At 56.0% G+C, this 272864-nt stretch overlaps 15 protein-coding genes across 28 annotated transcripts; 4 read left to right on the top strand and 11 right to left on the bottom strand.

Annotated features, from left to right (window-relative positions):
- Window positions 1-3194: 3194 nt before the first annotated feature.
- On the bottom strand, window positions 3195-5912 carry FZD2 (frizzled class receptor 2). Its single transcript, XM_075171206.1, has one exon. The coding sequence runs from the start codon at window positions 5910-5912 to the stop codon at window positions 4239-4241; it is 1674 nt and encodes a 557-aa protein (XP_075027307.1). The 3' UTR covers window positions 3195-4238.
- A 10501-nt stretch (window positions 5913-16413) lies between these two features.
- On the top strand, window positions 16414-73670 carry GPATCH8 (G-patch domain containing 8). 5 transcript variants are annotated; one of them, XR_012676889.1, is made up of 9 exons: window positions 16414-16537; window positions 33450-33524; window positions 41654-41726; window positions 54468-54535; window positions 55023-55109; window positions 58996-59139; window positions 68340-68470; window positions 68879-72807; window positions 73345-73670. XR_012676889.1 is itself a non-coding variant. In XM_075171208.1 (9 exons), the coding sequence occupies exons 5-9, from the start codon at window positions 54509-54511 to the stop codon at window positions 72726-72728; spliced, it is 4239 nt and encodes a 1412-aa protein (XP_075027309.1). In that variant the 5' UTR covers window positions 16472-16537; window positions 33450-33524; window positions 41654-41726; window positions 52313-52357; window positions 54468-54508; the 3' UTR covers window positions 72729-73670. The 5 variants fall into 5 exon arrangements, 4 of the variants coding, with proteins under 4 accessions (XP_075027308.1, XP_075027309.1, XP_075027310.1 ...); XM_075171208.1 differs by adding an exon at window positions 52313-52357 and having other exon boundaries at window positions 16472-16537; window positions 68879-73670; XM_075171207.1 differs by having other exon boundaries at window positions 68879-73670.
- Window positions 73671-78644: 4974 nt separating this feature from the next.
- ITGA2B (integrin subunit alpha 2b) lies at window positions 78645-89814 on the top strand. The gene is made up of 30 exons (XM_075171211.1): window positions 78645-78865; window positions 78943-79073; window positions 79153-79250; window positions 79344-79509; window positions 79585-79634; window positions 80000-80045; window positions 80224-80352; window positions 80439-80486; window positions 81282-81325; window positions 81452-81511; window positions 81891-81943; window positions 82076-82284; window positions 82457-82639; window positions 82731-82776; window positions 82870-82974; window positions 83100-83155; window positions 83258-83409; window positions 83827-83940; window positions 85717-85787; window positions 85871-86018; window positions 86913-87005; window positions 87111-87190; window positions 87302-87382; window positions 87453-87555; window positions 87627-87779; window positions 87863-87973; window positions 88088-88201; window positions 88433-88540; window positions 88617-88739; window positions 88992-89814. The coding sequence occupies exons 1-30, from the start codon at window positions 78702-78704 to the stop codon at window positions 89085-89087; spliced, it is 3135 nt and encodes a 1044-aa protein (XP_075027312.1). The 5' UTR covers window positions 78645-78701; the 3' UTR covers window positions 89088-89814.
- Window positions 89815-94308: 4494 nt separating this feature from the next.
- On the top strand, window positions 94309-102146 carry FAM171A2 (family with sequence similarity 171 member A2). Its single transcript, XM_075171217.1, has 8 exons — window positions 94309-94808; window positions 97652-97744; window positions 97822-97980; window positions 98072-98248; window positions 98376-98492; window positions 98768-98894; window positions 99614-100891; window positions 101813-102146. The coding sequence occupies exons 1-8, from the start codon at window positions 94364-94366 to the stop codon at window positions 101865-101867; spliced, it is 2451 nt and encodes an 816-aa protein (XP_075027318.1). The 5' UTR covers window positions 94309-94363; the 3' UTR covers window positions 101868-102146.
- A 57-nt stretch (window positions 102147-102203) lies between these two features.
- GRN (granulin precursor) lies at window positions 102204-109881 on the bottom strand. 3 transcript variants are annotated; one of them, XM_075171220.1, is made up of 14 exons: window positions 109807-109881; window positions 108675-108778; window positions 108518-108595; window positions 108328-108412; window positions 108143-108246; window positions 107904-108045; window positions 107683-107789; window positions 105881-105998; window positions 105692-105789; window positions 104974-105201; window positions 104052-104279; window positions 103086-103313; window positions 102462-102734; window positions 102204-102380 (listed from the first exon to the last, which is right to left on the bottom strand). In XM_075171220.1, exons 2-14 carry the CDS (start codon window positions 108762-108764, stop codon window positions 102261-102263), a joined length of 1899 nt encoding a protein of 632 aa, XP_075027321.1. In that variant the 5' UTR covers window positions 108765-108778; window positions 109807-109881; the 3' UTR covers window positions 102204-102260. The 3 variants fall into 3 exon arrangements, with proteins under 3 accessions (XP_075027321.1, XP_075027320.1, XP_075027322.1); XM_075171219.1 differs by having other exon boundaries at window positions 108675-108777; window positions 109818-109850; XM_075171221.1 differs by lacking the exon at window positions 103086-103313 and having other exon boundaries at window positions 108675-108777; window positions 109818-109850.
- Window positions 109882-112775: 2894 nt separating this feature from the next.
- Window positions 112776-119177, bottom strand: TMEM98 (transmembrane protein 98). 2 transcript variants are annotated; one of them, XM_075171847.1, is made up of 7 exons: window positions 119082-119177; window positions 115366-115555; window positions 114979-115110; window positions 114681-114714; window positions 113551-113666; window positions 113382-113441; window positions 112776-113083 (listed from the first exon to the last, which is right to left on the bottom strand). In XM_075171847.1, the coding sequence occupies exons 2-7, from the start codon at window positions 115494-115496 to the stop codon at window positions 112879-112881; spliced, it is 678 nt and encodes a 225-aa protein (XP_075027948.1). In that variant the 5' UTR covers window positions 115497-115555; window positions 119082-119177; the 3' UTR covers window positions 112776-112878. The 2 variants fall into 2 exon arrangements, with proteins under 2 accessions (XP_075027948.1, XP_075027949.1); XM_075171848.1 differs by lacking the exon at window positions 119082-119177 and adding an exon at window positions 117563-117600.
- A 1154-nt stretch (window positions 119178-120331) lies between these two features.
- Window positions 120332-134041, bottom strand: ARHGAP27 (Rho GTPase activating protein 27). Of its 3 annotated transcripts, XM_075171223.1 has the most exons (16): window positions 133847-134041; window positions 132824-133560; window positions 128938-129366; window positions 127306-127521; window positions 126893-127003; window positions 126713-126780; window positions 126520-126607; window positions 124445-124549; window positions 123907-124005; window positions 123732-123822; window positions 123441-123566; window positions 122411-122509; window positions 122056-122133; window positions 121763-121897; window positions 121113-121218; window positions 120332-121007 (listed from the first exon to the last, which is right to left on the bottom strand). In XM_075171223.1, exons 2-16 carry the CDS (start codon window positions 133538-133540, stop codon window positions 120830-120832), a joined length of 2646 nt encoding a protein of 881 aa, XP_075027324.1. In that variant the 5' UTR covers window positions 133541-133560; window positions 133847-134041; the 3' UTR covers window positions 120332-120829. The 3 variants fall into 3 exon arrangements, with proteins under 3 accessions (XP_075027324.1, XP_075027323.1, XP_075027325.1); XM_075171222.1 differs by lacking the exon at window positions 123907-124005 and having other exon boundaries at window positions 133847-133930; XM_075171224.1 differs by lacking the exons at window positions 132824-133560; window positions 133847-134041 and adding an exon at window positions 131101-131178.
- A 528-nt stretch (window positions 134042-134569) lies between these two features.
- On the bottom strand, window positions 134570-158141 carry PLEKHM1 (pleckstrin homology and RUN domain containing M1). 4 transcript variants are annotated; one of them, XR_012676890.1, is made up of 15 exons: window positions 158071-158141; window positions 156355-156800; window positions 155628-155942; window positions 151962-152050; window positions 150027-150274; window positions 147705-148340; window positions 145300-145693; window positions 143146-143386; window positions 141752-142660; window positions 139891-140036; window positions 139514-139707; window positions 138995-139058; window positions 138267-138424; window positions 136118-137973; window positions 135334-135415 (listed from the first exon to the last, which is right to left on the bottom strand). XR_012676890.1 is itself a non-coding variant. In XM_075171225.1 (14 exons), the coding sequence occupies exons 4-14, from the start codon at window positions 152001-152003 to the stop codon at window positions 135286-135288; spliced, it is 3162 nt and encodes a 1053-aa protein (XP_075027326.1). In that variant the 5' UTR covers window positions 152004-152050; window positions 155628-155942; window positions 156355-156800; window positions 158071-158141; the 3' UTR covers window positions 134570-135285. The 4 variants fall into 4 exon arrangements, 3 of the variants coding, with proteins under 3 accessions (XP_075027326.1, XP_075027327.1, XP_075027328.1); XM_075171225.1 differs by lacking the exon at window positions 136118-137973 and having other exon boundaries at window positions 134570-135415; XM_075171226.1 differs by lacking the exons at window positions 136118-137973; window positions 155628-155942 and having other exon boundaries at window positions 134570-135415.
- Window positions 158142-158750: 609 nt separating this feature from the next.
- On the bottom strand, window positions 158751-172720 carry LOC142091788 (leucine-rich repeat-containing protein 37A-like; the record flags this gene model as incomplete). The annotated part of the gene is made up of 13 exons (XM_075171143.1): window positions 158751-159242; window positions 159949-160097; window positions 160202-160262; window positions 161110-161174; window positions 162109-162204; window positions 162307-163739; window positions 165687-165805; window positions 166312-166386; window positions 167291-167362; window positions 168845-168925; window positions 169361-169432; window positions 172150-172221; window positions 172635-172720. Coding segments are annotated over 13 exons (2604 nt in total), but the record flags the coding sequence as incomplete, so codon positions are not given.
- Window positions 172721-173785: 1065 nt separating this feature from the next.
- On the bottom strand, window positions 173786-180364 carry RDM1 (RAD52 motif containing 1). 2 transcript variants are annotated; one of them, XM_075171228.1, is made up of 8 exons: window positions 180252-180338; window positions 178892-179071; window positions 178385-178507; window positions 177745-177907; window positions 177084-177182; window positions 175934-176022; window positions 174603-174921; window positions 174491-174509 (listed from the first exon to the last, which is right to left on the bottom strand). In XM_075171228.1, the coding sequence occupies exons 1-8, from the start codon at window positions 180336-180338 to the stop codon at window positions 174502-174504; spliced, it is 1068 nt and encodes a 355-aa protein (XP_075027329.1). In that variant the 3' UTR covers window positions 174491-174501. The 2 variants fall into 2 exon arrangements, with proteins under 2 accessions (XP_075027330.1, XP_075027329.1); XM_075171229.1 differs by lacking the exon at window positions 174603-174921 and having other exon boundaries at window positions 173786-174509; window positions 180252-180364.
- A 354-nt stretch (window positions 180365-180718) lies between these two features.
- On the bottom strand, window positions 180719-183808 carry LOC142091838 (somatotropin). The gene is made up of 4 exons (XM_075171230.1): window positions 183725-183808; window positions 182899-183015; window positions 182340-182501; window positions 180719-180919 (listed from the first exon to the last, which is right to left on the bottom strand). Exons 1-4 carry the CDS (start codon window positions 183806-183808, stop codon window positions 180719-180721), a joined length of 564 nt encoding a protein of 187 aa, XP_075027331.1.
- Window positions 183809-187002: 3194 nt separating this feature from the next.
- CD79B (CD79b molecule) lies at window positions 187003-194252 on the bottom strand. The gene is made up of 6 exons (XM_075171232.1): window positions 194087-194252; window positions 192065-192106; window positions 190914-191222; window positions 190273-190391; window positions 189942-189983; window positions 187003-189578 (listed from the first exon to the last, which is right to left on the bottom strand). The coding sequence occupies exons 1-6, from the start codon at window positions 194151-194153 to the stop codon at window positions 189480-189482; spliced, it is 678 nt and encodes a 225-aa protein (XP_075027333.1). The 5' UTR covers window positions 194154-194252; the 3' UTR covers window positions 187003-189479.
- A 4094-nt stretch (window positions 194253-198346) lies between these two features.
- On the bottom strand, window positions 198347-231097 carry SCN4A (sodium voltage-gated channel alpha subunit 4). Its single transcript, XM_075171233.1, has 25 exons — window positions 230819-231097; window positions 230384-230502; window positions 229331-229420; window positions 228518-228646; window positions 228292-228383; window positions 226257-226565; window positions 224387-224450; window positions 223918-224059; window positions 222867-223079; window positions 219720-219875; window positions 219344-219467; window positions 218355-218593; window positions 216360-216533; window positions 215690-216046; window positions 212135-212563; window positions 208046-208175; window positions 207577-207731; window positions 206169-206342; window positions 205501-205623; window positions 204965-205243; window positions 203695-203748; window positions 202059-202194; window positions 201080-201186; window positions 200082-200352; window positions 198347-199629 (listed from the first exon to the last, which is right to left on the bottom strand). Exons 1-25 carry the CDS (start codon window positions 231080-231082, stop codon window positions 198437-198439), a joined length of 5523 nt encoding a protein of 1840 aa, XP_075027334.1. The 5' UTR covers window positions 231083-231097; the 3' UTR covers window positions 198347-198436.
- A 15994-nt stretch (window positions 231098-247091) lies between these two features.
- LOC142092116 (vasoactive intestinal polypeptide receptor 1-like) lies at window positions 247092-258392 on the bottom strand. The gene is made up of 13 exons (XM_075171849.1): window positions 258312-258392; window positions 255337-255460; window positions 252312-252419; window positions 251258-251367; window positions 250885-250982; window positions 250252-250384; window positions 249476-249629; window positions 248724-248784; window positions 248376-248442; window positions 248176-248267; window positions 247807-247936; window positions 247447-247488; window positions 247092-247184 (listed from the first exon to the last, which is right to left on the bottom strand). The coding sequence occupies exons 1-13, from the start codon at window positions 258381-258383 to the stop codon at window positions 247092-247094; spliced, it is 1284 nt and encodes a 427-aa protein (XP_075027950.1). The 5' UTR covers window positions 258384-258392.
- Window positions 258393-267149: 8757 nt separating this feature from the next.
- PRR29 (proline rich 29) lies at window positions 267150-271796 on the top strand. The gene is made up of 6 exons (XM_075171851.1): window positions 267150-267274; window positions 267750-267873; window positions 269683-269798; window positions 270684-270859; window positions 271009-271079; window positions 271246-271796. The coding sequence occupies exons 1-6, from the start codon at window positions 267197-267199 to the stop codon at window positions 271275-271277; spliced, it is 597 nt and encodes a 198-aa protein (XP_075027952.1). The 5' UTR covers window positions 267150-267196; the 3' UTR covers window positions 271278-271796.
- Window positions 271797-272864: the final 1068 nt, after the last annotated feature.

The raw sequence follows: 272864 nt of genomic DNA on the forward strand, positions 1-272864 counted from the left end.
CACCGAGGTCCTGGGACCTGTCACGCCGTTAAGGGCTAACGGAAATGAGCACGGTGGGGACGCGTGACGTGTCACCACGAGCTGACCCTCATCACCTCCCTGCTCCCTGTCACCTCCCCAGCCCTCTGCCACCCCCAGCATCACGGCTGGGGACCCCGCTGCCCCCAGGGAATTGTCACCCGGGGCTGAGCTGGTGGGATGGGTCCCCCCGGGGCAAAAGGGGGGACCCCCGGGGGACAGGGAATGGGACAGCCCGGGGGACAGGGGAGCCTGAGGGCCATGGGGACAGGACTGCCCATGGGACAGGGTCCCCAGGGGACAGGGGGACAGCAGAGCCCAGGGGTATGGTGACAGGAGAGCTCATGGCCAGGGGATGGGGAGCCCCTGGTCCAGGGGACAGGACAGCTAGGGGACAGCAGTGACCATGGCCTGGAGGACAGGAGCACTGGGACAGCCAGTGCTGGGGACATCCCATGACCTGTCCTTCTCCCAGGGAGACCAGTTCCTTCCTCCAGCACCCCCTTCCCTGCACTGGTTTCACCCCTGGGTCTGCCTCCTTGCTGGGACAGAGCCCAGTGCCATCACCCTATGGCTGACCTGACCATGGCTGCTCCTCCTGGGGACCACCACGTCCCCGTCCCCACCGGTGCAAGCCCTGTGAGCCTCCCTGGACACTGGTGTGATGAGTTGTGGGTGCTCTGGGGCCGGGCAGGGCGGGCGTTTGCCGGGGCGGGAGGGGCCGGGGTGCACTTTAATTGACTTCTGCTGCGTTGGGCAGCTGTGAAAACAGAGCGGGGCTCATTAGGGGACATCAAAGGACCCCCGCCACGGCTGGGCGGGGGGACACGGTGGGACCCGCCACCAGCGTTTGCTCCCTCTTCGCTTGGCTTAGGAGAGGAAGAGGAGGATGGGAGTCACCAGCCTGGGACTCAGCTGTGTGCAAGGAGGAGGTCCCTGTCCCCTGTCCCTGGGCTGGACCTGGGGTGACCCATCCCTGGGGTTAGTTGGATTTGGGGTGACCTGTCCTCAGGGTGACCCATCCCCAGGGTGACCTGTCCCCAGAGTTAGTTGGACCTGGGGTGACCCATCCCAAGGGGGACCTGTCCTCAGGGTGACCCATCCCCAGGGTGACCCAGACCTGGGGTGACCCACCCCAAGGGGGACCTGTCCTCAGGGTGACGCATCCCCAGGGTGACCCAGACCTGGGGTGACACATCCCTAGGGTGACCTGTCCTCAGGGTGACGCATCCCCAGGGTAGCCTGTCCCCAGTGTTAGTTGGACCTGGGGTGACCCATCCTGAGGGTGACCCGTCCCTGGGGTGACCCATCCCCAGGGTGACCCAGACCTGGGGTGACATGTCCCCAGGGTGACCTGGACCTGTCCCCAAGGTTTGCTGGACCCGGGGTGACCCATCCCCAGGAAGATCCACCCTTGGGGTGACCTATCCCCAGGGTTAGCCTGACCCTGGGGTGACAGACCAGGGGACAGAGAGGGGACACGCTGACCGTTGCTTGCAGACACCCTCCAGCTCCTTCCCCACTCAGGCTGCAAACGGCCCCGAGAGCCAAAAACCTCCAAAACCCTCCAAAAACCTCCAACCCCCCCCAAAACAGACCCCCGACAGGCCCTGGGCTGAGCCACACGGGATCCAGCGGGATCCAGCCCAACTCCTCCAATTCCAGCTCCAAACCTCCCGGGACATCGCAGGAACCCACGGGGCCGAGGTGGGGGACGGACACAGACCCCCAGGTGGGTTCCAGCAGCACCCATGGGGTGCTCAGCACCCACAGAGCTCAGCCGCCGGGTGCAGCCTCTGTAATCCCAGCTCTGGTTTCCAAAGCCGGGAGACCGAAGCCTTTAAAAAAAATCATCTCCCAGCTCCCGCATTCCTGGGTGGAGAGTTTACATTCCCCCCGTCCCCTGGCGATCCGCGTTTCGCCTCCGGAAAACAAAGCGGCTTTGGGTGGGATCAGCCTTTTGGGGAGCGGGACCCTCTGACCGGATAACGAGAACCAGCCGATGGGCAGCACCCTCAGGCCAAAGCACCTAGTGCCAGGGCTGGATACGGCCCTGGGATTCCCGATGGAAAGGGTGAACCCACCCATAGGATGGTACCTGTGGGTGCTTGGAGTTGAGGGGTGCAGGGGGGTCCCCCCGTCCCCTTGGCCGAGGCTCATCCTGCCAATGTCACCACCAGCGCGGTTTTCCCCCGGGAGGGAGGCAAAGACAGCGGCAGAGATAAAATCAACCCCATTTTAATTCCCATTTTAAGAGGCACCGAAGGCGGGTGGGGGGGTGCCGGGGGGGTCCCGGCCAGGCCATCCCATCCCTCAAACTGCTTCTCCAAACCACGGAAGGGGGGAAAAAAAAAAAACCCTGGATACGTTTTCCCCCTCTTCTCTCCCCCCTTCCAAGTCATCGCTGGAAAATTAAACCGGATCCAAAGAGTTTTTCCTTTCCAAAATGTGCTGGAGAGGCGCTGCCTTAACCCTTTCGGCTCCCGCTTTTCCCTTCGCCGGAGAATTGGGATTTTTAAGGGGGTTTTGGGATTGTCCCGGGGCTTTGCTGGAGAAAGGGGAACGGCTCAATCCCCCCGCAAACCCCCTTTGCGCTCGGAAGCTCCAAAATTTCCCCAAAATGATGGAGATGAGAAGCGATGAGGCTTCCCGGGGCCGGTTTTGGGGCGCCTGTGGGGTCAGCACTTCCCCGGCCGGGTCTCCCGCTCCATTTTGGGAAGAGTATTTTTTTTTAATTTCAATTAAATCCAGTTGATTAAATCCATCCTTCCCCTTCCCGAGCTCCGTGCCAGCCCCCCTCCAGCTGAAACTCCCCATATCCCATCTCCAGCATCGCCCAAATCCCAACAAGCCGAACCGGAGCCGGGACCCACTTCTCTCCGGAGCTATTTTCTCCGGGGGGGGGGGGGGGGCACAGGAGAGGCACCCCCCTCCCACCACAAATTGAAAAATCCTTATTTTTTGGGTTAAATAGATTTTTTTTTCCCCTGCAAAGCTCTTTGTTCCAGCTGGAGGGAGATGCTGGCTCATCCCCACAGTGCGGTGGAACCGGGGGGGGTCCTGCTTCGGCCCCCCCCAGCACCCAGGGGGATTCCCCCCCCATTTAATTCTTGGTTTGTTTGGGGAAAAAAAAGCCCTCAGGAATAAGTTAGCGGTTTGCTTGACTCGTTTGTATTTACAAAGGACTGTTTAAAAAGTAATTTGGGAGGAAAAGTCTGTAGCCAAGCCGGGGGGGGAGGTACAGGCAGGGCGGTGCGGGCAGGGGGCAGGCAGAGACCCCAGCCCCGGGTGGGCGGGGGGGGGGGGGGCAGCGCCATCCCAGCATCTTTTGGGAGCGAGCAAAGGCGGGGGGGGGGGAATAAAAAAATCGACTTTCTTGGGGAGTTTCCAAAAGGAGAGGGAGAAAAATGGGATTTTTATGGTTTTTTTTTCTTTTTTTTTCCTCCTTTTTCCAGGGGCCGGCAGGGAGCGGGCCGGGAGCGGGCAGGGGAGCGGGCAGGGAGCGGGCAGGGAGCGGCCCCGGAGCGGGCAGGGAGCGGGCCCGGTGCGGGCAGGGGAGCGGGCCCGGAGCGGGCCCGGTGCGGGCAGGGGAGCGGGCCCGGTGCGGGCCGTTCCCGGAGCCCGGCCGGGGCCCCTCGGCCAACGCCAAGAGCCCCGGCGGCTCCGCGGGGAGGGGAAACCCAACCCGGGTAGCGGAGGGAGAGGGAGGGCGAGAACCCTCTCCCAGTCTCGGCAGGGTTTTTTCCCTTTTTCTCCTTTCCCCCCCCTCTTTTCCTCCTTTTTTTCCCCCTCTTTTTCTCCCTTTTTCCCTCCTTCTCCCTCCTTTTTCTGCCTTTTCTCCTTTTTCTCTCCTTTTTGTCCTTTTTCTCTCCTTTTTCTCCCCCTCTCCTTTTTCTCTTTTTTCCCCTCTCCTTTTTCTCCTCTTTTTTTCCCCTCTCCTTTTTCTCCTCTTTTTTTTCCCCTCTCCTTTTTCTCCTCTTTTTTTCCCCCTCTCCTTTTTCTCCTCTTTTTTTTCCTCTTTTTTTGCATTTTAAATAGAAATATATAATTAAATTTACAAATGCTATTTACAGGTTTAATTACAAAAAAAAAAAAAAAATCAAAGAGAAAGAGAGACACCCCTTAGACGTTAATAAATCTAAAAATAAAAATATATATAATAAACCCCCCCCAAAAAATTCAAGCCGAAGGGCGGCAGCGGCCGGGCCGGGGGGGGGGGGTCACACCGTCGTCTCGCCCTGCTTGCTGTTGGTGAGTCGCGTGTAGAACTTTCTCCACGAGTGCAGGGTTTTACCCGACCATATCCAAAAGCCGGAGGTGATGCCCACGATGAGAGTCATGAGATACTTGATCATGTAGACGGTGAAATCGGGGGTCATGCGGGGGGTGAAGTGGAGCGGGCAGGGGATGGCCAAACTCTTGCAGTTCTGGCTGATCCAGCTGCGCTCCCAGTGCTCGCGGAAAGCCTGCTCGTAGAAATAGCAAGCGATGACGATGGTGGCCGGGACGGTGTAGAGGACGCTGAAGACCCCGATGCGAACCATCAACCGCTCCAGCTTCTCCGTTTTGGTCCCTCCGTGTTTCATGATGGTGCGGATGCGGAAGAGGGAGACGAAGCCGGCCAGAAGGAAGGAGGTACCGATGAAGAGGTAGACGAAGAGCGGGGCCAACACGAAGCCCCGGAGAGGGTCGATGTTGTTGAGGCCCACGAAGCAGACGCCGCTCAGCAGGTCCCCGTCGATCTGCCCCATGGCCAGGATGGTGATGGTCTTGACGGCCGGCACGGCCCAGGCAGCCAAGTGGAAGTACTGGGAGTTGGCCTCGATGGCCTCGTGGCCCCACTTCATGCCAGCAGCCAGGAACCAGGTGAGGGAGAGGATGACCCACCAGATCGAACTGGCCATGCTGAAGAAGTAGAGCATCATGAAGAGGATGGTGCAACCTTCCTTCTTGGTGCCCTGGACCACCGTGCGGTAGCCGTCCTCCTGGAAACGCTCGTTGCAGACCACCCTCTCCTCCAGCACGAAGCCGGCGATGTAGGCCACCGACACCATGGTGTAGCACCCCGAGAGGAAGATGATGGGTCGCTCGGGGTAGCGGAAACGCTGCATGTCCACCAGGTAGGTGGTGACGGTGAAGAAGGTGGAGGCGCAACACAAGACGGACCAGATGAGGATCCAGATACGGGCGAAACGGATCTCGTCCTCGTTGAAGAACATGTGGCCGTCGGGACGGGTGGGCTCGCAGGGCGCCGCGCAGTCCTTCTCACCCAAGAACTTGTAGTTGAGGTAGCTGGGCACCTTCAGCGCCCGCGGGCAGTGGAAGGGGTGGTCGAGGGTGGCGTAACGAGGGATGCCCGGGGTGCCCTGGCCAGCCAACGGCGTGGCGCTGGTGAGCAACGCCGGCGAACCGCCGTCTTCCGAATGGTTCTGCCCCACGCAGATCTGCTCAGCGCCGTGCCGGGGGAAATTCTCACAACGTAATCGCTCCGGCCATTGGAAACCGAATTTATTCATGAGGGCTTCGCAACCCTGGCGCGCCCGTTCGCAGATGGAGCGGCACGGCGGGATGGCCTGTTCCAGCACCGTGCAGACCGGCGCGTACATGGAGCAGAGGAAGAACTTGAGCTCCAACGAGCATTGGACCTTCACCAAGGGGTAGAACTGGTGGACCTCCAACCCCGCGTCCTCCTGGTTGGTGTGACCCAGCAGGTTGGGCATGATGGTCTGGTTGTAGGCGATGTCGGTGCAGAGCGGGATGGAGATGGGTTGGCAGAAGCCGTGATCTGGGATGGAGATGCCCTTCTCGCCGTGCAGCTGGCTCCGGCACGGCGCCGGCACGCTCAGCCCCACCAGCAGCCAGGCCAGGGCGGGCAGCACGCTGGGGGGGCCCATGGTGCCCCGAGCTGCTGTGCCCGGATTTACCGTGCCCGGTGCCCAGCCGGTCGGCTGGTCCTTCTGTCCGGATCTGCCGTGCCCGGTGCTGCCTGGATGGCTCCCGGTGACCGGATTTGCCGTGCCCGGTGCTGCCTGGATGGCTCCCGGTGACCGGATTTGCCGTGCCCGGTGCTGCCTGGAAGGCTCCCGGTGACCGGATTTGCCGTGCCCGGTGCTGCCTGGACGACTCCCGGTGACTGGATACACTCAGGTCCCGCCTGGACGGCTCCCGGTGCCCGGAGCGTGCGTGCTCGGTTCCCCGCTGGACGGCTCCCGGTGTCCCGGTTTACCGTTCGCAGCGGGACGGCTCCCGGTGCCCGGACCGGACGCTCCCGGTGCTCCGCAGCGCTGCTCCCGCTGCCCGGACTTGGCGGTCCCGGTGCTCCCGCTGCCCCGACCCGGTGCTCCGCGGCGCAGCTCCCGGTCCCGGAGCCCCGGGCGGGCGGTGGCGCTGGCGGGGTGCCGGGGGGGGGTAACCGGGGGAGGTACCGGGGGGGATACCGGGGGGTGCCGGGGGAGCGGAGCGGCCGCACCGGACGCTCCCGCCGCCTTTGTGCGGGGCAGCGCCGCGTCCCCGCCGGGCGGAGCGGCCCCCCCGCGCCCCGCCCCCGCCGGGCCCCGCCCCCCCTGCCCCGCCAATCACATTCAAACGGCGCGGCCGCCCCGCCCCCCGCCGCCCCGGGCCCAGCCCCCCCCCCGGCCCCTCCCGCCCCCCCCCGCCCCCGGGGGTCACCGGGCCGGGCAGCGGGGGGAGCGGGGGGAGAGGGCCCCCCTGCCGCAAACTTTTTCCTCGCCGTGAAAACTCCCCCCGCGGCGTGGGGTCGGGACGGGGCCACGGTGAAAAGTTCCCCCGTGTCCCCTGTCCCCCCTCCCGTGTCCTCTGTCCCTCCCCCGTGTCCCCTGCCCCCGCCGTGTCCTCTGCACCCCCCGTGTCCCCTGTCCCCCCCGTGTCCCCTGCCCCCCCCGTGTGCTCCGCACCCCCAGGTTTCCTCTGTACCCCCGTACCCCTGCCCTCCCCCCTGTGTCGTCCCCCCCCCGGTTTCCCCTGCACACCGCTGGTGTCCCCGGTGCCACCTCGTGTCCCCTGGGCACCCCCCCGTGTCCCTCCATCCGTGGGGCTGCTCCCCCCACCCAACCTAGGACCCACATCCTGCAGTGGGTCCCCCGCTGTCCCCAGATCTGTTTTCGGGTGCACCGGGGCAGGATTAGTCCCCGTGGGCCCCTGGCACCCACGTGGGTCCCGGCCACCCCCCCGGGAACAAGGATGCCTCGGCCCTGACACCCCTCGGTCCCCGGGTGTCACCCAGGCGGTGCCACCACCCCGTGGCTGGAGCCAGCACCCCACGACCCCAAGGCCACTGCACAGCCAGGGGTGTCCCCGATGTCACCAAATCAGCCAGGGGTGGCAGGGGACATCCCGCATCCTGCCCCCCCCCATGGGCCCACACCTCGCACCCCAGTCGTAACGAAGGGCACATCTGTCCCCAAAACCAGGGCAGCGGGAGGGAGCCGGGGGGCTGGGACACACCGGGGGGGGACTGGGACACACTGGGGGGATCTGGGACACGGCAGGGGGACCAGGATAGATTGGAGGGGACACCAGGACACACCGGGGGGATCTGGGACATGCCGGGGGGATCCAGGACACATCGGGGGGGACCGGGACACACCAGGAGGGGACCGGGACACATCAGGGGGGAATGGGACACACTGGGGGGAACTGGGACACACCGGGGGGAACTAGAACACATCAGGGGGAACTGGGACACACCGGGGGGGACTGGGACACACCAGGAAAGAAACTACGGGCAATCACCCCAAATTTTGGCAGTGGGATGGAGTGGGGGGGGGAGGCTGCCCTTCCCAAAGAAGGGGCAGATGGGGGGGACCCGGCAGGCAGCCCACCGCCCCCGTCCCGCTCCTTTCTGGGGGGGCGAGGGGCTTTCTGCTGGCTGCCTCCTTCCCCTCCGCCGTCCTCCCTCCCTTTCTCTCCCTTTCCTGTAACTTAAGCTTTTGTTGTGAGCAGGAGAAACCCGGGCTGCCGTGAAAAGAGGGCCCCACCGCCTTTCAGAGCGTAATTGAAACCATTGCGCGGCTCCTGGCCGAGGGGGAAGGGCAGGGGGGGCTCCAGAAATCAAAGCTGAGGGTGGGGGGGGGGGGACACACGATGCGCACTCGCTCCCGGCCCCACCGTCAGCTTTCCCGGGCCCGGACGTGCCGGTTGTCACCGCGGCGGTTGGCGGGATGCTGGGGGCTCCCCCCTCTTGCAAAGGGGTCGAGGATGGAAGGGAGGGGTACCCGTGGCCCCGGATGAGGCCGGGATGGTGGATCCAGGGAATGAACCGGGGTGGGAAGGGTGCCAGCGACTGGGCACCCACCCGTCCCCCAGCTGGGGCACCTAGGGGTGCTGTCTTTGGGGACCACGCCGAGCCCACGGCCGCCATGCGTCGGGGAGGGTGGCTCGGCACGGCCGGCGCTTGGCGGCCGCCCAGCGAGTCCCCGGCCGGGGAGGCTGCTGGCGAAGGGCCTGGCAGGGCGCCGGGCTGCGGGGGCCGGAGTCGAGGCCGGATCCTGGCGAGCGGCTGCCTCCCGGCCCGTTCCCGGATCCCCGTTTGCGGGCGGGACGTGGGGTGGCTCCTCCGGCCGCAGCTCCCCTTGGCTCCGTGGGTGCAGGCTCTGGCTTGTGTGATCCCCCCCTGGTGTCCCCAGCCTCGGTGGCCTTCGCCCCAGCCCAGCCAGCTGGGGACGGGGATGGAGGGGCTGCGGGGGTGTCTGCGCAGCCACGTGGATCTTGGCTTCCTAAAAGCTTTGGATTTTGGCTTCTTTCCGGGCATGGGGGGGAATTCCAGAGGGGGTGGCTCTCCCCATGCTCCCCGTCCTCCTGGGTGCTCCTGGTGGTTCGGGACAGGGGTTCCCCAGGACCTCTGGGCACCAGGGACACGGGGACGTGGTCCCACCCGGAGTGGGTGCTGAGCACTTCTGGGGAGGGGGAAACCTGGAGCAGACCTGCCAGCCAGTCCCGGGAGGAACCCCTGGGTGGGCTGGGGGTGTCAGGGGACACCCCAGGGAGGCAGCCGGTGGGGTCCCACCTGCTCAGGGGTGTCCCCTCGCAGGGACATGCAGGGTGGCCGGGGAATCCCTTTGGTCCCATTCATCCCTGTCACCAGGCTCCCAGCCTGGTCCCCAGGTGCTGCCAGGGGCGTGCTGGGTGGGAGAGGGTCCTGCCCCCTCCCCAAAAACTTCCCTGTGGGGGTGTGGGGTTGGCATCCTGGGCAGAGGGGACACTGCGAGGACAGGGACCCATCCTGGCACCCAGCAGGAGAGGGTGGTGCTGCCAGCAGGCCAGGCTGGGCATTACTGGGAGTATGGGGCCAAGCCCAGCTCCCCCCAGGGATCCCCCTTGCAGCCCCCCAGGAGCTGCTCAGGGTGGGGGGCACCCAGGAGACCCAATCCCCCCACTGCTCCGCTCTCACTTCATCCCAGTCCAGCACTGGGGGATGCTGGTAAGCACCCGGTCTGCCAGTCCCCTGCCCCCAGCACCCCGGGGTCCCCAGGTCACCACCTGCCAGAGGATGGCCCGTGGGTGCCACCACCTCCGGAGGGTGTCCCTGTTGGAGCAGGGCATGGTGCCTGTGCAGCCCCTCTCCCCTAGGACTCCTCCAGTGCCACGGGGTGCCAGGGTGCTTGTGAGGTCCTCCCTGCACGCAGGAGGGCCAGGGATGGGGGACACAGCTGGAAACCCCCCAGGTCTCGGCCTTGGACACCCAGCAGCACCCCGAGCGGTGCCCAGCACCCGCAGCCCAGCCATGGGCAGCTCTGGCCCTTCTCTGAGCCTCCTCCCCGGGGACAGGAGCCCCAGTGCCCACCCATGGGTGCCGCTAGGGTGGGCACAGCAGCTGGCACCGGCCCCGCACACTGCCCCGCTCTTGGGCTGGTGGCCAACACTGCTCGGGAGGGCAATATTTTGGAGGGGGGAGGCTCTGGCAACACCAGCTCCCACCACCCCATCCCTTGGGGATGGGCATGGAGAAGGGCGAAACAGAAATTGGGGGACGGAGCAGCTGCACCAGGCGATGCCAGGCAGGATGGGGACCCCAGGGGGTCCCCCAGGAGCTCAGAGGAAGGGCCCCCCCGGCCCCTGCCCTCGGCTTTGTTTCACACTTAAGAGCCTCTAATTAAAACCAGCTACAAAAGCCCTGGCTGGCGGCAGGCTCAAGGTGCCAGCGGAGGATGGGGGTCCGTCACCAAGGGAACAGAGAGGGATGCGGGGCCCCCGGCACGGGCACCGTGGGGGCCCCCCACACCCCCCGTGCGTGAGCGGGCACACGCGTGCACATACGCGCGTGCACACGCGTGCATGTGCACACACAGCACCCGCAGGAGAGGCGAGCGTGGGGACATGGGAGCGGGGCTGGGGGCTGACAGCGTTGGGGGGTGCTTGTGTGAAAGGTCTGCTGGCACGTGTGTGTGCGCGCGTGTGTTTGCACGCCCGTGCCCAGCTTTGTTGCACGCATGCTATCCTGTGGGTTAGGGAGGGCAGGAACCAGTGCCTGCTGTTCTCAGGCCTGGTTTGTACTGGTCTAAACTGGTTTAATGGTCTGCAATGGGGTGGGAGGTGTCCACAAGCAGCACTGGCCAGGTGGGCTGGGAGCGAGCCGAGCCCTGGGGTACCCATGGGGTGGGCTGGGGGCGAGATGAGCCCTGGGGTACCCATGGGGTGAGCCGTGGGGCAAGTCGAGCCCTGGGATACCTGTGGGGTGGGCTGTGGGGCGAGATGAGCCCTGGGGTACCTGTGGGGTGGGCCACGGGGTGAGCCGAGCCCTGGGGTACCCGTGGGGTGGGCCACGAGGCGAGCCGAGCCCTGGGGTAGCTGTGGGGTGGGCTGTGGGGCGAGCCGAGCCCTGGGGTACCCGTGGGGTGGGCCACGGGGTGAGCCGAGCCCTGGGGTACCTGTGGGGTGGGCTGTGGGGCGAGCCGAGCCCTGGGGTACCCGTGGGGCGAGCTGAGCCCTGGGGTACCCGTGGGGTGGGCTGTGGGGCGAGCCGAGCCCTGGGGTACCCGTGGGGTGAGCTGAGCCCTGGGGTACCCGTGGGGTGGGCTGTGGGGCGAGCCGAGCCCTGGGGTACCCGTGGGGTGAGCTGTGGGGTGGCCCATGGGGTGCCCCAGCCCCAGGGGCAGCCCTCACTGCCGGCGTGGCTGCAGCGGGCACCCAGGAGGCGCTGGCAGGCACTGGGCACAGCGCGTTAGCCAAACCCCGGCACCTGGAGGGTCCCCGTGACAGGGCCAGAGGGCTGATGGGTGACCCCGAGAGCAGGCTGTGAGCAGCAAGGGGGGACAAGCACCCACCAAGATGAGGGTCCAACTGCCCGGACACCCCCGGGGATGGCAGAACCCCAATGCCACGGGGCCTCCCCAACCTCCACCCGGTGCCAGTGGGGGACAAAGCCCACCCCAGCCGGGCTGGCAGGACGCCGGCCCGTGCCGGCGCGCGGGGGGAAGCTGGCTTAAGCACACCTTGACCTTCCTGGCAGGGGAGGGATCCCTTCAGCTTGTCCGACACATCTCCTGCCAGCGCCCGGTATTGAAAGCGCGGCGAGCTCGCGCGCGGAGGAGCCGGCATGAAAAGGCAGCTTAGGCATCTCCTGCTGCGAGAGATGGATTAGGGGCTTCGGGGAGGGCTGGGGGGACAGCAAGAGGCGCAGCCGCCACAGCGTGCCGGGGCCAGGCTCTGTGCCGGCGGCCGCTGGGCAAGAGCGGGCACGGCTGGGCACAGTGCCGCCGGCCACCGTCTCGCTGCATCCTGGTGGGAGAAGGGGGCAGTGGGCCAGGCCCGGCAGGGCGGGATGCTGGGGGCTCCCCAAAATGGAGCATGGGAAGTGAGAGGGACTGTCCCGGCTGGGAGGGGGTCGGGCGGGCAGAGGGTTGGGGCACCCAGGGCTGGCAGCCCCGCTCCTCCGCACGGCCCGGCCCCCCCGCGGGTCCCCAAGGCATCCGCCGCCCGGTCCCTCAGCTGTCGCTGTCAGGAGGACGCGGTATTTTTAGTGTCGCTCGGGGACCGGCAGGTCGAGCGGTGACAATTTTTGCCCATGGGAGCGGGTGGTGCGAGGTGGGGGTGGCGGGAGGCTTTGCGGGTCGGAAATGTCCTGCTTGTCCCCAGGGAGGGAAGCCCCCGGCGCTGGCAGTGGGTCCCCATGGGGTGGGGGGGTGTCCGGCCATCTTGGCTCTGTCCCAGGGCCCCGTGCTGGGTCAGGGTCTGCGTTCCCGAGGCGGTGACAGCGATGACCCACGCGGGCGGCCCAGACCCCTGGATCCTCCCCAGGACTGTCCCTGATGTATGGGGTGGGGGTCGATGGCCCCGGTGGCCCCCGTGGTGGGGGTGCCCTGCTGCATGGCTGGCGGGAGGGGACGGGGTGCCCCCGTGGTCTTCCCTCCCCATGCTGGGAACAGCTGTGCCCCTGGCCGATGGCGGGGGGACCCCTGCCAGCACCGGGCATGTGACAGGAGGTGACAGAGCTGGCTGCTATTTATACCTGGCCCTTGCCAGCGCTGGGTGTGGGGACACAGACGAGCCCATGTCATGGGCCCAGGGTGGCCCTCAGGGTCCCCTGGGTGCCCGCCTGTCCCCAGCACCACCCAAATCCCCCTCTATGGTGGGGGGGCTGCAGCAGCACCACGAGGCCCTTTCCTGCCTCCACCGTGTCTCACGGCCACTCCAACTGTCCCCAGCCCACCAGGGACACTGAGTCGTCCCCGTGGAACACCGAGTCACTCCTGTGCCAAAAGTGGGCACAGCCCATGCCCAATAGGGACACCAAGCTGTCCCTGTGCCCAGTGGGGACACAGAGCTGTCCCTGACAGGGATACTGAGCTGTCCCTGTGCCCAAGGGTGGCACTGAACCATCCCCGTGCATGAAGTTGTGCCCAGCAAGGACACTGAGCTGTCCCCGTGCCCCACGGGGGCACAGAGTCACCCTGTGCCCAAAGGGGGCACAGAGCTGTGCCTGAAGGGGACACTGAGCTGTCCCTATGCCCAGTGGGGACACAGAGCTGTCCCTGATGGGGACAGTGAACTGTCCCCATGCCTGATGGGGATACTGAGCTGTCCCTGTCCCCAAGGGTGGCACTGAACCGTCCCCATGCCTGACGGTGGTATGAAGTTGTGCCCAACAAAGACACTGAGCTGTGCCCGTGCCCCATGGGGACACTGAGCTGTCCCTGCACCCAAAGGGGACACTGAGCTGTCCCCATGACCAGCCCCTCCAGGCTAGGGGCTTCCAGGGGGCAGAGTGGGGCAGGTTTGTCCCCCAGCAGGCACACGTCCCCAGCAGGCATGGGCCCTCGCTGTGGGGAGAAGCTGAGGGGGACCCGTTTCTTCTGGGCCCCCACTGGCTCCCTCCTCCGCGGCAAGCGGCGGGGGCCGGGGGGCCGCAGCCCCCGCACAAAGCTGCTTTACATGAGAAGAGGGGCCCAGGCGGCCGCAGCGCTGGCCTCCGCCTCCCGGCCCCTGGCCCACAGAAAGGGGCCTCCTTCACTCCCGGTTCCCGGCCTCCCCCTGCTCGCACACGCACTCACACTCACACCCGTAGGTGCACGCCGCACACGTACACACTCGGGGTCGGGGGTCCCCTGGCCTGGGCACCAGAGGAGCCCGAGCTCTGCCAGGGCTGACCCCCCCAAAGCAGGCTGAGTCCCTGCCGCAGCTCCCTGCTGCCACAGCCGGGCTCCGCTCAGCCCTGCAGCACCGAGGGAAACTGAGGCAGGGGGTGAGGGGCCTCATCCAGTCCCAGGGTGTGTGTGGGGGGCACCCCTCCTCCCCACCTCAGCACGCCTAGGGTGCCAGAAGCCCCTCGCCCCGAAGTCCAAGCAGGCAGGGCTGGGTGCCCCCCACCCATCGGTGACGATGAGCACCGGCTTCGTGTACCCAGCGGGGTGAGGGTGGCCATGTTGAGAAGGGGCATAAGCCACCAGCACTCCTGGGTCCTGCTGGGGGAGCTGCCACCCTCCCCGGGGGTGCCGGGCACCCATGCTCCCTGCCCGGGGCTTGTCCCACCCAGCTCGAAACGGCTCCATCTCCTTGCGGGGACACGTCCAGCTCAGACCTCCCATGGTGGGTGGGGGGTCCCAGGGTGTGGGTAGGGGGTCCCTCTGCCTGCCTGGGTGGAGCAGGAGCTCCCTCTCGTGGGCACGGCCCTGGTGCTGAGCAGGGCCCAGGGTGCCCGCCCGGGACCCACGGGTGGGGTGACTGGAGGACACGCGTGTCCCTTCAACCGAGCCGCCCACGGGGCAGGGATCCCCGGGCAGGGATTCCGGCTCCACCCCGCCCACCTGGACCCGTCTGGGTGCTTTGGGAGGACAAGGGGGGACAGTCCCCTCCAAAAATGCAGCGGTGACTCCTGGAAGGAGAAAGGCTGCTCCCCTCTGTGCCTCAGCTTCTCTACCCTCCAAAGGGCTAAGCTGCAGGGCAGGGCTCGGGGCACAAGGAGCCATGGGGATGTCAGGAGAGAGACCACGACCCGTGGAGGAGAGGCAGAGCAGGGCAAGGCCTGTAGCCCTGGACCGGTAGCCCAGGCAGTGGCCCTGCAGTCCCACGACGGGTGGGACCACACAGCCCTGATGCAGGACGAGACGGGTGAACCCCAGCGCTGAGGTTTTTGTGGGGAGCAGAGTAAAGCACAGTCAAGCAGCATGACAGGAGGGCTCTGCAGGCTGCTTCGGTTCTCAGCACAAACACAGCGCTGACTGGTCCCCGGAGAAAGCCAAGATTAGGGGAATTTCCTGGGGGGATTTCTGCAAGGCTGCTGAGGTGGGCAGTGGGATGAGAGCAGCATCCCGCCTGGCAAGTTAGAGGCAGATGCGTGAGGGAGCTCCACGGAGGAGTTCTGGCAGCGCAGCCCAGCCTGGCACACTGCAGTAACAGATCAAGTCAGCTCTGCTACGAGCCACACCGCCTAGCACAAAGCATAACCACCGCTTCGGCCTCCCCTGCATCCGGACCCACAGCCTCACTGCGCAGGGCTTGCCGTCACAGGCATTCACCTCATCGGCAGGTTTGGTGGCGCACACGGAGGCACGGTCTGGTGAACACACTTCAGACAGACCCGTTTCCAAACTCCTCTCTCCTCACCCTGCCTTGACAAGGCGGCAGAGGGCAGCATGCAAGCAGGATCCGGGCAGCGAGGCTTCTGGTGAGAGAAAGAAAAGGAATGAATGGAGAGACAGATGGAATCCGGTTTTCCTGCTGTCAGGGACAGCGTAGAGACGGTGACACACGCCGCCATGCTCAGAGACAGCTGGTAACAGCTGTGGCGATGGATGGAAAGGCAGGGCCCCATCTGCCGTGGCCCCTGCCCTCCAAGGCCTGTGGGCTGCTGTGAGACAGAGACCTCAGGCATCGCATGGCACATGCAGGCCCAGGGCGCTGCTCCTCCATCACCACATATGAGGACCTAGCTACGCTTGTGCAAGCCAGGCACACGCCTCCCTGCTCAGAGGTGAAACAATGCCCCTACGGCCTGGCTGAAGGCCTGGGATGGGAGCAGGGCTACAGGCATGGCTCCGCCTGGCCCTGGCCACAGTGCTTCACCTCAGGGTTGGCTCCGAGCACCGTGATCCAGCTCAGGCTTTGTGCTGGGCACCATGGCCTACCTCACTGCTGGCCCCGGGCACCATTATCCGCCTCGGGGCCGGCCCCGGGCACCATCACCCGCCTCGGGGCTGGCCCCAGGCCCCCAGGCTAGCTGGGCCAGGGGCCCTTCCCCACCGCCCGAGGGGTGCTGGGCTGTCCCGACGCCCCTTCCCAGCGCCCCCCAGCCCCGCCTCCCGCCAGGGCCCCTCGGAGGAGAGTCTGCGCACGCGCCCCCTCAGCAGCCAACGTGACCCGCGGCGCACGCCTGGGGGCGGTGGCGAGCCCGTGCTCCTATTGGCTCGTACCGCCATCACTCAAGAGGCTGGGGCAGCCCCATTGGTTCGGGCCGGGAGGGCGGGAAGGCTGCAGCGGGGCTCGCGCCCTCCCGTCTCCCGGGTCGAATCTTCGCGGCCCGACGACTCTGCGCATGCGCGCAGAACGGGACGCGGGGGCGCTGCGCGGTTCTACAGCAGCTCGCGCCCTCGTTGGTTGCCAGGGTGCGCGCGCAGGCGGGGAGTGGCGCATGCGTGGTGCCCGCTCCGTGCCAAACCGCAGCGGGGCCCGGGGGGGGCGGGGCCGACCCGCCGCGGCGGAGGCTTAACGGTGCGGCCGGCGGTGCCTGCCGCCCTCCGCTCCCCCGGCAGCCGCCCGTCAGCGGGGCGGCCCTCGCGCTGCCGTCTCGCCCGAGCCCTAGCAGCGAGCCGCCCCCTGCCCGCCCCGCCGCTCCGCCCGGTGGCGCCGCCGTGAGGGCGTCCCCGTGACCTGCCCCGCCGCGCATGCGCGGAGCGGCCCGGTGCGGCGGGGGCGGGGCGGGCGCGCTGCCGCGGCGCGGGCGGCGCTGAGGGGAGGCGGCCGGAGACGCGGGGCCGAGCCGGGCCGGGCCGGGCCGGGCTGAGCGAGGCGGTGGCGCAAAATGGCGGACAGGTTCTCCCGCTTCAACGAGGACAGGGACTTCCAGGTAACGGCCGCGCCGCGGGGGCGGGCGGGCCCCCACTCTACCCCAGGCGGCCGCGGTCCCCTCAGGCCGGGGCGGGCCGCCCCCCGCCGGGGCTTTGTGCGCGGGCCCGGCGCTCCGCGGCGGCGGGTAACGACACAAAAGCGCGAGCGCGGGGGACCGGGGCGGGCTGTCAAGGTGACCCGCGGGAGGGGGCCGGCCCGGGGAGGGGCGCAGCGGGCGGCCGTGTCGTAACGGCGGCGGGGGGGAGCGGACCGGCGGGGGCCGCCCCGCTGAGGTAACCCTCACCCGCGGGAGCGTGGGTTTTGGTGGTTTTTTTCCGGTCGTTTTTCTGGTCTGTTAGGCCGGAGGCTGGGCGGGAGCGGCGGGATGCGGGTCGGGCCGCCGCCTGGCCGCGGGGCTCACCTGCCCGCCGCCGCTCCCCGGCGGGGGCTGCCCCCGCCCCAGCCCCGCACCCCGGCGAAGGCATCCCCGGCGGTCCGGCTGCCCCCAGCATGTGCCAGCGACCCCCATTGTGGAAAACGCGTCTTCCTTCTTCTATCCCCCCCTCAAGAAGGCATTAGTATTTCGACGTAATTAACGCCACTGTTGATGTTTTAGAGGGGATTTAACTAAACAATGGGAAAATTAACGTTGACTCATTAAGCCTAAACAATGACATTTTGTTTTCTGACTTCAGCCCAAGAGAGTCTCGAGGTTAGAAAGAAAAACAAAAGGAGTGAGAATAAACGCAGCTCGAGAACAGCTATTGATGAGCTTTTATGTGTCATTTTGTTTTGGAAACCCGAAGTTGGAATAGTGCTTTTCACCTAAACCCGTGATTTTCATCTAAAGGTCTTGGAGGCTTTTTTATAGTTGCGGAGCTTGCGTAATTCTACTTAATGTAGCATTAAGGTGCAATCTTGAAAATGGTCGGGACATCCAGTAGTAATTCATTTATGTTGTTCCTTCTGGGTGTTTTAGGGGATGCGCGCTTCATAAGTCGTTATTAAACTGTGTTAGAAACGCATGAGAAAATACGTATCAGCGTGGCTGACGGCACCGTTTGCATTACCTTATCAGTGGACTGTAGGTATGGCTTCCTAACGCAGCCGAAACATGGGGGCTGGTTTGCATCGTTTATTTCCTTAAATGAAGAAATGAGTCGTAATTAATACTGAAATGGTCTGATTAGGTTTTGAAGTTCCTGTTTCAGGAAGTGGAGCGAGCCAGATCTTGGGTTTGAAGATGCATTTCTCATAATAGTTTGCTTCGGGAGGGGAGGGGAGAGATGGGGAACCTAAAACAAGTCGGGTACTGCAGGATATACCCGAGAAATGGGTTAGCTCTGTATTGTGTATTGCACAACTTGTTCACATGTGCTTTTTGCTGGGCGTCCTTGTTCTTGTCCTTTTGTGGGGCAACCCCTTCGCAAAAAAAAAATTGTAGCAGCAAAACCTGTTACTGTGTCATTGCTCTGGTCATGCAGGGAGAATGTGTAGTGATGTCAGAGAGGAAACAGGGCTCCATTACCCGCTGCCGAAATCTTAAAAGCTGCAGAGCATGCTTGAAAACAATAATCTAGTCACAACCCTGTTTTCCCTTGACTTTAAGAAAGGGCGCTATTTTTAATTGGGACTTTATCCATGCCAAATATCAGGCTTTCATTGTCTTTCTCATAGACTTGAGTGAAAAATAAAAAGGTAGGGTTTGTTTTTATAGTAGGGTAACTTCTCTGTTCTTTTCTCCCTGAAAATTTACCAGTGAGAAGACATTTTATTTTGTGTGTTAAAGCTTCCTTCGAGGGAAAAGGGGAATCGGTCCTCTGGGAAGATGAGTTTGGAGTTGGTTAAGGCTTGCAGAGGGCTGAACGTGAAAACGATGAGCTATGAAAGAGGTAATTAGAGGGAGACTGGGCCCAGGTATCTTGGCCAAGGTCACACTGAATTGGTGGGAGCTCAAGTGCCTGTGGACGTACCCCTGACAGTTGGTCAGTCTAATCATTTGTCTGAAGTATATTGGTGGAAGAAGGCTTTTTAAACCTTGTTTTTCCTTCTTCTTCATCAAAATCACTTTCAGAGAAGATTTTTGATTTTTTTCTCTATATTCAGACCGAGGTCACTTGTGATATAACACCGGTGTGCAATAGAGGAAACGGCTTGCTATGCTGAGTGAAAGCTGCGCTGGGACCGTTGCTAAGCATAGGTAAAAATACGCCTGCCTTCAGCGTGCAGCTTTGATCATCTCTATAAAATATGGGTCTCAAAACTACAGCAAAAATAAGACACTCTGTTAGTGTGAAGTCACAAATTTGTATGCAGGCTCCCTTTGTAGGAGTGTTTCTGTTGGTGTTAAGAATGCCTTTTTCATGCAATTTCTAGCAGTTTTAATTCTAAGCTTCAGCAGGTGAAATTTCTGTTCTTTGACCGAGTGTGACTAAAAATGTGACCCTGTGTTACTGCTAGTCTGTTGAGACCCAAGAGGGCACGACAAAAGGGAGGTGGTGCTCTAAAATTACGCGGCTTGAAGAAGGGATGGATGTGGTGTGGCGAGGGGGAGGGAGGCTATAGAGATCCCTAGAGTTTCGTTCCTGGGTGATCTACTTGTGATCTTGATGAAGTAAAAGGATATGTAACCATCTTGAGAGAGGAAGAGAAACAAAAGGTCAGGAGTAAAGCGTATGGGTCAAAGGAGCCTTTTAGCTGTTCGGAAGGAATGCCTTGGGATTAGTGATGTGGCTAATGGAAGAGGCTCACTGGATGAAAAAAAAAAACATTTTAGAGTTCTCATTATTGTTACCAGCCTTCTTTCTGGAAAGAAACTGGAAAGATTCTGGGTTTGGGAGGATTAGTTTGGCAAGAGTGCGAGTTGAGCATTGATGTGGGCAGGGGAGAGATGAGGTTAGCAATGCAGGGTTAGCAGAGGTGATATTCAGGTTCCTGAGCTTCTGACATGCTGGAGAGAAGTGGATTAAAGGTGAGAGAGCTGCTGAGAGCTATTCTTCCCTCCCCTGTGCCTGACTAAAGGAAGCTCAGTGCCATTGGGGAAAGCAGGAATGGAAACGTATAGCACTGGAGGGAAATGGGTTTGGGAAGGAAAGGACCTAAACCAGCTGAGAAGAAGAAGATATGAATGATCTGAAGTGCATAAAAAGGTGACGAAGGGAGAAGAATTGTTGAGCAGAGGGATCAACTGAGGATTGGAGAAAAAAGAGGGAGTGGGGGACCTCCCCATAACTGCAACCAAAGCAATCTGATGGGTATAAAGAAAGCTGTAGAGGGCGTGGAGACATTATCATGGGGTTATAAGTAACCCTGTGGAAAAGAGTAGCTAGTATAAGGATAAGAAAGTCAGATATCCTTAAGGATAAAGACTGTGGTATTGAGGGGGAGGAGAAAGATTATGTACTTGGAAATTACTGCGAGTCCTCTCTATGGTAGGGTGGAAGGAACCTCAAAGCTAAGGGTGGTTTGAAAGTTGAAATTGCCAAAGGAGCAGGAAATGGCATCGGAGGATATCGCCGCAATGAGGTGATTAAGCAGCTTTGGGGTTTTTTTTTGTAGGATTGTCTTGCTTTTGCTGTGCTGTGTAGCTTTAGAAGCCGCACAAAGGGCGTAAACCCTCTTCTCTTTTTGCTGTATGCTCCCAAACCTTAGAAAAACCTAACGGAAAGCCCCTGCTTTTGACTGTTTTTTGCAGGTGCTGAACTTGAGGGCAGCTCCAGTGAAAGGCATTTAGCTTTGCTCTGTCCAGTAATACTTCATCTTTCCCTGACCAGGGCAGCACAGCAGCTTGTTTGGGAGGCTTTAGGCAGTGAAATGAAGTACTGAAGGAGGAAGGATGTTACTGACCTTCCTTCTCTTTCCTCTCTCTAGGCTCTGAAATTGTAAGTTAAGTCTGCTGGGTGGCTTACCCAAATAAATCCCAACCTTTTTCCCTTTTCTGTTGCTGGAGGGGTTATTTTTGAGTGGGCTGCTGGCAAGATTGGTCCTTTGGTTAAAAGATTGTACTACTTATCTGTCGCAGGAATGTCTGTCACTTGTCTGCCTCTGCCGTCTTCTTGATTGACTGTCTTCCCCATGGCTGAGACAAACTTGTGAACCATTGTAACTTCAAGTAATCATGAACAATAGCTGTCAGTTATGCTAACAGAATATTGTAAAAGCATTAGCGAAAGCTGTGTGAATGCATGAGACTGCTGCAATAAGTAAATATATTTTTTAGTGTTATTTTTGTAATTGCAATAACTTTATTCTTTAGGTTAACTATACTGAACTCAAAGAATGAATACTGTGGATGTCTCCATATTGCTGAAATCCGGTGGAGCTCCCAGTTACTCACAGATGTTAAGAAAATCTTTTCTTGCTATCTTTCTCCTTTTCATTGTTGAAATATTATGAGCCATATGTGTATATGTGTACAATAATTTCCTCTTCCTACGTACATTGACTTACTTGCATCATTAGCCAGACGGAACACAAACTGTTCGTCTCTCTTTTTGTAGTTTGTTGTATAGCCTGTATAATCGAATAACTTTCTCCAAGCAGAAATGCCTGGTTTTCTAAACTGGGTCGAAATGTGGCCAGTCTGAACCTCAGTTCTGGTATTCTTGCTTATGCCAAGAAGATAGGTAGGTTTTTACCCCCTCAAAGGATTCGAAGAGCTAACCGAGCACATCGCTGTTACTGGCTGGTCTGTGCTTCTAGTCCTGCCGCTTCCAGCAAGTTGAGCTGAGCACTGATGGCACGGGGATTTTATGCTTTTTAATTGGCAGAATGTCAGGGATAAGTTTTGTTCCCAAGCAGCTTAGGCAGTCTGGCTTACTGTACATCTGGGCCGACAGCATGGAGTTTTAAAATCTGCCCTTCTAACGAGTGCGTGTTGTCAGTGGCTTCAACCTCAATTCATAGAATCATAGAATCATTAAGGTTGGAAAAGACCTCTAAGATCATCGAGTCCAACCGTCAACCCAACACCCCCATGCCCACTACACCATGTCCCTAAGCGCCTCATCTACACGGCTTTTAAATACCTCCAGGGATGGTGACTCCACCACTTCCCTGGGCAGCCTGGTCCAAGGCCTGACCACTCTTTCAGTAAAGAAATTTCTCCTCATGTCCAATCTAAACCTCCCCTGGCGCAACTTGAGGCCATTTCCTCTCGTCCTATCACTGTTACTTGGGAGAAGAGACCGACCCCCACCTCGCTACAACCTCCTTTCAGGTAGTTGTAGAGCGATGAGGTCTCCCCTCAGCCTCCTCTTCTCCAGGCTGAACACCCCCAGTTCCCTCAGCCGCTCCCCATCAGACTTGTGCTCCAGGCCCTTCACCAGCTTCGTTGCCCTCCTCTGGACTAGCTTCTTAGGTGCTGCCTAAGGCAAATGTATTTGATTTTTATATCCTTCAGTGGGCCATGACTGCTCATGGGTCACGTGGCAAAGTAAGTTGGTGGCTTTTCTCCATGCTGCAAGAGAATAAATAGGGTCATTTTCTTTTGCCTAGTTTTACTAATTGGAAGAAGAAAAAGTTAATGTGGGGGAATGAGGGAAAGAATAGGATTCTCTGCAAAATATGTTATCCTAAGCTTCCAACTGGTACAAGATCCTGGTGCATGAATTTGCCTTTGACAAACATAGTTGAGAACAGTCCGGGAGGTAGCCCTTTCTATGGTATGTTTTCTTATTTAAGCATTAGTCTGAGATTTTCTAAAACCTGTTAGTATTGTTTGGAGACCCTCATTTATCATTCGATTAGGGTTAAGTTTCTGGTGTAGGCACAGCCCAGGAAGGACACTGCTCTTACCTCCTTGGCAAGACATGCTGACCTCTTGGTTGAGCAAAGCAGAACATCAGAACCGTGACTGGTTTTTGCCCATCTACATGAGCAAGGAAGGGAGGAGAAGACTAGGGGGAAATGCATTAAAAAGTAGATTGCATAGTATTGGTTCCATTTTTAGAGATCACAGGAGAATCTGATCTTCAGTGTGAGTTTTTGGAACTCAAGTGGTAAGTTAATTTTATATGGACCTTCTTTCCTGTCTGGGTTGTGCCTTTCCCTGCTCTGTGTTGTGTCACTTCTGTTCTCTTCTGTCGTGCAGTGATGTTCTCTATTGCCATGGTTAACTGGTTAGGAAAGGAAACATTTTATTTTACAGTCCCACAAACCATGTCTAAGCTATCTCAGCTTCTTCTGAGTCACCCACCCCCTCTGAAACAAAACCAAACCCTCCTAACTAGTCTCCTAACACTCACTATGTGGGGATGTAGAGCTTTAGGAGTTCATCTGATCAAAAAGTGATCAAAAAGTGTTGGCAGTACTGGGCCAACATTTCTTCAGTTGACATATGCTTTTTTCCCTACCGTACGGTTTTAAACCCATAGTAATTCTTGGCACTTTCCACTTTCAAGCAGCTCTATGAGCAATTAATTAATTTGCGATTTTAGCTGTTCACAGTTTTACAGCCAGAAGTTGATATTAGGATGTCTGCTTTAAATATCCAGGTGTCACTTACCCTTCAATTTCCATCATTTGACCCAGTTTTGAGTCCAGGAATTAGTGCTTGGCTACAGTATCTCTTTCTCTTGAAGACAGCTGGTGATGGTGAACATTTTCCTTTATAGATTGTTCTGGTAGTTTGGTCAATGAGAGGTGTATTTTCCTTTATTTTTCTTCTAGATTTTTCTGTTTTCAGCTTTTAGCTCTTGCTTCTTGTTATGTCCTTCTCTACTATGCCCAAGCACACATTAGTACACTGCCTCTTCTTATGTGAGGGCATATATAACATTTCTGTCTTAGTCCTAACCTCTTGAGAGCCTTAACAGTCTGATCTCTGAATTTGCTTATTGTAGGACATTTTGCCATTCCCTTTGCGTTGTTACGGCTTGCTGCATCTTAAAATTTTCCACATTTGTGACTAGAAGACTCGCATAGAGGAGTCTAGAATAGACTCCATCTGTATAATGTACAGAGATAAACATCTTTTTTGCTACTTTATTGTTATTTGTTGTTCCTTTGTTACACAGCCCTGGACTGTATTTTTATCCTTTTTGCTACTGCATGGCATGAAGAGGTTTTAACTTGGATTTTTCCTGCCTGCTGGGGTGCAGCCTTGTGCTGCAGGTGTGTTTGTACAGGGCTCTGTGAAAACAGACTTTGTGTTAGTGAGTTCAGGCCGCTGTTACACGGGTCACATTGCTCTGTACAAACACGCTGTCCGCATTGTTGCTTACCATTTGCTGGGCTTCATGATCTGCAAACTGAGTCGGCAGTTGCTCTATTTCCCCTCTGGTCATTGATAAAAATGTTGAATGGCACCGAGTCTTGTGGAATGAGTTATGAGTTTGAAGCCAGTTAACGTGCTCCTGAGTGAGATTTTCTGTGGCATTTTGGTTTAGAAACAGTCCTTTATCAAGTCAAACACCGTATGAATTAAAAAAAAAAAGAAAAAAGACTGTACTACAAAAGCTTGGAAGTTTGAGGTAGTAAATAAATTATACCCTAGATATTAAATGATTGGCACCCTACCCCATCTGGGTATTTTCTGTCTGTTGTTTGAAAGTCCTTGTTAGTCAGGAGGATGCGGGTGCTGGAAGCTGCAACATCTTCTGCATTGAGGTATGTTAGGAAATGGCTGAGAGAAAATTGGGTGAGTGAGACCAATCCTAATACTCTTCGGTACAGTTGCTGGAAGCGTTGAAGAACTGAACAGCATCCCTCGTGTGCTGGAACAGATTTATAGCTGGCGTTGGTAGCGGCAGAAGGAATCTGAAAGACATTAAATTGGTCTTGTTTGGTGCCAAAGTATGCAAAGCATAGCGAAGCAGGGACCTGCCTCTGGCTTCCACTCCTTTTTGTACAAGCTGTTTATCTCTGAACTGTAGAACATGTTTTTAATTGGACAGCTCTAACGAGGTATTTATAGGCACATTTTGACGGTTTAAAGCTCTTGACCTATGAGTAGTCTTGAATGTATTCTGGCGGGTGTTTTTTCAGTGTTTTTGGACTTAACAGGTAGAATTTTGCCATCAAAATTAAGTTTTAGTTTGGTAAACAAAAGGTGCCATCAACTTCTCAACGTGTAATTACAAGGTGCTTCTTTCAAAAGTTGCCAACTTAAATTCGTATCCAAATCTTAAGTGATTGCTTTTGTTGTATTGACTTGAGAGTACTTAAAATGAAAATCCTCGCAAAATAATTGATGTGTGTGTGCCTAAAATGAGGTTTTGCTGCAGCTTTCACAAGATGTTGACTGTAAATATTAAGCTATTTTGGAAGGTGTGAAGATGTGCAGCGTCCATACTTACCACTTGTACTGCTTATTTACAGGGAAGGGACTGGGAAAGCAATTTATAACATGCGGAAGGCTATGAAAACGCTAGCTGTTGTTTGTGAATGCTTTACCTCTGTTGCTGGGAAAGGATAACTGAATTTTTTTCCGTCTTTACAGTCAGTACAGGGAACAACAGGAAAAAGGATGGTTTTGTTCTGGGAAGCATTAGCAAAGGCTTTCCAGGTACTAGTACAAAATTGCTTTTGTATCGCTTTTTATAGTTTTGAGAAACCACACGGCCTTTAAAATTATCCAAGAAAGCTTCCAGTGCGAGCAGGGTTGGATGGAGTCGTCTTCTAGGTGTGTGTTGGTCTTAAAAATGTGTCTTCTTGTGGGTGCATAATGAATATTAAAGAAACACTCCTAAGCTACGCTTTTGTGGAGTTGTTTTTGAATTCTCTGGATGGATTTCTAAACATCAACACGGTTGTCTGCATCAATTACGTTTTGGAGATCTTCCATCGTATAGAGTCATCAAGTTCTGCTTAGCTTAAAAGGGCAGCATAAATTACTGTCTCAGATTCGTAGTCAGCGTACATAGGATCTTGTATGGATCTTGCGGAGAAATTATAAACCCGTTACGTTTTGATTTGTGTGTAATAAACAGTTGATTAGTTATGGTGAGCTGGATCTGGTTTTAACACCTTCCCTCTTCCATCTGTATTGGCTGAAATTTACTGGTGAGCTTAGCAGGTGATGCAGTTGATAGAGCCCCACAAATAAACAAAATAAGAGGTAGTACTAGCAGACCTTGTCGCTTATACCTTTCATATTTGATCCTTGTCCAGAGTCGGTTTTTCTTCTGCTGTCTCTGCCCTGCGTGTAACCCTATAGCCGCGCTCGGTGGTATGTGTCACCTTCAGGCAGTGTGAGGAGAGGTGGGTCCGTTGAGCTGGGGCTGTGCAAACTGGCAGGTCTGGTAACAGCTGACCAAGCCGGAAAGACTTATAAAAAGAGAACTAGATGCAAAATGCAACATAAAATGAGATGAATGTTGATTGTGATTTGCTGAAGTTCCTAGTCTTTGGGTTAGGCAAGAGTCTGGTGCTCTGTCAGGTCCTTGCAGAGTGATTCCTATGTCTGTCTCTCCTGGCCACTGCACTGGTGCTGGACTAGCAATGTTCACACAGGTGTCCTGGATGCGGAGTGCTTGCAAGAGTTGTTCTAGGAGCCACCTTTGGGAAAAGCCGATGGATGTTAAGGTGCCTTATCCTCCTAAAGGTCTCCTAACTGCTCGGTGTCCTCCTCTAAAAAAGAAAATTTTAAATTTCATAGGATATTTGCTTCTGGAATCAGAGAGTCTTTTTTTTTTTTTCTTGATCCGTGAAGATGCCATATATGTGCGGGCAGCAAGGATTTTGGAGAGGTGGCATTTGCTCGCTTGCGTTCAGAAGCTGCTTCAGTTTCCTGCACTCAACTGTTGAGACCTTGCATCTGTGCTGACCTGTCCCGAGATGGCTGCAGGAAATGTCAGCTGTGCTTTCCAGCAGTGGGAGCAGAGACCGGAGGGCACTGCAAAATATTCTGTGATTTGTAGCTAACGTGGTCCGCCGTGGCTTTATCTACACTAGAAAATGGCCTTTTTTGTGGGTACTCTTTTCTCTTTTTAGATTTTCCTAGTGGTTTACAGCCTCATGCCTTCAGAGCTTTCGGGAATGGCGACTGGGCTTGGTTAAATGTTTTAAAGTGGCACTTGTGGGTAACAACCCTGAATTTTATGGCTTGACTTAATATTTTTCGGAGTTTAAGGTTTATTGATTGAATTGATGGATAAATAGAATGTGCACAAATGGTGCTGATTTGCTTTAGTGTTTTAAAATTCCATTTCCTAAAGTAAATGCAATATAAATGTTATTTTTCATGAGTCTTTTCCTGATGTTCTGTCCATGTAAAACTAATTTTTTGAGTGTCTAAGGAGCACAGCGTGCTCTTTTCAAGTGCAGTTAAGAAATAATGATGGTGAGCATAGTGAGGCTTTTCTGCAAAATTACTTTCTTTAGATTCTCTGCATGGTCACGGGAACACGTGTTTCTGCGCACCTTCCTAAGCTGGTCCTGAAATTCCGTATGGACATAAATAGATTGTTTCTGCTTTGACATCTCAGCAACTGCATTCTGCATGTTCCCTCCCCAGTCGTTGCTGGTTTTAGTGCTCTTAGGCATAGGTGCAGGGTTTTATGCTGGAGTCTTTTCTTATTTTACTCTGTTCACACCGTTAAAGGTGTCATCCCTGTGACTTGTGGAGCAGGCAGCGTTTTCCCCAGGTATTCTTATTCTAGGCTCTTCGTATCCGACTTCTCTTGGTTTTTGTAACTTACATCATCTGCTTTCATATTAATACAATGCTTGTGTAACTGAGCTCATGTGTTGAGCAGTAAGTGAAAGGACAGCTGAATGAAGGCGTTCTGAAAGAAAACCATTGCTTTCATGTCTCCATTATACTCCTTTGTTGCAGTTTTCTCCCATCTCTGTATGAGAGCCGTGTTTCAAGGTTTGGCCTAGCTACTGAAATGTAGACTGCCACATTTACTTTTCGTTTGAAATAATACATGGATAACTTAGGGCTGTTCATAAAAGAAACCACTAATTCCTGTCAGGAATGTGCATTATACGGAATGTATTCTGAACGCTGACATCTTAATATCCCCTGTGCTTGGACAGATTGGAAAGAGCAGTCCAGTAATTAATATCCGGGGAGGTCTAATAGCCTTGAAGCAGCTGAAGTGATTCATTGTTCTTTCCTCCTTGTGTTGATGATGCTGTAGGTGACTTAGTAAATGCAATGCTCAGAAGTCAGGTCTGGTTTTGGATACACCCTTTTCAGGAAGTGAGAGGGAAGGAGAGAGCATATTTTTCTTCTGCCTTGTAGTTACGAAGATGCTTTTAAAAGTTCCCCACCCCGGTAATATCTGTGTGTCTTTAGATGCTTTGTCTTTGTCCATCTTAATGGAAAGGTGCCTCATGTAGGGGAGAGGATGAATTCTGTGATACTAAACTTACTCTGTGTCCTGGTTTCAGCTGGGATGGAGTTAATTTTCTTCCTTAGTAGCTGGTATAATGCTGTGTTTTGGATATAGGATGAGAATAATGTTGATAACACACTGATGTTTTAGTTGTGACTGAGCAGTGCTTACACTAAGTCAAGGACTTTTCAGCTTCTTCTTTCACCCTGCCAGCGAGGAGGCTGGGGGTGCACAAGAAGTGGGTGGGGGACACGGCTGGGACAGCTGACCCCAACTGACCAAAGGGATATTCCACACCATATGACATCATGCTGAACAAAAAAACTGGGGGCAGTTGGCTGGGGGGGGCACGGCCGCTACTCAGGAACTGGCTGGGCATCAGTCAGCAGTGGTGAGCAATGGCATTGTGCATCACTTGTTTTGTATATTCTTTTATCATTATTATTATTTTCCCTTCCTTTTCTGTCCTATTAAATTGTCTTTATCTCAACTCATGAGTTTTACTTTTTTTCTGATTCTCTCCCCCATCCTATGGGGGAGGGGTGAGCGAGTGGCTGTGTGGTGTTTAGCTGCCTGCCGGCTTAAACCACGACACTGATAAATGGGCTTAAATCAACAATTCATTTCACTTGCATTGAGTCATTTATTGGCAACAATTCTTGCTGCTAAAGATTTTGGGATGAAAGTGTGATTAAGTTCTTAATTTTTTTTTTTTAATTATACTGACTGGGTCTCACTGCAACAATATTTGAGACCTTGTGAGTAAGAAAAAAACCAGCAATACTCTTTTCCCTTAGCTATTTAACTTGAATTGTTTCAGAAAATGCAGTGACTCAGCTACGTTTAATCTTGGACAAAATAGCATTTGTTGGGCCAACAATCCAAATAAGGGAGAATAGGGGTCTAAAATCCTGCACGGAGGCAGCTTTTGTTAGTTGATTTTTCAAGTGCTGTATTCATAACTGGGCGGTTAAGTGTGTGAGGCCTCCAAGATGTAAGGTTTGGCGAAGAGCTTCATGTGCAAAGATCAAACAGTGGGAAAGTGGAGGAGAGAGGAGAGGACATGTGACTGTGAGTAACCAAAATGGGTAGTTAGCCAAAGTTCAGATGATATTACACAAAGAATTACAGGACACAAACATACTGGCTCCTGGAGATGAATGCAACAAGGAAACTAAATGGAGTGCGCGGTGTATAATAAGGAACGTTTAGATGTTGAAGGGTTGTCCTTGCTTCTCATCTAAGTAGTAAAATATATTGAATTTCAGTACGCTTGTAGTGAAGCACCTAGCATTGGAGCACTTGCTGTAGCACAAAGCAATAGCAATAAATGATGCTTAAGTGGAAGCCTCTCATCTTCTTTGCTCTGCTATTTTAGGATGGAGGTAGCATCTGTAAGAAAGTGATATATGCAGGGCAACACATCTTGTTTTACAAAGCAGAAGTGAGAAGGCCTGATACAGGCAGCTTTAAAATGGAGGGGCAGAGGATGAGAGGGAGAAGGGCACTGCATTCATCCTTGTCCACGGGAGTGGGCGGAAACTTTGTCGTTAGCTAGCAGGGCCAGAATTTTACTGTGTCCCTATAATAGTCGTACAGGGAAGAAGGTTTGGGAATAGGTTTTGAATAGTACTGGTTTTAATGCAGCTGTTATTCTATGGCTTGGTATCCATTTTGTAGGGATTGAATTCTTCTTTTCACTTAAAGGTTTCCTGTGAAGAGGGAAGCATCCCTCAAGCCTGCAGAAGACACAGATCAAAATCATATTAAAATGTGGTCTGTGCTTACGGTTCATGTTTGCCAGAAATGTAGTTTATTCTCAACAGATTCAACATTTAGGGTTTAATTAATTGTTAGATTTAAATGTTATTTTGCCTTCCCCTGATTTGTTGTCTTAAGATACAGCAAAACAGAAATATTATATGGATCCATTCGATGTGCCAGGCTGAAGCATTGGAAAAGAAGGAAAACAGATGGAATTCCCCCCAACTGGTTCCTTAGCCAGCTCCAGGGATGAGGAGGCAAAGGACAGACTGTGCTGCCGCCAGTCCCACAGAGTCCCGGCTCCAAAAGGCCTGTGATTGCCACGATAGCAGACAGCGTCGTCTTAACAAGCCGTTTGTCGTGGCCCTGGAAGCGAGAACCATTTTTCTCCTTGCTTGTTAGGCACCATCAGGCTGAACACGCGCATAAATTTGACCTCAGTATGACTGTTGGATTATCCTCCTGCTTTTTTCCAGGGCGAGCTACTTTATGGTGGAAGGGAAATTTTTCCTTTATCATTTGTTTGAAGTATTGATAAATAAAGTACAGTCTCTGTGATGGGTATTGATTTCAGTTCAGTTTGGACACTTCGTTATTCCGATGCCTTAAATTACCAAGCCTGTAACAGTCAGCTTCCTAATAGAGCCAGCAGTTTGTCAGCGTCCCACCAGGGCTTGTTCCCGTGTGCTCGGGTGACGTTTGCATGCCCAGGAGTTCAAGGTGATGGGAAGCACCCAGCCTCTTTTGAAAGCTCTAGTATTAGTATTGCTGCTGTTTGTAAAAACAAGCAACCCCTCCCCGCTCCCATGACAAGCAACAATAAACCCTGGTTTATAAAGTAGATAAAAATAAAGTAGATAATAACACACCCGCAAAATATATATGTTAAGTTACACACCCCCAAAAAATATATATCTATATTTTAAGTAAAAACCAAAATATATAAAGTGGATAATAGTGGGATCACTAGAACTTAGAGAGAATGGCTTTATTTGCTTTCTGACTTCTTTGCATTTGGCTGTGACATAATGAGTGTTCAGTCTTTCGCGTAGTTTCTGGGAGGAGACATTGTTTTTAAGCACCGAAGAATCGAGTTGTAAAGCCTCAAATCAGCAAGGCGTGCTTTCAGACTGGAATTGACCCTTGCCTTTGTAAAAACAATTTTAAATGTCTTGGCAGGCAGTGCGCTGAAGGAGACGGTGAGTAGGCAGAAATATTTTGCCAGCTCCAGGTAATTTAGTTGGCATATTCTGAGCTATCTGCAGGCAGCAAATCACATTGTGAAATTAGGCGGGGGGGAAGCATGTCTTTGTTTTTGCTGAGAGCGTTTCAAGTGTTTGTTAACTAAATGTTATGTGGATTTAATTTTTTTATATATGGAGTCTTAATAATGTGTTTTCACTAGCGTTCAGCAGTCAACAGTGCAAATTCATTAGCAGCCTGTGCACTCTTGACTGCTTTTGTTCTCTTGGGCACTACTTTTTGGGAGGCTGGGCTTCTGCCGTTGAGGCAGGTTTTATGTTGTCTTCTCCCTGCTGGGCTCCCTGACTTCACAGCGCACACGTATGCAGTCTGTACATCTACACTGTGCCTGTCTTCAAGAATTACTAGCCTTTTTAGGCAGCTCAACGACACTGCATGTGCATGGTAAGTTTGCCTTCAGCTTGTTCATTGAAGGCTGTCCAAAAAAAATGGATGGGAGTGGATTGCTGCCTGCCCGTTAAGCCCCAGATTTGCTCTGGAGAGGCCGTGGGAAAGAAGACTACTGGGAGCAGAGCGTGGCCTGGGCGAATTATCGCTGTGGACGGCAGATGATGTATAAGGCTGGCAGTTGGGGCACCAGCATCAAAGCACGTTCTCTTGGCAACAGGTTTTTGTCAAGATGGTCTCTTGCAGATTTGCATCACTGGATACGAACGCTCGTTCCAGAGGATTTTTGGAGGCTGGTGCCTGGCTTGTAAAATTCCAACAGGCAGTCCGTTACAACTATAATTTGCTCTTTCGCATGCTGGCTTTCATTAAAATTCTTGCAGAAGAAAAAATTGGTGTTGGTAGGAAGGAGGAGAGTGACAACATGTTTCTTTTGGCAGTGGTGCTAGGTGTTCCTGCTCAAAGTAATTGCGGAGCTGGGATGGAAATAAAAACTGCTGGGTGTTTGGTGTTCGCTGAGCAGCCAGAAGGATTTCAGTGGCACTGCGGGGCCTGGGAGAGGAATAGTGGGTGACAGCTGAGGCCTCAGCACCTCCTGGGGTTTCACAGGGCTGTGACACTGAGCAGTGCCCCGGGAACGTAGGAAAGCCCGCTGAAAAGCCACCCATTTGGTGGCTTTTGTGCTGATCTCAGCTGTAGGCATCTCTCCTGTTTGATTCTGAGTTTGCAGCTAGAAAGTCAGATTTTTTTCCTTTCCAGGCTTGTGCTAGCAATTGTGGATATTAGTGCTACACCATGGACCTATTGAATGGCCAAAAATGGTTCACCATGTTTGCAATTTCAGGAATTTGAGGTTTCAGAAACCTCAGAAATGACAACAGAGCTACAACAGAGAATTGTTTTTTCCTGAAATGGCCATTCACACTGGTGGTGTTCCAGCACCAACGGTTATTCTGGAGGACAGAAACTGCCATTTGCCTTCCTAGCTCATGAGCCCTGTATGCTTAACGTCTTGGCAAAAGCATGGGAAGATTGGATTTTGCATTGCAGATGCTTTAGTAGGGTTGCTCGGCTCTAGTCTCCAGTGGCTGTCATTGGTGTGTTGCACTGCGCTTACAAGGCACCGCTGGACAGGGGAGAGGTTGCCGTGTTCAGAAATCAGCAATCTAGAGGTGTGCATGATGTTCGTTGGTGGAGGCTGGGCACACTACACCATAATAACAATCCTATTTAATTTTGCTATCTACTTTAATTATAATACGTGGCCAGTCTATAGGACTAAAGATGTTTCATGGGGTTGCTCTGGGAGTGTGAGGAAGCAAGATGCTTGGATTTATCATTCTTGGTAGCGTTTTCTTTGCCGTGTGAGTATCTGCAGGCTTTATTAGTGCACTTCCCCGTGTATCTCTTGGTCCGTCTCTCTTTCCTCAGACGTGTTCCTCAGTCCCGTCATTTTTTGTGTAGCAGTTTTAGGAACTGTGCTCACAAATGCTTTAAGCTGGTGCGTTTGGAATAAGCAGTTCTGTGTTTGCATCCTGGCATTCTTGGTGCCACCACATGTGCTTGTGTGGCTGCGTGGTCAGCTGGCTCGGGGGGACTGCTCGGGATTGAAACGAACGGCTTTTTTGCATGTTGGAGGATCACTTCCGCTAACAGTTCACTGTGCAGCTGCCTAGATTCAAGGAAGGGGCTGCTTCAGACCATGAACAAGTGCTGTGGGCACGGGGAGGGGTTTCATTTGGTACCACTGTGGGGTTTTGTTGACTTAAGGTGTGTGAAATCACATGTATGCCTCAAGCAATTTGGATTTCCTGCTGCAAGAAAAGCCTTACTCTTCTTTAAAAGAGAAAAGACAACAAAAAAACCCTTTATAGTGGTGGTGGGGTCAATTCCTTCTGCTTCTTGTCCTGTGTGGTTTTAAGGCCAGCACTGGTGCTTGTGTTCAGCATTTTCACAGACTTTCTAAAGAAAAAAACCCAAAGTATTGTCATCGTAAGTTTGATATTTTGCCAACTTCTGTAGTTTATGATTATCATCAAATTGGCTTAGTTTTTAGAATAATTTTTTTTTGTTCTTATAGCCTATATACTGAATTGAGCCTGTATTTAATAAGTTCATTTGTTTTGCTAGCAAAATTATATAAAATACAATGCCGTGTACAAACCTGAATCTTGAAACTAGACTATTGGAAATGTGTTCTGCCGTAGAGCTAACAGTGATCTTCTCTTACAGGGCAATCACTTTGATCAATACGAAGAAGGGCACCTGGAGATAGAGCAAGCATCTCTAGACAAGCCTATAGAATCGGTAAGATATATACTTATCAGCATCATCAACCCACCAAAAATTAGGCCGTGATCGGATGGTACTTGATGTGAATGCAGTCAAATTTGATAGGAGTGGGGCATCTTTTTGTCAGTACAGGGTTAATTTCGTGTGGTAAATTGCATGCTGAGATTAAGTGGGCTTGGGATTTAATCTTCAAGTAGTTCTCCTAAAACTATAGGTGACTCTAAATTTTAGTTCAACGTGGTATTTCAGAAATTATTTAAAATAATACATTCATTCATAGATATTTATTTTGTTAAGTGTTTATACTTTTGGTTGAAGAATCAGTTTAATTCATATGTGAACCTGATGGAATAGCGTAGTAGAATATATTTTGATCCTTTTTTAGTTTATATTTTTGGAAAACTACTGGTGTATTAAAGAAAGTGTTAGAATGACATCTGGCAGTACGGAAACACGGATGCATTACAGTATTAGTACAGCAGTCCTTCCCCATGAATCTGAAACTGCGCTGTGAGTTTCTTTAAAGTATTGCTTTACGTTGAATTAGGTGTGGAGAGTCCAGCCATAAGATGGGGAAGAATTAAGTTTTGTTTAGTTTTACCTTTTTAAGCTTTTTGGAGCCTTTAATTTTTTCTCTTTGCAAAGCATCTTCTGCTAGTCTCAGGCACAATACCATGTTCAGCCTAAACTGGACCTAAGTTTGGCACTTAGCTCTAGCTAAGTTTCATTTGCAGTTTCAGTATGAGAGCGAGAAAACTTGTAGTGAATAATGGAGGGTCACTTAGTGGTGTTCTGATTAAGACTAGACTTTTGTTAAGAAAGTACTTCTCAAGCATTTCTTTTCCCTATTAATAATTTAAGTTCTCTGTTAAAGTTTCTTCATGTTAGTCTGCACTTAGAAGAAACTTAGCAAAAGATCAATATATATTTTTTCATTCATGTGTAGGTTGGTGTTGTGTGTGTTTGTGTGCGTGTTAGATGTTTACAAAAAATTTACACAACTTGGGGTGTTCGACATTTTTCTTCCGCAGCAGTTGGCCCATATTAGCTAAGCAGCCATGATCTGGTTTGTATTGCACGGTCTGCCTTTTTTAATTTCTTCTCTAGGGTTTCCTTTCCCCCTTCTTATTTCTGTTCTTCTGGTCCAGTGAACACTGCATATAGTACCTACTGTCTTAATGTGCTGGCATGATGCTAGATTTAGGCATGGCAGTAATTGATGACGCATGAGATAATGCTGCAGAGATGGGAGTTCGTATTCAATGTTCTCCTGAATACTTCGATCTTACGTTGTGATATGGTGATTTTAGTTACAATACCAAGCTTGTGTCCTTATGTAAATATAATGAGAAATACTTGCTGGTAGCCTACTCTGTGCCACGCTGGAAATTAGCATTTTAAATAATTCAGGACACTACTTACAGACTAGGCTAGTTATCTGATTTCTGAAAGTGTTTTCCCAAACAGAGGAATAGAAGTGGTCACAGATAACATCTCTTTGGTGTTCTGAAGGGAGCGATGCCTGCAGAAATACATAAAATGTGAACGAGTACACTGGACCCAACAACACGGGCACACGGACTCACAGTGCAGCTTGGATAGTCTGCAGATGTAATACTTCGTGGCAGTTTGATTAATGTTGAACTGCGGCAGAAAAATTAGATTCAATTACGGCTTTAATATTTTATTCATATATATATCACCATCCAAATATCGGGACATTATTAATCTTTACAACTTTTTGTAGGTTTTAATACGTACAGTTCAGCTTTATGGTTAAATTTGAAAACAGCTTGATGGAGAGGACAAGAGAATGGCTTACCTCTTTGAGAGGAGAAAGAATTAAAACCTCCAATTGTTCTTACTTCAAAATCCAGTTTGCTTCACCCTTCTGTTGTCTGTAATAAGAGAAACAAGCATTTGAGGTGTAAGACCCCTAGCCTGGGACATTAAACTCTTGGAAGGAGTCACAGAGCTGAGTATGTTCTGCATTGTCACATCAGCTGTGATCTGTGTCGGAGCACGCCTGAGCTGGCTTCGCGTGCTAGTCCCAGAATTTAAAATCTACAGCTGCTGCACAGGGTGGTTTTTTGTCTCATGAACAAGCCTGGTGTCAGAAACTGCAGTCAGAAACAAACCGATCACTTTTAAAGTTAATCTTCACATCATCTTCATTAAGTACATTGTTGATTCTTAAAAGAAAATCTGTAACTGGGAAGCATAAATAACTTTGTCAGTTCCTGGCAATGATTTTGCTTCCACTATTAATGACCTGTGTGCTTTTTAAATTGGCAAATTACACACATTAAAAGAAGGAATGGTTTTCTTGTCAGAGTTTAGTGGTGTATCTCTCCTGCAAGATTTTTCACTAGGAAAAAGGTGTTTGTACTGCTTTTTCTGCCGCCTTGTATTTTATGCTGTTTGCTCCCCTGGAAGCGGGTAACATCCTTGAACTGAAATTAAGAGGGAAGGAGTAAGGACAAGTATATAATTTGCAAATACCACATGTCTAAATATTTGCAATATTAACATTTATTCACAAATTGTTTTATGATCCTTAACCAGTTCTCTGTTAGCAATTCAAGTGACCTTTAAAAAGGAATCTGCGCAGAGTAATGAGTAAGAGCCTATGCTTCATATTATGGAAATAGTTTGGATGACAAATGTCTTTGTGCGAGGAAGGGTGTTTATAGCAGATCAAAGCACTTTCCAGCTAAAAGTTTAAAGTTCGGTTATTCTACAGACTGAAGAGTGTATTAAGTATATTTTCTTAAATGTGCTTCTTGCAGCTTCTCACATCTTAGTGATATGAAAACGCTTTAAAGTCTAAAGGTAGCTTGCATTTGGAAATCCCAGGGGGCAGAGGGTTTCACTTGAAGTATACATTTGACAATCACCGCTAAATGAGATCCATCTCTGCAGCATTATCTGTTGAGAGGTGCTGACTGTACTGCTACAGCATGCAACTCAAAGGTGGCTGGAAAAATAGGTTTGGGAGTCTACAGATCATTACAATGTTGAAACGTGTCCTCAATTAGCGTACTAGTATTTTTGTTCCTGTGGAAATCCTGCTTTGTACAGCTTGTTTAGGCCAAAGATGTCTGGACTGAAACATGCGACTATAACCAAAGTACATTTATGGAGAAGAGAGCTGACACGAGCTAGTGGATGTACGTAGCCTAAACGAGAAGCCAGCTATTTTCCATTACTAAGTTGAAGAAAATATTTCATATCAATGGTCTCTTCATAGCTGCAAATACTGATATTTCCCCCCCCTTCCCCTCCCCCAGTAACATTTTTTGTTGTGGTTTGAAAGATGCTGCACTTACACTGGCTGTTCACGTCAGTGGAGCCACTGGTGTCTGGTGTCCTTGAAAAATCAGAGCACTTAACCCTTTTTTAAATTCAAGAAGCTGCATGCATTTGTTTTAAAATATTTTAAGTGCACTGAGTTCAGCTACTCGAATGGGAAGTCACAAAGTATTGCAGCTTTAATAGAATCAGATTTCCTTCACGTTAATCCCTTATTTCTACTTGTTTACTGAATCTTGTTGCTGTGAATTTATGGTTTTCTTTGTCCCAGCAGTACAGATGAAGTAGGGGGATAGCAATACACCCTTAGAGCCTACACAAGACGGCAGCCCTTTCCCCGTGCAGGCAGTATGCATAGTGTCAGGGAGTCGAACCAAGCTGTCGCCTGTTGCAGGTTGGAGGCGAGACTGCGTATCACCCACTTATTCTGGAGCTTGTTAGTTTGTCCTTGTCATAACTAACAAATGTCCCTTTCCCCCCCTCTCTCTAATTCTGCTCAGTTACACGAGGAGGTCCTTGAACTACACAAGGTTTCAGGCTTCAGTTGGTAGTTGTTTGACGATCGCAGGCTGTTGTAGATGACTGTACGAGCTGAAGATGGGTTTTGTCGCACTGTATATCTGTACAGATCTGTGGACTCCACTAGTTCCAAAGTGTAATTTGATGAGGCTGCTGATTTGACATTTAGCAGTAGCCATATGTGGACAGCGCTATAAATAATGTGCTTCTTGAAGCTGAATGGTGTAGCATTACTATTTGGCTTTTCTCTCTAGTCTTCATTGTGTCATCTGTAGTGAGCTATAGGTTTTGTTTTGGGAATCTTTTCAACCTCTTGTTTGCATGGGTTCACCCAGTAGCATCCGATCCTTGCTTATAGATTCCTCAATACACAGTCAGCACAGCTTACAATCCACTCAAGAGATGTATGGTTCCTGCCGATGCTGAGAGATGAACAATGTGAACACGATACCTGGGGTGGCGTGGGGATCTTCTTGAAAACCTGTATTAGGCAAAACTAGTGTTTTGTTTTATCCGTAGTGCAGCTCAATCCATCGACTACGGATTATATCCCACATACAACATCATCAAAACTTTTCAGTTCTTGTATGCATCTTTTCATTGTATGCTATGCCAATTTTTGTCTATTGGCCAGGACTTTTGTCAGAAATTTGTGCTGGGGATATCCTGGTACCAGGAATCACTGATACGTGTGGAAAGCAATCAAGGGCGTCTTGGCAGGGCACAGGATGGGGAGTTGGGGAGGCCAATTTGAGCTGTTGGAGAAGGTTACTTTGGATGAGATTTTCCAAAGTAGCTTAGCCAACTCCCGTGACGGTTTGGTGAAGTCAAGACCTTTACATTTCCTACACGCTTTTGCAAAAGTTACGCTTCATCTGTAAGGCAAAGTTCCCCATCTGTAAATAGAAATGATCACTACTGAATAGCTCCAAAGTGGTGAAGGTAATGCCGGGAGGAATAAATTTTTCCATCAAGACCCTGCCGAGCTACTCTGTCCTACACTGAGCATCCTGCAACCTGGTGTCCAGTGTTGTCTCCATGACTGTTTGCCCAGACAGATAGCGCTGCTGTTGGGAGTAGTTTGGACGGTAAATGAGAGCTCACTTGCTCACTCAAACACCTATTGGGAGACTTATTTTGGCTGCCTCAATAACTTTTATTGTGGCTGTAACGCAAGGAGCTCCAAAACGATAGCGTAAGGAAGTGAGGAGACTTGTGCCAGCCTCTCCTCTGGGAAATGGGGGAATTTCCTCGTTGGGCTGTTGGTGTTTTTGGTAGATGGCTGCAACTCCTCCTGTAGGAAAATTGCTGTAATGTGAGGATAATTTATTCAAAAAGAATGACCGTTCTTGACATCTTGACAGGAAATTTGGTGTAAAAAAAAAAAAAAGACGTCTTTTCTATGTGAAAGAGTCCACACTTTTACAGAACTTTCACTTAAAAATGCTTTTTAAAAAAAAGCTACCAGCTGTTGCAACATTTGCTGCCCCACGTCAAATTTTGGTCCTAATATCCCTGGCCACTCCCCAGGCCGACAGGCTTTGCAGGATGGCCCTCAGTGGGAGCCTAGCAAGCCCGGCCTTCCATAATGTAATTTTTAGGGCAGCATTTACGCTGAAGAACAGTCCTGCCAGTCTGCCTCTGTGAGAGATCTGTGATAGTGATTTGAAATGGAGGAAGAAGGTAGAATGTGGCTAGAAATGGTCGTGAGGAGACTAATGACTAGCTCCCAACTCAAATGTTAATATTAACTCATGGGGTTGTTCTCCCTATTCAGTGAAATAGAAGAAGCTCCGTTTCAATTCAGTAATATTTAAAATTAGGAAGTAGTTTCACTGCTTAAGCAAACAAATGGAAGCAATCGGGTGAGGAAAAACACCCCCTTCCTGGGAACCGAGACAGGATAATGTTCAGGCGTAATTCCAATTTATGTCAAACAACTTGCGACCATCCTCTTGAGTGGTTTTGTAAAAGTGGTGCTAATGTGTATAACCCTTCTAAATTTTTCTTTTTTCCCTTTAACATTTGTTTACCCCTTCACTGTGTCAGTCACAACACACTGCTCTTGAATCTCCCAGCTGGTCTTGACTTGTTGAATTTATTTTATGCTTTCACTCTTCTTTAATAAATACATTACTTGCAAGCAGTGAATTGAAAACAAAGCAAAAGAAAAACTACCATTAGTGATTGGACAGTTTCTTACTTTGTGTTACATTTAACTGTTCTTTTGACAGCCCAGTTTTTAAAGCCAGGTTCGTATGGAAATGCTTTCACTCCACTTGCACTGCTTTTGGAAATAGCATACTGCTTCATCTGTCTGTTTATTTTAGTGCATTCATAACACAACACAGTCAGCACAATGTCTCATCTCCACTTAGCAAAAGATTGCAAAGTACTCCTTGTCCTTTTTTTGAAAATGCAGCCATTTTTGTCAGCACCGGCTTTTAAAATCGGATTCAACAATCCTTTGTCAGATACAGTTGCAGTGCTAATGGTAGAATAATTAGTGCGTTATCCACAAAACCTTTGAACTTCGGGCCCCTTTTGCATGAAGGACTGTGCAGTTGTTGTGGCCGTTAGAGAAACGGTCTGCAGCAGATATGTTTGCAGGTAAGTTTTCCTACGCTTCCAAACCGATAGTCTTCTCCATGGTGTTTGTGGTTGGAATCCATATTTGTTCATTTTTCCTTTTTTTCCATATACTGATTTAAGCTTTTGTAATCAGACATTTCCTTACTTCTCCTTTTTTTTAATTATTTTTCCATGTAGCCCTAATTATGGTCCTGGGGGAGAGCTGGTAGTGTGGGAAAGATACACACTGTTGCCTTGAAAAATACAGCGAGACGAAATGTCTTGCTTTACTGATGTATCAGAAAAAAAATTAAATTTATACTTGATAGAATCTTTTTGAGGAAAAATGTATCCATGCAGCCAATATCTTTGGGAAGATTGTGTCTTTCAAGCTGATTCACCAAAGTTCTGCAAACCGTGTGGTCATTTTCTTCAATGTGGAGTGAGTGAAAAAAACACTGCTATTCTGATTTCTGTTGACGACTTGGTTATTTAATTAAAGAAACCTGCAGCATATATATCTTTTTTTTTTTAAGATTCCATGTACCACCCAAGGTTACGGATTCACAGCCTGTTATAATTCAGGATATTTGTGATATCTTGAGTTATGGTTTGCCTTATGACAATTAATAAACAACAAATACATACCTGATTTTTATTTTTTATGGTTAGAAGGTGAACACGGTCCTAACCGAGAGTCCTTCTTTGAGGAGTTGACAGTTGGTCACTGCTAGCAAACTGGTGAACTGATCAATAAGGGATAAGCTTGTCAGCTTTAGATGGTTACAAGGGTGCCGTTAGCACTCTTGTTCTTTGGGGGAAGAAATCTTGCATAAAAACATAATGAACTCCACGCAGAGCCCTGCTCAGCCCTGTTTTCAAAAGCTGACACTTAATTGCTGCGTCAGTACATTTCCACTTATTCCGAAATAGCTTTTTTTTTTAGGAAGATGAGACATTATGCTTATTGTTTCCCCTACATGCACTAATGGTTCCTTGCTGTTAACTTATTGCTAGGCCTGTTTCATTCTAACATCTTAGTATTTTTGTTAGTTTACATGTGAAATGCATCACCCAGTCTGTGCTTGAGCTCATTTTATTTAATTGATTTTTTTTTTTGTTTTACTAACCTCACTGTTTTTTCAGTTTTAATATTGGCTGCATGCTAGTTTATATATATATATATACATATATAAAAAAACCCAATCAAGTCTAGCCTGGATTTTGCTATGATTGTGTTTTGGTTTCTAGTGGTGGGGCAGTCTTGCACTTACAACTTACTCAGTATTATAAAAGCCTGACACACAAACAAAATGACTAAACACGTTGTAGATTTTCTTTACAAAAAATCTTAAGTGGTGCTGTTTAGGTGATGGATATGATTGTATAAATAGCTTGATTTTATGCTTTTTACTGTCAATTTTTATTGGTACACTTTATTTTCTCCCACATTGCTTTTTTTTTATTATTATTTATTTTAAACGTGATGCACAAAAGTTGCCCAGCACACCATCAGAAAGTGACCATCCCCGATACCCCATCCCCCTGGAAAAATTCTAGCCAGCAATTTTTGACATTTGTCTTTCCCTTTTATTGGGCATATATTGCCTTTTCAGTAGCATTTTTTTGCATGCATATATATGTAGAAAATCTCTTGCTCATCACATGTTTAAATGTCAGCGGGAAGGGAAGAATATATTATTGGAATATTTTTGGTTTGTTTTCTCTGTTCTGTCTGTCAGGATAATATTGGACACCGCTTACTCCAGAAACATGGGTGGAAGCTGGGCCAGGGATTGGGAAAGTCACTGCAGGGTAAGTCCAGTAGCTTGTGTCTGAAACATTCAACACCAGCTTCAGTCTTTAACAAAATTATTTCTGCTTTTTGTTCCTAGATTAGATTTTCTTTCCATTATTAATATATCCAAACAAATGCACTGTTGAGTTTCATATTTAGCAATTTGCAAGTGGAAGCTGCTGCCTCACTTATTGGTACAGGTTAGACATGATGTGTGTGTGTCGTGTACGTGTAAGAATCACCGTGTTTGGCCTTTTTGGAGGGAGGTGAATTAACTGCCTACTTACTAACAGGTAGTTGTGCAGCTTCTAAAACTATAATGATATTCTGCTGGCTGGATGCTTTGATATTAAAAGAATTAAAAATACAAGCTAGTTACGATGATCTGTGTGCATGTTTCACAGTGGTGTCAGAAGCCATTAGAAGGCGAGTAAAAGGGCCCACTGAAGACTGAAGGTGGTGGCAGAGGTTCTCATGGATGGGAGAGGCTCACTTCTAGTTTCTCCAGAGGGCTTTCATGGGCTTGACTTATTTCTATTCCCCAGCAGTCTATTTGTCAGGGATTTAGCAAATCTCCTTGAGACGCCGTAGTGCTGTTGAACCAATTCACCTAGTCCTCGCGCTGTCTTCAGCCTGAATTCTTCCCGTCACACTAAATCCCGTGATTTAAATTGAGCCAGTGCTGCCCAGTTCACATGGGTGGCTTTAGCCGTTCCCCTGGCCAGTAGTTCCTGTTTTGCAGAGGTCCTAGCCAGGGTGAAAGCACACAACCCTGTTAGGTTGAGAAAAACTGAAGGTAGTGCTTCCTATCAGTTACTCCTCATGAACTGCCTGCGTATACGGTGTCTGCCCTTGATACTGGGAGTGAGGTGCTCAGTATTTACAGCAGGCACGAGACTCTGTGCTCGCACAGTTTCTGTAGAAACCTCTTGAAGTGTTTGAAACTCAAGCGCGCCCCGAGTTCCTCCGAGTAACTTACTCGTGTTCCCATACCCTTAGTCTGAAGACCTGGGAGCTTGTAATTGGACTTCCATGGCCCTACAGTGAGCCCATTAGAGAGATCAGTATTTCTGTGCTGTGGAGGACTGTCGAGAGGTAATGAGTTCTCTGAACTCTTGGAATGCATATTAATCTCTTGGACTAAGGCACTCTAACTTCTCAGGCAGGACTGCGTTGGTGGTTAATGCTTCTTGCTTCCTCTAACATGGTTTCATTCGAAATCCTCTGGTTAATGCATGGCACTCTTACAGTCCTCTCGTGTCCCGTGCTGGTGCCAAAGCTCAGGCCGTGGTTGTAGTTGTCACCTCTTGGGCTTCTGCTTTGGCATGGCATTCACTGGATGTGTAATTTGGTCTGTTTTCTCTTTTGGGTGCCCTGTATTGCTCTGTGCGTCACCAATGTGGAAACACGGAGACTTGAAAGAAGCTAAAGCCCTCTCCCAGCCCCAGCCGGATTCAAAAGCACAGCCCCAAGGGGCCCTGTGCTGTGTGATGTTGCAGGCACTGACGTGACGGAGTAAACAGCAGATGACTGTACAGTCTTGAGTTTGAGGCAAGAGGGTGGTGTCACCGTGTCCTGAGGACAAGAAAGCCAGGGCTGCTCGCGGGGTTGATCAGGCATTTGCATGTGGATACTTGTCCAGATTTAGATTTTCCCACTGTGCATTTCGAAGCGTTGAATCTGTACTGTATCTCTTACTCACGTATTATTGAAGCTCTGGTGATTTGAACTGTCTGAAAACTACAGACGAATTGTGGGTACGGGCTGTGAGGGTTTTCCTGCGCCTCCTGCATTTTAATAGAAATGCAGGAGTAAAAATAGCCTGTCTAGTTTAACCCAGATAGGTGCTGAAACCTTCCTAACGTAGGCTTTGCAGAGCGTGCAGTAACTGTATAGTGCCTGTCACCTTTCGGAAGGAAAGCAGCGCCCTGTCCATCTGACAGACAGACAAACAGCCTCTCCGGCTGAGGTGGAGAGGATGCGGAGGAGCGCTGCTGCTCCAGTTTCTGCTCGACAAAGACATCAATGCCTGTGGCATTGGGAGTGTTTAATTCGTTATCCAGTGACCTTTTTATATGAATCTTAGATTGTCCCAAAATCCAAATACAGGCTGCCAGGAAGGAAACATTTGCATCCAATTTTAATCTTATTCTAGGAGTTTGAAGAGTAAAGTCACTTGATGTGCACTGAGAATGGAAGAGCAAAACAAGAAAGTTACTCCCCTCTTCCATGCTCCCTTCTTGTTCAGAAAAGACCAGGAGAGATTTCTAAAGAGATGTAAGGATAGCAAATGCGGAGCATCTCCGTTGTTAACTCCACTTGCTTCGTGCTGTGCTTGAGCCTAAAATCTTAAACAGCCTACGGTTAAGAGGTGCAGCAGAAGCAGAACCACTTCAAGTAGCTGTGGATATGGTATCTGACCTCCTGCATTTGGCTGCAGAAGGCTTTTGCAACAAACCCTCAAAAACCTAAATTTTGGGTTACATATATGGAATTGATACTGCATTGATCTTTTTTCCATGTGGTTGGCTTTAATTTAAAAGGAAGTTGATGAGTTTGGTGTGCTTATTTTTGTTATGTAGCTTTTAATTCTAGATGTTCATCTGAACTGAGGCTCCCTCTTTAGTTTCAGTGAATCTGAAAGTTACGCTACATTATACTTGCCAGTCATAAATACTTATTTCTTTTAGTAAGGCCGCTACGTTGTTGTTGTTCAACAAGAACTTCACGCTGCAGGACTGTACCGTTGTGATGGCTTCCTTCGCGTTAACTACCCACTGTGGATATAATCCAGTGGTGAGCGTGCTGAACTGTTCCTCTGGATGGTAGCTGGAATAGCCTAAAATTCGCACTTGCCAATTGCTGGTGTTAAAAATGTGCTGTTGTAGTACAAAGGTACACAGCAGATTGGCTCATTCTCTGCAAAATCTCAGCAGCAGAGTAGTTCTGTACCTACCGGAGCTGCTGCCTTGTGGTGTAACTCTTGTTAACCAGGCGTCTTTGTAATGCTGGCGGAAGAACTGAGCTACTTGGATAAGAGAGCAAGTAATCCATGTCCTTAATGACGTAGCTGTCGTAAGAGGAGCTGTTATTCTAACTGTAATGCATCTGCATTGTTTTACTTTAGATGCCTATTGAGTGGAGTATCAGACAGGGATAGTGCTGTTGTCTCTGACCATGCGAGTGCTAGAATACTGGTTCGGAGAAGCTCATAATGAATTCAGCAGAGTCGTCCCTCTGCTCATCTCTTCTCCTGATGTTTTTCACATTTTTTCCCACAAACAACTTGTGTTATATTTGGAAATGATGTTTCAACTTGCTAACAGCCAATGAATATGAAAAAGCAGAAGAGGGGGTTGCTAGCTGACAGGGAACTTTTTTAATCTGGAAAGTATGGCTTGGGGAACCACTTTTCTGTGGAGATTGTGTGATGTTTTGTGCTCAACAAATGGGAAAATTTGGAAAATGGTTGTAGACCATTTTCTCTTTGGGGAGAACACGTGTAATTGATAATCTAGAAATCTGTGGTCTACTGAAAAAAATAAAACTAGCGAAAGATTAAAAATGCTGGCTGACCTTCATGTGAAGTCCTGTGCTAAAAGAGACTGAGGATTGTGAATAAATCAGGAGTTACATAAGAGTCAGAAGGGGAATGAGAGGGCTGAGTGAGATCTTGAATTCAAATACTCTAATCTTGGAATAAGTATTTCGTATTAAGTTGAAGTATTATTATGAAAAGCATTGAGAGATTGACATGCAGAAGTGGTATAATTTTAATCATGTATTTGAAAATATTTTTATGAGCTCGTCACATTTTCCCTGTGTTTCCAATTTTTTGACAATTCTTGTTTAAAAAAAAAACCAGTTGTGCTGAAAACTTCTGTTTTCTCTTTTGGACTTGTGTGTTTAGTATGAGGTAATAGTACTCTAGAGGTATAGGTGCAAGACTAAAACCAGTAGTTTAACCTCATGGAATTAGACTAGGGAAAACTGAAGAGAGTAGGTGAGCGCTATCCTTAGGAAAGACAAAAGGCTATTAACTTGCTTTGGCAGAAATGATGGGAATATGTGACTTCATTTGATGCACTCGGAAAGAGGATAACATGTAGGACACAGGATGAAATGACCTAGCATTTCAGACTGGCTGATGTTTTTAGATGGCTCTCTGGGATGAGGTCAGGACTACAGCGTGTGTGTGGTGGGGAATATCTGGTAAATCTGGACAGGGTAGACCTGATAGCTAAAAGCAGGCAGGCTTTAAGGGGTCATTAATGCCCCCATCTCTGATATTGCTGAGCTAGTTCACAGCCATCCTCCTGTTCTCATGGTTATCCGGCTGCTTTCTCTGTCGTGGAAGGAGGGTGGGCAGCCCTGAAGGGATGGTTTGCTGCAAATAGATGTGGTTTGGAGAGTGCAGACTGGTCGGTTAGGAAGGTTTGTCTGATGTTTACTGGTCACATGGAAGGGACTCTCAGGAAGGATCGACCAGCTTTGGTGGACAGGTAGAACTCATACTTAGCTAGTCGCCCCATGAATGGGTACTGGGTAATAACTGTAATTATTAAACATACTTTTCTTAATTTTCCTTTTTAAAGTCCTCTCTTACGGAAATGTGTTTGACTTCAGCCTTGATGCTTTAAAAATTGCTCCAACACCTGTACAGAAAGCAGTTAAGTGTCCCTATAGCACCAGCTATCTCCCTTCACACACAGTGTGTGGTGTGCATTTAATTTGATACATTTAAAAGCATTGATTTAATTCACGCTCCCACAGTATTCCCAAGACTGGGATTATCCTGGTCTCTTGTGGTATCTCTGAGAAGTGAATCAGAATCTAGTATTTTGCTGTGGCAACAGACAACATGTTTTTGTCATGGCATAGCTACTCTTAAGTATTTATGTTGTTGAATCAAATTGTTTAGATAATTTGGAGTTTTTGTGTAGAACTGGAATTGAGCCTTGAAACTTTATGTAAGTTTGCTCCTCGGTTGTCTGTAGGGGACTAAGGCAGCCCTTTCATCACTTGGTTATTGTTGTGATGAAATGTTGCTTGGTGGGATACTGTTTTGTACTAGTACTTGGGTCATCTCAGTTTTGGAAAATAGAAGCAGCAGGTGGCTGTGTTTAGAAAAGGCAGGTCGGTTTTGGGGCAGTTAGTTGAAGTAGCAGTAGCTTTACCTGTAGCCTTTGGTCCAGAAGAAATGCCTTCTGTCCCCTGATTCCTATTCCTATTTAGTAAGAACTTCCTTTTGTTTGCTTATGTTTTTAGCAAAGTTTTGGCATCGTTTCAGCACGACTGTTCTGAAAGGCTGGTTGGCTCTTCCTGGAGAGCAGCAATGCTAATGTCATGCTGCCGTGGAGGAGGCAGGCTGCCTGCAGAGCCATGTTCAGTGTCCTGGGGGCTCTTGGCAGTGCCGTGTAAAGCTGTGAACTCCTGCCTGCATGCTGCTTCTCTTCCACTCAGGCTAAAAGCGATAAACCCTTTACAAATTGTCAAGACAGCGCTGTTTCTGTTGATCAAGGTGTGCTGCAAACTCACGGTATAATTTGTACTGTGACACATAGACAGCAGCGGTTACAAGTGTGCATAACAGAACTTTTGATTTTATTTTTATCCTTTCATGAGCATATAAATTATCTAACAAGGTAGTAAAGTCAGGTATGTCAAATTTGTTAGAAAATGCTAGAATTCAGTTCCTCTATCTAACTGTATTTTTGTTGCATGATTTTCAATTAAAAAAAAGCACTAGCGGATTTCTGCTCTGACTTGCAAATTCTGTGACGATAAATATAGTCATCGTTCCCTGCCCCCCTCCCCTCTTCAGTTATACTACGAGGCAGTTCTTATTTGGCATGTTCTTCACATGACGAGCTCTTGTTTTCCCTCTTAATATCAAGGCTGAGTAGAGTGAAAGAACAGAATGGTCTGAAAGAAATGCTAGAAGATGTGCAGAGAGGAGGAGGGCCTGCAGGTGAAGAAGTGATCCTGTGGCTAAGGCAGGAAATATCCTTTCTCTGGCAGCCTCTGTGGTAATTTTCATTTCTGAGATCAAGCTCACTAAGACTCACTATTCCAAGACTGTGTCAGGTGGCCGCGAGTGATGCACACTGTTTTCTGGATGCCGGTTTCATTAGACGTGTGGGGAGTAATAAGCGGAGTTTTAACCACTCAAGCAACTGAGATCAGTCGCAAATGTGATCTCTTGGCAGCTGCGGCTTGGAGAAATAAACTCAGAGTTTAAATTCCAGAGGTCTTGAATCCTCCCTCTGTCACCAGTTCGCCAAATGGCTTACAGCTAATATATTAATATATTTTTTCCATTTGTTAAATCCTCTGATCTCACGAAGGCAGACAGAGTAGATGTTTGTCAGGCCTTGAGAACATGGAACAATGGGCATCTGAGAAAAACACCACGAGGAAATGAGGAATGTTATATTTCTTTTTGGGTTTTGAAGCTTTGTAATAAATACAAGAAAATATGGAAGAGAAAGATAAAAATATTTAACAGTGCCTTTATTCATTAACTATGGAATGATTTGGCAGTCTTACCCAAGAAATAGATGTGAACACAATCTTATCTTCTTGTATCTTAACATGTCCTCATGGGAACCTGAATTCTGGCATAGACTAGTGTTTCCACGCTTGTGTTTGCATCATAAATCATTGCAATAGTTTTAAGACTAATATTTTCATGTGAAGTTAGCTTTGAAAAACCTGGGCAATGTGGCTTTGAAAGCCTGCTATCATCACACCAATCTTCATTACCATGTCAAAATCCACAAGACCGCAGACCTAAAGGAAGGGTTTACTTAATGCCTTGGTCTCCTTTGGGGGAAGCAGTTGCCCCCTTGTTTGCTTTTGAATGTGCAAGATCCTTCCTTCGATTACGGGTGATAAGTTTATGGGTTACTCGAGTGTGTGTAGTCAATGAAATCATTATTCTTTCAGTGACACATGCTTATTGTGACAGAGACGGCCTTCTTTTGGTTTGGGATCAGGCTTTATTGCCCTTTGTGTTCATATAATGTTAAAGCAGTTTAATAAAACCGTGAAGGATGTGTGCGTGGGAAGCAAGTAGTCATGGCCGTGCACAACCTGCCCCCGCTCTTGCAGAGTAGCATTAAAACAGACAGGGCTCTCTAGCCCTTTCCACTTACCGGATGAAGTAAGTCAGCGACTCTCATCTCTGACTTCTATTCTAGATCAACCAAGATTTATATTCTTGCTCTAACGTCTTCCATGTTGTTCTTTGACACCGATCATCATTTGGGTTAGGGATGTTTTTTGGCCCAGACTCTGCTATATGCCTTCCCTTAGAGAAGTTCAGGGAGCTCTGCTTGGTTTTCTGCAAGTGTCACCCTTGGCTTGTGTGTCTAAGAAAGTTTTGAGGTCCTGTTTGCAGTTTTCCCTGTGACTGGGGCGTTTGCAACTTGTCTTTCGCTTGTCATTTCTCTGCTGCTTAGTAAGGATTGAGTTCACAGTGCAGTTTTTGTGTACTCGGAAAGCAGTTTCTCCTCACTGGGACTTGATGCTTGTCGCTGAGGATGATAGATGTTTCAGACTTCATTTGAATCTCTTGATTGTTTTTGACCCCTTCCAGAAATTTGACAGAAACAGGATGACCTTGCAAATCTAATTCCCAAAGGAGACCAGGTTAAAAGGTTGCCCTTGTTTGTTTGTTTGCTTCTTGCAGCGATCAGAACAAGCTTGATAACGTAGTTTCATTTTTAGCCAGCAAGGAGCACCACGGAGCACGCCAAGGCTTGTTCACCTGTAAAAATTACTGGATTTCCTCATCTCTCCCCTCTTGGTGTACTGAATGAGGAGTCTGAATTTTCAGCGTGACAGCTGTTGGGCTATCGAAACATGCAGTAGACCCAGGAAAGTTTTGAGAGCTTGCAAAATCCTAATCTTTGAAAATGGAACTCCTCCCTCTCTCACCCTCTGCACAGAGCCAGTGTAGCTGGATGGCGATCACGCCCTGTGTCTGTGGCGCATTGCTGCGGGCGCTGATACCCGGCTCCGGGCACCTATTCACCTTTCACAGCCCGCAGCGGGGTTTGTACCGCAGGTGACTAAACAAACTGACCTTTATCCACCAGAGCAAATCCAGCGATGTGATCATGAAACTCCCCAGTGCTGCCTTCACACAGCCGTGTTTCTAACCTCTGCGGCAGTCCCTTTCCAAGAGCAATTAAAACCTCCTAGAAGGTTGTCTCTTACCCTGGTTTTGTTTTCGGTTGTAGCATAAAGATAGCAAATAAGTAAAAATCCTCTGTGCTCAGAGAGGTCACGTCCCATTGTTTGTATCCTCTTGAGATGCTTAGTTCATGCAATTCTCCTCCAATGAAGAGTGTGATTTCAATCAGTCCTCTAGGATTATATCCCACAAACCTTCTACCTGGGAGGAATTTCTATTAAGATGTCAGCGTAGTGAGCAGGATTAAGGCTGTTCTGTTACCTCTTGGTGCTTACGTGCTATACATAAGTGATACAGTGAAATATATTTGATTGAATTATGTCAATGCATAATTTTGGGGGTGCGTCTTTTTTTCATTGGGAGCATCCTGTTCTTTGTCTCTCTTTAAACAGACCTTCAGAAGTGTTTTGTATCTATTGCAGTGCAAGACATTGCTGGAGGGAGGAGTTCTTCTGAATCTGCGAATTGTCGATGAAAACTGTTTTCTGTTTCGACTGGTTTTTTTTTTTAAAAAAAAAAAAAAGATAAAATGTGCACTAGTGTTGACAACGCCAGCATTTCTAGACGGGCTCAGATGGCAGGTCCATCTGGTGCAGCGTCCTGTTCCGAAGAACAGAGCAGCATCTTCCCGCTGTGTCCGGAGACGGAGCACGCACCTTGCGGCTGGCAACTGTGAAACGATAATCCTCTGCATACGGCACGACTTGGTGTCTGATACTAAAGCCCCGAAGCGTTAGGATTAATTCTTTTCCCAAGATTTGTTAATTTATAGCACTGCTGGCAAAGTATTTGCTCATATCCAATAACGTTGTGCAACTAAAAAGGAGTGAATTTGGAGAAGCCTGCCCGGCGAGGTGCTGCCTGCCGTCTGCCTCCTCCCTGCCGCTGGCCGGTCCCTGGGCAGGCGCGGGGCTCTAGGAAGGGGGGCGGCTCTCGGGGCGCATTTGGGGGTGAGCAATTTTTCACAAGCTGGGAGAAAGGTTCCCCTATTTCTTTGGGAAGAGGAAAGCAAAACAAGTATATCTAGTCAGTTTTGAAATCTCATTTCATTTCTGAATTAAGGAAATAATTACAAACTTAATTTACTTTAAGAGATTGGATTTTCTAAGGTGCGACTCTCGTGTAAGCTGTTTGTTTTTCCCATCCCGCTTGAGATTTGTCCTCTCCACAGAGGTTTTCCCCTTGCGTGGAAGCGTTTTATACAATAACCCTCTCTGCTTTGGGGTTTGTAACCTGTGTAATGTGACCAGTCTGTAAAGGAAAGAGTTTGTGACCTGATTCAGAAAGAAAATAACTTTTCGGGGTTGTAGGGGGACAGGGCACGGACACAGCTTTGTGTTCTGCATGATGTACTGCAGGGGGGGCTTAGTTGTCGATGTGGCAGTGCTTGCAACCCCGCATAGTGGCATGAAGCGTAGGAATTCTTGCCCTTTCTTGAAAGCTCAGTTTTTCCCTTCAAAGTATGTCGGTGTACCCGAAAAGGGTCAGCAGGAACCCTAAACCTGGGAGTCCCACAACATCTGAGAACCTCCTTTACATGCTGGTAAAGATCCCGTTGTCATGCACAGTAGCTCTGGAATAAATTTTCTTGAGGAAGTTCTTTAAAAGGAGAACTTAAAGAGCTTAACTTAAAAAGTCCCATTTTCCCCTTTGGCTGTTCTCCATCTTCCGCCCAGCCCGCTTGGCAGTCAGCGGGGTGAGAGGTGGCCCTTTGGCAACACAGAGCCCGTTCCTTTCCCGCAGCCGAAGTGGCTTTCCGAGGACACGGAGCGAGGCTCCCGCGGCCCCGATGACCCAGCGCTTTGCCCGGCAGCGTGTCCTGCTGCCCTGGACGGAGCCATGGTTTGGGTGGTGGGGATGAGCACTGCTGCCCGTAGCCGTGTTACGTGCTCAACGTGCTCAGGCTTGGCATTTGTTGGCTGGATGTTGCGCTGGGCGGCTGCGCCGGCCGGCTGCTGTGGTGTTTCATTCGTAATGAAATAATGGTTAAGTTTAAAACAAAGGCATTGCTTTTCGCATTGAATATTTCCCTTTTAGCTGAAAACAGAGCTCCTTTTGACCCAGAATATTTGTAATTGCCTTAAGATCCTGATTTGTTTCCTTTTTAAACTGCCTGCTTAAGTGTGCCTCAGTGCCTCTTTTAAATTGGGCCGTTGCCAGGAGCTCAACCTCTTCCAACACCCAAAAATTTCAGGTTGCGAGCACAGCTCTGAACACCAATAACTGCTCAAAGTCTACCCGCTCCCTGATTCCACAGGGCAAAGCATGGTGATGGGGTGGAGGGGTGAGGAAGAAGCCTCATATTTTTTTTTTTTTTTTAACCCATCCTACCTGCCTACTACAAACGGCCTATTTTCTGCCCCTAATGGTTTCTGCCTAACAAATGGTGTTTCTTTTTTACAGCGTTATGATCCTGGACTTGTTGTGGTGATGGTAAACTTAGCAGTGGTAATTTTTTATTTTCAGACTGAATTACTCCTTTTGTCATCAGTGCACCAATATGTTAGGCTTACTTTCTCTGTTGTAGCCATCATCCTTCTGCTTGGTCTTTCATTTTCCTTTCCTTTCCTTTCTTTATGCACACTTGTCTGATCCTTGTTCATTAAAGGGTATTGCTAAGAAGGGATGTTTCTGTTTGTGTTAGAACTGCCAAAATCAGTTTAAACATAAATTTCTAATACTGTCCAAACTTGATTTTTTTCCCCAACACGATGGGCACTAGCACTTGCTACTGCAATTTCCAAATAGATTTTGAAAACAAACAAACAAACTTTGACTGCCTTAGAAGGCAAAAGTACTGATGCATTGTTTGTACGCAGGGGTTTACCAGGGCAATGAGGCTGCATCAAAAGATCTCGATTGCTGGAGAAACAAACAAAAAAACAAACCCAAAAACAAAACCAAAAAAACCCGACCAAACCAAAAAGAAAAAACCTTGAAAAAAAATTAATATAAATTGTTGGCACTTGCTGCCAGCCATTCCATTTGGGTTCACCACTTACCAGTAAATCCCTGGCTGAGACGTTATGAAAGTGATATTGCATTTAGGAAGTCATTTTTATAACCTGTCTTTAATTTGGTCCTTTTGCTAAAAATTGCAGTCACTGCTTACTTTATTATACCATTGGGCGTAAGAGAAACATTTTCAAACAGAGAATACTTAAAATACACAAACGAAAGCTCAATTCAAAATACTATTTCGGATCAGTGTCACACACTGGTTTTGGACTTGGTGGATATATGCCTGTCAAATTTATGGGCGTATAAACAAAACCATAAAGCGATTAATTAAATGGACTTGTTTCTGAAAGAAAAACACATGCCTCTGTACTTTAAGAGTTAAAAAGACACAAGTCTGACCAGAGTAGGTTCCCTTTGAGGACTCTGTGGAGTCCGAGATCTGTGGACTGTCGCTTTTGCAGGAGTTAGAGAAAGCTGATATTGGAGAAGAGAGAAGTCGATGCCTATACAGGTTTTCTGAGGCAGTTTTAAAGACTTTAACCTTTTGCGCATGTGGATAGCAATGGAAAATTTTTGGCATGATTAAAACCTGTAGATCTTTTAGCCCAAAGGTATAATATATGTGTATGTGTGTATAACAAAACAGTTGTTTACACCAAAACAAGAGCAATAATAAGGGAAGTAAACATTCTGTTTTTTTACTCAAGGTATGCACCGGATAAGGTAAGTACTTTTTCAGTGGGCTTACATCACAACGAACAGCGCGAGTTGTGATGTAAAAATAAAAATAATAATAATTAAAAAAAAAAAAAAGCTGTGGTAGTAAAGTGCTTGTCTGCCCCATTTTGCTTTGTTTGGCTGGTTATGAGTGGATTAAAGATATGTTTTTTTTAAAAAAAAAAAAAATCTCCAGCATAGTTTGATTAGTTCAAAGTCAATTTTCTTCGCAACTAGTCCTTTTCACAGCTTACAGATGACACAGCGAGGGCTAGAGCATCTCTCTGCAGGAGCTGGGGAGGCAGGTGCTTGACCACCTGGCCTGGGCCGGGCGGTCCTTTTGGCTGAAAGAAGTTTGGCTTCTGTGCCACGCTTCTCGGTCAGCTTTCCTTACTCTTGGGAAGGGACAAAAGTTGGCGGGAGGGAGGCTTCCACATCTTTTACAGGAAAGTCCTAATCAATTATTAATGTGGTAGAGCAGTAAAATGTATTTAATAGCTTTTTCGCTTGCATCAGAAGATGAGGAGAATGACTTGCCTGATGTGGAAGCGTTGAGGAGAAGGTTAAGTTCTCAAGTCCTGTAACAGCCCTGCCCTCGGACTTGTCATGGTTGAACATTAACCACAAGTATGTTTTACGTGACCAGTTAATGTTCAGAAAATACCATTTATCAGTACTGAAGGTGCATTTAACTGTAACCGGTTTGGAGCTGAGAGGCAGGTTTGGCTGTAAGCTGTGAGAATGGCTTGTGTTTGGTTCACTGTAGCTTTCTGGTCTCTGCACTCCAAGGCAAGATCTCTAACCACCCAAACCCAATGTGTAAAGCGAGCTGTGGCGACGGACCGGCCGCTGACCGCCTGTGTGTGTGTTCCTCTTACAGGGAGGACAGATCCCATCCCTATCGTCGTCAAGTACGATGTCATGGGCATGGGGCGGATGGAAATGGAGGTAAGCTCGCCCGGCTCTGGCTCCTGCCCTGCACCCTGTCGCTCCTTGTGTGGCTCTCGGGGAGTTGATAGGCAAGAAATTTAAAAGTGAGGATTTGTGCATCAAAGGTAAAGAAAAACTTGCTCTTAAATCAACACAGTAAGAAAACACTTTGCCTCAAAATACGTACTCTGTTTACCCATGGGTACCTGAGTTCTGAGGTCTGGATGCTATCTGAAATTCCTGGGCTTTGCAATTTCACTTCCACAAAGCTGAGGCTACTGCCGGCAGTGGATGGGCCTGCCGGGAGCCTCCACCTCGGAAGGATTAATGAACTATTTTGTGCGTGGGTTACACTGTGGGATGACAAAAGAGGGAAAGTGAAGTACAATATGCAAAGATTCTGTTTCAAACCTCGTCTTTTTAAAATTACACATTCTGGCGGTCTCAGTAGTGCAAAGTATTTATCGGACAAATTGCATCTTTTTTTTTTTTTAAAAAAAAAAAGCTTGACTATGCCGAAGATGCCACTGAGCGGAGGCGTGTACTGGAGGTGGAGAAAGAAGACACCGAGGAGCTGAGGCAGAAATACAAGGTACTGAAACGGGGGCATTAACATCAAAGTTCCCGTGGGCTGAATGGGAAAGGATTTGTTCTGGTAGGACAGAGCTCTTCTCATTAGGCTGAGGTAATGGTAGTAGGAATTAGGTATTGTTTTCTGCCATTTTTGAGATTATTTATATTCTAACGAACTGGTTATTCACTTCCTGGAATTAACCTTGATGTTTGTTTAGCTGCTGAAGAGCTACAGGATAGCAGCAGGGCTTTCTCTGTGTGCTTTGCTTCTGTTCTGGGAAGAACAGTCCTAGGGTAAGCAGGACACTTCCTTCCCTAGACCCAGGGCTGCCAAATTCTTCTAGTGAACCTGCCACGTTGTCAGCGCAAAATCTGCAGATGCAAATGTTAGATGGGCAGTTATCAGCTGGAAGTGGAGTAGATCTCCTGTTGTTACTGAGCAAGCAGTAAGTAGTGCATTATGATATTGTTGCATAAATCCTGCTTTCTTTGAAAAGGTAGGACATTGGCTCCAGTTCTGAGAAATCGATAGGCTGTACCTCTTTGGAAGAATTTCTCAGGCAACATTAAAAAAAAATACATATTCTGTATTTCCTTAGGGTTTACAAAACCTGTGGGGTTTTTTGTAAGCCAAAGACTTATCTTTTTAATGATAAAAATGGGCCATCGTGTTGGCATTGAGCATGACGTGTTGGAGCATACTTGGATTAGCTGTAACCGAGTTCTCTGTGGAGACATGGTCTTTGCTGGTCCTTTAATCCACTCGTCGGCTTACCAGCCTGTAAAGTACATCAAGTCTTAGGAAAGCCTGCTTGTTTAATTGTCCTGAGATTTGAGAAGTACTGGGGTTGAAGAAGAGCCCTAGACATTAGAATAAAGTGCCAGTTTTGCATAAATCTTAATTCTTTGAGGAATAATGGAAAAGTAGTTTCAATTCCATTAAAATTAAACATAACCGTGGCAAATCTAAAATTCCATTTCAACCGGTTCACCGGTTAATACTGCAGGCAGTTTATCCAGCTACAAAAATTTATAGCCTCCTTTCCTGATTTTTTTTTTTCTTCCCTTAAGTTGAGACTTTGACTTGCTTGGCAAGTCAATTGCTGGTATATTTGTTCATTTAAAAATAAAAGCCATTGTAATTACTCTTCAAGCTAATTATTAGTTTGGAGCTGAACACAGTTAATGATCTCTTCTGGCACACTTTAAAGTACAAGTGTGCTCTTAAATGGGCTTATGCAGCCGGTGCTGAACAGTTCCTCTACGTCCAGGTGCACGTTCTCCTCGAAGATGTTTCTCCTTTTTGTTGTTTTTAATCTCCTGCTGGGCCGCATGCTGCTCACATGCTGCAAAGGGAAGGCTTGGCCGTGACATTGGCCATTCTCGGGCAGCGTGTGGCCCAAAGCCTGGATCCCTTTCTGCAGCAAACCCCCAGCTGCGATGCCGGGCATCAGACAGCAGCTGTCGAGTACAAAGTATTTCTTCGTTTCAGAGTGGTTGGTAGGAGCTCTTGTGTGAATTGCATGTAATGATGTTTTGTCTCAGGTCTGCAATGCGATTTATGGTAAAGTTCTTGGGTTTTGCAGTTGTCTTTTCAAATGCAGTTGAAAGTGCGTTGCTCTCAGACTGTTTTGTCTTCCTGCCATTATTCAGCACGGATTTTTTTTTTTTTTCCCCGGGAACTCTGTGGAGCAGAGTCTCTCCCAACTCCAATGTGTTTTTATTAGCATGCTTTATCGTTAGGCTCTTGAATTTCTGCATTAATCTGTGAAAATCTCTGCAAGCGTAATTTTGTTCATTGCTCCGCAGGAGTCCATTATGTAATTGCCAACTGTGGCCGCATCCTGATTAGCCATTCAATGAGTCTCAAAGGAATTTCAGATAACTCTGCAACCAAGAAGCAAGCAAGAAATGTTCTTTAATTCCCTTCTTTTGTATAGATTCTGATCACTCAAATGGCTGTGTTTTCATTGTTTAGCCACAGGATGCTTTTTGAAAAAAAAAAACAAACCTACACATGGTGCAGGAAGCTTGTTCAGGGTTTCAGAGGAACCTTAAATGTCATTGTTCTGTGGATCTCACGCTGCTCTGTTTTCCTTTCTTGTCTTCCTGGGGACCTGCTTCAGGCTCAAACCTCTAGATAGTTGTGTTGATTTTTTTTTTTTTTCCTTCTTCTTAACAAGGGCCTCCGGTAATAGATGGAAGCAGGAACATGAAATAGATTTTTTTTATTTAGAAGGTGAACAGTACTTTAAATTGGGGAAAAAAAAAACCTTTTAGCAGTAGAATTTTTCAGATTTCAACCCCCTCGGGTGTTGGAATTTTTTACATGAGTTTTGCATTATAGAAAACATGCTCAGCAATATTATTTTAATGTAATTTTGATGTGGTAACTGGGAGATAAACCATATTGCCTTGAACAAGATAAATAAAAAGAAAAAAAGCTTTCATAGTATATCTTTTTTAAATGTGTGCTACCTCCTCTTGCTAATGCAAGGAAACTTTCCCATAAGAAGTTTGTACTGAAGACAGAATCTTAAACTCTTAAGTGGTTTTTTTTTCTCAAATGTTAGGCTATGTTTTCTTACATAATTTCTCTTTATTCCAGTTGAAATGCATATGGTAAATAGTTACATGGGGTATGCTGATGTTAGTACAGCGTACTTTGTAATACAGCATTTGTAGCTTTTTTTTTTGTATGCATCAGTGTAAGTGCTTCCATCTTGTTAAAGTAAGCCTTCCCCAGCTTGCTTTTAAAGAGTGGCGATGTTTTATTAATTTTGCCAGTGGGATTGTAATTGAAACAACCTGGCTAGAGGAAGAAGTTGCTTAGCCTGAGATTAGTGTGTGTCTCAGCATCAGGTGCGTCTCAGAGCCCCCCCCAGTTGCTGAGCCCCCCCAGGTCTGCATTGGCTGCGGCTGTGCCCTGGGGACGGGGCTGGTGGAGCAGCGCAGGCTCGCTTCCAGGCACTGGGACTTCAAGCCGTTACAGCCACTTGAGGGACTGGGATTTCCACGGAGTCCCAGAGCTTTTTGCCACTGCCAAAAGCTGCTGCTTTTCCTTATCGCAAAAGAGGGGAGGACATGACCGTTGCCAATTTAGACACCTCACCTTTGCTCGGAGGTTTGGTTTTGCACCTGTACAAATGTTGAAATATATAAGAAAAAAATACTGTCTGCAACCTCTAAGGCGATCTCCCTTCCCCTTTTTTATTAAATGGCAACTACCTGTACCACTCCCAGTGTAATCACTGTATTTGAGCTCAGCTTAATGGACAGCATTGCTCCTGGGAAGATTTCACGAACTGAAAAATTACACTGAAGTGAAATAGGCTCAACCGTTTCTGAACTGTGCTTTCCCAGCCGCGGATCTGTGGTCCTCCCTATTGAATTGCAGACAAAGTGAGATCAAGCAGACATCTGTTAGCACTCAAAATGGAGGAAGTATCAGCATTTAAAGTTCTAAGATTCTGTTCCAAAAGCAGTGATCTTCCTTTGTTCATATGTGTATTTTGTGCATCTTATGTGAGCAGGCAGCTGCCAGTTTGTTTATGTGTTAGCTTGAGGCTTTGAAACTTCTCTTTTTACCTCAGACAATCTGGCAGGCTCTTCTCTTGCAGCCCCAACTGCCTTCCTGCCATCAGCACTAGATTTTTTTTTTTAAGCAGTCTCCTTTTACTGATACCTGTGCTAGTGACAAGATTATGTTCTATGTTAGGGAACTAGGTCAAGGCTAGGTTGGTAGTGTTGCGAAGTTATCCTTCATATCTTTTAATTTGCAAAGACTGGTCAGCTTAATAAATATAATCATTGGTGTACTAACGTTTGCTTAAGAACTAGTTCATCATTTTCCAGTTTTGTTTTGCAGGAAGTTTAACAGAAGCATTTTCGTGTTAATTTTGCAGGATTATGTTGATAAAGAAAAGGCAATTGCCAAAGCTTTGGAAGATCTCAGAGCAAACTTCTACTGTGAACTCTGTGACAAGCAGTATCAAAAGCATCAAGAGTTTGACAACCACATAAACTCTTACGATCATGCTCACAAGCAGGTAAACAAATGTTGATAGCACAGTTCATCAATTTTATATTCATTGCAGTGGTCTTGTTTGTGGTTAATACTTTGAATTTCCCCAGTGTATCTGTTTTCCTTATAGCCCCAGGGATAGATGTTTTATGTCACTGGTTAAGATTCTCATGCCCACCATACACTTAAAAAAACCCAAAACAACAAACAAAAAACCCAACTCGCTGTTGGCATCAAGGAGCCCAGTTTTGAATGACCCACGGGCAGGAATGGGCTGCTGCTAAACTGGGAAGAGTGCAGATGGGTATGGATGGCTCCTAGTTTGCATCTGCTTTTAACATAGTACAACTTTAGAGACTGATATGCCACGTGTGCGCATTTTAATACTTTAGTCTGTGTTCTGTCAAGTTACTGAAAACAGACTAGGAAATAATGGGCTGTGTCAAAGGAATCGTAAAAAAGGAGCACTTTCCAAATTCTGTAACCCTCAGGAGAAGGCGGATTCAGAATCTGTGTGGAACTGGCTTTGGTCCCAAGGTAGGGATGTACTATAGTATCTACATGATACTTCATACTGTACAATAAATAAAAGTTCATGTGTTAGCCTGATCTATTTGACCATTTGAAGCTGCTAAATGAGATGTAAATGTACAGTAGATAGCAGTGTTGTGCTCATCTAGAGATGAAATTGCTCAGAGGAGGTTTTTTGATATTCCTAGTCATAAATTCTAACAATACAATCATTGAAGTGCTGATAACTTCTGGAGGGTGTGCTGTAGAGTACTAGATCTTGCAAAACAGCAGTGAAGCAACAGCTTAAAAACAAGAATATGGCATTATAGAGTATGATTTTTTTTTTTTTGTGTATTAAATATAGGATATAATAGTTCAAAGTAAATTCACTAAGGGAGTGACTAACAGGAAATCTCATGGCAGAGCAGTTTCTGTTTGAGTACTGTGATGAATTGTGGTTTAATAGAATTAAGAGCAGAAATTCATTCATTTACTTTGTCTTGGGAAAACGGGCTGCTTTGACCGAGCTGGTGGCACGGTCGTGATACCTGATAGCAGTGTACTTTATCTAAAGTTCTCCATCAACTTGGTTGAAACTTGAGTGCAGTTACATGCATCTATTTAGGAGGTGAAAGGACCTGTTTGTGTCACATTCTTACAGCGTGGTGATGGAGTATGATTATGTCAACTGTTTAAAACCCTTGGGTGATTAATAGGGGGACTGACATGAGGTTGGCAAGGCTGAGAGTTTTTCTAGCATCTAGAGATGCTGTGGAAGAAGAAACAAACCTGTGGAAAGCAACCACCCCTCATTGGTATAAAAGGAGTCATCAGTAGGGGTGCAAGAAGAGTGATCTGAAAGAAAAATGTCTTGGGAACACATAGGGTGGCATAATCTTCTGATCGGTAGAAAGAATTTGGGGGTTGCTTGGTCCTGCTGATTATTTTTAAAGGAATTTATGTTCTTGGATAATTTGCATCCAATGCAGTAACTTCAGGCAGGCTTTAGAGAAAATGAGCCTTCAAACTCGCGCTGCGTCATCCAGCATTAATTTCTAGTTACACGGGGATTTAAACGAGAAGCAATCATGCTTTGCTTAAGGAAAAAATGGCTTGTCCAGCTTTATGTCGTGCTGAAATGTGTGTCACCCTGTTGGGTCAGTGTTCAGTAAGTGAACTTGAAACTACCTAGAAATAATGAAGGTAAATTTGCGTAAGTAACACTATCTCACTTCTGTTGTTCATTACCGCTCAAGATAGGCTCATTTCTAAGTCTATTCTAAATTTTAAGGTAGTTAGAAAAAAAGAAAATGCTGTGCTTTTCATAATACGTTGCACATTGTTGTTTCATATTTTGCCTCTTTGGACAAGAAGGCAAGGTTACATAAAGGCTAACATAAATTTTTTGAGGAAAAACATGAAGTTTTCTTAAAAATAGGCTAATCAATAGGCTCTCTTGGAAAGATGAGACATTACGGTATCCTAGATATATACCAAGCGGGTTTGCTGTAATTATTATCTGCAATGTCTTGTCTTCTCAGCAGTAATTCTTGAGGCAACAGTGCTTCGTTTTTGCCTTTTTCTTAGCTTGTTGAACAGATTTCCACGGGATCATTTTTGCTTTTAAGTATTTTTAGTTACACATACCCACGACATTGAAGTGTTTGCTTATTCCTTCTGTGGCTCAGTAAGCATTAGGCTGTCCCTGTAAACAGATGTTCCATCCTCAGATCCCTTTCCGCTCCCAAGTTATAAAGACACTGTCTTGTATTCCAGGAAGGAACTCAGGATTATTGCGATACAGGGACGATAGGTAAGTGTATTGATCCCTACCAGGTAAATTTTGGACCCACCAACTTGTCAACACCAAACAATTAAAGGGGAGGTTTTATTATTATTATTATTATTATTACTATTTTCTGACTATGCTGGTTTCATATCGCATTCGGATATGTCTGGATCGACCTAAATACCAAGTTTCTATCCAAAAGGCAGTTTTTCTAGATTACCTTAACTGGGAAAATAATCTTCAATTTATTATCACAAACCATTGGCCTATTTAAGTCATTGTATTTCAGACATCTTGTTGGAGGTGTGCAATGTTGTTCTCTAGATTTTTTTTTTAATTAGGTTGATACTTGAAATGAGAAGTACAGATGTTTTTAAAGAACAGTAACCCTATCTAGTCACCAAACGGTCAGTTCCTCTCAGGGGAAGCCAGAGGGCTTCATACAGAGGACTTCCACTGCAAGAGGAAAAATAAACTCAGTTCCCTTAAAGATCCTTCAGTGAGCAGCTGAAAAAGGCTGTAACCATAAATGTCATAACTTTTTGTACCCTAGAAAGCTACTTATATCTTTAATGGGTTTTTTTAGCTGTAAGATCTTGAGCCTGGTAACTGGAAGGACTGGTAGCTTATGAAAGACCCCCACCTCTGATGTTGCGCAGTCCTGACTGTCGACAGAGTAATAATAATTAACAGACAAATGCAAGAGAGGCAAATGTAGAAAGAAAACTTCTCCTGCAGCTAGCAAAGAAAACTTCTCCTGCAGCTAGCAAGGAACTTGGGTAGCAAAGATGGACCCGGTGTATTTTTGTGCTGCTTTCCTGCAGATATGTGATGTCCAGGTGCTTGAGAGCTCCCACAGTCCTAGAATACTCTGGACTTAGTGGGGATGTATCCTTAGGGCGTTACATCCAAGTGGGCCCTTAATTCGGTTTTGGGTTTTGGCATCAAGATAGAACACTTCATGTTAGACTTGCATGAAGATGAATGTGGGTCACCTTATCTGGGCTTGTACCCACTTTGTGTGTTCATCTCAAATAAACCTAATCTGTATTGCCCATCGCTTAGAGCGGCTTGCAAAAATTATTACAGTAGGAATTATCTTATGTGTAAGTAATGTAGCATTTACAGTCAGCTTTTACTGCTTTTTCTTTCTTCATCCAAGACTTACTTGGAGAATCTCATATATGGTCACCTCTTTCCTGCTAGCATGCCTGATGAAGGGTTGAGCTGTTCACTGAGTCACTGACCCAACAGAATAAAAACATTCACCTTCTGAATTCAGTGTGAAAAACAAACGTGTTCCTGTGTGAACTTTTGCCAGGTTAACTATGAGAACGCTAGCCAAGATTGAAATGCAGTCTTTTATGTAGCTTTCCTTTTATTTATTTCTAAATGTGTGGCATTTTGGAGGTGTAGATGATTAATTCTGCGTAGATTCTCTTTATAAAAGGACAAAGGGAATGTATTTCCATAAAGAAGTTCTTTGGGAAAGAGGGTGGAACTAAGAACTGAAACTGTAGATCTGCAGTTCTCTTCACGCCCTAATTATCTGGATCTTTGCTTCTAATGCTGAGGGGGAGGGATCTGTTAAAGCACAATAAAATTACCAACACAGTGACTGCTGTGGTTGATGAGTACTCTAATTCCCAAACCCTGAACTTTCTGGTTTGGGGAGAATTGGACTTGTGTTTTCTAAAAACTTGTATCTTCAAGCACAGCTTGAGTGTAGAAGACTGAAGAGAGAATCTCCAAGATGCTTGGTGTTACATGGGAGGCTTTTCTACTCTGGAAATGCTTTACCCTCAAAAAACCCATGGTATTTTTCTTAACCCAGTTTTAGCTGTTCAGCTGCTCGTTTGCTGATGGTAAACACGTGGAGAAGAGCACTTATACACGGAGAGTGTTCAGTAAAATAAGTCTTCAGCGTGCGAGGCCTGGACATTGTGCTTACACGCGATGCTAACCTCCTGAAGGGCAGGCAGACTCGTGTTGGGTTATCTGTGTTGCATTAATGCGTGGTATATTTTCCTAACTTGAAAATGAGGTGTCAGGGAAGAAATTAAGATGGAATAAAACTGCAGTTGTGTGCCATTTCCCTTCTGATCTTTTCACCTCATTTATGAGTGTGCAGAGATTGTTGATTACTAAAAATAAGCAGGGCTTGTGTTCTCACTTATATAAAATTATAAAGGTTGCCATCCTTTGAGCTCATATTTAGCTAATGGCGTAGTTCGCTCCCAGAAGCTTTTGTGGCAAAGAATCAAGCATACGTCAAAAGTTTAGAAAGCCAGAAATCTGCTGGCATGTAATGAAAAGTACATTATTATTTTATTTAATAGGTATTGGCAGAGAGACTTGAGAACAATAGCAGGGGAGGGGTAGGCTCTGATGGGATTGTGCTGTCACATGAGCTGCCTCCTGTCCCAAGGCAATGCAGAAATCTCAGTGTCCGTGGATCCAGTCTGTCCCTCTCTCCTGAATATAAGGTTTGTCATGGAAGTCTCAGATCTTCAGGTCTAGGAAAGCTGTGTAGCGGAGTGCTTTTTTTATTCTGAGAATAACACAATCTCTTTCTGCTCTGCAATTTTAGGCAAAGAATGCCTCTCAAATGGGCCTCAAAAATTGCATGGCTTTGTCAACTTAAATTGAGAAAATCCATTTGTCACTGGTCCTGAACCTGAAAAGCAGTGCGCTCCAGTTCAGCACTGGGGAGGTCTTACCTCGATACCATCTCATCAGCAAAACCTCATGCACGATTGCCACAGCGTGCGCTGAGTTTTTTCCTGTTACAACAGTTTCTGAATCCTGATCATCCCCCTTTTATTTAACCATCTTCGCGCGTCTGTGATGGGCTATCTCTAGAGCTTTTAAATGATGCCGGAGTGCAGCTTATTTAAGCCGATTTGAAGAGAATTGTAAGGTAATGGTGCTGTATGCCAGTTTGGCCCCTCCTGAGCTATGCAATGATCGGGAGATAATCCATTACTGTAGCCTCTTTGTGCTGGAGTACTGAGGTAGCTGCAGATTTTATAGAAAACCTGTCCTTTTAAGAGCTCAATTTGCACTCCCATTTGAAATTTAGAGACGTCTTAGTAATTTTGTTAGAAACAAGGCTGAAAACTTAAAATACTATTCTTTGTTACAAAGCTGAGGTGGGTGGCAGCTATTAATAAAACACAATACCAAGCTGAAGGAAGGCTTGAGGTAGTGAAGTACTGCTTCTAGCGTGCAGAAATTCGGACGAACTTTATTTAAGTGCTTGTGATTTGGGTCCTTATTTGCTGGTCACTGGGCTTACTGACGTAACCCTTCTTATAGCTGAAGTAATAAACCAGCAGAATAATATTTCTTGGCTTCGTTGTCACCATCATCCCACAGTATGTAAATGTGTTGCTGCTTAGATAAACCTTCTGCTTCCTCAGAAAACACGCTGCCTATGAAGAAAAAATGCTTCCTAATTTTTAAATCCTATAGTGGCATGAAGCTATATGTTTGATTTAATACAGGTTGGTGGCTCTGTTCCTGTTGAAGAAATTATAGTCTTGCTGAGCACTGTGGGAAGCTCCCTGAGGATGATTGAGTGGCTACGTTAAATTCTTGTTTAAGTTTCTTTGCTGTGTTGGGGGGAAGGGGCAGCTGTGCGACTCCTCTCCCGCGGCTGTCCAGCCTCTGTGAACACCCACACATATGGTGTGGTCCAAAAAGTAATTTAGAGATTTTGGAGGATTAGAGTAATGAACGCTTGCCTAAGGATTAGATGGAAATTTCTTTAGTGTAAGCCTAGCTTAAATATCAATTTAGTTCAAACAGCTTTCTGGAAAGGCTGAGACCTGGAGTATGCTGAAAAGCATTTCATTGCTTTGATATACTCCTTTTACTACTGTGAAATTGTACTTGAGGCTTTTAATTGCTTCACCCCAGTTAGGTTTGGGAGAGGAGGGTAGGCACAGCTGTAGTTAACTGGTTATTCACTGTTCTTTGCGTGGATAAATGACTGGATTCAATTATGTACTTGAAACAATGAGTGAGGTAACATACTCTGACAGGATATTTTGAAAAGTTCTGGCTATTTTAAAAGTTCAGTGCTAATCGGCTGCCTGTGAACGTAGCCTTCTGCTGCAGTGATTTGTTTTTACAGATGGGCGGTCTGGTCTTCTGTCGTTCTTCCTTCCCCTACCCCAGGTTGCGTTTATGTAAGATAATGCAGTCCAGACAGGTTTCTTGGAACTTGGCTCCTTGCAAACTTGAGAAATCATTTCTGATGATAGGTTCCTCAATTTAGGTCAATCAAAGGTGCTGAGCTACATTACGTTCTGTATTTTACATACCCAAGGAGATGGCATGGTGCAGTTGTGGAGCTTTTCTATCCTATACTTACCCAGCAAGACCCTTCTTCCTCTGGCCCCGGTGTGACAAAAAGAAACTCAGCCTTGAGATCTCTTAGTCCTTTATAAAGTCAGCTTTGTAAAATCAGACCAACTTTTCCCCGATTTGGAGAGTGATGAATTCTCAGCAGTCTTGAAACCGTGGGTAGTGGTTTATCATCTCCAAAGGCACAGATACCGGTGTAGCTAGGGGTTGCTGTGTATTGCATATTCTGGAGTTGCAGTACATCGGGATAGTTCATTTGCTTCATCACTTCTAATTTATAAGTGTTGAGAGTGGGAGGTTTGGGGGAGCAGAGACACGCAAAGGTCAGCATTTAAGGAAATGGGCATTTAATTCTGTTTTCATTAAAATTGTCTGTTGTAATGAAGGCAGGATTGCATTGTGGGCAGCTGCATCATTATCAACTGACTCTGAGCCTGTTTTACTTCACGGGGAGATGTTTGAGGCCGTGTCGGCGGGGGTGGAGGTGGGTTTCTGAGTGCACCATTGCACCTTCCTCTTTAAAGTAAAAGGTCACAGTTCATTTCTGTTGTAAATAGCTGGGTCGTATTTTTTTCCAAATGGATGAGTGATCTAGAGACTTGGCATCAAACCCCAGTTAAATAATTTTGTCAGCTGTTGGTGACTTTAACTTCCTGGAGCATTTTAGATACATTTTTTACATCAGCATGGAAAAGCTGATAGCATTGCTTAGTCCATTTTTTTTTTTTCCCCCCTCCCTCTTGGAAAAAAACTTACTATTCAACATTTAACATACACCACAAAACCCTTGAGCCCTTTACTTGTCCTGGTGAAAGTAGCTCTGTTATTCCAGGTGGGATCGTTGCTGTGTCTGTGCGTGTATGTGTATGTGCGTTCCCCCCTTCTGCTCCAGACTCCCTAAGCTTGGCCCCGTAGCTTCGCTGGCTCAGCTCCCTCTCCGTAGAATAGCTTGCAGACACACCGAGAGCCTGTGTAGTAATGCTTGCCTTTTTTTTTTTTTTCTTTCTTCTCTCTTCCACTCTTGTTATATTTTTACTTTCTTTTTTTCTTTGTGATGTGACGTTTTCAGCTGATGTATTGAAAGCAAACCCTTCTAATTTTGGAGTCCAGATCACAAGAGTGAGTTTCTTTCTACTAGTGTCTATAGCTGTATTTTTTTTGTGTGTCCTCCCCTCTGATTTTGATAATGCTCAACCACATTTAGTAAATACGATTAGGTAAGAGAATCCTCTGTCTTGTCAAATCTTCCCCTTTTTCGCAAAGCAATGTTCTCTTTACATTGGGCCAACTTAATGCCTCTGATTTGAACTTTGGGTTAGTTTTCAGATCCACTGTTTCTGTGTGTACTGGTCTGACTCTGCTCCATTAAAGAGGCAGAGTCAGCCAGCCAGAAGGTATATTTAGAATTTACCAATGACTTGTACATCTTGTACGAGGATTTTTCTAAAGTGATTACTGCTTTGAGTACCGTTAGTCTTTCAGGCCCTTCATGAAATGCCTGAAAAACATGCAACTTTTTCAAAAGCTGGGTACATGGTGCTTTCTGGAATTGGCCCTTTTGAAAGGGTTTCAAATTGTGCACCAAAAAAAGAAAAATTAATCCCTTAGGATGGTAGAGGTCTGTCTTTGCTGCTTTCTGATACTTAAACTTCTGTATAGCGCTCTTAAAAAAATGCCTTGTGTATTCAAAGGAGAAACAGCAACCTCTTTTCCTAATGGTTTGAGACAAGGACTTGCAAAAATTTTCTGAAGTCTCGGATGTTTGATTTCTATAAGAATTGGATATCTAGATTTCCTCAGTGACGTTATGATGTTTGAAACTCCTTGGGTTTGGGTTTGCTTCCTCACATGATAAGACTTCTGGGGAACTTAGTGTTTCTGCCCTCTAAAATATTAAACCCCAAAAGACCCCACTGCCTTTTAGAGCATTTTGTTTCTTGAGAGACTGTCTCAGAACTACTGTCAGGAAAGCAAGTAACTGTTTGTGGTGTATGTTGTATTATTTATTTGCTTACTGGAATCATCTGCATGGGATTTTTGGCTCCTTTTCCAATGTAACTTGTACATTGCTTTTGTAAGATATAATACCTGGGTAACTCTCTTGAACCAGCTAATCCCTTTCTGTTCGTTGGCCCATGCTATTAAGACTTCTGTCATGCACTGTTTGTCAAGTACATTTGCACCCTGCAAAAGCAGCAAAGTAAACAGTCTTTTTTTTTTTTTCCTTCCAGAATTTGCTTGTTGCTTTGAAATCAGCTTTATTGTACATGCTAAAGAAAACCAGTAACGTTGATTGGAAATGCATATACACAAGACTTGAAATCCTAGCCAAAAGTGATCAACAGTTGTCTTTTCATTTACCTACTGGGAGGATGGCAATGTGCTCCATTTGGTTTGTTGAGCTAAGATGCTGTTGCTCCATCCTAGCTCAATAAATGTTACTGGGGAGGGGCTTTACAGCATACTTTCCAGTGCTACAGCAAAGAGATGCTTTCGGACACTTAACCACGAACCGCTTTTATCTAATCCGTTCCTGCTTTCTTTTGCCTCAGAGGTTGAAGGATCTCAAGCAAAGGGAATTTGCTCGCAACGTCTCTTCAAGATCACGTAAAGATGAAAGGAAGCAGGAGAAAGCCCTCCGGCGTCTACACGAACTGGCTGAACAGAGGAGACAGCCTGAATGGTGAGTACAGGTGATCCCTGAGCACCCTTGGAGCGTGTGTACGGGAGTCCTGCGTGGGACTGCGGCCCTTTGCTGCACTGGCATTCTTGCTCCTGTGAGCCTGCGCAAGTTTTGAGGGCAAAGCTTCGTGCTTAAGTTTGGCCTCATGTTGTGGTTTTGGTAGGGGTGAACTCACTAAAAAGGTAGTCCAGAGCATCCCCAAACTGCTTTATTCAGCAATACCTTTTCTTCTGTTATTTAGTATTACTAAAAAATTCAAATGGCTGTATAGTGCTATTTTACTGCATATTTCTGGATACAAGAGTACTTGAAATGTGTAAAAGACTGTTTTAGAACAGGCATGAAACAAACTGCAGAGGCATACAAACGGCAGTCAGCTGTTTTCTCTATTTTAACTTGTTCATACAGTGCTCCTGGAAGTGGACCCATGTTCAGAACCACCACGGTGGCCGTGGATGAGGAAGGTGGAGATGATGACGATTCTGCAGCCAACAGCAGTTCTTTCATCCAGACGACTTCTGGCCAAGCGGCAGAGATGACGATGGACAGAGGTTTCCTAAACACTGGACAAGTCGGTGGCACTGTTATGCCAAGCCAAGTGCCCATCCAGACAGCGCAAGCGATCAGCTTTGGCATTAAGAGTACTTTGGGAACTCCGCTGCAGAAGATAGGTGTGTCGTTTTCATTTGCCAAGAAGACTCCGGTAAAGCTTGAGACCATAGCTTCTGTTTTCAAGGACCACGTGGAAGAATCGAGTTCTGCAGATGGAGCAAAAGCTGATGAGAGAGGGTCCTCAGATGCAGGGAGCCTGCAGAAATCTGGCGAGGGCGAAAGCACAAGTAATTCTGACGGCAAGGCGGAGGAAGATGACCAACATGACAAAGATGGTGGGTCTCTAGCCACTACGTTATCCAAACTAAAAAAGATGAGACGAGAAGACGGACCAATGGCAGTTGAACCAGAATACTACCACTATATTCCCCCAGCCCATTGTAAAGTAAAGCCTAACTTTCAATTCCTGCTTTTCATGAAGTCTACCGAACAAATGGAAGCTGAAAATGTGAACAAAAAAAACACGCATGAAACTAAAAAGGGTAGTTCTCCAAAACCCAAACCCGGCAAGCACACAGAGAAGGCTGCAGAGAGCACGGGGCAGCAGAAGGCACAGAATACTACTGAAACTGCAGCTCAGCAGAGCAAAACAGAACTAAAAGAAGTCCCAGAAAGTGTGAGTATGCAGGAGAGCAAGCATCTTACGGAGAGCGTTCTCCCCGAGCCAGACACTACTAAAGAAGTTGCTCAGACTGTCCCAGGCTGTAAAGATGTGACTGAAGGACCAAAGCATCCGACAGGACCTTTTTTCCCCGTTCTGAGTAAAGACGAGAGCACGACTCTCCAGTGGCCTTCAGAGCTTCTCATATTTACCAAAGCAGAACCATCTGTTTCATATAGTTGTAACCCCCTGTATTTTGATTTCAAGCTCTCTCGCAACAAAGATGCTAAAGGTAAAGGGGCAGAGAGATCTAAGGATCCAGGAGGTCTTTGTAAAGAAAACGTTCAGAGCACAGAGTCTGGTGAGATAAGCAAACCCAAGGAAGCAGAAGGCGTAGCTAATAGTTCTGCTCTAAAAATGGAAAACAAATCTCTGTCCACCTGTGGCTCCCAGAACAAGCAGGAGTCCAGTTTGACAAGCGTTAGTAAGGGAGAGGGAGAGGACAGTAGTAAAAGCGTAACTGGTAAGAATAAATCTGGGAGATCCCATAAACACAAAAAGAAAAAGAAGCACAAAAAGTCCAGCAAACACAAACATAAACACAAGGAGGAGGCTGACGAGAAGGGCCGAAAAACTGACCTGGGGGAAGAGAAACCCAAGAAACGGAAAAGACACAGACACAAAAAAGGCAAATCCTTTCTTTCTACTGAATCGGAACGAGCGCTAAAAACCGACCTGTCTGAAGATTGTAGCCATTTCCAGAAGAAAAAGCGGTTCTCTCAGGATTCCCAGAGGAAGTCTCTGTCTGCTGAAGAGGGAAGCAGCGGTAAAAAAGAGGACGGTGGTAACTCCTGCCCAGAGCACGGCAGCAAAAAACACAAGGCTGACCTGCAGCAGTTACCTGCTTCGAGGAGACGGTGTTCGGCTCTTTCCCTGGGCAGGACCAGCCGCAGGAGCCGGCAGAGCAGCGGGGACTACGACAGCGACGAGGGCTCTCACAGAAAGCACTGCCGGCAGAAATCCCCGTCGCAGTACAGCGACGACTATGACTCCGGCAGCGACCACTCCAGGAGCCGCTCCAGGTCGGGGCGGAGGCACTCCTCTCGCAGGTCCTATTCAACCAGCTCTGACGCCTCCTCGGACCACAGCCGGTACAGCCGTCGGAGAAGTTACTCGGATGATAGCTACAGCGATTACAGCGACCGGTCAAGGTGCCATTCAAAGCGGTCCCACGACTCGGAGGATGACTCCGACTACAACAGCTCAAATCACAGATCAAAGCGGCGCAAGTACTCCTCTTCTGAAGATGACTACAGCTCGAGTAGGAGCAGGTCGAGGAGTCGAAGCAGGAGCCGAACCCACCCTCGAGGTAGGTCAAGAACAAGGAGCCGGGGCAGAACTCGCAGCAGCAGCTGCAGCCGCAGTCGAAGCAAGAGGAGAAGTCGAAGCGTAACGGGTCGCAGCTGGAAACGGAGCCGCAGCTATAGCAGGGATCGCAGCCGCAGTACGAGAAGCCACTCGCAGAGGTCTCTCTCGCGAAAGGGCTCTCGAGGCCATGAGAGCCCCGAAGAGAGGAGGTCAGGGAGAAGAGACTTCATCAGGTCCAAAATCTATCGCTCGCAGTCTCCTCACTATTTCCGGACAGGCCGAAGTGAAGGATCGTTGCTGAAGAAAGAGGACGGCAAAGGAGAGGATCTGAAAGGATCTGGCTCGCTCTCCCAAAACAGCAGTGGCTCTGGCACGGGGAGGGCCTCGGAAGGCGACTGCAGTCCAGAAGAGAGAAACTCCGTCACTGCAAAACTTCTCCTGGAAAAGATTCAGTCCAGGAAGGTTGAGAAGAAGCCCTGCGTCGCTGACGAGATGCTGGCAGGGGCAAACAAGGTGGGCATAAAGCTCAAAGATCCTCCCCAGGGCTACTTTGGCCCAAAACTTCCTCCTTCCTTAGGTAACAAACCGGTTCTGCCCTTAATTGGGAAATTGCCAACCGTTCGAAAACCAAACGCCAAAAGATACGAGGAGTCTGGCTTGGAGAGGGGCGAGGAGCAAGAGCTGTCGGATTCTGAGGATGTTTCCCAAGGCATTGAGGAGGCTCAGTTGGCTGGCCAGTCTCTCCTGGAAGAAGTGGTGATGGTAATTCAGGACAAACCCCTGGATGAGCAGAAACGTGACGAACCTGCCGTGGAAATGTCATCCATTCCCCTCGAAGCACCGGCACTCCCCGAGTGCTTTGGTTCTGGAGATCTGGTCATGCCGCACAACTTCCTCTCGGATCCGAGCGATGGCGATGGGCTAGAACCTATGGACGGGGGCAACCAGCCTGTCCCAGTGGAAACCAGTATGATGCCCTTAGTTCCAGATGTCGAGCACTTTCCTGGCTACGTGCCTCAGAGCGGGGAGCCGAGCATCGAAGGGGATCGGGAAGGAGGAGAAGACTCCTCTCTAGCACCGCTCGAGAGCCAGCCGATCACTTTTACACCCGAAGAAATGGAGAAATACAGTAAGCTGCAGCAAGCTGCTCAGCAGCACATTCAGCAGCAACTTCTGGCAAAGCAGGTCAAGGCCTTTCCTGCCTCGGCGGCCCTGGCGCCGGCAGCGCCTGCCCTGCAGCCCATCCACATCCAGCAGCCGGCGGCGGCATCCGCCACCTCCATCACCACCGTGCAGCATGCCATCCTGCAGCACCACGCCGCCGCGGCCGCCGCCGCCATCGGCATTCATCCTCACCCCCATCCCCAGCCTCTTGCTCAGGTTCATCATATACCCCAGCCCCACTTGACGCCTATTTCGTTATCCCACTTGACCCACTCGATTATTCCAGGGCACCCTGCTACGTTTCTAGCCAGCCACCCCATCCACATCATTCCGGCGTCAGCTATCCATCCGGGCCCCTTTACTTTTCATCCGGTTCCTCACGCTCTTTATCCAACCCTTCTTGCCCCGAGACCCGCCGCTGCTGCGGCCGCTACAGCGTTACATCTACACCCTTTGCTGCACCCCATTTTCTCAGGACAGGACTTGCAGCATCCACCCAGTCACGGCACATGAAGGACAAAAATGAAGTAACCTTGGAGGAAGGAGAATATTTTGCATTTTGGGAAGGGGTTGAAGTTGATCCAGGTGGCAGGTGAGGCCTGAGAATTTTCTTTCACTCTTTAGCAGCCAAAGAAGCCAAAGGCTCGAGGGCTGGGTAGCAGCAGGCGGCGGGTCAGTTCGTGAGCGTTGTGTGTGTCCACTAGCGGGGACTGTCTTGTGTCCCCGACACCTCCGTGCACGCAGCAGCGCTGTATCCTAGAAGAATCATTTCACGTGTAGACCGGCGAGACACTTGGAAAGGCTTTTTTTCCCCCCTGGATTCTTACACTTGGTCATCTTCCTTCTGCCGCCCTGTATATGATAAATGAGATTTCATACACACTAATAGGTCTCTCAAAATCCTTTTAATGAGGTCATCTAATTAAAATAGTCAGCATGATTGAATCCGGCTTATAATCGGCAATAAAACATTCGGTAACTGACAGCTGTGGATCCTGGCAGGGAGACCGATGGAAGGGCAGTGCCGCTCTTGTTTTGGCTGGGCCAGTACCAGTTTTCAGGCCTTTCAGGAGATTTCTTGGCACCCTATCACTGCATACTTGGGTTTTTTTTTTCTCGGTGTGAGCAGCAAAGGTGGAAGTAAGATCTTATTTCAAAGCCGAAGAGAGGAGCTGCACGTGTGCTTGGAGCTCTGACCCTTCTCCATCCTGCATTAGCGTTCTCCTGCGCGAGGACTGCACCTTGACGCCTTCTGGATATCCTGGACTGGAGAGAGGTTCTCGGTTTGGTTGGTGATTTCAATCTGGGCTTTGACCCTCTTCTCCTGAGGGGGGGCGAAATATCGCTCTGACTTCCATCTTTTGCGGCGTTGGGAAAGAGCCACTCGGATGAGAGAGAGAAGAAGAATCCCTTTAGGAATTGAAGCAATACAGAGGACTGGGGAGAGTGGCCGGGGTATGTAAAGTGTATTCTTTCCTCTCTAATACTGATGGTTTCCTTATTAATTTATAGGATTTTTTTTTTTTTAATGTAAAGAATTGCACTGAACTCTGTAAACAAAGATGCTGCTTTTTGTAGCTCATATAAAAAGGTTACATTTGTAGTATACCGCAATAATATTTTTTACAGCCAGTTCTTTTAGTGGTACTTGTTCTGGTGGCTTTTGTGTAAATATGTTTGCTGTAGGTGAAATAAGACACTTGTAAAGGTTCAACTTTATAGTTTCAGCTAGATGCAAAATGACTAAGCATGTATATTTTATCAAGCTCATGTATTTTTGAAGTTTTTATGTACTATAAAATGTAAAAAAAAAAAAAAAACCAACTTCATTTAGCATTTTGCAGAAGAAAAAAAAAAAATGTGAGACTCGGCCTAGGTGAGGTGCGTGGACGACACCGGTGACTCTAACAGCTAATGAACGGCATCGCGGCGGAAGGCGGCGGTGGCTGCCGGCGTTGCGGAGGGAAGCAGCCCGGGCGTGCTGCGCGCTCCTCGCCTTTGCTAAGCAGCTGCTTATAGGAATCGACACTGGAGGCAGTCTCAGGAGCGTCAGGAATTTGGGTTGTCTCCCAGAGTATAAAATACCCCCCTTTTTTTTTTTTCCTTTTTTTCCCCCCTGGGTTTGAACCGGTGATTTGCAGGTGCCAGCCTGGCTGTGCAGTTCCGTACAGCCTTCTGGTGAAGGAAGAGCCTTTTAACCGTAACCGTTTGCCATCTTACACGCAGGGAGAGGTGGTTTAGGACTAATCCGTTGAGGCTGTGCCTGCCTGTGGTGTTCCGTAAGGGATTTCTCTGTTCTTTCCGGCATTGCCCGCTGGCTGTGGATAACGCTAACCGTGGGAGGCTTCTCCATCCACGAGCTCTTCCCAGGACGAGTTGCTGCTGTCCCTGCTGACCCGGGTATTTCAGGTTCAGGTCCTCCTCGTGTTAGAGCGGTTCGGGGGCACTTTACGGTGCTTTGTAGGGCCTGATTTCAGAGCAGGCAGGAGCAGGCAGCGAGGGGACGCAGAGCACGTGCCGGCTGCCTGGCGTCCCCTTCCCCGTCCTCTCCCGAAGCGCAGCACCGAGACCCGGGGCGGGGGGCAGAGATTTAAAGGATCGAAAACTCGAGCTTCCTCACTCTTTAAACGAGAAACTTTGCGTTTGAGCAGGTCGGACTGAAACACAACGGTCAAAAAAAGGGACTCAATTTCTCTGTAAATAATTAACAGAATACAGTATTAATGTCTCAGTGCTGAGCTTCATTAGCTTCTAGATTCAATATGCGTGTTCTGGCACCCTTCACACTGCAGTCAGGGGTTTTTTGACTTCCAGAATAGTGCTAAAAATAATTAACCTATCATTACTTAACGAGCATAAACAGACTGTATTTAACTTTGTCACATAAGATATATATATAAATATATATATATGCTGTAAAATGAGGGAAAAAAAACCTTTCTAATAAACCAATGATTTGTGGAAAAAATGTGTGGTTGCGTGAGATGATTTGGAGCTGCTGCATCTGATTGCGATGGAGCCCAGGGCTGTTGATTTCCTAAAATAACAGTATTAGATGCTTGGTTCATCGAGTAAAACTACTTTTAATTGGAGTACTTTGCTCGGAAGATATTGAGCTGGATACAGAGAAAATGTACTTTTAATTATTTTTATTTTTTTTAAAGGACATTATTTTGGGGAGGAGCCCTCAACGCACTGAGTGGGTTCAGCAAGTTCTCTCCTGGTGTGATCAACCCACCTGGTCAAGCTGTTGTTGAAGGTGAAACCAGGCAAGAAACGGTGGTTGTCGGTACTTTGGTGGTTGGATTGGCAGCGTGCCCCGGCGCTGAGCATCTCTGCCCCCCCATCTTTCTGCTCTGCGCTCTCCCTTGTGCCGTTCCTGCAGCCGTCCACAGCAGTTGGATGTCGGGGTGCTGCGCCCAGCCTCCCTGCCCTCATCCCTGCCACGCTCGGGGCAGCGGTGGCAGGGCGAGTGTCTGTGCCGTGGGCTGGCTGCCAGGTCGGCGTGGTTCTGCGATGTCTCAAACCAAAGGTCCGTCCATCCCCCACGGCTCCTTCTCCAACAGCAGCTGGTGGCCGAGGGGTGGAGGCTGGATCCATGGGCTGAGGCCAATGTATGGGGTTCAACAAGGCCAAGTGCCAGGTCCTGCACTTGGGCCACAACAACCCCAGGCAACGCTACAGGCTTGGGGAAGAGTGGCTGGAAAGCTGCCCAGAGGAAAAGGACCTGGGGGTGCTGGTTGAGAGCCACTGAACATGAGCCGGCAGTGTGCCCAGGTGGCCAAGAAGGCCAACGGCATCCTGGCCTGTATCAGAACTAGTGTGGCCAGCAGGAGCAGGGAGGTGATCGTGCCCCTGTACTGGGCACTGGTGAGGCCGCACCTCGAATCCTGTGTTCAGTTTTGGGCCCCTCACCACAAGAAGGACATGGAGGTGCTGGAGCGTGTCCAGAGGAGGGCAACGAAGCTGGTGAAGGGCCTGGAGCACAAGTCTGATGGGGAGCGGCTGAGGGAACTGGGGGTGTTCAGCCCGGAGAAGAGGAGGCTGAGGGGAGACCTCATCACGCTCTACAACTACCTGAAAGGAGGTTGTAGCGAGGTGGGGGTCGGTCTCTTCTCCCAAGTAACAGCGATAGGACGAGGGGAAATGGCCTCAAGTTGCGCCAAGGGAGGTTTAGATTGGACATCAGGAGAAATTTCTTTACTGAAAGAGTGGTCAGGCCTTGGACCAGGCTGCCCAGGGAAGTGGTGGAGTCCCCATCCCTGGAGGTATTTAAAAGACGTGGAGATGAGGCGCTTAGGGACATGGTGTAGTGGGCATGGGGGTGTTGGGTTGACGGTTGGACTGGATGATCTTAGAGGTCTTTTCCAACCTGAATGATTCTATGATTCTAAGTACCAGCCCCTAAGCGGGGATGATGCCAGCTCTCCGCGCTCTGCCAGCAGCAGCAGTTCGTGATGTGGGGTCCTTCAGCCCTCCTTGCATTTTTTTTATTTTTCTTCCATCTCCTCCTTCAGCAGCTCCTGACCTGGGCTGCAGCATTGTCCCATTGCTGGGAGGTGGCACTGGGAGGCAGCTGGGGCGAACGTGCTTCTGCCACCAGCTCTACCCACCGTCATCTCCGAAGCTGATGGTTGAGCAGCTTTTGGCTCTGCGTCATCGGGGACTGCCCCCCGTGCCCCTCTCCACCCCGGGGCTGCTGCCGCTTTGGTGGTCGCACCCTGCCTTTGCAAGCCTGAATGAGTGGCAGAGGAGGTGCTTGCTCGGGGTGGGGAGCACCAGCCTCCGCTTTCGTAACAAAAGGTCCTGCTTTGGTTAAAGGAAAAAAATTCAAAGCCCTGAATGTTGCCGGGCTTGGGGTGGGGGATGCAACCTGCCTTTGCCTGGGCTGTCCTCTTTTGGGTGACCCTGGAAGGGGTTGGCTGGGTGAATGACAGCCTGGAAGCGATGCAAGAAACGGGAAATTAAGTAGTTTGATGGGGGAAAGAAATATGGTTGCATTAAAGCATTCTGGTGGGGGGGTCGGCTGCGTTTGGGTGCTCGCTGCTGCCAGCCTGGGACGAGACCTCCTGAAGAGGAGCCGCTGCCGCTTGGTGCAGACCCCTGTGCTCACCACGTTCCTCTCCCAGGGGCATGGAGCTGAGCCAGGCTCAGCTAAACCCGTCCCAATCTTCAGAGCCCGACAGCCTGGGCTCAGCCTCAGCTTTGGGTAAATCCCACCGGGTTCCGATTGCAGCTACTCCACGGCAGCCGAGAGGCTGGAGCCGCCTTCCAGCTGCTCCAAAGGGCCGGTGCAGACCCGGCGCTGGGGGCTGCGTCCCCCCTTGGGGGCCAAGGTGCTGCTTGGGTGCTGCTGGGACCCCCCTGGGGAGCCCAGGACCCCGCGGTCCCTGCCTCGCTTCCCCCCTGCAGCTTCAGCGTAGATTAAAAGGATGAAAACCCCGTTTCCGCATGGGGGGGGGTGGGGGGCTGGCTCGCAGCGGGATGCTCCGGTGCCTCTCCCTGCCACCGGCTCCGGCTGGACAAGAGGAGCCCCCGGCAGCTTGAGCGGCCTTAATTGAGCGTGTTTAAATTAACTCCACAAGTGGGTTAAGCCGAAGGGGACACGTGGGTTCAGCCGAGCGGCTCCTGCAGCCGTCACCGCAGGGCTGGGGCCGCAGCAGCCGCCGCAGACCCGGCTTGGTGCGCCGGGGTGCCTTTTCCTCCGCCGAGGACACGGAGCCCCCGTGTTCGCCCGGCTGCGGGCTGTGCCCCCGCCCTGGCATCCGTCCCCCCGCCCTGGCATCCGTCCCCCCCGCCCTGGCACCCATCCCTGCACTGGAGCCGTTTCCCTGCTCGGTGGCAGGGTGCCCCGGCCCTGCTCCCTCCCCTGGCAGGATTTTGGGGTGTCCCTGCCCTGGGGAAGGGGAGACAAGTTTGGTGGCGATGCCCAATGCTGGTGGGGCGAAAGTGGGGAGCCAGGCGTCCCCACCCCGTCTGCTCCGTCCGGCTATGGAGGGACCTCGGGGGACAACGGACGGGGCCCCTGCACCCCGCAGCCGTCCCCCCTCCCCGCCGTGTTTCCGCTGGCCGGCCCGCGGCCGCCTGCGCCCCGAGATAGGCATCCCGCGGCGTGGGCGGGGGGCTGGATTCGGCCCCGGCCTCCGGCGGAAGGAGGGTGGTGGGTGCAGGCTGTTGCGCTGCTTCTCGCCACGGCCGTGTCCCCCGCCACCCCTCACGGTGTCCCCCCGTGGCACTGCCACCCCCTGCCCCCTGCCCTGCTCTGCCGGCCAGGCCGGGCACCTCCGTCCCCTGGCCAAAAGCAGCGCATCCCCCCCCCCCGTGCCCCTTTTGCTCCCTGGCAGGAGCGGTTGTGGGTGTGTGGGGGGGGCCTTTCCTGTGTCCCCCATCTCCGCTGTCCCTGTCCCCAGCTGCGTCCCCTGAGATAAGCAGGGGACGCGCTGGGACGGGCTGGGACGGGGCTGCCGGCCGCATTTCGGGGAGGCGATGGGAGCTGCCGCTGCTGCTGCCCTGCTGCGGGCCCTGCTGCTCCTCGGGGGGCTGCGCTCGGCCCCCGCCCTGGGGCTCCTCCAGGACCCCCCCACCGTGTACGAGGGACCCCCCGGCAGCTATTTTGGCTTCGCCCTGGATTTCCACATGACCGAGGGCAGGTAAGGAGATACCAGGGTGCCGGGGCCGGGCACAGCACCCGCTCCCCCCACCCTGACACCCGCTCTGCCCACCCCAGGCCCAGCGTGGTGGTGGGGGCACCCCGCGCCAACACCTCGCAGCCCGGCGTGGCTCAGCCCGGTGCCGTCTTCCTCTGCTCCTGGCCCCCCGGCGAGACCCCCTGTCGCCCCCTCCCCATCGACATTACGGGTGCGTGGGTGCCATGGGATGATGGGTGGGCGCGGGGGGGCCGCTGGCCCCGCACGCTCCCCCTCTCCTGCTCTCCCAGGGGACGAGTCCGAGACCCAAAACACTTTGAAGCTCCACACCTACAAGTCGCACCAGTGGCTGGGGGCGTCCGTCACCAGCTGGGATGGCAAACTGGTGGTGGGTGCACCCGGCAAGTGGGTGGGCACCTTTGGATGGTGGTGGGGTGGGCACCCACCCTGTCCCCATCTCCGTCCCCATCTCCGTCCCCAGGCCTGCGCCCCGCTGCAGCACTGGAACGCGATGGACGGGCAGCACGAGGCTTTCCGCACCCCGACGGGCGCCTGCTTCGTGGGTGCCCCCGGGCCGTGGCGCGTCGCCTGGTACTCGCCCTGCCGTGACCAGCTCATGGCCAGCACCTACCGCGAGAGCCACTACAGTGAGGGCAGGGTGGGTGGGTGGGCAGTGGGTGCCCCCCACCCTTGGCCAGTCTGAGCCTGCTCTGTGCCCGCAGCCTACGACAGGCGCTACTGCGAGATCGGCTTCAGCGCGGCCGTCACCCTGGTGAGATGGGTGCTTGGGGGGCAATGTGCCCGGGGTGCCCCCGGGGATGCCCATGGGGATGCGGAGGGTGTGGCCAGGATGGTACCTGGGTGTGGGTGTTGGGTTGGGGATGCCAAGGCGGGGGTGCTGGAATGGGGATGCTCGGGTGGGTGTGCCAGGGAAGGGCATGCTTGGGTGGGGGTGCCGGAGTGAGGGTGTCAGGGTGGGGGTGCTGGGGTGGGGGTGCCAGGGTGGGGGATGCCAGAGTGGGGGATGCTCGGGTGGGAGATACTTGGGTGGGGGATGCTGGTGTGGGGGATGGCAGGGTGGGAGATGCCAGGGAGGGGGTGCCCCAGGGTGGACTCTGACGCCAGCTCATCCCCCAGGATGGCACACTGGTGCTGGGTGCCCCTGGCGGGTACTACTTCACGGGTGAGTCCTGCCTGCCGGGCACTGCCACCTGGGGTGCTCACCTTTGGGTGGGCACAGCAGGAGGAGGGCACCCAGGATGGGGCACCCCAGTAGGTGCCACCTGCAGCGGCACTGGCAGCCCAGGGCGGGTGCCAGCGGGTGCCCTGTCAGTGCTGGCCCCCATCCCGGTGTCCCCCAGGGCTCCTGTACTCGGTGGAGGTGGATGCCATCCTTACCCGCTTCCATGGCAAGTCCCTGCTGTGGCCGGAGCGCCCGGGGCGTCCCACGGAGGAGCCGCTGTCCACGGACTATGAGGACGGGTACCGGGGTGAGCAGTGGGCATGGGGCAGCCCAGCCCCATGGCCGGCTCGTGCCGGGGCATGGCAGGGGTCACCGGTGCCCATCTCCCTGCAGGGTACTCGGTGGCCGTGGGCGAGTTCGATGACGATCCCAAAACCAAAGGTACAGCCAGGCGGGCACGGGGGCCAGGGCCACCTGCGGGGGGGACACGGGCCCTGGGCACCCCTGCGCTCCAGGGTGCCCCTCCCCTCCCAAGGGCTCTGGGACTCGGGTTGTGCCACCTCAGGCGTCCTGTCCATCTCTGTGCCCCCATGCCCACTCCAGTGCTGGGGGGTATCCCCGCGCCCAGTACCAGGGGTACCCCCATGCCCAGTGCCAGGGGTACCCCCATGCCCACCCCCGTGCCAGGGGTATCCCCATGCCCACCCCAGTGCCAGGGGTATCCCCGTGCCCCCATGCCCACCCCAGTGCTGGGGGGTATCTCTGTGCCCACCCCAGTATCAGGAGTACCCCCATGCCCACCCCAGTGCCAGGGGTATCCCTATGCCCACCCCAGTGCCAGGGGTATCCCTGTGCCCCCATGCCCACCCCAGTGCCAGGGGTATCCCTGTGCCCACCCCAGTGCCAGGGGTACTCCCATGCCCAGTGCCAGGGGTATCCCTGTGCCCCTATGCCCACCCCAGTGCCAGGGGTATCCACATGCCCCCATGCCCACCCCAGTGCTGGGGGTATCCCCATGCCCCCATGCCCACACTAGTGCTGGGGGTATCCCTGTGCCCACCCCAGTGCCAGGGATACCCCCGTGCCCACCCCAGTGCCAGGGGTATCCCCATGCCCCCATGCCCACCCCAGTGCCAGGGGTATCCACATGCCCCCATGCCCACCCCAGTGCTGGGGGTACCCCCGTGCCCACCCCAGTGCCACAGCAGGGGCACTCAGGCCTCTCGTCCCCCGCAGAGTACGTGGTAGGGGTCCCCAACAAGAACAACACGGCGGGCGAGGTGAGTGGTGCCAGGTGCCCGCTGCCCGGCTGCGTGGGGGTACCCCGCGGTGGGGACACCGCTGTGGCTGGGCACCCCGGGGTGGCACCCCGGGATAGGGCCGGGATCTGACGCTGCTCTGGGCAGGTGGAGATCTTCAGTGCGGGGGTGACCCTGCGCCGGCTGCGGGGCATCGCCAGTGAGCAGGTACCCCCCGCCCTGCGCCAGCACCCCACGGCACCCTTCCCCCATACGCCAGCACCACCCAGCACCCACAGCGCTCTGCTGCACCACCCCAGCACCCCCCGTGCCTCTTCCACTGCCCCCCACTGCCCCCCTTACCCCACTGCCCTCTTCCAGTGCCCTGGTGCCTGCTGCCACCCTGCCCATTGCCCCATCACCCCACAGCACCAAGCTGCCCCCCCCAGTGCTCCACAGACCCCTGCACCCCCACCCCATAGCACCCCATCACCCCCAGCACCCAACCGCCCCCCCCCCACCATCACCCAGCGCACCCCATGGTGCCCCCAGCACGACACCCACCCTGCCCCCCCAGGTGCCACCCCCCCACCCTGTCCCTTTCCAGGTGGCATCGTACTTCGGGCACACGGTGGCCGTGGCTGACGTCAACGGGGATGGGTGAGAACCGGGACTATCCCCCCCACCCCCATCCCCCATGGGGGCACCCTAGGGTGCTGCCCCCTGCCTGGCACCCCCCTGGGTGCCACCAGTTCCCAAACCTGGGGACCCTGACCCCCGCGCTGGGCGCAGGCAGGACGATGTGCTGGTGGGTGCCCCCCTGTACATGACCCAGCGCCCCGACGGCCAGCGCAGCGAGGTGGGACGCCTCTACCTCTACCTGGGGGGGGGGCAGCGACCCCTCGCCCAGCCCCCCCAGACCCTGACAGGCACCCACCCTTACGGCCGCTTCGCCGCCGCCATCGCCAGCCTCGGGGACCTGGACAAGGACGGCTACGGCGGTAACACCGGCCTGGCACGGGGGTGATGGGGAGGGGGGTGCCAGGGGACGTGCCACCCCCCTCCCCGATGCCCGGTCTAAACCATTGGGGAAACTGAGGCAGGAGCACCCGGGCCAGGTGGCGGTGCCGGGATGGGGTACCCGGTGGGTGCTGACGTCCCCTGTGTCCCCAGACGTGGCCGTGGGTGCCCCATTGGGGGGTGACGGTGGCAGCGGGCAGGTCTTCATCTTCCGCGGGCAGAGCGAGGGTTTGATGCCGGTGCCCACCCAGCGCCTCGACAGCCCCTTCCCCGGCCCGGCCGCCTTCGGCTTCGCCCTGCGCGGTGCCACCGACCTGGATGGCAATGGCTACCCGGGTACGGCCCCACTCTGTGGCCACTGCTGTGCCACTGCCGTGCCACCTCGGTGTCACCCACCCTGTCACCGACCCCCTGATTGTCCCCACAGATGTGCTGGTGGGGGCTTACGGGGCGGCCAAGGTGGCCGTGTACCGGTGAGTGCCCGTCCCGCCGGCTCCGGTGGCAGCACGGCCCAGGGGGTCCCAGCCAGGGTCCCCTGGCACCTCATCTCTGTCCCCGTATCCCAGGGGACAGCCCGTGGTGGTGGCCCGGACCCAGCTGATTGTCCCCGATGGGCTGAACCCCAAGCTCCTGGCGTGTGTCCTGCCCGACTCCGGCGCCCGCGTCAGCTGGTGAGCCATGTGGTGGGGACACCGCCATGGGGACACTGCCGGTGTGGGGACATCACCGGTGTGGGGACATCGCCCCGGGCACGGCGGCATGTCCTGAGCACCCTTGGGTGCTGTCCCCCTCGCAGCTTCCCCGTGGTGCTGTGCTTCAGCGTGACGGGCCAGCGCATCCCCCGGAGCATCCGTGAGTGCCGGCGTCACCCGGGGGGGGGACAAGGGGCACCGCCGGGATGTCACCAGCGGTGGCCCCCGTGCCATGCCCACCTCGCCCGCTGTGTCCTGCCAGGCCTTGACGCCGAGCTGCAGCTGGACCGGCTGAAGCCCAGGCTGTCCCGGAGGGTGCTGCTGCTGCAGGGCCACCAGTCGTCCTGGCACGGGGAGCTGGCACTGGCCCCGGGGACACCCCCGCTGTGCGCCAACCTCACCGCCTACCTGCGGGTACGGGGACGGTGCCAGAGTCGGCTGGCATGGGTGGGGACAGAGATGTCCCCAGCCCAAGGAGGGTGGGGGACAGGGATGGGGACAGCAGCGTCCCCAGCCTAAAGAGGATGGGGGACAGGGATGGGGACAGCGGCGTCCCCAGCCCAAAGAGGATGGGGGACAGGGATGGGGACAGCGGCGTCCCCAGCCTAAAGAGGATGGGGGACAGGGATGGGGACAGCAGCGTCCCCAGCCCAAGGAGGGTGGGGGACAGGGATGGGGACAGCGGCGTCCCCAGCCCAAGGAGGGTGGGGGACAGGGATGGGGACAGCGGCGTCCCCAGCCGGGATGGGGACAGGGATGGGGTCAGCCCGGGCGGGTGGGGGTCCCGGGGCGGGGTGCCCGCTGGGGTGCTCTGCCCATGGGTGCCCCCAGGACGAGGCCGACTTCAAGGACAAGCTGAGCCCGGTGGCCCTGAGCCTGAGCGTGGGGCTGCCCGGGGACGCCCCGGGGCTGGTGCTCTACGGGGACACCCTGGTGCAGGCGCAGGTAGGGGGGGACGCGGCTGAGCCGGGGACGTCCCCACAGCTGGGCCGGGGCACATGTGGACACCCCCAGCCCAGGGCACCTTCTGCCACCGCTATGCTCCAGCCCTGTCCCCAGTGTCCCCAACTCCTCCCCAGGACATAGCCCCTGCCCTCCCTGCTGTCCCAAGTCGCTCCCCAGGATGTCCCCCCAGTACCTCCCCGCTGTCCCTGCTCCCTCCTCGGGTTGGCCCTCCAGTCCCCCCCACTGTCCCCAATCCCCCCTGGGATGTGCCCCCTACCCTCCCTGCTGTCCCCAGTCCCTCCCCGGGATGTCCCCCCCCGGTCCCTGCTCCCTCCTTGGGGTGTCCCCCAGTATCCTCCATTGTCCCCAATCCCTCCCTGGGCTGTCCCCTTTTTACCCCTCACTGTCCCCAATCATCCCCCCCGTGATGTCCCCTCTGTACTCTCCGCTGTCCCGTATCCCCCCCCCGGGATGTCCCCGTCCCACCCCCCCCACTGTCCCCAATGACTCCCTGTCCCGCACCCCCCCACTGTCCCCAATGACTCCCCGTCCCGCCCCCCCCACTGTCCCCAATGACTCCCCATCCCACCCCCCCCACTGTCCCCAATGACTCCCCGTCCCGCACCCCCCCACTGTCCCCAATGACTCCCCCTCCCGCACCCCCCACTGTCCCCAATGACTCCCCCTCCCGCACCCCCCCACTGTCCCCAATGACTCCCCGTCCCACCCCCCCCCACTGTCCCCAATGACTCCCCGTCCCGCACGCCCCCCACTGTCCCCAATGACTCCCCGTCCCGCACCCCCCCCACTGTCCCCAATGACTCCCCGTCCCACCCCCCCCCACTGTCCCCAATGACTCCCCGTCCCGCACCCCCCCCACTGTCCCCAATGACTCCCCATCCCGCACCCCCACTGTCCCCAATGACTCCCCGTCCCGCACCCCCCCCACTGTCCCCAATGACTCCCCGTCCCGCACCCCCCCCACTGTCCCCAATGACTCCCCGTCCCACCCCCCCCCACTGTCCCCAATGACTCCCCGTCCCACCCCCCCCCACTGTCCCCAATGACTCCCCGTCCCGCACCCCCCCCACTGTCCCCAATGACTCCCCGTCCCACCCCCCCACTGTCCCCAATGACTCCCCGTCCCGCACCCCCCCCACTGTCCCCAATGACTCCCCGTCCTGCACCCCCCCACTGTCCCCAATGACTCCCCCTCCCGCACCCCCCCACTGTCCCCAATGACTCCCCATCCTGCACCCCCCCACTGTCCCCAATGACTCCCCCTCCCGCACCCCCCCACTGTCCCCAATGACTCCCCGTCCCACCCCCCCCACTGTCCCCAATGACTCCCCGTCCCGCACCCCCCCCACTGTCCCCAATGACTCCCCGTCCCACCCCCCCCCACTGTCCCCAATGACTCCCCGTCCCGCACCCCCCCCACTGTCCCCAATGACTCCCCGTCCCACCCCCCCCCACTGTCCCCAATGACTCCCCGTCCCGCACCCCCCCCACTGTCCCCAATGACTCCCCGTCCCACCCCCCCACTGTCCCCAATGACTCCCCGTCCCGCACCCCCCCCACTGTCCCCAATGACTCCCCGTCCCGCACCCCCCCACTGTCCCCAATGACTCCCCATCCTGCACCCCCCCACTGTCCCCAATGACTCCCCCTCCCGCACCCCCCCACTGTCCCCAATGACTCCCCGTCCCACCCCCCCCACTGTCCCCAATGACTCCCGCTCCCGCACCCCCCCACTGTCCCCCGTCCCCCTCCCAGACCCACCTCATACTGGAGGACTGCGGCGAGGACAACCTCTGCGTCCCCGACCTCCGCCTGGCCGCCGACACGTGAGCACCCTGCCGGGCGAGGGTGGGTGCCCGCTGTCACCCCGGGGTGCTGAGCCTTGTCCCCATGTGTCCCCCCCCCCAAGGCCCAGCAGGCGCCTGCTCATCGGGGCGGAGGCCGTGCTGCACCTACGCGCCAACGCCAGCAACGCGGGCGAAGGCGCCTTTGAGGCTGAGCTGCAGGTGCAGCTGCCCCCCGGCACCCACTACCAGGTGGCCCGCAGCAGCATCCTGGTGGGTGCCCGGTTGGGGGGTGCCCGGGGTGGGGGGGTCCACACCCTGCCCTTGGTGGCCATCACCCTTCCTGTGGGTGCCCAGTGGTGATGGGTGCCAGGGGGTGCCCGGGGTGGGGGGGCTCACGCCCTGCCCTTGGTGGCCATCACCCTTCTGTGGGTGCCCATCACCCTTCCTGTGGGTGCCCAGCAGTGATGGGTGCCAGGGGGTGCCCAGAGTGGGGAGGCTCACGCCCTGCCCTTGGTGGCCATCACCCTTCTGTGGGTGCCCATCACCCTTCCTGTGGGTGCCCAGTGGTGGTGGGTGCCCAGCGTTGATGGGTGCCAGGGGGTGCCCGGAGTGGGGAGGCTCATGCCCTGCCCTTGGTGGCCATCACCCTTCTGTGGGTGCCCATCACCCTTCCTGTGGGTGCCCAGCGGTGATGGGTGCCAGGGGGTATGGGGGGGGGGTCACACCCTGCCCTTGGTGGCCATCACCCTTCTTGTGGGTGCCCAGCGGTGATGGGTGCCAGGGGGTGCCTGGGGTGGGGGGGCTCACGCCCTGCCCTTGGTGGCCATCACCCTTCCTGTGGGTGCCCATCACCCTTCCTGTGGGTGCCCAGCGGTGATGGGTGCCAGGGGGTATGGGGGGGGTGTCACACCCTGCCCTTGGTGGCCATCACCCTTCTTGTGGGTGCCCAGCGGTGATGGGTGCCAGGGGGTGCCTGGGGTGGGGGGGGTCACGCCCTGCCCTTGGTGGCCATCACCCTTCCTGTGGGTGCCCAGCAGTGATGGGTACCAGGGGGTGCCCGGGGTGGGGGGGTCATGCCGTGCCCTTGGACCATGTGGGTCCCCAGGGTGGTTGGTGCATGGGGGGGTCCATGATGTGTCCCCCCGCTGTGTCCCCACCCCGTAGGGGCAGGAGAAGCTGAGCTGCAACCCCAGGAAGGAGAACGGGAGCCACGTGGTGCTCTGCGAGTTGGGCAACCCCATGAAAGCGGGCGCCCAGGTAAGGGGATGTGGGGTCCCCCCGCCGAGCCCGTCACCCTGGCGTCGGGGCTGGGCACGGCCGGTGGTGCTAGGTCACCCACCCACCCTTCCGCTGACCCCCCAGATCACCGTGGACATGGAGCTGAGTGTGTCCGGGCTGGAGGACATGGGTGATGCCATCACCTTCCAGCTCCAGCTGCGGAGGTGACACCGTGCCAACGCCTTGTCCCCTCCCCGTCCCCTGCCCACCGTTGGCACCCGGCCACCCAGGTGGCCTCGATGTGTCCCCAAACTTACCCCACCGCGTCCCCGCAGCAAGAACAGCCCCAACTCTGCCAACGCATCGGTGACGGTGACGGTGCCCGTGGAGGCGCAGGCGGTGATGGAGCTGAGAGGGTGAGGGTCTGGGGGGGGCACAGGGGACCGGGGGGACCACGAGGGGACACTGACCCCCCTCTCCTGCCAGCACCTCCCTGCCTGCCAGCACGGTGCTGCCCGTCAGCTGGCACAGGGTGGAGGGCAGCCGGCGGCTCGAGGACCACGGCATCAAGGTGGAACATGTCTACCAGGTAGGGTGCTGCACCCATGGGTGCCTGGGGGACTGTCCCCTCCCCGGTGTCACCTCACCGTCCTCCCGCAGCTCCACAACAAGGGTCCCAGCACCATCAGCGGGGTCACCCTGAGCCTCGCCGTCCCCAACCAGCTGGGTGGCCGCATCCTGTTCTACCTCCTGGAGCTGGGCACCGAGGGGGACGTAAACTGCACCAACCCACCCGGCCTCAACGCCGAGCAGGTAGGGTGCTGCCTGGGGACCGGCACCCACCCGCTGGGTGGTGGGTGGGTGTCAAGGTGGTGCCCCCCCGCCCCTTCTTCCAGCTGGAGATCCCCCGGCCGACGGGCGCAGCACCCCGAAATGGCACCCACCAGCGGGAGCGCAGGGAGGTGGAGGAGCCGCCGGGTGCCGGGCTGGAGGAGCCCATCCCCGTGGTGAGCGGGTGCTCCCTGGGGTCCTACAGCCCATGATGGGTGCAGGGGCCTGGGCCGGTGCCCCCCAGGGTGCTGGGGTGGGGGGGTCAGGGTGCCACCCGCCGTGTCCCGCAGGACTGCAGCAACGCCACGTGCGTGGGCATCGCCTGCCGGGTGCCCAGCCTGGCCAAGGACCAGCGGGCGCTGGTGAGCGTCCGTGCCCTGCTCTGGATGGACACCCTACAGCAGGTATTGTCCCCTGTTGGGGACAGGGTGGCACTGTGTCCCCAGGGTGGCCCCGTGTCCCCAGGGTGGCCCCGCCGTGTCCCCTCCTGTGTGGTGGCCCCCAGGGACCTGCAGAGAGCAGCCCTGGGGATGTTGGGTGTGGGGTGATGGGTGCCCCGTTGGCTGCCAGCACCCCTAACGCCATGTCCTTGTGTGTCCCCATGTGTCCCCACGTGTCCCCACCTCCGTCCCCAGCGGGAGCACCTCCTGAAGCAGTTCCTCATCCAATCGCGAGCCTGGTTCAACACCTCGGCCATGCCCTACCGCGTCCGGCCCCGCGTCCTGCCCGCCGGGGAGGCCACGGTAGGGCTGGCATGGGCACAGGGGACACGGGGACAGGCGGTGGTGGCAGCGGTGTCACCCACCCGCCCTTCCGCAGACTGTCACTAAGGTGCTGCGCGTCAGGCCCGGGGGCGAGGGGACCGTGCCGGTGTGGTGGGTGGTGCTGGGGGTCCTTGCTGGGCTCCTGCTCCTCACCCTCCTCATCCTCCTCATGTGGAAGGTGAGTGGGTGGGAGGGGGGGGGACGGGGACACTGGGGACATCGGTGACGTTCTGCCATGGTGGTGGGACCCTGATGGCACTGGAGGGACCCATGAAATGGGAGACCCAGCCCTGGGGGTGGGAGGCACAAGGTGGGGGGCAGCACCTGGGGTGATGCCATGGGGTACCCCGGGGGGTGATGTTGTGGGGTCCCCTGGGACCGATGCCGGGGGGTGCCCCATGGCCGGGCTGTCACCGTGTCCCTCTTCCAGACGGGTTTCTTCAAGAGGACGCGGCCACCCACCGAGGAGGACATGCAGGAGCTGGCACCTGGCCAGGCCCAGGAGCCGGGGGGTGCCCAGGGCTAGTGGGGGGCACCCCCCAGGTCCCCCCGCACCCCTGCCCCACGGCATGTCCCCTGGCCCAGCCCCCATGTCCCCAGCACCCCTGGGTGCCCATGGGACACAGCACCCATGTCCCAGCTCCCATGTCCCCAGCACCCCTGAGTGCCAGTGGGACACAGCATCCCATGGGACACAGCACCCATGTCCCATCCCCAATGTCCCCAGCACCCCTGGGTGCCAGTGGGACACAGCACCCATGTCCCAGCTCCCATGTCCCCAGCACCCCTGGGTGCCCATGGGACACAGCATCCCATGGGACACAGCACCCATGTCCCATCCCCAATGTCCCCAGCACCCCTGGGTGCCCATGGGACACAGCACCCATGTCCCATCCCCAATGTCCCCAGCACCCCTGGGTGCCCATGGGACACAGCACCCATGTCCCATCCCCAATGTCCCCAGCACCCCTGGGTGCCCATGGGACACAGCACCCATGTCCCATCCCCAATGTCCCCAGCACCCTGGGTGCCAGTGGGACACAGCACCCATGTCCCAGCTCCCATGTCCCCAGCACCCCTGGGTGCCCATGGGACACAGCACCCATGTCCCATCCCCAATGTCCCCAGCACCCTTGGGTGCTTGTGGGACACAACACCCATGTCCCAGCTCCCATGTCCCCAGCACCCCTGGGTGCCAGTGGGGTCCAGCACCCCACTGCTACCCCTGGACAATAAATCTCTGCCTGGCACCATGGAGGTTCCCGTGGGGTGACAGGGAGGTGTCCCCCCAGGACCTGTGCCATGGGGGGGCCTGGGGAGGGGCCAGGACACCCCTAGCGGTGAACTGGGAGAGGGGGTGCCTTTTGGGGACCTCCGTGTGCCTTTTGGGGTGCCCCAGGGGCCTGTGTGCCTCCGCACAGGCCTGGTGGGTGGGTGCTGGGGGCAGGAGGGGGGCAGGAGGTGCTGGGGGGCAGGAAATGGGCGTCGAGGGTTGGGGGCCAGTACAGGGTGGGTGCCAGGGCTGGGGGGAGGTGGGTGCGGTGGTGGTGCTGGGGTGCCAGTCCTGGGGGGCTGGTGTGGTACTGGGGAGTCGGTACCAGGTGGTGGGGGGGCATTAGGGCTGGGGTGCTGCTGTGGGAGTGGGATGGGGGGGTCAATTCTGGGATGCTGGTGCCAGTACTGGGGGTCAGCGCTGGTACTGGGGGTCAGTGCCGGTACTGGGGGTCAGTGTCGGTACTGGGGATCAGCACCGGTACTGGGGGTCAGTGCTGGTACTGGGGGTCAGTGCCGGTACTGGGGGTCAGTGTCGGTACTGGGGATCAGCGCCGGTACTGGGGGTGAGCGCTGGTACTGGGGGTCAGTGCCGGTACCGGGGGTCAGCGCTGGTACTGGGGGTGAGCGCTGGTACTGGGGGTCAGTGCTGGTACTGGGGGTCAGCGCTGGTACTGGAGATCAGTGCCGGTACTGGGGGCCAGTGCTGTTACTGGGGATCAGCACCGGTACTGGGGGTCAGTGCTGGTACTGGGGGTCAGCGCTGGTACTGGAGATCAGTGCCGGTACTGGGGGCCAGTGCTGTTACTGGGGATCAGCACCGGTACTGGGGGTCAGTGCTGGTACTGGGGGTCAGCGCTGGTACTGGGGGTCAGTGCCGGTACCGGGGGTCAGTGCTGGTACGGGGGTCAGTCCCGGGATGCAGGTGCCATACTGGGGTCAGTGCTGGTACTGGGGTCAGTGCCAGAATACCAGTGCGGTACTGGGGTCCCATACCGGGGGTGGGTGCCGGTACTGGGTGTCACTGGCGGGGTGCCGATGTGGTACCGGGGGTGGGTGCCGGTACTGGTGTCACTGGCGGGGTGCCGATGTGGTACCGGGGGTGGGTCCGGGGATGCCGGTGAGGTACCGGGGTCGGTGCTGGTACCAGGGTCAGTGCCGGGCTGCCGATGTGGTACCGGGGGTGGGTACCGGGGCTGGGTGCGGGTACCGGGGGTGGGTGCCGATGCCAGGGTCAGCCCCGGGCTGCCGATGTGGTACCGGGGGTGGGTCCGGGGATGTCGGGGCCGGTAGCGGGGTCAGTCCCGGGATGCCGGTGCCGGTCCCGAGTCCCGGTCCAGGGGCGGTGCCGGGGGTGGGTCCGGGGGTCCGGGGCGGTGCCGGGGGTGGGGGCCGGGGCCGGGGCGGGGCGGGCGGCCGTGCCCGGCGGCTCCGGCAGGTGGAGCCCGGTCCCCGCGGCGGCGGCGGCGGCGGCGGCGGGCGGAGCGGGCCGGGCCGGGCGGGCCGGGCATGGCGGGGTAACGGCGCGGAGCGACCATGCGGCCCCGCCGCCTCCTGCCGCCGCTGCCGGTGCTGCTGCTGCTGGTGGCCGCGGGCGGGCGGCGGGCGCGGGGCGCGGCGGAACCGGGAGCGCACGGTGAGAGCGGCCTTTGTGTGCGGGGGGCGGCGGGGGGGAGGCGCCCGCCCCCGCCCCGACCCGCCCCGACCCCCGCCCCGACCCCCGCCGGCTCCTCCGACCCCCCCCCCCCAGCCCCGCCGGCCTCACCCCCAGCCCGCCGGGGACCGGCCCCCCCGCGTCCGCCCCCCCCCCCCCGGCCATCCGTCTGTCCCCCCCCCCCGCTGTCCGTCCGTCCCCGGCTGTCCGTCTGTGTCCCCCCCCCCGCGTCTGTCCGTCCCTCCTTGTCTGTCTGTCTGTCCCCCCCCCCCCCGCGTCTGTCCGTCCCCGTCTCCCCCCTCCCCGGGCGATTTCGGCCACCGGCGGGCATAGGGTGCTGGGTGGGGGTCCTGGGGAGCAACTGGGTGGGTGTGGGGGGGTCCTAGGGAGCGCCTGGGGATGCAGCTGGGTGGGTGTGGGGGGACCCTGGGCAGCGCCAGGGGGTGCGACTGGGTGGGTGGGGGTCGCAGGCCAGGGGGGGGAGGAAGGTGGGTGGGGGCCCTGAGCAGAGCTTGAGGGTGTAGGAGGATGGGTGGGGGTCCAAAGCCATGGGGTGCAGGAGGGTGGGTGGGGGTCCTGAGCAGAGCTTGGGGGTGCAACGTGATGGGTGGGGGTCCCAGGCCAGCAGGTGCCAGGATGGTGGGTGTGTGTGGGGGTCTTGGACAGAGCCTGGGGGTGCAACATGATGGGTGGGGGGTCCCAGACCATGGGGTGCAGGATGGTGGGTGGGGGTCCTGGGCAGCACCAGGGGATGCAACATGGTGGGTGGGGGTTCCAGACCAGGGAATACAGGAGGGAGGGTGGGTGGATGGGTGGGGATCTTGAGCAGCACCCTGGGGTGCAGGATGGTGGGGGGTATCCTGGGTAGGGTGTGGGGTTCACCCCATTGCAGGCACCTCTGCCCATTCCTGGCAGGCAGGGTGGGCCTTGGGGTGCGGTGTGCCAATTTGGGGTCCCCTGTGGCTCCCCGTGACCCCCTACCGCTCCCCAAACCCTCCCGACAGCACCCCTGTGCCGGGGGGAGGTGTGCCTGGGGGGTGAAATGGGGGGCAGTGGGGTGAGGGGGGGTCCCTGACCCTGCCACGGCCGCGGCCCCATCCTGCCCGTGCTGGCTCAGCTCTCCGGCTGGCGTCACCCGTGCCCGTCCCCGGGCGGGTGGCAGCGGTGACGGGGCGCAGGGCCAGACGCCTGGGTCCCCCTCCCACCCCAGGGCCTGGCACCCCCCCCCCCCCCCCCATCATGGAGCCGTGGGGTCATACTGGGAGGAGCTGGGAAGCTGGTGGGGTGCCAGCATGCCCCGTAGTGGCTGTGCCACCGGCTGGGGACCCCTTGGTGATGGTGGGGGGGTGTCCATGGGTGCAGAGAGTGGGGTGGGGGTGGCACCTTGACCCCCCCTCTCCGGAGGACACCGGGGGGTGGCTGTTGGTGCCAGCTGTCCCCCGGCAGCTGCGGGTGACCGGCGTGTGGCCGCAGGGACATTCCTGCCCCCCCGCGTGCCGGCTGTCCCCGGTATGTGGGGGGACACCCCCAGCCCCCCCCCCCGACCACCCCCCCAGCGCATCACCGAAGCAGCTGCTGCAAATTCCTCCCCTCGCCCATTGCCACATCTGGGCAACATCTGGGGGCTGGGGAAGTGGTGGGGGGGGAGGTGTTGGGTTGCCCAGTGGTGCGAGGGACTTTTGGGGGGCAGGATGCTGCCTTGGGGGGGCGGGGGGGGGGACACGGGGTCCCGAAGGCGCCCGGGGCCGTGGGATGAAGGAGGTCGTTGCCAGGGTGACGGCGCCTGAGCCGGGCCGGCTGCCAAGGGCTGCGGGCTCATGCGCAGGATGGCGCTGGCACGGGGGGGGCCGGGGGCATGGGGGGGGTGTGGGGTTCCCCCCCCCCCCAAGCCCTGCCCAGCCTGGCCCTGCATTGGGGATTGGGGTGGGGGACCCATCCCTTGGCTGCCGGCCCACTGGGGTGGAGACCCCCCCCAACTCGTGACACATGTGAGCTGCACCCTGAAGGGGGGGGGGGCCCTGCCTGGCTCCTTGCAGGGGGGGGGACGCGACTGGGTGCACCCACCCGCGTGGGCGCGGCACCCTGGGGCAATAACCCCCCGCCCACCCGCGTCAGGGGGGGCACAGGGTGGGCACAGAGAGGGGCGCAGGGAAGGTGCCCACACCCCCCAGGGATGGTGGCTGTGACCTTACTGGGGTGGTGGCTGTGACCCACTGGGATGGGTCCCACCACATGCTGGGATGGTGCCCAGGACCCACCAGGATGGGTCCTACCGTGACCTGCTGGGATGGTGGCCATGACCCACCATGATAGTGCCCAGGACCCACCAGGATGGGTCCCACCGTGACCTGTTGGGGTGGTGGCCAGGACCTACCAGGATGGTGGCCATGACCCACCAGGATGGGTCCCACCATGACCTGCTGGGATGGTGGCCATGACCCACCATTATAGTGCCCAGGACCCACCAGGATGGGTCCCACCGTGATCTGCTGGGGTGGTGGCCAGGACCCACCAGGATGGTGGCCATGACCTGCTGGGATGGTGGCCATGACCCACCATGATAGTTCCCAGGACTCACCAGGATGCGTCCCACCGTGATCTGCTGGGGTGGTGGCCAGGACCCACCTGGTAGTGCCCAGGACCCACCAGGATGGGTCCTACCGTGACCTGCTGGGGTGGTGGCCAGGACCTACCAGGATGGTGGCCATGACCCACCAGGATGGGTCCCACCGTGACCTGCTGGGGTGGTGGCCAGGACCCACCAGGGTGGTGGCCATGACCCAGCAGGATGGGTCGCACCATGATCTGCTGGGATGGTGGCCAGGACCCACCAGGATGGTGGCCATGACCTGCTGGGATGGTGGCCATGACCCACCATGATAGTGCCCATGACCCACCAGGATGGGTCCCACCATGATCTGCTGGGATGGTGGCCAGGACCCACCAGGATGGTGGCCATGACCCACCAGGACAGGTCCCACCACCCTGCCGGGATGGTGCCCCCCCCCCCCACCCACAGGACATACTGGGGGGTACCCATCATCATATGGGATGCCCTGTGCCCGCACCCACGTGTCACCCGTGTCCCCGCAGAGGTGCTGCTGAAGGTGCAGGTGTACGAGAGCGGGACGCTGGCCCCGCTGGCCCAGGCCACCCTGGAGGTCTTTGGCAACCGCAGCTCCCTGGCGACTGGCACCACCGACCACGAGGGCACCGGCGTCCTGCCCGTCCCCTACCGCCTGGGCACCTGGGTCCTCGTCACCGCCGCCCGCCGCGGCTACGTCACCACCTCCGTCCCCTGGCACGTCAATAAGCTGCCGCGTGAGTGACCGGGTTCCCCAGTCCTTATGGGGGACCCCAACCCCTTACTGGGGGGCTCTGAGCCCTTATTGGGGGCCCTGATCCCTTACTGGGGGGCTCTGAGCCCTTATGGGGGACCTTGATCCCTTACTGGGGGGCTCTGAGCCCTTATGGGGGACCCTGATCCCTTACTGGGGGCTCTGAGCCCTTCTGGGGGTCCCCTACCCCTTACTGGGGGGCTTTGAGCCCTTATGGGGGACCCCAACCCCTTACTGGGGGGCTCTGAGCCCTTATGGGGGACCTTGATCCCTTACTGGGGGCTCTGAGCCCTTATGGGGGGACACAACCCCTTACTGGGGGACTCTGAGCCCTTATGGGGAACCTTGATCCCTCACTGGAGGGCTCTGAGCTGTTATGGGGGTCCCCAACCCCTTACTGGGGGGCTCTGAGCTGTTATGGGGGTCCCCAACCCCTTACTGGGGGGCTCTGAGCTGTTATGGGGGTCCCCAACCCCTTACTGGGGGGCTCTGAGCCCTTATGGGGGACCCTGATCCCTTACTGGGGGCTCTGAATCCTTATGGGGGGACACAACCCCTTACTGGAGAGCTCTGAGCCCTTATGGGGGTCCCCAACCCCTTACTGGGGGATTCTGAGCCCTTATGGGGGACCTTGATCCCTCACTGGAGGGCTCTGAGCTGTTATGGGGGTTCCCCAACCCCTTACTGGGGGGCTCTGAGCCCTTATGGGGGACCCAATGCCTTAATGTGGGGCTCTGAATCCTTATTGGGGACCCCAACCCCTTACTGGGGGGCTCTGAGCCCTTATGGGGGACCCAATGCCCTAATGTGGGGCTCTGAATCCTTATTGGGGACCCCAACCCCTTACTGGGGGGCTCTGAACAGTTATGGGAGGGCCCTAACCGCTTACTGGGTGCTCTGAGCTCTTATGCGGAGCCCCAGTCCCTTACTGGGGGGGCTCTGAACCCTTATGGGGGGCTCCAATCCCTTAGTGGGGGGCTCTGAGCCCTCATGGGGGACCCCAACTCTTTACTGGGGGGCTCTGAGCCCTTATGGGGGCCTTGAATCTTCACTGTGGGAGTTGAGTTGGTTCCTTATGGGGGACCCCGATCTCTTACAGGGGCTCTGACCTTTTACTGGGGAAACTGGTCCCTTACTGGGGACCTCAATCCCTTATGGGGGGCCCAGGCCCTTAATGGGGGGCCCAAGCCCTTAATGGGGTCCCTCATTCCTCCCTTACTTTGGGGGGGGGGGGCTCCAATCTCTTACTGGGGTCCCTTGATCCCTTTCTGGGGACCCCCAATCCCTTATTGGGGCCCCAATTCTTTCCTGGGACCCCAATCCCTTACTGGGGACCCCCAATTCCTTACTGGGACCTCAATCCTTTCCTGGGGACCCCAAAGGGCTTTTGGGAAGGGGGTGCCGTACAGAGGAGTGTTTGGGGGGGGGGTCTGGCCCCTCCAGGAGGGGATGGCCATGTCCTGGTGACCCCGAAGTCCCCCCATCCCGGCGCGGGGGGGGTGGGGGGGCACCCTGGGCTGGGTGCCAGCCCTTGGCCCCAGGGCCGGCGCGGGGCGGGGGGGGGAGCGCGGGGCGGCGTCGATGGGGTCACCTTGCTGGGGGGGTGGGACACGTGGGAGTGCTGGGGGGGTACAGGGATGGGGGGCACAGGGATGGGGGGGTACAGGGATGGGGGTGCAGGGATGGGGGGCACAGGGATGGGGGGGTACAGGGATGGGGGTGCAGGGATGGGGGGCACAGGGATGGGGGGGTACAGGGATGGGGGTGCAGGGATGGGGGGGTGCAGGGATGGGGGTGCAGGGATGGGGGGCACAGGGATGGGGGGGTACAGGGATGGGGGTGCAGGGATGGGGGGTGCAGGGATGGGGGTGCAGGGATGGGGGGGTGCAGGGATGGGGGTGCAGGGATGGGGGGTGCAAGGATGGAGGGGTGCAGGGATGGGGGTGCAGGGATGGGGGTGCAGGGATGGGGGTGCGTGGGGATGGGGGGTGCAGGGATGGGGGGGTGCAGGGATGGGGGGGTACAGGGATGGGGGTGCAGGGATGGGGGGTGCAAGTATGGGGGGTGCAAGGATGGGGGTGCGTGGGGATGGGGGGTACAGGGATGGGGGGGTGCAGGGATGGCGGTGTGGGGATGGGGGGTACAGGGATGGGGGGGTGCAGGGATGGCGGTGCAGGGATGGCGGTGCAGGGATGGGGGTGCGTGGGGATGGGGGGTGCAGGGATGGGGGGGTGCAGGGATGGCGGTGCAGGGATGGGTGTGCATGGGGATGGGGGGTGCAGGGATGGGGGGGTGCAGGGATGGGGGGTACAGGGATGGGGATGCAGGGATGGGGGTGCGTGGGGATGGGGGGTACAGGGATGGGGGGGTGCAGGGATGGCGGTGCAGGGATGGGGGTGCGTGGGGATGGGGGGTGCAGGGATGGGGGGGTGCAGGGATGGCGGTGCAGGGATGGGGGTGCAGGGTTGGGGGGGTACAGGGATGGGGGTGCAGGGATGGGGGTGCGTGGGGATGGGGGGTACAGGGATGGGGGGTGCAGGGATGGGGGTGCAGGGATGGGGGGTACAGGGATGGGGGTGTGCCGGGATGAGGGGGGTGCAGGGGGTGCCCCCACCCTGCCTGCCACCCCCTGTCCCTCTCCCCATTTCCATCCCACCCCTTGCTACCCTACCCCCCCCCCGATATCGGGCTCTGCTGGGCCCATCACCCCCCCCTCCCTATCAGCACCCCCCCTCCCCCTCCTCCCCAGCCCCCCCCTCCCCAACTTGGGGGACCCCGGACGGGTATTTCAGGGTCCCCCCCCCCTCCCCCCCCCCCCCCCCGCAGTCTACGCCTCCATCAGCCTCTACCTGCTCCCCGAGCGCCCCGCCACCCTCATCCTCTACGAGGACCAGGTCCAAATCCTCCTGGGATCCCCAGGTGAGCGATGGCGATGGGGGGGGGGGTGACACCACCCCATTCTGGGTGTGCTGCCACCCACCTTGTGTCCCCTCCAGGTGCCCGGGGGCAGCCGTGGGCGCAGTTCCCGCGGCGGGCAGCCCGCTTGCCCCGCAGTTCGACCTACAGCCAGCTCGCCGCGTCCCTCACCGCCGCCACCGGCCCCGGCCTGGCCCGCGCCTTCCCCGCCTTCCTCGGGGCCGAGCAGGACAGCAGCGGTACGGGGACACCGGGAAGGGGTGGGGGACACCCACCCCCCCCCCCCATGAGGTCATCCCCAATGTCTGTCCCCGTCACTTGTCCCCGCAGCCAATGCCACCTGGCTGGAGCTGGCACCCGTGGCGGCTCTCAGCGTCCATCTCTTCACCGGCAACGGGACGGAGGTGCCGCTGGCCAGCCCCGTCTATCTGTCCGTCCCGTTGGCTCCCGACGCCGGAGCCGTGGTGGCCACCAGCGTGCCGGCCTGGAGGTTTGACCCCAAGAGCGGTGAGTGCTGGGTGGGGGTGGGGGTGGGGGGTACGGCTCCTGCTGGGGATGGCGGTGGTGGGGGTGATGAGTTTGGGGGGTCTCAGCCCACCTCGGGGTGGGGGGGGACGGATGTGTCTCCCTGCAGGGCTGTGGGTGCGTAACGGGACCGGGCTGATCCGTAAGGAAGGCCGGCAGCTCTACTGGACCTTCGTCTCCTCCCAGTTGGGATACTGGGCAGCGGCTCTTCCATCTCCTAGCACAGGTAGGGTGACACCCATGGGTGTCCCCAGCCTGGGTCCCTGTGGATGTGGGGACGGGCTGTCCTGGGGGGGTGTGGCAGCACCCCAGGGTGAATGGGGGGGTGACGGGCGGGAGGGGGTGAAGGACACATCCCATGGGGTGCTGGTGGGTGCAGCCCCACGGGGTGCACTTGCTGGTGGGGGGGGGTGGTGCCCGTGCCCCGTCCGACACGGGGTGCACTCGCTGGTGGGGGGGGGGGGTGGTGCCCGTGCCCCGTCCGACCCCGCTGTCCCCCAGGGCTGGTGGCGATGGCGGCGGGCGTGACGGACATCACCACCTACCACACCATCTTCCTGCTCACCATCCTGGGCGCGCTGGCCCTGCTCGTCCTCATCCTCCTCTGCCTCCTCATCTACTACTGCAGGTCAGCACCCCCACCCAGCACCCTTGGGGTCCCGAACCGCCCCTGTTGGGGGGACACACTGCCCGCCTGGCACCCTTGGGTGCCCTACGGCTGGCTATGGTGGGGGGGACACTGCCCGCCTGACACCCTTGAGTGCCCTATAGCTGGATATGGGGAGGGGACACTGCCCGCCTGGCACCCTTGAGTGCCCTATAGCTGGATATGGGGAGGGGACACTGCCTGCCTGGCACCCTTGAGTGCCCTATAGCTGGCTATGGTGGGGGGTACACTGCCTGCCTGGCACCCTTGGGTGCCCTATGGCTGGTTATGGTGGGGGGGACACTGCCCGCCTGGCACCCTTGGGTGCCCTATAGCTGGGTATGGGGGGACACTGCCTGCCTGGCACCCTTGGGTGCCCTATGGCTGGCTATGTGGGGAGCCACCCCCCCCTCCAGCACCCCCAGGTACCCTATAGCTGACTATAGGGAGGGGGCACCCTCCTGACACCCCTGGCCATCCTATAGCTGGCTTTGCCGGGGGGTGCACCCCTCACTGCTCCATAGCTGGCTTTGGGGGGGCACCACCCCCTGCCCCCCCCCCCCCAGGTACCCTATAGCTGGCTGGAGCCCCCTCCTCTAGCACCCTACAGCAGGTGAGGGAGGCGGGTGGGTGACCCCCAGCACCCCCCCCTACCCCCCCCCCACCCCCCGTGGGGTGACCCCGCCGCCCTCTCCCCGCAGGCGGCGGTGCCTGAAGCCGCGGGCGCAGCACCGTAAGCTGCCGCTGCCGGGGCCGCTGGACGCCGCCCGCCGGGACCAGGCCACCTCGGTGTCCCAGCTGGACCTCCTCTGCGGTGGCAGCCACCTGGAGACGGCGTCCTCGGGGGGGGACACCGACCTCCCCACCCCCGGCTTACCCCCCCCTACCCGTGACCTCTCCACCACCCGGCCGGACTTTTTCCAACCGCCGGCCCCCCCTCAACTCCGTACCGGTCCTCGGACCCCCGCCGGCACCCTGGCCCCCCGCCGCCGCCAGCCCCCCGCGCCGGAGGACTATGGGCGCCCCGGCGAAGCCTTCGGCCTCAGGGCCGCCCGCTCGGTGGATGGGCTGCAGCCGCCGGATGAGCATCCCCGGGGGACCCCCGCTTTCCCCCCCCGACCCCCCTCGCCCCCGGTGTTTTCCCGTTACGGGGGGCAGCCACCCGAGCACCCGCTGCCCGAACCCCCCCCTCGCCCCCCCTCGCTGGCCCCCCCGGGTCCCCTCCTCCTCTGTGGTCCCCTGGACCGGGGTGGGGGGCCGGAGGATGTTTACCGGGGGGTGATGCCCACCCTCCTCATCCCCGCCCGCTACATGCGCCTGGCCCCCGGCGAGCCGGAGGGTCCCCCCGAAACCGATGGGGGAGCCGGTTCGACGGTGGCAACGGCCGCCCCCCCGCCCCCGCCATCCGCTGGGCAATCATTTGAAGAAGGGGAAAATTGGGGGGGGGCTCGTGCCCCCCAACCGGTGAGCGGTTCGGTGGCCATCCCGGTGCTGCTGGACGGGTCGGCGGTGGCCCAGCTCAACGGGGAGCTGCAGGCGCTGGCGGGGCAACAATTATTAGAATTGGGGGGGCCCCCCCCTCCAAGAGCTTGGTTCGTCTCCTTGGACGGCCGTTCCTCCCAGGTCCGACATTCCTACATCGATCTGCAGGGCGGCGAAAGGGGGTCCGGCCCCGCGCCCCCCACCCGCCTCTCCCGGGCAGTGGGAGGCGGGGGGGAGGATGGAGGGACCCGACCCCCCCTCCCCGTCGCCTCCCCCGAGGACAGCTCGCTGGCCCCTTTGCTGGAAGCGGGGAGCGGGGGGCGGCGAGGGGGGGGCAGCGGGCGCAGCAGTGCCAGCGAAGCCCCCCGTGACTCCCTGACCAGCCCCGAGGAAGAGGAGGCGCTGGCGGAGGCGGGCGAGGGGGGGGACGAGGGGGGCGACCGTAAAAGCCCCTGGCAGAAGCGGGAGGAGCGGCCGCTGATGGTCTTCAACGTCAAGTGAGTGGGGGCGGGGGGGGGGCCCTGGGGGTTGGGGGGGCTGTGGGACCCCGGGGGGGTGGGGGGGTGGGAGGATGGTGGGTGCCCTGCTGCTGTCATCCTGTCCTGCCACTATCCCAGTCCACCACCATCCCAGCTCACCACCATCCCAGCTCACCACCATCCCAGCTCACCACCACACCAGCCTGCCACCACCATCCCACCCCACCATCCCATCCAGCCACCATCTCATCCCACCACCATCTCATCCCACCACCATCCCACCCCACCATCTCATCCCACCACCATCCCAGCCCACCACCATCCCATCCAGCCACCATCTCATCCCACCACCATCCCACCCCACCATCTCATCCCACCATCTCATCCCACCCCACCACCATCTCACCCCACCACCATCTCACCCCACCACCATCTCACCCCACCACCATCTCACCCCACCACCATCTCACCCCACCATCACCCCATCCAGCCACCATCTTGTCCCACCACCTCATCCCACCACCGCACCATCCCGCCACCACCATCCCATCCCACCAGCCGTCCTGTCCTGCCACCGTCCCATCCCACCACTGTCATCCCAGCCCACCCCCATTCTGTCCCACCAGTCATCCCAGCCCACCCCTCTCACCCCACTCTCCTTGTCCCTTGTCCCCCCCCACTCCATGCTCTGCCAGGGGAGGGGACAGAGGGACAAGCCCCAGGTCACCTGCGTCCCTACGTTCTTGGGACCCCCCTGGGTACCGTGTGTTCCCCCCCCCCACCCCCTGTCACCGGGCGCTGCTGCATGGGGTCCTGCTGCCCTGTCCCCCCCCCATGACATTGCCATTCACCTCCCTGTCTTTGGGGGGGGGCGGGGGGGGCAAGAACTGCATGGCCCCCCCCAAGTCCTGAAGCATGTCCCCGCTTGTGTCCCTGCAGGGTGGGGGGGGCCGGCAGTGCCCCCCGGGCCAGCGGTGCCTCCAAGCTGCCGTAGGAGCCGGAGGGGGGGCCCTGTCCCCCCCCTCCCAGCCTCGTCCCCCCCAACCTTTGGATTTTAATCGTGTTTCTAAACGTTTTCTATGTGACGAGGAAGAAGAGGGGCCAGCGGGGGCTGGGCTGGCGGTGGGGGGGGGACATGGGGACACCCCCCCCCCACCCCAGGCACTGCCTGCCCCCGGCCGGGCTGGGCAGGGAGCTGCTGCCTGCGCCTGCCTGCACGTCCCTGCCTGTTCGTTAGATGGCATTAATATATTAAAAAAAAAAGAACCCCCCCCTCCCAGCCTCTGCTTCCTGCCTCAGTTTCCCCCCCTCGAGGAGCCAGGGGACGGGGGCTTGTCCTAGAAACCTTTTATTGGGGTGGTGACACCCGGGGGGGTCCCCAAGGACATCAGAGCAGCACCCTGCGGGGTGCAGGCAGGTCCCAGCGCTGGGGGCTGCACCCCCAGCCCCCCCCGGTGCAGCGGGACCCCCCGGGGCAGCAGTGACGGCCATCGGAGCAGCAGGAGCCCTGCGGAGAGACAGGGGATGAGGAGGGGGGAACCAGGGGTGATGCCACCCAAACCCCCACCCTGGTACCCCTCCCACTAACCTGGGCGAAGGGGCAGCACCCCCAGGAGCCCCCCCGGCTCCGGCAGCACCGCTGCCCGCCGCGGCAGGAACGGGCAGCGTCGCAGGGCACGGCGGCACCCGGCTCGTTGCCGGCGGCTCGCAGCGGGGCAGATGGGGAAGCGGGTGCCCGGCGGGGGGGTGTGGGTGCTGGCAGCAGCGGGGTGGGTGCCAGCAGCTTCTCGCAGCTTTGGGCGGCCACGTTGCAGGTGTAGCCCCGGGGGCAGCAGTGCTGGTGGTCCCTGCAGCAGACGGCCTGGGGAGGGGGAGGCTGGGCTCAAAGGGGGACCCAGATATCTGGGTGCCATCCTGATCGCCCCCCCCCAACCCCATGTACCCCCCCCCCCCCCTTAGCCTTGCTCACGCCCAGCAGCAGCCTCAGGGACTGTGCCAGACCCTGTCCCCAAAGCGTCCCCAGAGTCCCCAGGGAGGGGGGGGCAGTGACGGAGGTGTCCCATGTCCCTGTCACCCCTTCCTTGTCCCCAAACACCCCACAGCCCCGCTCTGCACCAAAGCCCCCCCATCCTATCCCATCCCATCCCATCCCCAACCCCTTGTGCCCTGGTACAGCCTCCCCCCCCACACCCTCCAAAGGGCCCCCCCAAACCTGCTCCAGCGGGCAGCACCCCCAGGCCCCCAAGCTCAGCTGGCAGCACGTGCTCCCGTCGGGGCAGCTCGTCTCCTCGTCACACTGCACGTCCCCCCCCCGGGCCAGCGCCGGGGTCTTCCGCAGCCAGGGCCGGCGGCCCCCCCCCTCCTGCAGGCAGCTGCCCCCCGCCGCGTCGCAGGTGTAGCCCTGGGGGCAGCAGTGCACGTGGTCGGGGCAGCAGACGGCCTGGGGGGGGGGAAAAGGGGGGGTCTGAGCCCAGCCCGGCCCCCCCGGGACCCCCAGATCCACTTTGGGGGACCCCCAGGGGACGAACCGTGCCCCCTCCCTGCCTGTTCCTCCCTCGTCCCCTGTCCCCCCCATCCCAGCCTGGCTCCATCCCTCCTTGGGGGGGGGTGGTTTACGGGGACCCCCTGCCACCCTCGTTCCCCCCCAGCAGGACAAGCCCAGGTCCCCGAGCATCCTGGTGGCCTCACGCCCCTTCATCACCTCCCACCACTGGAGCCCCAAACTGGTCTCAGTTAACAGAGGGGGTCTGCCAGGTACCCAGCAAAGGGGCCCGGTGTCACCCCCATCCCTGTGGGACATTGGGGGGTAGGAGCCCTCCCTGTCCCTCCTGGGGGACAGGGGACGTTGGCCCTTATCCCACCCAGGGCACAGGGGACATCTGACTTCATCCTCCCAGGGGAACAGGGGACATCTCCCCCCGCCCTCCAAGAAGCGAGGGGACATCTGGTATTGTCCCTCCTGGGGGACGGGGGACATCAGCCATTGTCCCACCCAGGGATGTCCCCTGCAGGGCAGGGGTGGGTCTGTCCTGGGGGACAGGAGGTGGCAGTGTCCTGTTGAACGTCCCCACGTCCCCAGGCCCTTTGTCTCAGCCGCTCGGGGCCCAAGGGGGGACCCCAGCATGTCCTTGTCCCCGCATGCGGCCCCCCTGTCCCCTCCAAAGGGGCCCCCCCATACCTCCTCCAGCGGGCAGCACCCCCAGGCCCCCGAGCTCAGCCGGCAGCACGTGCTCCCGTCGGGACAGCTCGTCTCCTCGTCACACTGCACGTCCCCCCCCCGGGCCAGCGCCGGGGTCTTCCGCAGCCAGGGCCGGCGGCCCCCCCCCTCCTGCAGGCAGCTGCCCGCCGCCGGGTCGCAGGTGTAGCCCTGGGGGCAGCAGTGCACGTGGTCGGGGCAGCAGACGGCCTGGGGGGGGAAAAGGGGGGGTCTGAGCCCAGCCCGGCCCCCCCGGGACCCCCAGATCCACTTTGGGGGACCCCCAGGGGATGAACCGTGCCCCCTCCCTGCCTGTTCCTCCCTCGTCCCCTGTCCCCCCCATCCCAGCCTGGCTCCATCCCTCCTTGGGGGGGGGTGGTTTACGGGGACCCCCTGCCACCCTCGTTCCCCCCTAGCAGGACAAGCCCAGGTCCCCGAGCATCCTGGTGGCCTCACGCCCCTTCATCACCTCCCACCACTGGAGCCCCAAACTGGTCCCAGTTAGCAGAGGGGGTCTGAATGGGGGATCAGCAAATGAGCCTGGTGTCACCCCCGCCATCCCCATGGGACATCAGGAGCTCTGGGCCTGGCCTCGTCCCTGGCGGGAGACAGGGAACGTTGGTCCCCACCCCACCCGGGGCACAGGGGACCCCTGCCCCTTCCCGCGGGGGTGGGTCTGTCCCAGGGGACAGGAGGTGGCAGCGCCCAGCTGAAAGTCCCCATGTCCCCAGGCCCTGGCCTTCAGCCGCTCGGGGTCCCTCGAGCTGCGTCCCCCCAGCAAGGACACCCAGGGCCCCCTGCTCCCTTGGGTGCACCGCCCCGGCCCCCCACCCCACTGGGGACCCCAGCATGTCCTTGTCCCCGCATGCGGCCCCCCTGTCCCCTCCAAAGGGCCCCCCCATACCTCCTCCAGCGGGCAGCACCCCCAGGCCCCCGAGCTCAGCCGGCAGCACGTGCTCCCGTCGGGACAGCTCGTCTCCTCGTCACACTGCACGTCCCCCCCCCGGGCCAGCGCCGGGGTCTTCCGCAGCCAGGGCCGGCGGCCCCCCCCCTCCTGCAGGCAGCTGCCCCCCGCCGGGTCGCAGGTGTAGCCCTGGGGGCAGCAGTGCACGTGGTCGGGGCAGCAGACGGCCTGGGGGGGCGAGAAGGGGGGGGGTCTGAGCCCAGCCCGCCCCCCCCGGGACCCCCAGATCCACTTTGGGGGATCCCCAAGGGACGAACCGTGCCCCCTCCCTGCCTGTTCCTGCCTTGTCCCCTGTCCCCCCCCATCCCAGCCTGGCTCCATCCACGCTCCGGGGGGTGGGATATGGGGACCCCCTTATCACTCTGTCCCCCCTGCAGCGGGACACACAAAGGTCCCCAAGCACCCTGGTGGCCTCATGTCCTTTCATCACCTCCTGCCACTGGATCCCCAAACTGGTCCCAGTTAGCAGAGAGGGTCTGAATGGGGGTCCAGCAAAGGGGCCCAGTGTCATGCCCCATCCCTGTGGGACATCACGGGGGTGGGAGCCCTCCCTGACCCTCCTGGGGGACAGGGGACATCTGCCTGTCCCGGGGGGGGCACAGGGGACCCTCGCCCTTGTCCCTCCTGGGGGACAGACCCCCCCCCCACACCCCCATACCTCCTCCAGCGGGCAGCACCCCCAGGCCCCCGAGCTCAGCCGGCAGCACGTGCTCCCGTCGGGGCAGCTCGTCTCCTCGTCACACCGCACGTCCCCAGCTGGGGACAAGGGGACAGTCAGAGCCGGTGTCCCCTCCCCGGGCTGGGACAGGGGGTGGCCCGTTCCCCCCCCCCCGGGGGGGGTCCTCACCTTTGGGCAGGGATGCCAGGGGCCGTGCCCAGCCCCCTGAGGAGGTGCAGGTGGAGCGCTCCAGGTCGCAGGCAGTGCCCTGCGGGCAGCAGTGCTGCCCGTCGCTGCAGCACACCGCCTGCCCGGGGGAGAGCCCGCCGTCGGTGCCGGACCCCTGCCCGCCCCGCCTGTGCCAGCGGTGCCACCCCCAGGGTGGGCTGCCGGCGTGGGGTGCCCGGTATGGGGTGCATGGCATGGGGTGCTCAGGGCGGGGTGCGTGACATGGGGTGCCTGGGACGGGGTGCCTGGCATGGGGTGTGGGTATGGGGTGCCCGGTGGGGGGGGGGGTCTGTACTGGGTGCCCAGCATGGTGTGCCTGGCACCGGGTGCTCAGTGCGGGGTGCCCAACATGGACAGGGTGCCTGGGACGGGGTGCCTGGGACAGGGTGCCTGGCATGGGGTGTGGGTATGGGGTGCCCGGTGGGGGGGGGGTCTGTACTGGGTGCCCAGCATGGTGTGCCTGGCATGGGGTGTGGGTACGGGGTGCCCGGTGTGTGTGGGGTCTGTACTGGGTGCCCAGCATGGTGTGCCTGGCACCGGGTGCTCAGTGCGGGGTGCCCAACATGGACAGGGTGCCCGGGACAGGGTGCCCAGGACAGGGTGTCTGGCATGGGGTGTGGGTATGGGGGGGGTCTGTACTGGGTGCCCAGCATGGTGTGCCTGGCACCGGGTGCTCAGTGCGGGGTGCCCAGTGCAGGGTGCCAAACATGGACAGGGTGCCCAGGACAGGGTGCCTGGCATGGGGTGTGGGTACGGGGTGCCCGGTGTGTGGGGGGTCTGTACTGGGTGCCCAGCATGGTGTGCCTGGCATGGGGTGTGGGTATGGGGTGCCCGGTCTGTGTGGGGGTCTGTACTGGGTGCCCAGCATGGTGTGCCTGGCATGGGGTGCTCAGTGCGGGGTGCCCAGTGCAGGGTGCCCCACATGGACAGGGTGCCCGGGACAGGGTGCCTGGCATGGGGTGTGGGTATGGGGTGCCTGGTGTGGGGGGTGTCTGGTACTGGGTGCCCAGCATGGTGTGCCTGGCATGGGGTGTGGGTATGGGGTGCCCGGTGTGGGGGGGGTCTGTACTGGGTGTCCGGCATGGTGTGCCTGGCACAGGGTGCTCAGTGCGGGGTGCCCAGTGCAGGGTGCCCCACATGGACAGGGTGCCCGGGACAGGGTGCCCAGCATGGGGTGTGGATATGGGGTGCCCAGTGTGTGTGGGGGGTCTGTATGCCCAGCATGGTGTGCCCGGCATGGGGTGTGGATATGGGGTGCCCAGTGGCGGGGAGGGTCTGGTACTGGGTGCCTGGCATGGGGTGCTCAGTGCAGGGTGCCCAACATGGACAGGGTGCCCGGGAGAAGGTGCCTGGCATGGGGTATGGGTATGGGGTGCCCGGTGTGGGGGGGGTCTGGTACTGGGTGCCCAGCATGGTGTGCCTGGCATGGGGTGCTCAGCACGGGCTGCCAGTACAGGGTACCCGGTGTGGAGTGCATGGCATGGGATGCCCAGCTTGGGGTACCCAACATGGGGTGCTTGGGACAGAGCGCCCAGCATGAGGTACTCAGTATGGGGTGCCCGGCATGGGGTGCCCAGTGTGGGGGTCTGGTATGGGGTGCCTGGTGCGGGGAGCCTGGTAGAGGGTGCCCAACATGGGGTGCCCAGTACAGTGTGGCTGGCTTGGGGTGCTTGGCATAGGGTGTTTGGTAGAGGGGTGCCCAGCACGGGGTGCCTGGCATGGGGTGCCCGGTGCAGGGTGTCCAACGTGGGGCCAGCACTCACGTTTTGCAGGGGACAGCAGCCGTACTGCGCCGAGGGCAGCTGGCAGCAGGTAGCACCGTCGGGACACGCCGAGCGGCCGTCGGGGCACAGCACCTGGCGCAGCGTGACTGCGGGGCAGAGGGGGGGACACACACAGCATCACCGTGCCCCCTCCCCACCTCCACGTCCCCTCCGTGGGGACAGTGAGGACACCCCACTACCCAGAAGGGGACACCCCTTACCTGGCGCTGGGGGCTGGCGCTTCCAGGCGGGGAACACGGTGCCAAGGGGGACGTCACCGGCGGGTGACAGGCAGCGCCCGTGGGCCAGGTCACAGACGGTGGCGTGGGGACAGCAGTGCACCTTGTCGGCACAGCACGAGGCCTGGGGGTGCCAGACCCGCTCGTCACAGCGGTGGCCGCATGATGTCCCCCCCCCACAATGTCCCCGTGTCCTGTGTCCCCCCCCGCCTGCCGTGTACCTGGGGCATGGGGCAGCACCCCCAGGTGCCGCTGGCCGTCACGCAGCAGGTGGCATTGTCGGGACACTCAGACTGTCCGTCGGGACAGGGGATGGCACGGGGGGCTGCGGAGAGCGGGGACAGGGTGAGGGACACCCATGCCTCCCACCCATGTCCCCCCCACCCAAGTGAGACCCCCCCTGTACCTGGGGACGCGATGCAGGATTCGCCATCGGCGCTACAGCGGGACCCTCGGGGACAGCAGCGGTGGCCGCCGGCGCAGGGGACTCCCTGGGTGGAGAGAAGCAGGGGGGTGGGAGGGCTGCGGGAGAGGGGGAAAGCCCCCCCAGAATGGTGGAGAGAGAGGGGAAACTGAGGCACGGCGGGTGGGCTCACCTCTGGCAGTGGGCAGCTGGCTCCGGCGGGGCACGGCGAGCCATCCTGGCACGCCGCAGTGCTGCTGGCGGGCAGGACCTGGGTGGGGGGGTACAGGGGGGTGTTACCCACTGGTGGGGGCACCCCCTCCATACCCCCCCTGACCCTGGGCACTCACCGGGGTGGTGGGGCATGGTTGCCCGTCGGGGCATCGCAGCCAGGCACCGGCTCCGGCCAGGGCCAGCCACAGCGGCAGGAGGGTCCTCATGGCGCTGGGGGCACCTGTGGGCAGCGGAACCCCCCCCCGGCACCACCGTGCCTCAGTTTCCCCACTCACGGGGGGGGGGCAGGTCTCTGCTTCAGCACTGCCCCCCCAACTCTTGCTTCTCCTTTCGGTCAGGTGCTGGAAAAGCCCCGGCCCCCTCCCTCCTCCCCCCCACCCCAGGGTGCTGGGGGGGGGCACCCACATGTGCCGGGGAGGCCGCTGCGGCATCTGGCACCCCAACCACCGCCCGCAGCACCCCGATAACATCTCCCCGCGGCACAGGAAGGCAGCACGGCTTTCAGGGGGAGGCAGCCCCCCCCGGCCAGCACCCATGGGTGCTAAGGGCTGCCCCACACCCCCCTGCGAGTCATGCCTCCCCTCCCCCCACTTCCACAATCACTTTCACTTCCCTTTCCCGACATGGCGTGACCCTCCCCCCACCTGTGGGTGCGCGGCCCCGTCCCACGGGGGGGGGGGGGGGGTGCTGCCCTCCCCCTGCCCCCCACCGCGGCTCCCACCCGGGGGGCAGGGGAAACTGAGGCAGGCCCAGGCCCTACAGCCCCCCACGCCGCCGGGACACACCGTGGGGGGTGTGTGTGTGTCACCGCCCACGGGGACCCGATGTGGGACCCTGTGCTGGAGGCAGCCCCACCCCCCGGTGTCACTGCCCTGTCCCCCACCCCCGGGACCCCCCAGGGCAGGGCCGGGCCCTCCCCACGGCCTCCACAGGGACACTGTGGGCCCGGACCCAGCGCTCCCAGTGCCTCCCAGTGCCCCCCAGTGCCTCCACTGCCCCCTAATATGTCCCAGTGCTCCAAGGGACTCCCAGTGCCTCCCAGTATCTCCCAGGGCCATCGGGATTCCCTCCCAGTGCCTCCCAGAGCCCTCGGGATTCCCTCCCAGTGCCTCCAGGGACTCCCAGTGCCCTCGGGATTTCCTCCCAGTGCCCTCAGGGAATCCCAGTATTCCCAGTGCCCCCTGTGACTCCCCCTCAGTGGCCCCCAGGTCCCCCCGGCCCGTCCCGGGCCCGTGCCCGTGCCCGTACCCGCTCCCGGTCCCGCTCCCGCTCCCGGTCCCGGTCCCAGCCCCACCGCCGGGGTCGCCGTGCCGGCCAACCGCAAGCCCCACCCCCCCGCCCCCTATTGGCCCACCGCCCCCTCTGCCCCACTCCCATTGGCCAACTCGGGGAAAGGAGGCGGGGAGCACCGCCTCCTCACCCTTACTCCTTACCCCGCCTTCCCCGTCACGTGACGCGGGCCCACATGACCGCAGCCCCCCCCCCCCGGGGCCTGAGTGCGATGAGTTGGCCAGGCCTCAGCGCGGGGGTCGCCCCGCGGCTCTGCGCCCCCCCACCCCCGGGAGCGGCCCCGGTGCGGCGGCACCTCCGCGGCACCTGTCCGGGGCCCGGGGCCCTGCACCGCGCTGGTGCTCCTGGGGCGGGCTGCACCCCCAAACCCCCACAATGCCCCCCAAACCCTCCCCAGACCACTCCACCCCCCTCCCAACCCCTCCCCACCAAAGCCCCCAAGCCCCTGCAACTCGCCCCAACCCTCCACCAACCCCCCAAAACCCCCTGCAACCCTTCCAACCCCCCCGAACTCCCAATCCCCCCAATCCCCCCAACCCCTTCTAAATCCAACCCCCTCCAAACCCCCCCATCTTCCCCCAACCTCCCCAAGCCCCCCAACCTTCCCCACCCCCTGCCAAACCTCCAAGCCCCCCCAAATCCCCTCCCAACTCCCCCCAAGAGACCCAACTCCCCCACAATCCCCTACCAAACCCCCAACCCCCTCCAAACCCCCCCTAAACTCCCACCCCCCCAAGCCACCACCAAAACCCCTCGCCCCTCCCAAATCCCTGCAACCCCCCAACGTCCCTGCCAACCCCCCCAGCCCCTCCTAATCCCCTCAATGTCCCCCAAATGCCCCCAATCTCCCCCAAGACCCCCCAACCCCCCTGCCAAACCTCTCTAAGCCCCCCCAAATCCCCGCCAAACCCCCCTAAACCCCCCTCCAACCCCCCAAGCCCCTCCAAACCCCCTCATCCCCCCTCACCCCCCCAACCTCACCCTTAATCCCCCCAACCCTCCACCAATGCCCCAAGCCCCCCAAAACACCCTCTGAACTCCCAATCCCCCCCAAATCCCCCCCAATCCCCCTCCAACCCCCCAAACCCTCCCTAAACTCCCCCCCAAGCCCCCCATCCCCCCTCACCCCCTCAACTTCCCCCTTAACCGCCCCAACCCTCCACCAACCCCACAAAACACCCTCTGAACTCCCAATCCCCCCAAAATCCCCTCCAACCCCCCCGAACTCCCAATCCCCCCCAAATCCCCCCCAACTCCTCCCTAAACTCCCTCCCCAAGCCCGTACAAACCCCCTCATCCCCCCTCACCCCCCCAACTTCCCCCTTAACCCCCCCAACCCTCCACCAACCCCCCAAGACCCCCAAAACCCCCTTCCACCCCCCCAAACTCTCAATCCCCCCCAATCCCCCCCAAATCCCCCTCCAACCCCCCCAAACCCTCCCTAAACTCCCCTCCAAGCCCCCCAAAACCCCCTCCAACCCCCCTTGAATTCTCAATCCCCCCAAATCCCCCTTCAACCCCCCCCAAACCCTCCCTAAACTCCCCCCCAAGCCCCCCAAAACCCCCTCCAACCCCCCCTGAACTCTCAACCCCCCCAATCCCCCTCCAACCCTCCCTAAACTCCTCTCCAAGCCCCCCAAAACCCCCTCCAACCCCCCCTGAATTCTCAATCCCCCCAAATCCCCCTCCAACCCCCCCAAACCCTCCCTAAACTGCCCCCCAAGCCCCCCAAAACCCCCTCCAACTCCCCCTGAATTCTCAATCCCCCCAAATCCCCCTCCAACCCCCCTCCAACCCTCCCTAAACTCCCCCCCAAGCCCCCCAAAACCCCCTCCAACCCCCCCTGAATTCTCAACCCCCCCCAATCCCCCTTCAACTCCCCCAAACCCTCCCTAAACTCCCCTCCAAGCCCCCCAAAACCCCCTCCAACCCCCCTTGAATTCTCAATCCCCCCAAATCCCCCTCCAACCCCCCTCCAACCCTCCCTAAACTCCCCCCCAAGCCCCCCAAAACCCCCTCCAACCCCCCTTGAATTCTCAATCCCCCCAAATCCCCCTCCAACCCCCCTCCAACCCTCCCTAAACTCCCCCCCAAGCTCCCCAAAACCCCCTCCAACCCCCCTTGAATTCTCAATCCCCCCAAATCCCCCTCCAACCCCCCCAAACCCTCCCTAAACTCCCCCCCAAGCCCCCCAAAACCCCCCCCAACTCCCCCTGAATTCTCAATCCCCCCCAATCCCCCTTCAACCCCCCCCAAACCCTCCCTAAACTCCCCCCCAAGCCCCCCAAAACCCCCCCCAACTCCCCCTGAATTCTCAATCCCCCCCAATCCCCCTTCAACCCCCCCAAACCCTCCCTAAACTGCCCCCCAAGCCCCCCAAAACCCCCTCCAACTCCCCCTGAATTCTCAATCCCCCCAAATCCCCCTCCAACCCCCCTCCAACCCTCCCTAAACTCCCCCCCAAGCCCCCCAAAACCCCCTCCAACCCCCCCTGAATTCTCAATCCCCCCAAATCCCCCTTCAACCCCCCTAAACTCCCCCCCAAGCCCCCCAAAACCCCCTCCAACCCCCCTTGAATTCTCAATCCCCCCAAATCCCCCTCCAACCCCCGTAAACCCTCCCTCAACTCCCCCCCAAGCCCCCCAAAACCCCCTCCAACCCCCCTTGAATTCTCAATCCCCCCAAATCCCCCTCCAAACCCCGTAAACCCTCCCTAAACTCCCCCCCAAGCCCCCCAAAACCCCCTCCAACCCCCTCGAACTCTCACCCCCCCCAAGCCCCCCAAATCCCCCCCCAAACCCTCCCTAAACTCCCCCCCAACCCCTCCAACCCCCCCCAAACCCCTTCATCCCCCCTCAACCTCCCCCCCCCCCCAAACCCCCCCGACCCCCCCCCTCCAGAGCCAGAAACCACAGAGCCAGGCCAGGCCCAGGGCCCCCCAAGATGGCGGCGGGGGGGGGACGGGGGGACGACGACACCACCCCCGGGGTTTATTGCCAACGCGGGGGGCCGGGGTGGGGGGGTGGGGTCTCAGATAGCCGACTGCTCCTGCCGGAAGGCCTCGGTGGCCGGTGGCCGGTCGCTCTCGGTGGCCATGGCGGCCTGGCGCAGCACGGCCATGTGCTCCTCGGCGGCCGCCAGCGACCGCTCGACCCAGTGCCGGGCGGCGGGCTGGCGGCAGGCGCTGCGGGTCACCAGCACCAGGTGACTGACGGAGAGGAGCAGCGCCGCCGCCCTGCGGGGTGGGGACGTGGGACACACGGTGTGGCACTGTCACCTCCCCCCCCCCCCCGGGACAGGGATGGTGGCTTTGCCACCGGGAACGTGGCTCGTGCCTCAGTTTCCCCATCTGCGGTGCGGAGGTTTCTCCAACCCTGCCATCTTGTTGGGTCACCCCGTGGGGGTTGTCACCAGCTATGTGGTGGGGGTTGGCATTGGGGTGTCACACCCCCACCATCACCACCCATGGGTGTCCCCCCCACCCACCCATGGGTGTCCCCCCCACCCATGGGTGTCCCCGTCCCTCCCATCACCTGGCGTCCAGCAGTTTGGGGTCCAACGGCGGGTACATGGATCTCACCACGTCGTCCACCCTGCCGGTGGGGATGGCGTTAGCCCCAGGGGACACCGCGGTGACACCCTCCGTCACCCCCCCCCCCCCTCCCCGAGCCCCCCGGGACCCCCCCCCCCGGCCCCTCGCACCTGGGGCTGATGCGTTTGGCCACCACGATGATGTCACCCAGGCTGGCGGGGGACTTCACGCGGGCGCCCGAGCCCATGGTCATGGCCACCAGCTTCTCCGTCAGCGTGTGGCAGATCTGCGGGGGGGGACACAACGGGGTCAGGGTGGGCGCTTGGCGCCACCAGCGCCACCAGTGCCACCAGCGCCACTGGTATCACCAGTGCCACCATTGCCACCACTACCAGCAGCACCACCAGTGCCACCAGCGCCACTGGTATCACCAGTGCCACCAGCGCCACCACTACCAGCAGCACCACCAGTGCCACCAGTGCCACCACTGCCACCAGTGCCATCGGCACCACCAGTGCTACCAGTGCCACCGGCGCCACCAGTGCCACCGGCACACCAGTGCCACCATTGCCACCACTACCAGCAGCACCACCAGTACCACCAGTGCCACCACTGCCACCAGTGCCATCGGCACCACCAGTGCCACCAGTGCCACCATTGCCACCAGCACCACTGGTATCACCAGTGCCACCATTGCCACCACTACCAGCAGCACCACCAGTACCACCAGTGCCACCACTGCCACCAGCGCCACCAGTGCCATCGGCACCACCAGTGCCACCAGCGCCACTGGTATCACCAGTGCCACCACTGCCACCATTACCATCAGCACCACCAGTACCACCAGTGCCACCATTGCCACCAGCGCCACTGGTACCACCAGTGCCAATTGCCACGATTACCACCAGCACCACCAGTACCACCAGTGCCACCAGTGCCACCGGTATCACCAGTGCCACTTGCCACGATTACCACCAGCACCACCAGTACCACCAGTGCCACCGGTATCACCAGTGCCACCGGCACCACCAATATCACCAGTGCCACCATTGCCACAAGTGCCACCATTACCACCAGCACCACCAGTGCCACTGGCACCAGCAATACCACCAGTGCCACCATTGCCACCAGCGCTACCATTGCCACCATTACCACCAGCACCGCCAGTACCACCATTACCACCAGCACCACTGGTACCACCAGTGCCACCAGCGCCACCGGTACCACCAGCGCCACCGGCACCAATACCACCAGTGCCACCCTTGCTACCAGTGCCACCAGTGCCACCCCCTGGACTCACCTTCAGGATGGCGATGCAGTGGGACACCAGACCCCTGCGGAGAGGGAGGAGGGCGTGAATGCGGGTGGACCCCCCGCCCCGTCCTTGCCCCCCATATCTCCCCCACCTTCCTGCCCACACCCCGTGTCCCCCAGACCCTTGGGGACATTCCCACCCGGAGACCAGCTTGAGGACCATCCCTTCTGGGGACTGGCCATGGCTTGGTGACCCCCAAATCTCTGCTACCTGCAGCCCATGATGGGGGGGTTGGCACTGCATGGGGGGTCCCCAGCAGTGGTGGGGGGGGACACACACTTACGAGGCGTCCTCGACCCAGTCCTCGTTCTCCAGGATGGCCTCGATGTGGGGGTTGGTGATGACCACGTCGTCCAGCTCCAGCTCCGAGGGCTCCGATGGCGTCTCGGTGGTTCCCATCAGGTCCACGATGGGTCTGTTGGGGACATGGGGGACAACCCTGGGGACAGGGCCACCTCCTCGGGCTCCCCCCTCCCCAACACCATGATGATGCTGGACGTGTCCCCAGCATCATCCCCCTGATGATGGTGGCCATCTCCCCAGCATCGTCCCCCTGATGATGGTGGCCATCTCCCCAGCGTTGTCCCCAGTCCATGGGGTTTGGGGTCCCTCCCTGACCCCCCTCACCCGGTGGGGACGGGGACGATGCCACCCCCGTGGGATCACTCACTTGGTGTCATAGTGGTGCCGGAGGTCTTTGGGGTGGCAGTACCGCTGCCGGCAGACCACCACCAGCGCCACGAAGGACGCCAGGAAGATGGTGGCCAGCACCCCGATGGCCACGATGACGACCGTCTCCATGGCTGGTCCCCGCCGGGGAGGTGGCTCAGGCGTCCGGTGCCATTTCGGCACGGCGGGTTCTGCGGTGATGGGGGGACCGGGGAGGGGTTGGGAACCCCGCAGATGCTCTTCCCACCCCCTGCACCCCAAAATGCCCAGCCAGGACCCGGTGTCACCCACAGATGGATCCCTGTCCCAGGGGGTCCTTCTAGAGGCAGTGTCACTCGAGGGGGGGGGCACCAGGGGGAAGGGGTGATGCTGGGTGCGGGGTGGAGCAGGATTTGGCCATGGTACGTGGGGGGGCTGTCCCCATCCCGTGTCCCACCACGGCCACGGTGACACAGGGCAGGGGCAGGAGCTGGGATCAGGAGAGTGAGGTCTGGGCCATATGGGGTCATGGGGACCCCCAGAGTCTCGCCCCTATGGCACCATGGGGACCCCCAGAGCCTGATCCCTATGGGGACCCCCAGAGCCCCGTCCCTATGGGGCCGTGGGGACCCCCAGAGCCTGATCCCTATGGGGACCCCCAGAGCCCCGTCCCTATGGGGCCGTGGGGACCCCCAGAGCCTGATCCCTATGGGGACCCCCAGAGCCCCGTCCCTATGGGGCCGTGGGGACCCCCAGAGCCTGATCCCTATGGGGACCCCCAGAGCCCCGTCCCTATGGGGCCATGGGGAACCCCAGACCCCATCCCTATGGGGCTGCAAGGACCCCCAGAGCGCAGTCCCTATGGGCTATGGGGACCCCCAAAGCTAGTCCCTATGGAGCCACTGGGACCCCCAGAGCCTGATCCCTATGGAGCTGCAGGGACCCCCAGACCCCATCCCTATGGGGCTGCAGGGACCCCCAGACCCCATCCCTATGGAGCTGCAGGGACCCCCAGAGCCTGTTCCCTATGGGGCTGTGGGGACCCTCAGAGCCCGGCCTCTATGGGGCTATAGGAACCCCCAGAGCCTGGTCCCTATGGGCTGTGGGGAGCCCCAGAGCCTGGTCCCTATGGGGCTATAGGAACCCCCAGAGCCTGGTCCCTATGGAGCTGTGGGGAACCCCAGAGCCTGCTCCCTATGGGGCTATAGGAACCCCCAGAGCCTGGTCCCTATGGAGCTGTGGGGAACCCCAGAGCCTGGTCCCTATGGGGCTATAGGAACCCCCAGAGCCTGGTCCCTATGGAGCTGTGGGGAACCCCAGAGCCTGGTCCCTATGGGGCTATAGGAACCCGCAGAGCCTGGTCCCTATGGGGCTGTGGGGAACCCCAGAGCCTGCTCCCTATGGGGCTATAGGAACCCGCAGAGCCTGGTCCCTATGGGGCTGTGGGGAACCCCAGAGCCTGGTCCCTATGGGGCTATAGGAACCCCCAGAGCCTGGCCCCTATGGAGCTGTGGGGAACCCCAGAACCTGGTCCCTATGGGGCTATAGGAACCCCCAGAGCCTGGTCCCTATGGAGCTGTGGGGAACCCCAGAGCCTGGTCCCTATGGGGCTATAGGAACCCCCAGAGCCTGGTCCCTATGGGGCTATAGGAACCCGCAGAGCCTGGTCCCTATGGAGCTGTGGGGAACCCCAGAGCCTGGTCCCTATGGGGCTATAGGAACCCCCAGAGCCTGGTCCCTATGGGGCTATAGGAACCCGCAGAGCCTGGTCCCTATGGAGCTGTGGGGAACCCCAGAGCCTGGTCCCTATGGGGCTATAGGAACCCCCAGAGCCTGGTCCCTATGGGGCTGTGGGGAACCCCAGAGCCTAGTCCCTATGGGGCTATAGGAACCCCCAGAACATGGTCCCTATGGGGCTATAGGAACCCCCAGAGCCTGGTCCCTATGGGGCTATAGGAACCCCCAGAACATGGTCCCTATGGGGCCACGGGGACCCCCCGAGCCATCCCCGATGCAGCAGCGGGGCCTCCGAGTCCCCGTCCCCACGGGGAGCCGGACACCAGGCCCAGGGGACACCACCCCGGGGCAGAGCCAGCCGGGGACCCCCGTGCCACCGCGCGGGACAGACAGCGGGTCCCCAGCGGGTGCCCACCCTGGGGCGGGGAGGGGACCCCATCCTGCCGGGGGTGGGGGGGGACACCCAGCCCTGCCCTCCCTACCTGCTGCCAGCCGGGAGCCACCGCCGGGGACGGGGACACTTCCGCACCGCGCGTGCAAACACCGCCGGCTCCCGACCTTTACACCCTGACTAATGCCTGGGCCCCCCCCACCGGGGGGGGGGGGTGTGTGTGCCAGACGTGCCCCCCCAAACCCTCCAGCCCCGCTCCCCACAGCATCCCCCCGCCCCCCACCTTTATTTTTTTTTTCTCCTAAATCCCATTGAATTTTAAGCCAGGTTTAGTGATTTGGCTTAAATTTCCAGGGCGGGGGCACTTGTCCCTGCCCCCCACCCTGCAGGGCTGGGGACAGCGGGGGGGGGGACACACGGTGGCCCTGTCCCCCTCCCCCTTTTCCCACTGTGATTAATGCCTTAAGAGGGATTTTGGCCACCAAAGCCGGTCCTGCGCCGTAACCCCTTGGTGCCTGGTCCCGGGGGTGGGGGGGTGTGTGGGGGGTGACTGCCCCGGGGGGGCCCCACCTCCCGGCCCTTGGGGGGTCCCTGCCCCCAGTTGGGGGGTCGGATCCTACCTGTGCAGCGCCGAGCGCTGGGGGGGGGGGGGTCCTGTGGCAGCAAGGGGAATTGGGGGCGGGGGGTCTGGGGGGGCCCTGCGAGAGGGGAGTCGCTGGTGGGATGGTCTGGGGGGGCCGTGTGAGGATCTGGGGGGGTCGCTGCTGGGGGCGTCTGGGGGTCCCTGTGAGGGTCTGGGGGGGTCGCTGCTGGGGGGGGTCTGGGGGCGCCCTGTGAGGATCTGGGGGGGAGATTGCTGCTGGGGGGGGGTCTGGGGGGGCCCTGTGAGGATCTGGGGGGAGATCGCTGCTGGGGGGGGATCTGGGGGGGCCCTGTGAGGCCCTGAGGGGGGTTGCTGCTGGTGGAGTCTGAGGGGTCCCTGTGAGGATCCGGGGGAGGGTTGCTGCTGGGGGGGTCTGGGGGGGGGCTCTCTGAGGCCCTGGGGGGGGTCGCTGCTCGTGGTTCGCCGCGGTCCCTGGTCCTGCACAGCCCCAGTTGCGGGGTGGGGGGGGGCACGGGACTGATGGGGGTCCCGCATGGCCCTCGCGGGGGTCGCTCCGAGGGTCCCAAGGCGGGGGGGGTCTCTCTGGGGGTCCTGCACGGCTCTCTGGGGGGCATCGGTCCCAGGGGTCCCCTACAGCCCCGGGGGTCCCGCACGGCCGCGGGGGGGAGGGGCGGGCGCTCCCGAGGGCCCCAAGGCGCGGGGGGGGGGGATCGCTGCGGGGGTCCCGCACCGCCCCGGGGAGGGGGATCACCCCTTGGGTCCCGGGAGGGGGGATCACCCCGTGGGTCCCGAGCAGGGGGATTACCCCGTGGGTCCCGGGAGGGGGGATCACCGCGTGGGTCCCGAGGGGGAGGATTACCCCGTGGGTCCCGAGGGGGGGTCGCCGCGGGGTCCCCTCCCGCCCCGCCCCGCGGGGTCGCGCTCCCCTCCTCGGTGGGTCCACGGGACCGGGCAGAGCGCCCCCCCCCCCCGACCCCCCCGGGCCCCCCCCGGCCCCCCCCCGCACCTGGAGCCGCTCCGCGGCGGCCGCGCACAAGATGGAGCCGGGGCGGGGGGCGCGGAGCGGGGCCGGCAGCGGGGTCTGCCCGACTCGGGCCCCGCCCGGGGCGGGCCCCGCCCCCGCCCCGCCCCGCCGGGACCCCGGCCCGGCCCCGCCCGCCGCCCCGCCCCGGAGGGGCCCCGAAGTTTCCCTTTCGTGTCCCAGAGTTGCCCCGCGTGTCCCAGCCGCATCCCAAAGTGTCCCCGTCCTGTCCCCTCGTGTCCCAAACTACCACCACTGCACCCCTGAAGCATCCCCTCGTGTCCCAATGTATCTCCTTGTGCCCCAAAATGTCCCCACTGTATCCCAAAGGGTCCCCATCGTGTCCCCTCCTGTCCCAAAGTGCTCCTGCTGCACCCTTGAAGCATCCCCTTGTCCCCCAAAGTATCCCCTTGTGCCCCCCAATCTCCTCACTGCATCCCAAAGGGTCCCTGTCCTGTCCCCGTGTCCCCTTGTGTCCCAAAGCACCCTCACTGCACCCCCAAAGCACCCCTTGCACTCCAGAGCACCTCCTTGTGTCCCAAAATGTCCCCACTGCATCCCAAGTTGTCCCCATTACATCCCCAAGTATTCCCATCGCACCCCAAAGTGCCCTTGTTGTGTCCCCAAGTGTCCCCACTGCATCCCAAAGTGTCCCCTCTATATCCCAGCCGTCCCCACCGTGTCCCAAACCCCTCTTGTACGCTGACCTGCCCCTGTTGTGTCCCAAAGCGTCACCACCGTGTCCCAAAGCATCCTCCTCATGTCCCTGCCATCCCCCTCAGTGTCCCCATTATGTCCCAAAGCATTTCAGTTGTGTCCCTTACTGTCCCTTTTGCGTCCCATACTGTCCTGGTTGTGTCCCAAATCGTCTCCATCATGACCCAAAGCGTCCCCACCCCAGAGGGGTGACTCTGGGTGACGGGAGCTCAGGTCCCACTGGCACCCTCTCCCCACCCTACCGCTCTCAGCACCCATCCCTGCTGCCTGTGGTGACACTTGCAATGACATTGTGTTTGGCGATGCCAGCCAGGACAGATGTCCCAAAGCCCAGGGGACACGGTCACCACGGTGGCCTGCAGTCTCGCCCCTCTGGGGGTGCCGAGGTCCCCTCGTCCTCGTGGGGTACAAGGGGCACATCTCCTCAAGGGTCACCAGGAGCCAAGGGGCACCGAGGCCCCGCTGTGCCGCCGGTGTCCCCGGGGATGTCACCATGTCCTGCCAGCGACGCCTCGTCCTTGCGGCTGAACAGGCTCTTTATTTGGGAATACGTTGGCGGGCTCGTGCCGGGCACCGGCTCCGACGGCGGCACAGCCCGGCTTCTCCCTGCCTGCTGCACCGGTGGCACCGTCCCCGCGGGCACTACCCAGCCGGGCACCTCCATCCTCTCATCTGGGGATGCTGGGTCTGTGCCACCAGCGAGCTGGGGACCGCAGGGCTCCATCGTCCCCTCTTGATCGATGGGGACCCTCCCAAATCCCACGCACCCCCTGGGGCTCAACCTCCATGGATCCGCCCCCAGTGGGAGCGGGTGGCAGGGGAGGATGGGGTGCTCAGGGTGCCCCCAGCTCTGGCACCCATCCCGAGCGAGCCGGGCCACCGCGCTGCCCTTCATTGAGTCCACGATTGCCACCACCCATCGTCTGAGGTGACACGTGGCCAAGTCCTTCCCCTGAGACGCTGCTCCTTCATGTCCCCGCTGCTGGGCTTGTCCCCACGCGTGTCCCCAGGGGGTTTTAGCTGTCGGGGAAGATGTAGCTGTACTGGTTGAGGATGTGCTCCACCACCTGGTTCTGGAAGACCATGTGCATGGCCATGTTCCCCTCCTCGCTCGCCGGCCGCAGCAGCGTGGGGCCGAAGACGATGGCGATGCTCTGCACCGACATGCGGTTCTCCTCCTTGTACTCGATAACCCTGCGGGGACGAAGGGATGGTGTCACCTGGCATGTCCCCAAACCCAGGTCCTGTCCCCCCTCCTGCCCACTGGGTTGGGTTTGGGGGGAGTGAGACGGGTGTCACCTGCAGAGGTGGTGGAAGAGGACCTTCATGGTGTCGTGGTGGGCGGGCGGGAGGGAGAACACCAGGTCATGGATGCACCGGCCCCGCCTGGTCGGGTCCTGCATCTCTGCAAGGGGAGGGAAGACACGGTGGGGTGCTGGCTCCGGCAGCCGGACCATCCGTCCCTGTCCCTGTCCCCATCATCGTTCCCATCCCTGTCCCCGTCCCAATCCTAATCCCCATCCCCATCCCCGTCCCCATCCCCATCCCATCCCTGTCCCCATCCCCATTCCATGCCAATCCCAATCCCTATCTCCATCCCATCCCCATCCCTGTCCCCATCCCATCCCTGTCCCCATCCCAATCCCAATCCCATCCCTGTCCCCATCCGTATCCCATCCCTGTCCCCATCCCAATCCCAATTCCATCCCTGTCCCCATCCCCATCCCATCCCTGTCCCCACCCCGTCCCCCTCCATCCCCATCCCTGTCCCCATCCCCATCCCATCCCTGTCCCCATCCCGTCCCCCCCCATCCCCGTCCCTGTCCCCATCCCCATCCCATCCCTGTCCCCATCCCACCCCACCCCATCCCCATCCCTGTCCCCATCCCCATCCCATCCCTGTCCCCATCCCGTCCCCCCCCATCCCCGTCCCTGTCCCCAGGCCTCACTGATGGCAGCGATGAACTTGTCGAAGTGGCTGAAGGGGACGAGCGGCTCGGGCAGCTCCCGGAAGAAGAGCTTCAGCGCCCCGGTGACAACGTGGATGTCCTCCCAGCGCCCGTCATCCAGGTCCAGGTGCTCGTCTGCGGGGCCGGGGCAGCACCTCAGGCAGGTCCTGGAGCCCCGGGGACGGGCGAGGGTCCCTGTCCCCTCCCTCCCCAGCCGGAGCCCTGTCACCCTGCCCATTCCCTCCCAAGGTTATATGTCATTTGTCCCCTATTGTCACCACGGGTGACCTTACCGTGCTCCACTTTGTAGCGCAGTTTCTGGATGGTGGCCAGGTTGCCGCTGACCCGGTACAGCCCATCGATGTCCAGACCTGGCAGAGGACGATGGAGAGGAGGGAAAAGCTCCTGGTTAACCACAGCCCGCCCCGGGATGTGACACCGGCCACCATCGAGGGAGCTCCGGGTACCCACGTGTCCCCACTGTCCCCTGGGAGATGCCCGCAGCCGGGTGACACAAGGTGACAGCGACCAGCATTGGTTTTGCAAGGACGCAGCTTCCAGGGAAAACCCAACCATCAAATTTAGGCTTTACCCAGCGCTGTCCCCATCCCGGTGTCCCCTGGGTTGTCCCCGTCCCCGGGGTGGTACCTCTCCTCTCCACGGTCTGGATGCACTGCAGGACGAAGCGGGGCACCGTCCCCCGCTCCCGCTCGCACAGCGCTGGCAGGGAGCAGCCGAAAACCTGATCTGGAAAAACCGACGGAGGTTTGAGCATGGCTGGGTGACACTGAAAGGGGGTTCGGTGGCAGGTCCGGGGTGGGGGACAGGGCTGGGGACATCACAGGAGGGCCTGTTCCCGTAAGCGGTGGCTGGAGGTGATGGGACATGCCCAAGCCCATCACCATGACGTTGGGTCGGGGTTGGGCTTGGTCCCCATCCCACTGTCCCAGCTCCATCCCTGGCTGTCCCCCAGCCTGGGGACACCCCGAGGGGGCTCAGCCCCACCCCGGGCACCCACCCTTGATGTAGCCCCATGCTGAGCACCCACCCTTGATGTATCCCCACCCCAGGCACCCACTCTTGATGTAGCCCCATGCTGAGCACCCACCCTTGATGTAGCCCCATGCTGAGCACCCACTCTTGATGTAGCCCCACCCCGGGCACCCACCCTTGATGCAGCCCCATGCTGAGCACCCACCCTTGATGTAGCCCCATGCTGAGCACCCACTCTTGATGTAGCCCCATCCTAAGCACCCACCCTTGATGCAGCCCCATCCTGAGCACCCACCCTTGATGTAGCCCCATGCTGAGCACCCACTCTTGATGTAGCCCCACCCCGGGCACCCACCCTTGATGCAGCCCCATGCTGAGCACCCACCCTTGATGTAGCCCCATCCTGAGCACCCACTCTTGATGCAGCCCCACCCCGGGCACCCACCCTTGATGTAGCCCCATGCTGAGCACCCACTCTTGATGTAGCCCCATGCTGAGCACCCACCCTTGATGCAGCCCCATCCTAAGCACCCACCCTTGATGCAGCCCCATCCTGAGCACCCACCCTTGATGTAGCCCCATGCTGAGCACCCACTCTTGATGTAGCCCCATGCTGAGCACCCACCCTTGATGTAGCCCCACCCCGGGCACCCACCCTTGATGTAGCCCCGCCCTGGGCACCCACCCTTGATGTAGCCCCTCTCGCGCAGGGACTGCAGCGTTGGCCGCCTCTGCAGGAACTTGAGGAGTTTGTTCCGGACTTTGCTGGAGTCGTTCTCGCCGCTGGCACTGCCCGGTGCCTGCCCGGCCGCTGGCGGGGATGGGGCACAGGTCACCATCATCCCAAGGGACTGGGGTGCTCCCCCCATCACGGGGAGCTGGGGACACCATGTGGTGGCCATCCCACCCCACCCAGTGGATGGTTTTGCCGGTGCCACCCCGGTGCCCATCCCTGTGCCGGGATGCCCAAGCTCACCTGCCCTCTTCTCCTCCCCGCTCGCCAGCTTCTCCCGGGAGCCGAATTCAGCCCCGCTCTCAGCATCTTCCTCGCCGGGGAGGTCGGTGCCCTAGGGAAGGGGCAGCGTGAGACCCCTGTGCCCATCCCCGGGGTGGCAGGGGCAGGGGGCGGCGGGCGGCGGGCGCCTGCTCACCAGCCTAACGATGCTGTCGGCGATCGCCTTCTGCCAGGCGGCGATGATCTGCTCCGAGTCGTGCTGGATGAGGAACTCCGAGCCCTCCCGCGTCTTCAGCTACAGGAGCAGCGGGCAGGGGTCAGGGCAGGGCCGCGGGGCTGCCCGCATTTGGCCACCACCACCCGACTTTGGAGGCCAGGTTGTGGCTGAGAACGGCGCCCAACTCATTACACCGATGACCCCAATTGTTGCCATCTGCCGGTGAGCTGGCTAGCCACCTCCTCCCTCTGCAAAGCCCGAGTGGAAAAACCCCTCTGGGAGCCAGGATGTCCCTTGGTGACATCTCCATGACCGTAGGAAAGGGACAGTGGCGCAAGGTGTCCCTTTGCTCCCAGCCTGGGGACGTCTCCCGGTGTCCCCACTGCCACCAACCCCAGCACATCCCCTTCACCGCTGGTGGGATGAACCGGGCAGGCGCTGGCATCGCCACCGCCCCGTGGGCCACACGGGGACCCTGACGGGTGACCGATGTCCCCCCCACTGTCACCCGGCTCACCTCCAGGACGTGCTTCTTGCTGGACTTGTCCTTGCCAGCCCAGGCGAGGGTGGCCCCGCGCAGCTCCACCGTGTGCTCGGGGGTGGTCAGGGTGCTGGGGTGCCGCTGCGGGAGCAAGGGGACGAGGGTGGCACCGCTGGCACCCACCCAGAGGGGACAGGGACACTGGGGTCCTGCTCTGTGGGGGGCTGCGAGCTTTCCTCCTCCAGAAAGGCAGGAGTGGCAAATGTCCCCTGGGGGACATCTCTGTCCCCTCCCATGGCACCGAGGTCTCTCAGCAGGACCAGGACACGGTGCTGCTGGCGTGGGGTGGGTGTCGTGGCCACCAGCTCGGGGACAACCGGGCCCTACAGCCACCGTCACCTCGTGGGACATGCCCAGCCCTGCCCGAGGGTGCGCGTCTGTCCCCTCTCCTTCCCCTGCCGCCGTCACCGCAGGGTGTTGCAAGACCCACGGCAGCTTCTGCATCCGGGCGGTGGGTGCTGGGTGCCGGGGGGGGGGGGGCTGAGTCGGGCACCGCTTCCTCCCCGCTCACCCTGACGAGCTCCGTGCGCTCCTTAGGGTGCCCTGACACCGGCCCCGGCCCGGCTCCCACCCCGGGGGAGCGGGTGCGTGCGAGGGGAGGTGGGAGCGCACGTGCGCGGCGACCCAGCCCGGTGCTGGGAGGGGTCCTCGTGCAGGGTGCTGGGCCTGTCCTGTGGGTCCTGGCTCCATCCCATGGGTGCTGGCCCCATCTCACAGGTGCTGGGCTCATCCCATGGGTGCTGGCACTGCCTCACGGGTGCTGGCTCCATCCCATGGGTCCTGGCTCCATCCCATGGGTGTTGGACCCATTCTATGGGTCCTGGCCCCATCCTGCAGGTGCTGACCCCATCCTGTGGGTCCTTGCCCTGTCCCATGGGTGCTGGCCCCATCCCATGGGTGCTGACCCCATCCCATGGATGCCAGCTGCATCTCACAGGTGCTGGCCCCATCTCATGGGTGCTGGTCCCATCTCATGGGTGCTGGCCCTATCCCATGGGTGCTGGCCCGATCTAACGGGTGCTGGTCCCATCCCGTGGGTGCTGGCCCCATCCTGTGGATGCTGGTCGCATCTAACAGGTGCTGACCCCATCCTGTGGGTGCTGGCTGCATCTCATGGGTGCTGGCCCCGTCCCGTGGGTGCTGGCCCCATCCGGTGGGTGCTGGCCCTGTCCCATGGGTGCTGGCCCCATCCTACAGGTGCTGCCCCCATCCTGTGGGTGCTGGCCCTGTCCCATGGGTGCTGGCCCCATCCTACAGGTGCTGCCCCCATCCCGTGGGTGCTGGCCCTGTCCCGTGGGTGCTGGCCCCATCCTACAGGTGCTGCCCCCATCCTGTGGGTGCTGGCCCTGTCCCGTGGGTGCTGGCCCCATCCTACAGGTGCTGCCCCCATCCCGTGGGTGCTGGCCCTGTCCCGTGGGTGCTGGCCCCATCCTACAGCTGCTGCCCCCATCCTGTGGGTGCTGGCCCTGTCCCGTGGGTGCTGGCCCCATCCTACAGGTGCTGCCCCCATCCTGTGGGTGCTGGCCCCGTCTGGTGGGTGCTGGCCCCGTCCTACAGGTGCTGCCCCCGTCCCACGGGTGCTGGCCCTGTCCTGTGGGTGCTGACCCCATCCTACAGGTGCTGCCCCCGTCCCGTGGGTGCTGGCCCTGTCCCGTGGGTGCTGACCCCATCCTACAGGTGGTGCCCCCATCCCGTGGGTGCTGGCCCTGTCCCGTGGGTGCTGACCCCATCCTACAGGTGCTGCCCCCATCCTGTGGGTGCTGCCCCCGTCCCGTGGGTGCTGGCCCCATCCTACAGGTGCTGCCCCCGTCCCGTGGGTGCTGGCCCTGTCCCGTGGGTGCTGGCCCCATCCTACAGGTGGTGCCCCCATCCCGTGGGTGCTGGCCCTGTCCCGTGGGTGCTGACCCCATCCTACAGGTGCTGCCCCCGTCCCGTGGGTGCTGGCCCTGTCCCGTGGGTGCTGGCCCCATCCTACAGGTGGTGCCCCCATCCCGTGGGTGCTGCCCCCGTCCCGTGGGTGCTGGCCCCACCGAGGCTGCTGGGGCTCTTACCAAGGCACCGGCAGCCGAGTGCTTGGAGTCCTTGAAGAAGGTGAGGATCCCCCCCTCCAGCACCGTCCAGGAGGAGCTCCAGTTCTTCCTGGGGAGCAGAGGGGGGGTCATGCAGGGGGACAGCACAGCCCCTATCCCCTTCGCCCCCCGGGGCTCCCTTCTCCGGTGGCGGGGGACACCGGGATGTGCTTACCGGAGCCGCTTCCCCCTGTCCACCGTCTTGGTCCGGTTGAGCACCCCGGCTTTTTCGAGGCTTTTAAACTGGAAGGCAAAGCATGTGTGTGTGTTTTGGGGGGGGAGGGTCAGGTTTGCCCCCTGCCCTCCCTGGTGCCAGGGTGGGGAAGGGCTGGCTGCCCCTCCCCGGGGTGCTCACCTTCTCCTCCTTGAGCCCCAGCGCCGGCGGCGCGGTGCTGTGCCAGGCGAAGAGCCCGCTGTCCTGGCTGGAGCTGCTGCTGGCCCGGTCATGGCGGCCGCCCGTCGGCACCTGCGGGGGAGCGAGCGGGTGATGCCCGGGGTGCCCGTGCAGGATGGGTGCTGGGCTCCGCACCCACCGCACCCCAGAGCCCCTGCTCTCTGCTTTTGTGCCCTGTGAGGATGCCCATCCCCTGGCAGCCACCCCTGTCCCTGTCCCCACCCTCATCCCTGTCCCCATCCCCATTCCCGTCCCTGTCCCTGTCCCCACCCTCATCCCTGTCCCCATCCCCATCCCCGTCCCTGTCCCCGTCCCCGTCCCTGTCCCCATCCCCATCCCCGTCCCCGTCCCCGTCCCCGTCCCTGTCCCCGTACCGTGTCGGAGGCGAAGTGCTCGGGGCAGAACACGGCTCCCTCAGGGTGACCGTGCCCAAACCAGCCTGGGGGTGAGCCCAGCTCCTCGGGGCGCCTCGGGGACAGACAGAGAGCGGCCCCCTGATCGTAGGAGCCCACGGGCGAGTAGTCCTCCTCGGGATAACCCTCCAGCTCATCTGGAGACAGGTCGGGATAGTCCGTTTCCGGAGTGGGCGGCTGGAGAGAAGAGCCAGGTCAAGATCTTGTGCCCCACCAAGAGCATCCACATCCCCAAGCCATGGCCAGCCCAGGTGGGGCCTGCCCCATCTCCACCTCCATCTCCATCTCCGTCTCCATCCCCATCCCTGTCTCCATCCCCATCTCCATTCTCATCCCTGTCCCCATCTCCATCCCCATCCCTGTCTCCATCTCCATCCCCATCCCTATCTCCATCTCTGTCTCCATCTCATCTCCATCCCCATCCCCATCCCCATCTCTGTCTCTGTCTCCGTCTCCATCTCCATGTCCATCCCCATTTCCATCTCCGTCTCTGTCTCATCCCCATTCCCATCTCCATCTCCATCCCCATTTCCATCTCCGTCTCCGCCTCTGTCTCATCCCCATTCCCATCTCCATCTCCATCCCCATTTCCATCTCCGTCTCCGTCTCATCCCCATTCCCATCTCCATCTCCATCCCCATTTCCATCTCCGTCTCCGCCTCTGTCTCATCCCCATTCCCATCTCCATCTCCATCCCCATTTCCATCTCCGTCTCCGTCTCATCCCCATTCCCATCTCCATCTCCATCTCCATCTCCATCTCCATCTCCATCTCGTCTCCATCTCATCTGCATTCCCATCTCCATCTCCATCTCCATCCCTGTCTCCATCTCCATCTCCATCTCCATCTCCATCCCTGTCTCCATTTCCATCTCCATCTCCATCTCCGTCTCCATCCCCATCCCTATCCCCATCTCCATCTCCATCTCCATCCCCATCCCTATCCCCATCTCCATCTCCATCCCCATCCCTATCCCCATCTCCATCTCCATCTTCATCCCCATCCCTATTTCCATCTCTGTTTCCATCTCATCCCCAGCCCCATCCCCATCTCCATTCCCATCCCTGTCTCCATCTCCATGTCCATGTCCATCTCATCTCCATCTCCATCTCCATCCCCATCTCCATCTCCATCTCCATCTCCATGTCCATCTCCATCTCATCTCCATCTTCATCTCCATCCCCATCTCCATGTCCATCTCCATCTCATCTCCATCTCCATCTCCATCTCCATCTCCATCTCCATGTCCATCTCCATCTCATCTCCATCTCCATCCCCATCTCCATCTCCATCCCCATCTCATCTCCATCTCCATCTCCATCCCCATCTCCATCTCCATCTGCATTCCCATCTCCATCTCCATCTCCATCTCCATGTCCATCTCCATCTCATCTCCATCCCCATCTCCATCCCCATCCCCATCTCCATCTCCATCCCCATCTCCATCTCCATCTCCATCCCCATCTCCATCTCCATCTCCACCTCCATCCCCATCCCCATCTCCATCTCCATCCCCATCCCCATCCCCACCTCCACCTCCACTGCCACCTCCATCCCCATCCTCATCATCCCCGCGCCTCGCTGGGTGCTCACCCTCTGCTCCATGGGACTGTACTGCGTCACCCCAGGGTACCTATCCTGGGAGCTGCCTCTGTCTCCCGTGGAGGGGGGGTCCCACGACGTCTCACCTGTTACCGAATTATAGAAAAAAGCCTGTCCGCTGGCTTCGTCCACGTACTGTTCCCACTCGGAAAACTCCGGGCTGTGGGCGAGTGAGGAGGCGGGAGAGGCGACGGGACTCACTCCATCTTCTGCCTGCCCAAAGGGACAATCCCACGTGGTCTCGCCCGTCACCGGGTTATAATAAAACAAATGTCCACTGTCCGTATCCCTGTGGGTTTCCCAATCCGACATGGAGCTGCCGGGTTCTTCCGGGGCCGAGCCGGCGGCTGCGGCTTCTTCCCGCAGCTCCTGGATGTTGAGGTAGATGGGGGAGGGCGGCTCCTCCGGCTCCTTGTGCGCCTGGGGTGGGGGGACATGGATGGGTCACTTGGGTGCTGCGGTTGGTGATGGGTGCCGTGGGGCAGGGATGGTGGGGACGGCGTTCCCGGGGTGTCCCCGCCGTGGTACCCGGGCTGGCGGATGGGTGAGGGGGTGGAGGAGCCGGATCCTGCCCTGCCCCGGCTGCTGGCAGCACCCAGCAGGTGCTGCCCCGAGACGCCCCCTCGCAGGGGGCAGGAGCTGAGAGCGACGGGGTGTAAATGCCAGGCGGTGGAGGAGGGCACCCACAGCACCCACATCGGGGCAGGGAGCACCCGACTGGCAGTGGGGGTAAGAGCACACGGAGAGAGTTTGGGCTTGGGGCGTCGTGGTCCCCAGCGTCAGCACCCGCATCACCCATACCCACGTCACCCGCTGCGCCTGCCCCCCCGGGATCTGCACCCAGATCATCGGCATCAGCACCCCAGCACTTGTGTCCACACCATCTGCACCCACATCATCTGCACCCACATCATTGGCACCCAAATCATCAACACCCCAACATCTGCACCCACATCATCTGCACCCACATCATCTGCACCCACATCATTGGCACCCAAATCATCAACACCCCAACATCTGCACCCACATCATCTGCACCCACATCATTGGCACCCAAATCATGAACACCCCAACATCTGCACCCACATCATCTGCACCCACATCATGAACACCCCAACATCTGCACCAGCATCTGCAGCCCCAACACCACCGACGTGCCCATCACCTGCACCCCCAGCCTCTGCACCCACCTCACTGGCATCAGCACCCAGCACTTGCACCCACACCAAACACACATCAGCACCCTGGGACATCTCCAGCACCCACATCGCCTGCACCCCCAGTCTCTGCACCCACATCACCAACACCCAGACCATCTGCACCGGCACTGCCGGCACCCACATCACCGGTACCTGCACCCACATCACCAGCACCCGGACGACCAGCACCCATACCACCAGCACCTGCACCACCAGCACCCACAGCCCCTGCCACCCACCTCAGCACCCTGACCCCAAAATAAGGCCCCGAGCATCCCCGGCGTGGCTGCCCCCCACTATCCATGGGGCTGCTGAGGGTGGGGGCCACGTCCCCTGGGACCCGGTGGCCCCGGTGGCCCCGGTGGCCCTGGTGGGTGGCTGCCGGCGGGGAATCCCCTCCGGGCACCCTTTGATCTCCCCAGTTTTACAGCCCCTGAGCCTCCCTCCAGCGGCCGCGGGGACAAAGTTTCCCAACCCCGGCCCTGCTGTCACCCCGGGGTTGGGGGGGACAGTGGGTGCAGTGTCCCCAGGGACACCCTGGAGTGGAGGGGGACAGCGGATCGAGTGTCCCCAGGGACACCCCATCACCCTTCCCCCCCGCCACCCCACGACCCCCCCGCCGCGGCGAGCGGGGCCGGAAACCCAGGGCGAGAGGCCACCATCATCTTGGGGACAAGGGACTTGGTGGTGACAATGGGGGACCCCTGGCACAGAGACCCCCCCAGCACCTCCCTCCCTCCCATGGGTGCATCCCCGGGGGTTTCTCTCCCCCTGGGGGGGGGGTTGGGTGCCCCTCGCTGCTCTGGGACGGGCACCTTGGCACCCGCCGGTGCCCGGTGCCACCTCCGCAGCCTAAACACCCGGGGGAAGTTCGGGAGGCAGCTTGGGGGGGGGGGGTGACCCCACAACACCCCCCCACCCACCCTGGCCGGGTGCACCCATGGGTGCTGCCTACCTTCCCCAAGTGCAGCAGCCGCGACACCCTGCTACGGGACCGCTGCAGCGCCCGATCACCCATCTCGGTGGGCACTGGGGTGGGGGGCAGCCGGTGGGGGCACCGAGAGGCTCCGGTAACGCCGATGGCGCCCTGTGCCGGGGCCTGCGCCGGCCGCGCTTCCTGCTGGGGTTTCGGGGAGCGGAAGAGCCGCCTCCGAGCCCGGCGCTTGGCCCCCAGGGCGGAATTGGCTTTTTTTTGGGGTTGTTGTCACCCCGTCACCCACCACCCATCACCCGCCACCCGCTCCGGCAAAGCCAAGGCCCAACCGAGCGGGAATTGCACCGGCCCGGGGATGGTAACCAAAACTCCCCCCAAATTTAGGTTGACCCAGCCGGCATCGTCCGGCTCCACCGGCACGGGGACGAGGTGGGGTGGGGGGCTGCGTCCCCCCAACACCGGGATCGCCCCGTCCCGGCAGCCGAGGGGTGGTGGGTGCACGTGGTGGCCGGGTCGAGGCCGCCGCAGCCCCGCCGCCGCCGGCGCCGGTTGGGTTTGGCGCCGGTTGGGTTTAGGCGGGGGAAGGGGAAAGCTCCGGCGATGGCACCCGGGCTTGGGGACCACGCTGGGTCTCTCCTGGGGGGACATCGGTGGTTTTGGGTGTGCAAAGAACACCGGGGGGGTTAATCCGGCACGGCCGGGCTCCCAGGGGGTAAAATGGGGTGTAAAACCCAGCCCTCTGCCACCGAAACCCCCTTTCCTCCCGGAACCCCCCCCCCGGGTGGCACAGCCCCTCGAGCCCCCCTGGAAGCGGGGGACATGAGAGGGCTTGGGGTTACCCCACAGAGAGGTGCTGGGGTGGGGGGGGACAAGGACGTGGCACCCCCCCACTGCCATTGCCCTCTCGCCCCGCTGCGCCCCAGCCGGTGTCGGTGGCAGGCGAGCGGCCGGGGGGCACCCCCCACCCATGGGTGCCCCCCAACAAGAGGGGTGCAGAGGGGAGCCCCGGGTGGGGGGGGGGAGGGGGGCTGGGAAGGGCCCCTCACTACTTACAGGTGTGGGGCGAGCGTGGGTTTTGGGGTGGCGGGGTGCCCGCCTTAGCCGGGGTGCACCCAGCACCCACCTCCGGCACTGGGTGCTGCGCCCAGGTGAGACACCCGCCCCGGCAGGGAGGAGCTGCTGCGCTTCCCTGTTAACCCCTTTCTGCCTCCTCTCGCCCTGGGAACGCTGCCGGGACGGGGTGCGGGACCCCCCAAGGACCCCTGGGTGGCACCGAGCCCCCCCTCCCTGGGGACTGCGGGCATCGCTGGGCTCTGCACCCCGGCGGGACGCTGCTGCGGGGGCAGGGTGGGGGGGCTGGGAGAGCCCAGGGGTGCCCATGAGGGTGGGGAAACTGAGGCACGGTGTAGGGGGGCTGAGCACGGAAGGTGCTCAGGGTGGGTGCCCGGTGGGGGGGGGTCGCTCACCCCCCCCCCCCCGAATTGCTGGCAAACCTGTATGGGGGGGGGTTGGCCCACAGGTTTGCCCCCTGGGGTCAGCTCAGTGGGGGAACGTGGGGGGTCCCAGCGGTGGCAGCGGTGCCGGGGAGCCCCTGGGTGGACCCCACCCCGTGCCGGGGGACGTGGGGTCATAGCGGGGGGACTGAATCAGCTGGGGGACCCAGGCGGCCTGCCTCCCCACCCCCCCCCGTGCTCAAACCCCCCCGGCGCTGCCTTTGGGGACGTCACCGGGGGTGTCACCGTACCTGAGCCGCATGGCCGGACCCCGGCCACCTCCCAGCCGCGTCCCTGTCCTTGCCGGGGGCGTAGAGGGTCTCGGAGCGGCTCTTGCTGAGCGGACGAGTGTGTCCCGGGGGGTCCCCGTGTGACCCCATGGCGGTGGCACCGCGTGGCACCGGCATCACCCGTGCCAGGTCATCTAGGGAGTGCGAGGGGCGCACGGGCTCGGCGGGGTGGGGGCTCAGCCCCGGGGGAACCCGAAAAGAGCTGAGCGCTGGCGGCGAGTCCCTCCGGGCCACCGAGACCCTCCTGGGCACCGAGTCCCTCCTGGGCACCAAATCCCTCCTGGGCACCAAGTCCCTCCGGGCCACCGAGTCCCTCCGGGCCACCGAGCACCCTCCGGCCGGCTCCTCCGCTTCGGTGGCACCGAGGAACCGATACTCGTAGGCTGGCGGCTGCTGGGGGGCGAGCGGGGCTGGATCCGTCCCGACGTGCGCCGGCGGCGGGGGGTCGAGCGGGGCCGGGGCGGCGATGGGGGGCAGCTCCTTCACGTACTGGGCAGGGATGTAGAAGGGCCGGGTGTCCCCGCTCCTCTTGACGTGCCACCAGTGGTGGTTGGTTCGTTTCAGCAGGACGTAGCGCTCGTTGGGTTTGATGGAGACCAAGGTCCCGTCCTTGGCTCGGTACTCGAAGCCGTACTCCACCAGCACCAACGCCTCCTCCGCCGGCACCGCCGCCTCCATGGCCGCCCTGCTGCCTCCGCCTGCGGCAGACGGGACGGGGAAGGGGTGACGGCAGCTCCCAACCCCTCTCGGGGTGCAGGGGGACCCCGGGGGAGCTGAGTTGGGGGGTCCCCGCTGAGCCCCAACCTCACGCGGACGTTCCCCAAACCGCCTAAACCCGCCTGAAACAGCCCTGGGGTTGCTGCCACCCTCCTCGCCTACCGTCCCCAAACCCCCAAAGCCACCGAGCCCCAAGTCCCTGAGCCCCCAAAGCCACTGAGCCCCAAGTCCCTGAGCCCCCAAAGCCACCGAACCCCCAAATCTCACCTCCAGCCGGCGTTGGGGTGCAGGCGGGGGCGGTGGGGCGCGCGGCGGGTCCCGCTCGTGCCCGCGCCGGGCTGGTCTCGACTCGTCCCGGTTTCCTGCCAGCGCCTCGCCGAAAGACGGGGCCGGGCTCCACGCCGGCGTTGGGTGCCCGGCCCCCCGGCCGGAGGAGAGGGGCGGTGGGGACCCGGCCCGTTTCCTCCCCTCGGGGCGGGAGGGAAGGGACGATGGCGGAGGGGACCCGCTGCCGCCCGGCCGAGGAAACGGCTCCTCGGGAGGTTCCTGCCGCAGGAAGGGCCCTGCCCCGCGGCTGAGCCGGGATCCGCGCCGCTGCCGGATCTGGCACGGCCTCCCCGGGCAGGGGGATGGGACCCCCACATAGGGGCGTCCTGTGGGAGCTGCCCTGGCTTTTGCCTTCCCCTCCCAGGGAGTCCCAGTGGGGTCCCCGTGCTGGTGGGTGCACCCCAAACCCTCCCCGCACCAGGAGCGGGGTGGTGGGGAAAAGGGGGAAAGAACAACTGGGGATGTCGATGGAGCAGATGGAAGGAAAATGGGGAAGGGTGCCCCGGTCACCCCGCAACACCCGGGAGGGTGGAGGACGGGCAGGGAGGACGGAGGACGGGCAGCATCCCCGTCCCCAACCCTCCTCCCACCCAGACGCAGCATCAGGTCGGACGCGGGATTCGGCACCCGATGCGTAGAAGCAAACCCTAAAGACGTCTTCGCTCGTTGTTAAATAAACTTTAATTATTTTTGCATGGAGAGGGGTGAAAGGAAAATAAAATTTCTTCCCAGGATTAAAAGCAGCAGGCGGGGAGGAGCAGCCCGGCTCTTCTCTCCCCTCTCTTCCCGGAGGCCACGGTGATGGCTGGGCTCTCCCGGCGGGAGATGCTCGGCCGGCCCCGGCGCCCGCGGTCCCCCCGGGGCACGCAAGGTCCCTAAAGGCACAAGTGTCACTTTGTCCCCTCCCCGCGCGGCTGCCGTCACCTCCCTGGAGCAGGCCAGCTTGTGCAAAACCCCCACGTAAAAAAATACCGTTTTTTTCAGTATCGAACATCCTAAAAAACTAGAGCTTTAATCAATGTCAGTTATCCACACCCTTGATTGGAAATCCTGATTTACACCCTGGAAAGCCGCTGGGTTTCCACCAGGAGGGGATGTCCCAGGCTGGCACCAGGAGGGTGACTGGGAGCATCCCCCAGTGTGAGTGGGGGGGGGGACGCACTTCTCCAGTCCCCCTTGCTCAGCCCTGGGCTGGCAGAGGGTCCCTCCGTGGGGCGGGAGCACCCAGGCCGCATCCCCCAGCTCCCTGTCCCCAGGGAAGGGCCGGGCGCAGGATCAGCTCCCGGGTGGGGGGGGTCTCTTCTCTTCCGCCTCCCACCGGCTCCTTCCCCTCGGCTGGATGAGAAGCCAAGGGCAGTGTCGAGGTCGGTCCCCGGGTGCTAAAGGCTTGGCTCCACGCTGGCCTCCGCCTCCAGCTTTCGCTGGTACCTCTGCCGGCGCTCGCAGCGGGGACACGACTGGGCACGGGCTTGGCAGTCCCGGTGGAAAACGGTTTTGCATTCGCTGCACCTAGGAGAAACCAAAGAGAGGGGGAAAAAAACCCCAATTATTTCACCCTGTTGGTAACAGCAAAGCAAAGAGCAAACTCCTCCCCACCAAACCAGACCTGGGGACACTTCTTCATCTCCGTTTCCTCCGAGCACTTGCTGAGCAAAGAGCCCTGGCCAGCTCTAGCTCAAGACGAACCTTGCTCGCAGGAGCTGTAACTACTCGAGCGAAAGATCCACCTCCGGCAAGCTGAGAGCAAAAGCAGCAGCTCACCCGGAAAGAACATTGCGGGCAGCTGCCAGCCCGCTGCCCGTTTTTTGCAGATGAAAGAGGGAGATGTTGAGTGAGGTTTACACCTCGCTTTGACAGCACAAGAGCAACGTTTCAAGGCTGAGACGCCAAAGCCTGCGACGGTGCAGGGCGGCGAGAGCCCGGCTGGGGGATGCATCGCCGGTGGGGATGGGATGCAACTCAGAGCACGGATCCTCTGCTCGCCGGGGCTGGGGGGCAGCCAGGAGCCCCCCAACCTGACTGCGGGGACCCTGCACGTGGCAAGGAAACTGCTTGGGGACATCGGAGCCGCAGGGAAGGGGACGGGCAGCCGAGGATGATGGCGTTGCCTTTGAGCCGGCCGGCTCCGGGGAGGTCTTGCCAGCGCCTGCCTGGGACCTCCCTGCTCTGGCTCAGCGCCGCGGCAGGAATGTAAACAGCCCGAAATTATACCTTGCGCGGGGCCGGCGGGGAGGAGACACCCAGCTCTGCGAGGGGCGTTCACTACTTATCTTGAGTCAACAGAAGAAAAGTCCACGCTACGAAGGCTGAGCTCACTTTTTCCCGGTCGCGATCCCCCACCTCATCAGTAGCAGCAAAATGCAGCTCATCCACATGCCAGCGGGTCAGCTAGATTATTTTTTTAAATGCCCTCAAGTGCAAATACCTGGTGCACAATCGATGCGTGAATACCACTGAATACCTTAATTTTCCGAAGGATGAGTGGAGAGGGGAGCGGAGAAACGCCCAGCAGTGCGTCAGGCACGGGACCCTGACATATCGGGTCAAATCCTGCTCCCGACAGACGGCTGCAAACCCCGAGTTACTCAGGATACGGAAAAGGCTTGTGCATGGATAGATGGGACAGGGGGTGCTGCCTGGCGCCGTGCATTTTCCCAGTGGAATATATTTTCACGTGGCTTCTCCGGATTAGCAGCAGTGGAGGCTCCTCCCCGAGCGCCGGAGGGGGGGATTTGCAAAGCCGGGGGGGGGGTTGGTTTTTTACCCTGCGTGTTTCTGAGCGAGCAGCAGCCGAAAGGCAGCAATCCCCTGCCTCCACCTGCCAGAGCAACGGCTGCAGGAAGCGGCCGCCGCTGCCGTGAAAAAAAAACAAAGAACGTCCCGCGCCCAGCTGGGTTTATTGTTAGGAGGTGTTTCAGACGCATCCTGCGGCGAGTAACGGCGTGACCCCGGCAGCCGGCTGTCCCCCGGGGCGGGCAGAGGGGCAGGAAAGCCGGGTTGAGTTTGGCGAGGATGTTGGTCGAGCTGCTTTCCTGCTGCACAACCTCCTCCGCCAGGAATGAATTAAAAAAAAAAAAAAAAAAAAAAAAAGGAGGTCAACAAACTTCAGAGCCCGGCTTTACAGGACATGAGACCTCCGACCGGCTGCCAGCGGAGCTCAGTCCCGCGTGCCTGCTCTTTCCAGAGCTCATACGCTCTTTTTCGAGGGAAAATCGGTTCCCTGGGGATGTTGTCCTCGGTAATAAGCACGATGCTGTCCCTGCGGCAAGGAGGGAGAGCGAGCAACCCTGCTCAGCCACCCTGGAAATATTTGCAACCACGTAAAGCACGGGGTACCCAAGGACCCTGGTTTTGTTGGCGTTTTCTGCAGCTTCTGGATGTCGCTGCTCGCTTTTAGGGACCGCCAGGCAAAGCAAGACCATGCAGACCATCAACCTGTTAACCGTCTCCACCACGGTTATAACCAGTTCTGAGTCGACCATTACCAAATAACCATTGAGATGCGGATCTCTCTCCACCTCCGATGGACCAGGCTCCTGGGTTGGAAGGGTTTGATATTGGTTTCTTTAGAAAACTCTGATGGTGGGGATAAAGACACCCCTTCTACCACCCCCATTGCAGGCAAGGACCCTGCCTGCAAAGGATGCGAGCTCTGCAGGCAGGAGAAAAACCTAAATGAAAGCCGGCATCCCTCCTGTCCTGCTGGGAATGGCCCCAGCCTCTCGCCAGCCCATCTCGCAGGGCTGCCCACTATTTATCTCCAAATCCGTGTCCGTGTGTCCTTCCTCCCCTCCTTGGCTGTAGAGGGGTGTATGAACAGTCCCACTGCTGCTTTTCCTTCCCTCCTGCAAGCCCTGAAAGGGGCCGGACTGAATTCAAACAGGAGATGCGACGTGAGGCAGGGGCACCCAGCACCTTCATCCTCCTCCTCCTCCTGCCCTCGGCCCCTCTGCTGCCCCAGGACCCAACGAGGTTTTTGCAGGCTGACAGCAAGGTGCTGGGTGCGTGTTCAATCTGCAAAGCCACCTTGCTCGGTGACATCTCGGCTCTGCGAGGATGGTCCTCTCCTGGCCCCAACAGCCCAGTTTTGGTTGGAAACACCTTGGAGCTGACGGGTACCACGGGGACACGGGTACCACGGGGACACGGGTACCATGGGGACATGGGTACCACAAGGACATGGGTACCACGGGGATGCACGACCAGCTCAGAGCTACTTCCAGGCCACCCCAGGGCTACGTGCCTAGAAAGCGGAGAGCCCCAGAGAGGGACCCAGGGGACGGTCCAGGCTCCTGGGAAAAGCCAAACCATGAGCTCGGGTGGCCTCGCAGCAGCGGGACGCCGTGGGGATGTCGCTCACCTGGTGGTAGTGTCAAACTCGAAGGGAAAAATGATGTCGCTGCTGTTGCAGATCTGGCAGATGAAGCCTCGCTGGGTGCACAGGTCGCAGTTGTAGACGTGATGGGAAGCAAACTGGAGCAGAGACTGCAGGAAGGTCTCAAAGACGCCGTCGGCTATCTGTGGGGCAGAGATAGGTCAGGCAGGCACGGAGCCTGTCTCCCGTCGGGTTTGGATGGTGCAAAATCCACGTTACACCCACGCTTCATCCTGTCGCGTGAAGACAAGGCTGTCCTCCAAAAATAACCCATACCCCACGTGCCTGGGTGGCAAGGGGACCCCAGAGACCCACAGCAGCCCCCCCCAACCTGCCAGGATGGGGCTCCTGGCTTTGGAGTCGATGCGAAATCCAACCACCCATCACCTCCACCGTTATTTGCAACAGATACAAGTTTGCATGGAGAGGCACCAGCACCAATGCTGGCTTAAATAGAGGTGAAGCAATTTATCTTGTGTGACCTCTGTAGTTCTCGGAGGAGACAGGCTTGTACCAATTATTTTGGCAAATTAAAAGAAAGGCAATTATTTGCCTTGAAGCTGATGCGAAGCTTGCGGAGTGCACATGATAGATGAGAGCAAGGCAGAAGGAAAACAAAGTTATTTGAAACCTTCTACTGATGATGATGAAGGGCCGACAGAAACCGGGATGTTTTCACCAGCAAAACCCCTACGATCACGCAAAGCTCTCACCTGCCTCAGATCAGCGACGCTGTATTTGTGGGGACACTCCAAGAGGTAGTGCCTGTGATCAAGCCTGCAAAGAAGCACAGAGAGGAAGGTGGTAGATGATTTCCGCCACATCTCCAATAGCTTTGGAGCAAGGAGGAGCCTGGATGATGCAGACTCTTGAAGGAAATCATCGCAGACCTGATTTTCGCGTCGTGCCACACATCCCAAATCCTGCCATTGGAAATCGTGTGAGAGCATTTCAAAGGCGGGGAAAAGAAAATAAATATCTATTTTCCCAGGTGTTTCCTGTCCAGCCAGAAGCTCCTTGGTCAGGAAGGTGCTTCCCGAGTTACATCTCAATGTGTTGACCGAGCCAACAGACGGATAACTCCTTAGAGCAGATGACATGGAGCTAAAAAGCAGCCCATGCCTCGGCAGCATCGCTCCCCGCTCCAAAAGCGAGCGATGAGGAGGACCAGGAGATCATCGGGGTGCAAAGAGGGGGATGCAGGCGTAATGTCACCCAGAGAGGGACCTCACCGCTTGCTCAGCTCCTTCAGGGCCCCGCTGCGGCACATGATGAGATAATCTCCCAGCAGCTTCAGCTGTTCCCTGCTCCGGTGGATCCGTCCCATCCTCTCCACGTGGTCGTAGAGGCTCTCGTTGACCAGCTTCAGGTCGATCAGCGGCTGATTACGGATCTGGGTGAGGAACTTCAAAGCCTGCCGGCAAACCTGGGGCAGAGAAAAGCAAGAGGTGGGCATGCAAGGAGGAGCAGCCCAGGAGGCTTGAAGGGAGATCTAGGGTGGACATCTCCACCTCTGCTGATGGTGGAAACGTTCAGATGGACCTTCAGGAAGCACAGGCAGATGCAGGAGTATTTTCCTGCTCCCTGCATCGCCCGAGCCCAGACTTACCCCTCGTTTTGTCAGATCCCAGTTGTGGATGAGGCGCGAGGGAATCACCGTCTCCTCGTCCCGGTGGCAGCTGTCGCAGTAGTAGAGACCGGAGAAGGCACAGAGCTTGGGCTTTGCGAAGGAGAAGCCGATCTGCCTGGAGCAGCCTGCAGGGAGCAGGGACGAGGCGATGAGAGGGGATGCGCGTTGCCCCAAGAGCTCATTCCCATTGCTGCCAGGATGGGGGGAGAAACTTTTGGGAAGGGGGTGATGGAGCAAGAAAGTTTTTGGAAGGGTTGGAGATCAGCTAAAGCACTTGTAGAACGTTCGGTGAGAGGTCCCCAGCCCCTTCCCCGTGGATTTAAGACCACGATGGTCCAGCGGGAGCTGTTTCACTTTTTCCTCCATAAAAAAGGAGTCTGGATTATCCCTGAACCCACTTTTATCCATCAAGTAGTTCAATTGTTTCTTTTTTTTTTTTAGGGAAAGTGAATTCTGAAAACATCCCAGTGGTTTAGGGAAGAACCTAAATCCCACCTGCCTGCCTCATCACCTCCTCCCATAGCTTTGCCCCATTTTGCCTTCACTCAGCCCTTCTCTCTCCCGCTGCCGCCGCAGGGTACCAAAACCACATCTGCAAGGGATGAGGTTGGGATGGATTAAGCCAAAAAAAGCCTTTATTACAGCGGTGGGTAGCCCAGGAGGAACCCAGCTCGGGTTTTGGGGGAAATCTGCAGGGTTTTTATAGCGACTTGAAAAGCGAGCGCATCTCATTCGGAGTTGGGAAGGCAGGAAAACTCTTTGTGCTATTTTTAACGGGTTCAGTTCTCTAAAATAACTTGATCAAGCGTAAGCGAACCTCTGCCATCCTCGGGGAAGGCTTTACCACCCCATCCTTCATGCTTTGGGGTAGGTGGAGCGCATCCCGTAAAAAAAATTCATGGAGGTCAGGTGTTGCTCTTTGAATTAATAAAAAAAAGAAGTTTTTATCGTTCGTTACACCCTGGCTCATAAGGAAACCACTCCTGTGCCAGGCTCGGGTGTGCTCAGGCAGCCCCCTAAGAAAACCTACACATAAAAACTGGGAATTTGTCTTTTTGGTTTGCTGCTTCCATCCGTTGGTAGGTGGAAGATGCAGGACAGAGCCTGGAGGGGAAGGTAGAGACCAAGTAGAATGGAAAAAATATATATATAAAAAAAAACCAGAAGAGAGATTAAAAGAAAAAAAAAAAAACCTGCTGGAGGATACAAGAAATGTAATTGAAGCAGGAGAGAAATCTGAAGTTTAATTAACTTACCAAGGTAAAGAGCAAATTATACCTGCCGTGGAGGTCAGCGAGTGTTATCCTATTAAACCAGCATCGCCCCGCGTGCCGAGTGGAAGGATAAATGCATGTTTTGCAAAATCAGCTTGTCACACCCATCGCAATATTTGCTCCTGTGCTGCCTTACCGGAAAAACAGCATTTGCCCTTGACTGCACTTTCCCTGCAAGCTGGGGCCACAAAATGCCCAGGAAGAGAGTCCTGGGCCTCTTGGTCCATCTAAGGTTGCCTTCATGTGGTGGTGACCCACCACTGTCTATACCATAAGCATCTTAAATAGGAGCCCAGTAGCAGCCCAGTTGGACCTGGGATGGGGATTCAGCGTCGGGGGACTCACCCTGTGCACACAAACCACCAAAAGTGCCACTGATTTGGGACGCGAAATCCCACCGAGGGGCTTTGGTGCTACCTGGGGTTTGGATGGGGAAACCGGCAGCTGGCCTGCAACGGGTTGGCAGGACCCAGGACATCTCTAATTTGATGTCACCTCGTTAACGTGAATGAACACAATATTATCCTCCAAGACGGAGCTGGGTTTTTGGACAAACCAACATCTACCTGCACAGATGAAGCTCTGTGAGTCCAGACCCTTCTCCGTGGGGATGGCCACCAGGTATTGCAACAAGAAGCCGTTTTCCTTCACGATGTTCTTCAGGATGACCTGGGAGTGCCCGTCCAAGCTGCCACCCAACGTCAGAGCCTCCTCCGCGCTCTCCAGGTAGGACATGAGCACCCCTCGGACCAGCTCCCTCCACGAGGCCGCTTCTTCTGCGTTCTCAGCCTGCAGCTTCAGGACAGCTTTGGAGGTGATCACCTTGAAGAAGGCAGGTCCTCCAAGGCTTGTGTCTGGAAGGATGTCTTGGATAGTCTCTATACCGTAACTGTTGCTTAAAATTTTATCGTTGTTTCTGACTTTAAAGCACTTTAAAGTTTCTAGAGACAGGGAAAAAATAAAGGGGACCCAGGTTTTGTCTACGTCCACGTAGAGAACAGCCTCTTTTATTGCATCCAGCTCCGGTTCGTGAGCTGAAGTCCAGTCAAAGCTGTTCCCAGGCACGTCGCTGTACTGGAGAAGAGCAGCGGAGTCGCTCTGGACAGGCTGGCCTTCGCCACCGTCTTCTGGATACTCCAGCGTCTCCCACTCCTCCTCCTCCAGCTGAGGCCGGCACTTCTGCAGCGCCTCGCGGATCCTGTCTAACCAGTCCTCAGCCTCATCTCGAGAAGCAGCTCGTAGGTAGAGTTTTTTCCCCAGGAAAACCAGCTCGAAACGGCCATCCGAGTGTGTCAGCGCCAGCGATTCGCACCGCAGCAGGGAATAGCTCTCGACGCAGATGCGATCCTCGTGGTCCAAAAAGAGCTGGAGCTCCAGCGGCGACAGCTCGCAGGAAAACTCCTTCCATATCCCCATGGCTCCTCTCCGCTCCAGGCTGCCCAGCTTCAGGAGCCCTCGGAAAGGGTTGGAAAGACCTGGGGCAAAAGCAGATGTCTTAGTTTAACTGAAAAAAGAGGGAGAGAGAAAAGCCAACGGGTGGCTCAGAGCGAGCAACCAGAGGCATCGCAGCTTTGAGAGCCAGTCCTGGTGGATGGTGGGACGGGGCAGGAGTTTATAGGACCTCGGTCTCCATAACCTGTCTGCACGCATTTGGGTTTTGAGGCTGAGAACGAGCGGAATAGCGTAAAGCAAATGCGTCCCGCAGAGTGGACGGAGACGTGGGGACAGAGACACCCAACATACCTCCTCTCCCGCTAAAACGCTTCCCTCCAGAGCTATCGTGGGCTCAGCAACGCCAAGGGAAGCTGCCCCACTGCCTTCTGGAGCTTTTAGTGCTGCCACCAGCTCAGCAATGGCAAACTGGGCTTCCCCAACTGCCCATCACCCGAAAGACCCCCCCCAGCCCCTGAGCCCTGCCCAGCGTAGACACGAAAGCAGGAGAGGGGAGGGCGGCTCGTACCCATCTGCCTGCGATGCACAACGCTGAAGCCTTTTTGTTCCCGTTCGGGTGACATTTTGGGTTTCCCGCTCTCCGAGGACGGCACCGACAGCCTTTCCAAGTCAAGAGCGCTAATGAGCCCTGGGGCTGGACCCTCGTCAGCCCCCTCCGGCCCAAAGCCATTAGTGTCAGCCGTGCTTTCGCTGCTCTGTCCCGGAGAAGGCCTGTAGAAATCATCTTCTGAGATCCAGCTCTTTCTTTTCTGTTCAAAAAAAAAAAAAAAAAAAATATTAATTATCAAACTTACCGAACGCCCTGCGCCCCTCCACGGGGACCGCTCCCACGCAGGCTGAATCTGGCCGTCCCCACGCGGATGGCTCCCCTGCTCCCTCCGATCAGGGAACGCTCCACGGGAACTGCGTCGGCAGCTGGCAAATACCAGGATTATCTACTGGTGGGATTATAAAGTCCAAAACTGACCGGTTCTCTCCTCCTAAAATCATCGAGGGGCTCAGAGGGAGAGCACGTTCCCTGCAGTAATGACATACAAGGTATTTGGTCCTGGAAATATTTCTGATAGAGGGTGAAAAAACAGGGTTTTCATGGAAAACCTGCCGTGGAAGGGTAGAAGCTTGCCTGGAGCAGCGGCACCATCCTTGTTCCAGGAAGAACAGAGATGGGGCGAGGTACGGAGAAGATGTCTAGGATGAAATAGAGACCTACGGCTTACGAGCAGATGCTACAAACACCAGGCCTGATCAGTACAGGCAAAAAGTAAGGCAGGGAAGGCAGAGGAATCCTTTGTCTCTGTACGTCAGGAGGGGATGAGACGCACAAGCAGAAGAAAGCTCATTAAGCTGAAAGAAAACACGGCTGTAACATCTCCAGGAATTTTTGCTGGCTATAAGAACTGAGCAAGGTTCTGGGACAAGGTCTCCGACAAAAGGGAGCAGCTTCCCTAGACCCACCGCATCCCTTCCGGAGCTTCATCCCACCAGGAACGACCTCTCGACTACCCTACCCTGCTTTCCAAGAGCTTTTTATTCTGAACAATGAACCAAATGACAGCAGAAGAGCCATCACCACCCTGCAGCAAGGATCACCGGTAACTTGGGGTGCAGCTCCCAACATACAGGCAGGCTCGGCTTACTCCCGGACCGGGAACGCAGGTTGCTCCGTGAGTCATGCGGAAGCAGGGGGGGAATTTCCTGTTGACACCGTATGTTATACATAGATTAGGTCAAACTGGCCCAACGCCACGAGGAAGCAGCGGAAATGGGATAACTGGGAGGGAGCTGAAAGGAGCAGGGACCAAAAAGAGAAACAGTTTAGGGGGGTATGAAGTATATCCTAATCCCACTAGGATGGAAACGCTGGGAACCAGGATGGAAACGCTGGGAACCAGGATGGAAAAGTCAGTAACAAATTAGACAGAGGATGGGGCTGTTCAAAGAGTTTCCTAAAATCAAAAGCAAGTGGATTGTCTCCTCGTTGGCAGCAGGGGAAATCCGCCGCTGTTTAAGCTAGCCTAAGAAATCCGCCGCTGTTTAAGCTAGCCTAAGAAATCTGCCGCTGTTTAAGCTAGCCTAAGCACCACGGAATGCCATCCTGCTCTGGGAACAGATGTGCTGAGTGAATATTTTTCCACTGGAAAACTGCAATTTGTTTCCTGTCCTTTGCTTTTTCCCTTCTCTTACGTGCACCATAAATGAAGAAAAGTCCCCATGAGAAACTCGACCCTCAGGCTGTTTTATCGGCTTGCACAGAGCTTACGGCCAGATTTGTGTAAGAGCTCATCGCTCTCCAGATATCGTTAACAAAACCAAAAATTTCCTGTTGCAGCCGCTCTTGGCGAGGAACGAGTGGCAGGCCAGGCAGGATTTCAAAAGCTTTGGTGCCTCTTTTACCAGGGAAAATCGACTTCGACCCAATTTCTCCCAGGGTAGCTGCGTGGATACAGCTCCACGGGGTCCAAGAAGATGCTCATGGAGCAGGGAGCATCACTTACACCCAACTTGCTGTCAGAAGGCTGGAAGCAGCAGGCAAGATGAGAATTTGGAGAAACCGGTGCCTACTCAGAAGCTGTCACCAGTTTTATTTTCCTTTTCCATTAGATGTGCCGGTCAGGAAGCATAAAACCAAGGAGATTGATAGCAAGCGAGCTGTAACACCTACCGGACAACCCAGCAGCGGAGAAAGGAGGTATTCGGCCGTCGGGCTGCGGACAGCCTGGCTTGCCTCATTCCTGCTGACCGTGCCGCTTCTGCCTGTCCCTCCTCCATTCGGACCGCCACGCCGCGTGGCCGAAACGCCGGCTGTGCCGCCGGCTTGCGGTGCTGCATCTCCATCCCCATCGCTGGCGGTCGCCGCGTCGCCTGTCCGAGCGGAGCGTGGGCTGTCGGCGTTGGGAGGCGGTTGCTGGCGAGCTCCGCGGGAGGGTGCCGGGGGGACGGGCGACGCGGCCGGGGGGCAGGCGGGCGGCCGTGGGGAGCAGCCCAGTACGCTGGGGACCAGCCCCCCCTCCGGGGCTTCCAGGCTTGGCTTGGCTTTGCTGAACTCGGACAACACCCTGGAAACAGAAGAGTGACCAGTTTGAATCATAGAATCATTAAGGTTGGACAAGACCTCTAAGATCATCGAGTCCAACCGTCAACCCAACACCCCCATGCTCACTACACCATGTCCCTAAGCGCCTCATCTACACGTCTTTTAAATACCTCCAGGGATGGGGACTCCACCACTTCCCTGGGCAGCCTGGTCCAAGGCCTGACCACTCTTTCAGTAAAGAAATTTCTCCTCATGTCCAATCTAAACCTCCCCTGGCGCAACTTGAGGCCATTTCCTCTCGTCCCATCGCTGTTACTTGGGAGAAGAGACCGACCCCCACCTCGCTACAACCTCCTTTCAGGTAGTTGTAGAGCGTGATGAGGTCTCCCCTCAGCCTCCTCTTCTCCAGGTTAAACACCCCCAGTTCTCTCAGCCGCTCCCCATCAGACTTGTGCTCCAGGCCCTTCACCAGCTTCGTTGCCCTCCTCTGGACACGCTCCAGCACCTCCATGTCCTTCTTGTGGTGAGGGGCCCAAAACTGAACACAGGATTCGAGGTGCGGCCTCACCAGTGCCCAGTACAGGGGCACGATCACCTCCCTGCTCCTGCTGGCCACACCAGTTCTGATACAGGCCAGGATGCCGCTGGCCGCCTTGGCCACCTGGGCACACTGCCGGCTCATGTTCAGCCGCTGTCGACCAGCACCCCCAGGTCCTTTTCCTCCGGGCAGCTTTCCAGCCACTCTTCCCCAAGCCTGCAGCGTTGCCTGGGGTTGTTGTGGCCCAAGTGCAGGACCTGGCACTTATATATGTAAAGAATGTAGCTACGTTAACCAGAACCTGTAAAAAAACCCAGTTATTGCAAATTAAAACCACCCCAAAAAAGGGCTCAGCATCACTGCTCGTCTCCTGCGGGCTGGCAGCACTGTACGGCTGCAAAAAAACCCCGTGGCGCCAGTCCTGCTACCAGAAAAACGTGTGATTTGTGCCCGACGGAGCAGCACTCAACCCCAGCGCAGGCAAGGACCCTGCCTGCAAAGGACGCATTTCCTACCTACGCGCATTAATGGGGTTTAATTGCCTTCTGATGCACATCTCCTCCTGGAGGGAGGGCGCTGGGTGCTCCCCACGGCCCCAGCCCCACGTACGGCTCCTGGACACGTATCCAGCCACGGACCCTGTGCCAAATTTTACATTTTTTTTCATAACCGTTAATGAGCAATTATTAGTGGAGCCCGGCCAGATGGGACGCTGTTCCCATGCCCCTGCTTCACCGCCAGCTAGGTTGAATTAAACCAGCCCAAGAGTAAAATTCAAACCGACGTCTTTCCATCACGAGTTTAATCCGATCAAGGCAGGTTCTTCTAGGATCATGACAAGATGCAAAAATCCTAGAAGTGGGTAACGATGTCATTATCGATGGGGAAGAACAGACTGCAGCCCTGAACCCTCCTGAAGACCCTTATCGGGAAGTGGGTGCCTTCGCCAACCAGCACCCCAAGGCCAGGCTCCTTCAGAGCCAGGTTTTTAAAGGTGGCGGGGAAAATATTTACTGATTACTCAGAGCTTATATAACCCGCTGGAAATCTTTGCGCTGGCAGAAATAAATCACGAGGATGACAAACTAACAACCTCCCTCCTCTAAATTATCTGCCGAAGCTGCAAATTATAACCCTTTCCTGTGACCAAACTCATTTCTTTCCCCCCGCAGAAAGCCCCGGAGCATCCCCCAGCGTACGCCAGGGAGATGTGACATTCCTGAAAGCAGGGAGCAGCATTTTTCTGACGTTTCTGCCCCGGTAAAGAGGACTGACACACACTTCATGGCCAGGAGCTCATTTGCTGTGGCAGCAGGGTCCCAGCAAGCCGTGCTGAGTGTTTCTTTTTACCTTTCGGGCTCTTTCCAGGAGGAAAAAAAATAACTTGTTAAAGAAAAAGAGGAGAGAAAACCTTCCTGCCTATAGCACGAAAATAAATGAGAGCCCAGGAGAGGGTTAAAAATCCCTTTGAAGAGAGATCTGGGAAAAGACTCACTCTTGCAGCGACCTGTCCAGGTCCTCGGCGGTGGCCGTCCCCAGGTCGGAGTCGCAGGAGAGCGGCTCCTCGTTCCGCTCGGGACTGCGGGCGCAGTGAGCCGGGAGGATGCTGTCGGAGCCCAGGCTGGAGGAGAGCTGGGACGAGCTCGTGGTGTTAAGGCTCAAGGAGGAGGACGTGAGCTTGATTTTGCTGCTGGCTTTGCTGATGGGTAGGACGGAGGGTTGAATCTCGATCTCATCCGACCCCGATGATTGGGAGATCGAACCCAGTGATGCTTTTCTGTGGGGTTCGGATGTCGAGGACGTGAGGGGCTCCAGCAGCTCCGAAACAGGACACAGACCAGACAGGGACAGAGGGGTGATGGTCCACTCGTTCAAAACAGCTGATTTATAGGAGAGCTCAAAGGTTAAGGACGTTAAACCCTGCAAGTAGCTAAGGAGAAACTCGCATTCTTCAGCATCTAAGAGCAGAGCGGTCGCTTGGTAGTATTCAGGGAGCCGGGACCTCTCCCGCAGCAGCAGCTTCAAGTAACACTCCACGAGGCCATCGTTCAAAGCCAGCCTCAGCCAGGCTCGGCAGCGGCCGACGTCCGTGTTGATAAAGATGAGTTGTTCCAGCTCCGAGACAATATTTCTGGAGAAAGGGAGAGAAAGAACAGAAAAGGACATGAGCGGCTCTGGTTTCGGTCCATCATGGGGTGCAGGAGGGGCACTCTCCATCAGGAACTGCCCAACCTGCGGGGAGTTTAGGAGTTGGGTCAAAAAAGGCTGTGGAAAATCTCCTTCCTCTATGGAAAACATGGTTTCCCACGGAGAAAAAAGAGCTCCTGAACTCCCCAAAGCTAAATATATTGGTAACCACCCCAGGCGGCCCTGGGGTGCCTCTGGGTGCTTCTCCTCTCTCTGGCTGGAGGTATCTCCCATGCATCGCTCGCCCTGGACCAAGGATGCAGAGGGGGAAATTCCCACTGTCCCCGCACGTTGGTGGAGCTTGCTCTGGCTGGATATTCCTTGGTGACAACCGCATGTTTAAATCCTAGTTTCAAATTTAAAATCAGCCAAAACACAGTGAAAACTGTTGCGGCAGCCCAAAAAAAAGACCAGGTCATGTGTGAGCTCCTCAAGCAATCTCAGCCTCCCGACTTCAACCATTCTCCCCCAAAATCCAACAGCGACACCACGCTCCCTAATCCTCCCTGACCGCAGCTCATGTCGGTGCTGCAGATGCTCCAAAAAACAAAGCAGAAGTTTTGTAATTTTTTTTTTTTAATCCGTCTCTCAAGAAAGAAGAAAAAACCTTCAAAGGGCACAAAAATATCCCCCGTAGCATGTGAAAGACTTCCTTTCATCCGCTCGTTCATAATTTAAGAGTTGGTGATGGAGTTGGATGAGGCTTTCAAAACTATTTGCATGTGGGCTGTTATTTAGTGTGGGAGGACTCTGCTTAGGGAGTGTTCCGAAAAACCCCAGCAAATAACGATAGTTACCCAGGTGAGGCCTCCTCAGAGCTCACACATCAGTGATGTTCATCTTGAACACGGGGAAATGGAGGCCAAGCATCCCAAGCAGGTCCAGGTCAGAAGAGAGACCAGAGCCCCCGTGCCGTGTACCCTGTAACCCACCGCTGCCGTACGCCATCCCCGCACCGGGGACACCGAGTTCCCATATACAGCCTGGCACCCAAAAATAAATAAGAAAGGGGTGTGCCCTAAGCCGGCAGCAGCGTTTCATTATGATTCTACGTTTAGATTGGACATGAGGAGAAATTTCTTTACTGAAAGAGTGGTCAGGCCTTGGAACAGGCTGCCCAGGGCAGTGGTGGAGTCCCCATCCCTGGAAGTATTTAAAAGACGTGAGGATGAGGCGCTTAGGGACATGGTGTAGTGGGCATGGGGTGTTGGGTTGACGGTTGGACTCGATCTTAGAGGTCTTTTCCAACCTTAATGATTCTATGATTCCATGATTCTATGATTCCTTAACTGTTTGGGGACACGGGCTCATGCCTAAATGGCACTTTACCCCTTGCAGACCCTGAGAGGGGCCGTGCTGACAGCACTGGGTGCCCAGCCCTGCATCGCTCGGGCTTTGCTCTCCTACCTGCATCTCCCGGCGGCCCCGGGCAGCCCCAGCCCCCTGAGACACCCTGTGAGAGCATCTCTCCCTCCGACTGAAGGGACTGAGCACCCGGGATGGGGTAGAGCCCTATCTTTCCATCGAGCCATCCTCCTGTTCACCATTCCCTGAATTTTGTGTCTTTTGCACCAAAGAGAAGGGATAAACCTGAGCGTGCAAACACGTTTCGGCGGGGACGGGCACTCACCGATGGGTAATGCTCTTCAGCAGACCCCAGAAGACCGGTTGGGGAAGCGGTCCCCGACCCCCTGTTTTCTTCCCTTTCCCCCCGCTCTCTGTCTTTATATGCTTCGCCTTCAGCCCGTGCACGAAGACGGCTTCCAGGGCGCTGCAGAGGGTGTTCGCGTTCCCATCGTCGCTGGTTACGACGGCATCCGAGGTCACGTACTGCTTCTGCAAGGCCTTGATGGCATTCACCAGTTGCTTCTTGATCAGCTGCAAGACAAGTACGTACACGCTTGCATTTGAAAAAAAATCAATATTAGGAAAGATTTCATATAAAAGGGCTCAAAAACGGCAAGGCTCATCCAGAACGAAGCACCACATGACTCCTGCTTCATCCACGTGCTTTGCGGTTCAGCGTTACAGCTGAACTGGCCAAGCTGGGGACTCACGCTCTTAGCATCACCGTTTATCTGGCTTTTTGGTTTTTTTTTTAAATGAGTAATTTGTGCAATTTTAGCTGGCGTTTCGCGGCCCACAGGGTCGCTGTGGTTGTCTTTAGAGCGTGCAGCGCTTCCTCTGCAGACACCAAATTGCTTAAGAGGACAGGGAAAAAAAAAAAATCGGCTGTTTCCAGGCACTTGCTTGGGGGAAACACAGGGATTAAATACGCCTGGGTGATAAACGAGAAACTCAAAGGAGGTAACCTGTAATAAGGGCTGCGATACCGCTTGAACTTGGGCAGATCAGCCCAAGCAGCATGTGACGCGCTAACGAGTCAGAAATCAAAGCCATCGATCTCACCCTCAGCAGCTCCGATTGATTAACCCACGGGCACTGCTGGGGACGGGCCCCCCCAAAAAAGATGCTTTGGGAAGGACGGCTGGGGTTTAGCTGCTGCCTTCGGAGAGCCTCGGCGGGCTTTGAAGAGGCAACACGGGAATTCTACCTTTCAGCAGCTTTGCTTCCCTCTTTCTCACACCAATCGAAAAGAAACAAGTTCAGTGAATTTAACAATTTTACGCTGGTGGAGAGGAATTTTATTTTTTTTTTTCTAACGCAGCTGAGCCCGGATGTCTCAATCAACCTTATTTAAAATGAAAGTTGCACTTCCCAGCAGGCATTTGGCAAACACTGCAAATTCAGCCGGGATCCCATCAAACAATTCACGTTTCAGCATCAATCACGCAGCATTCAAGGCAAACGCTAAACAGCACCAACCGCTGCGACCGGGGCAGGGCAGATTTTAACACCAGCCTGGGTTGGCTGCACAAACCCCGTATTAAATTGCCAGCCCAGGATATTTTTTTTTTCAGCATTTAAATAAGATTTCTAGCAGCTGTAGTTCAAGGACAACAGCTGAGGGACCAGGCACCCCCTCCCTGCCCGTACCAGGGGATACCTCTTGCAGCAGGAGCTGCTTTCCAGCTGCCCCGCAGATCTGCTAGCGCAAGCAACACCCCCGCAAGCACCAACCGTGGGCTAACAGGATTAAAGAGAGACGATTTTATCTGTCGTGCATGAATTAATTCTGCTGCGGGATGAATTAAACACCCGGTTTTAACCGCTGGGTTTGAACTTTGTTCATTAAAACGTGTTTAGACTCCCAAAGCCGGGTAAAGAAACCCCAAATATATAGAGCAGCGATGCTGCTTCACCCGGGTATCGGGGCTGAGCACCTTCCCCTGCCCCACGATGGGTCTTGCCACGAGGGGCAAAGCCGAAGGTAGCGTCTGGTGTGATTTAACTCATGGCCACCCTATTTGCTTTAACCCCCCTGCTGCCAGACAAACCATCAAGGATCCTCTCTGCCGGAAAGCCCGAGCCACCCTTCACCCATATAATCCATCCCAATTCCAGCTGGCAGCACTGACAAGTCCTACCACGTCCCCGCCGGTAACTGGAATTGCACTGGGGAGTAACTGGAGCTATTTGGGGAGGTTGAGGGCGTCTCGCTCACCTGTATGGCTTCCTTGGGGTCATCGGCGTGGCTCGAATGCATCTCAGCTGCTGCCGCTCCCCACGCCGGGCGCTGCCTTCACATGTCACCTTTGGGACAAGGAGGAGGAGCACGTCTGAGCACCCATTTGGTTTACATCTGAGGGGCACCCGGCATCACGCAAGAGGCGCGGACCACGCATCGAGGCGTTTTGCAACGCTCACGGCCAGACCGCTGCCAATTTAAAGCTGGGACCGACCCACGACCGCATCGAAACACGCCACGCTTCCCAGGGACCAGGAGAGTTTCAGGCAAAACAGAGCTTGGCCGAGAGACCCAGAGAGAGAGTAATTAACCCTTGCAAGAGGGAGTAATTAACCCTTGCAAGAGGGAGTAATTAACCCTCGCAAGCTGCCCGCAGGCAGCCCTAACCCTGGGTGAGACGTCGGGCCGGTCAAGCCAGCAGCGATGCAGGGCCAGGGACTGCTTCCCTTCGGTTTCTACATCACCTGCAATGCTGAGGCGACATTAAGGCATCAAAACAGGCATTTAGCGAGTGAGCCCGAACGACGGCACCCAAAACCCACGTGAATGGCATTAAGGTGGCCCAGACAGAGGGGTGTCACCCCCCAGCAGACCCTGGGCGGAGGTGACAGCAGCTCCGGTACTCGCCGGAGGAGCGATGCTGCTGCCGAACGCAGCGGGGACAGACCCTCTCGGAGGTAGCCGGACGCTCGCCCCGATGGCACAGAGCTGTCTGGAAAGCCGGGAAGGAAGGATACTGGTTCTTCATCAGCTTTACAGTCGCTCCGTTCAGAGGTAGATGCCGGACCGCCCAGGATCTCCCCCTCCTGGGGGTTGCATACGGCAGGGCTGCTCTGCTGCTGCCGGCTTTGGTGGGAGAGGGAGAAAAACCAGTGCCCTCCTGCTACGGGAAACCCCGGCAAAACCAGAGGCGAGCAGGCAGCGGCCGCCTCGCTGGGGTCATCTGCAACTGCAGGGTGACTGCAGGCAATAAGGGCCCTTTGACTGCTGACTTTTGGCCTCCTGCCCTCTTCTTCAGGGCCCTCTGCCGAAACCAAGCTGTGCCTGGAGGATCTGTGAGCAAAGCACGTGGCTGGCAGCGAGACACCCGCCGCACGGCCGCACCCCTGCTCTAACACAGCGCGTCCTGGTGCTGAAAAGGGTCTGAAAGACGCTCCGGCACCAGCTGCCACCGTAAAGCTTTCTAAGGATGCGAGAGGTCGGAGAAGAGATTTATTCCCTTGAGTCGGAAGCAAGGAGAAGGACAGAGCTCAGCAGTTGACAGCAGGGTCATGCCCACGGCAGACAACAGGCTTGGTGTGGCATCGATACTTCAGATTTTATTTCCAAGCCAACAGAAAAACCCCACAGCTTTCCCCCAAGCAAAGCTGACTGCCTCAACCCGCCCCTCTCCCTGCACCGTGAGCCGTCAGACCAGGGTGGAAGCGTGGCTTGCAGACCAGCTCTTACACGGCCACCGCCGGTCCTGAAGGCAGCGGTGGCCCAAATCCAGAGCAGCCCAAATCCGGAGCAGCCTAAACCTGGAGCAGCCCGAATCCAGAGCATCCCAGACCCGGAGCAGCCCGAATCCAGAGCATCCCAGACCCAGAGCAGCCCAAATCCGGAGCAGCCTAAACCTGGAGCAGCCCGAATCCAGAGCATCCTATACACAGAGTAGCCCAAATCCAGAGCATCCCAGACCCGGAGCAGCCCGAATCCAGAGCATCCCAGACCCGGAGCAGCCCGAATCCGGAGCATCCCAGGCCCGGAGCAGCCCGAATCCAGAGCATCCCATACACAGAGTAGCCCAAATCCAGAGCATCCCAGACCCGGAGCAGCCCGAATCCAGAGCATCCCAGACCCGGAGCAGCCCAAGTCCAGAGCATCCCAGACCCGGAGCAGCCCGAATCCAGAGCATCCCAGACCCGGATCAGCCCAAATCCAGAGCATCCCAGACCCGGAGCAGCCCGAATCCAGAGCATCCCAGACCCGGAGCAGCCCGAATCCGGAGCATCCCAGGCCCGGAGCAGCCCGAATCCGGAGCATCCCATACACAGAGTAGCCCAAATCCAGAGCATCCCAGACCCGGAGCAGCCCGAATCCAGAGCATCCCAGACCCGGAGCAGCCCAAGTCCAGAGCATCCCAGACCCGGAGCAGCCCGAATCCAGAGCATCCCAGACCCGGAGCAGCCCAAGTCCAGAGCATCTCAGACCCGGAGCAGCCCGAATCCGGAGCATCCCAGACCCGGAGCAGCCCGAATCCGGAGCATCCCAGACCCGGAGCAGCCTGAATCCGGAGCATCCCAGACCCGGAGCAGCCCAAATCCAGAGCATCCCAGACCTGGAGCAGCCTGAATCCAGAGCATCCCAGACCCGGAGCAGCCCGAATCCAGAGCATCCCAGACCCGGAGCAGCCCGAATCCGGAGCATCCCAGACCTGGAGCACCCCGTGCACATACCACAGCAGCCAGTCCTGCTCGGAGCAGCAGGTCGAGAGCTCTTTGGGGTCAAACCCCAGATCAATCCTCAGCGTTTCCAGAGTTCACAGACAATTTTATAGAAAAGGAAACCGTTTTCGCCACGATTTGTCATAAGATTTCCTCTCTTCGGGTTGCAACACAGAAATGGGGGAGCGCAGTGATTACAGAAACGTTAACCTCTGGCCCAGAGGCTCGAGGAGCTGCTGGGGGTTTTTGGGGGGAACGAAAAGACACCTAAGTGACAGCAGCGGTCGATAAGGACCACAGAGAGCCATCCCCACCTCTGCCCTCCGCACGGGAGGTTCAGGCAGCGTCAGGCTCCTTGGGGCCGGGCAGCCTCCGCCCTTCTCCCCGCCACCTCCTGCACACACCCTGCAAGCCAGCAACGCATCCCACCCAAGACAAATTCAAGGTGCAAGAGCTGGGGGCAGAGACCCAAGGGTGGGAGAAGCAAACCGTGGGCACAGGGTGGCATTTCTCATGCCCGGAGAGGCAGCGTGGGTGTTTCAGCTCCAGGACTGCACCCGCTGTCCATGCTCTCGGTGTCAGCCACCCTGGTGTCCCCAGCCGGTCGCAGGGGAGGGGGTGACAGCGGTGTTTTTGCAAAGACCTCGTCCAGATTTTACTAAGCGGTATTCCCCCCAAAACACACGCTCCTTCGCCGGCATCTGCAAGAGGTGAGACGCCAAGGAGGACACCCTCCGCCTTCACCACGGAGGACTCTCCACTCCCACCACGACCAGTCCAACCAGTTTGTTCCAGCGCCGCGAATCCACACGGCACCGCTTCTGTTGGGACAGCATTTTCCTGAATAATGAGTGCAACGAACCAGCTCCGAGGCGGATTTCACCTAACGCAAGTCTTTGGTGAAACACAGGGAAATGGGACCGGCAGCCCTGGCGCTGGGCTAGCCGGCTCTAGAAGGAACCGGAGAGCACCAAAGCACTTCCAGGCAGATCCTGGAAAGCCACGACTGTTCCTCGTGATCTTGAAAGGATAAGAGATGAGACGGACGTGCAAACGCAGAGACGAGCACATCTACAGCAGAAAAACCCCCACATCGTTTCCCAGCAGTCACCGCCCCAGAGGCTACGCGGGCAGAGCACAACAGCTCGAGTAAAACAAAGAAAATAAACCAAGTGAGAAATAAAAACAGCCAGCAAGCTGGCGCGGTTAAACCTACCGAGGAAGAGAGTCGCCGGTGCGAGAGCAGAGCTGTTTATTTACCAAACTGCTGCAAAACCAGCCAAATTCTTTGGGAATGGCTTGTTTGAATCAAGCCTTGTACTAGGAGAAGCAGAGACCCCGTCCCAGGGCTCGGCTCTTCAGTCTCCCAACAAGCGACGCTCTCCGAGTTATAAATAAACAGCAGGTCACCGCTCATGCTTTGCGAACGGAAAACAACAGCCCACGACGATGGCGTGAACCGGTGACTCAAGGCCTGGACGCGGAGCCAGTCATTTTCCAAGCACGAGTGCTGCACCAGGCACCCTCCGCCCTGGGGAAATAAGGGCTTTGATGGGACCGTGGGTCCAAGGGCCGGTGTCGGGACAGCCCTCTCCTCCTACACAGCCAGAGCCTTCCACCCAGAGCCCGTGCACACCCAGCCACGCTTAAAATACAACCCGACCCCAAGCAGAGGCGGCTCAGGAGCAGGGAAGTCAGCTGGCACAGCCAGGGGCTTGGCTTGTTGCAGGATAAAACCCCTCGGAAATAATTCGGCAAGGGTTAGAGCCCAGCCCCGGCTCGCAGCAGCAGCAGGACCCTCACGGTCCGACTTCAGCTCCTTCTCTGCGCCCAGCCCGGCACCCTTCAGCATCGTCGCGATTCCCACAGACATCGCGTAAGGGACGGGGACCAACACGCCACCCTCTTCCCCATGGAAACGTTCCTCCTTGCGGTTGACAAACCTGATGGGGTCGGAGAAGAGTCGCCACTGATGAACCCCTCCAGCTTCTGCCCCCGCGGCACCGAGCAGGACGCCCCGGAGCAGCCGGGAGAGGCGAAGCAGCCGCTAAACTCCTAGTTCTGCCCTTGATGGCAAGCTTGTGTTCTCAAACACTCAAAAATGAGAATTTCTTTTAGCCTGTTGCTTACTCCTGTACCAGGCTGCAATTCGCTGGAGCCGTAAATAAAGCCGGGGTTGATTTTCCCCAGTGTCGCAGCCGACAGAGCCACCGCGCAAGGGCGAAGCAAGTTGTGAAACCCCCAGCGCGTTGCGGCAAGATGTTCCCGTACTTATAGTCCCGATTTTTGTGTCGATTCGGATTCCCGGTGCTGGAGTCTCCCGGTTGATTCGGTGGCCATCTGACAGGGCGGGCAGCTCGCATCCCTTGATGGGGGAAACCAGGGGTTGCTGGAATTAAGACAACAAGAAACGGGGTCTTTAAACTCTGCATTTTCTGCTGGACACAGGAACTACCCAGAGCTCGTTCGCAACCCCTCATTTTAAGTGAGAAAATGTAATTTATAGAGAACGTAACGCACAGTAACTCGGGGAAAGCTGTAAAGACCCCGCAGGTGCTGGGATCTCCACAGGGGTACAGCCCCTTCGGCCGGCGTGAGGACTATAGGGAGGAACCAGGCGGAGAGTTTTGGGGTGTCGGTGCTGGGGGGAGCGGGTCGAGGACCAGCAGCCCCCCCAGGGGACCCCACGGAAAGGAGCACCTGGCCCATGGCGTGGGCATGCGGCAGCACAAGCCCCCCCATGGAGGGGCCACGGGGAGGCTCAGCACAAGGCCAAGGCCGCCGGCCAGGCTCCCCTGGGGGGGGTCGCGGCTGTGGGGGGCACCCGGGAGGGTGGGGATGGATTGGGGCCCTGCCCACCCTCCCTGCTGGGGTAGTGCAGGCCTGGGGAAGGGTCAGCAGCCATGGGGTGTGTGGGGGGTGTGGGGCACCACCCTGCAACCCCTGCCTGTACCCCTCATCATCCTGCACCCCATGGACCCCCATCACCCTGCACCCCTGCCTGCCCCCCATCACCCTGCACCCCATGAACCCCCATCGCCCTGCACCCCTGCCTGCCCCCCATCGCCCTGCACCCCATGAACCCCCATCGCCCTGCACCCCTGCCTGCCCCCCATCACCCTGCACCCCATGAACCCCCATCGCCCTGCACCCCACAGATCCCCATCGCCCTGCACCCCTGCCTGCCCCCCATCGCCCTGCACCCCGTGGACCCCCATCGCCCTGCACCCCATGAATCCCCATCGCCCTGCACCCCTGCCTGCCCCCCATCGCCCTGCACCCCATGAACCCCCATCGCCCTGCACCCCATGAATCCCCATCGCCCTGCACCCCTGCCTGCCCCCCATCGCCCTGCACCCCACGGACCCCCATCGCTCTGCACCCCTGCCTGCCCCCCAAAACCCTGCACCCCATGAACCCCCATCGCCCTGCACCCCATGGACCCCCATCACCCTGCACCCCTGCCTGCCCCCCATCGCCCTGCACCCCATGAACCCCCATCGCCCTGCACCCCTGCCTGCCCCCCAACACCCTGCACCCCCCGGCTGCGCTCCCCTGCACCCCTGACTCCCATCGCCCTGCACCCCCTGGCCGCCCCCCCCCCGCCCCGTCCCTGTGCCCCCCCCCGCGCGTCCCCCCTCGCCCCCCCCCGCGCTCACCGGCTCCGCGCCTCCGGCCGGGGAACCCGGAAGTGCCGGCCTTGCCGGGAGCGCGCACGCCCCGCCCCCCCGACGCCAGCGCGCAGCGGGGCGGAGCCGAGGCGCGCCGCGCCACGCCCACCCCGGGCAGGGGGCGGGGCTGCAGGGGCGCGCAGGCCCGCGCTTATGCGCGGACAGGGGCACGCGCACACGTGCTGCACGTGCACGCGCACACACACTTGCACACGCAGTGATGCACACGCACGCATGCATGCACGCACATGTACACGCATGCACACGCATGCATACATGCACACACATGCACACACGTACACACATGTTCACACGCATGCACGCATGCACACACACGTGCAGACACGTGCACACACATGGCAGGCACACGTGCAGACACATGCACACGCGGGCACACGTATGCACACACACGGGGCACACGCGCACAGACACAAGCACGGGCAGGCACACTCCCACACACGCACAGTTACTACACACGTGTACGCACACGCGTGCACACGCGTGCACACGCACACGCCCTCACAGGAGGGACCGGCGCAGGGGCTGGCAGACCCTCCTCCCCACGCTCTGGTCACGGCCCTCCCGCTGCCGCAACGCGCGTGTGCGCACGTGTGCGCAGGCCCAGACACACGCGTGCAGGCTTCCATCCACTCGCAGGACGCGCTGAGTGAAAATCCTGCAAGTTTTAATGGTAATTTCGGAAGCCCTTCCCCGCCGCTGAACAAATGCGACAACTTTATACAATCCCGGGGTGCGCGGCAGCACCCCAACGCCCTCGGCAGCCCCTCGCTCCCTTCCTGCAGAGAAGAGCAGCCCCCAGCCCGCGCCTCCCCCCGCGGGACGTCCCCTCCCGTGTCCCATGCGCGGAGGGAGGCTGCACGGCTGCGGCCCTCGGCACCCGGTGCTGCGCCCAGCCTGGCCCGCGGCTGCCGGAGCCCTACGAGGGCTCCCCGTCCCTCGGAGCCCTCCTGTTCCCATCCCGCTGGGATGAGCTTTGGGGTATCCTGAGCACGTGGCCGCCCGTAGCGTCCTCCTCCATGGAGAGGGACGAGTGCTCCAGCTCTTGGGGTGCACCGGAGCGACAAGGCAGAGGCATCGGGTCTCCGGGTAATTGCATTTCTCCACCATCGCAGCTCTTCTGGGGTGCTGTGGGCATCCAGCTGAAATAACAGCAAGGAAGTAACAGCAGGGAAACAACGGCAAGGAAATAACAGCCAAGGAAGGAGCAACAAGGAAATAGCAACAAGGAAGTAGCCAAGGAAATAAGAGTAAGGAAATAACAGCCAAGGAAATAACACTAAGGAAGTAGCCAAGGAAATAAGAGCAAGGAAATAACAGCAAGGAAACAGCCAAGGAAATAAGAGCAAGGAAATAACAGCCAAGGAAATAACAGTAAGGAAATAGCCAAGGAAATAAGAGCAAGGAAATAACAGCAAGGAAATAGCCAAGGAAATAAGAGCAAGGAAATAACAGCCAAGGAAATAACAGTAAGGAAATAGCCAAGGAAATAAGAGCAAGGAAATAACAGCAAGGAAATAGCCAAGGAAATAAGAGCAAGGAAATAACAGCCAAGGAAATAACAGCAAGGAAATAGCCAAGGAAATAAGAGCAAGGAAATAACAGCCAAGGAAATAACAGCAAGGAAATAGCCAAGGAAATAAGAGCAAGGAAATAACAGCCAAGGAAATAACAGTAAGGAAATAGCCAAGGAAATAAGAGCAAGGAAATAACAGCCAAGGAAATAACAGCAAGGAAATAGCCAAGGAAATAAGAGCAAGGAAATAACAGCCAAGGAAGGCCTCAGCAGTTCCTACATCAGAACAAGATCTGGAAAATAAGCATGGGCATCATCGCCATCCCACTTACTTTAGCTCGGACTTGTTGAAAATCTCCTCCTCGTCCGAGGTCTCTTCGTACAGCTCAGCCATGGATTGTTTATGCTGGGAATCGAGGGGTTGGTACAGGTCTCTAAGCCACTGCGGTTTGGTTTTGCTCGGATCGGACACGCGCGAGCCCTGGGAAGCGCCAGGGAAGGGAAGGTTTCGGAGGGGGTGAGAAACAGCCGGCGGTGCAGTTTGGGGGCAGAGGGGCAGGCCTGGCACGTGCTCCCTGCCCTTACCTGCTCTCTGACGTCGTGCTTATTCTTGCTCCATCCCCGTGGCAGGACTTTTTGAAAGAACCTGAAAAAAAAAAAGGAAAAGAAGGATAAGAAGTGGCGGCAGCTGGTGATGGCAGTTATTGGCAGGAAGGTTGCCTGCACCCTGCCCTGCTGGGGAAGCCGCTAGTGTAGGATTCAGGCAAGTGGCACTTACAGCGCTGCAAAACATCTGGATTTAGCGGGTTAAAGGGGGAGAAAAAAGGCTTTTGTGCGTCATCACCCCAGAATTCACCTTTCCCGGTCCATAAGCAGGGAGGTTTGGCCAGGAAGGGCTGCAGCAGGTGCCAGCATCCTGCCAGGGCAGAAGCCTCCCCCTGCTCGGGGTGACGTTTCAGCTGACCCTGAGGAAGATGAGGAGCCCCAGAGGAAGGGACGGTGCTGGCTGATGTGGCTGGGAATGAGCCCTGGTTTAGCCTGGCTGTGAAAAGCATCTGGAGAGGACAGGAGCGAGCTCTTCAACAGCCTCTCTGGGGAACGGGACAGGGAGAAATAGGGCAGAGCTGTCACCAGAGAAGAGTTTTGCTGGGAACCAGAGCAGAGGGGTATTTCCTCGTGGCTGGGCAGCGTGGTCGCAGGGACGTGGGACCACACGGGAGCCCAGGGCCAACACATCCACCACAGCCAGGGTGTAGCATCACCGGTGTGGAAAAGGGCTGTCTGGGTGGCTGGTTGAGATGTGAGCTTATAGCCCGTGCCGATCACTTATGCTTTGGGGTCCCTCTTCTGGGTCTCTTAAAAAAGCTACATGTTTTAAATATAGACTGGTGAGGCTTTGGCAGCCGGCGTGGCTGGGGGGCTCGGGGATTAGGTGCTATTCAGAGTAAAGACTGTTCGTGGCACAGCAGTGGCATGGTGCAGGGAGTAATTACCGTCTCAGGCGTGATTTACTGGTGCTTTGAGGTTGGGAAGCGGCTGCAGGTTTTTGGGAGCAAACCTGGTGACAGAAAGAGAGAGAGAGAGACTCTTGTAACATCAGGATTTTCTCACCATACTCTGCAAAACAAGGGAGCCCGAAAAGTTCTTCCTCCAACCCAGCCCGTTATATACATGTGCAAGCCTGTGCCAGCACCCACTTTTTTAGAAAGAGCCCATCCTCCCTTCCCAAGTCTCCGCTTTTCCCTGCCTCCAGAATGACCTGAACTCCCAGAGCTCTCCTAATCTCAGCAATGTTTATGTCTGCCTCTCTTATCTGCAGTGTTTTGCAGGGTACTCCCCTCCTGTTTAACCCCAGTCTGAAACACGTAGGTAGGTTTTAAAGAAATAAAAGCTTTTTTTTTCCGTGGAGAAGGGCCCCAAAGGGAGGCTGAAACTGTGGGCACACCGGGTCCTCTCCCCTGCCTGTCTCTGGCACTGCCCTGACCCACCCGGAGCTGTGGCACCTTGCAGAAGGACTTGATTTTGGCAAGAGGGAAGGTAGCAGGGGAATTGCTGCATGGCTGACAGCAATCGGTGCTGGTAGGAGAGCAGAACAGGGTCAGAAGAGCCTGGGAGGTGACTCTCTAGGGCTAGGGATTGCGGGATAAAACTTGGGGAAGAGCTGATGGGAGAGGTTGTGATGAGAGGGAGCCACAGCCCCCTTCGAGGAAGCTGTTAGGAAAGCTGCAAAGCAGAGCTGCGGACAGGTCGGGAGAGATGCCAGGACAAGCTGCCCCCCAGCAGGCTTCAACCCGAGCTGAGCTGTCTGGTGTGGATGCCGCGTCAAGCTCCACGGCTGGAAAAACATCTCCTGTGCTACCCGGCCTGTCCACGGGCATCCGCAGCGGCACCCCGGGGCTCATAAACTGTGCGGGGAGGCACTGCCCTTCCCCTCTGCACTCCAGCTACAAGGCTTGATTGACAGCTGTCTGTCAAACGAGTTATTGGCTTACCTCGACGAGACAAATCACCGTGAGATTAATCATGATGATGACAGACACTGATAGCGCTAACAGGAGCCTGTCGCTGGAGGTGTACTCTGGTTTCCACTGGGAGAAAAGGAGAGAAAATCAGGAGGGGAGAGAGGGTTGGTCCTTCCATTCCCCGTTGTCCGGAAGGACACATCCAGCAATGCCCAGTATCTCTCCTACCCTCACTGCGGATTTCCTGCCTGCATCCCTGGCCAGGGCCATGCCATTGGAAACGTTCTCTTCTTGGAGACATTGGCCTGCGAGAGCAGAGGCTCCCTGGTCATCTCGCCTCTCGCTGAGCAGCTTTATGAGCAGTCCCGTCTTCGAGACCATCTTTGCGCAGGCCAGCTGGAGTTCGGGCAGGCCGCAGTCCATCCTCAGGGCTCGCACCACGTGGGCGATGAACAGCCGCAGGGCTTCGTCTGGGACGAGCAAGCGTAGGTGACGGCTGACTTTGGTTTCAAAGAGGTCTCCTTGAACCGGTGCGCTGTCTGGGCTATCGGGGCTACCTGGTTTATTGAGGAAACCGGATCCTTTCTTTTGGTGCTTCCAGTGTGTTTCTGCAGTTCGAGGGACGGCTGGTAAATGCCCAGCTAGAGAGGAACCCTCTTCTTCAGCCGTGCCCTCTAGCATGCTGCTTGCGGCAGGGGGGGTGTTGTTAACCAACAGGTTATAGAAAAAATGCTGTTTTGTGTTTAGTCTCTGCGTTGCTTTACTTTCTGTTGGTGTGGGCTCTTCCTCTGGATTTACATTGCCAAACGTCTTGTAGAAAAGCTGATTACTTTTATTCAGATACGGGCTGTCCCCCTGCTCGTGCTTTTTGTAAGTCCAGACATAGTCCTGCCTTGGAGATGGTGCTTCCTCTGCATCTTCTACATCCTCCACATCCTCCATCCCATGAGTGTTCTTGGTCTGTTCCACAGCATCGGAATAATTTTGAATCTTAAAAGACCCGGACAAATGAGGGGCCTCTGCTGGGGAGCACGAAAGGGAATGTTTTGAAGGAGGTGTGGATATTTTGTGATGTCTGAAGATGGAGACGGTGTCAGTGGGGTTTAACCCACCAGCTGCTTCCCACGGGTTTAACGCCGCCTGGTTCAAACCGAAGTCACGCTGCTTCTGCACCCAGCCCGTGGTCGTCTCTCCCTCCACTGCTGGGATCTCGTGCACTTCGTCCTTCTGCATGGCAGGCGTTGGCAGGGGTGAGATGGTGTTCTTCACAGTCACGATGCTTTTAGCCTTGTGCAGCTTATTCTTGAGCTCGGCCACTAGCGCCTTTGCTAGAAAATAGAGTTTCCTTATCTCAGTTTCAGTGGTCCTGCCCATGTGCTGAATGCCGTGCAGCATCAGCATCAGCTCCTTACTGGTTTTGCCTTCCTGCCTGGATAGGTGCTGAGGGGAATATGAATTTGCTCTGGAAATGTGATCATTCGGGTTACTGAGATCACCATCAGTGCCGGTCAGGCTCAGGACAACCGCAAGCGTTACAGTTTCATGGTTTCCAAGTGAAGGCTCCTTGGGCTTGAGGTTCAACACCGTGCTGGCGTTCAGTTTTCTGGATTGTCCCGCTTCCGTTGTTTCTCCTTGTGTCTCTGCCAGAGGATCTGTGTGAGCTGTAAAACACCAAGAGAGCAGATCAGTGACTCGGCGTCACGAGAAGCTTTCTGCCAAAATACAGGGTCAGAGGTTTACCCTGAGCAGCAGGCGCTCGTCTTTAAGACGAGAGAGTGTGTGAACTGAACGGTGGATGTGTTACAGACGGGAAAAGTCTTGTTAAATCAATCAGATTATCTCATTGGGGCAGAACAGATAGACGTTTCTTTTCTGGTGTCTCCCAGGGCTCTGTTTGGATCAGTGGGAAACATCCTGGGGGAATGGGTTTGCTGTCGGAGAGTTTCCCACAGCTCGATACGAGCCAGTATTGAGTTGCTAAAATCACCATAAAGCTTTTAAACTCGGAGTGAGCCTGGAAAGCAGAATATCCAAAGACACGGTGTTTGTCCCTGATCAGTTATCCCAACCAGCCCTTCTCCCTGCGGTCAGGAAAACCTGGGATACTTCACATTAAAATGCCTCTGGGTTGTTTTCTGCAACAATCTGCAGTCACAGCGAGCCCCGATAACGGAGAGCTGTTTCTCTGCTGATGGATGCAGCTCCCATCACCCAGGCCTAGAAGAAGTGGAAGATGTGGGGATTTGACCCAGAGTGATGCAAACAGCCCAGGAGAGCTCCTGCCCCGGCATGCAAAGGGCACATGCTGAGTCTGCAGAGCTAGGATAAATCTTCAAGAGTCCTACAAACACAACCTTATGTCTAATCCTGCTTTGCAGATAGCTTAATGCCAGAGGCAGTGTGACACGGTCAAGAATATTTACAGATTATAAAGGTATTTAGGCCTTTTTTTCCTGTTAAAACGATAGGAAATTGGACACAGAAATACCTTTGAGTATCAGGCCCTAAATGGCTTAGCAGCCTGTTTTCCCTAGACTTGCGACGAGGTTAGGCTCACTTGTCCGCATCCAGTTTGAAAATGAGTTACCTGGGGACCGTGGAAACCTTACTGTATCTATTTGCAGAAGTCCAGCTTGTCTCTGCTTTCAATAGGATGATATTTACCCTGTGCAAAGGTTGAGCAGGACAGTGCATTGCTCACGCTGCACAGTAATGCCCTGCGAAGGAGATCGGGGTTACTGTCCTCTCTCCTACACATGGGGAGCAGGGTGGCACAGAGACCAGGCAATTTTCCAAGGTCACTCAGGTGATTTTTGGAGCCTGTATGTCCCAGATCCCCCTCCAACACATCGTGCATTACAGGAGGTTTCTGCAGAGCCTGCCTAGGGGCGTCCGTGCTTGGTTATGGGTCTTGGGGTTTCCAGCGGGGGTGGCAGGTTTGAGGTGCAGCTCAGCACATGCCAGAGCAATGCAAACATTGCTGGACCCTTTGGCCATGTCTGGGCTGTGTCTGGGACCCCTCTTGGTGCTGAGCTGTGACTAGCTGAGGTATGGTGGCACTGGAAAGACTCGGGAGGTTGTCAAGGGAAATATGGGGGGCTTACGAGCAGACGGTGCCTTCCAGTGCTTGGGAACGGTACTGGGTATGCGTGATTTCCTTGGCTAGATGCGCTGTGTGGATTGGAAGCTCGTGTGTTTGTTTAGCCCAGCAAGCTATTTCTTCTCAAGATAGTATTTGACACAGAAGATATGTGTAATCGCTAGTAACTTTTCAACCCTTGTTTTTTCCAAGTCATGTGCTCAAAGGGGAACTTTTTGTGCCTGTGGCTCACGGAGCACAGTCCGAGGCCTCCCAGGTCTCACCTGAGCTGCCTGCACTGGCCTTTGGGCTGATTTAAAGGCCTGACATGGATGAAGCTCCTCTAGAGAGTCTGCCCAGATTTAGCGTCCCTGGGACTGGCCAGGAGCCACCAGGCTGGACTGATGCCATCGAGGTGGCCAACGCTGCCTGGGAACCCACACAAAACGAGGCCATGCTACAGCATCTCCTAAAGCTAGAGGAAACTGGGCGGATTTGATGTCTACATCGACATCATCGGGAAGCCTACCGCACTGGGGAGCACTGGTGGTGCACAGGTTCTCACAGTGGAACTTGATGGTCCTGCACGGGGTTTCAGTGGTGTGTTTCTCCTGGCAGAGGCAGCAGGCCGTATCACTGGGCAGTTTGCTAAAGATAAGAAGTTACTGGAGAAAAATCCAGCATCTCAATCCATCTCTCCAAGTCCAACTCAGGTAACACACAGATAACACATCACGGTTTTGCTTGGATTTCTTCTACAGCTCTGGAAAACTTTCCACCCCCCAGTTCCGCTGGACAAATACGTTCTCCAAATTTCTAAGAGAGGTTTCAAATAGAAGATAGGCTTCTCCGGTGGCATCAAAATGTTGATTTTACCTTTGAAAATGGAACCAATCCTAAAATGCAGTTTGAAACAGAAACGCACCTCAACTTGATTTAAAACTTCCCTTTGAAAAACCTGAAAAATGTCATGTAAAAGGTGAAATTCTGTTTCTTAGCAGGTGAGTTTGGAAGGTTCTCGAAAGTAAATAGCAAACCTTAGGCTTACTGGGGTTATTCTGATTTAGTGGTGAGCTGGTTTGTTTCCCAAGCAGACCCTTTGTTTCAGCAGTTACGATCTGCTGGCAGCTGGGACCGAGTCCCTGTATACTCACAGCATTTCCAAGCGGACGGTTGTCAGGAGGAGCGTGAGCAATGTCTGCTGAGTCACTTGTGTTGCACCCAGGTCTCTGAAAGGATTTGAAAAACCACGTTAAATTTGCAGGCGGCATTACCAGAACTCTGCTCTGAGAACAAGACCAGGTCCCTGCTGATTGTGCTGGTGTTTGCAGAAGGATCCACTTCTGCCTAATCAAACAGAAATGATTCAAAACCCTATTGTCTTTCTGCTTTGACCTGTTCCTAACCCTGGGGTCTGAATCAGGAGGGGATCCTGCAGATCTCGTGGGAGATGAATGCAAACAGAAAGGATTCCCTGGCGCAAAACCCTCCTCCCATGAGTGCAGCTCCAGTCCTTGAAGGGAGACACTTCTTACCCAAGGAGATGAATCCACCGTGACCTTGGAAAGAGAGATTATACCAGTGAAAAGAGAAGATATGCTGAGCAGAAAGCAAAGGCTATCTGTGGAATAGCGGGGCTGCGAGCAGGAAGGACCTCTGCAAAAAGCCTGGACGTCTTCCTCCCTGAGGAGTCACCCAGATGCCAGCAGGAGCCATAGGATGCTGTGAATCGTGATCAACATCTGGGCATCATCTGCCCTGAGCTGTGGCAAGGCAGCGAGGTGGGGATGTGGGGTGTGCAGGAGCCCAGGACTGCCAGCATGAGTGCCCCAAAACCCAGGATCCCACCTTCTCAGCGCTCAAGCAGGAGCGGGGGGCATTCCCAGACCCTTCAGGCCACTCCACAGCCTTAACATTTTTGTGTCCCAACTCCTTGGTTGCTTTGCAGCTGGGGACACACCAGAACTTCTTTGCCTTTGCCTTGCTCTGCCGGTGCTGGGGTTATTTGTGCCTCTAGCAGAATAAGGCTGGGAAAGAGTGAGATTTGCCGCTGGATCTCTGCTTTCCTGACAACAGGGCTCTCGAGAGAGACAAAGATCTATACGAATCTGGTAAAAATGAGTCAATACTTACAGATATTTGACTGAAGGCAGCTCGAAGAACGATGCGTCAGCAATAACGGACAGGGGGTTATGGCTTAGGATCCTGAAAAAAACAACACACCACTGTGAGTGAGTGATGGGAAGGACGTGAGCTGCGTGGGTAGGGGCACGTGGGGACTCCCTGTCCACATGTCCTCTTACGTACATAGACCCAGGAGTCTGGAAAGCCAAGATCAACTGGCCCTTGTGCAGCAGGCACCGGAGAAATGGGAGATGGTTAAAACACTTATTGTAGAGTACAAAAACCCCAGTGGTTCCTGAACTGTACAAAGAAAGCTAAATCAAAGTGAATTTCCACTAGATCATTGCAAAGTATTTCTGTGATCAAGGAGTTTTTCCTCTTTGCCAGGCTTCACATTTCTTTGAATATCAGAAAGGCCCAAAGAGAACTGTGCCTGTTGGATCTGATGCAGAATTACACTGAAATCCCTTTTCCAGGCTCCTCTCTACTGTGTGAGTGGTGTAAAGAGGTTTATGCTGGGTAAGGATCCAGCCGACTTTTATGGATGGCAGATGTGGATTTGGCTGAACAATTTTTACTCAAACCTCCCCAAAGAATTTCCTTTCAAGTGGAGAACAAACATAGGAAATTTCAGCCTGAAGATAAAAAGTTGGCTCAGTGCTGTGTGTGTGAGGAAGGGCCTGGGATGAAGGCTAGCGGCAGGAACAGATGCTGATGGGCTGATTCACACAATACATCAGGTCCTGATTATCTCCAGCTAAAAGAGCAAAAGCCCAGAAGTGCTTCTTCTGGAAAACACATCATCTCTTTCTTTCCTCCTCAGCTCACACCTTCTCTTTGCTTCCCTCCACCAGGACTTTGATGTTATTTTGGAGTCTTACCTTCCATATTTTCTTACATTTCCACTGTCCATAAACTTTATCACTGCATCCAGCCAGGCAAAGCTGTGGCCTAGTCCTACGGGAATTATCCTTCATAATTTATTCTGCCACCTTCTTTGGTATATCACGTGAGAAGTATTGCACTTTCCAGGAGAGCAGGGAGACTGTGGCCTTGTCCTTATGTATATGAACCCTTGGTGGGCAAAACACCCTGGCTTCCCACTTACTTCAGGTCCAGATGGAAACGGTGATCCTATCCCTGGAAGGGCTTCTTGAGAGAACCGACTATGGATTAAGTCACGTTTTCTCAAGACACCAAAAGAACAAAGTTTCCTTTTTGTGGATGTTTTTGAGACCCTTTGCTTTTAAATGCAAATATGCAAAGTGAAATTGCTGGCTAGAAATCTGGGTCACATCCCATACCCCTCATCACCCTGCCTCTTCTCCCTTCCCACAGCATTTCTTTCTTATCTATCCCCCTGGGCTCCCACTGCTGCTGTTTGAACCTGATGCTGGTTCAAGGAAGCCGTGGAGAAGATAAGCAGGCCAGGAGAAAGTGGCTTTCAGGCTTCTGGTGGACCCTGGATGACATCTATAGTACTTTACAGAGAGCAAATCTGCTCTTCCCCACTGTCACTGCGGAGTCCTACTCTGATCTCCCTTTAGACCTTGTTACACTTACAGCTTCTGTAAAAACTGCATCCCATGCCATGCCTGGAAAGTGCCGTTCCGGATCTGCGTGATGAGATTTCCACCAAGGTTTCTGGGGAAAAAAAAGATCACAGAAATGAATCGGGTCTGTCCTACAGGAAGCTGGAGCGAAGCAGTATTGCTTTGTAGGAAATATGCAAATCCAAGGTAGAATAGGGAGGAAACTGCCGTTTTCTCTTTTTTTTTTTAACCTGTCAAGGAGAGGAAATGAAGTGCACATGTGCTTAATCTATTTCTGTTCCAGGATACAGCAAGCCTTCAAGAAATGGCTTCTATTATGGCTGCGTTTGGACAACCACGCTATGATCTCTCATCCTGTTGTGGGTCATCCAGCCATCTGCATTGATCTCTTTAGCTCAGCGAGTCTTTTAGCAGGAGAAATTTAGTCATTGTTCTAAAAATAACAGGAGCATTTTGTAGCACAAGAAGGGTTATAAATGCAAACAGACTTCAGTAAATATACTAGAAAGAAACTTTTATAACTCACATCAGCTGCAAAAAAGGAAGTGGCTCAAAAGCATGTTCCTCAATCGACAGGATTTTATTGCAAGATAAATCCCTGTTAAAATTAGAACGCGAAATGTTAATTGCATTTGCACTGTCATGTTTACTTTCATTTGCTTTGACACTGGCAGCATATATGTCACACGGCTCTCATTTCGCAGGGTGTTTATATCTGATACTAGCTTGCAGTGGTGTGTAACCTGTGATAACCTTCCTGACCGGAGGTGGCTTTCATCTCAGGTTTTTTTTTTTCTAGCTCTGATCCCACCAGAATTATTTTAGGGCTTGATTTTCCTCTCTGATAACAGAAAAGATTCTTTACGCAGACACAGTTTAGCAGCTGAGGATGCATCACACTGATATGTGACCCTCTGGATGTGCCACAGAGATGCAACCTGCCTTCCCCTGGTGCCATCAGTGCTTTGCTTGCTGAAGTCAGCCAGAAAAGCCTGAACAGCACCTCTTGTTTGAGGGCTCAGGGATGGGTTGGTAACCACACGCCTGACCAAAACGGTTGTTTTTCTCTTAATCCTTCCCTCCTACACCACATTTGCTTTAACATACATTTTGTATGTTAAAGGGACCCTATTAAAGACGCAAAATCACGAACATGGAAGTCTGGAAAGGGCACAATGAAGGGGTAACCTAAACTCCACTTTCCTGCACAGCTCTGCTGTGAGATGTGTGTAGACACTCAGCCGCTGCGGGATTCACCTGGCCTGGCTTTCGAAATCAAAAGGTGTGTTGTCTCAGCCTGAATTAGCTGCCCGGGCTTGTTCTGCAGCAAACAGCGAGAGAGAAATATTTTTGGGGAGTGATTCATCCCCTTCTCAGTCAGGTTCCCAAGATCGTTTGGGTGAATGGGAAGTGCCTGTTCCTCTCCATGGAAAATAAAGAGAGCCTGAACAATTAGCTTAATCCTAGGCAATTATTAGGCATCTAAAATTAGAGGAGATGAGTGCACAAGGTTTCTTCTGTAGGAGATGGCCTCGCTACTGGAGAGGGTGTTCAGGGAGAACGTCAGGGAGCGACTGCAGCTCTCGCCTGCGGGGTCTGGACCTCCCAGGGAGGCAGTCGGGCGGTGGGAGGAAGGTCTTTGCACGTGCAATCTCAGAAGTACTTTGGAGAGTTCAGTTTTCAGCCTTGTGGAAGGGGAGCGTGGCTGGAAGCCTGTTTCTTCCCAACCTGACTCATTTCACCTGCAACCCACATCCTGCAGAACATGCTTTCTGCTTTTAAGTTCTTGAATCCTTCTTTTCTACGATGTAGGGCACACGTACTTGCTAAAAAGACACGGGGAGGGTGAGCTAGTGTGGGCAGTGGGTCCCAGCACTGGCACTACCTTGTTTTCCACCATTCCCCAGCACTGAGACAAGGCTTAGATGCAGCCCTAGGGCTGGCTCACCGCAGGAGCACCTCCAGAAAGGCCAAGACCACCCTGGACGTGGCTCCTTCCACGCCAATGTGCATAGTAGAAAATACAAAACCTCCCTTTTTGTGGGAAAAATGCAAGCACGTAAGGGTCACACTCGATAAATGACACTACAAATGCAAATGGTGATGGAGCTGAGTTACTTGCAATGATCTACAAATATGAGCCACAGAGGGAATTTTGGGACACCTCAGCTACTCTAATAACAGAAGAGCAGGACCCAAAACGTGACCCTTATGAGCCAACTCCAAGCCAGGGCTTCCCTTGCTGTCAGCTTTTTCACACGAGTAGTATTTTGATCTTTGACTTAAGGTTTGTGTTGAGAAATGAGTGTACCTGTGTCTCCTGTGAGGCTCAGGAAACCTGGACTCTGGACACTAAAGCTCTGAGCCTCCACAGGGGAATTTATTTCTGCCTCTCAGCCTTTAGGACAAGAAAAGAGAGCGCGACAGCAGCCAAGCAGAGGACAGAGAACAGGGCAAGATTTTGCCGTTCCTGTTTCACACTTCCTTTGCCGGCACTGCACAGGAAACCCCAAAATACATAAAAAACTGAACTTGAAGGAGAAAAAACCCTAATACTCCTCTGTTCCCTTCCAGACAGTGTTAGAGAGAGAGTGCTTGTTGCAATTTCATATGACATTGTGTGGACGTAGATGCACATTTGTTTCTCCTCCAAGAAGAGGGGGGACTCAGCTGCATACGGCCCTGAGCAACCTCATTGATTTTTTTATAGAAAAAACCCTGTGCTAGCTTTGAGGTTAGCCCTGCTCGGAGCAGGAGGTTGAAGCAGAGATCTCCCAACCTCAGTCCATCTGGGATTTCAGCAGAGGAAGGTGTAGTGCAGGCTTCTCTCTTTCCACCTGGGATAGCCACCGGAGAGGCTATCCCAAGAGTGACCAGCCATCTGGGGCTCTGTCTTCATCGCAGCGAAGACCTTTCCACCCAAACCCTAGCAGAAGCAAGACATGCGTAGGTTTTGCCTTGTTCTAGGTGATTCTTACCCCCAAAATGTTGGTCCTCAGATGAACAGAGGCAATCTCCCTGGGCAGGGGAGGTCCCTGTTAGCTTGGGGTTGACTAAAAGTCATCCCATATCTGTGGGAAAGGGCAGCAGCCTCTTCCTCTTGGTTGGATTTGGGGAAATGAAAGCTGCACCATGCCCCTCCAGGAATCCTCCCACCAGGCACTATTGCAGCACCAAGACACCCTGCTCTGCTCTGAGCTATAGCCTGAAACCGAGGAGGAATAAAGCACACTTGCATGGAGGTGGGTCGAGCAGCAGGGGTCCAAGGGAGGGTGAGGCAGTAGCCCACCGCGGTGGGCAGGGGACGGTACCTACAGGTGCTTCAGCAGGAACAGACCCTCCAGCGAATGCCTCTTCACTGCCCGCAGATCGTTGTCCTGGAGGACTCTGGAATGAGATAAACGGACATTTACTGTTACACCAGCTGCCCTCCAGGAGGAAATGGGATTTTCAGGGGAAAATATCCTGCAGTAGCTTTACTAAAACATCTCTTTGAGTCACTACAGGGATCATCACCGCTCATCGCAGGAGCAGGCACTTGCTCCTGGCCTGCTGGAGCCTGATCATGGATTAAATAGGCGCAGGGATGGTCCCGTAGGATGGAAGGGACACAGCTCACGGCATTTCTTGCCATCCTAGGAAGCCCTGGGGATTCACACCCCTCCTTGCTGAGCAGCTCAGCTTTGAATTCAGACGGAAGCGCTTTGTGTGGGTGCTCGTGCTTGTCATGCCCTTGGCTCAAAAACCAGACGAAAGGATTGAAAACGATCCTGACATTTGAAATGCTAGAGGGTACTTACAAGTACTCAGCCCACGGGTATTCCCTCCACGCTTGTTTTTCGAGGGAAGAAATTGAGTTGCCAGTGAAATCTCTGCAAAGAAATGATTGACACGGTCACCCCTGAGGAAAACCCCTTCCCCTGCAAATTTGGCTGCTGAGGTGGAAGCGGAGTTTGCCTGGAGATGCAACAGCACGGCCAGCCTGCCTTCACCGCTCGGCGCTGCGGCATGAGCCCCCGAAAACAAGATCTCCCCCGGCTGTCCCGGGAGGGGTTACCAGGAATAAGAAGCCGAGGAGGGGACGGTGGAGGGGGTCTGGCGGGGCGCACCGCTGCCGGTACTCACAGGACGGAGAGGGCCCGGCGGCGGGCGGCCGGGGGCACGCCAGCCAGGGCGGCACGGCTGCAGTCCAGCAGCCGCCGTCGGCAGCGGCAGGGGGCCGGGCAGAGCCCCCCGGGCCGCCCCGGGCAGGGGGCCGCCGCCAGCAGCAGCGCCAGCAGGAGGAGCGGGCGGCCGGGCCGGGGCAGGCCCATGGCGGCGCAGGCCCGGGCGCGGGTCGCCGGGCAACGGGGGGGGAGGGCGGGCGCAGGCCTGGGGCCGGGCGCAGGCCTCGCTGCTGCGGCCCCTGGCCTCACGGCTCGGAGCGGGGTCTGGGGCTTCGGGAGTCTCCGCCATCAAGAGAATATATAATATAAATACAATCTCCGCCTGAGAACTTGCCCCGTAGAGGATTTCCCGCCTCCCACGGGCGGCCGAGCCCTCCCTTCAGTATTCCCCCTGTGAAACGCTGCATCTTGCTTCCCCGCTTGGATTTCTCCAAATTCAGCCTCCAGCCACTGAATCTTGTTTCGCCTTCCCGGTGAAAAAGCTCACCTGGCATCGGGTGTCTTCTCCTGGATCAACCCACCCCTCCCCTCTCTTTTTTGTTAAATTAAACAGGCCACGCTGCTCTCATTTCAAGAGGGATCTCCAGTCATTCCTGTGGCTCTTCCCTGAGCTCTCCCATTTTTCAATCATCTTTTTTTCCAAAGACAGAGGCCAAAAAATCTGAGCAAGGGGTCTGTTATCAAGTAGGCATTCCCCCCCCCTGCCCCTTCGTGATTTGGGGAGCTTGATGCCCCTGCCCATTGTTTGTGCTGCCTCTGAGGTTCATTCATCACACAGTTACAAAATTTTACTTAATTTAATGCAAAACCTGTTAAAAAGAACCTTTGCTTTACATCGTGACAATGTCCCAACTACTAGTAGTTGGGGCTCAAACCACATGGCTCATGTGGCACAGGTGGCTCAACACGTTACGAGACTTAGGCTTATTTCTTTAAAAGAAATTTCACGTAGAGAAGTATTTTTTTTCTGTGCCTGTGCAGACGTGTGTCAGCACCACAGCTACTCCTGCTGGTAAGATGTCTCCTTCTGCCGTCTCCGGCTTTCTGCAGATCAGAGCAAACCTGAACTGTAGGCTCTTGCAGGGAGGGCTCGTTCCTTTTATTTTTCTATAAGCGCTATGCACATCTGTTACGCTGTCTAAACGATAATTGTGCAGCTAAGCTGGCTTCCATATATAGCTGACCTGGATAAGTTGACAGGAAAACACTTTGTCTCCAAAACCAGCATATATTTTTGGGCTTAATTTTAGTAACACTAGGTTTATTGCCCATTTCTTTTGCTGTTACGTATTTGGAGAAAAAGAAAACATTGGATATGACGCACATGTCATTTCACAGCGTTAGACTTTCATTCCTAATCAAACACTGCAGAACTTTTGGAAACGACGTGAAGACAGAGCTGCATTAATTAGATGGCATCTCCCGGCTAGGGAGCTCATCATCAACACTGAGATCAGACAAAACTACTTCTTCTTCGAGGTCAAACTGCTCCAAGGAAAATTCACTGACCTGGGAAGAGAAATCAAGAGTAAATTTCTTTCTCTACAACGTATGTTAGCTTCATGCCTCTACACCTGGAAACAATACATTTTTACCACGTACAAGCCTCCCCGGAATTTACCAACTCAGGAACATTTCTGTTTTGGAAAGACTGACTGACATCACAAGGCAATGAACCAAAAGGACACCCAGCAGCTCTCCTTCCGAATTCCTGTCTGTTCCTCTTCCTATCAGGCTGGAAGGTGCCTTGCGGAGAGAGAGAGTGCCGAATTACCTCCCACACACCATCACAAGGGAAGTGAGACGGCAGGGGAGATGAGGGATGCCTCTTCCAGTAAAACAGAGGTTTGAGAAGCAGCAGGCTTTCTGTTCGACTTTGCTGCTCACTTCTCTTACGGCCATTGCACGTTAGGTCAGTTCTCTGCGGGTTTAAAAGAAGTCAGATAGAAGGGGCAGTACAGAGGAAAATGCGGAGAAAGAAGAAACCAGCAGGAATTTCATCTTCCCAACCGATTAAAAAAAAAGTATCTGGTGGACGTTAGTTACTTCACACACCAAAATACCTCCTATTTTACTGCTACTCTTCAGTAAGAAAGGAAGATAGTTCTGCCCCGGACACTAGGTGACTCGGTGTCATCAAATGGAATAACGTGTCACAAGGTTCGTTAGACACTTCCTCCGTGCAAACTGCAGGAGGAGTTAGACACTGTGCAGCGCGGTGCTGATGCATCATGTGAGAGCGATGCTTGCTTTCGAAAGACCGTGTATCAGTGATTTCCCCCGGTAAGCAGCAGTGTTTTCAAACTAAGCGAGATGAAAATCCTCTGCTCATGGCTGGCTGCGTGCAAAGGCTGGCATGCAGAACGCATCTCACTGAGCACGACGATAAAAGTTTTACTGTCGTACCCGGGGTATTTTTGTTCGATGCATGCTAACAGATCCCACGATTACCTGCAGGGATTTCACCAAAGCTTTTAACAATCATTCCCTCTGGGTAAGGATAAGTTTAAGAAGTGCATTTCTAGATGGGACGTTTGATTTACTTAAGAAATTATTAAAAAATCATTTGATTTAACCTACTATGACTTTAGAAGGATTTTCACTCTCTCAGATTCTATGAAAAGCAGTCCTGGACACTGTCATGTGTGAGACTTATCAAGTTGCACCGTAACAGTCCTGTACCCTAACTGCTTGCTTTCCTGTGTGATCTAAAATATACACGCATTTCTGCAAAAGATACCCAAAAAAGCAAGAGTTTTAAAACCGTAGCGTGCTGTACAATTCCAAGATGTGATTACTTCCTGGGATTTAAGTTGAGGTAATTGCTGCATAAAAGGAGGATGTCAGAGGCTGTAACAGTTAACCGCTGGATCTCCGATCTCTAGATGTAACATACAGGTCCTCTGGAAAAGCTAAACATCCACTGCTTTTACCTGAACAAGCCCCTTCAGTTCCTCTTCTGTTAAGGAGTCTGTGAGCTCCTCTTGGGTGGAATTGTACTCCACGGCCACCTTCCCGTTCTCTGAAACAATCACACAGAATAAACAGCCAGAGACACAGTTAGTTACTACTCTGTGCAATGACAATAAACCTACCCTAAACTCCAAATGGGACAATTCTGCTTCATAATGGCTTTCAGAGAGAGTGGCTGGTTGGTCTGAGTGAGTGTGCTTCTTTCTCTGGCCTATCTGCCTGTCTTCTCTGCAGAAAACTAAATGGGTCTTACTAAATGGAGTGGAAACTGAAATTGAGGAAGCAGAAATCTATGGAGAGGATGGAGCATTGCTGGTCTCTGTGTTATGTGATGGACCACAGGAGGCAGGAAGCACTGCAAAACATCTGAATCCAGAAATCCACCTTTCGAAAGAACACCTTAAAGAACCCAGGGGAGGAATCTGGCAGATGAAAGGCCCCTCTCTGTAAAATGAGGGTAGCGGCACTGACCTGATCCCACCAGGGTCTGTCCTGATAAGCATAAAAGACTAAAGTACTCAGATACCACATAAACAGGAGTCACCTAAAAGCTCAGAGAGCACAAGACCTGGAACCCAGAGAAAGCAGGTCTGGCAGTTCCTGGATAGGCACAGAGCCAGCTTCTGTGGTTAAAAACCCAAAGGAGATACCAGCCCCAAAGATGCAACACTGAACGCAACAGTGGGGCGCGGACCTTTGACAGCACCTGGTTGGCTTGAAACCAGGACAGGAACGTGCAAAGTGCTGCAGTTCAGCTCATGTTACCCCTGGAACCAGAACCCCCCACATCCCTGTTCGGCACGCACATGTAGTGTTAATAAGCTCTCCCTGCCCGGATTTACGCTCCTGGAATTTGGAGTTTCAATGACTTCTTTATCATAAAAAAATCTAACCTCCTGTTGGATTTTCCTTTCACTCACATAGCTCATAGGGTGGAACCACTGTTAAATCACTACAGACCACAACACAAGTTTAATTTTGCCCGAGACCTCCCCAGCCTCAATGAATCCCAAGAAAGGTTCAGAGAAAAAGAATTCGTATCAATTATCGTGAAAGTTATAATATCATTAGCCCAAACACCCCAGCGTTTAATACAAAACCAGGCCTTACCTAAGACTACGAGGAGTATCTTCTGAAAGGCGCTAGACAAAGCCTTCCCGACTGCGAGTTTCTGAACTCTTCTTGTGGCTGTGACGAACTCGAGAGGATCTGAACACAACAAGCAGCATGTTATTAAGATGACGCTCTGCATATGAAGCACGCTAGCTGCATCGCGCTAGGAAACGTAACCAAACACAGCTTTATGGATCTGATAAGAAAGCTGCTTATGTTTCAGGAGTCGCCGGCAGCATGGCAGCACCCTCACGGGGGCTTCTTGCGCCAACCCACAGCAGCACACGATGCTCAGCCCTGGGTCAGGACCCTGCCCAGGGCAGCGGGCAGTGCAGAGCCCCTGAGCTGTGCCACCGACACGGTGTGAAGAATCACATGGCGTGTTCACACCAGGAGCGATGTGACGGGGAACGAATAGCGCTGCAGGCGAGAGGGAGAGAACAGAGGGTAGGAAAGCGATACTGGTGTGAAGCAGGGAGGGAAGAGGCATGCTCAGGATCCCTTGCTGCGTAGCACAGCAGCTCACAAAGCCCCGCACAGATCCTTGCCTCCAGCTAAATTCAGATACTACATCAGACTCACAAACTGTGCAAACACAAGATTGACCAGTGTCTGTGCCAGCTGCTAAGAGAGACTTCCAGCTGCATCCAAAATGTACCTTCACCATTTTCTATGTCTGCCTCGCTGAGGGCAACTCCCCTGGTGCGTACCCCGTGGTTGGGCAGTGTCACCTCTACAGCACACAGGTATTTCATGGATCGCTTCTGTAATGTCTTTCCCAGTTCCTCATTCTCACCACCAAAGCCAGATACATTCTGCAGCTGTTGGGAAGACCACAGATAATTAATTTTGATTAAATAGGAAGGGGATGTTAGACCACTTAGGCCTATGCCTGCATACCACAGACCTCCGTGACTCCAAGGCAGTAACACATGGTGGAGGCGGAACAGGGATGTTTACGGTTTTGACCCTATTTTTGAAACACCTCGTAGTCCCCATCCTCTGGGAGTCTCAGTCATCTCAGACACGTTCAGCACATGAAGACTGCTGTCAAGCCCTGGCACTGCTTTAATCACAGCCTCCCCCATTTTTATTAACAGAAGCCAAGCCAGTGCTCTCACCCGTAGCAATCTTCTCTCCCCAGGCTTTCAAAATACCCCCATTTGTGGTCCAAAACGCAGCTCCTGCAGCTGTCTATTATTTGCTGATTTGAGGACAATTCTTCTTACTCCACCAACCGCTCTAATTAAGAAGAGGATGAGGGGAAGTATGATGGATGAATCTAAAGGGTCCCTTACTGTGATGATGCGACTGGACCAGCCGTTAAAGCCAAGGTAGTGGTTGGCCAACTCCTGGCACTTGTTGCTGTTGAGAGCAAGGACTTGGTGCTGAAACCCTTTCTGCTTGGTGCACACACAAACCTGTCCAGGAAAGAAGAACCCCGGTTAGCCAGGCTTTGCTTGCAAGGTTCCCACTACAGACACACTGTTGATGGCTCCGGGAGAGTCATCCAAAGGTAACCTACTCCCTGACCGCATGGGTGCTTCTGAGATGTGTTAAATATTTTTTGCCCAGGAATGGGCCCTGCAAATTATGGCAGAGGAGGGATGCTGCCATTTTACTGCTTACCTGGGAGCCAGCGGTGCCGGATGCCAACACGACGGTAGCATCCAGCCAAAAGTTAGTAAACTTTTTGTACAGGGAGCATCACTGAGATCAACAAGTATTTAATGTAATCCCACACTGCTGCTGGAGGTCACGGTGCTGAGTCCTTCGAGTTTCACACCTGGGGCCATTCTGCTTACCTTCAAGGGGGATTTCTGAAACAGCCTTTGCCCGTTGCACGCGTGCTGGGCTCTGCTGGCATCTCCAGCTGAATAAAACTTGATGATGGCGTAATACCCAGGCCCTGCCACCGCAGCATTTCTGTGTGCTCGCACCGAGTAGAGCAGCCCAAATTTGGAAAATGCTGAAAACAGGGAATGCTGAGGAAAAAAAAAGAGAAAAAAGGGTTTTTGAAATATCTGTGGGTGTCCCAGGGGCTGAGCACTAGCGACAGAGAGAGGACTACTCCTGAGACCTAATTACCTAGAAATAGAAGAAAGTTTTTAGTACTGTTTAACGGCAATAAGCCCTGGAGTAAGCAGTGAGACTGAAGATGAATCTCTCTCCATAAAAATAAGCTGAACCTGGCTGGACCTCTGGCCCTGTCGACACCTCCTCTCCATTATCATCCAGCCTCCGCACCAGGAGGAGAGCGAAGAGAGACGTGGGATTTTCTGTCCCCCGCATTGTCCTCATGCCAAGCTGCCTCTTGCTCTCTGCCATCCCGCTTTGTGTGGGCACGCTCTTTTGCCAAAGCTTTCAGTGAAACATTAGCACGATACTTTGCAGGCAAACTAACGGGGTTTCGTTCCAGCTCTTCCACCTTTTGCTGGTCTCTTAGTAATTTTGCTGTGCAGACCACAAAACCGGCCGTGGCACAGGGGCAGAAATCACCCTGCGGTGGCCGCACACCCCCTCGGGGTTGCCCTGTGCCCAGCATGCCTCAAGGAGACAAGGCAACTAAAAAATGATTAAAAGACCAAAAAATAAAATAAAAGGGAGGGATTTAAAAATATATTATTAGCACACAGGTGAAGCCATCAGTACAGATGGGGTCTTAACTCCAAGGCGGGGGAGAGGGACCCTGGGGGCATCCCAGGCCCCACTCCTCATCCCTGGGGTGTCTAGGGCCATGGTCCTCAGCCCCGGGGGGGGTCTAGGGCCACGGTCCTCAGCCCCGGGGGGGTCTAGGGCCATGGTCCTCAGCCCTGGGGGGGGGTGTCTAGGGCCACGGTCCTCAGCCCCGGGAGGGGGTGTCTAGGGCCATGGTCCTCAGCCCCGGGGGGGGTCTAGGGCCATGGTCCTCAGCCCTGGGGGGGGTGTCTAGGGCCACGGTCCTCAGCCCCGGGGGGGGTGTCTAGGGCCACGGTCCTCAGCCCCAGGGGGGGTCTAGGGCCATGGTCCTCAGCCCCGGGGGGGGTCTAGGGCCATGGTCCTCAGCCCCGGGGGGGGTCTAGGGCCCCGGTCCTCAGCCCCGGGGGGGGTCTAGGGCCCCGGTCCTCAGCCCCGGGGGGGGTCTAGGGCCCCGGTCCTCAGGCCCGGTCCGAGGCCTCACCTCACCTCCAGGCCCAGCTCCGGCTCCAGCCCCCAGACCAGCAGCGTCTGGGCGCTCCCCGTGGGCACCCGGAACTCCACCACCTCCGCCATGCCGGAGCAACCGGGCTTCCCGCCCCGCCATCGCCCGGCCCCCGGCCCGCCCTCCGCCCGGCCCCGCTCTCCCGCCTCAGCCAGGCCGCGGCCTTCAGCCCTCCGCCCGTCCTGCCCCGCCGTGCAGCCCCCGCCATGGGTCTGAGGGAAAAGCCCCCCAAATCCACTCCCCAGCCCCAAATCCACCCCCCAGCCCCACACCCACCCTGCCCGGCGCCGGCTCGTCCCTCCCAGCCCCCCATGGCGGCCTGTCCCTGCAGCCCCCCAAAAGCCAGAGACGCGTTGGCGGGTAGCGGGTTTATTCTCCGATTTTCTTTACAAGGAGCAGGGCAGCCATGGCCGGTGAGGGGCTGGAGCGGGTGGGGAGCCGTTCCCCGGCATCAAACGGTGCAGTTTCCCTCTCCGAAGCGTCGGCACTTCATCACCTTCAGGTAGGTCTCCACCTTGTGCAGGTCCTTCTTGAAGCAGGAGAGCAAGCCGTAGTTCTTCAGCAGGGCGTCCTCGTTGCGCAGGTGGATGTCGAATTTGTCGTAGGTGGGTTTGAGGATCTGGGGACCCCGCGGGCTCCGGTCCTCCAGCTCCTGCAGGAGGATGGAGAGGTGCTGGGGCAGGCGACGGGGGCTTGGGGATGAGCATCCTCCAAGGAGCCATTGCAAAGGCTCCCGTCTAGCTTTAGAGGAGGCTGGGTTGTTTTTCCTCCCCTTCATCATATTTCAAACATACTTTTGAGTTTATGTGCTTACAGGATGGGTAATTATGCAGGGGTGATGCCACACAAATTGCTGACAGAAGGAGGGAGCTGGGCACAAGGCTGCAGAGAGGGAGGAGTGTGTCTTTTGGGGTCTTAAAATAAGGGGAAAGTTGCAGGGTCTCTCTGTAGCTACTCTAGCCAAGGAGACGGGGAACCAGGCAAATAATTCTCTCTTTTCTCCCACTTTCCCAGTGAACAAAGCTCTAACCCAGACCCAATGCGCATACATCTGGAGCTGAGAGATCTGCAATCTGCCACTCCTCCTGGCCCGCTTTGCTCACCAGCTGGCACAATAAACAGGATGGTTTTGGTTAAGAAACGAGTGTCGTAAATGGATGAAATGTGATTATTTGTCTAGTTTCTGTGTACCGCTTCCCAATGCCCAAGCACATATCATATGGAGAGCAAAATCTGGAAGTGGTACTGATACATATACCTACTTACTGCAGCTGAAATGCCAGGACAGAAGATCTCTGTTTACTCTCAGGGCCTGACTTTCAGAGTTATTTAGATGCAAGAAGATGTAAATAATTGTCCAGTCTCATTTCTTACAGATACAGATCTCGGAGCTCTAGCTACATGGTGATGCTGGCAAATAGACTTAGTTATAGAGTAAACATAACTGAAAAGGTGTCCTGGCAGATAATAAGCCATTTCATTTAAAACAACAAAGCAAAAATTAGGAGTGACCCTTGAAGATGATCACTCTCCAGCTCTCAGCTGTCTGAGTGCTGTGTTAATGTAAGAGAGAAACATCAGAGCACAGGCTTCCATCTGTACACAGACTTAATATAGGCTGTTTTTATAAAATGTCATGAGTCCTTAAAGCCAGGTTGCAAACCTCACAAAATTTACTCCACTTTAAAGAATTTTGCATGGAGATGTAGCAAACATTATGTTGCTGTTTGTACAGCAGATTGAAGCATTCTTTGGTGCTGGGTTTGGAAAGACTTTGGGTCTGGACTGTTGTGATCTTCCTGGTCTATACTGCTATCCGAGAGGTTATGGCAGTGCTATTAACATTTGTTATGTGTTTTCTTATACTCCCCAGTGATGAAACGTGCGCAATGGGGTGCCCTGATCTCATTATCTTCAGGTAAGCAAAGTCTAAAGGATGCCACTGATCTTCAGAGTGGAAGGTGGGGAGATTTCTCATGGTCTCTGGATCCCATGGAAGACCCTGAGAGCTGAGTGCCCTGTGTCTAGGAGATCTCTGTTATTCTGTAGTCATGCTACATGCTGCAACTTACCCTCATCAGAGCTTGGATCCCTTCTTCCAGGTCCTTTAGTTTTTCATACACTCTGTCTGAGGTGCCGAAAACCAGGTTGTTTGTGAACACCTTGCTTAGGTATTGCACGGGGGTCAACCAAGACTGGATGAGAACCAGTGAAAACCGAAGAAGCTCCATGTCCTGAAATTAAGAAAAGAAAGGGTCAAAGCTGTGCAGGTGAGGTATTTGGTAGAGTTACCTGTCTGTCCTGCTCCCTCTGAAACAGCCTGGAGGTGACCCAGAGATGTGCCACTGCTCCTGCAGCTTCAGCAGATACAGACAAGTTTGCAAGCTGAGGAGCACCACCCAGCCATATGTCCTGTGCAGACAATAGTTTTTCTCATCCTTGGGGTGGGAATATGATTTACAGCGTAACCCAAAAGAGTCTGTCTTTCTTCATGCAGGGTTTAAATAGTAAAAAAGGGAGAGGAGGAATGAAGCACTGAAGTGCTTACAGATGGGAACCCTCTGTTCCTGTAATGAAGCACAGCTGGGCTCTCCAAACAGGTCTGTGCTTGTCCTGGGGGAGAGAACTTACCGATTTCTGCTGGGCATCATCCTTCCCCGTGGGAGCAGGGATGGTTTCCGAGTAACAAAATGCTGCCTGGGAATTTTTGTTGGCGTGTCTTTGGTCCTCTGGAATATAGGTGCGTTCCTGTGGAGACATCCCAAATACACTCAGAACTATTGCCTGTGTACTGGGAGAAGACCATAGACACTGTCCCAAGCTGTCCTGAACGCTTACTCTTTGCCAGAAATAAATGTGAGACATGAGGTGTCTCTGTACAAGCTTGGCAGGTGGGAACAGGAGTTTGTATGTTGGTTCAGTAGCTTCTGGGCCTAAAGGTCTTCCTCTCACTAAGCCAAAGTGCTAAGGTGAATGCAAAACACACTTGGACTGGGTTCTCCCAAGGAGTAGATGACCCCCAAGGACAGCTCTTGCCAAAGTGGCAGCTCATGCCAGCTCCTGGCAACAGCAGAAACTGGATAGTTTTAAGCACTCAGAATCAGCCAGGGCTGCAGGTGACCGACACAGGCCAGTCTTACAAAATATCTGTGCCTTCTCCCACTGCTTTCCGAGCCAGGTTTCTCTTTCAGACAGCTGACCCTGTTTGGACGTGGGCAGCCATGGCCCTGAGGAGGGGTCTGTGCAGAATCAGGGGTGGGGGCAGAGAGCTGAGAGGAGGAGACAGAGTCCGGGCTGATGGGACATAACCTGTCCTGTCCTAATAAGACCCTTTCGCCTCATCAAGAGCTGACAGAGAAGACACCAATAGTTGAAAAGTCTCTGTTTCTAGGGAGTTATACGGTCCCGAAACCATCAAGCTAATGCGGAGGAGATGCCCAGAGGCCACGACACTTACGAACTCTTTGTATGTCTCGGCAGCCAGGAGGTGAAGGTGCTGAGCCCTCAGCACAGCGTTGGCAAACAGGTTGGAAAGGGGCATGGCCGGGAAGGTGGCAGCTTCCTGTGGCCACTGCAGACCCAGAGAGATCACAGCAATGAAGAGAGGAGAAAACCATGACCCTGCAGCAAAGCGGAGCGGAAAGGTGTTAGCAGTCCTTTAGTGACTGTGCTGAGGAAGGGATGGCACCTGGGAATTAATTCCCAGCCTCTTCTGTCCGTGCTGGCTGAGGGCTTACCTTCCTTGATGTCTTGTTGGACTCTGTGGGTGAGCTTAGCCCTCCCCAAAATCAAACGAAACCCTGTCCCCTTTCACTAGATGTGCCCTCAGGGCTTGTACTGCTCCCAGCGTTATAACCGGTGTCTTCCTGGCTGAAGAGTCCTTGTTGCTCCATGAAAACATGTCCCTATGTTTTTCCCTAACAGGCTCATGTTTTTCCGTAGGCCTTACCCTCACGAGGAGAGCACTCTTCATTGCGTGAGCAAGCAGGGGATGGTGAGTACCAGGTGAGGGCCTGGGAGTACTTCACTTTAGTTTTGGTTTGCACCTTGCTGCTGACGTGTAACCGGCTGTCTGCCTTCATAGGACGAAAGCTGATGACATTACCTGTGCTGTAACCAGCTACTTTTGCTCTCTGGGACATACCTGTAGAATTTGGTGATCTTTGTCAAGCCTAAAGGTCTTCAACCCATGACATCTAACTCATACAAGTGTCCATCTGTGCTTACAGAGACCACAAAGTTAATCTCAGACTAATACCCTTCAGTGGAGGGACGCCCTGGAGCCTGTAGGACTTGGGCATATGCATTAGACATCATCCTGATCCCTGTCTTAAGCTTTGAATATGAGTTTTAATATCCCTGCCAACATTTATGTTAATAATAACTATTGTAACTGTGGCTTGACCTTGTTCTTCATGTTCTCCATCCTCTCCTTGCCCAGTTTAAGCTAGTGACTACTTAAGTTAATTCATGGATTAAAGTCACACTGTAGGGAAAGGTATTCTTTTAAATTAATGTGGAAGTTGCCACACTTTAATTTAGCGCTGGGACTGAGTATGTACAGCCCACCACAGTACCACCCCATCATCATCTACCGGCACCCTAAGCCTGCAGCAGCACTGGCAATCCTTTAAAACTGAAATAAAGAAAAGTACCTGGAGCCATTTCTGCCCGGTGAGTTGCTCAGGTGTTGCTTGACAGTGAATGTTTCCTCCTTTCATCTAGGCTGTTGAGCCACCCCTTATATAGGAGGGGGTCTGTTTAAAATTTATATATCTGTTCATGATCACAACAACATCTCTATATCTTCTCTGTGCATAAATGCAATGCTGCTACCTAATTGTAGTCATTTATACATAGATGTAAAGGTTGGGGAGGTTGTTTGCCTAGGGATGAAATCAGTGCTGAATGATTTCGCCATATTCTGCTGTTTATTGCAAATAAAGGTTTTATCATCATTGGAAGACCCATCCCAAATCAGATCAGTGCTTTTACGCAGTGGAATTTGCTGCAGGGGGTCAAAAATCCACCTGATTCTCCTGCCTGCCTCTGCAGCCTCGGCCCACAGTTAACGGCGCTGACTGACCAGTTTGGGAGACTTCTGACTTAAAGCAAGTGGGATGTTTTCCCGTTCATTGTTAGCGGGGATAGAGCTGGATGGATGCAGTCAGATGAATCCTATTTTTTCCACTTAATTTCTTTCATGCTACTAAAATTTCAAAAGTTCAGTAAATAGTTTTGGTGAGCTGGTTTGGCACAGGTGTGACGAAGAGCTGCCATACCCAGGTGCTTGTTCGGGTACCAGCCTGCCCGCTGCAAATCCAGATGCCAGCGCTCTGGGAAGGTTTCTCACACCCTCAGCTGGACAAGGCTATGAGAAGATCTGGTCATGAGCTGCTTCTTGCTCTTGCCTGAGATACAAATGTGAAATATCTCTGGGTTAAGCAGAGGGCTGGTGTGGAAAGGAGAGAGAGGAGATGGGCAAGAGGAGAGGTCACAGCACACTCATCTCTGGTTTAGAGCAAAACAAGACAGAACCTGGGATGGGCAACTCCAGGGGGGGCTTAAAGGACTTTTACTCCCCATAAGGCACCAATTGCCCCAAACCAGTCTGGGCTTCAGGGACTGCTCCCTGGTCAGGGGTGGTGATTTGGCTCCCCGAGGCCCTGGGTTTGCCGTGCCCCCCGGTGTGGCTCTGGTTTCCGAGCGGCAGCATCCTCACCGGGGCGGCTGGAGCAGAGGTGCGAGAGCTGGTTAATAAACATGCCAGGGAGAGCGCGGTCTGTTCCGAGAAGCCCCTGGGTGTTTGCTCGCTGGAGACGTGGTGGTGTCGCAGAGTAAATGTCAGTCCCTAGAGAAAAGGGAACAGTGGGTCCTGCAGCTATCAGGTATCCCGTCACCCAATAGCCAGCAACATCTGGGTGTGTTTTTTTACTCCAGATCGTGTTTAAATATGTCAGTATTTGTCGGAGATGAGCAGAGCAGCAGGCGCCCCAGCCCAGCACAGGCTCTGCTGCCTGTTAATGATGATGCTCTACCGCTGCAGCTAGATTGGTACAGCACCTTGCACCCGCGTCCTGCCCATCACTTGCTGCCCTGCTGCCTCTCTAGCTCCGTTAGTAAAGGCATGGTGCTAAATCAACATTTTTTATGTTGCAGCCAAGCACGAGGATGCCGGGATGATCCAGAGAGTGCAGTGCCCCTGACACTTGGTTTGTCCCCGATCATCTCTGGGCTTTAAATGAGGCAGAGGCATTGTGGAGAAGGCAGTGCGTGTCTGTGAAATGCTGGGCTGGGCAAATACACGCCACTGGCAGAATTAGAGTTGCATAAGCAGCTCTCAAATATCAGCTTGGCATTTTTCTAGCTTTCAAATGCCTGCATTTGCGACCCAAAGTAGCATCTCATAAAGCAGCGTGACACTCTGTACAATTTCCAAGTTCCTTTTTTCTTTTGAAAGAGAAAAAAACCTCTCAATTCTCTCCAGGGTGGTCCTGTGTCCACCCACCTTACCCTGAGCATCACCAGCAGCACATAAACAAGTGAAGCAACTTTCCTTGCAGGCACGTGTACTCCTTGGGTCCTCCTGACGCCCACCCTGAGGTGGTGGTGTGGAGAGGACCTTCCCAGGCTGATGGGTGAGCTGCAGCCAGTGAATCCTGACCGAGAAGCCAGCTGCTGGCCCACAGCCCAGGCTCTGCACTTCGGTGGGCAACGACATGGTTGACAGAGGTTTTAAGTGACGGTTGACTACCTCTGCTAGCTCACTGCTCGGAAGGTAAAAATTCCTTTGAATTTGGGTTTTATTCAATTGATGGGTTTTATTTACTGAAGCTAGAACTGCTCAGTTTCACTGAGCCCATTTCTAAAGATGAGGCTGGTGAGGTCCAGGACTGCAGCCCAGTCTGTCCGCCTGACCGTCCTGCTGATGGTAGGGATACGAATCAGGACAAAATGCAGAGCCTGGACTGTATATACTGAAATATATTTATTTACATTAAATACATTTTAAATACAAGCCTATCTCAATGTAAAATTAAAACAAACCCTATCTCTAGGCTCCGTGGAAACTAGTCTAAGGATTTAAAATAAAACACTAACACTACAGAAATATTTATTTGCTTCTGGTATTTTAAAGGAAGCCAAAGCCCTGGGCTAAGAGGGTAGGCAAGCGGCAGAGCAGAACTGGGGTTGCCGAAACTGCTTTTGACATCAGTGGCTTCCTCTCCAGGTGCAAACAGTAGATTCTCCTTATTTTTGTATTATTTGGTTAAGGCAGTTGAGCGAGTTGTTTACACAGAGCTGAGAAAGCGGTTGGGAACTGGGAAGGCTGGAAACCTTGCCTTCCTCTTCCATTTCGTAACTGAAAACAAGGGATGGAGGGATGAGCTCTGCTAGGCCTGAAATCTTGGCAAACGTGGAAACCGGGAACAGCCAGTTCACTTCTCTCACTGTGAATACTCCTTTCTTTAATTAATCAATTTTATAAGTAAAACATGTTTAAGTAACGTTTATATACATATGCATGCAACTAATTTGGGATAGTTTTATTTAACTAGTAAAAATCAATCTTAAAATGCTGTTTCTGTGCTATTTAGATTGAATACCAGTTTTCCATGAAGGTGGTTTACGACTAAACAAGAACCATCCTGTTCCCTGCCGAAAAGCCCTGTTTGCTCATGATTTTACCCTCCCTTTTCTGCCGGCTGTTTTGGGAAGCGGAGCAGTCCTGTCTTCTTGGGGCCCAAAATGTCGTGAGCCACAGGGGCACGGGGGCCCTGGGCTCTCCGAGGGAGGACAGACTTTCAGCCCCACAGTCCCGCCTCGTCCAGCCAAACCCACCAAACCCGCCGTGCTGTGCCAGCCCTGCCTCTCCGGACCCCCAGAGCCCTGGTGGTGGGTGCCCAGCCAGCCCCGAGCCCCATCACCCACACAGCTGCTGCTGCCGTGCCAAAGTAGTTTTTATTAACAAAACCAATTAGCGCCGCTCTGCTCCTCTCCAGATGTTTTTTAGCTTCTCTTGTGAGACCAGATGTAGCCGGGAGCGGAGCTCCTGGCCCTGGGCCCTGTTCTCCTGCTTCGGTTCCTGGCGATGGTCTTTGTCTCTCGTCCCAAGCTGACGTCTTGGGACCGTGGAGGTCCCCCCGTGCGTGCTTAGCGAGAGCTTCCAGGAGAGCCCCACAGCTGCCCTTGGCTTTACATCCCTGCCTGCGCTCAGGGCCCTGATGGGATGAGGTTTGGTTTCTAGCTAAGCTGGACCCGTGAAAAACTGCTCCTTATTCCCAGAGCATCCCACCGACACCGGCACCAGGGTTATGGGACGCCCCCGGACGGGGCACGGCAGGACGGAGCAGGATGTGAATTTACCCATTACCTTTATTAGGACTTCAAAAAGCAGTTGGACGTTTGTGTCCCACAATTTACATCTTTCCCATAGGTTCTGAGGTCGCACGTGTCCCTCACCAAGGGGACATCCTCGTGACACAGGCCAGCTCTTGCCTGGAGAAGAACAAGCCTTGTGCAAGACCCTCTGGGTGAGAGCAGTCTCCCCAACTCTTCCTGTAGTCTTTAGGGAGAAAGAGGTGCTTTTGGAGGATCCTCCATCTGAGACAACTGCCGGCTTGGCCTGCTGGACACGTCCGTGGCTCGAGAGCTAAACAGTAGCCCAAAATCTGCTTCTTGTGACACCCACATGGCGCTGCTCGCCTCGGTTCCTCTGTCAGGGCTGCAGTGGGGTCTCACAGCCCAGCAGGGTCCTTGCAGCATGGAGAGTGATCATAACTGGTCCTCTCCTTCCCAGGTGGGGCTGGAGGAGATCCACCACCCATCCTGGTACTTCCATTGCATTAACCATGCAGGAGCTTGGCGCCGTGGTGTGGGGCTGCCCGGGGTTTGGGGCCAGTTGGCTACCGGGGGGACTACAGTTGGCTCCTAATTTCTACATAGGCTTTAGGGGTTCATCAGCGGGGTGGTAAGAGTGAGAGCCGGGGCAGGGCAGCCTTGGTGGGCACAGCCCGGACGCAGCAAAGCGAGCACCCAAGTGCAGCAGGACCCGTGCAGGGCTGCTGGAGGTGGCCTGCAGCCTGGGATCCAGGCACCCGTCAGAGCTGTGGTCCAGGGCAGGAGCCGGGGACCCGTCCCCACAGGTGCTGGCAGGGTGCTGGCAGGGAGCCGTGCTGCCGGTGCTGGCCTGGTGGTGGGCGCAGGACCCCTCACTCTTCGCCAGGGTGCTCCCCAACTGTCCACTTGGCCTTCACGTCCCGGAAAGGAGTGATGTCCTCGTAGGTGGCCATCTGCTCCACCTCCAGACCCTGCACCAAGAAGAAGGAGGTTGAGACATGGGAGGGGGACCGTGGTTCCATCCACAGTGCATCCCCCCTTGGGACACCCAAGTTGGGACCCATCTCCAGGCTATTCCCCCCGAGATCAGGGCAGCTTCTGGGAGGGGAGAAGGTGGAGATAGATGGCTGGATGTGCTCAGAGCTTGGCTTGGTTTTACAAGCAGCTCTTTACGACTGATGTGCAACAGGCACTAGGGAGGAAGATGCCCTGATGCACCCTGCAAGGGCTGGTGGTACCTAACGTCTGCAAGGACACCCAGCAAGGGCACGACCGGCTATTTCAAGGCTCAGGTTGATATTTCAGAGGTGCTTCTATAATTAATGCAGTATTACCTCATAGGTGTGGTCCTCCTCCAGGCTTTCCTTGCCTTCACCCTATGGAGAGGAGAGTCACAGGTTGGGTGTCAGCACCCACCAGGATCCCCCATCCTCTGTCCCAGCCCAGGTCCCACCGCTTCCACAGGCAAATCCATGCAGTCCCCCACACCATTTTAGATGCTTATTTTCCCCCTTCAGCTAGCCACGCTCCCACGCAACAGCCCCAAACCCAGTGCCTGCCCATCCCCATCCCTAGCAGCGTCCTGCCCGGGATGCAGGACACCGCTGCGAGCACCGCAGCGGTGAAGCTGGGAACATCCCCACTGCTGGAGACGCTGTCGCTTACTTTATCTAGGAAGAGGAGCATGGGGACGCTGATGAAGATGACAAGCAGGATGGACTGGATGATGATGATGGCGTCTTTCAGGGTGTTCCTGCTCTGGATCTGCTGGATGTTACTGTGACCTGGGAGCAGCACAGGGAAAGCCCCAAGTCCCACCTCCGTGCCAGGCTCCCGGGGAACGGGGAAGTTTGGCCACAGGTTTGTGTGTCAGCAAGAGCGGATGGCAGGGACCAGGGTGACATACCCTCCCCCTTGGGAGAGACCAGAGCATTGCAAATTGCCCCCGGGGTTGGCAGCAGGGACCAGCTCTGGGATGAGACACCTTGGGCAGGACCCACCACTAGCCAAGACCAGGAAAAATCTGATTTATTAGGGGAATGCAGTCCCTGGGACGTGTTTCTGCGGGATGGACATGCCAGGGCAAACCTGGGGAGGTTGTCCTGCTGCTTGGTGGCTGGCAACAAGCAAAGAAACCTCTGTGGTGCCATGGAGCATCTACAGTTGTATCTGAAGGGGTCCCACCAGCATGGGGAGAGGTGGGTGCATAGGAGGGTGCATGTGGGGTTCATATGGAGGGGGAAAGGGTGAGAGAAGGAGAAAGAGCATCTCCTGGGGTGCACAAAGGATGGGGAGCTCCCACTCACCCATGACTCTGAGCTCTGTCCCGCACAAGTGCGGCCACTTCTTCTCCGTGAGGTTCTTGCTGTCACACACGTAGATGCCGTTGTCCTCGTAGGTGATCCTGAAGATGGTGAAGTTGATGAATTTGTATTTCCTCTCGATGCTGTAGCGGGAGGTGTTGCGATCCAGCTCATAGAAGTCATCACTGTCCTCCGCCACTTTGTACCACTGCATGCTATGGGGCTCCTGGGAGTAGCAGATGAAGTGGACGGGCATGTTCTTCTTGGCTGTTATGTAGCGCGGGTGCTGCTGCACCATGGGGCACCCGCCGCCTGCCAGGGGACAAGGGTGATCATGGCGAGCAAGGACCCTGCACCCGGGGAGCATCAGAAAAAAAGCTGCTCCCATGAGACCCCCCCGCCAGCATCTCCCGAATCAAGAGCTTTGCATTTTCATGGCTTATACTGCTTTTGAGCATTCAGCTTTGTTTTGGTGAATCATCGTTGTCTGGGGGCAGAAAGCAGAGACTTCTGCTGAAAACATGCTTTTAATGAAACTCCAGTTTTCTGTGGGAATGGCTTCCCTCAAATACTTTTTTGCTGCTCCCACCCCTCTCTATGTACATCTCGTTAGTCCCAGCTCCAAAATTGCAGCCTGTCCTGGCACGCACCACGGAGCCTTTGCTAGGACAGACCCGTCTCCCCAGCTGGCTTCTCTCATGCTTTCACATTTTTTGCATTTTGCTCTCTTTTGTATTTTTGCCCATGTTTTTTTCCCAGAGCTGGTGAGTTTGAGGGTTCGTTTGGGTTGCAGAGTTCACGCTTAATACCCCGTGGGTGGGAATGGCACAAGCGCTGTGTGCCTGAGCCCAGTGCCTGGTCCCAAGGCACAGCTTGATCACGCAACGTGCTCTGCAAACGCAGAGGAAAAACGTCTGTGTGCTTAGGAAAGACAAAACGGCTCCGGCTTTGCAGAGGGAGAGCAAGGTGCAGGGCTGGGGAAATGCCATGGAGGAGGTCACAGCCTGGGAATTGCCTTTGTGATGGAGAAGGCCTTGGGTGATGCAACATCTCCAGCTCTGCAGGGGACCGGCACCTTCGTGGCATAGCTAGTGGGGACGGAAGCGACCCTGGGGACACACGTAGGGAAAGAGCCCAATGGGTTTGAGAGTTACCTGTGCTGTTCCTGGTGCTGTTCTTGTCTGCTGACATCCCACCTGCAAGACAGGAGAAGGGCCTTGAGATAGTGGCCGAGAGCCCATGTGGGACAAGCCCATGTAGGATGTCCCACGTGGGATGGCACGTACCACGGGTCCTTCGTGCCCACTCCGTATGGGATGGAGTGCTTAGGAGCATCAACCAGGGCCCCACTCAGAGGACACGGGGCAGCGCAGATTTGGGTACAAACCCTTCTATTTCCATCCCATCTCCTGAATCTTCTCTAAGTAAGTTGGTTTCTGGTTAACATCTCAGTGAAACCTGCCTTCGCTATTGATATCCCCCGATCTCAGAAACCATCCAGACAGACTCACGCCTCTTTATTTACACTTTCCATTTTCTGAATCAACCAGAAAGACTTTCCCTGCCGGGGCTTCCCTGGGCTTGGAGCCCCGTGATGGCCAGGGGGGGTTCTCAGACCCTGGGACCATGCAATCCCCTGGGACAAGGGCTGGATGGAGCTGTGGGACCTGCGATGCAGTGCAGGAAGCGGGGTGAGGCGGGGACCCCCCAGCACCCATGGGTGCCCCTGCCCGCAGCTCCAGTGCCCCTGTGCCTCGGTTCCTCTTGCTGCAGCTGGGCAGGAAGCACCAGCCCTGTTTACCGCCCCGCTTCAGTGCCCGGCTCTGTCCGCTTGATGAATATTCGCCAAACCCTGCCGTGGGGAAGCTGGCACAGAGGTGGGGGCTGCACCACCTCCCAGCACGTTGGGGCAGCTGCAAAACTCCCCCCAGAAGAAGAAGAAGGAAGGTTCAATTCCCGAGCCTGAGCTTTGCCCCGAGCCTTGCCACCCTGCTGCAGACCTTCCTGCCCCAAACAGCAGCCTGACAGGGACCTCCTGGTTCAGCCGTGGGCTCCCCTCCCTGTCCCAGAGCCTCTTCCAGGTCCGTGCTGCCCTGTTCACCTCCAGCACCTTCAACTCTGCAGGCAAACTCTCCCCTCCAGCCCCATTTCATTTTTTTCTGAGATGGGGAGATGAGCCATGTCCGGGCTGTGCGTTGGGTGCATGTCCCTGCCACCTGCGGTCCTGCTGGCCAGCCGGGACACGGGGCTTTGCTCTCCGTGTTTTGTTGGTGTTTCTAAACGAAGACCAGGCTGATCCCTCACCCTGAAAGTCCTCACACCCCTCAAAGACAAGATTTCCATTGCAACCATGGGTGGGCTGAGCTTCCCCTGTCCTCCCTTGAAGTCACCATGAGATGAAACTCTGCGACCTCGAATCCGTGCTGGACTTGGGTGGCCACCCAACAGAAACCCTTTAAATACCCTTTTTCCTGAGGGCGCAAGTTTCCCCCAGCTGAGGGTGGGATCTGCTGCAGGTTTTTGTGGGTGTCCCTGCACCAAGCAAGAGGGGTTGGCAGGGGACAGGAGCTGTGTCCTGGGTTCAGCTGCTGCTTCTCCATGGAGATGCAAAGGGGAACAGCACAGAGATGTTCACACAGCGCCCACAAATCACCCCCAAAAGCCTTTTTCCTCTCATTTCTCCTCTGCTCCTGGGGCACTGAACCCCATGGAGCAAAGGGACGTGGCGTGGCTGTGGCCTCAGCAATGTGCTGGCCCCAACCTCAGACCTCTGAGAGCAACAAATGGTAGAAGAAAAACCCCAACCCTTCTTTCCTGCCACCTGCAACTACAGCCGGGCAGGCTCTGCACCCACTCTGCACCGGGCTCCTGCCAAAGCCACCCGAGAAAGCGTCCCATCTCTGCACCCCTCCCTGCACCCCAACGGGAAGCAAAACCCGAGGCAGGCGTCGAGCCCCGAGCCCCCGCGGGTCCTCCCTGGCTCCGCTGCACCCGGGGCTGGTTTCCTGCACAAAGCAGGACTTAGAGCAGTGATTGCGAAGTTTAAAACTATTGCATTTAAAGCCAGACCTGGGTGAAGTCCCTCGTTGCGCTAAGCTAAGCTGGATGCGTGCCGGCGCATCGCCTGGGTGCACGTTTCCTTGCTCTGAAACGCAAAGCCCGTGTTTGACGCCTACCTGTGACCAGAGCCATCAGCCAGAGGTTGGCCTGGAGCACCCAGAGCCTCGTGCAAAGATCTGCCATCTTTCACTGCAAAAGGCAGGGAAACATCCAGTCGCCGGCCCTCGCTTCTGCAAAACACAGTGGCTGCTCCGACGGGCTCGGCCTCCGTACCTAAAAATGGCAAAGTTGCCGCTACGCGAGACGGCCCCTTTCCTGCTCATGTAAATCCTCCTCAGTGGGGACTTTCCCCTCGGGGCTGGTTTTGAATGCGGCGCAGACGCTGGGGCGGCCGGTGCCTGCGCCCTGGGCACCGTCCAGCCTCGTGTCCCCGGGCTGCGCTCGTCATGGTGGCGTTATTTGATGGTTACGACTGGTGTGGGTCTGCGCCAGAACTGGAGATGAGCCCATCTGCAAAGCACTTGGTGATGCAAAACCTAAGCTGAGCACTGGGATGTGCCCAGGGAGCAGGATGCGACCGCCGGCACTGCCGCATCCCCAGGAGGCAGAGGATGGGGGTTACCCCAGGGTTGTACCCCAGCTCCACAGCAGCGTGGGCAGATCCCACCTCCCCAGTTTAGCCCTGCAGGTGATGGGCAGGGGTTGATGCCGGCCCAGTTGCAAGAGTTGGAGCAGGAATGGGGAGGGAAGAGGGGACGTTTGTGGGGTTTCTCCTCTTTGCTCGTTGTGGGGTGAAGTGAGATCGGTCCCCCAGCATCCCCCACATCCCGGAGTGTCCCTGCAGCCACCCTCCCAGGGAAGGGTGAAACCTAGAAGAGGAGAGAGATGGCCAAAACAAGGTGTCACCTCCCTGGGTGCCAGCCATGCCCACCCTTTCTCCACACCCTGTTTGCCATGACCGAGACCCTTCTCCCTGAGTCCTTTGGAGACAGCCACTCCCTGGGGAAGCAACGTGGCACCCCGAGGTGAGCTCTGTCCCCCTTTGCTCTGATGCAGAAATACGGTTTCCCTCCATGCCGTGCCCTCCGGCTGCTGCGCGTTACCGGCTGCGGGCGAGCACTGAACTGTAACTCCATGTGAAAAACACCTTTGGGTACTTTTGCCAGCCATGTTGGTCCCCAGAGCCCGGGTGGCTCTGCCTGGGGCCTCCTCAAACCTTCACCTTCTGCCGGTTTGGTGGGGTTTTTGCCGGTTCTGAGCATCCGGTGGCTGCTGGGAACCAGCCTGAGCCTCACCTTGTATGTGAGGGGACATGAAGCAAGAAAAAGGAGAAATAAAGGTTTCTAGAGAAAGACTGGCCCCAGAAAGGAAAGGGAGATGATAGGAGAGGTGCCTTCTCCTGGTAGAGCAGGCAGATCGTGCCGGGCACGGTGCTGTGCATGGTGCTGTGCTGCTGAGTCCCTGCTGCCATCACCTCTGGTCTTGCTGGAAAAGCACAGCCCGGCGAGGCAAAAGCAACAGGGGATGCCCATGTGCTGGGCAGGCACTGGGGGGATTTTTATCAAGCCCTGGGGTTGGAGACGGGAGCTGTGATGAGCGAGGCAGGGATGGCTGGAGGTGCCTGCGAAAGCTCCGTAAAGCAAAACCAGGAGCGGGGCACAAACTAAAGAAGGTTTGCAGTGACGGTGGCCAAATGACCCCCCTGCAGGCTCCTTGGCACCCTCGAACAGGCGCAGACCTGGTCCCGAGGGGCTCGGTCTCCCCTTGAAGTCCCCGGTGCTTGCAGTACCCAGTGACGTAGGATATAGGGAGACCTGATGGTCTCCTGGGGAGGGTCCCGTGTCCCCACATCTCTTCCCCTGGGCCACCCTGGCTCCCCAGCCCACAGCACATGGCCAGACCATGCCCTGTGGGCAGAGCAGAGCCATTGCCAGGCAGCTGCACCCTTCCCCAGCCCATTCCTATTCATCAGGGCTTGGGTTTCACCGCTGTCCTTTCCCCCACCGCGGGAGGACAGGGATGGTGGGTTGTGCCACCGCCTCCCTCCAGCCCCCTGCCTGCGTGGTACCACGATGATCTCAACTTGAATTACACCAGCCCTGGGACGAGCTGTTCCAGTAAGAGCAAAAACACAGCAGCGAGGCCGTGCCGTGGCCCTCGGGGACGTCAGCGGGTCCCGGAGGTGGCTCCTCCTCCAGTCACACATTGATGCAGAAACCTCCTTCGCCCACTGCTGCCTTCTCCCCGTGATGCTGAACTGCTCCCACGTGGCCGGTGGGCCAGGTTTGGCCCCACAGAGCCTGGCATGGGGCAGCTCGGGGGGTCTCCACCTCCTCCAAGCCCACCCCTCTCCTTGGTTGAACCTGCAGCAGCATCTCCTAGAGCTCCCAGAGTCAGGGCTCATTGCTATGAGGCACCAAGGGCTCCAGGGGACTTGTTCATGAGCAGAGCAGGAGCTCTGGGGTCTGGGCTGGGTTGGAGGTGCCAAGGAGAGGCAGCCCAGGGGGTCTCCTCTGCAGGATGGGACCACTGGGTCCTGCTGAGGATGGCAGGTCCAGCCAAAGCCATGCACAGGGGCTCTCCGTAGAACCAAGGGAGGAGGCATTTACCCTTCCCAGCGGCAGGGAGAACATTTTTCCCCTCTAACACACACCAACGCATTTGGTATCGTAATAATAGATCATTTACAGTTGTTTATTTTAAGAAATGTATAAAGAAAAATGGCTTTAGCTCACACAAATCCTGCTCTTTGGCATTTTTCCCATCACCGACGACACATACGTACAAGCAGCATCGATTGTGAACCACAATCCGGGCTGGAAACCGCCGTGCCATGGATGCTTCCCACGCAAACGCCACTTAAAGCAGCTCAGGCTCCAGTTCCAGGGAGCATCACCCTACGCAACATGGAAATGAAAGCACAACGCTACGGGATGAGCAGAGCGACCCCGGCTCTGCCGCCTGGCTGAGGGCACGTGGATGCAAGCAAGCTCAGCACCGCTCCTGGCCAGTCTGAACATGGGGCATCCGTAACGGCTCAGCGCCAAAATCAGCCCAAGAAGAAAAAAAATTATAATAATAATTATACAAAAAGACAGACCCTTTGGCTTCAAGAAGCAGCCCTTGTTTTAACTGGAAGAGGTTTTGGTTCATGTTTGTTTTGATCTCAAGAGTTTTTTTTCCCCTTTTGAAGGCAGAAGGCCTCATCCAGAGGTGAACTCGGGGCCTTTTGCACATTTTTCGTGATTTACTTTCCTTTTGCCCACCTGCGTAAAGAGCAGCAAAACCCTTCCCCCCTGGGAAAATGCTGCTCTGCCGGGAGGTTTCCTGGTGAGGACCTGCTCGGCCCCATCAGGCTCTGCAGAGACCCCAGCACGTGCCACCGGGTCCTCTCCAGAGCCCCAGCCAAGGGAAGGATGCTCTGCCTGAGTATTTCGGGATTTACACCCCGGTGGGAGCATTCATTGCATTAAGGCCGATGGGATTTAAGGGACCCCGTTGGAGCAGCTCATTGCCAGGACCGTTCAAACACCTGCTCCCATCCCCGGGGATGCGTCTCGTTAATTAACGCTAACCAAGAGCGCTCCAGCGGGACATTTCCTCCTGCTATGGGGCTTGAAGAAACCCTAGAGGGTTTTGTTACGGGGACTGGGGATTCTTGGAGGAGGTTTTCCAAACCCTACCTTTGTCCATTGCTTTCCTGCCACAAAATCTGGATGAAACGGGAAAACAGAGAAGCAGCATGACTATAAATACTGTTTACATTCGTACCGTAGAGACCTGAATGATTTATGATTTCAATGCATATTCAGAGACCTTTAAAACCTGATATTTAACCCTGAGAACGTATCTGCAGATGCTTTGTTTTGGCTATGCAAACAAATCTTTAAGACATAATTGCACTTTCTCTGTATATAACAAAAAAAGAATCCATAAAGCTTATTCAAATATTCAAAAGAAAGGTGCTACTTTAAGACATTGGAGATTTTTGTTCACAAAACCTTCTCTTTTCTGTAATTATTCTTAATATTATTTCACTTGGCTCATCTTTCACTGGCTACTTGGCTGCACTCTGGAAGAATGATATACAAGAAAATCTCTTAATTGTGAAATAACATTAATAAATAATTACTTGTAAGTAAAAGGACAGCCATACTCATTTGTTAATGTCTGAAAAACATCGTTACCATGATGACATCATTTCAAAACTAAAATGTTTCTCTTTCACCAACAATAGATTTCACATTTAATTCTCATAAGAAAAATATTAAACTCTTTGCAAGTGCAGTGAGCTGTGAAAACCAGGATCAGTAAGAGATCCTGCTTCGAAAGTTAAGGTGTCTACTTCAAATATCTGAAATTAGCTCAATATCTAAGATCTATTGATCTGTATACGGAAGAGCTCTTGAAAAGGAGATACAAATGAAGTCTCTTCGGGCTGAGCAAGAGATGGAAGCCTCTTTCTGTTATACCAGCGACTCCTTCACAACGCGTTCCTTAGCCCATGCTTTTGCTTCGCCAGGAGCATCTCGAGTCTCTGAGCTGGGAACGGGTGCAAGACCAAAGGCAGGGGCTGTCTCCACATCTGTCCCACTGTTCCCATACATCTCGTGCATTTTGGTAGCGATCAGACCTTCCTTCTCAGGTGCGTCCTCTCTCAGGGCATCCTCGTCCTTACTGTGCCTGTACATGTAGGATGCCTGCTTCACCGAGCGCTTCAGGAGGTACCTCCGGAAAGCCCTCTGGATTTTTGTAGCACAGACTTCCTCATGTTTCCTTTTCAGAGTGGTGGTGATGGGTTCATAGGAAACCTTTGAGGGGTTTGCAGCCATGAACTTCTCCTCCATGGTGGCCTTCAAGGCATCCATCTCTCCCGAGTCTCCCAGCACTTCCTTAGTCAGGGCAAAGAGGATATCCAGACAGTGGATTTTGTCCCCAGCAACCATTGGTAGATCCATGGTGATTAACTTGATCTTGTTCGGCTTGGGAATTTTGAGTGGCTCCTGTAAGGTGTCTACAAAGTCAGACAAGGTGCTGTATGCAATGAACTGGGTGGCGTCCGGGTCAAACTTCTCCCAAGTTTCATAAAACATTTCAAAATCGTCTTCACAGAGGGGTTCGCTGCTCTCCTCCGTGGCCACGTTGAAGTTCTCCAGGATGATGGCAATGTACATGTTCACCACGATGAGAAAGGAAATGATGATGTAGCTGCAGAAGAAGAAGATGCCGATGGATGGATTGCCACAGTCCCCTTTTACCGAACTGCCAGGGTTATCCAGGTTGGGGTCGCAGTCGGGGGGGCCGCTGTTCAGGATTGGGCTGAGAAGGCCATCCCATCCAGCCGACGTGGTGATCTGGAAGAGGCAGATCATGCTGTTCCCAAAAGTTTCAAAGTTGAAGATGTCATCGATCCCTGCCTCCTTCTTTACATAGGCGAAGTTAGACATCCCGAAGATGGAGTAGATGAACATGACGAGGAAAAGTAGGAGGCCGATGTTGAAGAGGGCAGGCAGGGACATCATCAGAGCAAACAGGAGAGTCCGGATGCCTTTTGCCCCTCGGATCAGCCGGAGGACACGGCCAATCCTTGCCAGCCTGATGACCCTGAAGAGGGTGGGTGATACGAAGTACTTCTCTATGATGTCCGAGAGGACGATACCTGTGAAGGCATGAAAAAGAGGTGAGTTTACCATGCTCTACAGCCAATGCAGGGAGGCGGGGTGGAGCTACTCCACTTCATCTGCTAGGGTTGGGGAGATGGAGGCAGATGAGGCCCCCTCAATGGCACACAGCGCTCTGCTCTGCTGGTGGCAAAGGGAACGTATTCCAAAATATCTCTGAGCACAGACCCAAAGGTTAAATGCTGGCTGCTCTGCAGCGCAGCCATGCAACATGGAGACAAGGGAAACCCAACACCAAGGAGGAGTGGGACAGAATCCCAGCCCCTCACCCTGCCTGGTGGCCTCCCATCTGTCTTGTCCTGTTGGCCTGGCCCTGCTCAAAGGGTGGGTTTAAGGGGGTGGCCAGTGATAACTTGCTGGCTCTGAACAGGCCAGACCATTTCCACCCTTTGTTATTCAGTGGGACCTCTGAGGAACCAGTAGGACTCACCTAAGATGGAGAGGATGACCACCACAAAGTCAAAGATGTTCCAGCCAATAGTAAAGTAGTAGTAGCGCAAGGCGAACATTTTGAGCACACACTCTCCGGTGAAGATCACAATGAAGACCAGGTTGATCTTGTAAAGGACAGATGTTTTGAGTTCGCTTTGATCATCTGTTTCAACCATCATGGTCACCATGTTAAGACAAATCAGGATCATGATGGTTATGTCAAACACTTGCTTGGTCACAAAGTCAAACACCATCCCTTGAAACTTGTTCTGCCATAAGGGCCACGTGGGTGATGATGGAGAACCAGAAGTGAGGTGGGAACACAGGACAGACACACACAAAACAATGACACAACAGAAAAAGAAGGAACCGTATTTAAAAGAGTGCAGGAAACCTCAGGTTTGTGGCCGGTACACAGGTCTCATGGCCCCAAAAGCTATGGAAGGAGGATACCCAGCACCCTGCAGGATGAAACCCACCTGGTAACACCATGGCCAGAAGGTGTGGGCACAGAGGACAGTTGCTTTCTAATTATATCCACAGCTAATGCATCAGAGCAAAAACAAACACATGGGAAAAGGCCTCGCTTGAGTTGGGCTATCAAAACCAGACCCAAGTCACAACTGCTTATGTATTGGCAATGTCCCTTCTGGGAGTGTCGAAAACTGAGCTTTCCCTGAGTAATTCCCTTCGAGAGAAGAGCTGGGAGCTAAGCTAGGAGAAAACCCTAATCCCTGCAAAAAGGACCCCCCACTTTGCCCTTGCCAGTGGACCCAGGGCTGAAGAGCAGATCCAAAGGAGGTTGCCTGATGTGAACCTCTTCTGAAGCCCCAGCCCTTAGCAAGGTCCTGTCTGAAGAGTAGCAATGGGGAGCCAGGATTTGGCTCCTTGCCCTGGCAAATGATCTTCCCTAAACCCTTGTCATTCACTTTGGGACAGTTGGTGGCTTGAAGTGCCCCCTCCCTGCTGGACTCCAGGGCGATTAACCCAACATACCGATGGCCTGGGGATGGGCTTCTGGGGTTTCTTGGAACCGAGCTTCTTCATGGCGTTATAGTATTTCTTCTGCTCTTCCGTCATGAAGATGTCTTTGCCTCCAAATTATAAAGGGAATCACCACTGTTAGTCGTGGGAACTCACCTCTTCCTACCAAGCATCTCCATCCATGCTCCTTCCTACCAAGCATCTCCATCCATGCTCCTTCCTACCAAGCATCTCCATCCATGCTCCTTCCTACCAAGCATCTCCATCCATGCTCCTCCAGGCATCGCCTGCTGCACTGACTCAGTGTAACCTGCTTCCTCCCTGCTTGCCCTTTTCTGCTTCCCCCAATTCACAGCACCCATGGGTGCTCACCCCAGCGCTGCGGTTTCCTCCTGCAGAGGTGAGATGCTGCCTCCCAGCTCGCTGTAGCGAGCGGGGCACCCCATGCCCTGCCGGGGCTCACCCCCTCCTTGCTGGCTGGATCCTGCCAGGCAGCATCTCGGTGTGCTTCAGACCTCGCTCGGCACAAACAACGTGCTCTGTGTTACCCACCCTCCGCCTGCTCCCCCCTCCGGCAGCCCGGTGCTACTTGCTTGAAAGCAGAAGTTGAGTCTTTCCTTGATGCATGGAAAAATGATGAGAAAGGGTCACGGGGTAGGAAAAGAAAATAAAAGTGACGGCACAGGCGTACAGCCGTGCCTGCCGTGGCACAGGCAAGAGAAAACACGGTCTCCCTTGCCACCTCCCTCTGCATCCCTAAGTGAAGTCCTCCGTAAATGCTACGGCCAGGACACAAAGCCCCGTGTGCCGGTTGTCCAGCTCTCTTTGTTCGCTCTGCAGGAAGCCACTAATGGATAAGAGCCCCGGGGTCCATCCGAGCTCTGGGCACGGTGGCCCTGGTCCCCTCATCCATGACCGTGCTGCTCCCCTCCGTCCAGGACCAGCACCCCAGGAGGCAGCAGTGGCTGCAGGACCCAGAAAATACTTATCTTTTTCTTCTGCTGGTTGAAGTTGTCGATGATGACGCCGATGAAGAGGTTCAGGGTGAAGAAGGCGCCGAAGATGATGAAGATGACAAAGTAGATGTACATGTAGAGGTTGATCTCATACACCGGCTGTTCTTCAATCTGACCAGGAGAGAAGGGAAACGTGAGACTAATGCTCTCCGGAAAGCGTGTCCCCAGGCCCCCAGACAAGGGGTCACTGTATCCGGACAGAGCCGTGGAGGGGCTGCCCCAAAACTTTTGGCAGATGCTGTGGGGGTTGAGTGGTTCCCGTGAGAGCAGCCACGCGAAGGGACATCTTTGTGACACCGGCTGGGGGACGAGGATGTGCTGACCCCCGATCCCACCGCACGGGCTGGGGAATAGGAAAGGATGCCCAGGTGCAGCGATATCAATGAGCAATCTTGAGCTTCTTCCCAATAGTCAGCTTTCCGAGGGCCAAGAGGGAAAAGGAAAAGGGGTTTAATTTGTGCCGCGCCAGCACGCGGGGGTGGCACAGCCTGGCAGCCTCGGAAAACCACTCCTCATCCCAATGGAGCATCGCTTGATTCTGCTCTCTATTTGACTGGAGACATCCCAAGGTGTCACAACCTGCTTCCCCCATTTCAAGGGAAGCTCTTGGCAGAAGAGAGCGGATTTACTCCCAAAACAGCTTTGCCCCGGGTGTTCGGGGAGGCAGAAGCCCAAACCATTTTCGGAGGGAGCTGGAAGCCTCTCCTCCGCTGAGCGCCGGCAGCTGCAGCCGGGGTGAGAAGAGCGGCTGTTTCTGATGCTAAAAAAAGGCAACGAAAACAATACGTTCAGGCCCACGGGTGTGCGGGGGTGACCCCCCAGCGGGACGCGGGCAGGTTTGCTCACTTAGAGAAAGGTAGGAAGTCCCTCCTGCTGCGTCAGCTCATGGCAGCGTGTACACACATGGACTGGCGTGGGGACACTTTTTGGGATGGATCACGGTAGAAACCACCTCTGCGCGAAACTCTTCAAAACACTTTTTTTTTTTTTTTTTAATAACCCATTTAACCCAAAGGTTAAATGCTGGCTGCTCTGTTTTAATAACCCATTTATTGCTCAAAGGCAAGCCAGACACTTTCTCCAGGATGGAATAAGCTCTCCCAGATGGAAGGGTACATGGAGGGCATCGTCTCACAGCACGGTGAAGGACGAGCCCTCCGGTGCGGAGCTGCGGAGGCAGAGTGGGGATTTCAGACCATGAAGCTGAAGCTGAGAGGAGCAGGCTTGACCCCAGCTGTAGCCCAGGTGGGGTGGGAGCCCGGTGTGGGGGCCAGGCTGCAGCTGGGATGCAGGTGACAATGACATGGGTGGCACAGGGACACAACTGGCTGCCCTTTTTGAGGCCGTGCACCTCAGCAGGGGGGATGTTTTGGAGGTTTCTCCACTCTTTAGCCCATGTCTTAGCTGGAGCCATGGGTGGGATGCAGGCAGCCCCCCGGCACCAATGGGCAGAGCCAGAGGGGGATGCTGCGGCCAAAGGCTCCAGCCCCAGATCGTGCTGAGCTGCACCTCGGTCCCAGGACTCTGCTCCCAGACTGCCAGGGGGAACCGACCCGCTGGGATGAGCGATGCTTGGTGCCGGTTGTGAGACATCCCTGCTCGTCCCCTCACCTCGCGCGAGTCCACAGCGGCATACATGATGTCCATCCAGCCTTTGAAGGTCGCCTGCAGGGACAGTGGAGAAGAACAGATTCGCTGGGAGGTATTTGGGGCCAGGGAGGAAGGGGAGGGCGATGGGTGCGTGTTTGGGGTTTAGTTTGGGGGTTTAGCTCTGAGCACGCCTGCTCAGCCCGGAGTTACAGCTTCTCCGTGGGAATGGCAGGAGAGGGACCATGAGTTGAATCCACAAGAAAAATGCCCTGATGCAGAAATACCGAGATTTGCACGTGCACACACGTGTGCACACACAAGCTCTGTTCTGTGGCTGAGGTTACCAGGGAATTCCCAAAACGCTGCTGCAAAGCAGGCTGGGAAAAGAAGCAATTTACTCTTTTGCCCCCAGAACAAAGTGCATTTTCCTAACGGCAGAGCTGTGCCGGGGCTGGCTGCTCCTCCCACTCCCAACCTGTGCCACCTCCGTAGCCCTGACTTCTGTATCGCTGCCTCGGCTATCTGCTGGATCCCGATCCGGGGGGGGTAGGGGGGGTACACTGCACCTTTTACAGGCTTTTGCTGCTGATTTGTTAAACAAAAAGCCTGAACATCTTGTTTCCTGAATCTGATGGAACAACAAACCTGAAGAGGAAGCTGAATTTAAAGCTGGTTAATCAATCTGGGTTATGCTCCAATTCTGCAACCGCCAGTTCCCCTGGATCTGATGGGAGTAACCCCAGCCCATCCAATAACGGAGCCCACACCTATATTTTTATTAAAATTGTGGTGAGCAGTTCCTCTTCTGCTTGCCTGGCTCAGCTGCCGTGGGTTCAGTGGAAGCACGGCTGCGTTCGCCCACTGCGCTGCAGCGGACACACGCGCTCTTTTTCCAATCGTCATCTTCCCCATGCAAAACTTTTGCAGCCTACGACTACAGCAGACCGAACTTTTCAAATGGGTGAGGGGAAAAGAGAGTACCTCCCCTCCTTGGTCCTGCATCCCATGCTGTGCAGAGGACTTCTCGCAGCTCCAGGCTTGGTGCTACCTACACTCATCTGCAGCAGATCCCTGGTGACACTTCCCTTCCCCTCCCATCTTCTACCCTGTCCTTTTCCTCCATGGCTCTGCAGGGTTTTTTGTGTTAAATATCAATTTTGGAGCTAAGAAGCAGCCAAGAAGCCCCATCTGGGCATCAGGGCAGCATCTCGCTTCAGCCCCAATGCTATTCGCGCTGCTCTGCTACGGCAGTGCACGTCTTGGAGGGATGGCAGCTGCTTTCGTTACATACCACCTGCAGCAAGGAGAGGTATCCCAAGCCCACGTTGTCGAAGTTGACCTTGACGTTGACCCATCTGACCTCGTTAGTGTAGAGGAGGGCCATGCAGTCGCTCTTGTTGTTCACCACGCTGATGTCGAAGCGGTCCCCCGAGGTGGTGTTGACGCATTGGTAGTACTTCCCCGCAAAGAGGTTCACCCCCATAATGCTGAATATCAGCCAGAAGATGAGGCAGACCAGCAGGACGTTCATGATGGAGGGGATGGCGCCCAGCAAGGCGTTCACCACCACCTGCAAGGGGAAAAAAGACCTTGGAGGACCTGGCTAGGGAACCAGGGTAGCAATGATGTGGACCTTCATGTCCCTGTGTCCCAGCCTTACCCTCCTCAGCAGCACCAAGTGGGCTCAAACTGGTACCTTAGCATCAATCCCATCAATCTGGAGGCCCCTAAAAACCAACTGGGATGGGTCCCTGATGTAGGTGACTGCTGAGCGGTGCTGCTTGCACGGCCGTGTCAGAGCGAGCAGCACAAGGGTGAGGCACCTACCCTCATGCCTTCAAATCTGGACAGGGCACGCAGTGGTCTCAGAGCTCTCAGCGTCCGCAGGGACTTGATGGCTCCCAGCTCGGAGTATCCCAGCCAGTTCGCTGTCAGGCTGATAATGGAAACCTGGAAGGAGCAGCCCAAGGGATTAGCAGCACCTCAGATGGAAACAACGGAGAGGAACTGAGTCACGTCCCTGCAACTCCTGCCCATCCCTTTCTCCTCAGCACTCCCTCAGGCCAGCGGTCATCGCCTTGTCTTGGGACACATGGGCTGGCATTGAGTCCTTGGGTCCCTAGTGACCAGCCACCTGGAGGATGTCCCTGCCTCTTGGGTATGAGGGTGGAGGTGTCGAGGAATGGCCTGCTGTGTCACAGAGCATTTGGGAGACCCTATGTCCCTTCACATCTCTACTGGGGTCTGGTAGAACAGCATGGGCTTGTTCTTGGCTTGAGCGTAAAACAGAAAGGGTTTGAAAGGGTTTCTGCAACCAGGGAAAGAAGTGGCCCTTCCTGTGAAGGACCATTATTTTAAGCAATGCTCTAAGTCCTCATTCCACAGCCACCCCATTGTCCTTTAAATTATTCATTTCCGGCAGCCTGCTACAATCCTGTAATGCTCCCAAATTCCTTGGCTAACTATGGCTCTAGAGATGCTCATCCAACACTTACATCGACGATGAGAAAATCCAGCCAGCACCACGCGTTGGTGAAGTACACCTTGAAGCCATAGGCCACCCACTTGAGCAACATCTCAATGACGAAGACATAGGAGAAGACCTTGTCGGCGTACTCCAGGATGGTGCGTATCACCCTTCGTTGTTCAATGTAGATGTCCTCAAAAGCCTAGAAGAGGCGTGGAGCTACATGACAGTCATTCTTCCATTAGACCCGCTGCACGGCTCAGTGTAGACACATCCATGCCTGCATTGTCCCTGCTTTCCTAGGGCTTGGGGCAGCTTGAAAATTTGAGAGCCTAACTACGGGTGGCATTTACCGATGCACCTGGTCAACATGGGGTCTAACTCTTATTTGCAAGTTCTTGTTGGCTATGTAGAGCGGTGTTTGTCCTGAAGCAAAATTTCACTGAAGCAAATGTCCACCTGCATCAAATTCCCACCAGTCTGAGCACAAGTCAAAAGCCAGGACACCAACCCGCACCTTTGGATGCCTCGGTAGTTTTGAAAATGCTCTTAGGAGTTCGGGTTACTGCTATGTCCGCATGGCATGGAAAACATAAGCAACCAGAGGTACGGGCATGGTGACCAGGTGTTGCACAGCTGTTTTAGCACAGCTTTCGATTTCGGCGCTAGCTACAACCTCAGACATCCCCAAACTGCAATTCAGAGCGTGACGCGGCCACATAAAGTATGTCTGAAAACCAGTTCAGTCCCCCCGTCCTCCTTCCCTCTCTCTTTACCTCCAAACTTGCAGAGAAGTTGGTCTCCCCATTAGCTCTGTGTATTTACAGGTGCAGCTGAGCTATACCCAGCCCAAATACTCGGAGAGGACCAACAGGCTGACCCACAGCTTTTTAATGAGGTTGATTTAAATGGATGCCCGGGTTCTGGGAGGGTTCACCAGTCAGCGGCTGGCAGTGCTGAATGGCAAAATAATGACCATGAATTATTCGTAAAGCACCTCCTGACAGCAGTTACGGAGGCAGTGAAAGGAGGAACCAGCCACATAAAGCTAAATAGATGGTGCAGATAGTTCATGGTTGACATTAAGAGCAGGAGGGGAGGCTGTAGGTGGTTGCATCCCCTTGAGCCCACGGAGCAGAGCCCATGGTGGGTGCTGGGGAGGGCTCTACAGCGGTGACTGTACCGATGCAGGGCTCTCGGAGGGCAAGGGGAGGATGTTTAGATCTCCTTGCAAGGTTGTACATTGGGCAGACCTGAGCCAAATGGGGTTTCAAATCAAACATCTGCCCACAGCTGTGTCACTTTGCACAGGAGACAACCAGGGGATGCCCAGAGCCTCCGGTGCTGCTGCCTGGGCCCTGCACACGTTCCTGGGCTCCGACCAAGCTGGGGAGCTGCTGCAGAGCAAATGGGACAGGGCGAAAGGTGGGACCTACCAGCGCCCCGCTGCTGAGGAGGATCATGAAGACGATGAAGGTCTCAAACCAGTCGTGCTCCACGATGCGGAAGCAGGTTTTCCGGATGTTCCACCATACCTTCCCTCTGTCGCTGGTGATGTCCACATAGAGGCAGGGAAACCTCTTCACGCAGGCTGGGGATGGGACAAAAAGCTGTGGGTTACCTCCTGGCCAGAGCATTTCCACCAATAAGACACTATTCATGCTTTTATTGTCTTTTCAAACCCTCCTAGGTAGAGGCTGGAGCAGGATCCTGCTGGGTTTGAGGGTGTGCATGCAAGAGGGGAGCCCCATGGGGACCATCACCTTGGTGGTACAGGAGGATTTGGAGTGTGGCCTGAGCTAAGCAAGCCTGAGGGTTGTTATGCTGCAAGAATTGGTTGGCAATGGCCCCTCCATACCCACCTCTTCCTCTCCCCGGGGTCCCCTGCCCTGCTTGGTCCCTCACCTTCCGTGAAGCACTCCTCGGGCTCGTTGCTGTCCTCAGCCGCTTCTGCCTCATTCTCCTCCACCGGCGGCGGGGGCTTGTAATCCACGGTGCTGCACAGGGAGGACGCGTTGTCGCTGGAGAGGGGATTCTGCAAAAGGAGAGGAGGTTTCAGGCTGGGCTGCCCTGCAGAAGGGATGCTCTTGGGCTGCGGCTGCCTTCAGCCATCCTCCGGCTCCTCCTGCCCCTACCGAGGGAGCCGGCTGGTGGGACCCCGTTGCTGGGATGCTGCTCTGAGTTCCTTTTCTATGAAAATGCAGCCCAGAGGGAAGCTCTGGAATTGTCCAGGGCTGCAGGCCTTGGAGGATCGTCGGTACATGAGCTTGCACAAGCTTTGCTTTTCATCCAGGTTCAGAGGAGAAAAGGTCCCCTGACCCCAGCCTTCCTCCCAGCACAGCAAGTCCATCTCCCATCCTCTTATACCATCTTCTCAGGCTGATTTTCTCACCTTCTCCTTCTCTGCATGCCCCCATCCAAGAAATGCTCTGCCTTTGGTACAATTAGACCTGCAGAAATCTGGGTGGCCACCATGGCACTTCTCTCAAGTCCTGCTGGCTCGGCTTGTGCCGAAGGGCTTTTAAGCTGAGGTTCACCCAAGTTCAAAACCTGCATCCCAAATATGTCTCGCCGGCTCCATCCCGCGCCGCAGCTCAGCTTGGCTGCCTTCCCAGACACCACTCAGCAAGGCCCAGAGGGGCTGATAACGAGAGAAAAGCTTGGCAAGCCCCTGGGATTTTTTTCCTCCTTTTTTTTTTTTTTTTTTTTTGCCTTTCCAAGAAGACCTTCTGCAGCACTTGAGGAAAGAGAAGATCCCCAGACCTGCCTGTCCTATCTGGGAGCAGATGGTCTTGGATGGGCATCTCCAATGCCAGATGGTGTTGGCTTGCATGGGAAAGAGATAACCCTCCCCCAAGTTTGCTGGTGCTTTCAGTAGTGAATAAAGTAGCTACTCCATCCTCCAAAAAGCCAGGGAAGAGCCCCTGGGGTAATTTGAGGCACCGTCATTGCCTGCAGCTTCAGGGGCCACAGCCACATTAGCAGGAGAAGACATTGCTCTGGGGGACCCTTGCAGCCTGACTACTGCATGCTGGGGACGCGCAGGGCATTGCCTTGAGGAGCAGGACACGGCAGTAGCGGTGGCACGAGCTGTCGGCTGGTGGCTCTGCAGGAGCAGTGGGGCCACCCTCCGCCGGGGCTGGGGGGGCGGATAGGAGAGGCAGGGGGATTAGGAGACCTCGGCATGGAGCCAGGCAAGCTGTGACCCCGGGGAAGGACACACGGAAACCATCTGCCTCCAGGACAAGTCTTGCAAAGGCACGAGGTGGGGACGAACCAGCGCAGCCGCCCCAGAGATCGTGGGAAAGGTGCCCAAGAGGCGCTTGGCAGGCTCGTGTAACCCAGGAACTCTGTGTGCGGGTGCTCAGGGCAGGTCCTGTTGGATGGGGACAGGGATAACTGTGCTGGTCCCACTGCGTGGTCCCCAAACCCCATCCCTGGGGGCTCCTGAGCCCCCACGCGCCTGCGACCAGCAGGTTTGCAGGGCAATTTCCATCACACAGCTGGTACGGCACCTCCAGACTGGCTGGGTGTTTCCACCCGAATCCAGGGCTTTCCCCATCCTTGCCAGCACTGAGCATTGGCATTCAAGTGCTGCGCACCCAGACCCACCCCGTGACCCCCATAATTCACAGCACTTGACAATAATCCTGTGATGCACCACAGATGCCCAGAGCATCTCAGGAGACATCACCCTGCCCGGCAGGATGGGAGTCCGAGGCACTGACTCTTTGCACAGCCACACACCAACACTGCTGTTCCTGTCACCTCCTCGCTGCTTTGCCGTGCACAAGATAAATCAACCGTAAGATGCAAAAGTGCTTGAGGAGAGCAGCCACGCTTGCTGCCATCATCCTGCCGCTATCATTTCACCCTGAAAAATATCTTTGCCTTGGAAAGGAGTTGCTCTGGAAGGGGGAGAGCATTTATCAGCGTTTTCTGAGCAGCCCATCTGGAGAAACCCCCCCCCCCCAGTTTTGCAATCGTCACCGGTGGCTTGTGTCCCCGGTGCGAGACAGTGTGCCGGGCTTTGGCTCCATCTGGAGCTAATCGATGGCATGTGAATACACCAAGCTAGCAGCAGTCTTCCCTGAGGACCAGCTCAGGGCTCCCACCAATTAGCACCCGATTTCTAATTACTAGGCAGTCATTTCATGTGATGACCACCAGCCTGTTGCCCACCCTGCCTGTTCAGGCAGGGGCAGGGTCGTTAATGCACCCTCCTGGCTTGCACCTTGGTCAACGTTCGACTGAATTTAGCCACCAAAACCATCAGTGATGATGGGGTGAACTGGTATTTAGCGGTTGAGAGATGTTGCTTGCCCCGTGCACATGCCGAGCAGCCAGGGATGGCTCTCAAAACACAAGCTCCATGCAGGCGTTGGAGCCGGTGCCGCTAGATGTCAGCTGAACACAGCCCCAAAACGTGGAAGCCCAGCGGGGACATGTCCATAACTGCACATCGAGTTTTTTCCCCATCTGCCGGGAAGCTCATCGTGGTGGTGGGAAACTGAGGTCCATGGGGACCCCACAGACCAGGCTGGATGTGTCCCCCCACGGCGGCTGGGCTGGCATTAACATGTGCAACGCGACCACACGCCCAGTGTGCTGTGGCATGGCTGGGTGTACTGGGGATTAGTGCTACTGGACTGGACTTGTGGTAGGAAAAATTTGGGGAAAAATGCCAACTCTCAGCCCTCCTGCTGGCAACACTTAGGGGAACAACAACAGCAACTCCCCTCGCCCATTCCCTTGACCAAGGTGCTCCAGGCAAGTTTGTCCCTTCTGAGCACAGCTTAGCAGCACGTTTGCAATGGGTGACAGCCAGCCACCACCTTTCCTGCCATCTTCCTCCTGCAGCCCCAGCTGCTGGAAACACCCGGTTTTCCCAGCTAAAAAAAAAAAAAAAAAAAAAAAAATCAGGATTGTCCCCTCTTCTTGCACCGTGCCCCGAGAGAAGCCAGGTCCCTGTCACTGCGTGGAGCTGCAAGGAGCCTGCGGATGGGGAGGGAGGCGGATGGCTCTGGGGTTTGGGGAGCCCTGGTTCATTTTCCAGCCCTGCATTGGGGTCGCTGTGCAATCACAGCCAGGCACTCAGCAGAAGTTGTGATTGCACCCAAACTGCACCACTGCCTTCTGCCCCGGCACACTGCCCCGAGCAGGACTAGCTGGGACAGAGCTTCCCAGAGGCTCCTCAGCTCCTGGGCAGACACATTTGCCATCGATAGTCATGATAAGCCCCGGGTCAGAGCTGTTCTGTTATTCATACAAAACCCCTTTCCAGATTGATGCAGTTGCTCCTCTTCACCGCAGCATCCCCAGCTGCCCTGCGTTTCCCCGGGACCTCGATGCGACCCCGTTGCGAGCAGTAATTTCCCACCAGGTTATCACCCTCCTTTCTGTGTCCACTTGGGTCTTCCCGAGTTTCTTGTCCCGCATCACTCGGTCATCCTCCCAGAGCCACCAGGACGATCAGTGTCCCACAAGCCCTGACAGTCCTCTCCACGCCTTGACACAGCAATGCCGACATCAGCTGTCTCGTCAGCTTTGGATCCAAAACGCGTGGCTTCATGTTCACTTGTGCTAAGCTCCTCCTCCTGGTTTCATACCCTCCCTGATGATGCTTTCTGAGGCATTAGCGGTGGATCCAATGTTAGTGCCATCAGCAGATTTCCTGGCATCAAATTCCTCTGGAACATCTTTAACCCCAAACCGAGCGCTTTGACCCTTGCACCAATCCTGCGGTGCAGTGGGTCCCCCTCGTGTTAGCAATAACCCCATAGCCTGACCCAAAACAGGCCAAAGACCTTCTTGAACTCCCCCACCTCCAGCTTACACTGGGAAATGCCAGGTTGAAAAACCCCAAGTTTGGCCCGTGCCACACATTGTGGAAAAGCTAAAAGTAACCAAAACCAGCATAATTCTTTGGGCAGCACAGCAAGAATGGGTCAATCCCAGTTTTTGGATTGAAACCCTTCCACCCACCTTTCTTACCTTGGCATCTTCGGTGTCGGACTGGGTGCTCGTCTCCTCGTAGAGGTCAGACTCCTCCGAGGCGATGGGGACTTGCACCGTCAGGTTCGGGTTGTTAATGAAATTCATGTGGTCCAGTTCATCCATGAAAAAATACTCTTTGCCAGTGACTCCATCCACGAACTCCGACTTGGGCTCCTGGCCAGTGTCCACATGGTTTAGCACAGAGTTGTCCCTCTTACTGTGCTCTTGCTCTTCCTCCGGGGCCACCTTTTTCCCCTTCCACAGCCTGCGGAGCAGCGTGAGGATAGAGGTCTTTACGAAGTCGATCCCCTTGGTGATCCTGCCAAGAGCGATCTGCAAATTGTTCATCTCTCCATCGTCGTCAGACGCCGCCAGGCTATCAGCACTGAAGGAGCTCAGCAGCAGAGCTAAGAACAGGTTCAGCACCTGGAGGGGACAAAAGCAAACACCAGCGCTGACGTCCGGCACCAACATTATCCTCGCAGGCTGAAGCATCAGGGACCAGTCACGGCTGTGGAGAACACCCTTATGTTGAGCATGTCATGGGACTCCCTCCTCCCATCGCCCAACTCTGGGGCCTGCGGAAATGCCAACCCCTTCTCCTGGAGGACATGGACATGGTCCTCCTCACTCGCTCCTGACTCCACAGCGTCACCCCCAGCTGCTTGGGTCCTGCCGATCCATTTGCAAGCGATGCCAGTCATCGCTTCAGCCCCTCTCAAACGACCTCTGCTGTGGCTCCATCAACATGTCCCTCCCTTCACTCTCTTGGAGCTCTTGGCCTGGCTGGTCCCCACGTGGGACTCCCCAAAACCTACGGTGCTTATCCCCACCGCCCATAGGGATGTAACTCGGCTCTGTCCCTTTTCTTCCCAGGGAGAAACCTCCTGCTTATTGTCCTCCCAGCTGCAACTCCTCCTCTCCTCTTTGCTGGCTCTGGTAGCTCAGATGCGCAGTGACCTCCTGAGGGTCTCCAACACCCTGGAGCCACGTAGGACCCTAAGCCACAGCCGTAACCTCCTCCCTTTCTACCAGAGACCGCTCTGCTCCACGGAGAGCGGCATTTCATCTCAGCACAAGTCAGTTCATGGGATGCAAATGCAATGCTCTATATAGCTCCGAGCACGGGCTCTCTCCTGCTTCCCCCAGATCTCTCCTACCTCACCATGCCCAAAACGTGACTGGACCCCACTACAGCCTCGCCTGGCATGGGTGGACTCGCTGCATGCCAGAAACCCGGAGCAGCTCACGAGAAGAGGAGCGGGACAGGCTCTCCCCGGGGTACGGGAGCATCGGCAGCACCCAGCCGCGCACTCGCTGCGCAGAGCGGCCGATGGGCCAAGCCCACAGCTGTTGATGTTTGTGCCTTTTTGTGCCAGCAGCGTATCTGAGAAGGGAATTAGCTGCTATTCAAGGTCACTGCTGTTTTCACATGGCTCATACCATATGACTTAAATCGCATCTTTAAATAAATCCCTACTATCCCATCAGTTTAATACTTACGTTAAGCACCAATTACAGCTAATAATTGCTGTTGGCTCTGGTTTTTTTGGACAGGAGTCTGTTACCTTGTCACCCGACTGACTTCCTCCCTTTTCCCTTAATAACCCCAAAGGAAATGCTCAAAGTGTCATTAACAGTAAAGGATGACTGACCGTCGCCTTATTCCTCTGCAGGGGAAGCGGGGAGAAACACACACCTCCCCGCAGCCGGGATGCTCGGGAGGCTGCTCGGGACAGGCTCCAGGACTCGGAAATACCTGAGACATGGCCAGGAGAGCCTGGCAAAGAGGATGAAGAGGGCAGAGATGCCTCTGTAGGTGGTCGTGCACTGTGTTTCTCTACTTAGCTTTAAATGAACCCTGTGCAGCAAAGCAGGAGCTGCAAAGCTTGCCTGGAAAGCTGGGGTGCAATCTCAGGGAGGGCTACACCTCTGGGAGGGCTGCCTCTGACCCCGCCAGCTGAAAATTGTGCTGCCCCCATATCATCTCCAGGAAAGCCTCCTGGAGGGGTGGATGGGCTGTCCTACTCAAAAAACTGGCTCCAGAAGAAGAAAAGTTTCCAGACCCCCTTTTGGGGAGCCCCAGCTGCAATTCCCGGTCTCTAAGCTCCTGCACTCTCTGCAGACCATCCTGGAGATGCTCCTGCTGCTTCCGGGTGATTTTCAGCCTGATTCAGCACTGCAATTCAAATGAACGGGTTCCCCCTTGAAAGGCAGCGTTACAAACTGTTGCTGGCTGCTGGGTGATGGGCAGCACGGGGGGACATCAGGCTGCTCCCCACCACGAGGCGATGCACGCACGTCTGCCCAGCGTCACCCAGCACAGACCCCAGGACACCCCAGGGTGGGGTCTGCAGCCAGCACGGCTCTCCGTGCTGCTACGGCGGCCAGTTCAAAGCTCCAAATACCTGGCACGAGCCAGGGAAGCCAAGCAGCACCCAAATCCCAATTTTCTGCCCTCGAAGTGGGACACTCCAAGCTGCCCTACCCCTGACCCCAGCCATGGGGTGGTCTGGGTTTCTCCCCGGGGCTGCTTTCACCCCTCTGGAGGGCTGTGCCAGCCCGGGGCTGGAGCAGCCACCCGTCGTGGGGAGGGAGGCGTCAGCAGCTCCCTGGGCAGATAGTTTTTCAAAGCAAATTCCAAAGGGCTTACACAACCCCGGCAAGTAATAGGAGCGATTCGGCGAGCCGCACGCTCCCCTCCCCTGCCTTGCTCCTTAAGAAGGGAGAGCAGGGCCCACGCCGCCTGGAAAACAAGCTTCAAAGCCGCCAGCAAGAGGGTTACCAAGTTTAGAAAGGATTTCACGCTCGCTTGGAACTTGCAAACCTACAGCGCTGGCAGCAAGCAGCTCGGGTTAGCAGGGAGGGCAACGGGCAGGGAGGGAGGGTGATGGTGACCAGGGTTCACCAGGACCCAGGGGAAGGAGCCCCTGTGCTGCAGAGGGGTCGTGCATCCCCAGGGATGCCACCTAGACCACAGTGAAGATTGGGGATGCTGGGGATGCTGAGGATCTGCAAAAGTCTTCCGGGGGGGAGGTGTCTGCTCCTAAAAGCACCTGGGAGCAAAGGGCCAGCCCTGGGGCGAGGTGGGTATAACGCTGCTTCCATCCCTCATCGCAGGAGGGTGGGAAATGGGGGAGAAAAGCCTGAAAAGCCATGTGGAGAAGAAAGGGCAGCTTGAAGATGAGCCCTCTTTTGTCCCAGAGTTGCTCCTGCATCTGCCTGAAGCCCGTTGTTAGGTTTTCCATGCCTCGTGTTCCCCTTCTGTTCCTAGTTTCAGCTGAAGGTCCCTCAGAAATTGCTTTTTACCCGGCTTGACACAGGGCTGGCCACACAGCCCATCCCTCCTGGGTCAACAGGAGGGAGGTCAAGCTCTTTGCCTGCGCTCCTGTACGGCTCCAACAAGACCATGCCTACAGGCCTAGTCCTGGAGATGAGCTGAGCTGGACAGTATTGGCCAGAGAGCGAGGGGCAGAGGTGTCCCCTGCCCACGACACCCTCCGACTTGCCCCCTACCTTTCATTGAGGGTCCACCCCAGCTCCGAGACTCACCACAAGGTTCCCGATGACCATGACCATCATGAAGACAATGAGGCACATGGTCTGGCCAGCCACCTCCATGCAGTCCCACATGGTCTCGATCCACTCCCCGCAGAGGATGCGGAAGACGATGAGGAAGGAGTGGAAGAAGTCATTCATGTGCCAGCGGGGCAGCGTGCAGTCGAGGGAGATCTTGCACACGCATTCGATGTAGCTCTTCCCAAAGAGCTGCATCCCCACCACGGCGAAGATGAAGACGATGATGGCCAGCACCAGCGTGAGGTTCCCCAGGGCGCCCACTGAGTTGCCGATGATCTTGATGAGCATGTTGAGGGTGGGCCAGGACTTGGCAAGCTTGAAAACCCTCAGCTACGAGGAGCAAGGAGACAAGGCGCTGATTTGCCTGGGGCTTTCATTGCCACAAGGTGTCAGCAAGGCTGCGAAGCTGGGATCAGACCTTCATGTGGCAGTTTTGTTAAGGCAGGAGGGATTAAACACCCAATTGCTTTGCAAAGAGCACAGACTCTGACTTTCCTAAATATTTAGCTCAACTCTCCGTGTTAGCTTTAACAGGGGACAAGTTGGTGACCACCATAAAGGTGGTTGAACAATCCATTCTCCACCCTGGTGGCAATTGCATCCAACCCCCTCCCACGGCACAGCTCATCCCCACGGCACGTACCAAGCGGAAGGAGCGGAGCACGGAGAGCCCTTGCACGTTGGCCAGGCCCAGCTCCACCAGGCTCAGGGTGACAATGATGCTGTCAAAGATATTCCAGCCCTGCTGGAAATACTCGTAGGGGTCCAAAGCAATGAGCTTCAGGACCATCTCTGCCGTGAAGATCCCCGTAAAGACCTGTGGGAAACAGCACCCCGTCAGCTTGCTTGAAAGCCAGTGCTCGGCATGGGGTGGGTAGCACCTCTCCTTTTTGGGGTATTCCCAAGGTGTTTCATCCCACTGGGTCCAGCCTTGGTTGAGAACGAGCTCCCCAGCTGCTGCCCAGTGTGGCTTGGGGAGCCAGGCTGGGAGTACTGGGAACCGATTGTCACCGGAGAGACTTGACAAAGGTGCCTGTTGGCAGGTGGAAATTAAAAATAAAAGTCTCATTGGCAAAGGGACCCCTTTCAAATGACTGGTGAATCACAGGGCTTCCCAGCACCAGGAACTGGGCTGCTACTGGGATGCCCCTGCCCCTCCCCAAGCCCTGTGAAAACTGATCCGGCTTTTACACATTACTTTTTTCCTGGGACTACAACGACGCTGTGCATTATCACGTTACTCCGGAGCGGGATCAGCGATGTGACAATTAGCATCCTTGATGCAATTTCATGACATGTGCAGAGGGGACCCGGTGACAAATTTTGCCCTGGATGTGGATGGAGTTGGGATGCACGTGTTTCCACTTTGCAGAAAGACTTCTGCACTGGCATCCCGGGGGATGCTCCCCGACATGCTCCTTTGCATGCCAGCCCACAAACGTCCCCTATTCTGCTCCTGCCAGCTGACCCCTGCTCTCTTCGCTCACAGCCCGGCCACCTTTCTGCCTGCAGCCAGACAGGCAGCAGGCGCTGCTGCTTTCATCTCGGGCAAAGGCAGCGATGTGGGGGGAGACCGTGGCTCGGTGGGAGCTGCTCCTCCTGCTTCCAACCCTCCCTGCCCCTTCCCCAGCAAATCCCCCCCGGCCCCGCTGGCTCCCTGCATTGGGGTGTGCGTGCAGCCAGAAACCGCCGCTGGCCTGAAGGAAAAGCTGGACCTGTCTTTGCAGCCTGACCGTGCTTTGAGCAACAGCCGATTAATCCCCTTGTATTTCCTGAATGAAACCAGAGACAAAGCAGCTATGTGCTGAGCCTCATCCTGCCCACCCGGGGCTCCGGCACCGGCATGTGTCACTCCAGTGCCTGTGCACAGAGAGGTCCCGGCAGGTGCTGGAGCAGGGCAAGGTGGCAAGAGAGGAGGCGGCGAGCTCTCCCATCCCTTAGATGCTTTTCCCAGAGCTACCAGGGGCCTCCTGGACTTTTCCCACCAGCAGATTGCATCCAGCTGAAAGCCATTTACCCTGAGCTCCAAATAGGAGCAGCCACAGGTGGTTGCTAAATACACCCATGAAATCAGGACAGTCCAGATTTGCAGTGATTTCACTGGGAAAAGTCTTTTTTTTTTTTTAAAAAAAAAAAAAAATGCTGCTAGCACTGTTGCCTCCTGCTCCATGGGGACCTGTTTGCTCCCAGCATCTGACTTGGCCCCTGCTCTGCCACATGGCCACCCAGCATTGCGAGGACACTGTGGTGTCAGCCAAGGATGGCAGCAGCTCGTGCCTGACCTTGGGTTGCAATGTAGAAGATGGCTCAGGACAGCTCTGCAAGGTCATGGCCACATTGGCATCGCTGAGATGCACCAAGCAAGACAGAACCTGCAGCAGAAGGGGAGCAGGGGATGATGGATCCCACCCCCATATCTCTTCCCTTGATCTGAGCCATCCTGGAGTCCAACCCATCACAGGGATGCTGTGATCACACCTTTCTGCAACACTTTCTCAGCAGCTGGGACGTGTTTCCAGGCATGCATGCATGCTGTTCAGGTGACACAATGGCAGCAGAGGGGATCTGCCCACCAGGGTGGATGGTGTGGCTCCTGTGGCTCTAAATGGGGAAGGACGGGATGCCCGTAGCTGCCTACCAGGTTCCCCACGGTCAGCACGTTCTCAAACTTCTCCGTCATGGGGTAATGCTCCATGGCCATGAAGACGGTGTTGAGCACAATGCAGATGGTGATGCCCAGGTCCACGAAGGGGTCCATCACCACCAGCTTGACAAAATCCTTCAGCTTCAGCCACAGAGGACAGCAGTTCCAGACCAGGAACGTGTGGGCAAATTTGTACCACCAGGACGGGCACTTCTGGTGAGCTTCCTCCAGCTCTGAGGAAAGAAAAATGACATCAGTGTAGGCTCATCCTGTCCTCCCCTGGGTGGGGCAAGTGCTAACCCACTAGAAGAGAACTCTCCTGAGGTCCTGAACCAGCCCTAGACCATCTACAGAGTTTAATATGGGGGCCAAAAGGATGAACCTGCCCATGCCCATGGCCTGTGATGTTGCAGACCTTACCCTCCAAACCAGAGAGAGATGGAAAGGCAGATCAGTCAGGGAACTGTGGGTCCGATCCCTGCTCTCAGCACCTGGGCAGGATTTGAGGTGGCCCTGCCACACTGAGATTGCAGAGACATCCAAGGGAACTGCTCTGGGGTGGCCAGAGGGTTTGGTGCCCATTCTCAGGGAAGACAGGGCTGAGAAGCCTTTTATTGCTGAGTCTACGGTACTTTTTGTTGAAGTTGAGACAGCAGCTCTTGGGAGGCCACTCGACAGCTCTCGGTTGACTCTGGAGACTGCTGTAATGAATTGCAATCCCATTCATTTGCAAGAGAGATTGTAGTATCGCCTCCAGGCATCATCCTAGCTAGTTGGGATGAAAAACCTTGCTCAAGTATCACTGCAGTGCACTGACCCCCTATGGAGACCCCAGGTCCAGAGTCATCCCTTGCATGGGGCTGGAGATTTGGGACAGCCGCTGTCACTGGTGTGTGCCGAGGACCCCAAGGCCACCAACGCGCAACAGTTGGGCTAAAACAGCCGGCACACACAGCCCTCACCCAGGCTGGGGAAGGACGTACCTTCCACAGCGTTGGAGATGACACTGATGGCACTCCCCACCCTCTTCTCAAGGCCTGGCCCATCTTGGTCACCCACAGTGAGGTGGTTGTGGTCTGATTTCTCCGGCTCGCTGGTTGGGTTGAACTAGAAGGAGAGGAGGCCACAGGGGATGAATGCAGAGCGCTGCAGGCTATTTAGTGTACTTAAAGATAGAGCAGGCAGAAAAAAGGGCACGGTCTGGAGAGACCTTGGGGTGCAACATTGGAACTACAGGTGGGCTGCAGAAAGGCTGGTAGGACCCGACCCGCAACAAGCTGGGCACAAGCCTGTCCCTCCACCGGGGTTTATTGGGATGGGCACCCTCAAGGGATGGCAGAGACAGAGCTGAGCACGTACATCAATCACCGTAGCGGACCGCTCCAGCATGACCTTGGGGACCACTTGCCCGTTGCAGTCCTTTGCCTTGTCCTGGTCGCTGTTCAGGTCCGAGTTGCACTCCTTCTCAGCCATGCTGCTGGGCCGGGAACCGCTGCTGGACCGCCGGTCCTGCAACTGCAGCACCCCACGTCTCCGTCACCCACGTGTCCGCAGCCGTCGGGAGCTTCCCGCAATTGCTGCAGGGCACCAGGCTAAGGAGGGGGGAGAATTGAGCCCCAGGACCCTCCTGGGCAGGACTTTGTGGCTCCAAAGCCTGCTACTGCAGGACCTGGGCAGCAAACTCAGATCCTCATGAGCAACAATGAGGGATAACAATTTGCAGTAGCTAAAGAGAAGTTGCAAGCCTTTCCTTTTCACTTGCACACCCCACCGTACTAAGCTCTCCGCGCAGCAGTATTAGATCTGTTCAAATTTGGTCAGGGTGAATAATTTATAAGGACAAAACTATGCAAACCTTCTAAATTCTGTCTTGCAGGAAACTTTTATCTTTGAAACATGCTTCCCAAATGGGAAAGAAGCAAAATCTTCAAGGCTCTTGCTGAAATGCGATGTCCAAGATTTTTGGACTTGCACTGAATTTGTGAATGTTTGGGTCAAATTTTTTTTTTTTCTTCCCAAATGTTGTTTTATTAGGTTTTCATTTGCACATGCAATAGTGTTTGGGGTTGTTTTGGTTTTTTTTTTTTGGTTTGGTTTTGTTTTGTTTCTGACAGTGGTATTAATACTTGAAGTTTACTACACCCTCTGGTAGCACTAAGGATGCCACAGCGGAGTGGGAACTTCTCTGTTCCCACTGCACATCGCTGAGATGCAACACGGTTTCCACACTCGGTGGCTGGATATTAAACGGATCTGAGTGCCCGTTTCTTGCAGGTGCTTTGTCCTCACTCTCAGCCTTATTGCCTCTGTCTTCTCCATTTCTCTAGGTGACAATAAAGGGGTACCATCCCTTAATAAAGCCTTTGGGCAACTCACTGGTTAATTTGCTCAAGGAACTGGCCACAGCACCTGGAGGTGCCCAGCCCTGGAGTCCCCACCCCTCAGGCAGGGCTTGCTTAGACCCATCCTGCAAGCAGCAGCAGCCAGATAAGAGTGAGCCACTTCCTTGGAGGATGTTGTGGCTTGGCACAGAGGAGCAATGAGAGATAGAGGCTCTAGAGAGTGGAAAACATTGTTTTGCGTCTCTCTCTACATGCAAGGAAGCTGGTCTTTTGCCCAGCCTAACAGTTACATTTGCAGGGATGTCCCCTGCGGACATTGCTGACACAGACCAAAATGATGATTAGAGATGAAAAATGGCTGGGCTGCAGTATCAGACATCACAGAAGCTTTTGCCATGTTTTTATAGGCACATTGTGCAGAAAAGAGACTCCCAAGGACTGAAAAGGGGCTAAGGTAACACCTTGGGACCACAATGGAGCAAATGTCTCTTGTCTAGACCGTGCTTTTGCCAAGAAAGGTTGGACCAGATGATCCTTGAGGTCCCTTCCAACCTGGTATTCATAGAATCACAGAACAGTTTGGGTTGGAAGGGACCTTTAAAGGTCATGTAGTCCAACCCCCCTGCATGGGCAGGGACACCTTCAACCAGATCAAGGTGCTCAGAGCCCCGTCCAACCTGACCTGGAATGTTCCCAGGGATGGGGCATCTGCCACCTCTCTGGGCAACCTGTGCCAGCGTCTCACCACTCTCATCGTAAAAAATTTCTTCCTTATATCTAGTCTGAATCTCCCCTGTTTTAGTTTAAAACCATTCCCCCTTGTCCTGTCGCAACAGGCGCTGCTAAAAAGTCTGTCCCCATCTCTCTTAGGAGCCCCCTTGAAGTACTGCAAGGCTGCAATCAGGTCTCCCCGGAGCCTTCTCTTCTCCAGGCTGAACAACCCCAACTCTCAGCCTTTCCTCATAGCAGAGCTGTTCCATCCCCCTGATCATTTTGGTGGCCTCCTCTGGACCCGCTCCAACAGGTCCATGTCCTTCTTGTGCTGGGGACCCCCGAGCTGGACGCAGCACTGCAGGGGGGTCTCACCAGAGCAGAGCAGAGGGACAGAATCCCCCCCTTGACCTGCTGGCCACGCTGTTGGTGATGCAGCCCAGGACACGGTTGGCCTTTGGGCTGTGAGCGCACATTGCCGGCTCATGTCCAGCTTTTCATCCACCAGTACCCCCAAGTCCTTCTGGGCAGGGCTGCTCTCCATCCCTTCACCCCCAGCCTGTACTGATACCGGGGGTTGCCCCCACCCAGGTGCCGGACCTTGCACTTGGCCTTGTTGAACCTCATGAGGTTCACACGGACCCACTTCTCCAGCCCGTCCAGGTCCCTCTGGATGGCATCCCGTCCCTCAGGCGTGTCGACCGCACCACTCAGCTTGGTGTCATCTGCCAACCTGCTGAGGGTATTCTGTGATTCTATGAAATAGGTGGAAGTCGGGCAGATTCAGAGACCACCCATTTTGACACCAGCTCGTTTGACGGCAAACTCTCTGCAGCATCAGACATGCATATCTGCTGGTGTGCTGGGGGACAGCAGCGAGGCCTGCAAGGACACCAGGACTTCCCTGGGCGAGACACAGGTTCTCTCAAGCCCTCTCTTCTGTTTCCAGTCTTGGCCAAAAGCAAACGGTTTGCTTATGCATTTAGCTTTGCTGCAACTGCCCTTCCTTCCTTGAGTGCTTCTTTTGTACCCTGACCATAACCTGCCCGTGCAGGCTCTCTGCCAGGTTTCCTGCTCTTGATGTGCTGCAGGAAGATATATTGTTAGTTCTGGTGCCTTTTATGCCTTGTTTCCCACCTCCTCCTTCCAAGCAATACTGCACCTCTGTGCTGCACCTCTCTGCTGCCTCCCAGTGCTCCTTGTACTGGATTTTGGATTTGGAAATTAAATCTTTTCAGCCTTTTTTTTTTCCTCTCACCCAGGATAGTACCTCAAATTTTTGATTCAGCTGTGACCCCCAAAATAGTTACTCAATTATTATCTTTGCTTACTGTGGACCAAATGGGGCTTATTCTTGGATTTTACATAAATAAAAGCACCACCATAAATAGAGGCTTGTTGCTGCCTCCCCTTTTCTCCCCCTATTCCTAAGGTCCCCACACTTTCCACCAACCATCTTCTCTTGCTCCTCTTGATGCTTCTTCAGCTGCTCCATGAGCTGCTGAAATTCCTCCTCCTTCTCCTGCTCCTCCAGCATCGTGGCGTCATTTTGTTCTGCGTAAGCCATGGCCACCACTGCGAGGATGAGGTTGATGAGGTAGAAGGAACCAAGAAATATAACCACGACAAAGAAGATCATGTACGTTTTCCCTGCTGCACGCAGCGTCTGTGGAAAGAGGAGGCACGGGCTGTCACACCACCTTGGCACAATACCGGTTTGGCGATGCTTCCAATGAAAGGTCTTGCACCAGGGCATCCTCCCATTTGTGGTAGGAGTACAATATTTTGCTCCCATCTTCCCCAAGGACTGGTCATTGTCCAGTTGGCCTTCCTGCAGTCCATGGCACTGGGTTAGGACTGGTGAAACAGCCAGAAGTCTCGGCAAACCCAGCCATGCTACTCTCTGCTATCTGGTACCCAAGGGCTGCAAGCATCTATGGAGATGGGACCAATATTTCATCACAGACTCGCTTTTCTATGAGAGGGGCAGATGCCTCTCAGCCCCCAACTTCTCAGGTCTCACCCTTGGGCCAAGAGTGGTCCTTTTCTAACTCCAGATCTGGGCATAATCATTTCCAGAGGACACATGTAGCCTTTAGACACAGGCTTGCTTTTATCTATCTGGACCGAGGGTCAGCTGGGATGTTATGGTATCTGCAACATCTCCCTGGAGGATGACTCAGTGCAGGGTACAAGTGACCTAGCTTTTCCCCCTTACCTCAAGCCAGAGATGTACGAGATACTCGTATAAATCCCTGATTTCCATGATACAGCTGACACCACTGCTGAAGCACACCTGGGCTTTGCCCTGGAAAATACCCTACGCTGCTCAGGTTGGGGAACTGGGTGGGACCATGCCCCATCTCTGCTGATCCTGGTTAGAGCCATAAACCACAGGACAAGGTCCCACAAGTTTCCAGTCAAGTGACTTTTACCCGTCCTAGACCAGGGACTGCATCGAAACGAGAGGAGCATTTGCACAAGGATAAAAATTTGGTGCCTACCAGCTGGAAGAGGTTCTCCCAGAAGTCCTGCGTCATGAGGCGGAAGAGGGCCAGGAAAGCCCAGCTGAAGGTGTCGTAGCTGGTGTAGCCGTAGTTTGGGTTCCTCCCCGCCTTCATGCACTGGTACCCTTCAGGGCACTTCCTACCAAAGGAGCCATGGGGGCAGCTGGCATGAGCCCCCACCACTGCCCCTCCTGCACCCGCAGCGAAACGCTCCATCCCTGGAGGTGCTGAGATGCTTCAGCAGACCACCCCCGGCCCAAGCTGATACAGTCGGGATGCCCAGACCGATACCCGCCCCCCCAGGCTGATACAGTCGGATGCCTGGACCATTCACCTGCAAAGCCACGTTCTCAGCCCCAATCCTGTCCCATCCCAAGCATCAGTGGTCCCACAGGCTGCGCTGGCTGCCTCTTCCCCTCCCGAGGAGCCAGAGGGGACCTCAGCCGCCGGCATGAGCTGCACTCACCCAGCATCGCTGCTGTTCCCGCAGAGCAGGGCGTCAAGCGCTCCCTCCAGAAAGTAGAAATTGGCTTTGCAGTTGGGGAAAGAGCAAGACATAAAAAAAAAAAAAGTAAAATTAGAGACAAACATTGATTTCCAAATTCTTGGCAGCTCCTCGCTGTCAGGGAAATTCCCTGAATCCCAGTGTCGGGCACTGGGTTATCTCCTCTCTGCTGACTTTGCTGTTTGCGTTGAACTAGTTGGCACTAGCTCAGAGAGCTCATGGCATTGTTTCATCGACCCAACTAGATGGCTCCCAAGCCCATGAAGACTTCTGGAAACAGCCAGGTTGGCCAGGGTCAGGCCTCCTGGGAAGGTGGGTTAACCTGTGGTCAAAGGACCAGGGCTGGTCTGTTTTGCTGGGAAAATGTACAAAATAACAGGGCATTCCCAGGGAGCACCGAGCATGGGGGACTGCAGGGGTCCCAAAAAAGCCTGGGGAAACTGTCTGCTACTGCTCCATGGCTATTGCCTTCCCCCTGCTGCTCCCATCCCAACCAGACCCTCCCTGGTGGGGAAACCCACCCTGCTCACAGACCAGGGGTCCTTAAAACTCCTCCTTACAGCTTGAGCACAGACCCAGAGCCACAGGAGCTGCCAAGCAGTGCCACCACAGGTCACCTGCCCCCAGGGAGACACAGATGAGCACCTGGAGACCCCCTCCCCCGGACACGGCAGAGGGCAGCTGGACCCCATCCTGGGCATCACCCAGCACAGCCCTTCCAGGAGCCACACAGGGATTTCTGGAGCTTCCTCAAAACATCCCTGGTTCTGCCTTGGCTTCTTGCCACCAGGCTTTTATTTAACCTACGTGGGCTCATCGAGATGTCCTGCTTGTGAAACTCCAGGCGATATATTTTTGGCCTGGCCCCAATGGCTGTTAACCTGAACGCATGGCCGCAGGGTGCTGATGCTATTTGCACTGCACTCATTAGATCCTACACATTGAATTTGCACCCCTACCAAGAAGCCTTCCTGTAATTAATGCCAGAGCTACTTGTACAATTGGGAAAGCAGCTCAGTCGAGACGTAACCCGACCTTCTGCTGAGCTCTGCCGAGTGCCCTAAACGAGACATCCCTGTGGAGCATCCCTCCACTCTGCAGCTCTGCCAGGCAGATTTTCTGAGATTTTTACATTTTCATGGAGATTAAAAACCCAAACCTAAGGAATGAACAAAAAACCCACCGCACTTTTTTGGGCCAAACTTGTTTCAAAGAAGTGGTAGGAAAGTAGCAAACTTGGAGACCTGTCCGAGGACCTGTGCTTGATCCCACCTCTCCCCACTTCCCCTCCTGTTGGCTGTCGCGGTGTTGCATACAATGCTCACTGGACGCAGCGGTACTTGGGGAAGGACCCAGCTATGATGCAGCAGTGAAAGTGGGTGAGAAATGTCATTCCTGCATCTTTCCCTCTGGTTTTCTACCCAAAGTCCCATCTGCTCCTGGAGGATTTGGTCTCCCTGCTGTGACCAGCCAGATGGGGCAGCTGTTCACCAGTGCCCACCCTAATGGGGAGATTGTGCCCTCACTAGCAACTGGGAGAGATGGAGACACTGGTTTGTCCAGGGCTTCCCATGCTGAAACCTTTCTGGAGGAGTTTATCTTGCCCAGGTGGACTGCATTTTCCCTGGCAAGGAGGATTTGATCCCTTCTGTCCATCTTGTGAGTATGCACAACCCCTGTTTCACCCACCGGCCACATCTCCCTGCAAAGCACCTCGGCAGGAAGATCCATGCGAGCAAACCATCTTGGTCTGACACAGAGGAAGAGCGAGGAAACCAAGCAGCAAACCAGGGTGATGGGTCAATGGACAAGGGGATGCACGAGTGTTTACCTTCATCGTTGATGTAGGCCTCGAAATCAAAGGTGCTGTTGCTGGTGAAGTTGCTGGTGAAGTTGCTGGCGATGTCGTCGGTGAAGTTGCCGTAGAGTGTTGCGTTGGCTAACGTGTCGTTGTCCAGCCCTAAGTCCCCCAGCAGGGTGTCATTGAGGGGGGGCCACCGCACGCACTTCTGCCGGAGGTTCCCCATGAAGAGCTGGAGACCGATTAGGGCGAACACGCTCAGGCAGAAGACGGTGAGGATCATGACGTCCGCGAGCTTCTTCACCGACTGGATCAGAGCCCCAACGATCGTCTTCAGCCCTAGCGGGGAGGTGTCACTACTGAGCTAATCGCTCGTTTGCTAATTGTGGAGAAGGTGCTATGGCATTCCCCAAAGGTGCTGGATTGGGTGGGGACATGTGGTATCACCAACTTCACCCCATGTGCTCAGTCCCCCAGCTCTGTGCCCCACGTTGCATCCCAGCTGCCCCTCTGTCCCCACACATTGCTGGGCAGCATAAACCCTTCCCCCAAAACTGTCACCCTTGGACCAGTGCCAGCCAAGCCTCCCCATGCCAACCTTAACCTGGGTATCACAAACCAAAGCCCACCCCAGCCTGGCAGCCATCAATTCCATTTGGCTTTACATTTTCCCCAAATGCCACAATCTGGCCTTTTTTGACCCAAACCACTAGAGTAGACCACTTTGCTGTGGCACATGGAAAAGCTATTTGCCAGCCCAGCTGGAAGATGCTGAGCACTGCTCTCAGCTCCAGAAAAGCCTCCATGGTCCAACACCACCACGTGCTGCTGTCTCGTGGGTGGTCGGGAGCCCAGCTGGACCCTCCAGCCTGATCCCTTCAAGCTGGAGAAACCCCAATGTGTCTGAGTGAAGGTGACGAAGCGACATCTGCATTAAGCACTGGGACTAACTCATCTCTCCCCCCCAGCATCGCCGTTTCCTCCGCAGAGGAAGCTCACCCACCAATCCTCAGCGGGCTTTTGACACAGAGGATGTCGTTCCCGTCACCCGAGGTCTACATGGATGATGGGTGATGCCAGGACATCCTGACGTTGATCTTAAAAGCAGCTCTGAGCACAGAGCTTTCTCACGTGGATGCAATTCTCCAAAGACACATGATTTTTAGCCCTGTCATCATGCCAGTTCCCCCCCTTCCCAAACTATTTAGGTAAAACCCTGTTCTCCAAGGGCTTGTCTATGTTGGGAAACCGCCGAGGACAGCCGTTCTAAACCAGCATATTTTTGCAACCACTATTTCTGCAGAGCCCCTTGGGGGGATGTCATTCCAGAAAGCAGCAGCAGCTTACGTTTTGCTTAATGCAATTTTTAGCCTGTTTGATGGAGGCAAAAAACATTCAAATATGAACCCTAAAGGTCTGGAAACTGCAGGGACACAAGAATTTATTCCCCACAAGAAATTATCATTTTCAGTTCAATCTCACGCTTCTTCAAGGGGTCTGACCTATCATTTCTGCGATAGTGGTACCAAAGCAGAATATTGAAATGGCATCAAATTTGGGAAACAGCCATCAGAGGTAACGTGCTCCTAATACCGCAGACTGGATGTTTGGGGTGATGTTAAACACTCGCCACGTGGCTCTTGCACTAATACCCATTAAATATCTCAACCCGAGCACCAGAGCAGTCAGCAGTGGGGACAAAACTGAGTTTATGGCTCCAAGGACCAAGCAAAGCATATGGGGTTCATCAAGCCCATAAACACAATGTGAGCACAAGCCCACTTAAGGCATCTCCAAGGAGCCCTAAAAACACCATGTCTGGCTCACCAGGGGCTTTCCCTGGCCAAACAACTGAGTGAGCACAGCTAATTTCAAGATGTAAAATCAGCAGGACCTGACCCAAAAGCTGAATGATGTAGAAAATTGTTTATAAGTTTCGAATACCTTATTTCCTCTGTTTTCTCTTAGAGCTGTCAAAAGAACAAGGAATTGCTGTGAACTGTGGGAAAACCTGAGCTCAAGAAAGGGGAAGACATGGAGAGGAGACCCCTTCTTTAAGTCCCACCTGGTATCACGGTAATGGTTTTCAAGGCCCGGAGGACGCGGAAGGTCCTGAGAGCAGAGATGTTCCCCAGGTCCACGAACTCGGTAATGTAGCTGTAGGACAGGAGAAGAAAGGCTTCAAGGGCTCTGCCAGGCACCCACCCCGCTGTTTCTCAGCCCTCCTCCCCAGGGTCCCCCCCACTGCAGTGGCCAGACCTCCTGTCCTCCCCCCATCCCACCAAACTCACGCCATGGAGATGACCATGAAGTCCAGCCAATTCCACGGGTCACGCAGGAATGTGAAGCTGTCGATGCAGAAGCCTCTCGACAATATCTTGATGAGGGACTCGAAGGTGTATATCCCAGTGAAGGTGTATCTGGAATGGGAACGGTGACTCAGGGGATGTTCACTCGGGTACAAGGGCCAGGATGAGGTTTTGTCCACGCCTGCCAGTGGGACCATCTTGGGGAGCTGAGTTTGGGGGCTCACGGTCACAGGCTGCCAGGTTCTCGGGGTGCTTTGGCACTGGGGGAGTTTTTCACCTCACCTTATAAGGCAAGTTGGGACATCTTGAGGTACCAATCCCTCTGGTGACTATTCTGCAACACCTCTGATCCCTGCTGATGTCCCATCATGACCACGCTCTCTGTAAAACCCTGCTGAGACCTGCTTGTGCAGGGCCACGGCAGAAAATGCTGGATTTTCCCCTTCTCACCTGGGGCTGGTTGTCCATGCTCCTTGGACTGGAGCATCTGGTCAGCCTCTCCAGACTATCACTGCTGACCCGACCCAACCTACTCTGCAGTAGTCTCCTGTCACAGGGATCCCACCAGATTTTGGGCAGCTCTGACACACTCCCACTCTTTGCAATGCCTAATGCACAGCGTGGACATCCCTCTGAGATCAAGAGGGCCACCAGCATCTCCCAGTGACACCTATCCTACTCTGACGGGTACCTGGATCCCAACACCCTTCTCAGCCTTGGTCCTGTCCCTCCCAAGGATGGCCAAGCTGGGATGGCCCCCATGGCTGGGGGAGGTTGTGGGAGGCAGGGACTTACTCCACGTTCTTGGACCACGCCGGGGGGTTGCTCAGCGTCATAAACACGCAGTTGGTTAAAATCGTGATCATGATGAACATGCTGAATAATTTAAAACCTGGTCAAGGAGAAATGCTGTGACTGTTGCCCAGATTCCCCCCTTCACACGGTTATGAAGCCAAGCACCCCTACTCCTCCTGTCCTGGTGCCCACCTTGGTCCCATGCCCTGACCCTGCAGCTCTCTCCCGGCTCAGTCCTGTGCTCACACTTCCCCTCTGCTCCCATGCATGGTCCTGGCCTCTGCCCTCCCTTTCTGCTCCCCTCCCTATCTCTGTGGAGCTGGCTCTGCCTCCCTTCTTGTCCCCTGTGCTCCTTCCTCTCCATCACCCCAGGGTACAGCTTTCCCCACTTGTCTGATCCCTCTGCCACAAACATCCTCCCTTTTTCCTCCTACCTCCTGGCCCCCAACCCCTGCTGCCACCAGAGCTCTGCTGGGATCACTTCCCACCCATCCTAGTGCCCCTCTTGCTCTTGGGGTCCTTTCCTGTCTTTCCATCTCTGCTTGTCTCGCACCGAAAGCCCCAGTACTGCCCAAGTTGCCTCCTTCCCTGTACCCCAATGTCCTGGTTCCTCTGCCTTCCCTCTCCCAAAGCATCCTTCGAGCTCCCCAATTCACCCACTTCCCAGATGGGACAGGATCCTCTGACCTGTAAACATTTTCCTTCCTTTCCAAGTCTCTCCAGACCTCAGAGATCTTGAACCTCTTCCTAGGAAGCTCCACCACTTAGGTTTCTTCCCTTCTCCAATCAAACTAATTCCTCCTTTCTCCAACCAAGACTGAGCTCTTGGTGCCACCAACGTGCCCAAAGCCTTCAAGTGCCCACTCCTTGGGAAGGGACCAAAGCACTGGGATGGCTGGGCAGTGCGTCCTGGCCATGGTGGGGGCCAGCCCAGGAGATTTGCTCACCGCACCATCATGAAACACTTCTCCTAGCTCTCTCCCAGGGCTGTTTGCACTCTGAGCATCAGGGTTTGACCTGGCAATGGAGCAGCATCACAGAGGGCAAGGATATGAATGGATAAGCACTTTGATGGCTCCTCTGCGGATGGGGTGGAAGGGCCCCAGCAGGTAGAGGGCAGGGGTTGCCGAGAAACGGAAGATGGACTTCCCTTTGTTGAGGACTATGAATGTCTGTGGAGAAAAGAGAGGAGGGAGATGGGTTAGCCCTTCTGCACACCCCCGAAACACCCATGGATCAAGTGCTGCCATTAGAGGTGAGACCTCTATGCATGCTTTGGATCTCCAAAGGCTCAGGACTTTGCCAAGGAACAGATGCTCTGCTTTGGAGGAGAAGCAACCACAGCAGTCTGGGGCTCTGGATCACCAAGATGGGCTCAGATGAGACCCTGGGGCATGGTGGAAAGAAGAGGAGGGCCATGCTTTGGTCTTTTTCTTGGGACCTACTTCTAATGCCAAGTCCACCCATAGGCTAAGCTTTGCCCCTCACCTTCTTATCCTTGTAGAAAGGGTCCAGGTCCTCCAGGGGGGTCCCGATGAGCTCCAGCGGTGGGTCACCATAGATGAGGGGCAAGTTCTTGCCAGCTTCCAGGTCGCTTCTGGGCTTGATCTCCTCTTCCTCGGGCAGCTCCACTTGCTGCCGCTTTACCTTGAGCGCCTCTGCCTCTGCGATGCGCTGCTCGATGGCAGCCAGCGAGGCGGGGGTGAAGGGGCGGAGGTTCTCGGGGCCCGGGATGTGCGGCAGGCCGGCCATCCTCTCATTCTGCTCCCGGGACGCCTGCGCCCAGCCTGCTGGGGAGAGGGGGGCTGAGAAAGCGATACCAGCTGGTGCTTTTTTGGGGCATTTTTGCTCAGCCCTTGAAGCCAGGTGATGGCAGGATCTCAGTGGGTTTTTGCAAACGGGTTTATTGCAGAAATATTGAACTTGCAAGAAAGATTATTATGCATGGATCACCTGCAGACGGAGCACCCCATGTGCTCCTCTTCCTCCCAGACCCCCATTCAGCCTCTGATCAAAAAGCACCGTCAGGTTGAGCACCGTATGAGCTGAGCAGTCCGTGTCCCTGGCACCAGCTGGCTGTTGTTAGACATGCAATTCCACAACCTGGACAGGGTTGTTCAACAAAACAAAACAAAACAAAACACCTTCGGCATTAGCGGCACCGCTCCAGCTCTCTCCCCTTTGTAATATGCTGCAAAGCATCGGCAGCTTTCCTCCTGCACCTTGTGCAAGCAACATGCAGGGCTCAAAGCAAGAGGTTCCTCAGCCAGAGGAGCTCGGTCCTGCAGAGTCAGTGGCCATGTCACAGCACCCGTCCGTAGGAAGCACAAGTAACCTGCCGTGCCGGAGGGCTCTGCTCCTGAGAGGAAGGGGTTAAAGTCTTATCTTGAGCCAAAAAGCAAGGCAATAACGGCACTTTCTAATGTTACAGAGATCAGGATGACTCCCCAGACAGGAATAGGATGGGCCACTTGGGAGAGATAAAGGTGGCTCCGCTGAGCAGCAGAACAACAGAAAGGGTTGGAGGGAGCAAAGCGGGGACGAGATGGGTGGTTGCACACCGAGGAACAGGCTGCCATGCCCTGAGCGAGGCCAAAACACCTGGCAAAGGCTTCCTAGACACCAGAAAGGTTCTGCTTTGAGTCACGTTGCCTTGGCTTCGCCTCGCTATCTGCTTGACCCATAAACACCAGTTCAGATGAGCCCAATATACCGTAACACTTTATTCCGCTTTGCAGGGATACTGGGATAGAGGCACTTCTGTGCCTCACCCTCCCCAAAATGAGCATCCCAGTAGCAAGGGGCGACTCCTCTATGCACCAAAACTAGGTGTTACTGCTGAGCACCTGCCCTCGAAAAAGCTTTAGGATCAATACTCCTCACAGCCCTGCCACGCTGAGAGCTGGAAACCTTCAGCCCTTTGTAATTAAGGAGAGCTGGAGATTTATAGCCCTGATGGGAAGAGAGACTCTGGGTGCATAATGGTATTGACACGTTCCTATGGTGATTATAAAACCAAGTCATAAAAGCAATGGCAAAGGGAGGTATTGATTTCGAGCAGCATTTTAGAAACCCCCACGCTCTCTCGCTATCGCTGCCGAATTGAGTCTCGGTGTGCAAAATAGATTTTCTTCCGCCAAGGGCAGGCAATCCCCACAGCAGCAGAGCGTTGCGGCGGTATTACTGCTCACGCCCCATCGCATCCAGCCCCAGGGATGAAGCAGGGACCAGCCCCCAGCTGCAACATCTCTTGGGCAGACCACCTTCTTCACGGTGTTTGAACAGCCCCTTCGTGGCTCTCGCACGTTCAAAATGCAGCTGGTAGAGGCATGGGAGCAACTTGCTGCCTTTTGGAACAGGGCAACCTTTAAAAGAATCAAGTGGCAAGAGCACCAATTTTTGTATTTAAGCCTGTTTTAGAAGAGGGAGAGTTTTGTCCTTGCTGAACAGGGTTATCTAGTAGGATAAACCGAGTCACATCACTGCAAAGCGGAGTCCGGCACTGCCTACAACCCAGCTTGTGGCCCAAAACCGCCACAAAACAGAGAGCTCGGAGCAGCTACCCCAGAGGAGCACAGCCCCATCTCACCCCCGGCCGCTGGACCCCAAAGGTGGGACCTCACCAAAGCAAACAAAAAGGGAATTTTTGCCACCACACCCCTCGGCGAGGGGACGTGCCCACGGCAGTGGGTCAGCAGGGTATCGCCATTGCTTCTTCTCATCCAGAGTTATTCTGGATTTACACCCATTTCACACTCTACTTGAGCGGCGCTGGAAACCTGCCCTTTGCATTCCCTTGATACCAGTGGCCTCAAAGCTCGAGCCAAAAGCACGGGGCTGTGTCTGGCTCTATCGCCCCGAGTCCCACCGGGGATGCACCGATGCCTGCTCAAGCGGGACCTACAGCACCCATGGCGGGGACAAACCCACCCCATCTCCTGGGGACTCCGAGGACTCACAGGAGCTTGTTGGTCTAGGCAGCCTCAATTTCCCTGGAAATAGGGTTTTGGAGAGCTGTTAGGGCAAGCCTGTGCCACGGGCCATGCCAGCGCTCTGTAGGGCTCCAGCCCCTTCAGCAGCACACTGCTCTCCAAGGCTTCGGTGCACGGGGTGCTGCCTGATCCACGTCTTCCCTGGAGCCTCCCGCTGGGTGCTGCTCCTCCAAACCCCCAGCAATGCCCTGTCCCCGCTCGCTGCGCCCAGCCCGCTGTCCCGGCGGAGGTGGCTGTGCCTCCAGCTGCCACCAGCGATCACCGCAGGAGTCAGGTTTCTGCAGCCCCATGACTCTGCTCATTCCTCCCCCAGCAGGAGCGAGCGCAGGAGGGGAGCTCGAGCGAGCAACACCGGCTTTGCTTTCGGTCCATGTCTCCTCTTCCTCTCGCTGGGCTGAAGCCATCGTGCCGTGCCACGCTGATCCGGCTGCCGATGGAGCAACCCCTGGCAGCACCAGGCACGGGGCTTGCAGCCACAGGAGGAGATGCTGTGGGTTGGCAGCACTGCCCAAGGCTAAGCAGGGGGTCCTCAAGGGGGATGTTGCCCATGGAAATGCTTTACGGCTTTTTGGGGTCCAGCATCTGGTCCTGCTCTGACCCCTTTGTGGTCACCCAGAGATAATGGGATGACCCCAGGGAGCAGGATCAAGACTCAAGCCTATGTCCAGCTCCCACACACCGCAGCCCTGGAGCATCTCTGGTTGATGGCTGCTTCCCTAAAGAGAAGGAGCCAAGAGCCAAACACAGGCTGCGTGGGGGGCTCAGCTCAGCACCCCTCTCTCCCCCAGTGAGCCCAGTTCCCACACCAGTGCGTGTGGGAGACACAGTGTGGGGTAGACAGGTCCCAAGTGAAGTGGGAGCAGCCGCTGGGACGGGGTGACAGCCCCTCTGCTCCCAGCCTGGCACATCCTGGCACATTTACAGCAGCTGCTATAAATAACCGAGATCAAACTCTTTCTGCCTCCCATAGGTAAAAGCAGTTTGGGCGCAGCAACAGGTGCTGCCCCGGGCACAAATCACCCCCGCGGTCCTGTGGGGCTCAGCCCCAGCTCTCCCCAGGACCTGGGTCCCCCCAGAGTCCCTTATTAAAGGTAGACTCTTGCCCCATCAGCTTTCCTGCTAAGAAATGAGTTACTTAAAATGTCTCTGCAAAGCTCTGATCAGCTATTTATTGCTGCCTTAAATTTTGGACTCCTGACTAAGCTGGATAACTCCTCTTTGCTGTGACACACTTGAGCTGTAGCTTTTGGACACACTGCCCATGTCCAACACCTTGGCACACCATGGGTGAGCATCTCACCCCCCAGTTCAGCATCAGCAATTACCAGCAGGCAGCTCCCTGCTCAGGAGTGCATGGCCTTCACTTTGGTAGAAATTCAGTTTCCTCTGATATTTTTGCTACTCTGAGGCCACACAAATGAATCAGCTTCCAAAATAAGAGGAGTGCTCTGGAAGCTACCAGAGATGCTGCGTAATAGGTTCTGTATGATCAGGACAGACAGAAGGGTGACAGGGTCCTGTCTGAGACTGCTTGGAGACCCACCCTGTCCAGAATTGCCACTGCATCCCTGCAGAAAAAATAACCTCCTGCGGACCGAGGAAGAGGGGGAAGAACTTTCTTGGCTGCTATGTGCAGACATGTGGCTGTGGGGGACACAGAGTGGCTGGGGGCCTCCTCCCATTCTGCTGACCCATGCAGGTGCTAGCTCAGCCCATCACCCAGGCTTCAGGGCTCTGCTCCTCCTTTCCCAGGGCATTGCTCTGGGAGAGCATCTGCAAAGCCAGAGTACCCCCCCAAGTCCCCCAGAGAGATGCACTTGTTCCCCCCCATACTCAGGGCTGGGTTAACAAAGACAGGTACGACTGGGGTGTCTCAAGTGAAGACATGAATCAGGCTCCAAAATAAGAGGAGTGCTTTGGAAGCTACCAGAGATGCTGCGTAATAGGTTCTGTATAATCAGGACAGACAGAAGGGTGACAGGGTCCTGTCTGAGACTGCTTGGAGACCCACTCTGTCCAGAATTGCCACTGCATCCCTGCAGAAAAAATAACCTCCTGCGGACCGAGGAAGAGGGGGAAGAACTTTCTTGAGATCTCTCAGCTCTACAGATACCCAGGAGACAGCAGTGGGACCCCCCTGCGTATCTGCAATGTTGCAGCAAGACCATGGAACATATCTTGAGGAGCTGCCCTTGCCATCTGCAAACCCGCCCTCAAGATTCATCCTCTTAACAGGAGACACTCTGGAAAGACCCCAGAAGAGGCTGATAGGAACACAAGACAGAAGATGACCTGAATGGTCATCAGCAAGTGTAAATCAGCTTCACTCACCAAGAAAGAGCAGAGCCAGGTGATGCTCAGCCAAGTGCCCAGCACAGGGGGTCTCCCTGCAGCAGGGATTAGCGTAGAAACAAGGAGCTCATGCTCCAAAGCCAGCAAGCAGCCAGCACCAGGAAAGCCGGTGCCAGGGAGCCCAGAGCTGGCCCACGTGCTTGTAGCTATGAGAAGTTAATGCTGGGGGAGATAAGCCAGCACCCAGCAGCTCAAGAGCTCTGGAAACCAGACCCTGTTGCGCACACAACTCAAACCCATCACAGCACACAGAAAGCACAGTCCTGCAGCACCCCCTCCTTGCTACCCGCACCCCAAATCCTCCTGGGAGGACCACTTCCAACCCAACCAGCACCCAGAGCCTGACCGCACACAGGACAACCCACCCCTCTCCATCCCTCGCTTATTTATCCCCAGCAGGACACCCAGGGTGGGGCAGGATGGTGCAACGGGGACCAGCTGGGACCGCAGGGTTTGGGGATGAGTCATAGCCGAGTGATGGGTTCTCAGTCACATGCGTCCCAAGAGCTGCAGCAAACACCATCCATCCTCCACCCTGCTGATCCCCATGGCAGCCGTCTCGCTCGCCCAGGAGGACCCTGGGGCCACGCCATGGGTCTCGCTCTCCCAACCCTGCTGCATACCCCATGAAGCCCCCCATAGCAGGTCCCCTCTCCACCCCTGCATGCGTTAAATAGGTTTTATAAAAAACAAACCCACATGGGCTAGGAGACCTGCTGCCAGGAGAACATGTATTTGCTTCAAACCCAGCCCAAGGGCATGGACGCTTGGTGTGGTCAGGACAGCGGAGGACATGGAGCTTTATGGGGATGATTAAAGACCAGAGTCCTTATCCCCTCTGCACTTCCCACTTCTACACACCCGACCGCTCAGCCCCAGTGGTGGGACCATGGGGGAAAGAAGAAGGAGCAGGGCCAAACCCTGCCACCTCACCTGGCAGGGCAGAGGGACCCCAAAGAGCTCCAAACCCCACTGGGTGCAGGTTGCGAGGCAGGAGGCGATGTCAGCCCCGTGCTGCGGCGGAGGTGCCATCCGCTGCTGTTTGAGCTTCAGGATATTTGTGCTTTTTGAGCTTCGTTTGAGCTTCAGGATATTTGTGCTTTTTTTTTGGTGATGCTTGAGTGCATGGGGTGACACGGTGCTTTGTTGTAAAGTCTGATGGTTGTAGAAAAAAAACCTTCCGGCATGGTCCTAGGGACGTCATGGCTCGAAAAAGTCCTATGGGGTGTTTATTTCCTACTGTATTTTCCCCAAATAAAAAAAATAGGGAAAATTGAAAAAATCTAATGTGAAATGGTTTTTTTCTGCCCACAAATAGCACGGGGGGGTGGAGAGATTGGCTTAAGTCATGCACATGGGTGATTTAACGGTGTGCCGAGCAGGGCCTGGAGCTGCATTAGCGTTTTTGAGATGATATGAATTTCTAGCAGTTACTAGGATAAACACCCTTCAGTTGCGCCAGGCAAAAGTAACCATTTTATAAACAAGTTTATGTCCCTTTCTGCAACATGATAATGTGCTATTTAAAAGTCTGATGTTTACTATCCCCAGATATATTGTTGTCCCTTTAAAGCTTTGCTGTAACTACATTACCAAGACTATCTGGTAAGATACGCAAAGTCTCCAAAATTTTCTTCTGCAAACAAATGCCTCTTCCAATGCTGCCATGGGACGCTGGATCTCCACCACCACGGCGGTTCTGAACCCACCATAAACCCGCTGTGTTTTTAAGCTGCCCTTTTTTAAAGGTAGCTGGTGCTAAGTTTTCAGGAAAAGAAAATAACACCACTGAAAAAATTAAGAGAGAGTCATCTCAATCCTTTCCCCACTCTATTTTCAAATAACAGTGGGCTCGGAAGACTTAGAGAGCGAGAAAAAAATTAATTCTTCATTTTCCACCATTATTCTTTGAATTCCTGAGTTTTTTAAGCGCTCGGCTGGGAAATCCCATGGGTTGTGTGGCTCAAACACCAGCCTCTCCCCTGCCAAGCCCGGCGAGCACCACCGGCTCCTGTTAGTGACACGTCCCCCCGTGCCGAGCCCTGCCACCACCGTGGTTTTTACCCTGCTCTCGGTGTATTTCGTTCCTTTGCCTGAAGTGTGGCCCAAGCCAACTGCACCAGCAGGAGCAGGGAGGTGATGGTGCCCCTGTACTGGGCACTGGTGAGGCCGCACCTCGAATCCTGTGTTCAGTTTTGGGCCCCTCACCACAAGAAGGACATGGAGGTGCTGGAGCGTGTCCAGAGAAGGGCAATGAAGCTGGAGAAGGGCCTGGAGCACAAGTCTGATGGGAAGCAGCTGAGGGAACTGGGGGTGTTCACCCTGGAGAAGAGGAGGCTGAGGGGAGACCTCATCGCTCTACAGCTACCTGAAAGGAGGTTGTAGTGAGGTGGGGGTCGGTCTCTTCTCCCAAGTAACAGCGATAGGACAAGAGGAAATGGCCTCAAGTTGCGCCAAGGGAGGTTTAGATTGGACATCAGGAGAAATTTCTTTACCGAAAGAGTGGTCAGGCCTTGGAACAGGCTGCCCAGGGAAGTGGTGGAGTCCCCATCCCTGGAGGTATTTAAAAGACGTGTAGATGAGGCGCTTAGGGACATGGTTTAGTGGGCATGGGGGTGTTGGGTTAACGGTTGGACTCGATGATCTCAGAAGTCTTCTCCAACTTTAATGCTTCTATGATTCTATGTTTCCAAGCAGCACCCGTCATCCCGGGGATCCGGGTGAAGCTATGCTGCCTGCAATTTGCCCAACGCCGAGCAAAAGGGATGGTCTGTTGAAAGCCCTTGGAAAACAATGCCAGAGCAAGCCCAGCGCTGGTGGATGCCTTTCCCCAGCCAGATCAGGGGGACTGAGATGCTGCAGCGAGTTCATATTCTTCAGGTGCCATCATGGTCCCCCAGGTTGGTCCAGACCAGCCAAGGTCACTCTAAAGCAGCAACAGCGGTGCTGGTATAGCTGCATGGGCCAAATATAAAAGCCTATACTTGATTTTAAGCACCAGTTTGCTGAATGAGTTCACTGCTATGGGAATGACGCTGCTCCGCTGCTTTCTGCCTGTTGGACGCTGCCTTTCTCGGGCAAACCAAGAGCAGGTCTCCAAATGCTCTCCAGCCCTTTTCCTGGCAGCAGCCAACCTACCCCCTGCCTTGCGATGCACTTTGGGACAAGGACGCTCGCGAGCTGAGGGGCTGTGCCGGCGCTCGGGGGATTTACAGGTTGGAGGAGAAGGACGTGATGAGCAATCCCGTGTTTCACGGCGTGTTGCAGCAGGCACCTTTAGCGGGGCCCCAGCCGTGATGGGTGCTTTGCATGCGCCAAACAAGGTGCTGCTCCCTTTCCCAGCTCCTTGCAAAGATGCAGCCGAGCCCGTGTCCTCGCTGGCTTCCTTTGGAGAGCCAAATCCTTAATGCTGAACATGCTGAGGGGGCACCAGCCTCCCTTTCGGACATAACCCACTAACCCCCCAAAAATACGTGCCCTGCAGAGATGCCTCCACTCCCGCAACTGGCATCATAAGTGGCATGGAAATTAATTTCTTAAATTCACCGGTAGTTATTGACCTGAATTTACTCCAATGCCAGCACTGCAATGCCTGTTTGCCCGCAGCCCTACCAAGGGTACCTCGATGTGCTTGAAGGCGGGGGTGGCACACATAGGCTGCAAGCTGTGAAGTCCTCAGATACTCTCCTGGGCCACAGATGGAAATAGGAGGTTGCAACATCCTGCAGCAACGCGCTAACCCCCTCCTGCCCGCAGCCGGGGGATGCAGCAAGGGGTGCCACCCCGTCCCCGCTGCCTTTCCATCCCGCTGTCCCTACAGACCCCCGGGAGGGGGTTGCTGCAAAGAGTACACTGGAGCGGATGGCTGCTTGGGTTTATTTTGGGGGGGGGTTTGGCTGCGGTGGAGGCTCGGGCAGGCGAGGAAGGGTTAAAGTGGGGACCCTGCGCTTGCCCACTACCCACTGCCTGCACTCGGATGTCATCCAATGCTCCCGCTCCTCCCTGCCAGCAGCTCTCATGTCAGGCTTGGAAAAGATCTGAGCGGTGCTGTGAAGGCAGCGAGGGGACAATGTGGGTAAAGGGAGGGCGGCGTGGGGCCATAACGGCCTGCTACCCCCCATGGGGTCCCCCAGACTCGGGGGGCATGGGGGACAGTGATGCAGCCACCTCCAAGGGATGCCAGAAGAGACACAGCCCCACCAGCTCCCGTAGGGATCACCAGTGAGCAGCACTGGGAGCAGGTCCCAGACCTGATGCTCCTGTGGGATTTGCAATATCGTGGTCCCTGCAGCATCCTGGGGCTGCCCATTTTCCCAGGCTCTGTACCCCGATACCCCGTACCAGATACCATGCAAACCAGGACCAACATGGGGCACCTGCAGCCACCACAGCCCTCCCCATGCCCAGACCTGGGCGCTGAACCCCACACCTCAGCTCTTGCCCTCCAGCTCCCAAGGGATCTCATTCAGATCCGCTCGGATCTGGATAAGGGGGACTCGAAGATGAGATGTTCGCAAGGGCTGTATAAATAACCAAGGAGGGAGGCAGCTGGACAGACGGACAGGCACAGAGGCTGAGCACCCTTCCCGGCATCTCCGGAGCTATAGCTGAGATCTTTGCCCTCATAACTCCCCAAAGCATCCACCACGTTATCCCCCTTCCTCCCCTCCGTATAAATGACCTCAGTAGTCCAAACTGCTGAACACAGAAACGATGCTGGGCGGCTCGTCATCGCTCACTTTCCTACCCCAAATCCAGCAAGTTTCCCCAAGCGAAGACAGAGCTGCCCGAGCAGCTCCACAGGGCCCCTTTGTCCTCACCGGACCCTTACGTACACACCGGAAAATAGAAAATGCTATTTAAATATTAGCACAGCCAAGTCAAGGCAGGGGTCTGTGTTCTTTAAACAGTTCCCGTAAACATGCCCTTTTCCTCCCCGCCCATTATAACATCGGGCATTTTCCTAGCAAGGACTAGAGGAGGCAGCTCCAGCGCTCACAGCATCAGCTCCCCTGTATAACAGGACCGATTGGGGTGTCCCGCTGTCCCCAGGGTTTTATGGAATTGTTACCCCTCGCTGATATCCACTGTTAAACCTTTTGCAGTGCGTTTCGCTCGCTGCATGCCCAGGCTGATCCCTCGCATCTCTATGAGCAGCGATGTGGGCAGGGAAGGAAATGCTTGTGCTTATCTGCAAACTTCACTCTGCAACTCAGCACCGGCGCCGGGGAGCGAGATAGCAGCAATGCAGGATTTGGCCGAGAGGGCTGGTGGCTGTTGCGAGGGATGGGGGGGACCAGGGTGGCCGATAGACCCCGAAATGGCACTGGGGGTGCACAGCGGTCCCTGCACGTCAGCAAGTGATGGGAGCTTTGCACAGCCCCGTGCACCCCCCGCAGGCAGGGTCCTGTGGCCAGGTCAGAGCTGGGGGAGGCAGGATCTAGCACCCAAAAAATGAGCTGAATCCCACCCTGGCACTGCCTGTTTCTCCACTGCCCGTGGGGGGATCCAAGCTCTGAACCCCACATTGGGCTGACCCTGCCTCCCTGGCACCCCAAAGCCGTTGGCTGTGTGTCTGCACCCCGCAGCCCCCGTGTGCGGATGGGGGAATGATGGCCTCCCACCTCCGTGTCCCCCTCGTCACCGCCGTTTCGACACGGCAGCGGGGTCCCACCTCCTCCCCCCCTCCTCATGGGGGTCCCTCCCTGCTCCCCCACGGGGGACAGGGGCTCTGCAGGGACAGGCGCCTTCCCGAAAGGAGACACTGCAAAGCACCCTGCAGACCTTTCCTGCAACCTTGGCTTGGCCAAGCTGAGGTTTATATTTAGATCCCCAGGAGGAGAAGCCAGGAGAAAGGCGACTTGTGGCTTTTAAGCCCTGCCTGTAGCTCCCTTCCTCCGGGTGGGAAGGTGGGTCAGAAACCGGTTGCCCGTCACATCCCCCACCGTCCCCTCTCATCCCGGTGGCAGATCCGTGGCCACCGAGAGTCTGGTGGCTGCTGGCACCCTCGTCCCTGCACCCTGCCTGTGCCTTTGCGGGGACTTTCACCCCCCGTCCCGGGCTGTTTTCCCTGCGGCAGGGTCTGGCGGGTGCCCACAGCCCTAAACACCGCCCCAGCAACCGCGGGGGCTGTCCTGCTCCCATCCACCTCCGGCGCTCGGACGGCGAAGCCCCCGGCATTGCTTGTACCGCTCCGGGCACGGCAAGAATGACAAACCTGGGGGCATCCAAGACCCCGTAGACCCTGCCTGGTGGCCTGGCATCAGCCCAGGGCTGAACCCAGTACTTACTGTTGGGTGGAGAGAGCAAAATCCCAAGGAGAGACCTTTTAGGGCCAGAATTTCCCTCTCCTTCGACTCCTGGAGGCTTTGGCTCAGCGAGCGCCTGTTGGCAGAGCAGCTGCTGCTGCTGTCAGATGGTCATGAGTGAAACCTGAGGACATGCGGGGTCCTTCAGGTAGCCTCGGCCCCGTCTCAGCTGTGGCATTCGTCCCCCGCCGCGCCAATCATGGGGCTGGCGGCGCCTGCAACCCCCGCGGCCGCATCGCCCAGCGCTCCCGGGGTCCTGCGTGCGCGGACCCCCCCCCTGCACCGTGGCCACCCCGGCCATGCCCTGAGCCGGGGACGCCGGCCACCCGGGGCGGTCACGGTGGCGGGGCAGGGTGTCCCAGATGTTGAGGTGGCTTCGGGCTGCCTTTGGCACCAAATGGGACGTGGGGAGGTGGAGGGGAGGTGGGAAGGGACCCTGGCCAGCACCTCCCCATCTCTCTCTCCCAGAAGTGACATGCAATTGGAAAGAGCAGTGAGACAACTGCGAGGGCGGGGGGGGGAGTCGGTGCCAACCCCGCTGCCAACGCCGTCTCTGAGCCGGTGGCTTTTTGGCAGTGTTATTCCTTTTGTGCAGCACCCAGCACCGGCCGTGGCTCCTCCTCTTACTTGCAAGTGAGGGGCGTCTGTCATTTCTGCTTCGTTCCCCCCGTGCCCACCCTCTGCCTAATTTTGCACCAGCACCGTGTTTCTTTGCACGCCATGAGCATCTGATGGGCGGGACGGGGTCACCGTGCTGGGACCCAGCCAAGCTGGGTCACCCCGCTTTGACACCGGCACACCTCACCCCGTGTCCTTTGCCGCACACCCTGCCTGGGGGGACCCCCCGTGGGTCTGAGCCAGACCAGGGTGGCACGGGATGGCGCAAAAGGGAGGCTTGCTGTGTGGTTGTCTCCCCTCTTGTCCTTCCTGACGGGGCCTTTGGGTGCTCTTTGCATGCCCAGGTAGTTGCACAGGTGTGTAGGGTGCACAGAGAGCACCCAGGATTGGGAGGAGAGCGCGGAGGGGTGCCCAGCTTGCAGGGCTCACCCCTTTTGGGGTGCACAGGGCTGCGCTGGGGGTGGACCACCCCAGCACCCAGCCTGGTCAGAGGGGTCTCATCATCTCTCCAACACAGCTGGCTCTGTGCAACTCTTCTGCTGCTCGTCTGGTCCCAAAATACCCTGTAGCAACTTTCCCATGCTGGCATGGGCCTTATTCGAGCCGAAGCACCTGCCCTCCCCAGCCTGGCATCCCTCGCTGGCGCGTTCCCATGGCAATTCGCCTTTCCCTGCCTCCAGCCCCTCACCCATGGGGCTCTTTGTGCTCGCCAGCATCCCATGCAATCAATAAAAACAGGGCCAAGACTGAAAACGTGAGCACCCAGCGGGATAGGAAGTGAAGTTCCTTGGCTCGATTCTGCTTTTCGCTCAATAATTTTCCTTTTCTGTTCAAGGCTGTGTAAATCCAGCAGCCCGGGAGACCGGGTTTAGCTCTCGGAGGAGAGGCTGTGCAGCGTGGGACAGAGGATTAGCTCCACGTGGGCGATGCCGAAGGTGTGCTTTGAGAAGAATAACTTTGATTTCTTCAATTAAAAATTGACCCCAGGGCTCTTTTTGCTGACTTGGAGCCCAGGCCGGGCTCAGAGCTGCTAAAGCCAAGGGAAGGAGGGAGTGAAGAGCCCCATGTTAGCTCCCAGGGGATTGCTACACCAGGACAGAGAGTGCCGGGAGCCTGTCGGGAGCTCAACAGCAAAGCAACAGCCCGTACCCGCAGGCAAAGGGCATCTCTCATGCGTCCGGCGGTTGGTGGTTTCAGCTGGCAAGGAGGGCAGGGACAGGGGTGTTCTCCCGCTGTGGCTGTGGGGACTTTCCACTTGCTCCGTTGGCCACAGCAGGAAATTCAGGGGATGCTCAGTGGGTCCCATCAGCTGCCCCAAAGCCAGCCTTGTCACCACCAGGAAGCCTCTGCAAGCTGCACTGGTCTTTTTTTGTTTTGCATATAGCCTGGAGCAAACCTGGGGTAAGGCACATGAGGGTGGAAACCCCGGGATATGGCTCCTGCCCTTCTGGAAGCTGGGGACACCCCGGGGTGCCCAGCCGGGCACTGCGCAGGCACGAGGGCACAGCTCTGCCTCCAAAACCAGCTAAATCCCAACCGGAATGGGAGCGTGGGGTACCCAGGGGTACTAGCAACGCTAATTTGGGTGCAAAAACCCTGCCCTTGGGGTGACAGGGTGGGATGAGGGCAATGCTTAACACAGCATAAGGGACCCTGGGGTGTTTAAGGTGCCCTGGCTTGCACCTTCCCTTGAAGCTGCCGGTGCTGGGTGCATCCGTGGGGGCTCTGTGGGGCCAAGCTCTGGCTGATCTCTGCGCAGGCAGGAGCTGGGCAGAGTCAGAGCTGCCCGCGCTGGGCAGGGTGGAAACGCCGGGGCACGGAGAAGGGATATTCGCAGGGTGAACCCCCTGAGCCGCAGAGCCAGGCACATCCCGGAGCGGGTGTGGGCACTGGCATCGGGGGTACCCTCGGCACCCAAGCCGGGTGGCCTGGCAGCCCCCCGAGGAGCAGGGGATGCAGGCAGGGAAAGAAGCAACAGGCAAAGGCGCAGCTCTCCCAGCCCTGAGCCTTTTTCCCATCCCCATCGCTGATTAACCCTCACCTGGCCAGGGCTGCAGAAGGGGAGGGTCCCAGATTTTGGGGGAGCCTCGAGACACGTGTGGGGTTGGATGCACGCTCCCCCAAAGTGGCGTGGCTCCTTACCTTACTCCCTGGGTGCTCTCAGGGCTCCGGGCAGAGTCATTGGGTGCTGGCACCCAGGGCCAGCAGTTGGCAGCCCCCGGGACCTGCCAGCGTCCCTCCACGCTGGCTGAGCCTGTGTCCAGGGTGGTCTGTGCAGGGACACTCTGCGCTCCAGGGCTGACACCCTGGATCCGATGTCAGTGCCCGCGGCGACGTTGCGGGGCCGCAGTGCCACCCACCGGCTCCAGGCAAAACACCCCCCCTTCTCCTGGACACCCCTCTGCCCCGGGGGAGGACAAGGGACCCCCAGGGCAGGGTGGACAATGGGGATGCCAGGCTACTGTGGCACCCCGGGCCATGCTGGAGGGGAGATGGGGAGGAGATCTGGCCCTGCTCTGCCTGGGCTCAGCTACCCGAAATACGCGGCTGTGGGGCACAGTCCATGCTAGAGGTAGAGTTAACCCTTTTGAAAACCTTTCCCGCAGACGGAAAGCAATGCAAAGTCCCCGTGGCGGTGGCACATCAGCCCTCCTGCACCCATGGTGAGCTCCTGGCTTTGCAGGCTCTGCCATGCACCGGGGACATTACAGGGTCAATGCCCAGCAAACCCCCACGGGTCATTTGGGGTGCAGGTTTAGCACCCAGAAAGGCCCATTGGCAGCTGAAAATGCATGCAAAACCCAGTGCTTTTCAAAGCTTTATGGCAACTGTGACATTCCCACCGAGCATCCCCAGCCCCAGTCCAATCTGCTGCTGCTGTCTGCCTCACATCCCTGCCGAAACAGCATCTTCCTCGCTAATGATGGAGAGAGAGATGTTTATTCACCTGTGGTCTCGTCGTGGCTACAGGCAGGTATTTATCTGACAGCTGCCATGCTCCTCTGGAGGTTTTCTGGCTGGCGACGCAGGATGTTGCTGGCCCGGGGGGGTTGTTTAACAGAACATCTTCCATCTCACCTCAAATCAAGTCTGGGGCTCTGTTTCCCTCTCAGTGCCTCTTTTTGAGACCAGACGGGATCTCTGGAGATCCTGCAGTCTGGAAAAGAGCCAACAAGTGGATTTTATTTAAGGAAGGACATGTGGCTACATGGAGAAATTACAACCCAGAGAGTGTGAGAAGCTCTGCCGAGATTGGGTGGCTTAGTTCTCGGGAACACGGTGCAGCCGGGAGAGGCCAGGAGGTTGGCGGAAAGGGCATTCGAGGCATTTCTTGGTCCTGGAGACAGCATTTGCCAAGGCAGGAGCTCAGCCCAGGGAGGGTGAAGGATGCTCGTGGGGGCGAAGGGGGCCAGGCTGCGGCGTGGTGGTGGCAGCTCCAACCTGGAGGGGACCTGGCACCCCAGCACCTCTGGGACAGTCCGTGATGCACTCACCTTGTGCTCTTCCTCGCCTTCCTCCTCCAGCTCCTCTCCATGGCTGTGCCCAGAGCCTGGCTGCTTCACCAGGCAGAGAAAAAGCAGATATTTCTACCCCGGGGAATATTTCCAGGCGTTACAGACATTGGCAGGGTTTCCACCCTCTAGCAAGCCTGGTACCAAGTTATCTGGGTTTGTAGAGCAAAGCAAGCCTCTGAAAAGCAATACTGGATTTCAGAACAAGATTTTATTGGCAAAAACCTCACTAATCCCAGGCAAATGAGTCCCCAGTAAAGACGGGTGAGCCCCACTGCTTGCAAACCATCCCATCCCTCCAGTGCAAAGCCCCTGGGAGAGCTGCAGAGCCCCTCCGAGCTGGCATGGCAAGGGGTGATGGGCCGTCTTCCCCGTCACCGAGAGCAGCCAAAGCAACAGGCATGGAAGAAATTTTGGAAATTGGGGGAGGTTCTGAGTCTTGAGACCATCGGGGGTCTCACATAGAGAGCTGTGGGTTTTTGTCTGTCTCTGTATTTGCTTCTCCCACTCCCAGAACGGCTCCTGGGGGCTGTGTCTCGGCATCTTCCCATAAGGGAAACAATTTTGTAAACCAAGGAAGGAGGGGAGAATAACCAGCAGTAAATCCCTTCAGCGTTGGGGCCGCTTCAGTTTTCATTCCAGCGCCAAACGAAAAACGCCAGATGTCCTTCGTGAAATAATATTTGTGTTTCCTACCCAGTCCCGGGGCAGAAAAGGTGGAGAAGTTCTCTTCCCTTTGCCTAAAACACTGACCAAACTGTGAAGAAAGCTTTGGGCAGGCGAGACACCGTCACAGGGATCCACGAGAGCCACCAGCACCCGAGCAGGCAGAGCCTTTCCCAACGGCTGTTCACAGTAGCTGTGAGGATGCCAGACCCAGAACCTACAAAATCCATTTTATTGTGTTTCTGGGACTGTAGCCGTGGAGCTGCACCACCACCATCCTCAAAGAGGTATTTCCCCCCAAACGCCATCCTTGTCATGCTGTGAAGTCTTGGGTCGCCAGGTTGAAGACGTTGCTCTCCATGGATGACTGCCACTTGCCCCAGTTCCTCTTGATCTCAGCCTGGACCTGAACCGACACCACGGACCGGTGCTGGCACCCATGGGAACCCGCCAGCACCGGCTGGAGGGGCAGGAGCTGCACCCGGGGCTCCACAAGGGATTTGGGGTGCAAGAGGGTAGGGACCCCCATGCATGTCTGCATGCCCACGTGTGCACACATGCATGGTTGCGTGCATGCAGTGCTCATTGGGGTGCACCCTTGGGGGTGTCTGCATGACGACACGTGTGGCTGTGGTGCCCAGGGGATCGGTGTTGAGGGGGACACTCACCTCCCCGTTCAGGAAGCAGTACAGCAGAGCCACCAGGAACCCCTGGAAAGGAGAGAAAGAGCAAATTTCACCCCAGGAAAGGGGCTGGACCCCTCTGGTGTTCATCTGCTGCCTGCATGTAGCACCCTCCCACACCTCTTATCCCATCCCACAGGCGGTAGGTGTATGGGATCAGTACAAGTTCACAAGACCACAACCCTTATGCTTTGTCCCTGGTGTTTGAGGGGTGTCTGGGACATCGTCCTCTCCCAAAAGAGTGCAAAGCCCCAGCAGCACATCCCAGGGTCTCCTGGTGTGATCTTGCGATGGGACAGGATGGGTACGTGGGGATTTTGCCTACCCATCTCCTCCAGTCTGTACCTGGTAGGAGCCGAGGACCAGCTCAAAGTACAGCCGGGCGTCCACACCGATGTGCTCAGGGAAGAGCGCGAACACCACGTAGTGCACCCCGAAGAGAGGGATGAGGAGCAGCGTGGACTTCGTCAGCCTCCTGCAGAGAGTGGTGGCTTGAGGGGGGCCTGGGTGCAGGCAATGGTCCTGCTGCTCTGCGAGACAATCCCTTCCCAAGAGCTTGGTCTTAACCCAAAATAGGTTTTCCATGAAAGGTAGGTCTTGGAGGCTCCAAGGATGGTCCTCCTCTGTGCTCCACTAGGGAAGGGTCCCTGCTGCCCTGGGTCCCCTGAGAAACTGGGGTGAGGGGAGCTCCCCCTTGCCCGAGCTAGCCCTTACATGTACTGCTGCTTGTAGTTTTTGCTGATGTCCGGGGACCGGATCTTCTGAGCTAACATCCTGGTGACGTTGAGGAAGATGAGGAAGTTCACCTGCCACAGGAAACCATGTCTCAGGCTCTGCACAGACCCCTGGTTGGGTCCCCCTGTCCATATGGGACCCCCGGCTCTGGGGCCGGGATGCTCAGGGGACATACTCACAAATATGGCCAGGAGGATGGGAGCCTTGATCACCCACCAGTAGAGACTGGTGTAGTCATCCCAGCACCTATGGGAGAGGAGAAATGGCTCTGCCACCCACTTGCACCCTTTTAGCCCAGGTCTCCTCCCACCACCCCCCAGCCCCCTGCCCCGTTTGCACAGCACCTCTTGCAACGGGGCCCCGCCGTAGCATGGGCCCCACCAGAAAACAGAAACAGCTTTAAAACAAAGTGCTGCCCCACTTCTCCCCTCCTGAGCCTCCCGTGCAAGAGGTTCGTCCCCCGCAACTTGCATGGGGGACGCGTGGCCGAGTTGGCCTGGAGAAAGAAGAGGGGTGGCTGCTCTTACCCATGGTTGTCGTACTGCAGCCTGGTGACCACCCAGACGCAGACTGTCAGCATGGGGACACCTGCAAGGACAGGACCAAGGCAGGGATGCGGAGTCACCCCAGGGCTCTGGGGAGCCCCTGTACCTCCCCTCCATCCCTTGTCCCCAAAAACATGTGTCTAGGTCAGGTCTGGGGGCCCTGAAGGTGGCAGGAAGGTGACAGCCTTTTCCCCTTCTCCAGGTTTTAAAAGGAGATGGTGCCCACTGATGGTGAGGTGTCTGTCTGTGTCACCTCCTGGCCACCCTCCTGCCCCCCTGTGTGCTCTTACATCTAGCCTGGGCACCCGGGACAGGCGTTTCCAGCCCCAGATGGATGTGGGAAGAAGGAAGGACCTGTCTCTGTCCCATCCAGACCATGTTCACAATGGGTCGGCAACAGATGCTGCTGCCAAGGGTCTTTGGTCGGCGTTAGCAAGCATTTTCCCCTTTGAGTGATTTTGCACACATGCCACGAGGGCAAGGATCAGGCCATGCTGCTCGACCAGCTCCAGGGGCTGGCAGGAGCTGGTGGGTGCCCCGCCAGGCGCGAGGCCATGCAGAGAGATGCTGGGGTGGGGGAACACGCCGAGAGCAGCCATGGGGAGCATCGTGCCTGTGGACCTCTGGCCGGGTGGGTCTCAAAGCAGGCAATCCCCGAAAGCGGTGCCTACCCCTGGCCTGTGTCAATGGGACCTTGCTGGAGGGGTTGATGTGCCATGGGGCCCCACACTCACCCCAGCCGATGAGGATGTACCACCAGATGTACCTCTTGTCGGAGGTGAAGGTGAGCAGCAGCAGGGTCTGCAGGTACATGCCCTCCACCAGCAGCCAGTAGAAGTTGGCCAGGACCGAGTACTGGAAGAAGGCGATGGCTGCTTTACAGTTCACCTGTGAGGATGAGGAGGAGGAAGGCTCAGAAGTGCTGGCTGGCATCAGGCCCTGTCCTGGGGGCACAGGGGATGGTCAACCTCTCCATCCATCCACTCCAGGAGACCTGTGATGACCTTTCAGTGCGGCCCCAGGGATGCTGCACTGGTCCCACACGTTACCTGCGGCATTTTCTGCTCTGCGTGCGCAACATGGGCAGATGACCATGTAGGACCTTTAGAAACCTGTGTCTGTGGTGTCCACAGTGTTGTATCTGGGCTGCACGCAGGGGTTTCTGTTTCTATTGACAACCCCAGATCTACGCATCCAGCAGTGCAAGGTCTGTTTGCAGGTACATGGTGCTGCTGGGGTCGTGCAGAGCTTTAGCCCCGCTGGGAGACTCTGCCTGAGACCAGGGAGAGCTTTGAGGGCAGAACATGTTCTCTGCAGACAGGGCTCATGCAGAGATGCTGTCATGAACGTCCTGAAGTCCACCCAAGCCAGCCTTTCCTCCCCAGCTTCACAGCCTCTCTCTCTCTCCTCTTTGCAGTGCTAAATCCACTGCAAATCCACCTGGACCCCTCCAGATCAGCACACGGTGCCCTCTCCTGCACCATGCTCGGGTTGGGACTCAGCGCCTTACCGTTGACATCGTGCAGTGGTCGATGGACTCGTCCGAGAAGAGGACGGCGTCCTTGATGAACACAGCGGCCCCGCGCAGTATGAAGGAGGTGAAGAAGTGGATGTGGATAGAGTTCCTGGTGCAATGCAGCTTCCTACGGGAGGAAGAGATGTGCTGTGCCCAGGGAGGAGCAGAGAGAGCAGACGGGCAGAGAAGCTTCTCCTTCAAGAGCCACTTCCCTGGCTGCACCCCAGCCCAGGGGACCATGTGTTGACAGTGGTCAAGCACAAAGCCCTGGAGAAGGTTTTCCTGCTCTGAAATCAGGAAGGACGGGGTTGTGTGCTCAAGGCTGCCGTCCCGGGACAAGGTCTGCTGGGGAACATCCTCCAGCCATCTCCAGAGAGCATAATTCTACAGCACAGCGAGGTCTGCAAAAACAAAGCTTGAAAGGGCAACCTGAGGGTTTAAAGTCTGTGTGTCAGCAGGAAAGGACAATGCTGCAGTTTGTCTTATGCCTCCCGGGTTATTCGTGTTGGCAGGGATGGAGCCTGGCTGCTCTGGGAGGGGAGAGCCTGAGAGCAGCCATCCCCTGCTGATGATCTACCCTGCTTTCCTCCAGCTGCAGCCCACCCAGCAGCCAGCGCCGAGCCCTACCTGAAGCAGGAGAAGATACCGATGGCCAAGAACAGGGCTGCCAGGGACGTGGAGTAGCCGCAGGTGTAAAGCACCTTCATGGTGACAAAATAGCCTTTCTGGAAGGGAAAACACCAGCGGAGTGAGGCAGCGTGGGCTGGGAGGTGCTGGTCTGCAATGGGCCGGGAGGTGGCAGGGTGATGTTCCAGCCCTTGCCCAGCCTGGGCTTGTGCCCAGCCAAGCTTGGATCCCTCCAGCCAGCCCAGCAGCACGAATGAGGCCAACGAGCTATCCCCGAGAGCATCTTCATGTTTCATTGCCCAACGGCATGGGTCAACGCGGGGTAGGGTGATGCTAGAGAGGGTGCCCCACGGCCCCCAGGGGACCAACTTGCCTTGGCCTCGGTGTCGTTATTGCTGCCGATGGCCTCCAGCTCGCAGGCATTGTAGTAGGGAGGGCTGGGGAAGCTCCATCCCAACTCGGTGCAGTTCCTCTGGATCAGTGCTGCAAGGGACAAGAAGGGACCTCACGAGAGCCACGGACATCGCCTCTGCATCAGCACCCCCAAAATGTCCAGCCTGGGGATGGCACCTTGCTCTCCGGGACGGAGTCTAAATCCCAGCATCAGCATCCCGGCTGTGACAACAGCTTGGTGCCCAAATGGCCTGGCTGCCCCATCCCTCCCACCCAGATCACATCTCTGCCCTCCGGTGTCTGGAGGTGCCAGGGCATCTTAGGGCAGGATGTGAAAGCAAGCATGAATCCCCACAGTGGGAGGGAATTAAGGCTAAAAAGAGGCGTTTTCATCCTGTGAGGGCTTCATCAAGCCTCTCCTGAGCTGTTTCTGCCCTATAGTAAGCATTTACCAACCCTCCATCGCCTTTTCAATTACGCCCAGCCGAGGAAGCGCTCGCATGCTGCAGGGGCCAGTCGGATGCTCTCCTTCACACTCCACTGCCTCCAAGATGGATTGGAGGCAGCGGCTTCCCCGGCAGTGGCACCCACCCCGGGAGAGCACCCGGCCTTGAAATAATCCTGATCTTACACTGCATTTTTAATCTGTGTGGCTTGGAGTGGTACCGAGCAGGTCAGGAGCATTACGCTGGTGTGTGGATGGGGAAAGGAGGGCACCGAGCAGCTAGGGGACTGTCCTGGTGTCACCCAGTTGGGGGATGAGGTCCCCAAGTGCTCTACCCACAGGGGATGCTTGGTACTGGGTGATGGAAGGGTTTGGGGACTTTCCCGGCGTGGCAGCACCTTGCATCTCCGCTTTTGCTCGTCCCCTGCTTGGATTGCAATATATGCCAAACTTTTGGACGGGGCAGGAGCTGTGGGACCAGAGGGGAAGGGCCGGGGTGGCACAAGGATCCCAGGCAGGCAGGGGTGGGTGCAGCTCAGCCCTTGGTCCCAGGGGATGAGCGGTCTGGGCTGGATTCAGAGCACTGCACCTTTGGACTTCTTGAAGACGTGGAGGATGTCGGGGCAGGTGACCGCTCGGGACTGGCCGACGGGCACGGCTGACCAGCAGCTCACTCCATCCCACTCGGTCAGGCAGCCTGGGGAGGGACGGGACGGTTAGTGCCACCGGGAAGGGACATACGGCCCCCCGGTCCCCAGGCACAGCCCGCAGCAGGCACGGCTGCGCAGCTGTAACGAGAGAGCAGAGAGCGGCCAGCCGTCACCCGATCTACAGGACCATGCCGTACCCCCTCAGGAATTAGGAGCATCCTGGCTCCAGTTCTGGGAACAACCTCCCCCGGCGCTGAGCTCTCCTTTTAGCCCCGCGGCGCGATGGGACCTGGTATGTCCTGGGGCTACATCAGACCCAGAGCTCCTGCGGGGAGACCCCGGGGGACGAGGGTGCGGGAAAGGTTGGGACTTTCCTAAAATAATGCTGGTTTATTCTGGATTTCTGCACCCAGCAGCTGTGGTGGCTCAGCTCGGGACGTCTCTCCAGCCCAAAGGAGGAGGACAGGAGAAAGCACCGCAAGACTTGCTGGAGAGCAATTAGCTTAAACATGTTTTGCTTCTCTCTCTAGCACTAAGTTCGTCTTTAAATGACTCTTCTTGGAAACAAGCACGGCCGAGCAGACGTGGGGCCATGAAGAATTAGTGCTGCAGCACACTGGGATGAGACACAGCCAGCACACTTCGAGGACAGCTCTCCTTCTTCCACATGTACATTATTAATCTTGTAGATATACATTATTAACCTGGAGCCACATCTATTCCCAGCCAGGGAATGTGGACTCAGACAAGTCTAATTAGTTTTCTCTGATTTCAGCAAAGCGGTCTGTAGGTATCTGGCCAGGCTTGGAGGGATTTGCAGGGCTGTCATTACAACGCCAAGGTACGTCTTAATTTTTGCTCTGGAGGACAGGTCAACTGAGCACAGCTATTGGAACCGGTGCTGAGAGCAGTTGCTTCATTTCTTGGGGTCGGAGCAAAATATCTGGCTGTGTCTGTATGGCGGAGCCATCCTGCTGTATAAATGCATCTCTTGATGTATGGACAAGCTCCTCCAGCACGGTGAGTGCTGTGGGACCACCCGGCCGGGAGCCAGAGGAGCAGCCCCTGCCCCTGGCACAGGGATTGAGCTGGGATTCCTGCAGCTCTGCAGTGCAATCCCAGGGAATAAAGTCGTTCCTCTATTCAGATGGGGAGAAAAGGTTTAAGTCCCCTTTCCCACTCTGTTTCTCTCTCCTGGGCTGCTGCGGCACCTAAAAACCCCACATTTCTTAGAGCTGTGCAAAATTGGAACAACTCTCCCATGGAGAAGAGGTGATGGAGGCAACTTCTGGGGGGACAGGGCAAAAAAACGTGAGCAAAGGAAGTGGCAACGTGTCTCATTGCCCACCTCGCAGGCAGGAGCTGTGTCCCCGTGCTGTCAGTCCGCAGGGGCCACCGCATCCTCTCACTGTCCCCTGTCCCCGGGCTCCCAGCCGGTGTAGCCCGGCAGCCCGAGGTGTTTGGTTTGGATTGACCCAAAGCAACCTGCTTTATTCTAATTTTCCCAGCGGAGGGCTGAAACATCCCTGAGATCCACATTATCCTCATGACGTTTTCCTTGACGTGGCCGAAAAGAGAATTTTTGCCACAGAAATGCAATTTGATGGGAAGTTCCTGCTCAGCATTTCTACTGGGTAATTATACACAGACCTGCCAGGGCTGCCTCCCTATTTCTTGCCGCTCTAAGTGATATCTGGAGACCTCCAAAAGAGATCAGTTGACTCTCACCAGCGGATTATTTCTTCCCAGCTATTTCAGAGCAGTAAATGCTGCGAGCACCGGAGCAGACTTAGAAGTGAAAGCACTGCAAACACGATCTCTAACCAGTTTTAGGGCCCCACGGCGGGTTCCCCAGCAGGACGCTGAAGCCTGAGGTGCCTGTTCTCTTCCTTCATGCTATATTGCCCCCATGCCCAGGGCATCTGAGCCTTCCCCACCCACCGTCACTTCATGCCACGCTATCCGCAGGACCCTCCCCATGCTGGCACAAGCAAGCAAGGGGGAAGGGATAAATTCAGTTCAGGTGGGCAGCGGAGGCAGCAGTCAAGCAGGAAACCTGGGATTAAATACTGATTTTAATTATGCATTCATGCTTCTTGGTTATTTTCCTACAGTGAGGTTCCTTCCCCCTGGCTGGCATGATCTGGGCTGCAAAATGGACCTTTTCCAATCATCTTGGCTTTTCTCTGCTAAGCTGGATGATACGTTTTATCTCTGCACAGTTACTTAAGCAATATGCACCTTAACATGCATTTATTGAGCTGCTTCATTTTTACATTTGTGTTAGATGAAACCCATTGGATGACGCATTTCTTATTCACTAGGTGATAATTTTTACCCAGAATTTGAGCCAAGCTGCTTTTGGATGGAAATTGAAATGCAATTAAAGAAAATGTACAAAAGCAGCACTTTAAAACTGTTTTTTCAATTAGTTAATTGGTTTAAAAGTCCTGGATATGTAAAAATTAAGTTGCTCAAAGCATGTTTAGCATTAAAACTAACTGAATTAGGAAGGCAAGAAAGCATAAAGTGGTGACAGGCACCGTGCGACACCCGTGCTGATGGCCAGGGCTCTGCATCGCCCGCAGCCCTGCCTGGCCGCGGAGCATCGGTGCAGGGAGGACGGGAGTGGGGCATGGACCACGCCGTCATTGCCGTATGCCATAAATCTGGGGGGACTCAGCCCCTGCGGTTGTTTGCATCCCTCAGCCCACCAATCTCAATCTCAGCTGCAATCTCAGCCCCCCCCTCCCTGCAGCAGCATTTTTTGGGGCTCTCCAGGGGCGCTCCTTAGCCTTTGCCTCGGCGCTGCCCTCCATTTTCCTGAAAATACCTGTTTTTCTGCATCCATGTGCGCTCTGCAACCCCCTTACCATGGATCATCCTCCAAAGACCCCCTCAGCAAATCCTCCCCCTCCTCCCGAGGGAGATTAGCCCCGTGCACGGCGGGCGGCTCACACTCACCTTGCTGCCCGGGGAGTCCGGGGAGGGCTGGCGTTTGGCTTTCCCTCCTGATAATCTCCAGGCATTCGGCTTCTTGCTCTTGGAAATAGAGGACGACGGAGCAGTCGGGATGTGTCGCTCGCACCTTGGAAGGGGGAAAGGGCAGACAGTAGGATGCCGGGCATTAAAAGACCTGAGGAGGCAGGGTACCAGCCAATATTCACTATTTCTGCTGCAGCCAGCCCCAGGAGACCCTATCTACGTAACCGTGCTTCTGGACCCTGACATTTCCTTGGCTTTCTACTGTTTGCCTTGTAAACACCATAAAGAACCACTGCAATTATTTCTAATTCCCTCCGAAAGCGTGTGATGCTTAAGGGCACTGCTCTGCCAAGACGCAAGCGCCATGCAGAGGTGCTGAGCTTAAAGATGGAAGGGCCGACCCCAGCAGCAGGGCAGAGGCGAGCACGTTCAAAGCCTGAGCAAGAAAACCATGTAATTAGAGATTTAAAAAAACCACCTATTCGGGCATGTCTAATCCTTCCCTCACCGGCTGGGTTTTGCTCACGTGGATTTTGCTCACATTCAGGCTGGTGTGTTTTAATTGGAGGCATCGGCAACGGCCGTCGGAATTCACCTTTCTCCTGTGCTCCAGTTCTTTGGGGAGATGCTGCAAAACAGGCACGCTGAAAAACTTAAAGCTTTTGGGTTTGCTAGCAGAAGTGCTGAAACACCAAGGAGTACGTCCCATTCCTGCAGCTCCCCAAAATGCCAGGGATGTGGTGGCTCAGCACCCTGGGATAGGGCTGCCTGGGAATCCCTGGCTTTGCCCCCTTGGCTTCCAGCTGGAGAGCCGGGAGATTGCAGCTGAACCGAAAGCAGGTCATGAATTTTGCATGCCCATTCCCAAGCACCCATGCCCATTCCCATGCATCCATGCCCATGGGGGGATGCGGTGGGGGCTGCAGCATCCAGATACAGGACATGTCTGGGGCAGGGTTTTTGGGCCAAAACATGAGATTGGGTTGCCGATGGTTTTAGGTGTGTGGACAGAGATATAAAAGCTGGAGAAACAGAGGAATGAGGGTGGGTAAGTGGACCCAAGGACTGGAGGGAAGTGTGGGGCATTAAAGCATCGCTTGGCTGAGTCCTGTCCTTCCCTGCTGTCCTGGCCACCATGCAGCCACTCCTCTGGGGTTCCTTCACCTCCCCCAGGTGGGAGATTTCCCCCCGAGGAGATTTCGTTTCGTTTTCCTGTTGAACACAAGATTTACAAGGAAATTCCCGGTCTGCAAAATGCATTTTGGTGATGGCTGCTGGGCACAGCACCGAGAAAGCACACTACTTCATCGTAGTAATGAAGGACCTGGACCGGGCAGAGGTGCCACAGCCCCTTTTAGCTGCAAAGCTGCTGGTTTTTATTATTTATGGCAACGCAACCTGGCTGCTGGAGCATTGGAGCAGGTAATGTGCAGTGCTCCCTTCAGAGCTTGCCTCAGGGCAGGCAACTCCTTGCCGTGCCTCGGTTTCCCCATCTGGGAAGGAGCCTGATGCATCACTCTCCTTATAAAGCCCTCAAAGCCTCTGCTGCTCCCCTGGCCCTGCTTGCTTTCCCTGCTCTTTCCCCTTTCCCTCTCTTCTTGACTTCCTTTTTCCCCCCCTTTTTTCCTCTTCCTTTTCTTTCTTCCTTCCTTTCTTCCTTTCTTCCTTTCTTCCTTTCTTCCTTTCTTTCTCTCTTTCTTTTTCTTTTTCTTTTTCTTTTTCTTTTTCTTTTTCTTTTTCTTTTTCTTTTTCTTTTTCTTTTTCTTTTTCTTTTTCTTTTTCTTTCTTTCTTTCTCTTTCTTTCTCTTTCTTTTTCTTTCTTTCTTTTTCTATCTTTCTTTCTTTCTTTTTTCTTTCTTTTTCTTTCCCTTTTTCTTCCCTTCCCTTCCCTTCCCTTCCCTTCCCTTCCCTTCCCTTCCCTTCCCTTCCCTTTCCCTTTTTTCCCTTTTCATTTTTCATTTTTTCCCTTTCTTTTTCCTGTCCTTTTTTCCCTTCCTTTCCCCCCCTTCCCTTTCTTTTCGTTTTCTTTTCCTTTCCATTATCCAAAGCCTCCACATTAGCTAAAGAATTTGTGGAGCGAAGCAGCGCCGGGAGAAATCCCGAAGGCTTTGCAGAGAAATGCTGAGCCGAAACCCTCTCCTGCCAGAGCCCTCCACCCTCCGGCGTTTGCTGCCGAAGCAATTTGACAAGTTCAGGATGGGTTTGCCGGCGCGGCCGCCACACTCGCTCCGCATTGCTCCGGCAGCACAACCGCCCCGTGTCCCCCCCATTTCAGCGGGGGCTCGGTGCCAGCCATCCCCATGGGTCTGCCCGGGGATGGGGAGCACCCCATGCATGGTCCTTGCCCCCTGCACCCTCCAGCCACCCCAACCTTCCCGCCTGTGGATGCTCCCCCAGGCCCTTGGGGCTTGGGGCTCCTTCGAGCCGCGTAGGACGATGTAAGCAAAGCCCCCACCGGGACCCACGTGAGGATGGAGGGGACTGTCCCCAGGGCAGGGCAGAGGGGGGTCACCCTCCCTGGGGATGCCCTGGAGCAGCCCCTGGAGTTGAACCCCACGGGAGCTTTGCCGACTGCCCTGGCCGGACACTGAGCGCTGTCCCAGCCCCGGGGAGCACAGCGGGGTCCCAGTATCACCCACCTCCCTCCCTGCCCGTCCCTGCACTGCATGTCAACAAATTCTCGCCCAGAAGCTGCGATGGAAGCACCTGAGTGGGTGCAGCGGTGCCAGCAGCTCGCAGGGCTGCGGCTTGGCATCACCCCTGGGTCGGGCAACGCGAGGGATGGGGAGAGGGATGGGGATGTGCTGGGGGAGACCTGACCCCTGACCAAGACTGCAGGGGTGCTGCTCCCCAGGGATGGCCGGACCCCAAAGTGGCTGTCACAGGCAGGGGACCGCCACGCTTACTGCCCACCCGCTCCCCACCGTGGTCCCGTCCTCCCCGGGGACACTTACCCGAAGCATGGGGACTGTGAGCAGCAGGACCAGCAGCATGCAGGTGCCGGGGGGCTGCCATGGGCCCCCCATAGCTGGAACCAACCCTCTGCTGCCCTGTCCGCAGATGTCCCAGCTCAGTCCCTGAGGGGCTGGGGACAGCCCAGCTCCTCCTGCAGGGCCCTGCGGGTGGGGGGCTGCATCAGGACCCTGGCTCCAAGGGGCGACCCAGCACCCTCCTCCCCCTAACCCTGCTTCGCTGCTCCTTCCCAGCCCTGTCCTGCTCCTTGCTCCCTCTGGGACCCTTTCTTGCAGTGGGTGCTCAGTCCCACTTGGTGGCCCTGACCCGCTCCCCGTGCCCACCCGGCTCTGGCTGTCCCCCGCTGCCTCGCTGTCCCTACCCAGTGCCGATGGGCTCTGTCTCTCTGCGAGACTGAATGTCACAGCTCCTGGATCTGGTAATATGGCAGGCTCCACCCTCCGCTCCCCCTCCCCACGCAGAGGGCTGGATGTGAGGAGCAGCATGGGGGGGACACCCCAGCCTGGCACTGCCCAGCCTGGCCACCGCCGGGCTTCCAGCACCCCCTTACCTGCTCCCGTCAGGGACCTGGGGTCCCCCAGCTGGGCCCAGGGGGATGCGCAGGGTGGGCACGGAGCCCTCTTACCTGCTCCTTGGGTGCTGCTGGAAAACGGCTGGCTAAAGGCTGTGGGAAGTGGGGGTGCAGCCAGGATGGGTGCAGGGGGCATGCCAAGGGTCACGCTGCTCCCCAGCCAGCTCCATGTGGGACCTGGGACTAGAGGAAGGTAGAGAGCTCAAGGGAGATGGGATTGTGCACACACACGTGTGCAAACACATGCCCTGACGCGTGTGTGCATGCTGGACACATGCATGCACATGGGGTGGGGACAGTGACGCTCATTCAAGCCCTGCCTGCACAGGAGGCTCTGCCGGCCCCAGCACGGCAGGCAGCGCTGCCCATCCCCATCCCCATCCCCATCCTCATCCCCATCCCCATCCCCATCCCCATCCCCATCCCCATCCCCATCCCCATCCCATCTACATCCCCATCCCCATCATTCCCATCCCCATCCCCATCCCCATCCCCATCCATCCTCATCCCCATCATTCCCATCCCCATCCCCATCCCCATCCCCATCCATCCTCATCCCCATCATTCCCATCCCCATCCCCATCCCCATCCATCCCCATCCCCATCATTCCCACCCCCATCCCCATCCCCATCCCCATCTACATCCCCATCCCCATCCCCATCCCCATCCTCATCCTCATCCCCATCCCCATCCCCATCATTCCCATCCCCATCCCCATCCCCATCCCCATTCCCATCCCCATCCCCATCTACATCCGCATTCCCATCCCCATCCCCATCCCCATCCTCATCCCCATCCCCATCCCCATCCCCATTCCCATCCTCATCCCCATCCCCATCCCCATTCCCATCCCCATCCCCATTCCCATCCCCATCCTCATCCCCATCCCCATCCCCATCCCCATCCCCATCCCCATTCCCATCCCCATCCCCATTCCCATCCCCATCCCCATCTTCATCCCCATCCCCATCCCCATCCCCATCCCCATCCCCATCTACATCCGCATTCCCATCCCCATCCCCATCCCCATCCTCATCCCCATCCCCATCCCCATTCCCATCCTCATCCCCATCCCCATCCCCATTCCCATCCCCATCCCCATTCCCATCCCCATCCTCATCCCCATCCCCATCCCCATCCCCATCCCCATCCCCATTCCCATCCCCATCCCCATTCCCATCCCCATCCCCATCTTCATCCCCATCCCCATCCCCATCCCCATCCCCATCCCCATCCCCATCCCCATCCCCATCTTCATCCCCATCCCCATCCCATCTACATCCCCATCCCCATCATTCCCATCCCCATCATTCCCATCCCCATCCCCATCCCCATCCCCATCCATCCTCATCCCCATCATTCCCATCCCCATCCCCATCCCCATCCCCATCCCCATCCCCATCCATCCCCATCCCCATCATTCCCATCCCCATCCCCATCCCCATCTACATCCCCATTCCCATTCCCATCCCCATCCCCATCCCCATCCCCATCCCCATTCCCATCCCCATCTACATCCCCATTCCCATCCCCATTCCCATCCCCATCCCCATTCCCATCCCATCCCCATCCCCATCCCCATCCCCATTCCCATCCCATCCCCATCCCCATCCCCATCCATCCCCATCCCCATCATTCCCATCCCCATCCCCATCCCCATCCCCATTCCCATCCCCATCCCCATTCCCATCCCCATTCCCATCCCCATCCCCATTCCTATCCCATCCCCATCCCCATCCCATCCCCATTCCCATCCCATCCCATCCCCATCCCCATCCCCTGCTCACCTCCTGTCTGGGACACCCCAGACCCCCTTTCCAAAACACACCCTCTGCCCAGAGGGGCCCAGGATGGGCACTGGGTCTGGCAGGCAGCACGCAGCTCTGCAAAATAACCTGAACTCTGCCCCAGCCGAGGTTTTTGGTCTCGGCTGAGCTCGTGATTTTGTTGGTTTGGTGCTACCAGGACGCCCAGGTGCTGTAACCTCAGCACCAACCCAGAGCAGAGCAGAGGGGGTGCTGGTGGACCCCTGGAGCAGGAGCAACCCCTGACGGACACACACGTCCCTGAGCACACCCAGCACAGCATTCCTCCCAGCCGTGCCCAGGGATGGGGCTGCCCAGCTGCGGACCCCCAGACCCTCACCTAGGATCTTCTCCTTCCATATATATAAAAAAATAAATATATATATAATTCTCCGTGATAGAAAGCCCCAGCCCCTTTAGCAAGGGGAATTTTGACCCAAACTTCACCATTTTAATGCTTTTAGTGACAAAGCAGAGGGGGCAGGAGGGGCAAAGGAAGGAGGAGGAAACCGAGGAGCTCAGGGAAGGTGGCCGTGATAATCTCTTGGCATTAAAGTTCCAGCCTTGTACTTCTGGACCACCCAAAATCCTCCTCAGCGAAACAACTCAGGTGTGGGCGATGGTGAGAGGAGGGACTGGAAACAGCCCCAAAGGCCCTTGCTGAAGGGTAGAGCGCTGGGGGGGTTGCACTTTGTACTGGGGTGGGTGGGGAGTGATCCGTTTATGTCGCTGATTCGTCATTGCCATTTCTTAATGAGGCAGCAGATCACGTTAGCTGCTCCTTCCATAACTTCTCATAATGAGTTACGAAGCCAATGAATGAACCGCTGCTGTTGCTCTGCCATTCAAAGACCTCAATAAGAATTGCTATGTAAATTAAATACCCCTAAAAAAATGCAAATAAAAGAACTAGGTCCTTAATATTTAAAAGCACTTGTTTGACATTATTAGGAGTGACCAACGCTGCTCTCGGAGGCGCAGACCGGCAAAGGCTGAGCCTGTGGTTATGTTGACACAAAAGGCTGCCGAGACCCGGCCAGACTCATTACTGTCTAATAGTTTCCACTGAAATGCAAACACCCAATCTTAATAATTTAATTTTCCGACAGCATATAAACACGCAGCGGGAGGGTGCCTTATCAGACGCTGCTAAAAGCAAATAAAACAATACCCGATGCAAATAGCCCTGTGCCCACGGGTAGCGCAGGCAGCTCCGTCTGCTGCCGGCTGGGGTGGGGACAGAGGAATGGGGTGATGGGGGACGCGGTCTGGTTTGGGGGTGGGGGTGGCCCTGAGCCACCCAACGTGTCCCGGCAAGGCCGGTTTATTTGGTGCCATCTGGTGGCAAATTGACCGGAGGGTCCCATCCCCAGCTGGTCGCTGGAGGGGAGCAGCCCAGTTTCGGAGGTGGCCGGGTCTGGTCCCCGCAGTGGGAAAGGCCAGATGAGGTTTGCAAAGCATTGCATGGCTGGAGGATGCGCATTGCTCTTCCCTTCCCCAGCAAGAACCCCATGTGATGGTGGGGAGCAGTGGGGGACCCCTCAGGCCATGCCCGACCACCTCCACCTTCCCGAGCTGGTCCTGCCCTTCCCCCACTGAGGATGAGCTGGGACAGACGATGGTGGCTTGACCTCGATGGTGACCTGCCCAGCCCTGCCGGCGTTAGGGCCATTGCTCTCTTTTGCAGCAACAAGTGGAAAATAATCAAGGTCAAACTCACTGCATTGCAAATTCTGGCCAGCCTGGGACCCTCCAGCCCCCTCCAGGCTCCCCACCTGGACCAGCGTATGGACATGCGACGGTGTCAGCGATGGGGACGGTGGTGGCTGACTGGAGGGGACAGGACGGGAGGATTTGCCTCAGGCACATGGCTTTGGTGTGGCAGCACGGGCATGCACGGCCATGGGTGGCAGGTAACAGTGACCGTGGGGCTCTGTGGGAAGCTCCCCGGAGGCTGCCCTCCAGCCACGGGCGCTCCCATTAATCCAACGCCCGTACTGGGATTGCTGCTGGTGCATGTCGATAATTACAAATGACTCAGGCGTTTCCAAAGCAAATGAAGTCACTCGCAGTAATCTTTTTGCAAGTGGCAAATGCTCATTTACCAAGGGCTGGAAATTACTAATTGTGTTACCTCCATCCCACCTTACAGCAAAGAAGCGGGGTGTCCCCAGCCCTCGCCAACAACCTCTTGCTTAATTTTAGGCTCTGTGGAAGGAAATGGTCTGCGAAGGGCGATTCAGAGTAAGAGGAGACCACGGTGGCTGGATGATGGCTCGGGGAAGATGGGGTTCAAAGCACCACCAGCGTGAGACCTCCTGGAAGGGCAAAGTGGTATTTTTGTTGTAATTAGCTTTCAAAAGGAGATGCTTTCACCCACTCGCGCTCCAGGACCCACAGAGCATCCCCGAGAGGTGTGTGCCCGAGCGGCTGTGTGTGACAGCGTGTGCAGAGCACAGGGGACGGTGGCTGCCAAGCTGCCACTCCTTATCTGGGGTTTATCTTCACGTGCAATGACAAACTGGTTTTTGGACTGGTTTTTTTATATCCCTTAGGAGCCAGCAGTGATTATGGGGGGATGTATTGCCTCAGTCATGCTTACTTCATCTTCCACGGGTCTTAGGCAAGGTTGCTGCCTCCTGTTTGTGTTTCCTCATTTTGGGAATCTCTCTGGCTCCAATTTGTTTCCGGTGAAAGGGGATGGCACAAGGGATGTGTCGTCACCTCGCTGCCCTCCCCCGGTTATCGGAGGGCAGCTCAGTGAGTCATTGCTGCCGGGCCGTATCAGAGCACAGCTCATCTGGACTTGATGCATCATCGTCCCGGTGTTCCCGGTCTGACGGTCGGCCATCACGCCCCGGGTGCCCCTGCTCCTGCTTGGCTAATTTGCCAAAGCTTGTTGATGCTAAGCTTTCATTGCAAGCAGAGACCCGTGCAGAGGGAGCATCGTGTGCCTCCGAGGGGCTGGATCTTGGTGCAGCATCACGCCCTGCTCCCGGTTTGTGCTGTGGCGTCTGCTCGCACCTACATGGTGCAGATGTTGGGTTCACGTCCAAGGTGGTGGCAGAGGGTGCCTGTCCCTCCTGGTCCCCAGGGGATTGACCCTGTTTCAGGACCACTGCCTTGGTCCTGACCGTGGCCCAAAGCAAAGCTTCTGGTGGAGCCCATCCTTTGCCTAACCAGAGGATGGAGCTGAGTTCCTGGCCTTGCGTTTGATTTAGGGTGAAGATTTAGCTGAGGGTTTCCAGAACAAGAAATCCTAGACAGTAAGAGAGGGGCTCAAGAGCTTCCAAAGTGAGGGCTGCTGGTAAAATGATCTGATGAGCATCCTCAGGGCGTCTCTTGGCATACATCTTGATCTAGGGGTTGGGTTTGGCAAGGTGGTTCTTACTGGGGACAGTGGCAGGGTCCATCCCCACCAGCACTTTATAATCCTCTGATCCCTCCTGAGCCCTGGTGTTTTATGATGCCACCACCAAGCATGCCAAGATGGGGAGCATAAACTGGTTCTAGGCTGTCACCTCTCCCCAGTGTAGGTGAGTCAGTTGATGGGGGTCCTCACCCCACCTCCTTGGTGAGAAGAGATGGTATCTCCAGCCGGAGGGTCATTTCTACCTGTGAAAGGTGTCTCTGGGCAGTGTCCTGGGGACAGCACAGCCACGGCTGCCTTTCTCTGTCCCATCCCATGTGCCTCGACACTTGCATTTCCCTGTGCCCAGACCATACTTTCCTGGCCATGGGTGCCACTCAGCATCCATCCGTCCATCACCTGGCAGTCGATCCTCCTGCTGACCCACACAGCCGTGACTGCTTCTGCCCAAGGGGGCCTGGGCAGGGATTGCCCCCGCTCTGATATCTGCAGCCCTATATCTGCAGCCCTAATTCAATGACGCTGTGATTTAAAGAAGATTGAGAGCCAGGCTGCCATGCAGGGGTGGGTGCACGGTGCCCGTGTCTCCTGCTCCCTCTCTCCTGCTGATGCTCAAACCTTTTCTCTGCTTGACAGATGTGCTGGAGGACTTAAAAAGGGACATGCCGTGGTGACTGGCAAGGCACAGCCCTGCCCATAGCGCAGCCCAGCCTGTGCCCTGTCCTGCAATGCTGCATGAGATGCATCGGGGCTGTGGGTTGCACTGGAGGGCAGTTAATAACACCCCAAAGGGGCTCAGGCTGCCATGGGGGGGCTGAGGACGTTCAGAGCAGGTCCCCTGTCCCACCTGGCAGAAGGTTTCCTTACGCTGCTCAGCCCTTCGCCCTTGCGCTTGGATCCTTCTTACAGATGAGAACAATATTAGCACCAGTGAGACCGATACCCAGGCTCTGTTCAGAGCAAGCCAGGCTCTGCCAGAAGCAGGGGGTAATCAGCACAGTAATTAAATGTGCAAATAATGGGAATTTGGGAGTTATAACAAAAGGCAGAGAAATAATCCGGGGGGGACTTGGAGAAATTAGGAACACAGAGCAAAATCTAATCAAGCAGAAAATAGCCCAACTAGAGCCAACGGCTGGGGGCTAAGGCAGCCAGCCTTGGAGCGCTCCTCCCCTGGCATCTGGGGGTATCTCCAGTGCCATTTTGGGGCAGAATAAGAGTTTTTGGAGAGATCTGTTCCTACTTGATGATCAGGGCTGGCTGCAGGCTGGGTTCCTGGGAAAAGTTCCCAGATCTGCGCTATGAGTGGACGGTGGATTTTGGATGTAATATTGATGGAAATAATCACTCAGAAGAGCAGTCTGGGGAAATGCAGCTGATGGAGGTGGAGGAAAGATACCTGAGGCCAGCGGAAAGTTGGGCTGTTTTGGGGGAGAAAGTGGTTTTTCATTGCAATGGGTTTGCCGGGGCTTAAATATTTTGTGTAGACATACCATTCCCAGCCGCAGCGTTTCCCTGGGATGAGCTCGGACACGCAGAGCTCTCTGTCCAGGGGGACATAAATGGAAAACATGAGCTGGTTTTGGGCTGCTGGACACAAATCCCCTTGTGAGCATCCTGGGAGGGACTCGTGGTAGGGGAGAGCAGCAGGCTGGAGCCAGGCTTTGGTACAATCGATTCATGCTCATGCTAAGCCTTGCCTGGGTTTCCATGGAGGGATGCGGTGGTGGGTCATTGCATCCCTGGGGAAGTGGTCCATGAGGCTGGGAGCCAGACACAGGGGACCCGGCGCTGTGCCACGGGCACCCTGGGGACCAGACCTCAGGTGGCACCGGCAGGGCTGAGTGACATCCCCGGCCACTGTGCCTTGGCTGCGTGTGGGGGGATGTTGTCTCTGAGGACCTGCAAGGAGACATCCCATGGGGTGGAATGACCTTCTCCCTCCACCAATGGAAACCCCAAACCTGTGGTGCAGAGGCAGGGATCCCTCCATCCGACGGCAGGTACCGCAGAGCCTTGTAGATCCGATCCCAGCCTGACATCCAAAGCTATCCCAGACTCTCACCCTGACCCGTTTCCCAATGCTCCCTGCAAAAGCCCCTTGCCAGGTTTGCTCCGACATCCCAGAGCCCCCCCAGGCACAGCCCTGCAGGGAGACGCTGCAGCTGCCTCCTGGCCCCTCCAGCTGCTTTCTGCCAGTGCTCGAAGGGATCTTTCAATAAGTCCCAATCAAAGAGGCGCATGGCAAGGAGCGAGCCGCTCCGACGGGAAAGCACATCCCACCAGCCCCCACCCCATCCTTGTTTTCCCATTTCTCTGCCTTCTGCCCCAGGGAGGTGACCTGGTGGTGGGCTCAAAGCCAACACAAGGCAAGAGCCCTTAAACTGGACAGAAAAGGCTGTTAAAGACGGGATTGCCTCTGGCTTGGGATGTTCCAGAGCCCCAGATTGCCAAAGCTCAGGAGAAGGTAGCAGGGACCTGTCATCGCAGGTTTTCCTTCTTATCCCCTGGGCTGAGTGACTTTTGCTCTGTCCTGGGGTGGCTGTGTTTGGGCTCCGTATCCCCAAATATCTCCCAGCTCAGAAATGCAGACCCCGAGACTGGGAAACAGAGGCACCGAGAGCACGGGCCAGAGGGCAGGAGCAGACCCGTCTCCCACTGGCTGCGATGCATGGGACCTGTGGGGACCACAGGGTGCTGGGACCTGGGATTTTAGGAAAGCTCCCAAAGCTACAAGCTGTGACATGCCAGTGGGGCTGAGCAGCCCCAACACTGGGACCAGAACTCCCCTGCCACTGGGACCAGTAGCAGGGCTTGGAAAAACCTGCAGCCCCTTGCTCCCAGCTCGCTTCCCTGCAGGGAAAGTTGTCCTGCAGGCTCAGAAGTGCCATCAGGGGGGCACAAGCCATCCCTGCCCCACAGCCTTTTGCAGTGGGGGGGTTATCCTGGGAAAACCAGGATAACCCCCCCAGTTTTCACTGCAGGAAAAGCCAGCCCAGGGGTGCTCCTCTGCTGGCCAAACCTCCGGGGAGGGTTTGTTTAGCTCCAGCAGCTATAGCAACGAGCCCTGCTGCCTGCAGCAGCTCTGCTCGCCCCATCGCCCGCGTGCCTGCCCGAGCATGGAGGTGGGGGCAGCGGGGGACCCCCATGGGGTCTGGGGGGACACCCCAGCAGGGACGTATGTCATCCCACACGGGGTAAGGCCCGGAGAGCAGCTCTGTCTCTGGATTTATGGGATAATCAGAGCTCGTGAGGGTAGGGTGGGGAAAATGGGATGGGGTGGGAGGAGAGAGGGGATGGGGTCGGGGTTTCGGGTGGGCACTGGGGTCTGGGGCAGCAAAGCTGCTCTTTGCAAAATGCCCCCTTGCTCCCTGCAGACCCCGGGGCCCTGGGGAAGGTGACTTCTGCATGGGGACGCGTCCCCAGGGGTTGGGACTTGGCAGGCATGCAATTCATCCAGGCTTGCAGGCTGCACCCCTGGATAGAGAGGGGTCAGTGGAAGCCACCCCTTCCTCTGAGGCTCCCATCCCTGCTCCCCCCGGGGCCAGCGTTGCTCTCCTCCCTGCCACCAGCTCCTCTCCCCTCTCCTCCCCGGCTGCCGCATTAACAGGGCACTAAATTAAAGCAAGTGTGGGAGATCCCTGAGGTTTTCCTTCCCCTCCTGCCTTTCAGCTCCGACCTGGGAGATCTGGTGGGGCCGTGCCGGTGCCCCAGCAGCCAGTGCTGATCCTTCAGCACCTTCCCAGGACCGTGGCTGCCCTGGCCCCCGCCGCCGGACCCCCGCACATCCGGGGAGGTGCGTGACGGTAGACATTGTAGAGGTCAGCGTTAAAACCAGCTTAACTTCATCCTCTTCTTTTTTTTCCAGCCTTTTCAGTATGAGGGACAGGCAGGGGGGCTGCAGCCCCCCCCTCCGCAGCCTCACAGGGCTGACCACACCATGCTTTGATGGCTGCTTTGCCCCACGAGATGCAATTTTTGGTGGTTTAACCAACCTTGAAGTCTGTGCTGGTTTTGGCCACGCCAGGATGCTCCCAGGGAATGGTTTTGGGCTGTTTTTTGAAATCTACCTCTCTTTGTTCTCCAAAACCCCATTTCATGTGGGTGTAGAGAGCATCATCAGGGAAAGCCAGTGTGATATGGTCTCCTTGGCCATGCTAGGTGGGACTGGAGGGAGCCACATGCCAGCCCCAGAGCCAGTGGGATGCAGCAGGCAGGAGCAAAGACCAACTGTCTATAGGGGCTTCACCCGACCTTGTGCAACCCAGGATTCAGCGGTCTGGGCTGGGGGAGCACACGGGGGGGGGGGTTGTGGTCCCCAGGATGTACCGTGAGTGAAGCTGTGCAGCCTTGCGGGGAGGGGGGGAAGGACAGGGCACGCTCAAAATTGGTGTGGGAAGAAAACAGAGACCCCAGCCTGGCCCCTCGCAGCCCTGCAGTGGGGGGTTGGCTGCCTTTCCAGTGGGACGGGTGGGATCCATTAAGAGCCACCAGCCCTTCGCGTGCTTTCTCCTCCCGGTTCAATGCCTGGCTGCTGGCCCGCTCCCTCCTCGTGGCTCTGGCTCCGGCCACCTCCCGGGTTGTGCTGTAATGCTCCTCGCTGGAGGGTCGGCTGCCTCATGGGTGCCCTGGGAGTCCGTCCCTGCAGCTGTGAAAGCATTTTGGGATCTGGCATGTGGGACACGGGTATGCCCAAACCCCTTTTTACCCATGGCTCCGACTAAGGGAGGTTCACGGGTCTCATGCACAAAGCCAGCGGGATCTCGGAGGCAGCCCCTCCGGCAGGTTTACCGGCATTTTGCAGGGGAACTTGACGCCTGCGGCAAATGGGGATGTTTTAATGGGGATGCAGAGCCAGACGCTGCGCTTCCCTTGCAGCCGGATTGCCCTCAGCAGCCGCACCGCGGCTTGGGCGTCCAGCCAAGGGGACTGGGACGCTAACCTGTATGTGCACGGCCCTCGTGCTCCGGGTCCCAGCTCCTTGTGCGGAGCCAGGCAGGGCTCCCCAGAGCATCCCCAGCCTGCTCCTCTCCTGGACCCAGCTCCGTAGGTGCTTGCTCCTGGGAATGGAGATGGGATCAACCCCCATGGTCCAGCCCCAGCTCCTGCCTCTGTAGGGGTTTTCTGAGCTCCCCCGTGCGTGACGTGGTACAAAGTGGAGCTGACCCTGGCGTGCTCCCCATGCGGTGCCACCCCCCAGGACACCAGCTCTGCCGTCGGGTGCCAAGGCAGAGGCTTGCCAAGCCGCTGAGCACTGCCAGGACCAGAGCAATTCTCCTCCGAATGGGCGGAAAGTCTGATGCCTCCAGCACCACTAATCACCTTTTGTGAGCAGCCCTCAGCAAGCCAGACCAGATGTTTAATCACATTTGCAAATAAGAAAAGGCTGAAATATGGCTATTTTAAAGCTTTATCCAAGCAAAATAATTTTTAAGTGCCACATGGGCCTTCCAAATTGGGGTGGGGGAAGTTTGGCTTAGCTCCCACTGCTTGGGCACAGGGACAAGGCTTGGTGCGGCCCCGTCGCAGCACTCATCCCATGGCCATGTTTCTCGTGCCCTTGCTCTGATCTCTCTCTGACGCAGAGCCCCTTACTGTCCGGCAGATTTAATTGAGTTGATGATGATTCAGAACTCCCAAATGCACCAGGTGGTGATGAACAGACTGGCTGTGTCGGCACTGACGTCCTTCGGATTTGGACCGTCCCCAGCTGCTGCCCAGGTAAGGGTCAGGGATGCCAGATGGGCAAAGGGACCATAGGACCAAAGAGGTGGGCAAAGGAACCTTTCCAGAGCTGCTCAGGAGAGCGGGATGCCCGAGTCCCACTTCAGCACAGCATGAGACCCCTCCAGGCGCAAAAGCTGGGTGGTCTCAGCCCATCTCAGTCCAGGCTCTGCAGCCCCTTGGGGTTTTGGGGCTCTTTGTGCTTGTTTGACCCCCAGCTCTGTCAGCACAGATCACATCCAGGCTGCTCAGAAGCGATTTAGCCCAGCTGGGAAGAGCCAGGACCCTCCCTGCGTGCTGCAGCGCTGGGCTGCGGCAGCCGAGCGGCGAGGCTGAGCGCTATTCATTAGGCAGGATGGCTCTGCAAGGGCTTTCATTTAAAAGTCCATCTCGAACCAAAATCATATTAAACATTTCATCTCTGTGGGGGGAAACAAATGCTGCTTTCTCGGCAGGGGCGAGAGCTGGGCTGCGGGCAGCTGCCTTGCTCGCTGCCAGCTGGCATCTCTAGGCATGCACCCTCCCCTGCTGCCCGCCCAGCGCCCACCAGTTCACCACGCTGGCCAAGACTGGACCCTGCCTGTCACATCTCAGCGGTCGGATCAAACGGGCTCTTCCCAGCAGCATTTTGAGGTCCCATCTGTGGGGCTGCCACCTCCCCATGTCCCCAGCAGCTGGGTTCCCACGCTGGCTGACCGCGGGGCTTTGTGTGGGATCGAGCCCACCCAGCCGGACCCTGGGAGAGCCATGCCGTGCCGGTGGCATCACAGCCAAGGGCAGCTCCGTGGGAACTCTCTCGCTGGTGCTTTGGGGAGCAGTTCCCTAGGGAGATGGCTGACGAAAGGGGCCCAGCACAGCCCTGCCTTTTGTTCCTCTCTGCAGGCGATGGCGGTGCCTTTGCAGACCGGAGAGGAAGAGGAGGCTGTGGTTTTCCACCATCACTACATCCCCTACCCCAGTCCTGCTCCTATCCTGGCGTGGCCGGTCCCAGCAGGGGATGAGGGGCCGGCGGCCATGCGGTACCTGGGCACAGGCTCATTAGCCGAGGATGGGGAGATGTGAGTAACGAGGGTGCTGCTTTGTGCCGCCTGGCATGGGGCTGCGTGCGTGTCCCTGCGGCCCCTGGTGTAACAGGACTTCCAGCCCAAGCTGGGACACAAGGGGCAACGCTAGGCCAGCACTTACTCCTGTCCTTGCTCCTTTCCAGCAGTGCGGTGCCCCCCCCTCCACCCCCCAGCGCCACAGGGACCGTGGGAGCCACCGTCCCACCAGCATCAGGTAAGGACACGTTCTCCCCGTGTCCCTCAATGAGGGACATCTTGCCCTTAAGCATGCATCAACCGGGCAGCCCCCGGTCAAAGGCTGAGCCCTCCCTGTTCCCTCCATCCATTGGGTGCTGGGGGTGGCCCTTGCACATCCGCCAGGTCCCCTTTTCTCTCCGCAGAATACTACGACGTGTTGGAGGAGAGGCTGTGAGCTCCATGCTTCCCAGGGTGGTTTCTCCTGCACGTCCCACCCTCAACCCCAGAAGATCCTGCAGGTGCTGAGCATGGGTGCTCCATGATATCCATAGTGTCAGGGTGGCTCGCGGGGAGAAAGCCAATGCAAAAATGCATTTTGCTGGGCACGCTGGCTTCCTCCCCACAAGCCACCCCGAGGCAGGGGGGTGTCGTGAAGCCTGTCATCAAACCCAGGTGACAGCATGACCCCAAACAGGGACAGGCTTTGTCTCTGTGCTCTGCAGAGGGCTTGTCCCCAGTAAGTTAGTGGTGACATCCCAGTCCCAGCTGGACAACGTGTCTCTGCCAAGCCATGAGGACTCTGCGGAACGAGCTGTGCTGCGTCCCCATGGGTGGGGAGGGGCGGGTGATGCCAGCCCAGGTGGTCCTGGTCTTCATTAGTCCCTTCAGATCTCAATGCAGCACATTGCCTGTAATTAATTTGCTTTGTTAAGAAAGCACCCTGCTGTCACTAATTAAGCATCTGTAATTACCCAGACTGCTGGCTTCGTGCCTGAGTGCAGGGCTCCCTCCAAGCTGGGGAGGGGGTGAATCTCTTGCAGCCGGTGGGGAGGGTCTATCAGTGCCTGATGGGGGTGCTGGGGTGATACAGGGAGGTCCTGAGGGCTGGTGCTGGGAAGCAGAGTGAGATGCTCCTGGCTGAGCACAGCATGGGGGGAGCTGGACCTGGCCTGCAGCTCGTTCCTGGTGGGGATGCGGTCAGGGCAGCAGCCCTGATAAAGGGGACGCAGCATGGGTGAGCATGGGTTCCCTCGGACTCGGTGTCCCCCCTGCTCACCAGGAAAAAAGGGGCAGATGCATTTTGGGTGTTAGAAGCTGTCCCCTGCCTCTGCTACCTCCCCAACCCCACTTAGGGATGACAGCCCTGCTCTGACCCCAGTGGGGTTACAGGCCAGTTATCAGGAGGCTTTGCCTTAAAAGCAGAGCTCCTAGCTGGAGACTTCAGGGCTGGTGGTCATCTGGAGCTCAGAGCATGCAGAAAGATGGCGCCCAGGCAGTTGCACCTTAAATCCCTTCCTTCTGCACCCATCAGGAACAGGGACTGCCCCGTCTGTCCTCTGGGGTCCCTGTGGAAAGGAGGGCTCGTCCTCCCTGAGCCCATGACTGAGCTGTGCTCTAGCACAGGCAGATCTTCCCCTGCAGCAAAGCTCAGCCTGGCTCCTGCTGAAGCTGGAGAAGAAGCTCCTCAATGGGGAGCAAAAGAGCCACGTTGGGTTGCGGCATGAAAGCACATCCCCAGCTGGGAGCACCCCGAGAGGCTGCGAGACTGGCCAGGCAGAACAGCAAGAGGAGAAGTGAAGGAGACCATCCAAAAGCCGAGCTGAGTTTGATGGGAAGCCAGGTTGGTGCACAAAGGTTTCCACATCCATATAGACAGAAAGGGAAGGAGGACAGAGTCACCTGGGGATAGGGTGGACAGGAAGGGTGGGCTCAAGATATGGCCCAATCTTAGCGTGAATATGAGAATAATGAGAGGAATGAGAGGATGAAGCAACGGGGATTGCAACACCCACGGTGGAAGCAACCCTTGGAGCTCTCTCTG

Source organism: Calonectris borealis, chromosome 22 (genome assembly GCF_964195595.1).
Source record: "Calonectris borealis chromosome 22, bCalBor7.hap1.2, whole genome shotgun sequence".
Lineage (NCBI taxonomy): Eukaryota > Metazoa > Chordata > Aves > Procellariiformes > Procellariidae > Calonectris > Calonectris borealis.

Bases quoted from the DNA above. Each gene is read 5' to 3' on its own strand.
- PRR29 (XM_075171851.1), top strand. From the start codon at position 267,197: ATGGAGGTGGGGGCAGCGGGGGACCCCCATGGGGTCTGGGGGGACACC. The intron at 270,860-271,008 runs GTGAGTAACGAG...GCTCCTTTCCAG, and splicing joins TTAGCCGAGGATGGGGAGAT to CAGTGCGGTGCCCCCCCCTC. The intron at 271,080-271,245 runs GTAAGGACACGT...TTCTCTCCGCAG, and splicing joins CACCGTCCCACCAGCATCAG to AATACTACGACGTGTTGGAG.
- ARHGAP27 (XM_075171223.1), bottom strand. From the start codon at position 133,540: ATGGAGGCGGCGGTGCCGGCGGAGGAGGCGTTGGTGCTGGTGGAGTAC. The intron at 123,823-123,906 runs GTGAGCAGGCGC...CCCCTTCCCTAG, and splicing joins CCGACAGCATCGTTAGGCTG to GGCACCGACCTCCCCGGCGA. The intron at 121,898-122,055 runs GTAAGGTCACCC...CCGGCCCCGCAG, and splicing joins GCGCTACAAAGTGGAGCACG to ACGAGCACCTGGACCTGGAT.
- LOC142092116 (XM_075171849.1), bottom strand. From the start codon at position 258,383: ATGGGGGGCCCATGGCAGCCCCCCGGCACCTGCATGCTGCTGGTCCTG. The intron at 248,268-248,375 runs GTGAGTATGTCC...TTCCTGTGGCAG, and splicing joins CCATCCTCCTGGCCATATTT to GTGAACTTCCTCATCTTCCT. The intron at 247,185-247,446 runs GTGAGTGTCCCC...GTGTCGGTTCAG, and splicing joins ACTGCTTCCTGAACGGGGAG to GTCCAGGCTGAGATCAAGAG.
- FAM171A2 (XM_075171217.1), top strand. From the start codon at position 94,364: ATGATAGTGCCCATGACCCACCAGGATGGGTCCCACCATGATCTGCTG. The intron at 98,895-99,613 runs GTCAGCACCCCC...CTCTCCCCGCAG, and splicing joins CTCCTCATCTACTACTGCAG to GCGGCGGTGCCTGAAGCCGC. The intron at 100,892-101,812 runs GTGAGTGGGGGC...GTGTCCCTGCAG, and splicing joins CTGATGGTCTTCAACGTCAA to GGTGGGGGGGGCCGGCAGTG.
- SCN4A (XM_075171233.1), bottom strand. From the start codon at position 231,082: ATGGCCGGCCTGCCGCACATCCCGGGCCCCGAGAACCTCCGCCCCTTC. The intron at 203,749-204,964 runs GTATGTAACGAA...CTGTCCCTGCAG, and splicing joins ACCTCTCCTTGCTGCAGGTG to GCGACCTTCAAAGGCTGGAT. The intron at 200,353-201,079 runs GTATGTTGGGTT...CCCTTATGGCAG, and splicing joins AGCCCATCCCCAGGCCATCG to AACAAGTTTCAAGGGATGGT.
- LOC142091838 (XM_075171230.1), bottom strand. From the start codon at position 183,808: ATGCCCCTTTCCAACCTGTTTGCCAACGCTGTGCTGAGGGCTCAGCAC. The intron at 183,016-183,724 runs GTAAGTGTCGTG...ATGTCTCCACAG, and splicing joins CCGAGACATACAAAGAGTTC to GAACGCACCTATATTCCAGA. The intron at 180,920-182,339 runs GTAAGTTGCAGC...ATCCTCCTGCAG, and splicing joins GGATCCAAGCTCTGATGAGG to GAGCTGGAGGACCGGAGCCC.
- CD79B (XM_075171232.1), bottom strand. From the start codon at position 194,153: ATGGCAGATCTTTGCACGAGGCTCTGGGTGCTCCAGGCCAACCTCTGG. The intron at 191,223-192,064 runs GTAACTCTCAAA...GTCCCCTGGCAG, and splicing joins CAGCACCAGGAACAGCACAG to GCGGCGGGTGCCCCATGGTG. The intron at 190,392-190,913 runs GTGAGTGGGAGC...TGCTGCTCCCAG, and splicing joins GACAGAGCTCAGAGTCATGG to GTCACAGTAACATCCAGCAG.
- TMEM98 (XM_075171847.1), bottom strand. From the start codon at position 115,496: ATGGAGACGGTCGTCATCGTGGCCATCGGGGTGCTGGCCACCATCTTC. The intron at 114,715-114,978 runs GTAAGTGTGTGT...CCCTCTCCGCAG, and splicing joins GACTGGGTCGAGGACGCCTC to GGGTCTGGTGTCCCACTGCA. The intron at 113,442-113,550 runs GTGCGAGGGGCC...CCCCACCGGCAG, and splicing joins GCCAAACGCATCAGCCCCAG to GGTGGACGACGTGGTGAGAT.
- PLEKHM1 (XM_075171226.1), bottom strand. From the start codon at position 152,003: ATGCATTCGAGCCACGCCGATGACCCCAAGGAAGCCATACAG. The intron at 148,341-150,026 runs GTGAGTGCCCGT...CCCTTTCTCCAG, and splicing joins CTGAAGAGCATTACCCATCG to AAATATTGTCTCGGAGCTGG. The intron at 142,661-143,145 runs GTACGAGCCGCC...CTTTTGCCCCAG, and splicing joins TGTGCATCGCAGGCAGATGG to GTCTTTCCAACCCTTTCCGA.
- GRN (XM_075171220.1), bottom strand. From the start codon at position 108,764: ATGAGGACCCTCCTGCCGCTGTGGCTGGCCCTGGCCGGAGCCGGTGCC. The intron at 108,046-108,142 runs GTACACGGCAGG...TGGCACCCCCAG, and splicing joins GGTGCTGCCCCATGCCCCAG to GCCTCGTGCTGTGCCGACAA. The intron at 107,790-107,903 runs GTAAGGGGTGTC...TCTGCCCCGCAG, and splicing joins GCGCCAGCCCCCAGCGCCAG to TCACGCTGCGCCAGGTGCTG.
- GPATCH8 (XM_075171207.1), top strand. From the start codon at position 16,493: ATGGCGGACAGGTTCTCCCGCTTCAACGAGGACAGGGACTTCCAG. The intron at 41,727-54,467 runs GTAAGTCCAGTA...TTCCTCTTACAG, and splicing joins ATTGGGAAAGTCACTGCAGG to GGAGGACAGATCCCATCCCT. The intron at 54,536-55,022 runs GTAAGCTCGCCC...AAAAAAAAAAAG, and splicing joins TGGGGCGGATGGAAATGGAG to CTTGACTATGCCGAAGATGC.
- RDM1 (XM_075171228.1), bottom strand. From the start codon at position 180,338: ATGGCGGAGGTGGTGGAGTTCCGGGTGCCCACGGGGAGCGCCCAGACG. The intron at 177,908-178,384 runs GTAAGGGACCCT...TCTTCCCAACAG, and splicing joins GGTCCAGTCGCATCATCACA to CTGCAGAATGTATCTGGCTT. The intron at 177,183-177,744 runs GTACATTTTGGA...TGTTGTGTTCAG, and splicing joins AGACATAGAAAATGGTGAAG to ATCCTCTCGAGTTCGTCACA.
- ITGA2B (XM_075171211.1), top strand. From the start codon at position 78,702: ATGGGAGCTGCCGCTGCTGCTGCCCTGCTGCGGGCCCTGCTGCTCCTC. The intron at 82,285-82,456 runs GTAACACCGGCC...CTGTGTCCCCAG, and splicing joins GGACAAGGACGGCTACGGCG to ACGTGGCCGTGGGTGCCCCA. The intron at 87,383-87,452 runs GTGAGGGTCTGG...CTCTCCTGCCAG, and splicing joins GCGGTGATGGAGCTGAGAGG to CACCTCCCTGCCTGCCAGCA.
- FZD2 (XM_075171206.1), bottom strand. From the start codon at position 5,912: ATGGGCCCCCCCAGCGTGCTGCCCGCCCTGGCCTGGCTGCTGGTGGGG.